Source organism: Phalacrocorax carbo, unplaced genomic scaffold, assembly GCF_963921805.1.
Source record: "Phalacrocorax carbo unplaced genomic scaffold, bPhaCar2.1 SCAFFOLD_32, whole genome shotgun sequence".
NCBI classification, from domain to species: domain Eukaryota; kingdom Metazoa; phylum Chordata; class Aves; order Suliformes; family Phalacrocoracidae; genus Phalacrocorax; species Phalacrocorax carbo.
In genome coordinates, this window is record NW_026990280.1 from 2,150,679 (window position 1) to 2,429,325 (window position 278,647).

A 278,647-nucleotide genomic window follows, 5' to 3' on the forward strand; every position below is an offset into this window, starting at 1 on the left:
GAGGCTTTGAGCCTTAAAAGAGGGCTTTGGGCATTAATAATGATGGTTTGGTTCCTGAAAGTGAAGGCCTGGATGCTAAAAGCAAGGGTTTCTGACCTAAAAATGAGGCACTGAGCATTAAAAGAGGGGTTTGGACCCTGAAAGTGAAGGTTTGGATGATAAAAATGAGGCTTTGAGACTTAAAATCGAGGGGCTGGACTCTAAAAGTCATGATTTGTACTAGAACGAGAGTTTGGCAATTAAAAGTCCGGGTTCAGTGCTAAGAGTGAGGGTTTGGGACCTAAAAATGAGGCACTGAGCGTTAAAAGAGAGGTTTGGACCCTGAAAGTGCGGCTTTGGGTGTTAAAACCGAGGCTTTGGGAGTAAAAGAGGGTTTTAGGTCCTAAAAGTGAGGGTTTGCTGTTAAAAATGAGGCTTTGAGCGTTAAAACCGGTTTGGCCCCTGAAAGTGAGATTTGCAGTCTTACTCTAAAAGGCTTTGAGGTTAAAAGAGGCTTTGGGTACTTTAAAGTGCGTCTTTGGGAAGTATAAATGAGGCATTGAGCATTAAAAGAGGGGTTTGGGCAAAGAAAGTGAGGTTTTGGCTGTTAAAAATGAAGCTTTGAGCATTGTGGTTTGCGGCCCTAACTATAAGGCTTTGAGCATTAAAAGAGGGGTTTGGGTGCTTTAAAGTGCGTCTTTGGGACGTGAAAATGAGGGTATGTCCCTAAAAAGGAGGGGTTTGGACCCTGAAAGTGAGGGTTTGGCATCTAAAATAGAGGCTTTGAGCCTTAAAAGAGGGATTTGGACGTTAAAAATGAGATTTTGCTCCATAAAAGTAAGGGGTTTGGATGCTAAAAATGAGGGTTTGGGAACTAAAAGTGAGGCTTTGAGCCTTGAAAGAGGGGTTTGGATGCTGAAAGTGAGGTTTGCGGTCCCAACTCTAAGTCTTTGATGTTAAAAGAGGGGTTTGGGTGTTTTAAAGTGAGTCTTTGGGGACCTGAAAATGAGGCACTGAGCGTTAAAAGAGGGGTTTGGACCCTGAAAGTGTAGGTTTGGATGATAAAAATGAGGCTTTGAGACTTAAAATCGAGGGGCTGGACTCTAAAAGTCATGATTTGTACTAGAACGAGAGTTTGACAATTAAAAGTCCGGGTTCAGTGCTAAGAGTGAGGGTTTGGGACCTAAAAATGAGGCACTGAGCATTAAAAGAGGGGTTTGGACCCTGAAAGTGAAGGTTTGGATGATAAAAATGAGTTTTTGAAGCTTAATAGAGGGGTTTGGACTCTAAAAATTACTATTTGGAACAAAACAATGATGGTTTGACCATAAAAAGTCCAAGTTCGATGCTAAAAATGAGGGTTTGGGACCTAAAAAAAAGGCAGTGAGCGTGAAAAGAGGGGTTTGGGTAATAGAAGTAAGGGTTTGGAATTTAAAAAAGAGGGTTTGTCCCTGAAAAGGAGGGGTTTGGACCCTAAAAGTGAGGTTTGCAGTCCTAACTCTAAGTCTTTGATGTTAAAAGAGGTGTTTGGGTGTTTTAAAGTGAGTTTTGGGGACCTGGAAATGAGGCACTGAGCATTAAAAGAGGCGTTTGGACCCTGAAAGTGCGGTTTTGGGTGTTAAAACCGAGGCTTTGAGTGTTAAAAGAGGGCTTTAGGTGCTAAAAGTGAGGGTTTGGCTGATAAAAATGAGGCACTGAGCTTTGAGAGTTTTGGACCCTAGCAGTGAGTTTTGTGGTCCTAACTATAAGGCTTTGAGCATTAAAAGAGGGGTTTGGGTGCTTTAAAGTGCGTCTTTGGGACGTGAAAATGAGGGTATGTCCCTAAAAAGGAGGGGTTTGGACCCTGAAAGTGAGGGTTTGGCATCTAAAATAGAGGCTTTGAGCCTTAAAAGAGGGATTTGGACGTTAAAAATGAGATTTTGCTCCATAAAAGTAAGGGGTTTGGATGCTAAAAATGAGGGTTTGGGAACTAAAAGTGAGGCTCTGAGCCTTGAAAGAGGGGTTTGGACGCTGAAAGTGAGGTTTGCGGTCCCAACTCTAAGTCTTTGATGTTAAAAGAGGGGTTTGGGTGTTTTAAAGTGAGTCTTTGGGTGCTGAAAATGAGGCTTTGAGCCTTAAAAGAGGGCTTTGGGCATTAATAATGATGGTTTGGTTCCTGAAAGTGAAGGCCTGGATGCTAAAAGCAAGGGTTTCTGACCTAAAAATGAGGCACTGAGCATTAAAAGAGGGGTTTGGACCCTGAAAGTGAAGGTTTGGATGATAAAAATGAGGCTTTGAGACTTAAAATCGAGGGGCTGGACTCTAAAAGTCATGATTTGTACTAGAACGAGAGTTTGGCAATTAAAAGTCCGGGTTCAGTGCTAAGAGTGAGGGTTTGGGACCTAAAAATGAGGCACTGAGCGTTAAAAGAGGGGTTTGGACCCTGAAAGTGAAGGTTTGGATGATAAAAATGAGTTTTTGAAGCTTAATAGAGGGGTTTGGACTCTAAAAATTACTATTTGGAACAAAACAATGATGGTTTGACCATAAAAAGTCCAAGTTCGATGCTAAAAGCAGAGGGTTTGGGACCTTAAAATGAGGCAGTGAGCGTTAAAAGAGGGGTTTGGGTAATAGAAGTAAGGGTTTGGAATTTAAAAAAGAGGGTTTGTCCCTGAAAAGGAGGGGTTTGGACCCTAAAAGTGAGGTTTGCAGTCCTAACTCTAAGTCTTTGATGTTAAAAGAGGTGTTTGGGTGTTTTAAAGTGAGTTTTGGGGACCTGGAAATGAGGCACTGAGCATTAAAAGAGGCGTTTGGACCCTGAAAGTGCGGCTTTGGGTGTTAAAACCGAGGCTTTGAGTGTTAAAAGAGGGCTTTAGGTCCTAAAAGTGAGGGTTTGGCTGTTAAAAATGAGGCACTGAGCTTTAAGAGAGAGTTTTGGACCCTAGCAGTGAGGTTTGTGGTCCTATCTATAAGGCTTTGAGCATTAAAAGAGGGGTTTGGGTGCTTTAAAGTGCATCTTTGGGACGTGAAAATGAGGGTATGTCCCTAAAAAGGAGGGGTTTGGACCCTGAAAGTGAGGGTTTGGGATCTAAAATAGAGGCTTTGAGCCTTAAAAGAGGGATTTGGACGTTAAAAATGAGATTTTGCTCCATAAAAGTAAGGGGTTTGGATGCTAAAAATGAGGGTTTGGGAACTAAAAGTGAGGCTTTGAGCCTTGAAAGAGGGGTTTGGACGCTGAAAGTGAGGTTTGCGGTCCCAACTCTAAGTCTTTGATGTTAAAAGAGGGGTTTGGGTGTTTTAAAGTGAGTCTTTGGGTGCTGAAAATGAGGCTTTGAGCCTTAAAAGAGGGCTTTGGGCATTAATAATGATGGTTTGGTTCCTGAAAGTGAAGGCCTGGATGCTAAAAGCAAGGGTTTCTGACCTAAAAATGAGGCACTGAGCATTAAAAGAGGGGTTTGGACCCTGAAAGTGAAGGTTTGGATGATAAAAATGAGGCTTTGAGGCTTAAAATCGAGGGGCTGGACTCTAAAAGTCATGATTTGTACTAGAACGAGAGTTTGACAATTAAAAGTCCGGGTTCAGTGCTAAGAGTGAGGGTTTGGGACCTAAAAATGAGGCACTGAGCGTTAAAAGAGAGGTTTGGACCCTGAAAGTGCGGCTTTGGGTGTTAAAACCGAGGCTTTGGGAGTTAAAAGAGGGCTTTAGGTCCTAAAAGTGAGGGTTTGCTGTTAAAAATGAGGCTTTGAGCGTTAAAACCGGTTTGGCCCCTGAAAGTGAGATTTGCAGTCTTACTCTAAAAGGCTTTGAGGTTAAAAGAGGCTTTGGGTGCTTTAAAGTGCGTCTTTGGGAGGTATAAATGAGGCATTGAGCATTAAAAGAGGGGTTTGGGCAAAGAAAGTGAGGTTTTGGCTGTTAAAAATGAAGCTTTGAGCATAAAAGAGGGCTTTGGACCCTAGCATTGAGGTTTGCGGCCCTAACTATAAGGCTTTGAGCCTTAAAAGAGGGGTTTGGGTGCTTTAAAGTGCGTCTTTGGGACGTGAAAATGAGGGTATGTCCCTAAAAAGGAGGGGTTTGGACCCTGAAAGTGAGGGTTTGGCATCTAAAATAGAGGCTTTGAGCCTTAAAAGAGGGATTTGGACGTTAAAAATGAGATTTTGCTCCATAAAAGTAAGGGGTTTGGATGCTAAAAATGAGGGTTTGGAAACTAAAAGTGAGGCTCTGAGCCTTGAAAGAGGGGTTTGGACGCTGAAAGTGAGGTTTGCGGTCCCAACTCTAAGTCTTTGATGTTAAAAGAGGGGTTTGGGTGTTTTAAAGTGAGTCTTTGGGTGCTGAAAATGAGGCTTTGAGCCTTAAAAGAGGGCTTTGGGCATTAATAATGATGGTTTGGTTCCTGAAAGTGAAGGCCTGGATGCTAAAAGCAAGGGTTTCTGACCTAAAAATGAGGCACTGAGCATTAAAAGAGGGGTTTGGACCCTGAAAGTGTAGGTTTGGATGATAAAAATGAGGCTTTGAGACTTAAAATCGAGGGGCTGGACTCTAAAAGTCATGATTTGTACTAGAACGAGAGTTTGACAATTAAAAGTCCGGGTTCAGTGCTAAGAGTGAGGGTTTGGGACCTAAAAATGAGGCACTGAGCATTAAAAGAGGGGTTTGGACCCTGAAAGTGAAGGTTTGGATGATAAAAATGAGTTTTTGAAGCTTAATAGAGGGGTTTGGACTCTAAAAATTACTATTTGGAACAAAACAATGATGGTTTGACCATAAAAAGTCCAAGTTCGATGCTAAAAATGAGGGTTTGGGACCTAAAAAAAAGGCAGTGAGCGTGAAAAGAGGGGTTTGGGTAATAGAAGTAAGGGTTTGGAATTTAAAAAAGAGGGTTTGTCCCTGAAAAGGAGGGGTTTGGACCCTAAAAGTGAGGTTTGCAGTCCTAACTCTAAGTCTTTGATGTTAAAAGAGGTGTTTGGGTGTTTTAAAGTGAGTTTTGGGGACCTGGAAATGAGGCACTGAGCATTAAAAGAGGCGTTTGGACCCTGAAAGTGCGGTTTTGGGTGTTAAAACCGAGGCTTTGAGTGTTAAAAGAGGGCTTTAGGTGCTAAAAGTGAGGGTTTGGCTGATAAAAATGAGGCACTGAGCTTTGAGAGTTTTGGACCCTAGCAGTGAGTTTTGTGGTCCTAACTATAAGGCTTTGAGCATTAAAAGAGGGGTTTGGGTGCTTTAAAGTGCGTCTTTGGGACGTGAAAATGAGGGTATGTCCCTAAAAAGGAGGGGTTTGGACCCTGAAAGTGAGGGTTTGGCATCTAAAATAGAGGCTTTGAGCCTTAAAAGAGGGATTTGGACGTTAAAAATGAGATTTTGCTCCATAAAAGTAAGGGGTTTGGATGCTAAAAATGAGGGTTTGGGAACTAAAAGTGAGGCTCTGAGCCTTGAAAGAGGGGTTTGGACGCTGAAAGTGAGGTTTGCGGTCCCAACTCTAAGTCTTTGATGTTAAAAGAGGGGTTTGGGTGTTTTAAAGTGAGTCTTTGGGTGCTGAAAATGAGGCTTTGAGCCTTAAAAGAGGGCTTTGGGCATTAATAATGATGGTTTGGTTCCTGAAAGTGAAGGCCTGGATGCTAAAAGCAAGGGTTTCTGACCTAAAAATGAGGCACTGAGCATTAAAAGAGGGGTTTGGACCCTGAAAGTGAAGGTTTGGATGATAAAAATGAGGCTTTGAGACTTAAAATCGAGGGGCTGGACTCTAAAAGTCATGATTTGTACTAGAACGAGAGTTTGGCAATTAAAAGTCCGGGTTCAGTGCTAAGAGTGAGGGTTTGGGACCTAAAAATGAGGCACTGAGCGTTAAAAGAGAGGTTTGGACCCTGAAAGTGCGGCTTTGGGTGTTAAAACCGAGGCTTTGGGAGTAAAAGAGGGTTTTAGGTCCTAAAAGTGAGGGTTTGCTGTTAAAAATGAGGCTTTGAGCGTTAAAACCGGTTTGGCCCCTGAAAGTGAGATTTGCAGTCTTACTCTAAAAGGCTTTGAGGTTAAAAGAGGCTTTGGGTACTTTAAAGTGCGTCTTTGGGAAGTATAAATGAGGCATTGAGCATTAAAAGAGGGGTTTGGGCAAAGAAAGTGAGGTTTTGGCTGTTAAAAATGAAGCTTTGAGCATTGTGGTTTGCGGCCCTAACTATAAGGCTTTGAGCATTAAAAGAGGTGTTTGGGTGCTTTAAAGTAAGTCCTTGGGACGTGAAAATGAGGGTATGTCCCTAAAAAGGAGGGGTTTGGACCCTGAAAGTGAGGGTTTGGCATCTAAAATAGAGGCTTTGAGCCTTAAAAGAGGGATTTGGACGTTAAAAATGAGATTTTGCTCCATAAAAGTAAGGGGTTTGGATGCTAAAAATGAGGGTTTGGGAACTAAAAGTGAGGCTTTGAGCCTTGAAAGAGGGGTTTGGATGCTGAAAGTGAGGTTTGCGGTCCCAACTCTAAGTCTTTGATGTTAAAAGAGGGGTTTGGGTGTTTTAAAGTGAGTCTTTGGGGACCTGAAAATGAGGCACTGAGCGTTAAAAGAGGGCTTTGGACCCTGAAAGTGTAGGTTTGGATGATAAAAATGAGGCTTTGAGACTTAAAATCGAGGGGCTGGACTCTAAAAGTCATGATTTGTACTAGAACGAGAGTTTGACAATTAAAAGTCCGGGTTCAGTGCTAAGAGTGAGGGTTTGGGACCTAAAAATGAGGCACTGAGCATTAAAAGAGGGGTTTGGACCCTGAAAGTGAAGGTTTGGATGATAAAAATGAGTTTTTGAAGCTTAATAGAGGGGTTTGGACTCTAAAAATTACTATTTGGATCAAAACAATGATGGTTTGACCATAAAAAGTCCAAGTTCGATGCTAAAAATGAGGGTTTGGGACCTAAAAAAAAGGCAGTGAGCGTGAAAAGAGGGGTTTGGGTAATAGAAGTAAGGGTTTGGAATTTAAAAAAGAGGGTTTGTCCCTGAAAAGGAGGGGTTTGGACCCTAAAAGTGAGGTTTGCAGTCCTAACTCTAAGTCTTTGATGTTAAAAGAGGTGTTTGGGTGTTTTAAAGTGAGTTTTGGGGACCTGGAAATGAGGCACTGAGCATTAAAAGAGGCGTTTGGACCCTGAAAGTGCGGTTTTGGGTGTTAAAACCGAGGCTTTGAGTGTTAAAAGAGGGCTTTAGGTGCTAAAAGTGAGGGTTTGGCTGATAAAAATGAGGCACTGAGCTTTGAGAGTTTTGGACCCTAGCAGTGAGGTTTGTGGTCCTAACTATAAGGCTTTGAGCATTAAAAGAGGGGTTTGGGTGCTTTAAAGTGCGTCTTTGGGATGTGAAAATGAGGGTATGTCCCTAAAAAGGAGGGGTTTGGACCCTGAAAGTGAGGGTTTGGCATCTAAAATAGAGGCTTTGAGCCTTAAAAGAGGGCTTTGGACGTTAAAAATGAGAATTTGCTCCATAAAAGTAAGGGGTTTGGATGCTAAAAATGAGGGTTTGGGAACTAAAAGTGAGGCTTTGAGCCTTGAAAGAGGGGTTTGTACGCTGAAAGTGAGGTTTGCGGTCCCAACTCTAAGGCTTTGGTGTTAAAAGAGGGGTTTGGGTGTTTTAAAGTAAGTCTTTGGGTGCTGAAAATGAGGCTTTGAGCCTTAAAAGAGGGCTTTGGGCATTAATAATGATGGTTTGGTTCCTGAAAGTGAAGGCCTGGATGCTAAAAGCAAGGGTTTCTGACCTAAAAATGAGGCACTGAGCATTAAAAGAGGGGTTTGGACCCTGAAAGTGAAGGTTTGGATGATAAAAATGAGGCTTTGAGGCTTAAAATCGAGGGGCTGGACTCTAAAAGTCATGATTTGTACTAGAACGAGAGTTTGACAATTAAAAGTCCGGGTTCAGTGCTAAGAGTGAGGGTTTGGGACCTAAAAATGAGGCACTGAGCGTTAAAAGAGAGGTTTGGACCCTGAAAGTGCGGCTTTGGGTGTTAAAACCGAGGCTTTGGGAGTTAAAAGAGGGCTTTAGGTCCTAAAAGTGAGGGTTTGCTGTTAAAAATGAGGCTTTGAGCGTTAAAACCGGTTTGGCCCCTGAAAGTGGGATTTGCAGTCTTACTCTAAAAGGCTTTGAGGTTAAAAGAGGCTTTGGGTGCTTTAAAGTGCGTCTTTGGGAGGTATAAATGAGGCATTGAGCATTAAAAGAGGGGTTTGGGCAAAGAAAGTGAGGTTTTGGCTGTTAAAAATGAAGCTTTGAGCATTGTGGTTTGCGGCCCTAACTATAAGGCTTTGAGCATTAAAAGAGGGGTTTGGGTGCTTTAAAGTGCGTCTTTGGGACGTGAAAATGAGGGTATGTCCCTAAAAAGGAGGGGTTTGGACCCTGAAAGTGAGGGTTTGGCATCTAAAATAGAGGCTTTGAGCCTTAAAAGAGGGCTTTGGACGTTAAAAATGAGAATTTGCTCCATAAAAGTAAGGGGTTTGGATGCTAAAAATGAGGGTTTGGGAACTAAAAGTGAGGCTTTGAGCCTTGAAAGAGGGGTTTGTACGCTGAAAGTGAGGTTTGCGGTCCCAACTCTAAGGCTTTGGTGTTAAAAGAGGGGTTTGGGTGTTTTAAAGTAAGACTTTGGGTGCTGAAAATGAGGCTTTGAGCCTTAAAAGAGGGCTTTGGGCATTAATAATGATGGTTTGGTTCCTGAAAGTGAAGGCCTGGATGCTAAAAGCAAGGGTTTCTGACCTAAAAATGAGGCACTGAGCATTAAAAGAGGGGTTTGGACCCTGAAAGTGAAGGTTTGGATGATAAAAATGAGGCTTTGAGGCTTAAAATCGAGGGGCTGGACTCTAAAAGTCATGATTTGTACTAGAACGAGAGTTTGACAATTAAAAGTCCGGGTTCAGTGCTAAGAGTGAGGGTTTGGGACCTAAAAATGAGGCACTGAGCGTTAAAAGAGAGGTTTGGACCCTGAAAGTGCGGCTTTGGGTGTTAAAACCGAGGCTTTGGGAGTTAAAAGAGGGCTTTAGGTCCTAAAAGTGAGGGTTTGCTGTTAAAAATGAGGCTTTGAGCGTTAAAACCGGTTTGGCCCCTGAAAGTGGGATTTGCAGTCTTACTCTAAAAGGCTTTGAGGTTAAAAGAGGCTTTGGGTGCTTTAAAGTGCGTCTTTGGGAGGTATAAATGAGGCATTGAGCATTAAAAGAGGGGTTTGGGCAAAGAAAGTGAGGTTTTGGCTGTTAAAAATGAAGCTTTGAGCATTGTGGTTTGCGGCCCTAACTATAAGGCTTTGAGCATTAAAAGAGGTGTTTGGGTGCTTTAAAGTAAGTCCTTGGGACGTGAAAATGAGGGTATGTCCCTAAAAAGGAGGGGTTTGGACCCTGAAAGTGAGGGTTTGGCATCTAAAATAGAGGCTTTGAGCCTTAAAAGAGGGATTTGGACGTTAAAAATGAGATTTTGCTCCATAAAAGTAAGGGGTTTGGATGCTAAAAATGAGGGTTTGGGAACTAAAAGTGAGGCTTTGAGCCTTGAAAGAGGGGTTTGGATGCTGAAAGTGAGGTTTGCGGTCCCAACTCTAAGTCTTTGATGTTAAAAGAGGGGTTTGGGTGTTTTAAAGTGAGTCTTTGGGGACCTGAAAATGAGGCACTGAGCGTTAAAAGAGGGCTTTGGACCCTGAAAGTGTAGGTTTGGATGATAAAAATGAGGCTTTGAGACTTAAAATCGAGGGGCTGGACTCTAAAAGTCATGATTTGTACTAGAACGAGAGTTTGACAATTAAAAGTCCGGGTTCAGTGCTAAGAGTGAGGGTTTGGGACCTAAAAATGAGGCACTGAGCATTAAAAGAGGGGTTTGGACCCTGAAAGTGAAGGTTTGGATGATAAAAATGAGTTTTTGAAGCTTAATAGAGGGGTTTGGACTCTAAAAATTACTATTTGGATCAAAACAATGATGGTTTGACCATAAAAAGTCCAAGTTCGATGCTAAAAATGAGGGTTTGGGACCTAAAAAAAAGGCAGTGAGCGTGAAAAGAGGGGTTTGGGTAATAGAAGTAAGGGTTTGGAATTTAAAAAAGAGGGTTTGTCCCTGAAAAGGAGGGGTTTGGACCCTAAAAGTGAGGTTTGCAGTCCTAACTCTAAGTCTTTGATGTTAAAAGAGGTGTTTGGGTGTTTTAAAGTGAGTTTTGGGGACCTGGAAATGAGGCACTGAGCATTAAAAGAGGCGTTTGGACCCTGAAAGTGCGGTTTTGGGTGTTAAAACCGAGGCTTTGAGTGTTAAAAGAGGGCTTTAGGTGCTAAAAGTGAGGGTTTGGCTGATAAAAATGAGGCACTGAGCTTTGAGAGTTTTGGACCCTAGCAGTGAGGTTTGTGGTCCTAACTATAAGGCTTTGAGCATTAAAAGAGGGGTTTGGGTGCTTTAAAGTGCGTCTTTGGGATGTGAAAATGAGGGTATGTCCCTAAAAAGGAGGGGTTTGGACCCTGAAAGTGAGGGTTTGGCATCTAAAATAGAGGCTTTGAGCCTTAAAAGAGGGCTTTGGACGTTAAAAATGAGAATTTGCTCCATAAAAGTAAGGGGTTTGGATGCTAAAAATGAGGGTTTGGGAACTAAAAGTGAGGCTTTGAGCCTTGAAAGAGGGGTTTGTACGCTGAAAGTGAGGTTTGCGGTCCCAACTCTAAGGCTTTGGTGTTAAAAGAGGGGTTTGGGTGTTTTAAAGTAAGTCTTTGGGTGCTGAAAATGAGGCTTTGAGCCTTAAAAGAGGGCTTTGGGCATTAATAATGATGGTTTGGTTCCTGAAAGTGAAGGCCTGGATGCTAAAAGCAAGGGTTTCTGACCTAAAAATGAGGCACTGAGCATTAAAAGAGGGGTTTGGACCCTGAAAGTGAAGGTTTGGATGATAAAAATGAGGCTTTGAGGCTTAAAATCGAGGGGCTGGACTCTAAAAGTCATGATTTGTACTAGAACGAGAGTTTGACAATTAAAAGTCCGGGTTCAGTGCTAAGAGTGAGGGTTTGGGACCTAAAAATGAGGCACTGAGCGTTAAAAGAGAGGTTTGGACCCTGAAAGTGCGGCTTTGGGTGTTAAAACCGAGGCTTTGGGAGTTAAAAGAGGGCTTTAGGTCCTAAAAGTGAGGGTTTGCTGTTAAAAATGAGGCTTTGAGCGTTAAAACCGGTTTGGCCCCTGAAAGTGGGATTTGCAGTCTTACTCTAAAAGGCTTTGAGGTTAAAAGAGGCTTTGGGTGCTTTAAAGTGCGTCTTTGGGAGGTATAAATGAGGCATTGAGCATTAAAAGAGGGGTTTGGGCAAAGAAAGTGAGGTTTTGGCTGTTAAAAATGAAGCTTTGAGCATTGTGGTTTGCGGCCCTAACTATAAGGCTTTGAGCATTAAAAGAGGGGTTTGGGTGCTTTAAAGTGCGTCTTTGGGACGTGAAAATGAGGGTATGTCCCTAAAAAGGAGGGGTTTGGACCCTGAAAGTGAGGGTTTGGCATCTAAAATAGAGGCTTTGAGCCTTAAAAGAGGGCTTTGGACGTTAAAAATGAGAATTTGCTCCATAAAAGTAAGGGGTTTGGATGCTAAAAATGAGGGTTTGGGAACTAAAAGTGAGGCTTTGAGCCTTGAAAGAGGGGTTTGTACGCTGAAAGTGAGGTTTGCGGTCCCAACTCTAAGGCTTTGGTGTTAAAAGAGGGGTTTGGGTGTTTTAAAGTAAGACTTTGGGTGCTGAAAATGAGGCTTTGAGCCTTAAAAGAGGGCTTTGGGCATTAATAATGATGGTTTGGTTCCTGAAAGTGAAGGCCTGGATGCTAAAAGCAAGGGTTTCTGACCTAAAAATGAGGCACTGAGCATTAAAAGAGGGGTTTGGACCCTGAAAGTGAAGGTTTGGATGATAAAAATGAGGCTTTGAGGCTTAAAATCGAGGGGCTGGACTCTAAAAGTCATGATTTGTACTAGAACGAGAGTTTGACAATTAAAAGTCCGGGTTCAGTGCTAAGAGTGAGGGTTTGGGACCTAAAAATGAGGCACTGAGCGTTAAAAGAGAGGTTTGGACCCTGAAAGTGCGGCTTTGGGTGTTAAAACCGAGGCTTTGGGAGTTAAAAGAGGGCTTTAGGTCCTAAAAGTGAGGGTTTGCTGTTAAAAATGAGGCTTTGAGCGTTAAAACCGGTTTGGCCCCTGAAAGTGGGATTTGCAGTCTTACTCTAAAAGGCTTTGAGGTTAAAAGAGGCTTTGGGTGCTTTAAAGTGCGTCTTTGGGAGGTATAAATGAGGCATTGAGCATTAAAAGAGGGGTTTGGGCAAAGAAAGTGAGGTTTTGGCTGTTAAAAATGAAGCTTTGAGCATTGTGGTTTGCGGCCCTAACTATAAGGCTTTGAGCATTAAAAGAGGGGTTTGGGTGCTTTAAAGTGCGTCTTTGGGACGTGAAAATGAGGGTATGTCCCTAAAAAGGAGGGGTTTGGACCCTGAAAGTGAGGGTTTGGCATCTAAAATAGAGGCTTTGAGCCTTAAAAGAGGGCTTTGGACGTTAAAAATGAGAATTTGCTCCATAAAAGTAAGGGGTTTGGATGCTAAAAATGAGGGTTTGGGAACTAAAAGTGAGGCTTTGAGCCTTGAAAGAGGGGTTTGTACGCTGAAAGTGAGGTTTGCGGTCCCAACTCTAAGGCTTTGGTGTTAAAAGAGGGGTTTGGGTGTTTTAAAGTAAGTCTTTGGGTGCTGAAAATGAGGCTTTGAGCCTTAAAAGAGGGCTTTGGGCATTAATAATGATGGTTTGGTTCCTGAAAGTGAAGGCCTGGATGCTAAAAGCAAGGGTTTCTGACCTAAAAATGAGGCACTGAGCATTAAAAGAGGGGTTTGGACCCTGAAAGTGAAGGTTTGGATGATAAAAATGAGGCTTTGAGGCTTAAAATCGAGGGGCTGGACTCTAAAAGTCATGATTTGTACTAGAACGAGAGTTTGACAATTAAAAGTCCGGGTTCAGTGCTAAGAGTGAGGGTTTGGGACCTAAAAATGAGGCACTGAGCGTTAAAAGAGAGGTTTGGACCCTGAAAGTGCGGCTTTGGGTGTTAAAACCGAGGCTTTGGGAGTTAAAAGAGGGCTTTAGGTCCTAAAAGTGAGGGTTTGCTGTTAAAAATGAGGCTTTGAGCGTTAAAACCGGTTTGGCCCCTGAAAGTGGGATTTGCAGTCTTACTCTAAAAGGCTTTGAGGTTAAAAGAGGCTTTGGGTGCTTTAAAGTGCGTCTTTGGGAGGTATAAATGAGGCATTGAGCATTAAAAGAGGGGTTTGGGCAAAGAAAGTGAGGTTTTGGCTGTTAAAAATGAAGCTTTGAGCATTGTGGTTTGCGGCCCTAACTATAAGGCTTTGAGCATTAAAAGAGGGGTTTGGGTGCTTTAAAGTGCGTCTTTGGGACGTGAAAATGAGGGTATGTCCCTAAAAAGGAGGGGTTTGGACCCTGAAAGTGAGGGTTTGGCATCTAAAATAGAGGCTTTGAGCCTTAAAAGAGGGCTTTGGACGTTAAAAATGAGAATTTGCTCCATAAAAGTAAGGGGTTTGGATGCTAAAAATGAGGGTTTGGGAACTAAAAGTGAGGCTTTGAGCCTTGAAAGAGGGGTTTGGACGCTGAAAGTGAGGTTTGCGGTCCCAACTCTAAGTCTTTGGTGTTAAAAGAGGGGTTTGGGTGTTTTAAAGTGAGTCTTTGTGTGCTGAAAATGAGGCTTTGAGCCTTAAAAGAGGGGTTTGGGCATTAATAATGATGTTTTGGTTCCTGAAAGTGAAGGCCTGGATGCTAAAAGCAAGGGTTTCTGACCTAAAAATGAGGCACTGAGCATTAAAAGAGGGGTTTGGACCCTGAAAGTGAAGGTTTGGATGATAAAAATGAGGCTTTGAGGCTTAAAATCGAGGGGCTGGACTCTAAAAGTCATGATTTGTACTAGAACGAGAGTTTGACAATTAAAAGTCCGGGTTCAGTGCTAAGAGTGAGGGTTTGGGACCTAAAAATGAGGCACTGAGCGTTAAAAGAGAGGTTTGGACCCTGAAAGTGCAGCTTTGGGTGTTAAAACCGAGGCTTTGGGAGTTAAAAGAGGGCTTTAGGTCCTAAAAGTGAGGGTTTGCTGTTAAAAATGAGGCTTTGAGCGTTAAAACCGGTTTGGCCCCTGAAAGTGAGATTTGCAGTCTTACTCTAAAAGGCTTTGAGGTTAAAAGAGGCTTTGGGTACTTTAAAGTGCGTCTTTGGGAGGTATAAATGAGGCATTGAGCATTAAAAGAGGGGTTTGGGCAAAGAAAGTGAGGTTTTGGCTGTTAAAAATGAAGCTTTGAGCATAAAAGAGGGCTTTGGACCCTAGCATTGTGGTTTGCGGCCCTAACTATAAGGCTTTGAGCCTTAAAAGAGGGGTTTGGGTGCTTTAAAGTGCGTCTTTGGGACGTGAAAATGAGGGTATGTCCCTAAAAAGGAGGGGTTTGGACCCTGAAAGTGAGGGTTTGGCATCTAAAATAGAGGCTTTGAGCCTTAAAAGAGGGATTTGGACGTTAAAAATGAGATTTTGCTCCATAAAAGTAAGGGGTTTGGATGCTAAAAATGAGGGTTTGGGAACTAAAAGTGAGGCTTTGAGCCTTGAAAGAGGGGTTTGGACGCTGAAAGTGAGGTTTGCGGTCCCAACTCTAAGTCTTTGATGTTAAAAGAGGGGTTTGGGTGTTTTAAAGTGAGTCTTTGGGTGCTGAAAATGAGGCTTTGAGCCTTAAAAGAGGGCTTTGGGCATTAATAATGATGGTTTGGTTCCTGAAAGTGAAGGCCTGGATGCTAAAAGCAAGGGTTTCTGACCTAAAAATGAGGCACTGAGCATTAAAAGAGGGGTTTGGACCCTGAAAGTGAAGGTTTGGATGATAAAAATGAGGCTTTGAGACTTAAAATCGAGGGGCTGGACTCTAAAAGTCATGATTTGTACTAGAACGAGAGTTTGGCAATTAAAAGTCCGGGTTCAGTGCTAAGAGTGAGGGTTTGGGACCTAAAAATGAGGCACTGAGCGTTAAAAGAGAGGTTTGGACCCTGAAAGTGCAGCTTTGGGTGTTAAAACCGAGGCTTTGGGAGTAAAAGAGGGTTTTAGGTCCTAAAAGTGAGGGTTTGCTGTTAAAAATGAGGCTTTGAGCGTTAAAACCGGTTTGGCCCCTGAAAGTGAGATTTGCAGTCTTACTCTAAAAGGCTTTGAGGTTAAAAGAGGCTTTGGGTACTTTAAAGTGCGTCTTTGGGAAGTATAAATGAGGCATTGAGCATTAAAAGAGGGGTTTGGGCAAAGAAAGTGAGGTTTTGGCTGTTAAAAATGAAGCTTTGAGCATTGTGGTTTGCGGCCCTAACTATAAGGCTTTGAGCATTAAAAGAGGTGTTTGGGTGCTTTAAAGTAAGTCCTTGGGACGTGAAAATGAGGGTATGTCCCTAAAAAGGAGGGGTTTGGACCCTGAAAGTGAGGGTTTGGCATCTAAAATAGAGGCTTTGAGCCTTAAAAGAGGGATTTGGACGTTAAAAATGAGATTTTGCTCCATAAAAGTAAGGGGTTTGGATGCTAAAAATGAGGGTTTGGGAACTAAAAGTGAGGCTTTGAGCCTTGAAAGAGGGGTTTGGATGCTGAAAGTGAGGTTTGCGGTCCCAACTCTAAGTCTTTGATGTTAAAAGAGGGGTTTGGGTGTTTTAAAGTGAGTCTTTGGGGACCTGAAAATGAGGCACTGAGCGTTAAAAGAGGGGTTTGGACCCTGAAAGTGTAGGTTTGGATGATAAAAATGAGGCTTTGAGACTTAAAATCGAGGGGCTGGACTCTAAAAGTCATGATTTGTACTAGAACGAGAGTTTGACAATTAAAAGTCCGGGTTCAGTGCTAAGAGTGAGGGTTTGGGACCTAAAAATGAGGCACTGAGCATTAAAAGAGGGGTTTGGACCCTGAAAGTGAAGGTTTGGATGATAAAAATGAGTTTTTGAAGCTTAATAGAGGGGTTTGGACTCTAAAAATTACTATTTGGATCAAAACAATGATGGTTTGACCATAAAAAGTCCAAGTTCGATGCTAAAAATGAGGGTTTGGGACCTAAAAAAAAGGCAGTGAGCGTGAAAAGAGGGGTTTGGGTAATAGAAGTAAGGGTTTGGAATTTAAAAAAGAGGGTTTGTCCCTGAAAAGGAGGGGTTTGGACCCTAAAAGTGAGGTTTGCAGTCCTAACTCTAAGTCTTTGATGTTAAAAGAGGTGTTTGGGTGTTTTAAAGTGAGTTTTGGGGACCTGGAAATGAGGCACTGAGCATTAAAAGAGGCGTTTGGACCCTGAAAGTGCGGTTTTGGGTGTTAAAACCGAGGCTTTGAGTGTTAAAAGAGGGCTTTAGGTGCTAAAAGTGAGGGTTTGGCTGATAAAAATGAGGCACTGAGCTTTGAGAGTTTTGGACCCTAGCAGTGAGGTTTGTGGTCCTAACTATAAGGCTTTGAGCATTAAAAGAGGGGTTTGGGTGCTTTAAAGTGCGTCTTTGGGATGTGAAAATGAGGGTATGTCCCTAAAAAGGAGGGGTTTGGACCCTGAAAGTGAGGGTTTGGCATCTAAAATAGAGGCTTTGAGCCTTAAAAGAGGGCTTTGGACGTTAAAAATGAGAATTTGCTCCATAAAAGTAAGGGGTTTGGATGCTAAAAATGAGGGTTTGGGAACTAAAAGTGAGGCTTTGAGCCTTGAAAGAGGGGTTTGTACGCTGAAAGTGAGGTTTGCGGTCCCAACTCTAAGGCTTTGGTGTTAAAAGAGGGGTTTGGGTGTTTTAAAGTAAGTCTTTGGGTGCTGAAAATGAGGCTTTGAGCCTTAAAAGAGGGCTTTGGGCATTAATAATGATGGTTTGGTTCCTGAAAGTGAAGGCCTGGATGCTAAAAGCAAGGGTTTCTGACCTAAAAATGAGGCACTGAGCATTAAAAGAGGGGTTTGGACCCTGAAAGTGAAGGTTTGGATGATAAAAATGAGGCTTTGAGGCTTAAAATCGAGGGGCTGGACTCTAAAAGTCATGATTTGTACTAGAACGAGAGTTTGACAATTAAAAGTCCGGGTTCAGTGCTAAGAGTGAGGGTTTGGGACCTAAAAATGAGGCACTGAGCGTTAAAAGAGAGGTTTGGACCCTGAAAGTGCGGCTTTGGGTGTTAAAACCGAGGCTTTGGGAGTTAAAAGAGGGCTTTAGGTCCTAAAAGTGAGGGTTTGCTGTTAAAAATGAGGCTTTGAGCGTTAAAACCGGTTTGGCCCCTGAAAGTGGGATTTGCAGTCTTACTCTAAAAGGCTTTGAGGTTAAAAGAGGCTTTGGGTGCTTTAAAGTGCGTCTTTGGGAGGTATAAATGAGGCATTGAGCATTAAAAGAGGGGTTTGGGCAAAGAAAGTGAGGTTTTGGCTGTTAAAAATGAAGCTTTGAGCATTGTGGTTTGCGGCCCTAACTATAAGGCTTTGAGCATTAAAAGAGGGGTTTGGGTGCTTTAAAGTGCGTCTTTGGGACGTGAAAATGAGGGTATGTCCCTAAAAAGGAGGGGTTTGGACCCTGAAAGTGAGGGTTTGGCATCTAAAATAGAGGCTTTGAGCCTTAAAAGAGGGCTTTGGACGTTAAAAATGAGAATTTGCTCCATAAAAGTAAGGGGTTTGGATGCTAAAAATGAGGGTTTGGGAACTAAAAGTGAGGCTTTGAGCCTTGAAAGAGGGGTTTGGACGCTGAAAGTGAGGTTTGCGGTCCCAACTCTAAGTCTTTGGTGTTAAAAGAGGGGTTTGGGTGTTTTAAAGTGAGTCTTTGTGTGCTGAAAATGAGGCTTTGAGCCTTAAAAGAGGGGTTTGGGCATTAATAATGATGTTTTGGTTCCTGAAAGTGAAGGCCTGGATGCTAAAAGCAAGGGTTTCTGACCTAAAAATGAGGCACTGAGCATTAAAAGAGGGGTTTGGACCCTGAAAGTGAAGGTTTGGATGATAAAAATGAGGCTTTGAGGCTTAAAATCGAGGGGCTGGACTCTAAAAGTCATGATTTGTACTAGAACGAGAGTTTGACAATTAAAAGTCCGGGTTCAGTGCTAAGAGTGAGGGTTTGGGACCTAAAAATGAGGCACTGAGCGTTAAAAGAGAGGTTTGGACCCTGAAAGTGCAGCTTTGGGTGTTAAAACCGAGGCTTTGGGAGTTAAAAGAGGGCTTTAGGTCCTAAAAGTGAGGGTTTGCTGTTAAAAATGAGGCTTTGAGCGTTAAAACCGGTTTGGCCCCTGAAAGTGAGATTTGCAGTCTTACTCTAAAAGGCTTTGAGGTTAAAAGAGGCTTTGGGTACTTTAAAGTGCGTCTTTGGGAGGTATAAATGAGGCATTGAGCATTAAAAGAGGGGTTTGGGCAAAGAAAGTGAGGTTTTGGCTGTTAAAAATGAAGCTTTGAGCATTGTGGTTTGCGGCCCTAACTATAAGGCTTTGAGCATTAAAAGAGGGGTTTGGGTGCTTTAAAGTGCGTCTTTGGGACGTGAAAATGAGGGTATGTCCCTAAAAAGGAGGGGTTTGGACCCTGAAAGTGAGGGTTTGGCATCTAAAATAGAGGCTTTGAGCCTTAAAAGAGGGATTTGGACGTTAAAAATGAGATTTTGCTCCATAAAAGTAAGGGGTTTGGATGCTAAAAATGAGGGTTTGGGAACTAAAAGTGAGGCTTTGAGCCTTGAAAGAGGGGTTTGGACGCTGAAAGTGAGGTTTGCGGTCCCAACTCTAAGTCTTTGATGTTAAAAGAGGGGTTTGGGTGTTTTAAAGTGAGTCTTTGGGTGCTGAAAATGAGGCACTGAGCATTAAAAGAGGGGTTTGGACCCTGAAAGTGTAGGTTTGGATGATAAAAATGAGGCTTTGAGACTTAAAACCGAGGGGCTGGACTCTAAAAGTCATGATTTGTACTAGAACGAGAGTTTGACAATTAAAAGTCCGGGTTCAGTGCTAAGAGTGAGGGTTTGGGACCTAAAAATGAGGCACTGAGCATTAAAAGAGGGGTTTGGACCCTGAAAGTGAAGGTTTGGATGATAAAAATGAGTTTTTGAAGCTTAATAGAGGGGTTTGGACTCTAAAAATTACTATTTGGAACAAAACAATGATGGTTTGACCATAAAAAGTCCAAGTTCGATGCTAAAAGCAGAGGGTTTGGGACCTTAAAATGAGGCAGTGAGCGTTAAAAGAGGGGTTTGGGTAATAGAAGTAAGGGTTTGGAATTTAAAAAAGAGGGTTTGTCCCTGAAAAGGAGGGGTTTGGACCCTAAAAGTGAGGTTTGCAGTCCTAACTCTAAGTCTTTGATGTTAAAAGAGGTGTTTGGGTGTTTTAAAGTGAGTTTTGGGGACCTGGAAATGAGGCACTGAGCATTAAAAGAGGCGTTTGGACCCTGAAAGTGCGGCTTTGGGTGTTAAAACCGAGGCTTTGAGTGTTAAAAGAGGGCTTTAGGTCCTAAAAGTGAGGGTTTGGCTGTTAAAAATGAGGCACTGAGCTTTAAGAGAGAGTTTTGGACCCTAGCAGTGAGGTTTGTGGTCCTATCTATAAGGCTTTGAGCATTAAAAGAGGGGTTTGGGTGCTTTAAAGTGCATCTTTGGGACGTGAAAATGAGGGTATGTCCCTAAAAAGGAGGGGTTTGGACCCTGAAAGTGAGGGTTTGGGATCTAAAATAGAGGCTTTGAGCCTTAAAAGAGGGATTTGGACGTTAAAAATGAGATTTTGCTCCATAAAAGTAAGGGGTTTGGATGCTAAAAATGAGGGTTTGGGAACTAAAAGTGAGGCTTTGAGCCTTGAAAGAGGGGTTTGGACGCTGAAAGTGAGGTTTGCGGTCCCAACTCTAAGTCTTTGGTGTTAAAAGAGGGGTTTGGGTGTTTTAAAGTGAGTCATTGGGTGCTGAAAATGAGGCTTTGAGCCTTAAAAGAGGGCTTTGGGCATTAATAATGATGGTTTGGTTCCTGAAAGTGAAGGCCTGGATGCTAAAAGCAAGGGTTTCTGACCTAAAAATGAGGCACTGAGCATTAAAAGAGGGGTTTGGACCCTGAAAGTGAAGGTTTGGATGATAAAAATGAGGCTTTGAGGCTTAAAATCGAGGGGCTGGACTCTAAAAGTCATGATTTGTACTAGAACGAGAGTTTGACAATTAAAAGTCCGGGTTCAGTGCTAAGAGTGAGGGTTTGGGACCTAAAAATGAGGCACTGAGCGTTAAAAGAGAGGTTTGGACCCTGAAAGTGCGGCTTTGGGTGTTAAAACCGAGGCTTTGGGAGTTAAAAGAGGGCTTTAGGTCGTAAAAGTGAGGGTTTGCTGTTAAAAATGAGGCTTTGAGCGTTAAAACCGGTTTGGCCCCTGAAAGTGAGATTTGCAGTCTTACTCTAAAAGGCTTTGAGGTTAAAAGAGGCTTTGGGTACTTTAAAGTGCGTCTTTGGGAGGTATAAATGAGGCATTGAGCATTAAAAGAGGGGTTTGGGCAAAGAAAGTGAGGTTTTGGCTGTTAAAAATGAAGCTTTGAGCATTGTGGTTTGCGGCCCTAACTATAAGGCTTTGAGCATTAAAAGAGGGGTTTGGGTGCTTTAAAGTGCGTCTTTGGGACGTGAAAATGAGGGTATGTCCCTAAAAAGGAGGGGTTTGGACCCTGAAAGTGAGGGTTTGGGATCTAAAATAGAGGCTTTGAGCCTTAAAAGAGGGATTTGGACGTTAAAAATGAGATTTTGCTCCATAAAAGTAAGGGGTTTGGATGCTAAAAATGAGGGTTTGGGAACTAAAAGTGAGGCTTTGAGCCTTGAAAGAGGGGTTTGGACGCTGAAAGTGAGGTTTGCGGTCCCAACTCTAAGTCTTTGATGTTAAAAGAGGGGTTTGGGTGTTTTAAAGTGAGTCTTTGGGTGCTGAAAATGAGGCTTTGAGCCTTAAAAGAGGGGTTTGGGCATTAATAATGATGGTTTGGTTCCTGAAAGTGAAGGCCTGGATGCTAAAAGCAAGGGTTTCTGACCTAAAAATGAGGCACTGAGCATTAAAAGAGGGGTTTGGACCCTGAAAGTGAAGGTTTGGATGATAAAAATGAGGCTTTGAGGCTTAAAATCGAGGGGCTGGACTCTAAAAGTCATGATTTGTACTAGAACGAGAGTTTGACAATTAAAAGTCCGGGTTCAGTGCTAAGAGTGAGGGTTTGGGACCTAAAAATGAGGCACTGAGCATTAAAAGAGGGGTTTGGACCCTGAAAGTGAAGGTTTGGATGATAAAAATGAGTTTTTGAAGCTTAATAGAGGGGTTTGGACTCTAAAAATTACTATTTGGAACAAAACAATGATGGTTTGACCATAAAAAGTCCAAGTTCGATGCTAAAAGCAGAGGGTTTGGGACCTTAAAATGAGGCAGTGAGCGTTAAAAGAGGGGTTTGGGTAATAGAAGTAAGGGTTTGGAATTTAAAAAAGAGGGTTTGTCCCTGAAAAGGAGGGGTTTGGACCCTAAAAGTGAGGTTTGCAGTCCTAACTCTAAGTCTTTGATGTTAAAAGAGGTGTTTGGGTGTTTTAAAGTGAGTTTTGGGGACCTGGAAATGAGGCACTGAGCATTAAAAGAGGCGTTTGGACCCTGAAAGTGCGGCTTTGGGTGTTAAAACCGAGGCTTTGAGTGTTAAAAGAGGGCTTTAGGTCCTAAAAGTGAGGGTTTGGCTGTTAAAAATGAGGCACTGAGCTTTAAGAGAGAGTTTTGGACCCTAGCAGTGAGGTTTGTGGTCCTATCTATAAGGCTTTGAGCATTAAAAGAGGGGTTTGGGTGCTTTAAAGTGCATCTTTGGGACGTGAAAATGAGGGTATGTCCCTAAAAAGGAGGGGTTTGGACCCTGAAAGTGAGGGTTTGGGATCTAAAATAGAGGCTTTGAGCCTTAAAAGAGGGATTTGGACGTTAAAAATGAGATTTTGCTCCATAAAAGTAAGGGGTTTGGATGCTAAAAATGAGGGTTTGGGAACTAAAAGTGAGGCTTTGAGCCTTGAAAGAGGGGTTTGGACGCTGAAAGTGAGGTTTGCGGTCCCAACTCTAAGTCTTTGATGTTAAAAGAGGGGTTTGGGTGTTTTAAAGTGAGTCTTTGGGTGCTGAAAATGAGGCTTTGAGCCTTAAAAGAGGGGTTTGGGCATTAATAATGATGTTTTGGTTCCTGAAAGTGAAGGCCTGGATGCTAAAAGCAAGGGTTTCTGACCTAAAAATGAGGCACTGAGCATTAAAAGAGGGGTTTGGACCCTGAAAGTGAAGGTTTGGATGATAAAAATGAGGCTTTGAGGCTTAAAATCGAGGGGCTGGACTCTAAAAGTCATGATTTGTACTAGAACGAGAGTTTGACAATTAAAAGTCCGGGTTCAGTGCTAAGAGTGAGGGTTTGGGACCTAAAAATGAGGCACTGAGCGTTAAAAGAGAGGTTTGGACCCTGAAAGTGCGGCTTTGGGTGTTAAAACCGAGGCTTTGGGAGTTAAAAGAGGGCTTTAGGTCCTAAAAGTGAGGGTTTGCTGTTATAAATGAGGCTTTGAGCGTTAAAACCGGTTTGGCCCCTGAAAGTGAGATTTGCAGTCTTACTCTAAAAGGCTTTGAGGTTAAAAGAGGCTTTGGGTACTTTAAAGTGCGTCTTTGGGAGGTATAAATGAGGCATTGAGCATTAAAAGAGGGGTTTGGGCAAAGAAAGTGAGGTTTTGGCTGTTAAAAATGAAGCTTTGAGCATTGTGGTTTGCGGCCCTAACTATAAGGCTTTGAGCATTAAAAGAGGGGTTTGGGTGCTTTAAAGTGCGTCTTTGGGACGTGAAAATGAGGGTATGTCCCTAAAAAGGAGGGGTTTGGACCCTGAAAGTGAGGGTTTGGCATCTAAAATAGAGGCTTTGAGCCTTAAAAGAGGGATTTGGACGTTAAAAATGAGATTTTGCTCCATAAAAGTAAGGGGTTTGGATGCTAAAAATGAGGGTTTGGGAACTAAAAGTGAGGCTTTGAGCCTTGAAAGAGGGGTTTGGACGCTGAAAGTGAGGTTTGCGGTCCCAACTCTAAGTCTTTGATGTTAAAAGAGGGGTTTGGGTGTTTTAAAGTGAGTCTTTGGGTGCTGAAAATGAGGCACTGAGCATTAAAAGAGGGGTTTGGACCCTGAAAGTGTAGGTTTGGATGATAAAAATGAGGCTTTGAGACTTAAAACCGAGGGGCTGGACTCTAAAAGTCATGATTTGTACTAGAACGAGAGTTTGACAATTAAAAGTCCGGGTTCAGTGCTAAGAGTGAGGGTTTGGGACCTAAAAATGAGGCACTGAGCATTAAAAGAGGGGTTTGGACCCTGAAAGTGAAGGTTTGGATGATAAAAATGAGTTTTTGAAGCTTAATAGAGGGGTTTGGACTCTAAAAATTACTATTTGGAACAAAACAATGATGGTTTGACCATAAAAAGTCCAAGTTCGATGCTAAAAGCAGAGGGTTTGGGACCTAAAAATGAGGCAGTGAGCGTTAAAAGAGGGGTTTGGGTAATAGAAGTAAGGGTTTGGAATTTAAAAAAGAGGGTTTGTCCCTGAAAAGGAGGGGTTTGGACCCTAAAAGTGAGGTTTGCAGTCCTAACTCTAAGTCTTTGATGTTAAAAGAGGTGTTTGGGTGTTTTAAAGTGAGTTTTGGGGACCTGGAAATGAGGCACTGAGCATTAAAAGAGGCGTTTGGACCCTGAAAGTGCGGCTTTGGGTGTTAAAACCGAGGCTTTGAGTGTTAAAAGAGGGCTTTAGGTCCTAAAAGTGAGGGTTTGGCTGTTAAAAATGAGGCACTGAGCTTTAAGAGAGAGTTTTGGACCCTAGCAGTGAGGTTTGTGGTCCTATCTATAAGGCTTTGAGCATTAAAAGAGGGGTTTGGGTGCTTTAAAGTGCATCTTTGGGACGTGAAAATGAGGGTATGTCCCTAAAAAGGAGGGGTTTGGACCCTGAAAGTGAGGGTTTGGGATCTAAAATAGAGGCTTTGAGCCTTAAAAGAGGGATTTGGACGTTAAAAATGAGATTTTGCTCCATAAAAGTAAGGGGTTTGGATGCTAAAAATGAGGGTTTGGGAACTAAAAGTGAGGCTTTGAGCCTTGAAAGAGGGGTTTGGACGCTGAAAGTGAGGTTTGCGGTCCCAACTCTAAGTCTTTGATGTTAAAAGAGGGGTTTGGGTGTTTTAAAGTGAGTCTTTGGGTGCTGAAAATGAGGCTTTGAGCCTTAAAAGAGGGGTTTGGGCATTAATAATGATGGTTTGGTTCCTGAAAGTGAAGGCCTGGATGCTAAAAGCAAGGGTTTCTGACCTAAAAATGAGGCACTGAGCATTAAAAGAGGGGTTTGGACCCTGAAAGTGAAGGTTTGGATGATAAAAATGAGGCTTTGAGGCTTAAAATCGAGGGGCTGGACTCTAAAAGTCATGATTTGTACTAGAACGAGAGTTTGACAATTAAAAGTCCGGGTTCAGTGCTAAGAGTGAGGGTTTGGGACCTAAAAATGAGGCACTGAGCATTAAAAGAGGGGTTTGGACCCTGAAAGTGAAGGTTTGGATGATAAAAATGAGTTTTTGAAGCTTAATAGAGGGGTTTGGACTCTAAAAATTACTATTTGGAACAAAACAATGATGGTTTGACCATAAAAAGTCCAAGTTCGATGCTAAAAGCAGAGGGTTTGGGACCTTAAAATGAGGCAGTGAGCGTTAAAAGAGGGGTTTGGGTAATAGAAGTAAGGGTTTGGAATTTAAAAAAGAGGGTTTGTCCCTGAAAAGGAGGGGTTTGGACCCTAAAAGTGAGGTTTGCAGTCCTAACTCTAAGTCTTTGATGTTAAAAGAGGTGTTTGGGTGTTTTAAAGTGAGTTTTGGGGACCTGGAAATGAGGCACTGAGCATTAAAAGAGGCGTTTGGACCCTGAAAGTGCGGCTTTGGGTGTTAAAACCGAGGCTTTGAGTGTTAAAAGAGGGCTTTAGGTCCTAAAAGTGAGGGTTTGGCTGTTAAAAATGAGGCACTGAGCTTTAAGAGAGAGTTTTGGACCCTAGCAGTGAGGTTTGTGGTCCTATCTATAAGGCTTTGAGCATTAAAAGAGGGGTTTGGGTGCTTTAAAGTGCATCTTTGGGACGTGAAAATGAGGGTATGTCCCTAAAAAGGAGGGGTTTGGACCCTGAAAGTGAGGGTTTGGGATCTAAAATAGAGGCTTTGAGCCTTAAAAGAGGGATTTGGACGTTAAAAATGAGATTTTGCTCCATAAAAGTAAGGGGTTTGGATGCTAAAAATGAGGGTTTGGGAACTAAAAGTGAGGCTTTGAGCCTTGAAAGAGGGGTTTGGACGCTGAAAGTGAGGTTTGCGGTCCCAACTCTAAGTCTTTGGTGTTAAAAGAGGGGTTTGGGTGTTTTAAAGTGAGTCATTGGGTGCTGAAAATGAGGCTTTGAGCCTTAAAAGAGGGCTTTGGGCATTAATAATGATGGTTTGGTTCCTGAAAGTGAAGGCCTGGATGCTAAAAGCAAGGGTTTCTGACCTAAAAATGAGGCACTGAGCATTAAAAGAGGGGTTTGGACCCTGAAAGTGAAGGTTTGGATGATAAAAATGAGGCTTTGAGGCTTAAAATCGAGGGGCTGGACTCTAAAAGTCATGATTTGTACTAGAACGAGAGTTTGGCAATTAAAAGTCCGGGTTCAGTGCTAAGAGTGAGGGTTTGGGACCTAAAAATGAGGCACTGAGCGTTAAAAGAGAGGTTTGGACCCTGAAAGTGCGGCTTTGGGTGTTAAAACCGAGGCTTTGGGAGTTAAAAGAGGGCTTTAGGTCCTAAAAGTGAGGGTTTGCTGTTATAAATGAGGCTTTGAGCGTTAAAACCGGTTTGGCCCCTGAAAGTGAGATTTGCAGTCTTACTCTAAAAGGCTTTGAGGTTAAAAGAGGCTTTGGGTACTTTAAAGTGCGTCTTTGGGAGGTATAAATGAGGCATTGAGCATTAAAAGAGGGGTTTGGGCAAAGAAAGTGAGGTTTTGGCTGTTAAAAATGAAGCTTTGAGCATTGTGGTTTGCGGCCCTAACTATAAGGCTTTGAGCATTAAAAGAGGGGTTTGGGTGCTTTAAAGTGCGTCTTTGGGACGTGAAAATGAGGGTATGTCCCTAAAAAGGAGGGGTTTGGACCCTGAAAGTGAGGGTTTGGCATCTAAAATAGAGGCTTTGAGCCTTAAAAGAGGGATTTGGACGTTAAAAATGAGATTTTGCTCCATAAAAGTAAGGGGTTTGGATGCTAAAAATGAGGGTTTGGGAACTAAAAGTGAGGCTTTGAGCCTTGAAAGAGGGGTTTGGACGCTGAAAGTGAGGTTTGCGGTCCCAACTCTAAGTCTTTGATGTTAAAAGAGGGGTTTGGGTGTTTTAAAGTGAGTCTTTGGGTGCTGAAAATGAGGCACTGAGCATTAAAAGAGGGGTTTGGACCCTGAAAGTGTAGGTTTGGATGATAAAAATGAGGCTTTGAGACTTAAAACCGAGGGGCTGGACTCTAAAAGTCATGATTTGTACTAGAACGAGAGTTTGACAATTAAAAGTCCGGGTTCAGTGCTAAGAGTGAGGGTTTGGGACCTAAAAATGAGGCACTGAGCATTAAAAGAGGGGTTTGGACCCTGAAAGTGAAGGTTTGGATGATAAAAATGAGTTTTTGAAGCTTAATAGAGGGGTTTGGACTCTAAAAATTACTATTTGGAACAAAACAATGATGGTTTGACCATAAAAAGTCCAAGTTCGATGCTAAAAGCAGAGGGTTTGGGACCTAAAAATGAGGCAGTGAGCGTTAAAAGAGGGGTTTGGGTAATAGAAGTAAGGGTTTGGAATTTAAAAAAGAGGGTTTGTCCCTGAAAAGGAGGGGTTTGGACCCTAAAAGTGAGGTTTGCAGTCCTAACTCTAAGTCTTTGATGTTAAAAGAGGTGTTTGGGTGTTTTAAAGTGAGTTTTGGGGACCTGGAAATGAGGCACTGAGCATTAAAAGAGGCGTTTGGACCCTGAAAGTGCGGCTTTGGGTGTTAAAACCGAGGCTTTGAGTGTTAAAAGAGGGCTTTAGGTCCTAAAAGTGAGGGTTTGGCTGTTAAAAATGAGGCACTGAGCTTTAAGAGAGAGTTTTGGACCCTAGCAGTGAGGTTTGTGGTCCTATCTATAAGGCTTTGAGCATTAAAAGAGGGGTTTGGGTGCTTTAAAGTGCATCTTTGGGACGTGAAAATGAGGGTATGTCCCTAAAAAGGAGGGGTTTGGACCCTGAAAGTGAGGGTTTGGGATCTAAAATAGAGGCTTTGAGCCTTAAAAGAGGGATTTGGACGTTAAAAATGAGAATTTGCTCCATAAAAGTAAGGGGTTTGGATGCTAAAAATGAGGGTTTGGGAACTAAAAGTGAGGCTTTGAGCCTTGAAAGAGGGGTTTGGACGCTGAAAGTGAGGTTTGCGGTCCCAACTCTAAGTCTTTGATGTTAAAAGAGGGGTTTGGGTGTTTTAAAGTGAGTCTTTGGGTGCTGAAAATGAGGCTTTGAGCCTTAAAAGAGGGCTTTGGGCATTAATAATGATGGTTTGGTTCCTGAAAGTGAAGGCCTGGATGCTAAAAGCAAGGGTTTCTGACCTAAAAATGAGGCACTGAGCATTAAAAGAGGGGTTTGGACCCTGAAAGTGAAGGTTTGGATGATAAAAATGAGGCTTTGAGGCTTAAAATCGAGGGGCTGGACTCTAAAAGTCATGATTTGTACTAGAACGAGAGTTTGACAATTAAAAGTCCGGGTTCAGTGCTAAGAGTGAGGGTTTGGGACCTAAAAATGAGGCACTGAGCGTTAAAAGAGAGGTTTGGACCCTGAAAGTGCGGCTTTGGGTGTTAAAACCGAGGCTTTGGGAGTTAAAAGAGGGCTTTAGGTCCTAAAAGTGAGGGTTTGCTGTTAAAAATGAGGCTTTGAGCGTTAAAACCGGTTTGGCCCCTGAAAGTGAGATTTGCAGTCTTACTCTAAAAGGCTTTGAGGTTAAAAGAGGCTTTGGGTACTTTAAAGTGCGTCTTTGGGAGGTATAAATGAGGCATTGAGCATTAAAAGAGGGGTTTGGGCAAAGAAAGTGAGGTTTTGGCTGTTAAAAATGAAGCTTTGAGCATTGTGGTTTGCGGCCCTAACTATAAGGCTTTGAGCATTAAAAGAGGGGTTTGGGTGCTTTAAAGTGCGTCTTTGGGACGTGAAAATGAGGGTATGTCCCTAAAAAGGAGGGGTTTGGACCCTGAAAGTGAGGGTTTGGCATCTAAAATAGAGGCTTTGAGCCTTAAAAGAGGGATTTGGACGTTAAAAATGAGATTTTGCTCCATAAAAGTAAGGGGTTTGGATGCTAAAAATGAGGGTTTGGGAACTAAAAGTGAGGCTTTGAGCCTTGAAAGAGGGGTTTGGACGCTGAAAGTGAGGTTTGCGGTCCCAACTCTAAGTCTTTGATGTTAAAAGAGGGGTTTGGGTGTTTTAAAGTGAGTCTTTGGGTGCTGAAAATGAGGCACTGAGCATTAAAAGAGGGGTTTGGACCCTGAAAGTGTAGGTTTGGATGATAAAAATGAGGCTTTGAGACTTAAAACCGAGGGGCTGGACTCTAAAAGTCATGATTTGTACTAGAACGAGAGTTTGACAATTAAAAGTCCGGGTTCAGTGCTAAGAGTGAGGGTTTGGGACCTAAAAATGAGGCACTGAGCATTAAAAGAGGGGTTTGGACCCTGAAAGTGAAGGTTTGGATGATAAAAATGAGTTTTTGAAGCTTAATAGAGGGGTTTGGACTCTAAAAATTACTATTTGGAACAAAACAATGATGGTTTGACCATAAAAAGTCCAAGTTCGATGCTAAAAGCAGAGGGTTTGGGACCTTAAAATGAGGCAGTGAGCGTTAAAAGAGGGGTTTGGGTAATAGAAGTAAGGGTTTGGAATTTAAAAAAGAGGGTTTGTCCCTGAAAAGGAGGGGTTTGGACCCTAAAAGTGAGGTTTGCAGTCCTAACTCTAAGTCTTTGATGTTAAAAGAGGTGTTTGGGTGTTTTAAAGTGAGTTTTGGGGACCTGGAAATGAGGCACTGAGCATTAAAAGAGGCGTTTGGACCCTGAAAGTGCGGCTTTGGGTGTTAAAACCGAGGCTTTGAGTGTTAAAAGAGGGCTTTAGGTCCTAAAAGTGAGGGTTTGGCTGTTAAAAATGAGGCACTGAGCTTTAAGAGAGAGTTTTGGACCCTAGCAGTGAGGTTTGTGGTCCTATCTATAAGGCTTTGAGCATTAAAAGAGGGGTTTGGGTGCTTTAAAGTGCATCTTTGGGACGTGAAAATGAGGGTATGTCCCTAAAAAGGAGGGGTTTGGACCCTGAAAGTGAGGGTTTGGGATCTAAAATAGAGGCTTTGAGCCTTAAAAGAGGGATTTGGACCTTAAAAATGAGATTTTGCTCCATAAAAGTAAGGGGTTTGGATGCTAAAAATGAGGGTTTGGGAACTAAAAGTGAGGCTTTGAGCCTTGAAAGAGGGGTTTGGACGCTGAAAGTGAGGTTTGCGGTCCCAACTCTAAGTCTTTGATGTTAAAAGAGGGGTTTGGGTGTTTTAAAGTGAGTCTTTGGGTGCTGAAAATGAGGCTTTGAGCCTTAAAAGAGGGGTTTGGGCATTAATAATGATGTTTTGGTTCCTGAAAGTGAAGGCCTGGATGCTAAAAGCAAGGGTTTCTGACCTAAAAATGAGGCACTGAGCATTAAAAGAGGGGTTTGGACCCTGAAAGTGAAGGTTTGGATGATAAAAATGAGGCTTTGAGGCTTAAAATCGAGGGGCTGGACTCTAAAAGTCATGATTTGTACTAGAACGAGAGTTTGGCAATTAAAAGTCCGGGTTCAGTGCTAAGAGTGAGGGTTTGGGACCTAAAAATGAGGCACTGAGCGTTAAAAGAGAGGTTTGGACCCTGAAAGTGCGGCTTTGGGTGTTAAAACCGAGGCTTTGGGAGTTAAAAGAGGGCTTTAGGTCCTAAAAGTGAGGGTTTGCTGTTAAAAATGAGGCTTTGAGCGTTAAAACCGGTTTGGCCCCTGAAAGTGAGATTTGCAGTCTTACTCTAAAAGGCTTTGAGGTTAAAAGAGGCTTTGGGTGCTTTAAAGTGCGTCTTTGGGAGGTATAAATGAGGCATTGAGCATTAAAAGAGGGGTTTGGGCAAAGAAAGTGAGGTTTTGGCTGTTAAAAATGAAGCTTTGAGCATAAAAGAGGGCTTTGGACCCTAGCATTGAGGTTTGCGGCCCTAACTATAAGGCTTTGAGCCTTAAAAGAGGGGTTTGGGTGCTTTAAAGTGCGTCTTTGGGACGTGAAAATGAGGGTATGTCCCTAAAAAGGAGGGGTTTGGACCCTGAAAGTGAGGGTTTGGCATCTAAAATAGAGGCTTTGAGCCTTAAAAGAGGGATTTGGACGTTAAAAATGAGATTTTGCTCCATAAAAGTAAGGGGTTTGGATGCTAAAAATGAGGGTTTGGAAACTAAAAGTGAGGCTCTGAGCCTTGAAAGAGGGGTTTGGACGCTGAAAGTGAGGTTTGTGGTCCCAACTCTAAGTCTTTGATGTTAAAAGAGGGGTTTGGGTGTTTTAAAGTGAGTCTTTGGGTGCTGAAAATGAGGCTTTGAGCCTTAAAAGAGGGCTTTGGGCATTAATAATGATGGTTTGGTTCCTGAAAGTGAAGGCCTGGATGCTAAAAGCAAGGGTTTCTGACCTAAAAATGAGGCACTGAGCATTAAAAGAGGGGTTTGGACCCTGAAAGTGAAGGTTTGGATGATAAAAATGAGGCTTTGAGACTTAAAATCGAGGGGCTGGACTCTAAAAGTCATGATTTGTACTAGAACGAGAGTTTGGCAATTAAAAGTCCGGGTTCAGTGCTAAGAGTGAGGGTTTGGGACCTAAAAATGAGGCACTGAGCGTTAAAAGAGAGGTTTGGACCCTGAAAGTGCGGCTTTGGGTGTTAAAACCGAGGCTTTGGGAGTAAAAGAGGGTTTTAGGTCCTAAAAGTGAGGGTTTGCTGTTAAAAATGAGGCTTTGAGCGTTAAAACCGGTTTGGCCCCTGAAAGTGAGATTTGCAGTCTTACTCTAAAAGGCTTTGAGGTTAAAAGAGGCTTTGGGTACTTTAAAGTGCGTCTTTGGGAAGTATAAATGAGGCATTGAGCATTAAAAGAGGGGTTTGGGCAAAGAAAGTGAGGTTTTGGCTGTTAAAAATGAAGCTTTGAGCATTGTGGTTTGCGGCCCTAACTATAAGGCTTTGAGCATTAAAAGAGGGGTTTGGGTGCTTTAAAGTAAGTCCTTGGGACGTGAAAATGAGGGTATGTCCCTAAAAAGGAGGGGTTTGGACCCTGAAAGTGAGGGTTTGGCATCTAAAATAGAGGCTTTGAGCCTTAAAAGAGGGATTTGGACGTTAAAAATGAGATTTTGCTCCATAAAAGTAAGGGGTTTGGATGCTAAAAATGAGGGTTTGGGAACTAAAAGTGAGGCTTTGAGCCTTGAAAGAGGGGTTTGGATGCTGAAAGTGAGGTTTGCGGTCCCAACTCTAAGTCTTTGATGTTAAAAGAGGGGTTTGGGTGTTTTAAAGTGAGTCTTTGGGGACCTGAAAATGAGGCACTGAGCGTTAAAAGAGGGGTTTGGACCCTGAAAGTGTAGGTTTGGATGATAAAAATGAGGCTTTGAGACTTAAAATCGAGGGGCTGGACTCTAAAAGTCATGATTTGTACTAGAACGAGAGTTTGACAATTAAAAGTCCGGGTTCAGTGCTAAGAGTGAGGGTTTGGGACCTAAAAATGAGGCACTGAGCATTAAAAGAGGGGTTTGGACCCTGAAAGTGAAGGTTTGGATGATAAAAATGAGTTTTTGAAGCTTAATAGAGGGGTTTGGACTCTAAAAATTACTATTTGGAACAAAACAATGATGGTTTGACCATAAAAAGTCCAAGTTCGATGCTAAAAATGAGGGTTTGGGACCTAAAAAAAAGGCAGTGAGCGTGAAAAGAGGGGTTTGGGTAATAGAAGTAAGGGTTTGGAATTTAAAAAAGAGGGTTTGTCCCTGAAAAGGAGGGGTTTGGACCCTAAAAGTGAGGTTTGCAGTCCTAACTCTAAGTCTTTGATGTTAAAAGAGGTGTTTGGGTGTTTTAAAGTGAGTTTTGGGGACCTGGAAATGAGGCACTGAGCATTAAAAGAGGCGTTTGGACCCTGAAAGTGCGGTTTTGGGTGTTAAAACCGAGGCTTTGAGTGTTAAAAGAGGGCTTTAGGTGCTAAAAGTGAGGGTTTGGCTGATAAAAATGAGGCACTGAGCTTTGAGAGTTTTGGACCCTAGCAGTGAGTTTTGTGGTCCTAACTATAAGGCTTTGAGCATTAAAAGAGGGGTTTGGGTGCTTTAAAGTGCGTCTTTGGGACGTGAAAATGAGGGTATGTCCCTAAAAAGGAGGGGTTTGGACCCTGAAAGTGAGGGTTTGGCATCTAAAATAGAGGCTTTGAGCCTTAAAAGAGGGATTTGGACGTTAAAAATGAGATTTTGCTCCATAAAAGTAAGGGGTTTGGATGCTAAAAATGAGGGTTTGGGAACTAAAAGTGAGGCTCTGAGCCTTGAAAGAGGGGTTTGGACGCTGAAAGTGAGGTTTGCGGTCCCAACTCTAAGTCTTTGATGTTAAAAGAGGGGTTTGGGTGTTTTAAAGTGAGTCTTTGGGTGCTGAAAATGAGGCTTTGAGCCTTAAAAGAGGGCTTTGGGCATTAATAATGATGGTTTGGTTCCTGAAAGTGAAGGCCTGGATGCTAAAAGCAAGGGTTTCTGACCTAAAAATGAGGCACTGAGCATTAAAAGAGGGGTTTGGACCCTGAAAGTGAAGGTTTGGATGATAAAAATGAGGCTTTGAGACTTAAAATCGAGGGGCTGGACTCTAAAAGTCATGATTTGTACTAGAACGAGAGTTTGGCAATTAAAAGTCCGGGTTCAGTGCTAAGAGTGAGGGTTTGGGACCTAAAAATGAGGCACTGAGCGTTAAAAGAGGGGTTTGGACCCTGAAAGTGAAGGTTTGGATGATAAAAATGAGTTTTTGAAGCTTAATAGAGGGGTTTGGACTCTAAAAATTACTATTTGGAACAAAACAATGATGGTTTGACCATAAAAAGTCCAAGTTCGATGCTAAAAGCAGAGGGTTTGGGACCTTAAAATGAGGCAGTGAGCGTTAAAAGAGGGGTTTGGGTAATAGAAGTAAGGGTTTGGAATTTAAAAAAGAGGGTTTGTCCCTGAAAAGGAGGGGTTTGGACCCTAAAAGTGAGGTTTGCAGTCCTAACTCTAAGTCTTTGATGTTAAAAGAGGTGTTTGGGTGTTTTAAAGTGAGTTTTGGGGACCTGGAAATGAGGCACTGAGCATTAAAAGAGGCGTTTGGACCCTGAAAGTGCGGCTTTGGGTGTTAAAACCGAGGCTTTGAGTGTTAAAAGAGGGCTTTAGGTCCTAAAAGTGAGGGTTTGGCTGTTAAAAATGAGGCACTGAGCTTTAAGAGAGAGTTTTGGACCCTAGCAGTGAGGTTTGTGGTCCTATCTATAAGGCTTTGAGCCTTAAAAGAGGGGTTTGGGTGCTTTAAAGTGCATCTTTGGGACGTGAAAATGAGGGTATGTCCCTAAAAAGGAGGGGTTTGGACCCTGAAAGTGAGGGTTTGGCATCTAAAATAGAGGCTTTGAGCCTTAAAAGAGGGATTTGGACGTTAAAAATGAGATTTTGCTCCATAAAAGTAAGGGGTTTGGATGCTAAAAATGAGGGTTTGGGAACTAAAAGTGAGGCTTTGAGCCTTGAAAGAGGGGTTTGGACGCTGAAAGTGAGGTTTGCGGTCCCAACTCTAAGTCTTTGATGTTAAAAGAGGGGTTTGGGTGTTTTAAAGTGAGTCTTTGGGTGCTGAAAATGAGGCTTTGAGCCTTAAAAGAGGGCTTTGGGCATTAATAATGATGGTTTGGTTCCTGAAAGTGAAGGCCTGGATGCTAAAAGCAAGGGTTTCTGACCTAAAAATGAGGCACTGAGCATTAAAAGAGGGGTTTGGACCCTGAAAGTGTAGGTTTGGATGATAAAAATGAGGCTTTGAGACTTAAAATCGAGGGGCTGGACTCTAAAAGTCATGATTTGTACTAGAACGAGAGTTTGACAATTAAAAGTCCGGGTTCAGTGCTAAGAGTGAGGGTTTGGGACCTAAAAATGAGGCACTGAGCATTAAAAGAGGGGTTTGGACCCTGAAAGTGAAGGTTTGGATGATAAAAATGAGTTTTTGAAGCTTAATAGAGGGGTTTGGACTCTAAAAATTACTATTTGGAACAAAACAATGATGGTTTGACCATAAAAAGTCCAAGTTCGATGCTAAAAATGAGGGTTTGGGACCTAAAAAAAAGGCAGTGAGCGTGAAAAGAGGGGTTTGGGTAATAGAAGTAAGGGTTTGGAATTTAAAAAAGAGGGTTTGTCCCTGAAAAGGAGGGGTTTGGACCCTAAAAGTGAGGTTTGCAGTCCTAACTCTAAGTCTTTGATGTTAAAAGAGGTGTTTGGGTGTTTTAAAGTGAGTTTTGGGGACCTGGAAATGAGGCACTGAGCATTAAAAGAGGCGTTTGGACCCTGAAAGTGCGGTTTTGGGTGTTAAAACCGAGGCTTTGAGTGTTAAAAGAGGGCTTTAGGTGCTAAAAGTGAGGGTTTGGCTGATAAAAATGAGGCACTGAGCTTTGAGAGTTTTGGACCCTAGCAGTGAGTTTTGTGGTCCTAACTATAAGGCTTTGAGCATTAAAAGAGGGGTTTGGGTGCTTTAAAGTGCGTCTTTGGGACGTGAAAATGAGGGTATGTCCCTAAAAAGGAGGGGTTTGGACCCTGAAAGTGAGGGTTTGGCATCTAAAATAGAGGCTTTGAGCCTTAAAAGAGGGATTTGGACGTTAAAAATGAGATTTTGCTCCATAAAAGTAAGGGGTTTGGATGCTAAAAATGAGGGTTTGGGAACTAAAAGTGAGGCTCTGAGCCTTGAAAGAGGGGTTTGGACGCTGAAAGTGAGGTTTGCGGTCCCAACTCTAAGTCTTTGATGTTAAAAGAGGGGTTTGGGTGTTTTAAAGTGAGTCTTTGGGTGCTGAAAATGAGGCTTTGAGCCTTAAAAGAGGGCTTTGGACATTAATAATGATGGTTTGGTTCCTGAAAGTGAAGGCCTGGATGCTAAAAGCAAGGGTTTCTGACCTAAAAATGAGGCACTGAGCATTAAAAGAGGGGTTTGGACCCTGAAAGTGAAGGTTTGGATGATAAAAATGAGGCTTTGAGACTTAAAATCGAGGGGCTGGACTCTAAAAGTCATGATTTGTACTAGAACGAGAGTTTGGCAATTAAAAGTCCGGGTTCAGTGCTAAGAGTGAGGGTTTGGGACCTAAAAATGAGGCACTGAGCGTTAAAAGAGAGGTTTGGACCCTGAAAGTGCGGCTTTGGGTGTTAAAACCGAGGCTTTGGGAGTAAAAGAGGGTTTTAGGTCCTAAAAGTGAGGGTTTGCTGTTAAAAATGAGGCTTTGAGCGTTAAAACCGGTTTGGCCCCTGAAAGTGAGATTTGCAGTCTTACTCTAAAAGGCTTTGAGGTTAAAAGAGGCTTTGGGTACTTTAAAGTGCGTCTTTGGGAAGTATAAATGAGGCATTGAGCATTAAAAGAGGGGTTTGGGCAAAGAAAGTGAGGTTTTGGCTGTTAAAAATGAAGCTTTGAGCATTGTGGTTTGCGGCCCTAACTATAAGGCTTTGAGCATTAAAAGAGGTGTTTGGGTGCTTTAAAGTAAGTCCTTGGGACGTGAAAATGAGGGTATGTCCCTAAAAAGGAGGGGTTTGGACCCTGAAAGTGAGGGTTTGGCATCTAAAATAGAGGCTTTGAGCCTTAAAAGAGGGATTTGGACGTTAAAAATGAGATTTTGCTCCATAAAAGTAAGGGGTTTGGATGCTAAAAATGAGGGTTTGGGAACTAAAAGTGAGGCTTTGAGCCTTGAAAGAGGGGTTTGGATGCTGAAAGTGAGGTTTGCGGTCCCAACTCTAAGTCTTTGATGTTAAAAGAGGGGTTTGGGTGTTTTAAAGTGAGTCTTTGGGGACCTGAAAATGAGGCACTGAGCGTTAAAAGAGGGCTTTGGACCCTGAAAGTGTAGGTTTGGATGATAAAAATGAGGCTTTGAGACTTAAAATCGAGGGGCTGGACTCTAAAAGTCATGATTTGTACTAGAACGAGAGTTTGACAATTAAAAGTCCGGGTTCAGTGCTAAGAGTGAGGGTTTGGGACCTAAAAATGAGGCACTGAGCATTAAAAGAGGGGTTTGGACCCTGAAAGTGAAGGTTTGGATGATAAAAATGAGTTTTTGAAGCTTAATAGAGGGGTTTGGACTCTAAAAATTACTATTTGGATCAAAACAATGATGGTTTGACCATAAAAAGTCCAAGTTCGATGCTAAAAATGAGGGTTTGGGACCTAAAAAAAAGGCAGTGAGCGTGAAAAGAGGGGTTTGGGTAATAGAAGTAAGGGTTTGGAATTTAAAAAAGAGGGTTTGTCCCTGAAAAGGAGGGGTTTGGACCCTAAAAGTGAGGTTTGCAGTCCTAACTCTAAGTCTTTGATGTTAAAAGAGGTGTTTGGGTGTTTTAAAGTGAGTTTTGGGGACCTGGAAATGAGGCACTGAGCATTAAAAGAGGCGTTTGGACCCTGAAAGTGCGGTTTTGGGTGTTAAAACCGAGGCTTTGAGTGTTAAAAGAGGGCTTTAGGTGCTAAAAGTGAGGGTTTGGCTGATAAAAATGAGGCACTGAGCTTTGAGAGTTTTGGACCCTAGCAGTGAGGTTTGTGGTCCTAACTATAAGGCTTTGAGCATTAAAAGAGGGGTTTGGGTGCTTTAAAGTGCGTCTTTGGGATGTGAAAATGAGGGTATGTCCCTAAAAAGGAGGGGTTTGGACCCTGAAAGTGAGGGTTTGGCATCTAAAATAGAGGCTTTGAGCCTTAAAAGAGGGCTTTGGACGTTAAAAATGAGAATTTGCTCCATAAAAGTAAGGGGTTTGGATGCTAAAAATGAGGGTTTGGGAACTAAAAGTGAGGCTTTGAGCCTTGAAAGAGGGGTTTGTACGCTGAAAGTGAGGTTTGCGGTCCCAACTCTAAGGCTTTGGTGTTAAAAGAGGGGTTTGGGTGTTTTAAAGTAAGTCTTTGGGTGCTGAAAATGAGGCTTTGAGCCTTAAAAGAGGGCTTTGGGCATTAATAATGATGGTTTGGTTCCTGAAAGTGAAGGCCTGGATGCTAAAAGCAAGGGTTTCTGACCTAAAAATGAGGCACTGAGCATTAAAAGAGGGGTTTGGACCCTGAAAGTGAAGGTTTGGATGATAAAAATGAGGCTTTGAGGCTTAAAATCGAGGGGCTGGACTCTAAAAGTCATGATTTGTACTAGAACGAGAGTTTGACAATTAAAAGTCCGGGTTCAGTGCTAAGAGTGAGGGTTTGGGACCTAAAAATGAGGCACTGAGCGTTAAAAGAGAGGTTTGGACCCTGAAAGTGCGGCTTTGGGTGTTAAAACCGAGGCTTTGGGAGTTAAAAGAGGGCTTTAGGTCCTAAAAGTGAGGGTTTGCTGTTAAAAATGAGGCTTTGAGCGTTAAAACCGGTTTGGCCCCTGAAAGTGGGATTTGCAGTCTTACTCTAAAAGGCTTTGAGGTTAAAAGAGGCTTTGGGTGCTTTAAAGTGCGTCTTTGGGAGGTATAAATGAGGCATTGAGCATTAAAAGAGGGGTTTGGGCAAAGAAAGTGAGGTTTTGGCTGTTAAAAATGAAGCTTTGAGCATTGTGGTTTGCGGCCCTAACTATAAGGCTTTGAGCATTAAAAGAGGGGTTTGGGTGCTTTAAAGTGCGTCTTTGGGACGTGAAAATGAGGGTATGTCCCTAAAAAGGAGGGGTTTGGACCCTGAAAGTGAGGGTTTGGCATCTAAAATAGAGGCTTTGAGCCTTAAAAGAGGGCTTTGGACGTTAAAAATGAGAATTTGCTCCATAAAAGTAAGGGGTTTGGATGCTAAAAATGAGGGTTTGGGAACTAAAAGTGAGGCTTTGAGCCTTGAAAGAGGGGTTTGTACGCTGAAAGTGAGGTTTGCGGTCCCAACTCTAAGGCTTTGGTGTTAAAAGAGGGGTTTGGGTGTTTTAAAGTAAGACTTTGGGTGCTGAAAATGAGGCTTTGAGCCTTAAAAGAGGGCTTTGGGCATTAATAATGATGGTTTGGTTCCTGAAAGTGAAGGCCTGGATGCTAAAAGCAAGGGTTTCTGACCTAAAAATGAGGCACTGAGCATTAAAAGAGGGGTTTGGACCCTGAAAGTGAAGGTTTGGATGATAAAAATGAGGCTTTGAGGCTTAAAATCGAGGGGCTGGACTCTAAAAGTCATGATTTGTACTAGAACGAGAGTTTGACAATTAAAAGTCCGGGTTCAGTGCTAAGAGTGAGGGTTTGGGACCTAAAAATGAGGCACTGAGCGTTAAAAGAGAGGTTTGGACCCTGAAAGTGCGGCTTTGGGTGTTAAAACCGAGGCTTTGGGAGTTAAAAGAGGGCTTTAGGTCCTAAAAGTGAGGGTTTGCTGTTAAAAATGAGGCTTTGAGCGTTAAAACCGGTTTGGCCCCTGAAAGTGGGATTTGCAGTCTTACTCTAAAAGGCTTTGAGGTTAAAAGAGGCTTTGGGTGCTTTAAAGTGCGTCTTTGGGAGGTATAAATGAGGCATTGAGCATTAAAAGAGGGGTTTGGGCAAAGAAAGTGAGGTTTTGGCTGTTAAAAATGAAGCTTTGAGCATTGTGGTTTGCGGCCCTAACTATAAGGCTTTGAGCATTAAAAGAGGTGTTTGGGTGCTTTAAAGTAAGTCCTTGGGACGTGAAAATGAGGGTATGTCCCTAAAAAGGAGGGGTTTGGACCCTGAAAGTGAGGGTTTGGCATCTAAAATAGAGGCTTTGAGCCTTAAAAGAGGGCTTTGGACGTTAAAAATGAGATTTTGCTCCATAAAAGTAAGGGGTTTGGATGCTAAAAATGAGGGTTTGGGAACTAAAAGTGAGGCTTTGAGCCTTGAAAGAGGGGTTTGGATGCTGAAAGTGAGGTTTGCGGTCCCAACTCTAAGTCTTTGATGTTAAAAGAGGGGTTTGGGTGTTTTAAAGTGAGTCTTTGGGGACCTGAAAATGAGGCACTGAGCGTTAAAAGAGGGCTTTGGACCCTGAAAGTGTAGGTTTGGATGATAAAAATGAGGCTTTGAGACTTAAAATCGAGGGGCTGGACTCTAAAAGTCATGATTTGTACTAGAACGAGAGTTTGACAATTAAAAGTCCGGGTTCAGTGCTAAGAGTGAGGGTTTGGGACCTAAAAATGAGGCACTGAGCATTAAAAGAGGGGTTTGGACCCTGAAAGTGAAGGTTTGGATGATAAAAATGAGTTTTTGAAGCTTAATAGAGGGGTTTGGACTCTAAAAATTACTATTTGGATCAAAACAATGATGGTTTGACCATAAAAAGTCCAAGTTCGATGCTAAAAATGAGGGTTTGGGACCTAAAAAAAAGGCAGTGAGCGTGAAAAGAGGGGTTTGGGTAATAGAAGTAAGGGTTTGGAATTTAAAAAAGAGGGTTTGTCCCTGAAAAGGAGGGGTTTGGACCCTAAAAGTGAGGTTTGCAGTCCTAACTCTAAGTCTTTGATGTTAAAAGAGGTGTTTGGGTGTTTTAAAGTGAGTTTTGGGGACCTGGAAATGAGGCACTGAGCATTAAAAGAGGCGTTTGGACCCTGAAAGTGCGGTTTTGGGTGTTAAAACCGAGGCTTTGAGTGTTAAAAGAGGGCTTTAGGTGCTAAAAGTGAGGGTTTGGCTGATAAAAATGAGGCACTGAGCTTTGAGAGTTTTGGACCCTAGCAGTGAGGTTTGTGGTCCTAACTATAAGGCTTTGAGCATTAAAAGAGGGGTTTGGGTGCTTTAAAGTGCGTCTTTGGGATGTGAAAATGAGGGTATGTCCCTAAAAAGGAGGGGTTTGGACCCTGAAAGTGAGGGTTTGGCATCTAAAATAGAGGCTTTGAGCCTTAAAAGAGGGCTTTGGACGTTAAAAATGAGAATTTGCTCCATAAAAGTAAGGGGTTTGGATGCTAAAAATGAGGGTTTGGGAACTAAAAGTGAGGCTTTGAGCCTTGAAAGAGGGGTTTGTACGCTGAAAGTGAGGTTTGCGGTCCCAACTCTAAGGCTTTGGTGTTAAAAGAGGGGTTTGGGTGTTTTAAAGTAAGTCTTTGGGTGCTGAAAATGAGGCTTTGAGCCTTAAAAGAGGGCTTTGGGCATTAATAATGATGGTTTGGTTCCTGAAAGTGAAGGCCTGGATGCTAAAAGCAAGGGTTTCTGACCTAAAAATGAGGCACTGAGCATTAAAAGAGGGGTTTGGACCCTGAAAGTGAAGGTTTGGATGATAAAAATGAGGCTTTGAGGCTTAAAATCGAGGGGCTGGACTCTAAAAGTCATGATTTGTACTAGAACGAGAGTTTGACAATTAAAAGTCCGGGTTCAGTGCTAAGAGTGAGGGTTTGGGACCTAAAAATGAGGCACTGAGCGTTAAAAGAGAGGTTTGGACCCTGAAAGTGCGGCTTTGGGTGTTAAAACCGAGGCTTTGGGAGTTAAAAGAGGGCTTTAGGTCCTAAAAGTGAGGGTTTGCTGTTAAAAATGAGGCTTTGAGCGTTAAAACCGGTTTGGCCCCTGAAAGTGGGATTTGCAGTCTTACTCTAAAAGGCTTTGAGGTTAAAAGAGGCTTTGGGTGCTTTAAAGTGCGTCTTTGGGAGGTATAAATGAGGCATTGAGCATTAAAAGAGGGGTTTGGGCAAAGAAAGTGAGGTTTTGGCTGTTAAAAATGAAGCTTTGAGCATTGTGGTTTGCGGCCCTAACTATAAGGCTTTGAGCATTAAAAGAGGGGTTTGGGTGCTTTAAAGTGCGTCTTTGGGACGTGAAAATGAGGGTATGTCCCTAAAAAGGAGGGGTTTGGACCCTGAAAGTGAGGGTTTGGCATCTAAAATAGAGGCTTTGAGCCTTAAAAGAGGGCTTTGGACGTTAAAAATGAGAATTTGCTCCATAAAAGTAAGGGGTTTGGATGCTAAAAATGAGGGTTTGGGAACTAAAAGTGAGGCTTTGAGCCTTGAAAGAGGGGTTTGTACGCTGAAAGTGAGGTTTGCGGTCCCAACTCTAAGGCTTTGGTGTTAAAAGAGGGGTTTGGGTGTTTTAAAGTAAGACTTTGGGTGCTGAAAATGAGGCTTTGAGCCTTAAAAGAGGGCTTTGGGCATTAATAATGATGGTTTGGTTCCTGAAAGTGAAGGCCTGGATGCTAAAAGCAAGGGTTTCTGACCTAAAAATGAGGCACTGAGCATTAAAAGAGGGGTTTGGACCCTGAAAGTGAAGGTTTGGATGATAAAAATGAGGCTTTGAGGCTTAAAATCGAGGGGCTGGACTCTAAAAGTCATGATTTGTACTAGAACGAGAGTTTGACAATTAAAAGTCCGGGTTCAGTGCTAAGAGTGAGGGTTTGGGACCTAAAAATGAGGCACTGAGCGTTAAAAGAGAGGTTTGGACCCTGAAAGTGCGGCTTTGGGTGTTAAAACCGAGGCTTTGGGAGTTAAAAGAGGGCTTTAGGTCCTAAAAGTGAGGGTTTGCTGTTAAAAATGAGGCTTTGAGCGTTAAAACCGGTTTGGCCCCTGAAAGTGGGATTTGCAGTCTTACTCTAAAAGGCTTTGAGGTTAAAAGAGGCTTTGGGTGCTTTAAAGTGCGTCTTTGGGAGGTATAAATGAGGCATTGAGCATTAAAAGAGGGGTTTGGGCAAAGAAAGTGAGGTTTTGGCTGTTAAAAATGAAGCTTTGAGCATTGTGGTTTGCGGCCCTAACTATAAGGCTTTGAGCATTAAAAGAGGGGTTTGGGTGCTTTAAAGTGCGTCTTTGGGACGTGAAAATGAGGGTATGTCCCTAAAAAGGAGGGGTTTGGACCCTGAAAGTGAGGGTTTGGCATCTAAAATAGAGGCTTTGAGCCTTAAAAGAGGGCTTTGGACGTTAAAAATGAGAATTTGCTCCATAAAAGTAAGGGGTTTGGATGCTAAAAATGAGGGTTTGGGAACTAAAAGTGAGGCTTTGAGCCTTGAAAGAGGGGTTTGTACGCTGAAAGTGAGGTTTGCGGTCCCAACTCTAAGGCTTTGGTGTTAAAAGAGGGGTTTGGGTGTTTTAAAGTAAGTCTTTGGGTGCTGAAAATGAGGCTTTGAGCCTTAAAAGAGGGCTTTGGGCATTAATAATGATGGTTTGGTTCCTGAAAGTGAAGGCCTGGATGCTAAAAGCAAGGGTTTCTGACCTAAAAATGAGGCACTGAGCATTAAAAGAGGGGTTTGGACCCTGAAAGTGAAGGTTTGGATGATAAAAATGAGGCTTTGAGGCTTAAAATCGAGGGGCTGGACTCTAAAAGTCATGATTTGTACTAGAACGAGAGTTTGACAATTAAAAGTCCGGGTTCAGTGCTAAGAGTGAGGGTTTGGGACCTAAAAATGAGGCACTGAGCGTTAAAAGAGAGGTTTGGACCCTGAAAGTGCGGCTTTGGGTGTTAAAACCGAGGCTTTGGGAGTTAAAAGAGGGCTTTAGGTCCTAAAAGTGAGGGTTTGCTGTTAAAAATGAGGCTTTGAGCGTTAAAACCGGTTTGGCCCCTGAAAGTGGGATTTGCAGTCTTACTCTAAAAGGCTTTGAGGTTAAAAGAGGCTTTGGGTGCTTTAAAGTGCGTCTTTGGGAGGTATAAATGAGGCATTGAGCATTAAAAGAGGGGTTTGGGCAAAGAAAGTGAGGTTTTGGCTGTTAAAAATGAAGCTTTGAGCATTGTGGTTTGCGGCCCTAACTATAAGGCTTTGAGCATTAAAAGAGGGGTTTGGGTGCTTTAAAGTGCGTCTTTGGGACGTGAAAATGAGGGTATGTCCCTAAAAAGGAGGGGTTTGGACCCTGAAAGTGAGGGTTTGGCATCTAAAATAGAGGCTTTGAGCCTTAAAAGAGGGCTTTGGACGTTAAAAATGAGAATTTGCTCCATAAAAGTAAGGGGTTTGGATGCTAAAAATGAGGGTTTGGGAACTAAAAGTGAGGCTTTGAGCCTTGAAAGAGGGGTTTGGACGCTGAAAGTGAGGTTTGCGGTCCCAACTCTAAGTCTTTGGTGTTAAAAGAGGGGTTTGGGTGTTTTAAAGTGAGTCTTTGTGTGCTGAAAATGAGGCTTTGAGCCTTAAAAGAGGGGTTTGGGCATTAATAATGATGTTTTGGTTCCTGAAAGTGAAGGCCTGGATGCTAAAAGCAAGGGTTTCTGACCTAAAAATGAGGCACTGAGCATTAAAAGAGGGGTTTGGACCCTGAAAGTGAAGGTTTGGATGATAAAAATGAGGCTTTGAGGCTTAAAATCGAGGGGCTGGACTCTAAAAGTCATGATTTGTACTAGAACGAGAGTTTGACAATTAAAAGTCCGGGTTCAGTGCTAAGAGTGAGGGTTTGGGACCTAAAAATGAGGCACTGAGCGTTAAAAGAGAGGTTTGGACCCTGAAAGTGCAGCTTTGGGTGTTAAAACCGAGGCTTTGGGAGTTAAAAGAGGGCTTTAGGTCCTAAAAGTGAGGGTTTGCTGTTAAAAATGAGGCTTTGAGCGTTAAAACCGGTTTGGCCCCTGAAAGTGAGATTTGCAGTCTTACTCTAAAAGGCTTTGAGGTTAAAAGAGGCTTTGGGTACTTTAAAGTGCGTCTTTGGGAGGTATAAATGAGGCATTGAGCATTAAAAGAGGGGTTTGGGCAAAGAAAGTGAGGTTTTGGCTGTTAAAAATGAAGCTTTGAGCATAAAAGAGGGCTTTGGACCCTAGCATTGTGGTTTGCGGCCCTAACTATAAGGCTTTGAGCCTTAAAAGAGGGGTTTGGGTGCTTTAAAGTGCGTCTTTGGGACGTGAAAATGAGGGTATGTCCCTAAAAAGGAGGGGTTTGGACCCTGAAAGTGAGGGTTTGGCATCTAAAATAGAGGCTTTGAGCCTTAAAAGAGGGATTTGGACGTTAAAAATGAGATTTTGCTCCATAAAAGTAAGGGGTTTGGATGCTAAAAATGAGGGTTTGGGAACTAAAAGTGAGGCTTTGAGCCTTGAAAGAGGGGTTTGGACGCTGAAAGTGAGGTTTGCGGTCCCAACTCTAAGTCTTTGATGTTAAAAGAGGGGTTTGGGTGTTTTAAAGTGAGTCTTTGGGTGCTGAAAATGAGGCTTTGAGCCTTAAAAGAGGGCTTTGGGCATTAATAATGATGGTTTGGTTCCTGAAAGTGAAGGCCTGGATGCTAAAAGCAAGGGTTTCTGACCTAAAAATGAGGCACTGAGCATTAAAAGAGGGGTTTGGACCCTGAAAGTGAAGGTTTGGATGATAAAAATGAGGCTTTGAGACTTAAAATCGAGGGGCTGGACTCTAAAAGTCATGATTTGTACTAGAACGAGAGTTTGGCAATTAAAAGTCCGGGTTCAGTGCTAAGAGTGAGGGTTTGGGACCTAAAAATGAGGCACTGAGCGTTAAAAGAGAGGTTTGGACCCTGAAAGTGCAGCTTTGGGTGTTAAAACCGAGGCTTTGGGAGTAAAAGAGGGTTTTAGGTCCTAAAAGTGAGGGTTTGCTGTTAAAAATGAGGCTTTGAGCGTTAAAACCGGTTTGGCCCCTGAAAGTGAGATTTGCAGTCTTACTCTAAAAGGCTTTGAGGTTAAAAGAGGCTTTGGGTACTTTAAAGTGCGTCTTTGGGAAGTATAAATGAGGCATTGAGCATTAAAAGAGGGGTTTGGGCAAAGAAAGTGAGGTTTTGGCTGTTAAAAATGAAGCTTTGAGCATTGTGGTTTGCGGCCCTAACTATAAGGCTTTGAGCATTAAAAGAGGTGTTTGGGTGCTTTAAAGTAAGTCCTTGGGACGTGAAAATGAGGGTATGTCCCTAAAAAGGAGGGGTTTGGACCCTGAAAGTGAGGGTTTGGCATCTAAAATAGAGGCTTTGAGCCTTAAAAGAGGGATTTGGACGTTAAAAATGAGATTTTGCTCCATAAAAGTAAGGGGTTTGGATGCTAAAAATGAGGGTTTGGGAACTAAAAGTGAGGCTTTGAGCCTTGAAAGAGGGGTTTGGATGCTGAAAGTGAGGTTTGCGGTCCCAACTCTAAGTCTTTGATGTTAAAAGAGGGGTTTGGGTGTTTTAAAGTGAGTCTTTGGGGACCTGAAAATGAGGCACTGAGCGTTAAAAGAGGGGTTTGGACCCTGAAAGTGTAGGTTTGGATGATAAAAATGAGGCTTTGAGACTTAAAATCGAGGGGCTGGACTCTAAAAGTCATGATTTGTACTAGAACGAGAGTTTGACAATTAAAAGTCCGGGTTCAGTGCTAAGAGTGAGGGTTTGGGACCTAAAAATGAGGCACTGAGCATTAAAAGAGGGGTTTGGACCCTGAAAGTGAAGGTTTGGATGATAAAAATGAGTTTTTGAAGCTTAATAGAGGGGTTTGGACTCTAAAAATTACTATTTGGATCAAAACAATGATGGTTTGACCATAAAAAGTCCAAGTTCGATGCTAAAAATGAGGGTTTGGGACCTAAAAAAAAGGCAGTGAGCGTGAAAAGAGGGGTTTGGGTAATAGAAGTAAGGGTTTGGAATTTAAAAAAGAGGGTTTGTCCCTGAAAAGGAGGGGTTTGGACCCTAAAAGTGAGGTTTGCAGTCCTAACTCTAAGTCTTTGATGTTAAAAGAGGTGTTTGGGTGTTTTAAAGTGAGTTTTGGGGACCTGGAAATGAGGCACTGAGCATTAAAAGAGGCGTTTGGACCCTGAAAGTGCGGTTTTGGGTGTTAAAACCGAGGCTTTGAGTGTTAAAAGAGGGCTTTAGGTGCTAAAAGTGAGGGTTTGGCTGATAAAAATGAGGCACTGAGCTTTGAGAGTTTTGGACCCTAGCAGTGAGGTTTGTGGTCCTAACTATAAGGCTTTGAGCATTAAAAGAGGGGTTTGGGTGCTTTAAAGTGCGTCTTTGGGATGTGAAAATGAGGGTATGTCCCTAAAAAGGAGGGGTTTGGACCCTGAAAGTGAGGGTTTGGCATCTAAAATAGAGGCTTTGAGCCTTAAAAGAGGGCTTTGGACGTTAAAAATGAGAATTTGCTCCATAAAAGTAAGGGGTTTGGATGCTAAAAATGAGGGTTTGGGAACTAAAAGTGAGGCTTTGAGCCTTGAAAGAGGGGTTTGTACGCTGAAAGTGAGGTTTGCGGTCCCAACTCTAAGGCTTTGGTGTTAAAAGAGGGGTTTGGGTGTTTTAAAGTAAGTCTTTGGGTGCTGAAAATGAGGCTTTGAGCCTTAAAAGAGGGCTTTGGGCATTAATAATGATGGTTTGGTTCCTGAAAGTGAAGGCCTGGATGCTAAAAGCAAGGGTTTCTGACCTAAAAATGAGGCACTGAGCATTAAAAGAGGGGTTTGGACCCTGAAAGTGAAGGTTTGGATGATAAAAATGAGGCTTTGAGGCTTAAAATCGAGGGGCTGGACTCTAAAAGTCATGATTTGTACTAGAACGAGAGTTTGACAATTAAAAGTCCGGGTTCAGTGCTAAGAGTGAGGGTTTGGGACCTAAAAATGAGGCACTGAGCGTTAAAAGAGAGGTTTGGACCCTGAAAGTGCGGCTTTGGGTGTTAAAACCGAGGCTTTGGGAGTTAAAAGAGGGCTTTAGGTCCTAAAAGTGAGGGTTTGCTGTTAAAAATGAGGCTTTGAGCGTTAAAACCGGTTTGGCCCCTGAAAGTGGGATTTGCAGTCTTACTCTAAAAGGCTTTGAGGTTAAAAGAGGCTTTGGGTGCTTTAAAGTGCGTCTTTGGGAGGTATAAATGAGGCATTGAGCATTAAAAGAGGGGTTTGGGCAAAGAAAGTGAGGTTTTGGCTGTTAAAAATGAAGCTTTGAGCATTGTGGTTTGCGGCCCTAACTATAAGGCTTTGAGCATTAAAAGAGGGGTTTGGGTGCTTTAAAGTGCGTCTTTGGGACGTGAAAATGAGGGTATGTCCCTAAAAAGGAGGGGTTTGGACCCTGAAAGTGAGGGTTTGGCATCTAAAATAGAGGCTTTGAGCCTTAAAAGAGGGCTTTGGACGTTAAAAATGAGAATTTGCTCCATAAAAGTAAGGGGTTTGGATGCTAAAAATGAGGGTTTGGGAACTAAAAGTGAGGCTTTGAGCCTTGAAAGAGGGGTTTGGACGCTGAAAGTGAGGTTTGCGGTCCCAACTCTAAGTCTTTGGTGTTAAAAGAGGGGTTTGGGTGTTTTAAAGTGAGTCTTTGTGTGCTGAAAATGAGGCTTTGAGCCTTAAAAGAGGGGTTTGGGCATTAATAATGATGTTTTGGTTCCTGAAAGTGAAGGCCTGGATGCTAAAAGCAAGGGTTTCTGACCTAAAAATGAGGCACTGAGCATTAAAAGAGGGGTTTGGACCCTGAAAGTGAAGGTTTGGATGATAAAAATGAGGCTTTGAGGCTTAAAATCGAGGGGCTGGACTCTAAAAGTCATGATTTGTACTAGAACGAGAGTTTGACAATTAAAAGTCCGGGTTCAGTGCTAAGAGTGAGGGTTTGGGACCTAAAAATGAGGCACTGAGCGTTAAAAGAGAGGTTTGGACCCTGAAAGTGCAGCTTTGGGTGTTAAAACCGAGGCTTTGGGAGTTAAAAGAGGGCTTTAGGTCCTAAAAGTGAGGGTTTGCTGTTAAAAATGAGGCTTTGAGCGTTAAAACCGGTTTGGCCCCTGAAAGTGAGATTTGCAGTCTTACTCTAAAAGGCTTTGAGGTTAAAAGAGGCTTTGGGTACTTTAAAGTGCGTCTTTGGGAGGTATAAATGAGGCATTGAGCATTAAAAGAGGGGTTTGGGCAAAGAAAGTGAGGTTTTGGCTGTTAAAAATGAAGCTTTGAGCATAAAAGAGGGCTTTGGACCCTAGCATTGTGGTTTGCGGCCCTAACTATAAGGCTTTGAGCCTTAAAAGAGGGGTTTGGGTGCTTTAAAGTGCGTCTTTGGGACGTGAAAATGAGGGTATGTCCCTAAAAAGGAGGGGTTTGGACCCTGAAAGTGAGGGTTTGGCATCTAAAATAGAGGCTTTGAGCCTTAAAAGAGGGATTTGGACGTTAAAAATGAGATTTTGCTCCATAAAAGTAAGGGGTTTGGATGCTAAAAATGAGGGTTTGGGAACTAAAAGTGAGGCTCTGAGCCTTGAAAGAGGGGTTTGGACGCTGAAAGTGAGGTTTGCGGTCCCAACTCTAAGTCTTTGATGTTAAAAGAGGGGTTTGGGTGTTTTAAAGTGAGTCTTTGGGTGCTGAAAATGAGGCTTTGAGCCTTAAAAGAGGGCTTTGGGCATTAATAATGATGGTTTGGTTCCTGAAAGTGAAGGCCTGGATGCTAAAAGCAAGGGTTTCTGACCTAAAAATGAGGCACTGAGCATTAAAAGAGGGGTTTGGACCCTGAAAGTGAAGGTTTGGATGATAAAAATGAGGCTTTGAGACTTAAAATCGAGGGGCTGGACTCTAAAAGTCATGATTTGTACTAGAACGAGAGTTTGGCAATTAAAAGTCCGGGTTCAGTGCTAAGAGTGAGGGTTTGGGACCTAAAAATGAGGCACTGAGCGTTAAAAGAGAGGTTTGGACCCTGAAAGTGCGGCTTTGGGTGTTAAAACCGAGGCTTTGGGAGTAAAAGAGGGTTTTAGGTCCTAAAAGTGAGGGTTTGCTGTTAAAAATGAGGCTTTGAGCGTTAAAACCGGTTTGGCCCCTGAAAGTGAGATTTGCAGTCTTACTCTAAAAGGCTTTGAGGTTAAAAGAGGCTTTGGGTACTTTAAAGTGCGTCTTTGGGAAGTATAAATGAGGCATTGAGCATTAAAAGAGGGGTTTGGGCAAAGAAAGTGAGGTTTTGGCTGTTAAAAATGAAGCTTTGAGCATTGTGGTTTGCGGCCCTAACTATAAGGCTTTGAGCATTAAAAGAGGTGTTTGGGTGCTTTAAAGTAAGTCCTTGGGACGTGAAAATGAGGGTATGTCCCTAAAAAGGAGGGGTTTGGACCCTGAAAGTGAGGGTTTGGCATCTAAAATAGAGGCTTTGAGCCTTAAAAGAGGGATTTGGACGTTAAAAATGAGATTTTGCTCCATAAAAGTAAGGGGTTTGGATGCTAAAAATGAGGGTTTGGGAACTAAAAGTGAGGCTTTGAGCCTTGAAAGAGGGGTTTGGATGCTGAAAGTGAGGTTTGCGGTCCCAACTCTAAGTCTTTGATGTTAAAAGAGGGGTTTGGGTGTTTTAAAGTGAGTCTTTGGGGACCTGAAAATGAGGCACTGAGCGTTAAAAGAGGGGTTTGGACCCTGAAAGTGTAGGTTTGGATGATAAAAATGAGGCTTTGAGACTTAAAATCGAGGGGCTGGACTCTAAAAGTCATGATTTGTACTAGAACGAGAGTTTGACAATTAAAAGTCCGGGTTCAGTGCTAAGAGTGAGGGTTTGGGACCTAAAAATGAGGCACTGAGCATTAAAAGAGGGGTTTGGACCCTGAAAGTGAAGGTTTGGATGATAAAAATGAGTTTTTGAAGCTTAATAGAGGGGTTTGGACTCTAAAAATTACTATTTGGATCAAAACAATGATGGTTTGACCATAAAAAGTCCAAGTTCGATGCTAAAAATGAGGGTTTGGGACCTAAAAAAAAGGCAGTGAGCGTGAAAAGAGGGGTTTGGGTAATAGAAGTAAGGGTTTGGAATTTAAAAAAGAGGGTTTGTCCCTGAAAAGGAGGGGTTTGGACCCTAAAAGTGAGGTTTGCAGTCCTAACTCTAAGTCTTTGATGTTAAAAGAGGTGTTTGGGTGTTTTAAAGTGAGTTTTGGGGACCTGGAAATGAGGCACTGAGCATTAAAAGAGGCGTTTGGACCCTGAAAGTGCGGTTTTGGGTGTTAAAACCGAGGCTTTGAGTGTTAAAAGAGGGCTTTAGGTGCTAAAAGTGAGGGTTTGGCTGATAAAAATGAGGCACTGAGCTTTGAGAGTTTTGGACCCTAGCAGTGAGGTTTGTGGTCCTAACTATAAGGCTTTGAGCATTAAAAGAGGGGTTTGGGTGCTTTAAAGTGCGTCTTTGGGATGTGAAAATGAGGGTATGTCCCTAAAAAGGAGGGGTTTGGACCCTGAAAGTGAGGGTTTGGCATCTAAAATAGAGGCTTTGAGCCTTAAAAGAGGGCTTTGGACGTTAAAAATGAGAATTTGCTCCATAAAAGTAAGGGGTTTGGATGCTAAAAATGAGGGTTTGGGAACTAAAAGTGAGGCTTTGAGCCTTGAAAGAGGGGTTTGTACGCTGAAAGTGAGGTTTGCGGTCCCAACTCTAAGGCTTTGGTGTTAAAAGAGGGGTTTGGGTGTTTTAAAGTAAGTCTTTGGGTGCTGAAAATGAGGCTTTGAGCCTTAAAAGAGGGCTTTGGGCATTAATAATGATGGTTTGGTTCCTGAAAGTGAAGGCCTGGATGCTAAAAGCAAGGGTTTCTGACCTAAAAATGAGGCACTGAGCATTAAAAGAGGGGTTTGGACCCTGAAAGTGAAGGTTTGGATGATAAAAATGAGGCTTTGAGGCTTAAAATCGAGGGGCTGGACTCTAAAAGTCATGATTTGTACTAGAACGAGAGTTTGACAATTAAAAGTCCGGGTTCAGTGCTAAGAGTGAGGGTTTGGGACCTAAAAATGAGGCACTGAGCGTTAAAAGAGAGGTTTGGACCCTGAAAGTGCGGCTTTGGGTGTTAAAACCGAGGCTTTGGGAGTTAAAAGAGGGCTTTAGGTCCTAAAAGTGAGGGTTTGCTGTTAAAAATGAGGCTTTGAGCGTTAAAACCGGTTTGGCCCCTGAAAGTGGGATTTGCAGTCTTACTCTAAAAGGCTTTGAGGTTAAAAGAGGCTTTGGGTGCTTTAAAGTGCGTCTTTGGGAGGTATAAATGAGGCATTGAGCATTAAAAGAGGGGTTTGGGCAAAGAAAGTGAGGTTTTGGCTGTTAAAAATGAAGCTTTGAGCATTGTGGTTTGCGGCCCTAACTATAAGGCTTTGAGCATTAAAAGAGGGGTTTGGGTGCTTTAAAGTGCGTCTTTGGGACGTGAAAATGAGGGTATGTCCCTAAAAAGGAGGGGTTTGGACCCTGAAAGTGAGGGTTTGGCATCTAAAATAGAGGCTTTGAGCCTTAAAAGAGGGATTTGGACGTTAAAAATGAGATTTTGCTCCATAAAAGTAAGGGGTTTGGATGCTAAAAATGAGGGTTTGGGAACTAAAAGTGAGGCTTTGAGCCTTGAAAGAGGGGTTTGGACGCTGAAAGTGAGGTTTGCGGTCCCAACTCTAAGTCTTTGATGTTAAAAGAGGGGTTTGGGTGTTTTAAAGTGAGTCTTTGGGTGCTGAAAATGAGGCTTTGAGCCTTAAAAGAGGGGTTTGGACCCTGAAAGTGTAGGTTTGGATGATAAAAATGAGGCTTTGAGACTTAAAATCGAGGGGCTGGACTCTAAAAGTCATGATTTGTACTAGAACGAGAGTTTGACAATTAAAAGTCCGGGTTCAGTGCTAAGAGTGAGGGTTTGGGACCTAAAAATGAGGCACTGAGCATTAAAAGAGGGGTTTGGACCCTGAAAGTGAAGGTTTGGATGATAAAAATGAGTTTTTGAAGCTTAATAGAGGGGTTTGGACTCTAAAAATTACTATTTGGATCAAAACAATGATGGTTTGACCATAAAAAGTCCAAGTTCGATGCTAAAAATGAGGGTTTGGGACCTAAAAAAAAGGCAGTGAGCGTGAAAAGAGGGGTTTGGGTAATAGAAGTAAGGGTTTGGAATTTAAAAAAGAGGGTTTGTCCCTGAAAAGGAGGGGTTTGGACCCTAAAAGTGAGGTTTGCAGTCCTAACTCTAAGTCTTTGATGTTAAAAGAGGGGTTTGGGTGTTTTAAAGTGAGTTTTGGGGACCTGGAAATGAGGCACTGAGCATTAAAAGAGGCGTTTGGACCCTGAAAGTGTGGGTTTGGGTGTTAAAACCGAGGCTTTGAGTGTTAAAAGAGGGCTTTAGGTCCTAAAAGTGAGGGTTTGGCTGATAAAAATGAGGCACTGAGCTTTGAGAGTTTTGGACCCTAGCAGTGAGGTTTGTGGTCCTAACTATAAGGCTTTGAGCATTAAAAGAGGGGTTTGGGTGCTTTAAAGTGCGTCTTTGGGATGTGAAAATGAGGGTATGTCCCTAAAAAGGAGGGGTTTGGACCCTGAAAGTGAGGGTTTGGCATCTAAAATAGAGGCTTTGAGCCTTAAAAGAGGGCTTTGGACGTTAAAAATGAGAATTTGCTCCATAAAAGTAAGGGGTTTGGATGCTAAAAATGAGGGTTTGGGAACTAAAAGTGAGGCTTTGAGCCTTGAAAGAGGGGTTTGGACGCTGAAAGTGAGGTTTGCGGTCCCAACTCTAAGTCTTTGGTGTTAAAAGAGGGGTTTGGGTGTTTTAAAGTGAGTCTTTGGGTGCTGAAAATGAGGCTTTGAGCCTTAAAAGAGGGCTTTGGGCATTAATAATGATGGTTTGGTTCCTGAAAGTGAAGGCCTGGATGCTAAAAGCAAGGGTTTCTGACCTAAAAATGAGGCACTGAGCATTAAAAGAGGGGTTTGGACCCTGAAAGTGAAGGTTTGGATGATAAAAATGAGGCTTTGAGGCTTAAAATCGAGGGGCTGGACTCTAAAAGTCATGATTTGTACTAGAACGAGAGTTTGACAATTAAAAGTCCGGGTTCAGTGCTAAGAGTGAGGGTTTGGGACCTAAAAATGAGGCACTGAGCGTTAAAAGAGAGGTTTGGACCCTGAAAGTGCAGCTTTGGGTGTTAAAACCGAGGCTTTGGGAGTTAAAAGAGGGCTTTAGGTCCTAAAAGTGAGGGTTTGCTGTTAAAAATGAGGCTTTGAGCGTTAAAACCGGTTTGGCCCCTGAAAGTGAGATTTGCAGTCTTACTCTAAAAGGCTTTGAGGTTAAAAGAGGCTTTGGGTACTTTAAAGTGCGTCTTTGGGAGGTATAAATGAGGCATTGAGCATTAAAAGAGGGGTTTGGGCAAAGAAAGTGAGGTTTTGGCTGTTAAAAATGAAGCTTTGAGCATAAAAGAGGGCTTTGGACCCTAGCATTGTGGTTTGCGGCCCTAACTATAAGGCTTTGAGCATTAAAAGAGGGGTTTGGGTGCTTTAAAGTAAGTCCTTGGGACGTGAAAATGAGGGTATGTCCCTAAAAAGGAGGGGTTTGGACCCTGAAAGTGAGGGTTTGGCATCTAAAATAGAGGCTTTGAGCCTTAAAAGAGGGCTTTGGACGTTAAAAATGAGATTTTGCTCCATAAAAGTAAGGGGTTTGGATGCTAAAAATGAGGGTTTGGGAACTAAAAGTGAGGCTTTGAGCCTTGAAAGAGGGGTTTGGACGCTGAAAGTGAGGTTTGCGGTCCCAACTCTAAGTCTTTGATGTTAAAAGAGGGGTTTGGGTGTTTTAAAGTGAGTCTTTGTGTGCTGAAAATGAGGCTTTGAGCCTTAAAAGAGGGCTTTGGGCATTAATAATGATGGTTTGGTTCCTGAAAGTGAAGGCCTGGATGCTAAAAGCAAGGGTTTCTGACCTAAAAATGAGGCACTGAGCATTAAAAGAGGGGTTTGGACCCTGAAAGTGAAGGTTTGGATGATAAAAATGAGGCTTTGAGACTTAAAATCGAGGGGCTGGACTCTAAAAGTCATGATTTGTACTAGAACGAGAGTTTGACAATTAAAAGTCCGGGTTCAGTGCTAAGAGTGAGGGTTTGGGACCTAAAAATGAGGCACTGAGCGTTAAAAGAGAGGTTTGGACCCTGAAAGTGCGGCTTTGGGTGTTAAAACCGAGGCTTTGGGAGTTAAAAGAGGGCTTTAGGTCCTAAAAGTGAGGGTTTGCTGTTAAAAATGAGGCTTTGAGCGTTAAAACCGGTTTGGCCCCTGAAAGTGAGATTTGCAGTCTTACTCTAAAAGGCTTTGAGGTTAAAAGAGGCTTTGGGTACTTTAAAGTGCGTCTTTGGGAGGTATAAATGAGGCATTGAGCATTAAAAGAGGGGTTTGGGCAAAGAAAGTGAGGTTTTGGCTGTTAAAAATGAAGCTTTGAGCATAAAAGAGGGCTTTGGACCCTAGCATTGTGGTTTGCGGCCCTAACTATAAGGCTTTGAGCATTAAAAGAGGGGTTTGGGTGCTTTAAAGTAAGTCCTTGGGACGTGAAAATGAGGGTATGTCCCTAAAAAGGAGGGGTTTGGACCCTAAAAGTGAGGTTTGCAGTCCTAACTCTAAGTCTTTGATGTTAAAAGAGGTGTTTGGGTGTTTTAAAGTGAGTTTTGGGGACCTGAAAATGAGGCACTGAGCATTAAAAGAGGCGTTTGGACCCTGAAAGTGCGGTTTTGGGTGTTAAAACCGAGGCTTTGAGTGTTAAAAGAGGGCTTTAGGTCCTAAAAGTGAGGGTTTGGACGCTGTAAGAAATGAGGCACTGAGCTTTGAGAGTTTTGGACCCTAGCAGTGAGGTTTGTGGTCCTAACTATAAGGCTTTGAGCATTAAAAGAGGGGTTTGGGTGCTTTAAAGTAAGTCCTTGGGACGTGAAAATGAGGGTATGTCCCTAAAAAGGAGGGGTTTGGACCCTGAAAGTGAGGGTTTGGGATCTAAAATAGAGGCTTTGAGCCTTAAAAGAGGGATTTGGACGTTAAAAATGAGATTTTGCTCCATAAAAGTAAGGGGTTTGGATGCTAAAAATGAGGGTTTGGGAACTAAAAGTGAGGCTTTGAGCCTTGAAAGAGGGGTTTGGACGCTGAAAGTGAGGTTTGCGGTCCCAACTCTAAGTCTTTGATGTTAAAAGAGGGGTTTGGGTGTTTTAAAGTGAGTCTTTGGGTGCTGAAAATGAGGCTTTGAGCCTGAAAAGAGGGCTTTGGGCATTAATAATGATGGTTTGGTTCCTGAAAGTGAAGGCCTGGATGCTAAAAGCAAGGGTTTCTGACCTAAAAATGAGGCACTGAGCATTAAAAGAGGGGTTTGGACCCTGAAAGTGAAGGTTTGGATGATAAAAATGAGGCTTTGAGACTTAAAATCGAGGGGCTGGACTCTAAAAGTCATGATTTGTACTAGAACAAGAGTTTGACAATTAAAAGTCCGGGTTCAGTGCTAAGAGTGAGGGTTTGGGACCTAAAAATGAGGCACTGAGCGTTAAAAGAGAGGTTTGGACCCTGAAAGTGCGGCTTTGGGTGTTAAAACCGAGGCTTTGGGAGTTAAAAGAGGGCTTTAGGTCCTAAAAGTGAGGGTTTGCTGTTAAAAATGAGGCTCTGAGCGTTAAAACCGGTTTGGCCCCTGAAAGTGAGATTTGCAGTCTTACTCTAAAAGGCTTTGAGGTTAAAAGAGGCTTTGGGTACTTTAAAGTGCGTCTTTGGGAGGTATAAATGAGGCATTGAGCATTAAAAGAGGGGTTTGGGCAAAGAAAGTGAGGTTTTGGCTGTTAAAAATGAAGCTTTGAGCATTGTGGTTTGCGGCCCTAACTATAAAGCTTTGAGCATTAAAAGAGGGGTTTGGGTGCTTTAAAGTAAGTCCTTGGGACGTGAAAATGAGGGTATGTCCCTAAAAAGGAGGGGTTTGGACCCTGAAAGTGAGGGTTTGGCATCTAAAATAGAGGCTTTGAGCCTTAAAAGAGGGATTTGGACGTTAAAAATGAGATTTTGCTCCATAAAAGTAAGGGGTTTGGATGCTAAAAATGAGGGTTTGGGAACTAAAAGTGAGGCACTGAGCATTAAAAGAGGGGTTTGGACCCTGAAAGTGAAAGTTTGGATGATAAAAATGAGTTTTTGAAGCTTAATAGAGGGGTTTGGACTCTAAAAATTACTATTTGGAACAAAACAATGATGGTTTGACCATAAAAAGTCCAAGTTCGATGCTAAAAATGAGGGTTTGGGACCTAAAAAAAAGGCAGTGAGCGTTAAAAGAGGGGTTTGGGTAATAGAAGTAAGGGTTTGGAATTTACAAAAGAGGGTTTGTCCCTGATAAGGAGGGGTTTGGACCCTAAAAGTGAGGTTTGCAGTCCTAACTCTAAGTCTTTGATGTTAAAAGAGGTGTTTGGGTGTTTTAAAGTGAGTTTTGGGGACCTGGAAATGAGGCACTGAGCATTAAAAGAGGCATTTGGACCCTGAAAGTGCGGTTTTGGGTGTTAAAACCGAGGCTTTGAGTGTTAAAAGAGGGCTTTAGGTCCTAAAAGTGAGGGTTTGGCTGTTAAAAATGAGGCACTGAGCTTTAAGAGAGAGGTTTGGACCCTAGCAGTGAGGTTTGTGGTCCTATCTATAAGGCTTTGAGCATTAAAAGAGGGGTTTGGGTGCTTTAAAGTGCGTCTTTGGGACATGAAAATGCGGGTATGTCCCTAAAAAGGAGGGGTTTGGACCCTGAAAGTGAGGGTTTGGCATCTAAAATAGAGGCTTTGAGCCTTAAAAGAGGGCTTTGGACGTTAAAAATGAGATTTTGCTCCATAAAAGTAAGGGGTTTGGATGCTAAAAATGAGGGTTTGGGAACTAAAAGTGAGGCTTTGAGCCTTGAAAGAGGGGTTTGGATGCTGAAAGTGAGGTTTGCGGTCCCAACTCTAAGTCTTTGATGTTAAAAGAGGGGTTTGGGTGTTTTAAAGTGAGTCTTTGGGTGCTGAAAATGAGGCTTTGAGCCTTAAAAGAGGGGTTTGGGCATTAATAATGATGGTTTGGTTCCTGAAAGTGAAGGCCTGGATGCTAAAAGCAAGGGTTTCTGACCTAAAAATGAGGCACTGAGCATTAAAAGAGGGGTTTGGACCCTGAAAGTGTAGGTTTGGATGATAAAAATGAGGCTTTGAGACTTAAAATCGAGGGGCTGGACTCTAAAAGTCATGATTTGTACTAGAACGAGAGTTTGACAATTAAAAGTCCGGGTTCAGTGCTAAGAGTGAGGGTTTGGGACCTAAAAATGAGGCACTGAGCGTTAAAAGAGAGGTTTGGACCCTGAAAGTGCGGCTTTGGGTGTTAAAACCGAGGCTTTGGGAGTTAAAAGAGGGCTTTAGGTCCTAAAAGTGAGGGTTTGCTGTTAAAAATGAGGCTTTGAGCGTTAAAACCGGTTTGGCCCCTAAAAGTGAGATATGCAGTCTTACTCTAAAAGGCTTTGAGGTTAAAAGAGGCTTTGGGTGCTTTAAAGTGCGTCTTTGGGAGGTATAAATGAGGCATTGAGCATTAAAAGAGGGGTTTGGGCAAAGAAAGTGAGGTTTTGGCTGTTAAAAATGAAGCTTTGAGCATAAAAGAGGGCTTTGGACCCTAGCATTGTGGTTTGCGGCCCTAACTATAAGGCTTTGAGCATTAAAAGAGGGGTTTGGGTGCTTTAAAGTAAGTCCTTGGGACGTGAAAATGAGGATATGTCCCTAAAAAGGAGGGGTTTGGACCCTAAAAGTGAGGTTTGCAGTCCTAACTCTAAGTCTTTGATGTTAAAAGAGGTGTTTGGGTGTTTTAAAGTGAGATTTGGGGACCTGGAAATGAGGCACTGAGCGTTAAAAGGGGCGTTTGGACCCTGAAAGTTTGGCTTTGAGTGTTAAAACCGAGGCTTTGAGTGTTAGAAGAGGGCTTTAGGTCCTAAAAGTGAGGGTTTGGCTGTTAGAAATGAGGCATTGAATTTTAAAACCAAGGTTTGGACCCTAGCAGTGAGGTTTGCAGTCCTAACTCTAAGGCTTTGAGCATTAAAAGAGGGGTTTGGGTGTTTTAAAGTGAGTCTTTGGGTGCTGAAAATGAGGCTTTGAGCCTTAAAAGAGGGCTTTGGGCATTAATAATGATGTTTTGGTACCTGAAAGTGAAGGCCTGGATGCTAAAAGCAGGGGGTTTCTGACCTAAAAATGAGGCACTGAGCATTAAAAGAGGGGTTTGGACCATGAAAGTGAAGGTTTGGATGATAAAAATGAGTTTTTGAAGCTTAATAGAGGGGTTTGGACTCTAAAAATTACTATTTGGAACAAAACAATAATGGTTTGACCATAAAAAGTCCAAGTTCGATGCTAAAAGCAGAGGGTTTGGGACCTAAAAATGAGGCAGTGAGCGTTAAAAGAGGGGTTTGGGTAATAGAAGTAAGGGTTTGGAATTTTAAAAAGAGGGTTTGTCCCTGAAAAGGAGGGGTTTGGACCCTAAAAGTGAGGTTTGCAGTCCTAACTCTAAGTCTTTGATGTTAAAAGAGGTGTTTGGGTGTTTTAAAGTGAGTTTTGGGGACCTGGAAATGAGGCACTGAGCATTAAAAGAGGCGTTTGGATCCTGAAAGTGCGGTTTTGGGTGTTAAAACTGAGGCTTTGAGTGTTAAAAGAGGGCTTTAGGTCCTAAAAGTGAGGGTTTGGCTGTAAGAAATGAGGCACTGAGCTTTAAGAGAGAGGTTTGGACCCTAGCAGTGAGGTTTGTGGTCCTATCTATAAGGCTTTGAGCATTAAAAGAGGGGTTTGGGTGCTTTAAAGTAAGTCCTTGGGACGTGAAAATGCGGGTATGTCCCTAAAAAGGAGGGGTTTGGAGCCTAAAAGTGAGGGTTTGGGATCTAAAATAGAGGCTTTGAGCCTTAAAAGAGGGATTTGGACGTTAAAAATGAGATTTTGCTCCATAAAAGTAAGGGGTTTGGATGCTAAAAATGAGGGTTTGGGAACTAAAAGTGAGGCTTTGAGCCTTGAAAGAGGGGTTTGGACGCTGAAAGTGAGGTTTGCGGTCCCAACTCTAAGTCTTTGATGTTAAAAGAGGGGTTTGGGTGTTTTAAAGTGAGTCTTTGGGTGCTGAAAATGAGGCTTTGAGCCTTAAAAGAGGGCTTTGGGCATTAATAATGATGGTTTGGTTCCTGAAAGTGAAGGCCTGGATGCTAAAAGCAAGGGTTTCTGACCTAAAAATGAGGCACTGAGCATTAAAAGAGGGGTTTGGACCCTGAAAGTGTAGGTTTGGATGATAAAAATGAGGCTTTGAGACTTAAAATCGAGGGGCTGGACTCTAAAAGTCATGATTTGTACTAGAACGAGAGTTTGACAATTAAAAGTCCGGGTTCAGTGCTAAGAGTGAGGGTTTGGGACCTAAAAATGAGGCACTGAGCGTTAAAAGAGAGGTTTGGACCCTGAAAGTGCGGCTTTGGGTGTTAAAACCGAGGCTTTGGGAGTTAAAAGAGGGCTTTAGGTCCTAAAAGTGAGGGTTTGCTGTTAAAAATGAGGCTTTGAGCGTTAAAACCGGTTTGGCCCCTAAAAGTGAGATTTGCAGTCTTACTCTAAAAGGCTTTGAGGTTAAAAGAGGCTTTGGGTGCTTTAAAGTGCGTCTTTGGGAGGTATAAATGAGGCATTGAGCATTAAAAGAGGGGTTTGGGCAAAGAAAGTGAGGTTTTGGCTGTTAAAAATGAAGCTTTGAGCATAAAAGAGGGCTTTGGACCCTAGCATTGTGGTTTGCGGCCCTAACTATAAGGCTTTGAGCATTAAAAGAGGGGTTTGGGTGCTTTAAAGTAAGTCCTTGGGACGTGAAAATGAGGATATGTCCCTAAAAAGGAGGGGTTTGGACCCTAAAAGTGAGGTTTGCAGTCCTAACTCTAAGTCTTTGATGTTAAAAGAGGTGTTTGGGTGTTTTAAAGTGAGATTTGGGGACCTGGAAATGAGGCACTGAGCGTTAAAAGAGGCGTTTGGACCCTGAAAGTTTGGCTTTGAGTGTTAAAACTGAGGCTTTGAGTGTTAGAAGAGGGCTTTAGGTCCTAAAAGTGAGGGTTTGGCTGTTAGAAATGAGGCATTGAATTTTAAAACCAAGGTTTGGACCCTAGCAGTGAGGTTTGCAGTCCTAACTCTAAGGCTTTGAGCATTAAAAGAGGGGTTTGGGTGTTTTAAAGTGAGTCTTTGGGTGCTGAAAATGAGGCTTTGAGCCTTAAAAGAGGGCTTTGGGCATTAATAATGATGTTTTGGTACCTGAAAGTGAAGGCCTGGATGCTAAAAGCAGGGGGTTTCTGACCTAAAAATGAGGCACTGAGCATTAAAAGAGGGGTTTGGACCCTGAAAGTGAAGGTTTGGATGATAAAAATGAGTTTTTGAAGCTTAATAGAGGGGTTTGGACTCTAAAAATTACTATTTGGAACAAAACAATAATGGTTTGACCATAAAAAGTCCAAGTTCGATGCTAAAAGCAGAGGGTTTGGGACCTAAAAATGAGGCAGTGAGCGTTAAAAGAGGGGTTTGGGTAATAGAAGTAAGGGTTTGGAATTTAAAAAAGAGGGTTTGTCCCTGAAAAGGAGGGGTTTGGACCCTAAAAGTGAGGTTTGCAGTCCTAACTCTAAGTCTTTGATGTTAAAAGAGGTGTTTGGGTGTTTTAAAGTGAGTTTTGGGGACCTGGAAATGAGGCACTGAGCATTAAAAGAGGCGTTTGGATCCTGAAAGTGCGGTTTTGGGTGTTAAAACTGAGGCTTTGAGTGTTAAAAGAGGGCTTTAGGTCCTAAAAGTGAGGGTTTGGCTGTAAGAAATGAGGCACTGAGCTTTAAGAGAGAGGTTTGGACCCTAGCAGTGAGGTTTGTGGTCCTATCTATAAGGCTTTGAGCATTAAAAGAGGGGTTTGGGTGCTTTAAAGTAAGTCCTTGGGACATGAAAATGAGGGTATGTCCCTAAAAAGGAGGGGTTTGGACCCTAAAAGTGAGGTTTGCAGTCCTAACTCTAAGTCTTTGATGTTAAAAGAGGTGTTTGGGTGTTTTAAAGTGAGTTTTGGGGACCTGAAAATGAGGCACTGAGCATTAAAAGAGGCGTTTGGACCCTGAAAGTGCGGTTTTGGGTGTTAAAACCGAGGCTTTGAGTGTTAAAAGAGGGCTTTAGGTCCTAAAAGTGAGGGTTTGGCTGTAAGAAATGAGGCACTGAGCTTTGAGAGTTTTGGACCCTAGCAGTGAGGTTTGTGGTCCTAACTATAAGGCTTTGAGCATTAAAAGAGGGGTTTGGGTGCTTTAAAGTGCGTCTTTGGGACGTGAAAATGAGGGTATGTCCCTAAAAAGGAGGGTTTTGGACCCTGAAAGTGAGGGTTTGGGATCTAAAATAGAGGCTTTGAGCCTTAAAAGAGGGATTTGGACGTTAAAAATGAGATTTTGCTCCATAAAAGTAAGGGGTTTGGATGCTAAAAATGAGGGTTTGGGAACTAAAAGTGAGGCTTTGAGCCTTGAAAGAGGGGTTTGGACGCTGAAAGTGAGGTTTGCGGTCCCAACTCTAAGTCTTTGATGTTAAAAGAGGGGTTTGGGTGTTTTAAAGTGAGTCTTTGGGTGCTGAAAATGAGGCTTTGAGCCTGAAAAGAGGGCTTTGGGCATTAATAATGATGGTTTGGTTCCTGAAAGTGAAGGCCTGGATGCTAAAAGCAAGGGTTTCTGACCTAAAAATGAGGCACTGAGCATTAAAAGAGGGGTTTGGACCCTGAAAGTGAAGGTTTGGATGATAAAAATGAGGCTTTGAGACTTAAAATCGAGGGGCTGGACTCTAAAAGTCATGATTTGTACTAGAACAAGAGTTTGACAATTAAAAGTCCGGGTTCAGTGCTAAGAGTGAGGGTTTGGGACCTAAAAATGAGGCACTGAGCGTTAAAAGAGAGGTTTGGACCCTGAAAGTGCGGCTTTGGGTGTTAAAACCGAGGCTTTGGGAGTTAAAAGAGGGCTTTAGGTCCTAAAAGTGAGGGTTTGCTGTTAAAAATGAGGCTCTGAGCGTTAAAACCGGTTTGGCCCCTGAAAGTGAGATTTGCAGTCTTACTCTAAAAGGCTTTGAGGTTAAAAGAGGCTTTGGGTACTTTAAAGTGCGTCTTTGGGAGGTATAAATGAGGCATTGAGCATTAAAAGAGGGGTTTGGGCAAAGAAAGTGAGGTTTTGGCTGTTAAAAATGAAGCTTTGAGCATTGTGGTTTGCGGCCCTAACTATAAAGCTTTGAGCATTAAAAGAGGGGTTTGGGTGCTTTAAAGTAAGTCCTTGGGACGTGAAAATGAGGGTATGTCCCTAAAAAGGAGGGGTTTGGACCCTGAAAGTGAGGGTTTGGCATCTAAAATAGAGGCTTTGAGCCTTAAAAGAGGGATTTGGACGTTAAAAATGAGATTTTGCTCCATAAAAGTAAGGGGTTTGGATGCTAAAAATGAGGGTTTGGGAACTAAAAGTGAGGCACTGAGCATTAAAAGAGGGGTTTGGACCCTGAAAGTGAAAGTTTGGATGATAAAAATGAGTTTTTGAAGCTTAATAGAGGGGTTTGGACTCTAAAAATTACTATTTGGAACAAAACAATGATGGTTTGACCATAAAAAGTCCAAGTTCGATGCTAAAAATGAGGGTTTGGGACCTAAAAAAAAGGCAGTGAGCGTTAAAAGAGGGGTTTGGGTAATAGAAGTAAGGGTTTGGAATTTACAAAAGAGGGTTTGTCCCTGATAAGGAGGGGTTTGGACCCTAAAAGTGAGGTTTGCAGTCCTAACTCTAAGTCTTTGATGTTAAAAGAGGTGTTTGGGTGTTTTAAAGTGAGTTTTGGGGACCTGGAAATGAGGCACTGAGCATTAAAAGAGGCATTTGGACCCTGAAAGTGCGGTTTTGGGTGTTAAAACCGAGGCTTTGAGTGTTAAAAGAGGGCTTTAGGTCCTAAAAGTGAGGGTTTGGCTGTTAAAAATGAGGCACTGAGCTTTAAGAGAGAGGTTTGGACCCTAGCAGTGAGGTTTGTGGTCCTATCTATAAGGCTTTGAGCATTAAAAGAGGGGTTTGGGTGCTTTAAAGTGCGTCTTTGGGACATGAAAATGAGGGTATGTCCCTAAAAAGGAGGGGTTTGGACCCTGAAAGTGAGGGTTTGGCATCTAAAATAGAGGCTTTGAGCCTTAAAAGAGGGCTTTGGACGTTAAAAATGAGATTTTGCTCCATAAAAGTAAGGGGTTTGGATGCTAAAAATGAGGGTTTGGGAACTAAAAGTGAGGCTTTGAGCCTTGAAAGAGGGGTTTGGATGCTGAAAGTGAGGTTTGCGGTCCCAACTCTAAGTCTTTGATGTTAAAAGAGGGGTTTGGGTGTTTTAAAGTGAGTCTTTGGGTGCTGAAAATGAGGCTTTGAGCCTTAAAAGAGGGGTTTGGGCATTAATAATGATGGTTTGGTTCCTGAAAGTGAAGGCCTGGATGCTAAAAGCAAGGGTTTCTGACCTAAAAATGAGGCACTGAGCATTAAAAGAGGGGTTTGGACCCTGAAAGTGTAGGTTTGGATGATAAAAATGAGGCTTTGAGACTTAAAATCGAGGGGCTGGACTCTAAAAGTCATGATTTGTACTAGAACGAGAGTTTGACAATTAAAAGTCCGGGTTCAGTGCTAAGAGTGAGGGTTTGGGACCTAAAAATGAGGCACTGAGCGTTAAAAGAGAGGTTTGGACCCTGAAAGTGCGGCTTTGGGTGTTAAAACCGAGGCTTTGGGAGTTAAAAGAGGGCTTTAGGTCCTAAAAGTGAGGGTTTGCTGTTAAAAATGAGGCTTTGAGCGTTAAAACCGGTTTGGCCCCTAAAAGTGAGATTTGCAGTCTTACTCTAAAAGGCTTTGAGGTTAAAAGAGGCTTTGGGTGCTTTAAAGTGCGTCTTTGGGAGGTATAAATGAGGCATTGAGCATTAAAAGAGGGGTTTGGGCAAAGAAAGTGAGGTTTTGGCTGTTAAAAATGAAGCTTTGAGCATAAAAGAGGGCTTTGGACCCTAGCATTGTGGTTTGCGGCCCTAACTATAAGGCTTTGAGCATTAAAAGAGGGGTTTGGGTGCTTTAAAGTAAGTCCTTGGGACGTGAAAATGAGGATATGTCCCTAAAAAGGAGGGGTTTGGACCCTAAAAGTGAGGTTTGCAGTCCTAACTCTAAGTCTTTGATGTTAAAAGAGGTGTTTGGGTGTTTTAAAGTGAGATTTGGGGACCTGGAAATGAGGCACTGAGCGTTAAAAGGGGCGTTTGGACCCTGAAAGTTTGGCTTTGAGTGTTAAAACTGAGGCTTTGAGTGTTAGAAGAGGGCTTTAGGTCCTAAAAGTGAGGGTTTGGCTGTTAGAAATGAGGCATTGAATTTTAAAACCAAGGTTTGGACCCTAGCAGTGAGGTTTGCAGTCCTAACTCTAAGGCTTTGAGCATTAAAAGAGGGGTTTGGGTGTTTTAAAGTGAGTCTTTGGGTGCTGAAAATGAGGCTTTGAGCCTTAAAAGAGGGCTTTGGGCATTAATAATGATGTTTTGGTACCTGAAAGTGAAGGCCTGGATGCTAAAAGCAGGGGGTTTCTGACCTAAAAATGAGGCACTGAGCATTAAAAGAGGGGTTTGGACCCTGAAAGTGAAGGTTTGGATGATAAAAATGAGTTTTTGAAGCTTAATAGAGGGGTTTGGATGCTAAAAATTACTATTTGGAACAAAACAATGATGGTTTGACCATAAAAAGTCCAAGTTCGATGCTAAAAGCAGAGGGTTTGGGACCTAAAAATGAGGCAGTGAGCGTTAAAAGAGGGGTTTGGGTAATAGAAGTAAGGGTTTGGAATTTTAAAAAGAGGGTTTGTCCCTGAAAAGGAGGGGTTTGGACCCTAAAAGTGAGGTTTGCAGTCCTAACTCTAAGTCTTTGATGTTAAAAGAGGTGTTTGGGTGTTTTAAAGTGAGTTTTGGGGACCTGGAAATGAGGCACTGAGCATTAAAAGAGGCGTTTGGATCCTGAAAGTGCGGTTTTGGGTGTTAAAACTGAGGCTTTGAGTGTTAAAAGAGGGCTTTAGGTCCTAAAAGTGAGGGTTTGGCTGTAAGAAATGAGGCACTGAGCTTTAAGAGAGAGGTTTGGACCCTAGCAGTGAGGTTTGTGGTCCTATCTATAAGGCTTTGAGCATTAAAAGAGGGGTTTGGGTGCTTTAAAGTAAGTCCTTGGGACGTGAAAATGCGGGTATGTCCCTAAAAAGGAGGGGTTTGGAGCCTAAAAGTGAGGGTTTGGCATCTAAAATAGAGGCTTTGAGCCTTAAAAGAGGGATTTGGACGTTAAAAATGAGATTTTGCTCCATAAAAGTAAGGGGTTTGGATGCTAAAAATGAGGGTTTGGGAACTAAAAGTGAGGCTTTGAGCCTTGAAAGAGGGGTTTGGACGCTGAAAGTGAGGTTTGCGGTCCCAACTCTAAGTCTTTGATGTTAAAAGAGGGGTTTGGGTGTTTTAAAGTGAGTCTTTGGGTGCTGAAAATGAGGCTTTGAGCCTTAAAAGAGGGCTTTGGGCATTAATAATGATGGTTTGGTTCCTGAAAGTGAAGGCCTGGATGCTAAAAGCAAGGGTTTCTGACCTAAAAATGAGGCACTGAGCATTAAAAGAGGGGTTTGGACCCTGAAAGTGTAGGTTTGGATGATAAAAATGAGGCTTTGAGACTTAAAATCGAGGGGCTGGACTCTAAAAGTCATGATTTGTACTAGAACGAGAGTTTGACAATTAAAAGTCCGGGTTCAGTGCTAAGAGTGAGGGTTTGGGACCTAAAAATGAGGCACTGAGCGTTAAAAGAGAGGTTTGGACCCTGAAAGTGCGGCTTTGGGTGTTAAAACCGAGGCTTTGGGAGTTAAAAGAGGGCTTTAGGTCCTAAAAGTGAGGGTTTGCTGTTAAAAATGAGGCTTTGAGCGTTAAAACCGGTTTGGCCCCTAAAAGTGAGATTTGCAGTCTTACTCTAAAAGGCTTTGAGGTTAAAAGAGGCTTTGGGTGCTTTAAAGTGCGTCTTTGGGAGGTATAAATGAGGCATTGAGCATTAAAAGAGGGGTTTGGGCAAAGAAAGTGAGGTTTTGGCTGTTAAAAATGAAGCTTTGAGCATAAAAGAGGGCTTTGGACCCTAGCATTGTGGTTTGCGGCCCTAACTATAAGGCTTTGAGCATTAAAAGAGGGGTTTGGGTGCTTTAAAGTAAGTCCTTGGGACGTGAAAATGAGGATATGTCCCTAAAAAGGAGGGGTTTGGACCCTAAAAGTGAGGTTTGCAGTCCTAACTCTAAGTCTTTGATGTTAAAAGAGGTGTTTGGGTGTTTTAAAGTGAGATTTGGGGACCTGGAAATGAGGCACTGAGCGTTAAAAGGGGCGTTTGGACCCTGAAAGTTTGGCTTTGAGTGTTAAAACTGAGGCTTTGAGTGTTAGAAGAGGGCTTTAGGTCCTAAAAGTGAGGGTTTGGCTGTTAGAAATGAGGCATTGAATTTTAAAACCAAGGTTTGGACCCTAGCAGTGAGGTTTGCAGTCCTAACTCTAAGGCTTTGAGCATTAAAAGAGGGGTTTGGGTGTTTTAAAGTGAGTCTTTGGGTGCTGAAAATGAGGCTTTGAGCCTTAAAAGAGGGCTTTGGGCATTAATAATGATGTTTTGGTACCTGAAAGTGAAGGCCTGGATGCTAAAAGCAGGGGGTTTCTGACCTAAAAATGAGGCACTGAGCATTAAAAGAGGGGTTTGGACCCTGAAAGTGAAGGTTTGGATGATAAAAATGAGTTTTTGAAGCTTAATAGAGGGGTTTGGACTCTAAAAATTACTATTTGGAACAAAACAATAATGGTTTGACCATAAAAAGTCCAAGTTCGATGCTAAAAGCAGAGGGTTTGGGACCTAAAAATGAGGCAGTGAGCGTTAAAAGAGGGGTTTGGGTAATAGAAGTAAGGGTTTGGAATTTTAAAAAGAGGGTTTGTCCCTGAAAAGGAGGGGTTTGGACCCTAAAAGTGAGGTTTGCAGTCCTAACTCTAAGTCTTTGATGTTAAAAGAGGTGTTTGGGTGTTTTAAAGTGAGTTTTGGGGACCTGGAAATGAGGCACTGAGCATTAAAAGAGGCGTTTGGATCCTGAAAGTGCGGTTTTGGGTGTTAAAACTGAGGCTTTGAGTGTTAAAAGAGGGCTTTAGGTCCTAAAAGTGAGGGTTTGGCTGTAAGAAATGAGGCACTGAGCTTTAAGAGAGAGGTTTGGACCCTAGCAGTGAGGTTTGTGGTCCTATCTATAAGGCTTTGAGCATTAAAAGAGGGGTTTGGGTGCTTTAAAGTAAGTCCTTGGGACGTGAAAATGCGGGTATGTCCCTAAAAAGGAGGGGTTTGGAGCCTAAAAGTGAGGGTTTGGCATCTAAAATAGAGGCTTTGAGCCTTAAAAGAGGGATTTGGACGTTAAAAATGAGATTTTGCTCCATAAAAGTAAGGGGTTTGGATGCTAAAAATGAGGGTTTGGGAACTAAAAGTGAGGCTTTGAGCCTTGAAAGAGGGGTTTGGATGCTGAAAGTGAGGTTTGCGGTCCCAACTCTAAGTCTTTGATGTTAAAAGAGGGGTTTGGGTGTTTTAAAGTGAGTCTTTGGGTGCTGAAAATGAGGCTTTGAGCCTTAAAAGAGGGCTTTGGGCATTAATAATGGTGGTTTGGTTCCTGAAAGTGAAGGCCTGGATGCTAAAAGCAAGGGTTTCTGACCTAAAAATGAGGCACTGAGCATTAAAAGAGGGGTTTGGACCCTGAAAGTGAAGGTTTGGATGATAAAAATGAGGCTTTGAGGCTTAAAATCGAGGGGCTGGACTCTAAAAGTCATGATTTGTACTAGAACGAGAGTTTGGCAATTAAAAGTCCGGGTTCAGTGCTAAGAGTGAGGGTTTGGGACCTAAAAATGAGGCACTGAGCGTTAAAAGAGAGGTTTGGACCCTGAAAGTGCGGCTTTGGGTGTTAAAACCGAGGCTTTGGGAGTTAAAAGAGGGCTTTAGGTCCTAAAAGTGAGGGTTTGCTGTTAAAAATGAGGCTTTGAGCGTTAAAACCGGTTTGGCCCCTGAAAGTGAGATTTGCAGTCTTACTCTAAAAGGCTTTGAGGTTAAAAGAGGCTTTGGGTGCTTTAAAGTGCGTCTTTGGGAGGTATAAATGAGGCATTGAGCATTAAAAGAGGGGTTTGGGCAAAGAAAGTGAGGTTTTGGCTGTTAAAAATGAAGCTTTGAGCATAAAAGAGGGCTTTGGACCCTAGCATTGTGGTTTGTGGTCCTAACTATAAGGCTTTGAGCCTTAAAAGAGGGGTTTGGGTGCTTTAAAGTAAGTCCTTGGGACGTGAAAATGAGGGTATGTCCCTAAAAAGGAGGGGTTTGGACCCTAAAAGTGAGGTTTGCAGTCCTAACTACAAGTCTTTGATGTTAAAAGAGGTGTTTGGGTGTTTCAAAGTGAGTTTTGGGGACCTGAAAATGAGGCACTGAGCGTTAAAAGAGGGGTTTGGACCCTGAAAGTTTGGCTTTGAGTGTTAAAACTGAGGCTTTGAGTGTTAAAAGAGGGCTTTAGGTCCTAAAAGTGAGGGTTTGGCTGTTAGAAATGAGGCATTGAATTTTAAAACCAAGGTTTGGACCCTAGCAGTGAGGTTTGCAGTCCTAACTATAAGGCTTTGAGCATTAAAAGAGGGGTTTGGGTGTTTTAAAGTGAGTCTTTGGGTGCTGAAAATGAGGCTTTGAGCCTTAAAAGAGGGCTTTGGGCATTAATAATGATGGTTTGGTACCTGAAAGTGAAGGCCTGGATGCTAAAAGCAGGGGGTTTCTGACCTAAAAATGAGGCACTGAGCATTAAAAGAGGGGTTTGGACCCTGAAAGTGAAGGTTTGGATGATAAAAATGAGTTTTTGAAGCTTAATAGAGGGGTTTGGACTCTAAAAATTACTATTTGGAACAAAACAATGATGGTTTGACCATAAAAAGTCCAAGTTCGATGCTAAAAGCAGAGGGTTTGGGACCTAAAAATGAGGCAGTGAGCGTTAAAAGAGGGGTTTGGGTAATAGAAGTAAGGGTTTGGAATTTTAAAAAGAGGGTTTGTCCCTGAAAAGGAGGGGTTTGGACCCTAAAAGTGAGGTTTGCAGTCCTAACTCTAAGGCTTTGATGTTAAAAGAGGGGTTTGGGTGTTTTAAAGTGAGTTTTGGGGACCTGGAAATGAGGCACTGAGCATTAAAAGAGGCGTTTGGATCCTGAAAGTGCGGTTTTGGGTGTTAAAACTGAGGCTTTGAGTGTTAAAAGAGGGCTTTAGGTCCTAAAAGTGAGGGTTTGGCTGTTAAAAATGAGGCACTGAGCTTTAAGAGAGAGGTTTGGACCCTAGCAGTGAGGTTTGTGGTCCTAACTATAAGGCTTTGAGCATTAAAAGAGGGGTTTGGGTGCTTTAAAGTAAGTCCTTGGGACGTGAAAATGAGGGTATGTCCCTAAAAAGGAGGGGTTTGGAGCCTAAAAGTGAGGGTTTGGGATCTAAAATAGAGGCTTTGAGCCTTAAAAGAGGGATTTGGACGTTAAAAATGAGATTTTGCTCCATAAAAGTAAGGGGTTTGGATGCTAAAAATGAGGGTTTGGGAACTAAAAGTGAGGCTTTGAGCCTTGAAAGAGGGGTTTGGATGCTGAAAGTGAGGTTTGCGGTCCCAACTCTAAGTCTTTGATGTTAAAAGAGGGGTTTGGGTGTTTTAAAGTGAGTCTTTGGGTGCTGAAAATGAGGCTTTGAGCATTAAAAGAGGGCTTTGGGCATTAATAATGATGGTTTGGTTCCTGAAAGTGAAGGCCTGGATGCTAAAAGCAAGGGTTTCTGAACTAAAAATGAGGCACTGAGCATTAAAAGAGGGGTTTGGACCCTGAAAGTGAAGGTTTGGATGATAAAAATGAGGCTTTGAGACTTAAAATCGAGGGGCTGGACTCTAAAAGTCATGATTTGTACTAGAACGAGAGTTTGACAATTAAAAGTCCGGGTTCAGTGCTAAGAGTGAGGGTTTGGGACCTAAAAATGAGGCACTGAGCGTTAAAAGAGAGGTTTGGACCCTGAAAGTGCGGCTTTGGGTGTTAAAACCGAGGCTTTGGGAGTTAAAAGAGGGCTTTAGGTCCTAAAAGTGAGGGTTTGCTGTTAAAAATGAGGCTTTGAGCGTTAAAACCGGTTTGGCCCCTAAAAGTGAGATTTGCAGTCTTACTCTAAAAGGCTTTGAGGTTAAAAGAGGCTTTGGGTGCTTTAAAGTGCGTCTTTGGGAGGTATAAATGAGGCATTGAGCATTAAAAGAGGGGTTTGGGCAAAGAAAGTGAGGTTTTGGCTGTTAAAAATGAAGCTTTGAGCATAAAAGAGGGCTTTGGACCCTAGCATTGTGGTTTGTGGTCCTAACTATAAGGCTTTGAGCATTAAAAGAGGGGTTTGGGTGCTTTAAAGTAAGTCCTTGGGACGTGAAAATGAGGGTATGTCCCTAAAAAGGAGGGGTTTGGACCCTAAAAGTGAGGTTTGCAGTCCTAACTACAAGTCTTTGATGTTAAAAGAGGTGTTTGGGTGTTTTAAAGTGAGTTTTGGGGACCTGAAAATGAGGCACTGAGCGTTAAAAGAGGGCTTTGGGCATTAATAATGATGGTTTGGTTCCTGAAAGTGAAGGCCTGGATGCTAAAAGCAAGGGTTTCTGAACTAAAAATGAGGCACTGAGCATTAAAAGAGGGGTTTGGACCCTGAAAGTGCGGCTTTGGGTGTTAAAACCGAGGCTTTGGGAGTTAAAAGAGGGCTTTAGGTCCTAAAAGTGAGGGTTTGCTGTTAAAAATGAGGCTTTGAGCGTTAAAACCGGTTTGGCCCCTAAAAGTGAGATTTGCAGTCTTACTCTAAAAGGCTTTGAGGTTAAAAGAGGCTTTGGGTGCTTTAAAGTGCGTCTTTGGGAGGTATAAATGAGGCATTGAGCATTAAAAGAGGGGTTTGGGCAAAGAAAGTGAGGTTTTGGCTGTTAAAAATGAAGCTTTGAGCATAAAAGAGGGCTTTGGACCCTAGCATTGTGGTTTGTGGTCCTAACTATAAGGCTTTGAGCATTAAAAGAGGGGTTTGGGTGCTTTAAAGTAAGTCCTTGGGACATGAAAATGAGGGTATGTCCCTAAAAAGGAGGGGTTTGGACCCTAAAAGTGAGGTTTGCAGTCCTAACTCTAAGTCTTTGATGTTAAAAGAGGTGTTTGGGTGTTTTAAAGTGAGTTTTGGGGACCTGAAAATGAGGCACTGAGCGTTAAAAGAGGGGTTTGGACCCTGAAAGTTTGGCTTTGAGTGTTAAAACTGAGGCTTTGAGTGTTAAAAGAGGGCTTTAGGTCCTAAAAGTGAGGGTTTGGCTGTTAGAAATGAGGCATTGAATTTTAAAACCAAGGTTTGGACCCTAGCAGTGAGGTTTGCAGTCCTAACTCTAAGGCTTTGAGCATTAAAAGAGGGGTTTGGGTGTTTTAAAGTGCGTCTTTGGGTGCTGAAAATGAGGCTTTGAGCCTTAAAAGAGGGCTTTGGGCATTAATAATGATATTTTGGTACCTGAAAGTGAAGGCCTGGATGCTAAAAGCAGGGGTTTTCTGACCTAAAAATGAGGCACTGAGCATTAAAAGAGGGGTTTGGACCCTGAAAGTGAAGGTTTGGATGATAAAAATGAGTTTTTGAAGCTTAATAGAGGGGTTTGGACTCTAAAAATTACTATTTGGAACAAAACAATAATGGTTTGCCCATAAAAAGTCCAAGTTCGATGCTAGAAGCAGAGGGTTTGGGACCTAAAAATGAGGCAGTGAGCGTTAAAAGAGGGGTTTGGGTAATAGAAGTAAGGGTTTGGAATTTTAAAAAGAGGGTTTGTCCCTGAAAAGGAGGGGTTTGGACCCTAAAAGTGAGGTTTGCAGTCCTAACTCTAAGTCTTTGATGTTAAAAGAGGTGTTTGGGTGTTTTAAAGTGAGTTTTGGGGACCTGGAAATGAGGCACTGAGCATTAAAAGAGGTGTTTGGATCCTGAAAGTGCGGTTTTGGGTGTTAAAACTGAGGCTTTGAGTGTTAAAAGAGGGCTTTAGGTCCTAAAAGTGAGGGTTTGGCTGTTAAAAATGAGGCACTGAGCTTTAAGAGAGAGGTTTGGACCCTAGCAGTGAGGTTTGTGGTCCTATCTATAAGGCTTTGAGCATTAAAAGAGGGGTTTGGGTGCTTTAAAGTAAGTCCTTGGGACGTGAAAATGAGGGTATGTCCCTAAAAAGGAGGGGTTTGGACCCTGAAAGTGAGGGTTTGGCATCTAAAATAGAGGCTTTGAGCCTTAAAAGAGGGATTTGGACGTTAAAAATGAGATTTTGCTCCATAAAAGTAAGGGGTTTGGATGCTAAAAATGAGGGTTTAGGAACTAAAAGTGAGGCTTTGAGCCTTGAAAGAGGGGTTTGGATGCTGAAAGTGAGGTTTGCGGTCCCAACTCTAAGTCTTTGATGTTAAAAGAGGGGTTTGGGTGTTTTAAAGTGAGTCTTTGGGTGCTGAAAATGAGGCTTTGAGCCTGAAAAGAGGGCTTTGGGCATTAATAATGATGGTTTGGTTCCTGAAAGTGAAGGCCTGGATGCTAAAAGCAAGGGTTTCTGAACTAAAAATGAGGCACTGAGCATTAAAAGAGGGGTTTGGACCCTGAAAGTGAAGGTTTGGATGATAAAAATGAGGCTTTGAGGCTTAAAATCGAGGGGCTGGACTCTAAAAGTCATGATTTGTACTAGAACGAGAGTTTGACAATTAAAAGTCCGGGTTCAGTGCTAAGAGTGAGGGTTTGGGACCTAAAAATGAGGCACTGAGCATTAAAAGAGGGGTTTGGACCCGTTAAAGTGTAGGTTTGGATGATAAAAGTGAGTTTTTGAAGCTTAATAGAGGGGTTTGGACTCTAAAAATTACTATTTGGAACAAAACAATGATGGTTTGACCATAAAAAGTCCAAGTTCGATGCTAGAAGCAGGGGGTTTGGGACCTAAAAATGAGGCAGTGAGCGTTAAAAGAGGGGTTTGGGTAATAGAAGTAAGGGTTTGGAATTTTAAAAAGAGGGTTTGTCCCTGAAAAGGAGGGGTTTGGACCCTAAAAGTGAGGTTTGCAGTCCTAACTCTAAGTCTTTGATGTTAAAAGAGGTGTTTGGGTGTTTTAAAGTGAGTTTTGGGGACCTGGAAATGAGGCACTAAGCATTAAAAGAGGCGTTTGGACCCTGAAAGTGCGGTTTTGGGTGTTAAAACTGAGGCTTTGAGTGTTAAAAGAGGGCTTTAGGTCCTAAAAGTGAGGGTTTGGCTGTTAAAAATGAGGCACTGAGCTTTAAGAGAGAGGTTTGGACCCTAGCAGTGAGGTTTGTGGTCCTATCTATAAGGCTTTGAGCATTAAAAGAGGGGTTTGGGTGCTTTAAAGTAAGTCCTTGGGACGTGAAAATGCGGGTATGTCCCTAAAAAGGAGGGGTTTGGACCCTAAAAGTGAGGGTTTGGGATCTAAAATAGAGGCTTTGAGCCTTAAAAGAGGGATTTGGACGTTAAAAATGAGATTTTGCTCCATAAAAGTAAGGGGTTTGGATGCTAAAAATGAGGGTTTGGGAACTAAAAGTGAGGCTTTGAGCCTTGAAAGAGGGGTTTGGATGCTGAAAGTGAGGTTTGCGGTCCCAACTCTAAGTCTTTGATGTTAAAAGAGGGGTTTGGGTGTTTTAAAGTGAGTCTTTGGGTGCTGAAAATGAGGCTTTGAGCCTTAAAAGAGGGGTCTGGACCCTGAAAGTGAAGGTTTGGATGATAAAAATGGCTCTTTGAGACTTAAAATCGAGGGGCTGGACTCTAAAAGTCATGATTTGTACTAGAACGAGAGTTTGACAATTAAAAGTCCGGGTTCAGTGCTAAGAGTGAGGGTTTGGGACCTAAAAATGAGGCACTGAGCGTTAAAAGAGAGGTTTGGACCCTGAAAGTGCGGCTTTGGGTGTTAAAACCGAGGCTTTGGGAGTTAAAAGAGGGCTTTAGGTCCTAAAAGTGAGGGTTTGCTGTTAAAAATGAGGCTTTGAGCGTTAAAACCGGTTTGGCCCCTAAAAGTGAGATTTGCAGTCTTACTTTTAAAAGCTTTGAGGTTAAAAGAGGCTTTGGGTGCTTTAAAGTGCGTCTTTGGGAGGTATAGATGAGGCATTGAGCATTAAAAGAGGGGTTTGGGCAAAGAAAGTGAGGTTTTGGCTGTTAAAAATGAAGCTTTGAGCATAAAAGAGGGCTTTGGACCCTAGCATTGTGGTTTGTGGTCCTAACTATAAGGCTTTGAGCATTAAAAGAGGGGTTTGGGTGCTTTAAAGTAAGTCCTTGGGACATGAAAATGAGGGTATGTCCCTAAAAAGGAGGGGTTTGGACCCTAAAAGTGAGGTTTGCAGTCCTAACTCTAAGTCTTTGATGTTAAAAGAGGTGTTTGGTTGTTTTAAAGTGAGATTTGGGGACCTGGAAATGAGGCACTGAGCATTAAAAGAGGGGTTTGGACCCTGAAAGTTTGGCTTTGAGTGTTAAAACTGAGGCTTTGAGTGTTAAAAGAGGGCTTTAGGTCCTAAAAGTGAGGGTTTGGCTGTTAGAAATGAGGCATTGAATTTTAAAACCAAGGTTTGGACCCTAGCAGTGAGGTTTGCAGTCCTAACTCTAAGGCTTTGAGCATTAAAGAGGGGTTTGGGTGCTTTAAAGTAAGTCTTTGGGACGTGAAAATGAGGGTATGTCCCTAAAAAGGAGGGGTTTGGACCCTGAAAGTGAGGGTTTGGCATCTAAAATAGAGGCTTTGAGCCTTAAAAGAGGGGTTTGGACGTTAAAAATGAGATTTTGCTCCATAAAAGTAAGGGGTTTGGATGCTAAAAATGAGGGTTTGGGAACTAAAAGTGAGGCTCTGAGCCTTGAAAGAGGGGTTTGGACGCTGAAAGTGAGGTTTGCGGTCCCAACTCTAAGTCTTTGATGTTAAAAGAGGGGTTTGGGTGTTTTAAAGTGAGTCTTTGGGTGCTGAAAATGAGGCTTTGAGCCTTAAAAGAGGGCTTTGGACCCTGAAAGTGTAGGTTTGGATGATAAAAATGAGGCTTTGAGACTTAAAATCGAGGGGCTGGACTCTAAAAGTCATGATTTGTACTAGAACGAGAGTTTGACAATTAAAAGTCCGGGTTCAGTGCTAAGAGTGAGGGTTTGGGACCTAAAAATGAGGCACTGAGCGTTAAAAGAGAGGTTTGGACCCTGAAAGTGCGGCTTTGGGTGTTAAAACCGAGGCTTTGGGAGTTAAAAGAGGGCTTTAGGTCCTAAAAGTGAGGGTTTGCTGTTAAAAATGAGGCTTTGAGCGTTAAAACCGGTTTGGCCCCTGAAAGTGAGATTTGCAGTCTTACTGTGAGAAACCATAAATTAGGATATTGCTTATTAAGACTTATGTCGAGATTGTGAGAAACTATAAATTAAGGTACTGCTTATTAAGACTTAGGTTGAGGTCAAGGTAGAGGTCATGTGAAGAATACCTCCCAAACCACCAGATGTCCAGACTAACCAACAGAGATAAGGAAGTGAAGCTTGCGAAGACAGAGATAAGAAACTGAAGCATGAGAAGAATACCTCCCACTATTCCTTTGAACATGGAAGTAAAGATGTATAAAGAGAGACTGTTTGAACTGCTCAGTACGGCAGTTGGCGGAGCGCAGACTCCCCTGCCGTCCAGCGCTGTATTTGCTCATATTCTACTTGCTATAATTAATAAAATTCTAATTGGATTCTGATCCATTGTGGTCTCAATTTATGACAATCTTGGTGCCGTGACTCGGATAAGGAACGGTGAGCTTCTGTCCTCCGGGGAGGCGCCCCGCGGCAATCCGCGGCCCCGCGACCGACAGCTTACCTCAACCTTACCGACGAACCTAAATTCTAGAATGATGAGCAAAGGGGAAACCGGTAAAATCCCATAAAAATTCTGTGCACGGGAGTCCGGACGAAGACGCAGGGTGCGTAAGTATATTGCGAATTTGGTCGCAGGTTTACCGTTCGGGCGGGATTGGGTTTCCTGGAATATAACAAGTGAGAGGTTCGCTATATTGAACCAAGCGAGTGCGGACCCTTAAGTACTGCGTTTCCCATCTCCCGCGAGGGACTGGGCCAGGAACAAGGGGAGCGAGTGAGTGTATGTTTGTGGATATTCCAGAAGATGGGGGCGAAGGGCAGCAAGCCTTCGACTCCCATGGGAAGGGTACCCACTGTACCTAAGAATACCCCTCTGGCATATATCCTAGACAATTGGAGATATTTCCCTGGAACCCTAGGGAGAGATAAACAGAAAATGATAGAATATTGTACTAGGATATGGGGAGGGAAGAAGATTTCTAAAGATGTCTTTTGGCCAGTCTATGGGTCAGAAAAAGACTGGGTCAGACAACAATTAAACCTCTGGGTTAATAATAAAAAACCCCTTAACCCGGAAGAGAGTCAGTATGCAAAAATGTGGCTAGAAAGACCGGGAGCTAGACTTTATCCACTGAATGAAGTGAAAACTAAACAAAAGAAAAAGAAGGAAGAGTTAGATGAAACCCTTCTAACCCCCCCTCCTTACATTCCTCCTCCTGCTCCCACAGCCCCTCCAGAGGTCCCCAGAGCACCCACCCCCCCACCAGAATCAGAACAAGGGTCTCCCCCTCCTCCTAGACGCGTGACTAGGAGTCAAAAAGGGGCAGCTCAGATGTATCCTCTAAGGGAAATACCCATGGGGGGACCCCAACCTGTGATTGGATATATTTCTGTACCCCTAAGCTCGGCTGACCTACGAGATTTTAAAAGAACCGAGATGGGAAACCTAATTGAGGACCCACTCGGAGTGGCAGAAAGATTAGATCAATTTTTGGGACCAAACCTTTATACTTGGGATGAGATGCAATCTATCCTTGGTCAATTATTTACTACCGAGGAAAGAGATATGATCAGACGAGCAGGAATGAAACTGTGGGATGCTCAGCATGCCCAGGGACCCCAAGCAGATATTAAATGGCCACTCCAAAAACCTAATTGGGATAATCAGGATCCGGTGCATAGAACTCATATGCAGGACCTGAGAACTCTAGTAATTCAAGGGATTAGAGAAGCAGTACCCCGTGGCCAGAATATCAATAAAGCATTTAATGAAATGCAAAAGAAAAATGAGAGCCCTACTGAGTGGCTGGAACGACTGAGGAAAGCCCTTCAGCTGTATTCTGGGGTAAATCCAGACGACCCTTTAGGGCAAGCGCTCCTCAAAACTCCGTTTGTGGCAAAATCATGGGAAGATATCAGAAAGAAGATTGAAAAGTTAGAAGACTGGCAGAATAGAGGGTTGGATGAATTATTGAGAGAAGCTCAGAAAGTCTACGTAAGGCGGGAAGAAGAGAGCAGCAAGCGACAAGTAAAAATGATGGTAGCAGCAGTCAGAGAGGATCGCAAAGGGCAGACTGGTGAACACAGATCTGCTGGAGCGAAACAAGGGAATGTAGTAGTAAAGAAGGAACAGAGATGTTGTTTTTACTGTGGAAAGAAGGGACATATAAAGAAGAATTGCAGAGAAAGGATCAGGGATGAGGAAATATTGAAAACGGAATAGGAGAGTCAGGGGCTCTATATCTTAGGGGACCGGAGTCATCATGAGCCCTTGATAAAATTAAAAATAGGTCCCCATAAACAAGAGTTCACCTTTTTAGTAGACACTGGGGCTGAGAAATCGACTATTAGGCAAATACCTGAGGGATGTAAAGTTTCCCCTGAAAAAGTACAAGTAATTGGGGCAAAAGGAGAACCCTTTAAAGTAAGCAAAATCAAAAATGTAGTGTTCGAAACTGAAAATAAATTTGGAATGGGTGAACTCTTGCTCGTCCCTGAAGCAGAATTTAATCTGTTAGGACGGGATTTAATTGTTGAATTGCAATTAGAAATTAAAGTAAAAAATCAAGAGCTAACGGTGTCTGCTTATCCTTTGACCGTGGATGATCAAAAACAAATTAACCCCGATGTCTGGTACTCTCCGGACACAATAAGTAAACTAAAAATCCCATGGATTAAAATTCAAATTTCCGAACCCCACATACCTGTGAGGGTAAGGCAATATCCCATATCCCTAGAAGGATGGAGAGGATTAAAGCCAGAAATTGATCGATTGTTAGCACAAGGAATCTTAGAGCCTTGTATGTCACCCTTTAACACTCCCATTTTGCCTGTGAGAAAGCCAAATGGGAAATATCGGCTTGTACATGATTTAAGGGAAATAAACAAAAGAACTATCACCCGGTTCCCTGTAGTAGCAAATCCATACACACTGCTAAGCAAGCTAGGACCCCATAACTCCTGGTATAGTGTGATTGATTTAAAGGATGCCTTTTGGGCCTGTCCACTGGCAGAAGAATGCCGTGATTATTTTGCCTTTGAATGGGAAGACATAGAGACAGGCCGTAGACAGCAATTAAGATGGACGGTGCTCCCCCAAGGGTTCACTGAGTCCCCTAATCTGTTTGGACAGGCCCTGGAAGAGCTCTTAAAAGAATACCGGGCACAAACGGGAAATGTGCTGTTACAGTATGTAGATGATCTGCTCATAGCAGGGAATAATAAGGAAGATGTAAGAAAAGAAAGCATTCGACTCCTAAACTTTCTTGCACAACAGGGACTACGGGTATCACAAGAAAAGTTACAATTTGTGGAAGAAAAAGTGAAATATTTGGGGCATTATTTGTTTAACGGCAAAAAGATATTGGATCCAGAGCGCATTAAGGGAATTTTAGAATTACCTATGCCTGTCACTAAAAGGCAAATTCGGCAAGCATTAGGGCTATTTGGGTATTGTAGGCAGTGGATAGAGAATTACAGCTTTAAAGTTAAAATTTTATATGAACAACTGTCTAAAGATAAAATACCCAAGTGGACCCCTCAGGATCAAGAGCAGTTTGCCAGCCTCAAAAGGGAGTTAAGTCAAGCACCGGTTTTAAGCCTCCCAGATCTAAAGCGGCCATTCCATTTATTCGTTAACATACATGAAGGAACAGCATTCGGAGTATTAACTCAGGAATGGGCTGGACAAAAGAAACCGGTGGCATACTTATCAAAGCTGTTAGATCCTGTGAGCAGGGGTTGGCCAAGTTGTTTACAAATCATTGTTGCTGCTGCCTTATTACTTGAAGAAACGAATCGTATTACCTTCAATGGAGAAGTTGTCCTATATGCGCCTCATAACATAAGGGGGGTGCTTCAACAAAAAGCAGAAAAATGGCTTACAGATAGCCGACTACTAAAGTATGAGGGAATACTTATAGAATCTCCAAAACTGTCCCTAAGGACTGTCGGAGCGGTTAACCCTGCAGAATTTCTATACCCAGGGGAAAGTACTGAGTTAATACACGATTGTCTCCAAACGATTGAACAACAAACACGAATTCGACCAGATCTAGAAGAAGAGGAATTACAACATGGAGAAATATTTTTTATAGATGGGTCATCTCGAATAGTGGAAGGTAAACGATTGTCAGGGTATGCCATCGTTAAGTTGGAGAAAGGAGAATTTAAGACAATAGAATCGGGCCCCCTGAGTGCCAGCTGGTCGGCTCAAGCCTGTGAGCTGTACGCATTGTGGAAAGCCTTAGTGTCACTGAAGGGAAAGGATGGAACTATATATACAGACTCACGCTATGCGTTCGGAGTAGTACATACCTTTGGGAAAATATGGGAGGAAAGAGGATTTGTTAACTCACAGGGAAAAGAACTGATACACCCAGAATTAATTCGGCGAGTTCTGGGGGCATTGAAAATGCCAAATAAAATAGCAGTCGTACATATAAAGGGACACCAGCGAGGTACGAGTTATCAAGTTAGGGGAAATAATGCAGCCGATACAGAAGCAAAACGAGTAGCAGGCAATTATAGTACGATTTTGACGATGCAACAGGTGCCTGTTAGTAAAAATTTGAGTTTTGAGTCTGCAGAAAAGGAAAAACTAAAACAAATGGGAGCTAAGGAACAAGATAGTAAATACATATTGCCAGATGGGAGAGAAGTCTTGCCGAAAGGCATAGCACTCGAAATATTTTCAAAAATACACAGTAAAACACACTGGGGAACCCAGGCGTTAGTTGATCATTTCAATCAACAGTTTGCCTGTATAAGCGTATATAACATAGCAAAGGCAGTCACGGCAGCCTGCGAGACCTGTCAAAAGGTTAATCGAAACAACATGAGACAAAAACCTCTTGGAGGACGTTCCCCAGCATATAGACCTTTCTCACACATACAAGTGGATTTTACTGAACTGCCCAGGGTAGGGTGTTACAAATATTTATTAGTAATGGTGGATCATTTAACACATTATGTTGAGGCTTTTCCTACCTCTAAGGCAACTGCTAACCAAGTTACTAAGGTATTACTTGAACATATTATACCTCGATATGTAATCGACTCGGACAGAGGAACACACTTTGTGTCAAAAATTGTTAGAGATCTAACAGGAAGTTTGGGTATTAAGTGGGAATACCATACACCATGGCATCCACAAAGCTCGGGAAAAGTTGAAAGGATGAATGGAGAAATCAAAACTATTTTGACTAAATTAATGATAGAAACCAAATTATCATGGGTTAAGTGCCTACCCATGGCACTATTAATTCTCAGAACCAGGCCCCGAGCAGATGTAAGAATATCAGCGTTTGAACTGGTGTATGGAATGCCCTATAGAATCGAAAGTCCACAAACAAATGTTTTAATTCGAGATCATGTGATTAATAAATATATTTCACAATTAGCAGAACATCGTAACAAGCTTTGGGAACATGGACTGATTGTGCAACGACCCCCGTTGGACTTAAAAATTCACAATTTTAAACCTGGGGACTGGATATTGGTTAAAACGTGGAAAGAAGAAACCCTAAAACCCAATTGGGAGGGACCTTATCTTGTTTTGCTTACAACAGAAACAGCTGTCCGGACTGCTGAGCGTGGATGGACTCATGCCAGTCGCATTAAAGGCCCAGTGACGAGACCTCACTGGAAAGTAATCAGTACTCCAGGTGACACCAAAATAACTCTGAGAAGATAATGTAATGATAGAAACTTTAGTTGATTATTTTGCCGCATTACCTTTTAGTATAAAGTGTATATTGCTGTTTATATTTGCTATAATTATCTCTCTTTTTATCTATTATATTTGGAAGCGTACGAAGTGTGTTGAAGGAAATTGCTAAACTTATGCAGTAACACAATATTGAATATAGAGGAAAAGCTATTAAGCACTCTAGATATACGAATCAGATGCAATAATTTGAACTGCAATTGTTATCCATTTGCTTGTTGCAAGCGTAAGGTATGCCAGGATAAATGGTGGACACACTGTGAATATGGATACCCTCCGATAAGAGTTTGCACACAGTGTTGGAAAATCCAAAGAACTCTCACTGAGTGGAAATTAAAAACAATTAGAGTCAGAACAAGAAATTATTCGAGGATCCCATGAATGGTGGGAAATTTTTGCCAAAAAGAATAAACCCTCAGTATTATTGTTACCATTCCAACGAACCAGTCCCCTTTGTAGTTGAAATTTTGGCTACAAAGTGCAGAAGGGAAGGACTAACTGTGTCTTGCTTTGTCCCATTAGTCAAAGCTGCAAAGTGGGAAGCCTATATAAACAGGCAGAAAACCCGAAACAGCTGTTCTCCTGAAGATTTCCCTTGCTGCCGAGAAGATGGTACACCCCGTGGCTCGAAGCAACCGAGTCGACGGGCGAGGCAGAGGAGAAACAAACTGTGGAGAAAAGAACCAGAACAATGGGACGCGAAAGCAGCTATGGTCGAACTTCCCCAAGACTGGTAAAAGTGTACCTAAGTTGGCAAAATTGACAGACACCCTTTTTCCTGGTATACCGTTAGTTTTATTATTGATAATAGCCCAAGCAAATGGAAAAAGAAACCCTCATGAACCCATAAACTGGATAATAACAAGCATACAATATCCGAATAAGCCAATCCAAGCACAAACAGATGAGAAAACAATTAGTTTTAAAGTGAGCATAGAAGACCTGATTATTGACCAAGGCCCAGCAGGTCCAGGTAAAGCAGTTTATATATGCCCAGCATTGAACCCTGGCAAATTATACTGTAATTCTCCAGGCCATTTTTTTTGTCCATACTGGGGATGCGTCACATGGGCCTCTGATTGGTCTGCATCCGGGGACCAAAATTTAGAAATAACAAAGTCACCGCTTAATTGTAAGACAACAACATTAAGGTGGAATTCGAATCCGAAAACTTATAATTGTATGGGCATCGATATAACCATAAAAGATCCTAGTCAGGACTTTTGGCTTGAAGGAAAATTTTGGGGAATTAGATATTACGAACAAGGTGCAGATAGAGGGGGAATTTTTCAAATTAAGAAGGAACCGATGCCCCACGATCTTTTGCCAATAGGACCAAATTTGGTCCTGAATCCGCCCACTTCCTCTAAAGAAAGGATGGCCCCCGTAATTGTCAGAATCCCTTCCTCAGGCTCTCCTTTGAAAACAACTAATAACGCTGTGACTAAATTCTCTTTATCCAGAGATTTAGAGTCGTCAGAATCCAAGAACCCCTTATGGGATCTAATGCAAGCCTCTTATCATGCCCTTAATGAAAGTAAACCAAATTTAACTGAAGAATGCTGGTTATGTTATAATATTAGACCACCATATTTAGAGGCAGTTGGAAAACCAGGTATGATTCAATGGTCTAATGGTTCAAACCCACGAGAATGTCCATGGGATGACCAGAGGAATCATACGCAAGGAATTACTATTCAATTAGTAACAGGTCAGGGGAGATGTATAGGCACAGTGCCCGAAAAGTATCAGCCTTTGTGCAGCCGAACAGTCACTAACACCAATATAAAGAAACACAAAGATAAAAAGGACAAATGGGCTATCCCGACACCAGGAGCTAAATGGGTTTGTTCAGACATCGGAATAACGCCTTGCCTATCCTTAAACGTGTTTAATGAATCTCAGTTTTGCATACAGGTGATTATTGTTCCTCGTCTAATCTATCACACCTCTGAGGAGGTGCTACGCCACTTTGAAGGAAACCTGAATAGACAAAAACGAGAGCCAATTACGGCGATAACCCTAGCTACACTGCTGATAGCAGGTGGAGTTGGAGCAGGTACAGGCATAGCCTCCCTGGTGAAAGGTCAGGAATTACAAAGTTTGCAGGTGGCTGTAGATGAGGATTTAATAAAAATAGAGCAATCTATTCAAAGTTTAGCCACTTCAGTAAAATCTTTATCAGAAGTGGTGCTGCAAAATAGGAGAGGATTAGACCTATTGTTCTTAAAAGAAGGAGGGTTATGCATAGCTCTCAATGAAGAATGTTGGTTTTTTGCTGACCATACGGGAGTAGTCCAAGACACCATGTCTGAACTCCGGAAAAGGTTAAATCAACGTAAAAAAGATCGTGAAGCAAGCAAGTCATGGTATGAAAACTGGTTTAATGCTTCACCTTGGCTAACCACTTTGTTGTCTGCTTTAGCAGGACCGCTTATTATATTGATTTTAGGACTTATATTTGGACCTTGCATATTACGCTGTATTTTACATTTTATTAAAGAACGATTCGACATAGCTAAATTGCTTATTTTGACTATGAAGTCTGAGGCAAAATATAAGAGTGTATCTATTAATGAAGATGACGATTGTTGTGAATGCGTTATGCCACATAAGAACTATGATTGTAATTGTGAGATATTACCTTGTGAGTGTTATGATAAATGTTGGGATTGTGGAAGAAGATTTGCCTGCAGTGTCGAAAATGAAAGTAGTATCTAATAAACAATAATAGGATAAAAAGAAAAAGGGGGGATTGTGAGAAACCATAAATTAGGATATTGCTTACTAAGACTTATGTCGAGATTGTGAGAAACTATAAATTAAGGTACTGCTTACTAAGACTTATGTCGAGATTGTGAGAAACTATAAATTAAGGTACTGCTTATTAAGACTTAGGTTGAGGTCAAGGTAGAGGTCATGTGAAGAATACCTCCCAAACCACCAGATGTCCAGACTAACCAACAGAGATAAGGAAGTGAAGCTTGCGAAGACAGAGATAAGAAACTGAAGCATGAGAAGAATACCTCCCACTATTCCTTTGAACATGGAAGAAAAAAATGTATAAAAAGAGACTGTTCGAACTGCTCAATACGGCAGTTGGCGGAGCGCAGACTCCCCTGCCGTCCAGCGCTGTATTTGCTCATATTCTACTTGCTATAATTAATAAAATTCTAATTGGATTCTGATCCATTGTGGTCTCAATTTATGACATTACTCTAAAAGGCTTTGAGGTTAAAAGAGGCTTTGGGTGCTTTAAAGTGCGTCTTTGGGAGGTATAAATGAGGCATTGAGCATTAAAAGAGGGGTTTGGGCAAAGAAAGTGAGGGTTTGGCTGTTAAAAATGAAGCTTTGAGCATAAAAGAGGGCTTTGGACCCTAGCATTGTGGTTTGCGGCCCTAACTATAAGGCTTTGAGCCTTAAAAGAGGGGTTTGGGTGCTTTAAAGTAAGTCCTTGGGACATGAAAATGAGGGTATGTCCCTAAAAAGGAGGGGTTTGGACCCTAAAAGTGAGGTTTGCAGTCCTAACTATAAGTCTTTGATGTTAAAAGAGGTGTTTGGGTGTTTTAAAGTGAGTTTTGGGGACCTGGAAATGAGGCACTGAGCATTAAAAGAGGCGTTTGGACCCTGAAAGTTTGGCTTTGGGTGTTAAAACTGAGGCTTTGAGTGTTAAAAGAGGGCTTTAGGTCCTAAAAGTGAGGGTTTGGCTGTTAGAAATGAGGCACTGAGCTTTAAGAGAGAGGTTTGGACCCTAGCAGTGAGGTTTGTGGTCCTATCTATAAGGCTTTGAGCATTAAAAGAGGGGTTTGGGTGTTTTAAAGTGAGTCTTTGGGTGCTGAAAATGAGGGTTTGAGCCTTAATAGAGGGCTTTGGGCATTAATAATGATGGTTTGGTACCTGAAAGTGAAGGCCTGGATGCTAAAAGCAGGGGGTTTCTGACCTAAAAATGAGGCACTGAGCATTAAAAGAGGGGTTTGGACCCTGAAAGTGAAGGTTTGGATGATAAAAATGACTTTTTGAAGCTTAATAGAGGGGTTTGGACTCTAAAAATTACTATTTGGAACAAAACAATGATGGTTTGACCATAAAAGGCCAAGTTCGATGCTAAAAGCAGAGGGTTTGGTACCTAAAAATGAGGCAGTGAGCGTGAAAAGAGGGGTTTGGGTAATAGAAGTAAGGGTTTGGAATTTAAAAAAGAGGGTTTGTCCCTAAAAAGGAGGGGTTTGGAACCTAAAAGTGAGGTTTGCAGTCCTAACTATAAGTCTTTGATGTTAAAAGAGGTGTTTGGGTGTTTTAAAGTGAGTTTTGGGGACCTGAAAATGAGGCACTGAGCGTTAAAAGAGAGGTTTGGACCCTGAAAGTGCAGCTTTGGGTGTTAAAACCGAGGCTTTGGGAGTTAAAAGAGGGCTTTAGGTCCTAAAAGTGAGGGTTTGCTGTTAAAAATGAGGCTTTGAGCGTTAAAACCGGTTTGGCCCCTAAAAGTGAGATTTGCAGTCTTACTCTAAAAGGCTTTGAGGTTAAAAGAGGCTTTGGGTGCTTTAAAGTGCGTCTTTGGGAGGTATAAATGAGGCATTGAGCATTAAAAGAGGGGTTTGGGCAAAGAAAGTGAGGGTTTGGCTGTTAAAAATGAAGCTTTGAGCATAAAAGAGGGCTTTGGAGCCTAGCATTGTGGTTTGCGGCCCTAACTATAAGGCTTTGAGCATTAAAAGAGGGGTTTGGGTGCTTTAAAGTAAGTCCTTGGGACGTGAAAATGAGGGTATGTCCCTAAAAAGGAGGGGTTTGGACCCTAAAAGTGAGGTTTGCAGTCCTAACTATAAGTCTTTGATGTTAAAAGAGGTGTTTGGGTGTTTTAAAGTGAGTTTTGGGGACCTGAAAATGAGGCACTGAGCATTAAAAGAGGGGTTTGGACCCTGGAAGTTTGGCTTTGAGTGTTAAAACTGAGGCTTTGAGTGTTAAAAGAGGGCTTTAGGTCCTAAAAGTGAGGGTTTGCTGTTAAAAATGAGGCTTTGAGCGTTAAAACCGGTTTGGCCCCTAGCAGTGAGATTTGCAGTCTTACTGTGAGAAACCATAAATTAGGATATTGCTTATTAAGACTTATGTCGAGATTGTGAGAAACTATAAATTAAGGTACTGCTTATTAAGACTTAGGTTGAGGTCAAGGTAGAGGTCATGTGAAGAATACCTCCCAAACCACCAGATGTCCAGACTAACCAACAGAGATAAGGAAGTGAAGCTTGCGAAGACAGAGATAAGAAACTGAAGCATGAGAAGAATACCTCCCACTATTCCTTTGAACATGGAAGAAAAAAATGTATAAAAAGAGACTGTTCGAACTGCTCAATACGGCAGTTGGCGGAGCGCAGACTCCCCTGCCGTCCAGCGCTGTATTTGCTCATATTCTACTTGCTATAATTAATAAAATTCTAATTGGATTCTGATCCATTGTGGTCTCAATTTATGACAATCTTGGTGCCGTGACTCGGATAAGGAACGGTGAGCTTCTGTCCTCCGGGGAGGCGCCCCGCGGCAATCCGCGGCCCCGCGACCGACAGCTTACCTCAACCTTACCGACGAACCTAAATTCTAGAATGATGAGCAAAGGGGAAACCGGTAAAATCCCATAAAAATTCTGTGCACGGGAGTCCGGACGAAGACGCAGGGTGCGTAAGTATATTGCGAATTTGGTCGCAGGTTTACCGTTCGGGCGGGATTGGGTTTCCTGGAATATAACAAGTGAGAGGTTCGCTATATTGAACCAAGCGAGTGCGGACCCTTAAGTACTGCGTTTCCCATCTCCCGCGAGGGACTGGGCCAGGAACAAGGGGAGCGAGTGAGTGTATGTTTGTGGATATTCCAGAAGATGGGGGCGAAGGGCAGCAAGCCTTCGACTCCCATGGGAAGGGTACCCACTGTACCTAAGAATACCCCTCTGGCATATATCCTAGACAATTGGAGATATTTCCCTGGAACCCTAGGGAGAGATAAACAGAAAATGATAGAATATTGTACTAGGATATGGGGAGGGAAGAAGATTTCTAAAGATGTCTTTTGGCCAGTCTATGGGTCAGAAAAAGACTGGGTCAGACAACAATTAAACCTCTGGGTTAATAATAAAAAACCCCTTAACCCGGAAGAGAGTCAGTATGCAAAAATGTGGCTAGAAAGACCGGGAGCTAGACTTTATCCACTGAATGAAGTGAAAACTAAACAAAAGAAAAAGAAGGAAGAGTTAGATGAAACCCTTCTAACCCCCCCTCCTTACATTCCTCCTCCTGCTCCCACAGCCCCTCCAGAGGTCCCCAGAGCACCCACCCCCCCACCAGAATCAGAACAAGGGTCTCCCCCTCCTCCTAGACGCGTGACTAGGAGTCAAAAAGGGGCAGCTCAGATGTATCCTCTAAGGGAAATACCCATGGGGGGACCCCAACCTGTGATTGGATATATTTCTGTACCCCTAAGCTCGGCTGACCTACGAGATTTTAAAAGAACCGAGATGGGAAACCTAATTGAGGACCCACTCGGAGTGGCAGAAAGATTAGATCAATTTTTGGGACCAAACCTTTATACTTGGGATGAGATGCAATCTATCCTTGGTCAATTATTTACTACCGAGGAAAGAGATATGATCAGACGAGCAGGAATGAAACTGTGGGATGCTCAGCATGCCCAGGGACCCCAAGCAGATATTAAATGGCCACTCCAAAAACCTAATTGGGATAATCAGGATCCGGTGCATAGAACTCATATGCAGGACCTGAGAACTCTAGTAATTCAAGGGATTAGAGAAGCAGTACCCCGTGGCCAGAATATCAATAAAGCATTTAATGAAATGCAAAAGAAAAATGAGAGCCCTACTGAGTGGCTGGAACGACTGAGGAAAGCCCTTCAGCTGTACTCTGGGGTAAATCCAGACGACCCTTTAGGGCAAGCGCTCCTCAAAACTCCGTTTGTGGCAAAATCATGGGAAGATATCAGAAAGAAGATTGAAAAGTTAGAAGACTGGCAGAATAGAGGGTTGGATGAATTATTGAGAGAAGCTCAGAAAGTCTACGTAAGGCGGGAAGAAGAGAGCAGCAAGCGACAAGTAAAAATGATGGTAGCAGCAGTCAGAGAGGATCGCAAAGGGCAGACTGGTGAACACAGATCTGCTGGAGCGAAACAAGGGAATGTAGTAGTAAAGAAGGAACAGAGATGTTGTTTTTACTGTGGAAAGAAGGGACATATAAAGACGAATTGCAGAGAAAGGATCAGGGATGAGGAAATATTGAAAACGGAATAGGAGAGTCAGGGGCTCTATATCTTAGGGGACCGGAGTCATCATGAGCCCTTGATAAAATTAAAAATAGGTCCCCATAAACAAGAGTTCACCTTTTTAGTAGACACTGGAGCTGAGAAATCGACTATTAGGCAAATACCTGAGGGATGTAAAGTTTCCCCTGAAAAAGTACAAGTAATTGGGGCAAAAGGAGAACCCTTTAAAGTAAGCAAAATCAAAAATGTAGTGTTCGAAACTGAAAATAAATTTGGAATGGGTGAACTCTTGCTCGTCCCTGAAGCAGAATTTAATCTGTTAGGACGGGATTTAATTGTTGAATTGCAATTAGAAATTAAAGTAAAAAATCAAGAGCTAACGGTGTCTGCTTATCCTTTGACCGTGGATGATCAAAAACAAATTAACCCCGATGTCTGGTACTCTCCGGACACAATAAGTAAACTAAAAATCCCATGGATTAAAATTCAAATTTCCGAACCCCACATACCTGTGAGGGTAAGGCAATATCCCATATCCCTAGAAGGATGGAGAGGATTAAAGCCAGAAATTGATCGATTGTTAGCACAAGGAATCTTAGAGCCTTGTATGTCACCCTTTAACACTCCCATTTTGCCTGTGAGAAAGCCAAATGGGAAATATCGGCTTGTACATGATTTAAGGGAAATAAACAAAAGAACTATCACCCGGTTCCCTGTAGTAGCAAATCCATACACACTGCTAAGCAAGCTAGGACCCCATAACTCCTGGTATAGTGTGATTGATTTAAAGGATGCCTTTTGGGCCTGTCCACTGGCAGAAGAATGCCGTGATTATTTTGCCTTTGAATGGGAAGACATAGAGACAGGCCGTAGACAGCAATTAAGATGGACGGTGCTCCCCCAAGGGTTCACTGAGTCCCCTAATCTGTTTGGACAGGCCCTGGAAGAGCTCTTAAAAGAATACCGGGCACAAACGGGAAATGTGCTGTTACAGTATGTAGATGATCTGCTCATAGCAGGGAATAATAAGGAAGATGTAAGAAAAGAAAGCATTCGACTCCTAAACTTTCTTGCACAACAGGGACTACGGGTATCACAAGAAAAGTTACAATTTGTGGAAGAAAAAGTGAAATATTTGGGGCATTATTTGTTTAACGGCAAAAAGATATTGGATCCAGAGCGCATTAAGGGAATTTTAGAATTACCTATGCCTGTCACTAAAAGGCAAATTCGGCAAGCATTAGGGCTATTTGGGTATTGTAGGCAGTGGATAGAGAATTACAGCTTTAAAGTTAAAATTTTATATGAACAACTGTCTAAAGATAAAATACCCAAGTGGACCCCTCAGGATCAAGAGCAGTTTGCCAGCCTCAAAAGGGAGTTAAGTCAAGCACCGGTTTTAAGCCTCCCAGATCTAAAGCGGCCATTCCATTTATTCGTTAACATACATGAAGGAACAGCATTCGGAGTATTAACTCAGGAATGGGCTGGACAAAAGAAACCGGTGGCATACTTATCAAAGCTGTTAGATCCTGTGAGCAGGGGTTGGCCAAGTTGTTTACAAATCATTGTTGCTGCTGCCTTATTACTTGAAGAAACGAATCGTATTACCTTCAATGGAGAAGTTGTCCTATATGCGCCTCATAACATAAGGGGGGTGCTTCAACAAAAAGCAGAAAAATGGCTTACAGATAGCCGACTACTAAAGTATGAGGGAATACTTATAGAATCTCCAAAACTGTCCCTAAGGACTGTCGGAGCGGTTAACCCTGCAGAATTTCTATACCCAGGGGAAAGTACTGAGTTAATACACGATTGTCTCCAAACGATTGAACAACAAACACGAATTCGACCAGATCTAGAAGAAGAGGAATTACAACATGGAGAAATATTTTTTATAGATGGGTCATCTCGAATAGTGGAAGGTAAACGATTGTCAGGGTATGCCATCGTTAAGTTGGAGAAAGGAGAATTTAAGACAATAGAATCGGGCCCCCTGAGTGCCAGCTGGTCGGCTCAAGCCTGTGAGCTGTACGCATTGTGGAAAGCCTTAGTGTCACTGAAGGGAAAGGATGGAACTATATATACAGACTCACGCTATGCGTTCGGAGTAGTACATACCTTTGGGAAAATATGGGAGGAAAGAGGATTTGTTAACTCACAGGGAAAAGAACTGATACACCCAGAATTAATTCGGCGAGTTCTGGGGGCATTGAAAATGCCAAATAAAATAGCAGTCGTACATATAAAGGGACACCAGCGAGGTACGAGTTATCAAGTTAGGGGAAATAATGCAGCCGATACAGAAGCAAAACGAGTAGCAGGCAATTATAGTACGATTTTGACGATGCAACAGGTGCCTGTTAGTAAAAATTTGAGTTTTGAGTCTGCAGAAAAGGAAAAACTAAAACAAATGGGAGCTAAGGAACAAGATAGTAAATACATATTGCCAGATGGGAGAGAAGTCTTGCCGAAAGGCATAGCACTCGAAATATTTTCAAAAATACACAGTAAAACACACTGGGGAACCCAGGCGTTAGTTGATCATTTCAATCAACAGTTTGCCTGTATAAGCGTATATAACATAGCAAAGGCAGTCACGGCAGCCTGCGAGACCTGTCAAAAGGTTAATCGAAACAACATGAGACAAAAACCTCTTGGAGGACGTTCCCCAGCATATAGACCTTTCTCACACATACAAGTGGATTTTACTGAACTGCCCAGGGTAGGGTGTTACAAATATTTATTAGTAATGGTGGATCATTTAACACATTATGTTGAGGCTTTTCCTACCTCTAAGGCAACTGCTAACCAAGTTACTAAGGTATTACTTGAACATATTATACCTCGATATGTAATCGACTCGGACAGAGGAACACACTTTGTGTCAAAAATTGTTAGAGATCTAACAGGAAGTTTGGGTATTAAGTGGGAATACCATACACCATGGCATCCACAAAGCTCGGGAAAAGTTGAAAGGATGAATGGAGAAATCAAAACTATTTTGACTAAATTAATGATAGAAACCAAATTATCATGGGTTAAGTGCCTACCCATGGCACTATTAATTCTCAGAACCAGGCCCCGAGCAGATGTAAGAATATCAGCGTTTGAACTGGTGTATGGAATGCCCTATAGAATCGAAAGTCCACAAACAAATGTTTTAATTCGAGATCATGTGATTAATAAATATATTTCACAATTAGCAGAACATCGTAACAAGCTTTGGGAACATGGACTGATTGTGCAACGACCCCCGTTGGACTTAAAAATTCACAATTTTAAACCTGGGGACTGGATATTGGTTAAAACGTGGAAAGAAGAAACCCTAAAACCCAATTGGGAGGGACCTTATCTTGTTTTGCTTACAACAGAAACAGCTGTCCGGACTGCTGAGCGTGGATGGACTCATGCCAGTCGCATTAAAGGCCCAGTGACGAGACCTCACTGGAAAGTAATCAGTACTCCAGGTGACACCAAAATAACTCTGAGAAGATAATGTAATGATAGAAACTTTAGTTGATTATTTTGCCGCATTACCTTTTAGTATAAAGTGTATATTGCTGTTTATATTTGCTATAATTATCTCTCTTTTTATCTATTATATTTGGAAGCGTACGAAGTGTGTTGAAGGAAATTGCTAAACTTATGCAGTAACACAATATTGAATATAGAGGAAAAGCTATTAAGCACTCTAGATATAGGAATCAGATGCAATAATTTGAACTGCAATTGTTATCCATTTGCTTGTTGCAAGCGTAAGGTATGCCAGGATAAATGGTGGACACACTGTGAATATGGATACCCTCCGATAAGAGTTTGCACACAGTGTTGGAAAATCCAAAGAACTCTCACTGAGTGGAAATTAAAAACAATTAGAGTCAGAACAAGAAATTATTCGAGGATCCCATGAATGGTGGGAAATTTTTGCCAAAAAGAATAAACCCTCAGTATTATTGTTACCATTCCAACGAACCAGTCCCCTTTGTAGTTGAAATTTTGGCTACAAAGTGCAGAAGGGAAGGACTAACTGTGTCTTGCTTTGTCCCATTAGTCAAAGCTGCAAAGTGGGAAGCCTATATAAACAGGCAGAAAACCCGAAACAGCTGTTCTCCTGAAGATTTCCCTTGCTGCCGAGAAGATGGTACACCCCGTGGCTCGAAGCAACCGAGTCGACGGGCGAGGCAGAGGAGAAACAAACTGTGGAGGAAAGAACCAGAACAATGGGACGCGAAAGCAGCTATGGTCGAACTTCCCCAAGACTGGTAAAAGTGTACCTAAGTTGGCAAAATTGACAGACACCCTTTTTCCTGGTATACCGTTAGTTTTATTATTGATAATAGCCCAAGCAAATGGAAAAAGAAACCCTCATGAACCCATAAACTGGATAATAACAAGCATACAATATCCGAATAAGCCAATCCAAGCACAAACAGATGAGAAAACAATTAGTTTTAAAGTGAGCATAGAAGACCTGATTATTGACCAAGGCCCAGCAGGTCCAGGTAAAGCAGTTTATATATGCCCAGCATTGAACCCTGGCAAATTATACTGTAATTCTCCAGGCCATTTTTTTTGTCCATACTGGGGATGCGTCACATGGGCCTCTGATTGGTCTGCATCCGGGGACCAAAATTTAGAAATAACAAAGTCACCGCTTAATTGTAAGACAACAACATTAAGGTGGAATTCGAATCCGAAAACTTATAATTGTATGGGCATCGATATAACCATAAAAGATCCTAGTCAGGACTTTTGGCTTGAAGGAAAATTTTGGGGAATTAGATATTACGAACAAGGTGCAGATAGAGGGGGAATTTTTCAAATTAAGAAGGAACCGATGCCCCACGATCTTTTGCCAATAGGACCAAATTTGGTCCTGAATCCGCCCACTTCCTCTAAAGAAAGGATGGCCCCCGTAATTGTCAGAATCCCTTCCTCAGGCTCTCCTTTGAAAACAACTAATAACGCTGTGACTAAATTCTCTTTATCCAGAGATTTAGAGTCGTCAGAATCCAAGAACCCCTTATGGGATCTAATGCAAGCCTCTTATCATGCCCTTAATGAAAGTAAACCAAATTTAACTGAAGAATGCTGGTTATGTTATAATATTAGACCACCATATTTAGAGGCAGTTGGAAAACCAGGTATGATTCAATGGTCTAATGGTTCAAACCCACGAGAATGTCCATGGGATGACCAGAGGAATCATACGCAAGGAATTACTATTCAATTAGTAACAGGTCAGGGGAGATGTATAGGCACAGTGCCCGAAAAGTATCAGCCTTTGTGCAGCCGAACAGTCACTAACACCAATATAAAGAAACACAAAGATAAAAAGGACAAATGGGCTATCCCGACACCAGGAGCTAAATGGGTTTGTTCAGACATCGGAATAACGCCTTGCCTATCCTTAAACGTGTTTAATGAATCTCAGTTTTGCATACAGGTGATTATTGTTCCTCGTCTAATCTATCACACCTCTGAGGAGGTGCTACGCCACTTTGAAGGAAACCTGAATAGACAAAAACGAGAGCCAATTACGGCGATAACCCTAGCTACACTGCTGATAGCAGGTGGAGTTGGAGCAGGTACAGGCATAGCCTCCCTGGTGAAAGGTCAGGAATTACAAAGTTTGCAGGTGGCTGTAGATGAGGATTTAATAAAAATAGAGCAATCTATTCAAAGTTTAGCCACTTCAGTAAAATCTTTATCAGAAGTGGTGCTGCAAAATAGGAGAGGATTAGACCTATTGTTCTTAAAAGAAGGAGGGTTATGCATAGCTCTCAATGAAGAATGTTGTTTTTTTGCTGACCATACGGGAGTAGTCCAAGACACCATGTCTGAACTCCGGAAAAGGTTAAATCAACGTAAAAAAGATCGTGAAGCAAGCAAGTCATGGTATGAAAACTGGTTTAATGCTTCACCTTGGCTAACCACTTTGTTGTCTGCTTTAGCAGGACCGCTTATTATATTGATTTTAGGACTTATATTTGGACCTTGCATATTACGCTGTATTTTACATTTTATTAAAGAACGATTCGACATAGCTAAATTGCTTATTTTGACTATGAAGTCTGAGGCAAAATATAAGAGTGTATCTATTAATGAAGATGACGATTGTTGTGAATGCGTTATGCCACATAAGAACTATGATTGTAATTGTGAGATATTACCTTGTGAGTGTTATGATAAATGTTGGGATTGTGGAAGAAGATTTGCCTGCAGTGTCGAAAATGAAAGTAGTATCTAATAAACAATAATAGGATAAAAAGAAAAAGGGGGGATTGTGAGAAACCATAAATTAGGATATTGCTTACTAAGACTTATGTCGAGATTGTGAGAAACTATAAATTAAGGTACTGCTTACTAAGACTTATGTCGAGATTGTGAGAAACTATAAATTAAGGTACTGCTTATTAAGACTTAGGTTGAGGTCAAGGTAGAGGTCATGTGAAGAATACCTCCCAAACCACCAGATGTCCAGACTAACCAACAGAGATAAGGAAGTGAAGCTTGCGAAGACAGAGATAAGAAACTGAAGCATGAGAAGAATACCTCCCACTATTCCTTTGAACATGGAAGAAAAAAATGTATAAAAAGAGACTGTTCGAACTGCTCAATACGGCAGTTGGCGGAGCGCAGACTCCCCTGCCGTCCAGCGCTGTATTTGCTCATATTCTACTTGCTATAATTAATAAAATTCTAATTGGATTCTGATCCATTGTGGTCTCAATTTATGACATTACTCTAAAAGGCTTTGAGGTTAAAAGAGGCTTTGGGTGCTTTAAAGTGCGTCTTTGGGAGGTATAAATGAGGCATTGAGCATTAAAAGAGGGGTTTGGGCAAAGAAAGTGAGGTTTTGGCTGTTAAAAATGAAGCTTTGAGCATAAAAGAGGGCTTTGGACCCTAGCATTGTGGTTTGCGGCCCTAACTATAAGGCTTTGAGCCTTAAAAGAGGGGTTTGGGTGCTTTAAAGTAAGTCCTTGGGACATGAAAATGAGGGTATGTCCCTAAAAAGGAGGGGTTTGGACCCTAAAAGTGAGGTTTGCAGTCCTAACTATAAGTCTTTGATGTTAAAAGAGGTGTTTGGGTGTTTTAAAGTGAGTTTTGGGGACCTGGAAATGAGGCACTGAGCATTAAAAGAGGCGTTTGGACCCTGAAAGTTTGGCTTTGGGTGTTAAAACTGAGGCTTTGAGTGTTAAAAGAGGGCTTTAGGTCCTAAAAGTGAGGGTTTGGCTGTTAGAAATGAGGCACTGAGCTTTAAGAGAGAGGTTTGGACCCTAGCAGTGAGGTTTGTGGTCCTATCTATAAGGCTTTGAGCATTAAAAGAGGGGTTTGGGTGTTTTAAAGTGAGTCTTTGGGTGCTGAAAATGAGGGTTTGAGCCTTAATAGAGGGCTTTGGGCATTAATAATGATGGTTTGGTACCTGAAAGTGAAGGCCTGGATGCTAAAAGCAGGGGGTTTCTGACCTAAAAATGAGGCACTGAGCATTAAAAGAGGGGTTTGGACCCTGAAAGTGAAGGTTTGGATGATAAAAATGAGTTTTTGAAGCTTAATAGAGGGGTTTGGACGCTAAAAATTACTATTTGGAACAAAACAATGATGGTTTGCCCATAAAAGGCCAAGTTCGATGCTAAAAGCAGAGGGTTTGGGACCTAAAAATGAGGCAGTGAGCGTGAAAAGAGGGGTTTGGGTAATAGAAGTAAGGGTTTGGAATTTAAAAAAGAGGGTTTGTCCCTAAAAAGGAGGGGTTTGGAACCTAAAAGTGAGGTTTGCAGTCCTAACTCTAAGTCTTTGATGTTAAAAGAGGTGTTTGGGTGTTTTAAAGTGAGTTTTGGGGACCTGAAAATGAGGCACTGAGCGTTAAAAGAGAGGTTTGGACCCTGAAAGTGCAGCTTTGGGTGTTAAAACCGAGGCTTTGGGAGTTAAAAGAGGGCTTTAGGTCCTAAAAGTGAGGGTTTGCTGTTAAAAATGAGGCTTTGAGCGTTAAAACCGGTTTGGCCCCTGAAAGTGAGATTTGCAGTCTTACTCTAAAAGGCTTTGAGGTTAAAAGAGGCTTTGGGTGCTTTAAAGTGCGTCTTTGGGAGGTATAAATGAGGCATTGAGCATTAAAAGAGGGGTTTGGGCAAAGAAAGTGAGGTTTTGGCTGTTAAAAATGAAGCTTTGAGCATAAAAGAGGGCTTTGGACCCTAGCATTGTGGTTTGCGGCCCTAACTATAAGGCTTTGAGCCTTAAAAGAGGGGTTTGGGTGCTTTAAAGTAAGTCCTTGGGACATGAAAATGAGGGTATGTCCCTAAAAAGGAGGGGTTTGGACCCTAAAAGTGAGGTTTGCAGTCCTAACTATAAGTCTTTGATGTTAAAAGAGGTGTTTGGGTGTTTTAAAGTGAGTTTTGGGGACCTGGAAATGAGGCACTGAGCATTAAAAGAGGCGTTTGGACCCTGAAAGTTTGGCTTTGGGTGTTAAAACTGAGGCTTTGAGTGTTAAAAGAGGGCTTTAGGTCCTAAAAGTGAGGGTTTGGCTGTTAGAAATGAGGCACTGAGCTTTAAGAGAGAGGTTTGGACCCTAGCAGTGAGGTTTGTGGTCCTATCTATAAGGCTTTGAGCATTAAAAGAGGGGTTTGGGTGTTTTAAAGTGAGTCTTTGGGTGCTGAAAATGAGGGTTTGAGCCTTAATAGAGGGCTTTGGGCATTAATAATGATGGTTTGGTACCTGAAAGTGAAGGCCTGGATGCTAAAAGCAGGGGGTTTCTGACCTAAAAATGAGGCACTGAGCATTAAAAGAGGGGTTTGGACCCTGAAAGTGAAGGTTTGGATGATAAAAATGACTTTTTGAAGCTTAATAGAGGGGTTTGGACTCTAAAAATTACTATTTGGAACAAAACAATGATGGTTTGACCATAAAAGCCCATTTTCGATGCTAAAAGCAGAGGGTTTGGGACCTAAAAATGAGGCAGTGAGCGTGAAAAGAGGGGTTTGGGTAATAGAAGTAAGGGTTTGGAATTTAAAAAAGAGGGTTTGTCCCTAAAAAGGAGGGGTTTGGAACCTAAAAGTGAGGTTTGCAGTCCTAACTATAAGTCTTTGATGTTAAAAGAGGTGTTTGGGTGTTTTAAAGTGAGTTTTGGGGACCTGGAAATGAGGCACTGAGCGTTAAAAGAGAGGTTTGGACCCTGAAAGTGCAGCTTTGGGTGTTAAAACCGAGGCTTTGGGAGTTAAAAGAGGGCTTTAGGTCCTAAAAGTGAGGGTTTGCTGTTAAAAATGAGGCTTTGAGCGTTAAAACCGGTTTGGCCCCTAAAAGTGAGATTTGCAGTCTTACTCTAAAAGGCTTTGAGGTTAAAAGAGGCTTTGGGTGCTTTAAAGTGCGTCTTTGGGAGGTATAAATGAGGCATTGAGCATTAAAAGAGGGGTTTGGGCAAAGAAAGTGAGGGTTTGGCTGTTAAAAATGAAGCTTTGAGCATAAAAGAGGGCTTTGGAGCCTAGCATTGTGGTTTGCGGCCCTAACTATAAGGCTTTGAGCATTAAAAGAGGGGTTTGGGTGCTTTAAAGTAAGTCCTTGGGACGTGAAAATGAGGGTATGTCCCTAAAAAGGAGGGGTTTGGACCCTAAAAGTGAGGTTTGCAGTCCTAACTATAAGTCTTTGATGTTAAAAGAGGTGTTTGGGTGTTTTAAAGTGAGTTTTGGGGACCTGAAAATGAGGCACTGAGCATTAAAAGAGGGGTTTGGACCCTGGAAGTTTGGCTTTGAGTGTTAAAACTGAGGCTTTGAGTGTTAAAAGAGGGCTTTAGGTCCTAAAAGTGAGGGTTTGCTGTTAAAAATGAGGCTTTGAGCGTTAAAACCGGTTTGGCCCCTAAAAGTGAGATTTGCAGTCTTACTGTGAGAAACCATAAATTAGGATATTGCTTATTAAGACTTATGTCGAGATTGTGAGAAACTATAAATTAAGGTACTGCTTATTAAGACTTAGGTTGAGGTCAAGGTAGAGGTCATGTGAAGAATACCTCCCAAACCACCAGATGTCCAGACTAACCAACAGAGATAAGGAAGTGAAGCTTGCGAAGACAGAGATAAGAAACTGAAGCATGAGAAGAATACCTCCCACTATTCCTTTGAACATGGAAGTAAAGATGTATAAAGAGAGACTGTTTGAACTGCTCAGTACGGCAGTTGGCGGAGCGCAGACTCCCCTGCCGTCCAGCGCTGTATTTGCTCATATTCTACTTGCTATAATTAATAAAATTCTAATTGGATTCTGATCCATTGTGGTCTCAATTTATGACAATCTTGGTGCCGTGACTCGGATAAGGAACGGTGAGCTTCTGTCCTCCGGGGAGGCGCCCCGCGGCAATCCGCGGCCCCGCGACCGACAGCTTACCTCAACCTTACCGACGAACCTAAATTCTAGAATGATGAGCAAAGGGGAAACCGGTAAAATCCCATAAAAATTCTGTGCACGGGAGTCCGGACGAAGACGCAGGGTGCGTAAGTATATTGCGAATTTGGTCGCAGGTTTACCGTTCGGGCGGGATTGGGTTTCCTGGAATATAACAAGTGAGAGGTTCGCTATATTGAACCAAGCGAGTGCGGACCCTTAAGTACTGCGTTTCCCATCTCCCGCGAGGGACTGGGCCAGGAACAAGGGGAGCGAGTGAGTGTATGTTTGTGGATATTCCAGAAGATGGGGGCGAAGGGCAGCAAGCCTTCGACTCCCATGGGAAGGGTACCCACTGTACCTAAGAATACCCCTCTGGCATATATCCTAGACAATTGGAGATATTTCCCTGGAACCCTAGGGAGAGATAAACAGAAAATGATAGAATATTGTACTAGGATATGGGGAGGGAAGAAGATTTCTAAAGATGTCTTTTGGCCAGTCTATGGGTCAGAAAAAGACTGGGTCAGACAACAATTAAACCTCTGGGTTAATAATAAAAAACCCCTTAACCCGGAAGAGAGTCAGTATGCAAAAATGTGGCTAGAAAGACCGGGAGCTAGACTTTATCCACTGAATGAAGTGAAAACTAAACAAAAGAAAAAGAAGGAAGAGTTAGATGAAACCCTTCTAACCCCCCCTCCTTACATTCCTCCTCCTGCTCCCACAGCCCCTCCAGAGGTCCCCAGAGCACCCACCCCCCCACCAGAATCAGAACAAGGGTCTCCCCCTCCTCCTAGACGCGTGACTAGGAGTCAAAAAGGGGCAGCTCAGATGTATCCTCTAAGGGAAATACCCATGGGGGGACCCCAACCTGTGATTGGATATATTTCTGTACCCCTAAGCTCGGCTGACCTACGAGATTTTAAAAGAACCGAGATGGGAAACCTAATTGAGGACCCACTCGGAGTGGCAGAAAGATTAGATCAATTTTTGGGACCAAACCTTTATACTTGGGATGAGATGCAATCTATCCTTGGTCAATTATTTACTACCGAGGAAAGAGATATGATCAGACGAGCAGGAATGAAACTGTGGGATGCTCAGCATGCCCAGGGACCCCAAGCAGATATTAAATGGCCACTCCAAAAACCTAATTGGGATAATCAGGATCCGGTGCATAGAACTCATATGCAGGACCTGAGAACTCTAGTAATTCAAGGGATTAGAGAAGCAGTACCCCGTGGCCAGAATATCAATAAAGCATTTAATGAAATGCAAAAGAAAAATGAGAGCCCTACTGAGTGGCTGGAACGACTGAGGAAAGCCCTTCAGCTGTACTCTGGGGTAAATCCAGACGACCCTTTAGGGCAAGCGCTCCTCAAAACTCCGTTTGTGGCAAAATCATGGGAAGATATCAGAAAGAAGATTGAAAAGTTAGAAGACTGGCAGAATAGAGGGTTGGATGAATTATTGAGAGAAGCTCAGAAAGTCTACGTAAGGCGGGAAGAAGAGAGCAGCAAGCGACAAGTAAAAATGATGGTAGCAGCAGTCAGAGAGGATCGCAAAGGGCAGACTGGTGAACACAGATCTGCTGGAGCGAAACAAGGGAATGTAGTAGTAAAGAAGGAACAGAGATGTTGTTTTTACTGTGGAAAGAAGGGACATATAAAGACGAATTGCAGAGAAAGGATCAGGGATGAGGAAATATTGAAAACGGAATAGGAGAGTCAGGGGCTCTATATCTTAGGGGACCGGAGTCATCATGAGCCCTTGATAAAATTAAAAATAGGTCCCCATAAACAAGAGTTCACCTTTTTAGTAGACACTGGAGCTGAGAAATCGACTATTAGGCAAATACCTGAGGGATGTAAAGTTTCCCCTGAAAAAGTACAAGTAATTGGGGCAAAAGGAGAACCCTTTAAAGTAAGCAAAATCAAAAATGTAGTGTTCGAAACTGAAAATAAATTTGGAATGGGTGAACTCTTGCTCGTCCCTGAAGCAGAATTTAATCTGTTAGGACGGGATTTAATTGTTGAATTGCAATTAGAAATTAAAGTAAAAAATCAAGAGCTAACGGTGTCTGCTTATCCTTTGACCGTGGATGATCAAAAACAAATTAACCCCGATGTCTGGTACTCTCCGGACACAATAAGTAAACTAAAAATCCCACCGATTAAAATTCAAATTTCCGAACCCCACATACCTGTGAGGGTAAGGCAATATCCCATATCCCTAGAAGGATGGAGAGGATTAAAGCCAGAAATTGATCGATTGTTAGCACAAGGAATCTTAGAGCCTTGTATGTCACCCTTTAACACTCCCATTTTGCCTGTGAGAAAGCCAAATGGGAAATATCGGCTTGTACATGATTTAAGGGAAATAAACAAAAGAACTATCACCCGGTTCCCTGTAGTAGCAAATCCATACACACTGCTAAGCAAGCTAGGACCCCATAACTCCTGGTATAGTGTGATTGATTTAAAGGATGCCTTTTGGGCCTGTCCACTGGCAGAAGAATGCCGTGATTATTTTGCCTTTGAATGGGAAGACATAGAGACAGGCCATAGACAGCAATTAAGATGGACGGTGCTCCCCCAAGGGTTCACTGAGTCCCCTAATCTGTTTGGACAGGCCCTGGAAGAGCTCTTAAAAGAATACCGGGCACAAACGGGAAATGTGCTGTTACAGTATGTAGATGATCTGCTCATAGCAGGGAATAATAAGGAAGATGTAAGAAAAGAAAGCATTCGACTCCTAAACTTTCTTGCACAACAGGGACTACGGGTATCACAAGAAAAGTTACAATTTGTGGAAGAAAAAGTGAAATATTTGGGGCATTATTTGTTTAACGGCAAAAAGATATTGGATCCAGAGCGCATTAAGGGAATTTTAGAATTACCTATGCCTGTCACTAAAAGGCAAATTCGGCAAGCATTAGGGCTATTTGGGTATTGTAGGCAGTGGATAGAGAATTACAGCTTTAAAGTTAAAATTTTATATGAACAACTGTCTAAAGATAAAATACCCAAGTGGACCCCTCAGGATCAAGAGCAGTTTGCCAGCCTCAAAAGGGAGTTAAGTCAAGCACCGGTTTTAAGCCTCCCAGATCTAAAGCGGCCATTCCATTTATTCGTTAACATACATGAAGGAACAGCATTCGGAGTATTAACTCAGGAATGGGCTGGACAAAAGAAACCGGTGGCATACTTATCAAAGCTGTTAGATCCTGTGAGCAGGGGTTGGCCAAGTTGTTTACAAATCATTGTTGCTGCTGCCTTATTACTTGAAGAAACGAATCGTATTACCTTCAATGGAGAAGTTGTCCTATATGCGCCTCATAACATAAGGGGGGTGCTTCAACAAAAAGCAGAAAAATGGCTTACAGATAGCCGACTACTAAAGTATGAGGGAATACTTATAGAATCTCCAAAACTGTCCCTAAGGACTGTCGGAGCGGTTAACCCTGCAGAATTTCTATACCCAGGGGAAAGTACTGAGTTAATACACGATTGTCTCCAAACGATTGAACAACAAACACGAATTCGACCAGATCTAGAAGAAGAGGAATTACAACATGGAGAAATATTTTTTATAGATGGGTCATCTCGAATAGTGGAAGGTAAACGATTGTCAGGGTATGCCATCGTTAAGTTGGAGAAAGGAGAATTTAAGACAATAGAATCGGGCCCCCTGAGTGCCAGCTGGTCGGCTCAAGCCTGTGAGCTGTACGCATTGTGGAAAGCCTTAGTGTCACTGAAGGGAAAGGATGGAACTATATATACAGACTCACGCTATGCGTTCGGAGTAGTACATACCTTTGGGAAAATATGGGAGGAAAGAGGATTTGTTAACTCACAGGGAAAAGAACTGATACACCCAGAATTAATTCGGCGAGTTCTGGGGGCATTGAAAATGCCAAATAAAATAGCAGTCGTACATATAAAGGGACACCAGCGAGGTACGAGTTATCAAGTTAGGGGAAATAATGCAGCCGATACAGAAGCAAAACGAGTAGCAGGCAATTATAGTACGATTTTGACGATGCAACAGGTGCCTGTTAGTAAAAATTTGAGTTTTGAGTCTGCAGAAAAGGAAAAACTAAAACAAATGGGAGCTAAGGAACAAGATAGTAAATACATATTGCCAGATGGGAGAGAAGTCTTGCCGAAAGGCATAGCACTCGAAATATTTTCAAAAATACACAGTAAAACACACTGGGGAACCCAGGCGTTAGTTGATCATTTCAATCAACAGTTTGCCTGTATAAGCGTATATAACATAGCAAAGGCAGTCACGGCAGCCTGCGAGACCTGTCAAAAGGTTAATCGAAACAACATGAGACAAAAACCTCTTGGAGGACGTTCCCCAGCATATAGACCTTTCTCACACATACAAGTGGATTTTACTGAACTGCCCAGGGTAGGGTGTTACAAATATTTATTAGTAATGGTGGATCATTTAACACATTATGTTGAGGCTTTTCCTACCTCTAAGGCAACTGCTAACCAAGTTACTAAGGTATTACTTGAACATATTATACCTCGATATGTAATCGACTCGGACAGAGGAACACACTTTGTGTCAAAAATTGTTAGAGATCTAACAGGAAGTTTGGGTATTAAGTGGGAATACCATACACCATGGCATCCACAAAGCTCGGGAAAAGTTGAAAGGATGAATGGAGAAATCAAAACTATTTTGACTAAATTAATGATAGAAACCAAATTATCATGGGTTAAGTGCCTACCCATGGCACTATTAATTCTCAGAACCAGGCCCCGAGCAGATGTAAGAATATCAGCGTTTGAACTGGTGTATGGAATGCCCTATAGAATCGAAAGTCCACAAACAAATGTTTTAATTCGAGATCATGTGATTAATAAATATATTTCACAATTAGCAGAACATCGTAACAAGCTTTGGGAACATGGACTGATTGTGCAACGACCCCCGTTGGACTTAAAAATTCACAATTTTAAACCTGGGGACTGGATATTGGTTAAAACGTGGAAAGAAGAAACCCTAAAACCCAATTGGGAGGGACCTTATCTTGTTTTGCTTACAACAGAAACAGCTGTCCGGACTGCTGAGCGTGGATGGACTCATGCCAGTCGCATTAAAGGCCCAGTGACGAGACCTCACTGGAAAGTAATCAGTACTCCAGGTGACACCAAAATAACTCTGAGAAGATAATGTAATGATAGAAACTTTAGTTGATTATTTTGCCGCATTACCTTTTAGTATAAAGTGTATATTGCTGTTTATATTTGCTATAATTATCTCTCTTTTTATCTATTATATTTGGAAGCGTACGAAGTGTGTTGAAGGAAATTGCTAAACTTATGCAGTAACACAATATTGAATATAGAGGAAAAGCTATTAAGCACTCTAGATATACGAATCAGATGCAATAATTTGAACTGCAATTGTTATCCATTTGCTTGTTGCAAGCGTAAGGTATGCCAGGATAAATGGTGGACACACTGTGAATATGGATACCCTCCGATAAGAGTTTGCACACAGTGTTGGAAAATCCAAAGAACTCTCACTGAGTGGAAATTAAAAACAATTAGAGTCAGAACAAGAAATTATTCGAGGATCCCATGAATGGTGGGAAATTTTTGCCAAAAAGAATAAACCCTCAGTATTATTGTTACCATTCCAACGAACCAGTCCCCTTTGTAGTTGAAATTTTGGCTACAAAGTGCAGAAGGGAAGGACTAACTGTGTCTTGCTTTGTCCCATTAGTCAAAGCTGCAAAGTGGGAAGCCTATATAAACAGGCAGAAAACCCGAAACAGCTGTTCTCCTGAAGATTTCCCTTGCTGCCGAGAAGATGGTACACCCCGTGGCTCGAAGCAACCGAGTCGACGGGCGAGGCAGAGGAGAAACAAACTGTGGAGGAAAGAACCAGAACAATGGGACGCGAAAGCAGCTATGGTCGAACTTCCCCAAGACTGGTAAAAGTGTACCTAAGTTGGCAAAATTGACAGACACCCTTTTTCCTGGTATACCGTTAGTTTTATTATTGATAATAGCCCAAGCAAATGGAAAAAGAAACCCTCATGAACCCATAAACTGGATAATAACAAGCATACAATATCCGAATAAGCCAATCCAAGCACAAACAGATGAGAAAACAATTAGTTTTAAAGTGAGCATAGAAGACCTGATTATTGACCAAGGCCCAGCAGGTCCAGGTAAAGCAGTTTATATATGCCCAGCATTGAACCCTGGCAAATTATACTGTAATTCTCCAGGCCATTTTTTTTGTCCATACTGGGGATGCGTCACATGGGCCTCTGATTGGTCTGCATCCGGGGACCAAAATTTAGAAATAACAAAGTCACCGCTTAATTGTAAGACAACAACATTAAGGTGGAATTCGAATCCGAAAACTTATAATTGTATGGGCATCGATATAACCATAAAAGATCCTAGTCAGGACTTTTGGCTTGAAGGAAAATTTTGGGGAATTAGATATTACGAACAAGGTGCAGATAGAGGGGGAATTTTTCAAATTAAGAAGGAACCGATGCCCCACGATCTTTTGCCAATAGGACCAAATTTGGTCCTGAATCCGCCCACTTCCTCTAAAGAAAGGATGGCCCCCGTAATTGTCAGAATCCCTTCCTCAGGCTCTCCTTTGAAAACAACTAATAACGCTGTGACTAAATTCTCTTTATCCAGAGATTTAGAGTCGTCAGAATCCAAGAACCCCTTATGGGATCTAATGCAAGCCTCTTATCATGCCCTTAATGAAAGTAAACCAAATTTAACTGAAGAATGCTGGTTATGTTATAATATTAGACCACCATATTTAGAGGCAGTTGGAAAACCAGGTATGATTCAATGGTCTAATGGTTCAAACCCACGAGAATGTCCATGGGATGACCAGAGGAATCATACGCAAGGAATTACTATTCAATTAGTAACAGGTCAGGGGAGATGTATAGGCACAGTGCCCGAAAAGTATCAGCCTTTGTGCAGCCGAACAGTCACTAACACCAATATAAAGAAACACAAAGATAAAAAGGACAAATGGGCTATCCCGACACCAGGAGCTAAATGGGTTTGTTCAGACATCGGAATAACGCCTTGCCTATCCTTAAACGTGTTTAATGAATCTCAGTTTTGCATACAGGTGATTATTGTTCCTCGTCTAATCTATCACACCTCTGAGGAGGTGCTACGCCACTTTGAAGGAAACCTGAATAGACAAAAACGAGAGCCAATTACGGCGATAACCCTAGCTACACTGCTGATAGCAGGTGGAGTTGGAGCAGGTACAGGCATAGCCTCCCTGGTGAAAGGTCAGGAATTACAAAGTTTGCAGGTGGCTGTAGATGAGGATTTAATAAAAATAGAGCAATCTATTCAAAGTTTAGCCACTTCAGTAAAATCTTTATCAGAAGTGGTGCTGCAAAATAGGAGAGGATTAGACCTATTGTTCTTAAAAGAAGGAGGGTTATGCATAGCTCTCAATGAAGAATGTTGTTTTTTTGCTGACCATACGGGAGTAGTCCAAGACACCATGTCTGAACTCCGGAAAAGGTTAAATCAACGTAAAAAAGATCGTGAAGCAAGCAAGTCATGGTATGAAAACTGGTTTAATGCTTCACCTTGGCTAACCACTTTGTTGTCTGCTTTAGCAGGACCGCTTATTATATTGATTTTAGGACTTATATTTGGACCTTGCATATTACGCTGTATTTTACATTTTATTAAAGAACGATTCGACATAGCTAAATTGCTTATTTTGACTATGAAGTCTGAGGCAAAATATAAGAGTGTATCTATTAATGAAGATGACGATTGTTGTGAATGCGTTATGCCACATAAGAACTATGATTGTAATTGTGAGATATTACCTTGTGAGTGTTATGATAAATGTTGGGATTGTGGAAGAAGATTTGCCTGCAGTGTCGAAAATGAAAGTAGTATCTAATAAACAATAATAGGATAAAAAGAAAAAGGGGGGATTGTGAGAAACCATAAATTAGGATATTGCTTACTAAGACTTATGTCGAGATTGTGAGAAACTATAAATTAAGGTACTGCTTACTAAGACTTATGTCGAGATTGTGAGAAACTATAAATTAAGGTACTGCTTATTAAGACTTAGGTTGAGGTCAAGGTAGAGGTCATGTGAAGAATACCTCCCAAACCACCAGATGTCCAGACTAACCAACAGAGATAAGGAAGTGAAGCTTGCGAAGACAGAGATAAGAAACTGAAGCATGAGAAGAATACCTCCCACTATTCCTTTGAACATGGAAGAAAAAAATGTATAAAAAGAGACTGTTCGAACTGCTCAATACGGCAGTTGGCGGAGCGCAGACTCCCCTGCCGTCCAGCGCTGTATTTGCTCATATTCTACTTGCTATAATTAATAAAATTCTAATTGGATTCTGATCCATTGTGGTCTCAATTTATGACATTACTCTAAAAGGCTTTGAGGTTAAAAGAGGCTTTGGGTGCTTTAAAGTGCGTCTTTGGGAGGTATAAATGAGGCATTGAGCATTAAAAGAGGGGTTTGGGCAAAGAAAGTGAGGTTTTGGCTGTTAAAAATGAAGCTTTGAGCATAAAAGAGGGCTTTGGACCCTAGCATTGTGGTTTGTGGTCCTAACTATAAGGCTTTGAGCATTAAAAGAGGGGTTTGGGTGCTTTAAAGTAAGTCCTTGGGACATGAAAATGAGGGTATGTCCCTAAAAAGGAGGGGTTTGGACCCTAAAAGTGAGGTTTGCAGTCCTAACTATAAGTCTTTGATGTTAAAAGAGGTGTTTGGGTGTTTTAAAGTGAGTTTTGGGGACCTGGAAATGAGGCACTGAGCATTAAAAGAGGCGTTTGGACCCTGAAAGTTTGGCTTTGGGTGTTAAAACTGAGGCTTTGAGTGTTAAAAGAGGGCTTTAGGTCCTAAAAGTGAGGGTTTGGCTGTTAGAAATGAGGCACTGAGCTTTAAGAGAGAGGTTTGGACCCTAGCAGTGAGGTTTGTGGTCCTAACTATGAGGCTTTGATGTTAAAAGAGGGGTTTGGGTGTTTTAAAGTGAGTCTTTGGGTGCTGAAAATGAGGCTTTGAGCCTTAAAAGAGGGCTTTGGGCATTAATAATGATGGTTTGGTACCTGAAAGTGAAGGCCTGGATGCTAAAAGCAGGGGGTTTGTGACCTAAAAATGAGGCACTGAGCATTAAAAGAGGGGTTTGGACCCTGAAAGTGTAGGTTTGGATGATAAAAATGACTTTTTGAAGCTTAATAGAGGGGTTTGGACTCTAAAAATTACTATTTGGAACAAAACAATGATGGTTTGACCATAAAAGGCCAAGTTCGATGCTAAAAGCAGAGGGTTTGGGACCTAAAAATGAGGCAGTGAGCGTGAAAAGAGGGGTTTGGGTAATAGAAGTAAGGGTTTGGAATTTAAAAAAGAGGGTTTGTCCCTAAAAAGGAGGGGTTTGGAACCTAAAAGTGAGGTTTGCAGTCCTAACTCTAAGTCTTTGATGTTAAAAGAGGTGTTTGGGTGTTTTAAAGTGAGTTTTGGGGACCTGAAAATGAGGCACTGAGCGTTAAAAGAGAGGTTTGGACCCTGAAAGTGCAGCTTTGGGTGTTAAAACCGAGGCTTTGGGAGTTAAAAGAGGGCTTTAGGTCCTAAAAGTGAGGGTTTGCTGTTAAAAATGAGGCTTTGAGCGTTAAAACCGGTTTGGCCCCTAAAAGTGAGATTTGCAGTCTTACTCTAAAAGGCTTTGAGATTAAAAGAGGCTTTGGGTGCTTTAAAGTGCGTCTTTGGGAGGTATAAATGAGGCATTGAGCATTAAAAGAGGGGTTTGGGCAAAGAAAGTGAGGGTTTGGCTGTTAAAAATGAAGCTTTGAGCATAAAAGAGGGCTTTGGAGCCTAGCATTGTGGTTTGCGGCCCTAACTATAAGGCTTTGAGCATTAAAAGAGGGGTTTGGGTGCTTTAAAGTAAGTCCTTGGGACGTGAAAATGAGGGTATGTCCCTAAAAAGGAGGGGTTTGGACCCTAAAAGTGAGGTTTGCAGTCCTAACTATAAGTCTTTGATGTTAAAAGAGGTGTTTGGGTGTTTTAAAGTGAGTTTTGGGGACCTGAAAATGAGGCACTGAGCATTAAAAGAGGGGTTTGGACCCTGGAAGTTTGGCTTTGAGTGTTAAAACTGAGGCTTTGAGTGTTAAAAGAGGGCTTTAGGTCCTAAAAGTGAGGGTTTGCTGTTAAAAATGAGGCTTTGAGCGTTAAAACCGGTTTGGCCCCTAAAAGTGAGATTTGCAGTCTTACTGTGAGAAACCATAAATTAGGATATTGCTTATTAAGACTTATGTCGAGATTGTGAGAAACTATAAATTAAGGTACTGCTTATTAAGACTTAGGTTGAGGTCAAGGTAGAGGTCATGTGAAGAATACCTCCCAAACCACCAGATGTCCAGACTAACCAACAGAGATAAGGAAGTGAAGCTTGCGAAGACAGAGATAAGAAACTGAAGCATGAGAAGAATACCTCCCACTATTCCTTTGAACATGGAAGTAAAGATGTATAAAGAGAGACTGTTTGAACTGCTCAGTACGGCAGTTGGCGGAGCGCAGACTCCCCTGCCGTCCAGCGCTGTATTTGCTCATATTCTACTTGCTATAATTAATAAAATTCTAATTGGATTCTGATCCATTGTGGTCTCAATTTATGACAATCTTGGTGCCGTGACTCGGATAAGGAACGGTGAGCTTCTGTCCTCCGGGGAGGCGCCCCGCGGCAATCCGCGGCCCCGCGACCGACAGCTTACCTCAACCTTACCGACGAACCTAAATTCTAGAATGATGAGCAAAGGGGAAACCGGTAAAATCCCATAAAAATTCTGTGCACGGGAGTCCGGACGAAGACGCAGGGTGCGTAAGTATATTGCGAATTTGGTCGCAGGTTTACCGTTCGGGCGGGATTGGGTTTCCTGGAATATAACAAGTGAGAGGTTCGCTATATTGAACCAAGCGAGTGCGGACCCTTAAGTACTGCGTTTCCCATCTCCCGCGAGGGACTGGGCCAGGAACAAGGGGAGCGAGTGAGTGTATGTTTGTGGATATTCCAGAAGATGGGGGCGAAGGGCAGCAAGCCTTCGACTCCCATGGGAAGGGTACCCACTGTACCTAAGAATACCCCTCTGGCATATATCCTAGACAATTGGAGATATTTCCCTGGAACCCTAGGGAGAGATAAACAGAAAATGATAGAATATTGTACTAGGATATGGGGAGGGAAGAAGATTTCTAAAGATGTCTTTTGGCCAGTCTATGGGTCAGAAAAAGACTGGGTCAGACAACAATTAAACCTCTGGGTTAATAATAAAAAACCCCTTAACCCGGAAGAGAGTCAGTATGCAAAAATGTGGCTAGAAAGACCGGGAGCTAGACTTTATCCACTGAATGAAGTGAAAACTAAACAAAAGAAAAAGAAGGAAGAGTTAGATGAAACCCTTCTAACCCCCCCTCCTTACATTCCTCCTCCTGCTCCCACAGCCCCTCCAGAGGTCCCCAGAGCACCCACCCCCCCACCAGAATCAGAACAAGGGTCTCCCCCTCCTCCTAGACGCGTGACTAGGAGTCAAAAAGGGGCAGCTCAGATGTATCCTCTAAGGGAAATACCCATGGGGGGACCCCAACCTGTGATTGGATATATTTCTGTACCCCTAAGCTCGGCTGACCTACGAGATTTTAAAAGAACCGAGATGGGAAACCTAATTGAGGACCCACTCGGAGTGGCAGAAAGATTAGATCAATTTTTGGGACCAAACCTTTATACTTGGGATGAGATGCAATCTATCCTTGGTCAATTATTTACTACCGAGGAAAGAGATATGATCAGACGAGCAGGAATGAAACTGTGGGATGCTCAGCATGCCCAGGGACCCCAAGCAGATATTAAATGGCCACTCCAAAAACCTAATTGGGATAATCAGGATCCGGTGCATAGAACTCATATGCAGGACCTGAGAACTCTAGTAATTCAAGGGATTAGAGAAGCAGTACCCCGTGGCCAGAATATCAATAAAGCATTTAATGAAATGCAAAAGAAAAATGAGAGCCCTACTGAGTGGCTGGAACGACTGAGGAAAGCCCTTCAGCTGTACTCTGGGGTAAATCCAGACGACCCTTTAGGGCAAGCGCTCCTCAAAACTCCGTTTGTGGCAAAATCATGGGAAGATATCAGAAAGAAGATTGAAAAGTTAGAAGACTGGCAGAATAGAGGGTTGGATGAATTATTGAGAGAAGCTCAGAAAGTCTACGTAAGGCGGGAAGAAGAGAGCAGCAAGCGACAAGTAAAAATGATGGTAGCAGCAGTCAGAGAGGATCGCAAAGGGCAGACTGGTGAACACAGATCTGCTGGAGCGAAACAAGGGAATGTAGTAGTAAAGAAGGAACAGAGATGTTGTTTTTACTGTGGAAAGAAGGGACATATAAAGACGAATTGCAGAGAAAGGATCAGGGATGAGGAAATATTGAAAACGGAATAGGAGAGTCAGGGGCTCTATATCTTAGGGGACCGGAGTCATCATGAGCCCTTGATAAAATTAAAAATAGGTCCCCATAAACAAGAGTTCACCTTTTTAGTAGACACTGGAGCTGAGAAATCGACTATTAGGCAAATACCTGAGGGATGTAAAGTTTCCCCTGAAAAAGTACAAGTAATTGGGGCAAAAGGAGAACCCTTTAAAGTAAGCAAAATCAAAAATGTAGTGTTCGAAACTGAAAATAAATTTGGAATGGGTGAACTCTTGCTCGTCCCTGAAGCAGAATTTAATCTGTTAGGACGGGATTTAATTGTTGAATTGCAATTAGAAATTAAAGTAAAAAATCAAGAGCTAACGGTGTCTGCTTATCCTTTGACCGTGGATGATCAAAAACAAATTAACCCCGATGTCTGGTACTCTCCGGACACAATAAGTAAACTAAAAATCCCACCGATTAAAATTCAAATTTCCGAACCCCACATACCTGTGAGGGTAAGGCAATATCCCATATCCCTAGAAGGATGGAGAGGATTAAAGCCAGAAATTGATCGATTGTTAGCACAAGGAATCTTAGAGCCTTGTATGTCACCCTTTAACACTCCCATTTTGCCTGTGAGAAAGCCAAATGGGAAATATCGGCTTGTACATGATTTAAGGGAAATAAACAAAAGAACTATCACCCGGTTCCCTGTAGTAGCAAATCCATACACACTGCTAAGCAAGCTAGGACCCCATAACTCCTGGTATAGTGTGATTGATTTAAAGGATGCCTTTTGGGCCTGTCCACTGGCAGAAGAATGCCGTGATTATTTTGCCTTTGAATGGGAAGACATAGAGACAGGCCGTAGACAGCAATTAAGATGGACGGTGCTCCCCCAAGGGTTCACTGAGTCCCCTAATCTGTTTGGACAGGCCCTGGAAGAGCTCTTAAAAGAATACCGGGCACAAACGGGAAATGTGCTGTTACAGTATGTAGATGATCTGCTCATAGCAGGGAATAATAAGGAAGATGTAAGAAAAGAAAGCATTCGACTCCTAAACTTTCTTGCACAACAGGGACTACGGGTATCACAAGAAAAGTTACAATTTGTGGAAGAAAAAGTGAAATATTTGGGGCATTATTTGTTTAACGGCAAAAAGATATTGGATCCAGAGCGCATTAAGGGAATTTTAGAATTACCTATGCCTGTCACTAAAAGGCAAATTCGGCAAGCATTAGGGCTATTTGGGTATTGTAGGCAGTGGATAGAGAATTACAGCTTTAAAGTTAAAATTTTATATGAACAACTGTCTAAAGATAAAATACCCAAGTGGACCCCTCAGGATCAAGAGCAGTTTGCCAGCCTCAAAAGGGAGTTAAGTCAAGCACCGGTTTTAAGCCTCCCAGATCTAAAGCGGCCATTCCATTTATTCGTTAACATACATGAAGGAACAGCATTCGGAGTATTAACTCAGGAATGGGCTGGACAAAAGAAACCGGTGGCATACTTATCAAAGCTGTTAGATCCTGTGAGCAGGGGTTGGCCAAGTTGTTTACAAATCATTGTTGCTGCTGCCTTATTACTTGAAGAAACGAATCGTATTACCTTCAATGGAGAAGTTGTCCTATATGCGCCTCATAACATAAGGGGGGTGCTTCAACAAAAAGCAGAAAAATGGCTTACAGATAGCCGACTACTAAAGTATGAGGGAATACTTATAGAATCTCCAAAACTGTCCCTAAGGACTGTCGGAGCGGTTAACCCTGCAGAATTTCTATACCCAGGGGAAAGTACTGAGTTAATACACGATTGTCTCCAAACGATTGAACAACAAACACGAATTCGACCAGATCTAGAAGAAGAGGAATTACAACATGGAGAAATATTTTTTATAGATGGGTCATCTCGAATAGTGGAAGGTAAACGATTGTCAGGGTATGCCATCGTTAAGTTGGAGAAAGGAGAATTTAAGACAATAGAATCGGGCCCCCTGAGTGCCAGCTGGTCGGCTCAAGCCTGTGAGCTGTACGCATTGTGGAAAGCCTTAGTGTCACTGAAGGGAAAGGATGGAACTATATATACAGACTCACGCTATGCGTTCGGAGTAGTACATACCTTTGGGAAAATATGGGAGGAAAGAGGATTTGTTAACTCACAGGGAAAAGAACTGATACACCCAGAATTAATTCGGCGAGTTCTGGGGGCATTGAAAATGCCAAATAAAATAGCAGTCGTACATATAAAGGGACACCAGCGAGGTACGAGTTATCAAGTTAGGGGAAATAATGCAGCCGATACAGAAGCAAAACGAGTAGCAGGCAATTATAGTACGATTTTGACGATGCAACAGGTGCCTGTTAGTAAAAATTTGAGTTTTGAGTCTGCAGAAAAGGAAAAACTAAAACAAATGGGAGCTAAGGAACAAGATAGTAAATACATATTGCCAGATGGGAGAGAAGTCTTGCCGAAAGGCATAGCACTCGAAATATTTTCAAAAATACACAGTAAAACACACTGGGGAACCCAGGCGTTAGTTGATCATTTCAATCAACAGTTTGCCTGTATAAGCGTATATAACATAGCAAAGGCAGTCACGGCAGCCTGCGAGACCTGTCAAAAGGTTAATCGAAACAACATGAGACAAAAACCTCTTGGAGGACGTTCCCCAGCATATAGACCTTTCTCACACATACAAGTGGATTTTACTGAACTGCCCAGGGTAGGGTGTTACAAATATTTATTAGTAATGGTGGATCATTTAACACATTATGTTGAGGCTTTTCCTACCTCTAAGGCAACTGCTAACCAAGTTACTAAGGTATTACTTGAACATATTATACCTCGATATGTAATCGACTCGGACAGAGGAACACACTTTGTGTCAAAAATTGTTAGAGATCTAACAGGAAGTTTGGGTATTAAGTGGGAATACCATACACCATGGCATCCACAAAGCTCGGGAAAAGTTGAAAGGATGAATGGAGAAATCAAAACTATTTTGACTAAATTAATGATAGAAACCAAATTATCATGGGTTAAGTGCCTACCCATGGCACTATTAATTCTCAGAACCAGGCCCCGAGCAGATGTAAGAATATCAGCGTTTGAACTGGTGTATGGAATGCCCTATAGAATCGAAAGTCCACAAACAAATGTTTTAATTCGAGATCATGTGATTAATAAATATATTTCACAATTAGCAGAACATCGTAACAAGCTTTGGGAACATGGACTGATTGTGCAACGACCCCCGTTGGACTTAAAAATTCACAATTTTAAACCTGGGGACTGGATATTGGTTAAAACGTGGAAAGAAGAAACCCTAAAACCCAATTGGGAGGGACCTTATCTTGTTTTGCTTACAACAGAAACAGCTGTCCGGACTGCTGAGCGTGGATGGACTCATGCCAGTCGCATTAAAGGCCCAGTGACGAGACCTCACTGGAAAGTAATCAGTACTCCAGGTGACACCAAAATAACTCTGAGAAGATAATGTAATGATAGAAACTTTAGTTGATTATTTTGCCGCATTACCTTTTAGTATAAAGTGTATATTGCTGTTTATATTTGCTATAATTATCTCTCTTTTTATCTATTATATTTGGAAGCGTACGAAGTGTGTTGAAGGAAATTGCTAAACTTATGCAGTAACACAATATTGAATATAGAGGAAAAGCTATTAAGCACTCTAGATATACGAATCAGATGCAATAATTTGAACTGCAATTGTTATCCATTTGCTTGTTGCAAGCGTAAGGTATGCCAGGATAAATGGTGGACACACTGTGAATATGGATACCCTCCGATAAGAGTTTGCACACAGTGTTGGAAAATCCAAAGAACTCTCACTGAGTGGAAATTAAAAACAATTAGAGTCAGAACAAGAAATTATTCGAGGATCCCATGAATGGTGGGAAATTTTTGCCAAAAAGAATAAACCCTCAGTATTATTGTTACCATTCCAACGAACCAGTCCCCTTTGTAGTTGAAATTTTGGCTACAAAGTGCAGAAGGGAAGGACTAACTGTGTCTTGCTTTGTCCCATTAGTCAAAGCTGCAAAGTGGGAAGCCTATATAAACAGGCAGAAAACCCGAAACAGCTGTTCTCCTGAAGATTTCCCTTGCTGCCGAGAAGATGGTACACCCCGTGGCTCGAAGCAACCGAGTCGACGGGCGAGGCAGAGGAGAAACAAACTGTGGAGAAAAGAACCAGAACAATGGGACGCGAAAGCAGCTATGGTCGAACTTCCCCAAGACTGGTAAAAGTGTACCTAAGTTGGCAAAATTGACAGACACCCTTTTTCCTGGTATACCGTTAGTTTTATTATTGATAATAGCCCAAGCAAATGGAAAAAGAAACCCTCATGAACCCATAAACTGGATAATAACAAGCATACAATATCCGAATAAGCCAATCCAAGCACAAACAGATGAGAAAACAATTAGTTTTAAAGTGAGCATAGAAGACCTGATTATTGACCAAGGCCCAGCAGGTCCAGGTAAAGCAGTTTATATATGCCCAGCATTGAACCCTGGCAAATTATACTGTAATTCTCCAGGCCATTTTTTTTGTCCATACTGGGGATGCGTCACATGGGCCTCTGATTGGTCTGCATCCGGGGACCAAAATTTAGAAATAACAAAGTCACCGCTTAATTGTAAGACAACAACATTAAGGTGGAATTCGAATCCGAAAACTTATAATTGTATGGGCATCGATATAACCATAAAAGATCCTAGTCAGGACTTTTGGCTTGAAGGAAAATTTTGGGGAATTAGATATTACGAACAAGGTGCAGATAGAGGGGGAATTTTTCAAATTAAGAAGGAACCGATGCCCCACGATCTTTTGCCAATAGGACCAAATTTGGTCCTGAATCCGCCCACTTCCTCTAAAGAAAGGATGGCCCCCGTAATTGTCAGAATCCCTTCCTCAGGCTCTCCTTTGAAAACAACTAATAACGCTGTGACTAAATTCTCTTTATCCAGAGATTTAGAGTCGTCAGAATCCAAGAACCCCTTATGGGATCTAATGCAAGCCTCTTATCATGCCCTTAATGAAAGTAAACCAAATTTAACTGAAGAATGCTGGTTATGTTATAATATTAGACCACCATATTTAGAGGCAGTTGGAAAACCAGGTATGATTCAATGGTCTAATGGTTCAAACCCACGAGAATGTCCATGGGATGACCAGAGGAATCATACGCAAGGAATTACTATTCAATTAGTAACAGGTCAGGGGAGATGTATAGGCACAGTGCCCGAAAAGTATCAGCCTTTGTGCAGCCGAACAGTCACTAACACCAATATAAAGAAACACAAAGATAAAAAGGACAAATGGGCTATCCCGACACCAGGAGCTAAATGGGTTTGTTCAGACATCGGAATAACGCCTTGCCTATCCTTAAACGTGTTTAATGAATCTCAGTTTTGCATACAGGTGATTATTGTTCCTCGTCTAATCTATCACACCTCTGAGGAGGTGCTACGCCACTTTGAAGGAAACCTGAATAGACAAAAACGAGAGCCAATTACGGCGATAACCCTAGCTACACTGCTGATAGCAGGTGGAGTTGGAGCAGGTACAGGCATAGCCTCCCTGGTGAAAGGTCAGGAATTACAAAGTTTGCAGGTGGCTGTAGATGAGGATTTAATAAAAATAGAGCAATCTATTCAAAGTTTAGCCACTTCAGTAAAATCTTTATCAGAAGTGGTGCTGCAAAATAGGAGAGGATTAGACCTATTGTTCTTAAAAGAAGGAGGGTTATGCATAGCTCTCAATGAAGAATGTTGTTTTTTTGCTGACCATACGGGAGTAGTCCAAGACACCATGTCTGAACTCCGGAAAAGGTTAAATCAACGTAAAAAAGATCGTGAAGCAAGCAAGTCATGGTATGAAAACTGGTTTAATGCTTCACCTTGGCTAACCACTTTGTTGTCTGCTTTAGCAGGACCGCTTATTATATTGATTTTAGGACTTATATTTGGACCTTGCATATTACGCTGTATTTTACATTTTATTAAAGAACGATTCGACATAGCTAAATTGCTTATTTTGACTATGAAGTCTGAGGCAAAATATAAGAGTGTATCTATTAATGAAGATGACGATTGTTGTGAATGCGTTATGCCACATAAGAACTATGATTGTAATTGTGAGATATTACCTTGTGAGTGTTATGATAAATGTTGGGATTGTGGAAGAAGATTTGCCTGCAGTGTCGAAAATGAAAGTAGTATCTAATAAACAATAATAGGATAAAAAGAAAAAGGGGGGATTGTGAGAAACCATAAATTAGGATATTGCTTACTAAGACTTATGTCGAGATTGTGAGAAACTATAAATTAAGGTACTGCTTACTAAGACTTATGTCGAGATTGTGAGAAACTATAAATTAAGGTACTGCTTATTAAGACTTAGGTTGAGGTCAAGGTAGAGGTCATGTGAAGAATACCTCCCAAACCACCAGATGTCCAGACTAACCAACAGAGATAAGGAAGTGAAGCTTGCGAAGACAGAGATAAGAAACTGAAGCATGAGAAGAATACCTCCCACTATTCCTTTGAACATGGAAGTAAAGATGTATAAAGAGAGACTGTTTGAACTGCTCAGTACGGCAGTTGGCGGAGCGCAGACTCCCCTGCCGTCCAGCGCTGTATTTGCTCATATTCTACTTGCTATAATTAATAAAATTCTAATTGGATTCTGATCCATTGTGGTCTCAATTTATGACATTACTCTAAAAGGCTTTGAGGTTAAAAGAGGCTTTGGGTGCTTTAAAGTGCGTCTTTGGGAGGTATAAATGAGGCATTGAGCATTAAAAGAGGGGTTTGGGCAAAGAAAGTGAGGTTTTGGCTGTTAAAAATGAAGCTTTGAGCATAAAAGAGGGCTTTGGACCCTAGCATTGTGGTTTGCGGCCCTAACTATAAGGCTTTGAGCCTTAAAAGAGGGGTTTGGGTGCTTTAAAGTAAGTCCTTGGGACATGAAAATGAGGGTATGTCCCTAAAAAGGAGGGGTTTGGACCCTAAAAGTGAGGTTTGCAGTCCTAACTCTAAGTCTTTGATGTTAAAAGAGGGGTTTGGGTGTTTTAAAGTGAGTTTTGGGGACCTGGAAATGAGGCACTGAGCATTAAAAGAGGCGTTTGGACCCTGAAAGTTTGGCTTTGGGTGTTAAAACTGAGGCTTTGAGTGTTAAAAGAGGGCTTTAGGTCCTAAAAGTGAGGGTTTGGCTGTTAGAAATGAGGCACTGAGCTTTAAGAGAGAGGTTTGGACCCTAGCAGTGAGGTTTGTGGTCCTATCTATAAGGCTTTGAGCATTAAAAGAGGGGTTTGGGTGTTTTAAAGTGAGTCTTTGGGTGCTGAAAATGAGGCTTTGAGCCTTAATAGAGGGCTTTGGGCATTAATAATGATGGTTTGGTACCTGAAAGTGAAGGCCTGGATGCTAAAAGCAGGGGGTTTCTGACCTAAAAATGAGGCACTGAGCATTAAAAGAGGGGTTTGGACCCTGAAAGTGAAGGTTTGGATGATAAAAATGACTTTTTGAAGCTTAATAGAGGGGTTTGGACTCTAAAAATTACTATTTGGAACAAAACAATGATGGTTTGACCATAAAAGGCCATGTTCGATGCTAAAAGCAGAGGGTTTGGGACCTAAAAATGAGGCAGTGAGCGTGAAAAGAGGGGTTTGGGTAATAGAAGTAAGGGTTTGGAATTTAAAAAAGAGGGTTTGTCCCTAAAAAGGAGGGGTTTGGACCCTAAAAGTGAGGTTTGCAGTCCTAACTCTAAGTCTTTGATGTTAAAAGAGGTGTTTGGGTGTTTTAAAGTGAGTTTTGGGGACCTGGAAATGAGGCACTGAGCGTTAAAAGAGGGGTTTGGACCCTGAAAGTTTGGCTTTGAGTGTTAAAACTGAGGCTTTGAGTGTTAAAAGAGGGCTTTAGGTCCTAAAAGTGAGGTTTTGGCTGTTAAAAATGAGGCACTGAGCTTTAAGAGAGAGGTTTGGACCCTAGCAGTGAGGTTTGTGGTCCTAACTATAAGGCTTTGAGAATTAAAAGAGGGATTTGGACGTTAAAAATGAGATTTTGCTCCATAAAAGTATGGGGTTTGGATGCTAAAAATGAGGGTTTGGGAACTAAAAGTGAGGCTTTGAGCCTTGAAAGAGGGGTTTGGATGCTGAAAGTGAGGTTTGCGGTCCCAACTCTAAGTCTTTGATGTTAAAAGAGGGGTTTGGGTGTTTTAAAGTGAGTCTTTGGGTGCTGAAAATGAGGCACTGAGCATTAAAAGAGGGGTTTGGACCCTGAAAGTGAAGGTTTGGATGATAAAAATGAGGCTTTGAGGCTTAAAACAAGGGGCTGGACTCTAAAAGTCATGATTTGTACTAGAACGAGAGTTTGACAATTAAAAGTCCGGGTTCAGTGCTAAGAGTGAGGGTTTGGGACCTAAAAATGAGGCACTGAGCGTTAAAAGAGAGGTTTGGACCCTGAAAGGGCGGCTTTGGGTGTTAAAACCGAGGCTTTGGGAGTTAAAAGAGGGCTTTAGGTCCTAAAAGTGAGGGTTTGCTGTTAAAAATGAGGCTTTGAGCGTTAAAACCGGTTTGGACCCTAAAAGTGAGATTTGCAGTCTTACTCTAAAAGGCTTTGAGGTTAAAAGAGGCTTTGGGTGCTTTAAAGTGCGTCTTTGGGAGGTATAGATGAGGCATTGAGCATTAAAAGAGGGGTTTGGGCAAAGAAAGTGAGGTTTTGGCTGTTAAAAATGAAGCTTTGAGCATAAAAGAGGGCTTTGGACCCTAGCATTGTGGTTTGTGGTCCTAACTATAAGGCTTTGAGCATTAAAAGAGGGGTTTGGGTGCTTTAAAGTAAGTCCTTGGGACATGAAAATGAGGGTATGTCCCTAAAAAGGAGGGGTTTGGACCCTAAAAGTGAGGTTTGCAGTCCTAACTATAAGTCTTAGATGTTAAAAGAGGTGTTTGGGTGTTTTAAAGTGAGTTTTGGGGACCTGAAAATGAGGCACTGAGCATTAAAAGAGGCGTTTGGACCCTGGAAGTTTGGCTTTGAGTGTTAAAACTGAGGCTTTGAGTGTTAAAAGAGGGCTTTAGGTCCTAAAAGTGAGGGTTTGGCTGTTAGAAATGAGGCATTGAATTTTAAAACCAAGGTTTGGACCCTAGCAGTGAGGTTTGCAGTCCTAACTATAAGGCTTTGATGTTAAAAGAGGGGTTTGGGTGTTTTAAAGTGAGTCTTTGGGTGCTGAAAATGAGGCTTTGAGCCTTAAAAGAGGGCTTTGGGCATTAATAATGATGGTTTGGTACCTGAAAGTGAAGGCCTGGATGCTAAAAGCAGGGGGTTTCTGACCTAAAAATGAGGCACTGAGCATTAAAAGAGGGGTTTGGACCCTGAAAGTGAAGGTTTGGATGATAAAAATGAGTTTTTGAAGCTTAATAGAGGGGTTTGGACTCTAAAAATTACTATTTGGAACAAAACGATGATGGTTTGACCATAAAAAGTCCAAGTTCGATGCTAAAAATGAGGGTTTGGGACCTAAAAATGAGGCAGTGAGCGTTAAAAGAGGGGTTTGGGTAATAGAAGTAAGGGTTTGGAATTTTAAAAAGAGGGTTTGTCCCTGAAAAGGAGGGGTTTGGACCCTAAAAGTGAGGTTTGCAGTCCTAACTCTAAGTCTTTGATGTTAAAAGAGGTGTTTGGGTGTTTTAAAGTGAGTTTTGGGGACCTGGAAATGAGGCACTGAGCGTTAAAAGAGAGGCTTGGACCCTGAAAGTGCGGTTTTGGGTATTAAAACTGAGGCTTTGAGTGATAAAAGAGGGCTTTAGGTCCTAAAAGTGAGGGTTTGGCTGTTAAAAATGAGGCACTGAGCTTTAAGAGAGAGGTTTGGACCCTAGCACTGAGGTTTGTGGTCCTATCTATAAGGCTTTGAGCATTAAAAGAGGGGTTTGGGTGCTTTAAAGTAAGTCCTTGGTACGTGAAAATGCGGGTATGTCCCTAAAAAGGAGGGGTTTGGAGCCTAAAAGTGAGGGTTTGGGATCTAAAATAGAGGCTTTGAGCCTTAAAAGAGGGATTTGGACGTTAAAAATGAGATTTTGCTCCATAAAAGTAAGGGGTTTGGATGCTAAAAATGAGGGTTTGGGAACTAAAAGTGAGGCTTTGAGCCTTGAAAGAGGGGTTTGGATGCTGAAAGTGAGGTTTGCGGTCCCAACTCTAAGTCTTTGATGTTAAAAGAGGGGTTTGGGTGTTTTAAAGTGAGTCTTTGGGTGCTGAAAATGAGGCTTTGAGCCTTAAAAGAGGGCTTTGGGCATTAATAATGATGGTTTGGTTCCTGAAAGTGAAGGCCTGGATGCTAAAAGCAAGGGTTTCTGAACTAAAAATGAGGCACTGAGCATTAAAAGAGGGGTTTGGACCCTGAAAGTGAAGGTTTGGATGATAAAAATGAGGCTTTGAGGCTTAAAAACGAGGGGCTGGACTCTAAAAGTCATGATTTGTACTAGAACGAGAGTTTGACAATTACAAGTCCGGGTTCAGTGCTAAGAGTGAGGGTTTGGGAGCTAAAAATGAGGCACTGAGCGTTAAAAGAGAGGTTTGGACCCTGAAAGTGCGGCTTTGGGTGTTAAAACCGAGGCTTTGGGAGTTAAAAGAGGGCTTTAGGTCCTAAAAGTGAGGGTTTGCTGTTAAAAATGAGGCTTTGAGCGTTAAAACCGGTTTGGCCCCTGAAAGTGAGATTTGCAGTCTTACTCTAAAAGGCTTTGAGGTTAAAAGAGGCTTTGGGTGCTTTAAAGTGCGTCTTTGGGAGGTATAAATGAGGCATTGAGCATGAAAAGAGGGGTTTGGGCAAAGAAAGTGAGGGTTTGGCTGTTAAAAATGAAGCTTTGAGCATAAAAGAGGGCTTTGGACCCTAGCATTGTGGTTTGTGGTCCTAACTATAAGGCTTTGAGCATTAAAAGAGGGGTTTGGGTGCTTAAAAGTAAGTCCTTGGGACATGAAAATGAGGGTATGTCCCTAAAAAGGAGGGGTTTGGACCCTAAAAGTGAGGTTTGCAGTCCTAACTCTAAGTCTTTGATGTTAAAAGAGGTGTTTGGGTGTTTTAAAGTGAGTTTTGGGGACCTGAAAATGAGGCACTGAGCGTTAAAAGAGGGGTTTGGACCCTAGAAGTTTGGCTTTGAGTGTTAAAACTGAGGCTTTGAGTGTTAAAAGAGGGCTTTAGGTCCTAAAAGTGAGGGTTTGGCTGTTAGAAATGAGGCACTGAATTTTAAAACCAAGGTTTGGACCCTAGCAGTGAGGTTTGCAGTCCTAACTATAAGGCTTTGATGTTAAAAGAGGGGTTTGGGTGTTTTAAAGTGAGTCTTTGGGTGCTGAAAATGAGGCTTTGAGCCTTAAAAGAGGGCTTTGGGCATTAATAATGATGGTTTGGTACCTGAAAGTGAAGGCCTGGATGCTAAAAGCAGGGGGTTTCTGACCTAAAAATGAGGCACTGAGCATTAAAAGAGGGGTTTGGACCCTGAAAGTGAAGGTTTGGATGATAAAAATGAGTTTTTGAAGCTTAATAGAGGGGTTTGGACTCTAAAAATTACTATTTGGAACAAAACGATGATGGTTTGACCATAAAAAGTCCAAGTTCGATGCTAAAAATGAGGGTTTGGGACCTAAAAATGAGGCAGTGAGCGTTAAAAGAGGGGTTTGGGTAATAGAAGTAAGGGTTTGGAATTTTAAAAAGAGGGTTTGTCCCTGAAAAGGAGGGGTTTGGACCCTAAAAGTGAGGTTTGCAGTCGTAACTATAAGTCTTTTATGTTAAAAGAGGTGTTTGGGTGTTTTAAAGTGAGTTTTGGGGACCTGGAAATGAGGCACTGAGCGTTAAAAGAGAGGTTTGGACCCTGAAAGTGCGGTTTTGGGTATTAAAACTGAGGCTTTGAGTGATAAAAGAGGGCTTTAGGTCCTAAAAGTGAGGGTTTGGCTGTTAAAAATGAGGCACTGAGCTTTAAGAGAGAGGTTTGGACCCTAGCACTGAGGTTTGTGGTCCTATCTATAAGGCTTTGAGCATTAAAAGAGGGGTTTGGACCCTGAAAGTGCGGTTTTGGGTGTTAAAACTGAGGCTTTGAGTGTTAAAAGAGGGCTTTAGGTCCTAAAAGTTAGGGTTTGGCTGTAAGAAATGAGGCACTGAGCTTTAAGAGAGGTTTGGACCCTAGCAGTGAGGTTTGTGGTCCTATCTATAAGGCTTTGAGCATTAAAAGAGGGGTTTGGGTGCTTTAAAGTAAGTCCTTGGGACGTGAAAATGCGGGTATGTCCCTAAAAAGGAGGGGTTTGGAGCCTAAAAGTGAGGGTTTGGGATCTAAAACAGAGGCTTTGAGCCTTAAAAGAGGGATTTGGACGTTAAAAATGATATTTTGCTCCATAAAAGTAAGGGGTTTGGATGCTAAAAATGAGGGTTTGGGAACTAAAAGTGAGGCTTTGAGCCTTGAAAGAGGGGTTTGGATGCTGAAAGTGAGGTTTGCGGTCCCAACTCTAAGTCTTTGATGTTAAAAGAGGGGTTTGGGTGTTTTAAAGTGAGTCTTTGGGTGCTGAAAATGAGGCTTTGAGCCTTAAAAGAGGGCTTTGGGCATTAATAATGATGGTTTAGTTCCTGAAAGTGAAGGCCTGGATGCTAAAAGCAAGGGTTTCTGACCTAAAAATGAGGCACTGAGCATTAAAAGAGGGGTTTGGACCCTGAAAGTGAAGGTTTGGATGATAAAAATGAGGCTTTGAGGCTTAAAATCGAGGGGCTGGACTCTAAAAGTCATGATTTGTACTAGAACGAGAGTTTGACAATTACAAGTCCGGGTTCAGTGCTAAGAGTGAGGGTTTGGGACCTAAAAATGAGGCACTGAGCGTTAAAAGAGAGGTTTGGACCCTGAAAGTGCGGCTTTGGGTGTTAAAACCGAGGCTTTGGGAGTTAAAAGAGGGCTTTAGGTCCTAAAAGTGAGGGTTTGCTGTTAAAAATGAGGCTTTGAGCGTTAAAACCGGTTTGGCCCCTGAAAGTGAGATTTGCAGTCTTACTCTAAAAGGCTTTGAGGTTAAAAGAGGCTTTGGGTGCTTTAAAGTGCGTCTTTGGGAGGTATAAATGAGGCATTGAGCATTAAAAGAGGGGTTTGGGCAAAGAAAGTGAGGTTTTGGCTGTTAAAAATGAAGCTTTGAGCATAAAAGAGGGCTTTGGACCCTAGCATTGTGGTTTGCGGCCCTAACGATAAGGCTTTGAGCATTAAAAGAGGGGTTTGGGTGCTTTAAAGTAAGTCCTTGGGACGTGAAAATGAGGGTATGTCCCTAAAAAGGAGGGGTTTGGACCCTAAAAGTGAGGTTTGCAGTCCTAACTCTAAGTCTTTGATGTTAAAAGAGGGGTTTGGGTGTTTTAAAGTGAGTTTTGGGGACCTGAAAATGAGGCACTGAGCGTTAAAAGAGGGGTTTGGACCCTGAAGGTTTGGCTTTGAGTGTTAAAACTGAGGCTTTGAGTGTTAAAAGAGGGCTTTAGGTCCTAAAAGTGAGGGTTTGGCTGTTAGAAATGAGGCATTGAATTTTAAAACCAAGGTTTGGACCCTAGCAGTGAGGTTTGCAGTCCTAACTCTAAGGCTTTGATGTTAAAAGAGGGGTTTGGGTGTTTTAAAGTGAGTCTTTGGGTGCTGAAAATGAGGCTTTGAGCCTTAAAAGAGGGCTTTGGGCATTAATAATGATGGTTTGGTTCCTGAAAGTGAAGGCCTGGATGCTAAAAGCAGGGGGTTTCTGACCTAAAAATGAGGCACTGAGCATTAAAAGAGGGGTTTGGACCCTGAAAGTGAAGGTTTGGATGATAAAAATGAGTTTTTGAAGCTTAATAGAGGGGTTTGGACTCTAAAAATTACTATTTGGAACAAAACAATGATGTTTTGACCATAAAAAGTCCAAGTTCGATGCTAAAAGCAGGGGGTTTCTGACCTAAAAATGAGGCACTGAGCATTAAAAGAGGGGTTTGGACCCTGAAAGTGAAGGTTTGGATGATAAAAATGAGTTTTTGAAGCTTAATAGAGGGGTTTGGACTCTAAAAATTACTATTTGGAACAAAACAATGATGTTTTGACCATAAAAAGTCCAAGTTCGATGCTAAAAGCAGGGGGTTTCTGACCTAAAAATGAGGCAGTGAGCGTGAAAAGAGGGGTTTGGGTAATAGAAGTAAGGGTTTGGAATTTTAAAAAGAGGGTTTGTCCCTGAAAAGGAGGGGTTTGGACCCTAAAAGTGAGGTTTGCAGTCCTAACTCTGAGGCTTTGATGTTAAAAGAGGGGTTTGGGTGTTTTAAAGTGAGTCTTTGGGTGCTGAAAATGAGGCTTTGAGCCTTAAAAGAGGGCTTTGGGCATTAATAATGATGGTTTGGTACCTGAAAGTGAAGGCCTGGATGCTAAAAGCAGGGGGTTTCTGACCTAAAAATGAGGCACTGAGCATTAAAAGAGGGGTTTGGACCCTGAAAGTGAAGGTTTGGATGATAAAAATGACTTTTTGAAGCTTAATAGAGGGGTTTGGACTCTAAAAATTACTATTTGGAACAAAACAATGATGTTTTGACCATAAAAAGTCCAAGTTCGATGCTAAAAGCAGGGGGTTTCTGACCTAAAAATGAGGCACTGAGCATTAAAAGAGGGGTTTGGACCCTGAAAGTGAAGGTTTGGATGATAAAAATGAGTTTTTGAAGCTTAATAGAGGGGTTTGGACGCTAAAAATTACTATTTGGAACAAAACAATGATGGTTTGCCCATAAAAAGTCCAAGTTCGATGCTAAAAGCAGAGGGTTTGGGACCTAAAAATGAGGCAGTGAGCGTTAAAAGAGGGGTTTGGGTAATAGAAGTAAGGGTTTGGAATTTTAAAAAGAGGGTTTGTCCCTGAAAAGGAGGGGTTTGGACGCTGAAAGTGAGGTTTGCGGTCCCAACTCTACGTCTTTGATGTTAAAAGAGGGGTTTGGGTGTTTTAAAGTGAGTCTTTGGGTGCTGAAAATGAGGCTTTGAGCCTTAAAAGAGGGCTTTGGGCATTAATAATGATGGTTTGGTACCTGAAAGTGAAGGCCTGGATGCTAAAAGCAGGGGGTTTCTGACCTAAAAATGAGGCACTGAGCATTAAAAGAGGGGTTTGGACCCTGAAAGTGAAGGTTTGGATGATAAAAATGAGTTTTTGAAGCTTAATAGAGGGGTTTGGACTGTAAAAATTACTATTTGGAACAAAACAATGATGTTTTGACCATAAAAAGTCCAAGTTCGATGCTAAAAGCAGGGGGTTTCTGACCTAAAAATGAGGCACTGAGCATTAAAAGAGGGGTTTGGACCCTGAAAGTGAAGGTTTGGATGATAAAAATGAGTTTTTGAAGCTTAATAGAGGGGTTTGGACGCTAAAAATTACTATTTGGAACAAAACAATGATTGTTTGCCCATAAAAAGTCCAAGTTCGATGCTAAAAGCAGGGGGTTTGGGACCTAAAAATGAGGCAGTGAGCGTTAAAAGAGGGGTTTGGGTAATAGAAGTAAGGGTTTGGAATTTAAAAAAGAGGGTTTGTCCCTGAAAAGGAGGGGTTTGGACGCTGAAAGTGAGGTTTGCAGTCCTAACTCTAAGTCTTTGATGTTAAAAGAGGGGTTTGGGTGTTTTAAAGTGAGTTTTGGGGACCTGGAAATGAGGCACTGAGCATTAAAAGAGGCGTTTGGACCCTGAAAGTGCGGTTTTGGGTGTTAAAACTGAGGCTTTGAGTGTTAAAAGAGGGCTTTAGGTCCTAAAAGTTAGGGTTTGGCTGTAAGAAATGAGGCACTGAGCTTTAAGAGAGGTTTGGACCCTAGCAGTGAGGTTTGTGGTCCTATCTATAAGGCTTTGAGCATTAAAAGAGGGGTTTGGGTGCTTTAAAGTAAGTCCTTGGGACGTGAAAATGCGGGTATGTCCCTAAAAAGGAGGGGTTTGGAGCCTAAAAGTGAGGGTTTGGGATCTAAAACAGAGGCTTTGAGCCTTAAAAGAGGGATTTGGACGTTAAAAATGAGATTTTGCTCCATAAAAGTAAGGGGTTTGGATGCTAAAAATGAGGGTTTGGGAACTAAAAGTGAGGCTTTGAGCCTTGAAAGAGGGGTTTGGATGCTGAAAGTGAGGTTTGCGGTCCCAACTCTAAGTCTTTGATGTTAAAAGAGGGGTTTGGGTGTTTTAAAGTGAGTCTTTGGGTGCTGAAAATGAGGCTTTGAGCCTTAAAAGAGGGCTTTGGGCATTAATAATGATGGTTTGGTTCCTGAAAGTGAAGGCCTGGATGCTAAAAGCAAGGGTTTCTGAACTAAAAATGAGGCACTGAGCATTAAAAGAGGGGTTTGGACCCTGAAAGTGAAGGTTTGGATGATAAAAATGAGGCTTTGAGGCTTAAAAACAAGGGGCTGGACTCTAAAAGTCATGATTTGTACTACAACGAGAGTTTGGCAATTAAAAGTCCGGGTTCAGTGCTAAGAGTGAGGGTTTGGGACCTAAAAATGAGGCACTGAGCGTTAAAAGAGAGGTTTGGACCCTGAAAGTGCGGCTTTGGGTGTTAAAACCGAGGCTTTGGGAGTTAAAAGAGGGCTTTAGGTCCTAAAAGTGAGGGTTTGCTGTTAAAAATGAGGCTTTGAGCGTTAAAACCGGTTTGGCCCCTGAAAGTGAGATTTGCAGTCTTACTCTAAAAGGCTTTGAGGTTAAAAGAGGCTTTGGGTGCTTTAAAGTGCGTCTTTGGGAGGTATAAATGAGGCATTGAGCATTAAAAGAGGGGTTTGGGCAAAGAAAGTGAGGTTTTGGCTGTTAAAAATGAAGCTTTGAGCATAAAAGAGGGCTTTGGACCCTAGCATTGTGGTTTGCGGCCCTAACGATAAGGCTTTGAGCATTAAAAGAGGGGTTAGGGTGCTTTAAAGTAAGTCCTTGGGACGTGAAAATGAGGGTATGTCCCTAAAAAGGAGGGGTTTGGACCCTAAAAGTGAGGTTTGCAGTCCTAACTCTAAGTCTTTGATGTTAAAAGAGGGGTTTGGGTGTTTTAAAGTGAGTTTTGGGGACCTGAAAATGAGGCACTGAGCGTTAAAAGAGGGGTTTGGACCCTGAAGGTTTGGCTTTGAGTGTTAAAACTGAGGCTTTGGGAGTTAAAAGAGGGCTTTAGGTCCTAAAAGTGAGGGTTTGCTGTTAAAAATGAGGCTTTGAGCGTTAAAACCGGTTTGGCCCCTGAAAGTGAGATTTGCAGTCTTACTCTAAAAGGCTTTGAGGTTAAAAGAGGCTTTGGGTGCTTTAAAGTGCGTCTTTGGGAGGTATAAATGAGGCATTGAGCATTAAAAGAGGGGTTTGGGCAAAGAAAGTGAGGTTTTGGCTGTTAAAAATGAAGCTTTGAGCATAAAAGAGGGCTTTGGACCCTAGCATTGTGGTTTGCGGCCCTAACGATAAGGCTTTGAGCATTAAAAGAGGGGTTAGGGTGCTTTAAAGTAAGTCCTTGGGACGTGAAAATGAGGGTATGTCCCTGAAAAGGAGGGGTTTGGACCCTAAAAGTGAGGTTTGCAGTCCTAACTCTAAGTCTTTGATGTTAAAAGAGGGGTTTGGGTGTTTTAAAGTGAGTTTTGGGGACCTGAAAATGAGGCACTGAGCGTTAAAAGAGGGGTTTGGACCCTGAAGGTTTGGCTTTGAGTGTTAAAACTGAGGCTTTGAGTGTTAAAAGAGGGCTTTAGGTCCTAAAAGTGAGGGTTTGGCTGTTAGAAATGAGGCATTGAATTTTAAAACCAAGGTTTGGACCCTAGCAGTGAGGTTTGCAGTCCTAACTCTAAGGCTTTGATGTTAAAAGAGGGGTTTGGGTGTTTTAAAGTGAGTCTTTGGGTGCTGAAAATGAGGCTTTGAGCCTTAAAAGAGGGCTTTGGGCATTAATAATGATGGTTTGGTTCCTGAAAGTGAAGGCCTGGATGCTAAAAGCAGGGGGTTTCTGACCTAAAAATGAGGCACTGAGCATTAAAAGAGGGGTTTGGACCCTGAAAGTGAAGGTTTGGATGATAAAAATGACTTTTTGAAGCTTAATAGAGGGGTTTGGACTCTAAAAATTACTATTTGGAACAAAACAATGATTGTTTGCCCATAAAAAGTCCAAGTTCGATGCTAAAAGCAGGGGGTTTCTGACCTAAAAATGAGGCACTGAGCATTAAAAGAGGGGTTTGGACCCTGAAAGTGAAGGTTTGGATGATAAAAATGAGTTTTTGAAGCTTAATAGAGGGGTTTGGACGCTAAAAATTACTATTTGGAACAAAACAATGATGGTTTGCCCATAAAAAGTCCAAGTTCGATGCTAAAAGCAGGGGGTTTCTGACCTAAAAATGAGGCAGTGAGCGTTAAAAGAGGGGTTTGGGTAATAGAAGTAAGGGTTTGGAATTTTAAAAAGAGGGTTTGTCCCTGAAAAGGAGGGGTTTGGACCCTAAAAGTGAGGTTTGCAGTCCTAACTCTGAGGCTTTGATGTTAAAAGAGGGGTTTGGGTGTTTTAAAGTGAGTCTTTGGGTGCTGAAAATGAGGCTTTGAGCCTTAAAAGAGGGCTTTGGGCATTAATAATGATGTTTTGGTACCTGAAAGTGAAGGCCTGGATGCTAAAAGCAGGGGGTTTCTGACGTAAAAATGAGGCACTGAGCATTAAAAGAGGGGTTTGGACCCTGAAAGTGAAGGTTTGGATGATAAAAATGAGTTTTTGAAGCTTAATAGAGGGGTTTGGACTCTAAAAATTACTATTTGGAACAAAACAATGATGTTTTGACCATAAAAAGTCCAAGTTCGATGCTAAAAGCAGGGGGTTTCTGACCTAAAAATGAGGCACTGAGCATTAAAAGAGGGGTTTGGACCCTGAAAGTGAAGGTTTGGATGATAAAAATGAGTTTTTGAAGCTTAATAGAGGGGTTTGGACGCTAAAAATTACTATTTGGAACAAAACAATGATGGTTTGCCCATAAAAAGTCCAAGTTCGATGCTAAAAGCAGGGGGTTTCTGACCTAAAAATGAGGCAGTGAGCGTTAAAAGAGGGGTTTGGGTAATAGAAGTAAGGGTTTGGAATTTTAAAAAGAGGGTTTGTCCCTGAAAAGGAGGGGTTTGGACGCTGAAAGTGAGGTTTGCGGTCCCAACTCTAAGTCTTTGATGTTAAAAGAGGGGTTTGGGTGTTTTAAAGTGAGTCTTTGGGTGCTGAAAATGAGGGTTTGAGCCTTAATAGAGGGCTTTGGGCATTAATAATGATGGTTTGGTACCTGAAAGTGAAGGCCTGGATGCTAAAAGCAGGGGGTTTCTGACCTAAAAATGAGGCACTGAGCATTAAAAGAGGGGTTTGGACCCTGAAAGTGAAGGTTTGGATGATAAAAATGAGTTTTTGAAGCTTAATAGAGGGGTTTGGACTCTAAAAATTACTATTTGGAACAAAACAATGATGTTTTGACCATAAAAAGTCCAAGTTCGATGCTAAAAGCAGGGGGTTTGGGACCTAAAAATGAGGCAGTGAGCGTTAAAAGAGGGGTTTGGGTAATAGAAGTAAGGGTTTGGAATTTAAAAAAGAGGGTTTGTCCCTGAAAAGGAGGGGTTTGGACGCTGAAAGTGAGGTTTGCAGTCCTAACTCTAAGTCTTTGATGTTAAAAGAGGGGTTTGGGTGTTTTAAAGTGAGTTTTGGGGACCTGGAAATGAGGCACTGAGCATTAAAAGAGGCGTTTGGACCCTGAAAGTGCGGTTTTGGGTGTTAAAACTGAGGCTTTGAGTGTTAAAAGAGGGCTTTAGGTCCTAAAAGTTAGGGTTTGGCTGTAAGAAATGAGGTACTGAGCTTTAAGAGAGGTTTGGACCCTAGCAGTGAGGTTTGTGGTCCTATCTATAAGGCTTTGAGCATTAAAAGAGGGGTTTGGGTGCTTTAAAGTAAGTCCTTGGGACGTGAAAATGCGGGTATGTCCCTAAAAAGGAGGGGTTTGGAGCCTAAAAGTGAGGGTTTGGGATCTAAAACAGAGGCTTTGAGCCTTAAAAGAGGGATTTGGACGTTAAAAATGATATTTTGCTCCATAAAAGTAAGGGGTTTGGATGCTAAAAATGAGGGTTTGGGAACTAAAAGTGAGGCTTTGAGCCTTGAAAGAGGGGTTTGGATGCTGAAAGTGAGGTTTGCGGTCCCAACTCTAAGTCTTTGATGTTAAAAGAGGGGTTTGGGTGTTTTAAAGTGAGTCTTTGGGTGCTGAAAATGAGGCTTTGAGCCTTAAAAGAGGGCTTTGGGCATTAATAATGATGGTTTGGTTCCTGAAAGTGAAGGCCTGGATGCTAAAAGCAAGGGTTTCTGACGTAAAAATGAGGCACTGAGCATTAAAAGAGGGGTTTGGACCCTGAAAGTGAAGGTTTGGATGATAAAAATGAGTTTTTGAAGCTTAATAGAGGGGTTTGGACTCTAAAAATTACTATTTGGAACAAAACAATGATGTTTTGACCATAAAAAGTCCAAGTTCGATGCTAAAAGCAGGGGGTTTCTGACCTAAAAATGAGGCACTGAGCATTAAAAGAGGGGTTTGGACCCTGAAAGTGAAGGTTTGGATGATAAAAATGAGTTTTTGAAGCTTAATAGAGGGGTTTGGACGCTAAAAATTACTATTTGGAACAAAACAATGATGGTTTGCCCATAAAAAGTCCAAGTTCGATGCTAAAAGCAGGGGGTTTCTGACCTAAAAATGAGGCACTGAGCGTTAAAAGAGGGGTTTGGGTAATAGAAGTAAGGGTTTGGAATTTTAAAAAGAGGGTTTGTCCCTGAAAAGGAGGGGTTTGGACCCTAAAAGTGAGGTTTGCAGTCCTAACTCTGAGGCTTTGATGTTAAAAGAGGGGTTTGGGTGTTTTAAAGTGAGTCTTTGGGTGCTGAAAATGAGGCTTTGAGCCTTAAAAGAGGGCTTTGGGCATTAATAATGATGTTTTGGTACCTGAAAGTGAAGGCCTGGATGCTAAAAGCAGGGAGTTTCTGACGTAAAAATGAGGCACTGAGCATTAAAAGAGGGGTTTGGACCCTGAAAGTGAAGGTTTGGATGATAAAAATGAGTTTTTGAAGCTTAATAGAGGGGTTTGGACTCTAAAAATTACTATTTGGAACAAAACAATGATGTTTTGACCATAAAAAGTCCAAGTTCGATGCTAAAAGCAGGGGGTTTCTGACCTAAAAATGAGGCACTGAGCATTAAAAGAGGGGTTTGGACCCTGAAAGTGAAGGTTTGGATGATAAAAATGAGTTTTTGAAGCTTAATAGAGGGGTTTGGACGCTAAAAATTACTATTTGGAACAAAACAATGATGGTTTGCCCATAAAAAGTCCAAGTTCGATGCTAAAAGCAGGGGGTTTCTGACCTAAAAATGAGGCAGTGAGCGTTAAAAGAGGGGTTTGGGTAATAGAAGTAAGGGTTTGGAATTTTAAAAAGAGGGTTTGTCCCTGAAAAGGAGGGGTTTGGACCCTAGCAGTGAGGTTTGCAGTCCTAACTCTGAGGCTTTGATGTTAAAAGAGGGGTTTGGGTGTTTTAAAGTGAGTCTTTGGGTGCTGAAAATGAGGCTTTGAGCCTTAAAAGAGGGCTTTGGGCATTAATAATGATGTTTTGGTTCCTGAAAGTGAAGGCCTGGATGCTAAAAGCAGGGGGTTTCTGACCTAAAAATGAGGCACTGAGCATTAAAAGAGGGGTTTGGACCCTGAAAGTGAAGGTTTGGATGATACAAATGTGTTTTTGAAGCTTAATAGAGGGGTTTGGACTCTAAAAATTACTATTTGGAACAAAACAATGATGGTTTGCCCATAAAAAGTCCAAGTTCGATGCTAAAAGCAGGGGGTTTCTGACCTAAAAATGAGGCAGTGAGCGTTAAAAGAGGGGTTTGGGTAATAGAAGTAAGGGTTTGGAATTTTAAAAAGAGGGTTTGTCCCTGAAAAGGAGGGGTTTGGACCCTAAAAGTGAGGTTTGCAGTCCTAACTCTAAGTCTTTGATGTTAAAAGAGGGGTTTGGGTGTTTTAAAGTGAGTCTTTGGGTGCTGAAAATGAGGCTTTGAGCCTTAAAAGAGGGCTTTGGGCATTAATAATGATGTTTTGGTACCTGAAAGTGAAGGCCTGGATGCTAAAAGCAGGGGGTTTCTGACGTAAAAATGAGGCACTGAGCATTAAAAGAGGGGTTTGGACCCTGAAAGTGAAGGTTTGGATGATAAAAATGAGTTTTTGAAGCTTAATAGAGGGGTTTGGACTCTAAAAATTACTATTTGGAACAAAACAATGATGTTTTGACCATAAAAAGTCCAAGTTCGATGCTAAAAGCAGGGGGTTTCTGACCTAAAAGTGAGGCACTGAGCATTAAAAGAGGGGTTTGGACCCTGAAAGTGAAGGTTTGGATGATAAAAATGAGTTTTTGAAGCTTAATAGAGGGGTTTGGACTCTAAAAATTACTATTTGGAACAAAACAATGATGTTTTGACCATAAAAAGTCCAAGTTCGATGCTAAAAGCAGGGGGTTTCTGACCTAAAAATGAGGCACTGAGCATTAAAAGAGGGGTTTGGACCCTGAAAGTGAAGGTTTGGATGATAAAAGTGAGTTTTTGAAGCTTAATAGAGGGGTTTGGACGCTAAAAATTACTATTTGGAACAAAACAATGATGGTTTGACCATAAAAAGTCCAAGTTCGATGCTAAAAATGAGGGTTTGGGACCTAAAAAAAAGGCAGTGAGCGTTAAAAGAGGGGTTTGGGTAATAGAAGTAAGGGTTTGGAATTTAAAAAAGAGGGTTTGTCCCTGAAAAGGAGGGGTTTGGACCCTAAAAGTGAGGTTTGCAGTCCTAACTCTAAGTCTTTGATGTTAAAAGAGGTGTTTGGGTGTTTTAAAGTGAGTTTTGGGGACCTGGAAATGAGGCACTGAGCATTAAAAGAGGCGTTTGGACCCTGAAAGTGCGGTTTTGGGTGTTAAAACTGAGGCTTTGAGTGTTAAAAGAGGGCTTTAGGTCCTAAAAGTGAGGGTTTGGCTGTTAAAAATGAGGCACTGAGCTTTAAGAGAGAGGTTTGGACCCTAGCAGTGAGGTTTGTGGTCCTATCTATAAGGCTTTGAGCATTAAAAGAGGGGTTTGGGTGCTTTAAAGTAAGTCCTTGGGACGTGAAAATGCGGGTATGTCCCTAAAAAGGAGGGGTTTGGAGCCTAAAAGTGAGGGTTTGGGATCTAAAATAGAGGCTTTGAGCCTTAAAAGAGGGATTTGGACATTAAAAATGAGATTTTGCTCCATAAAAGTAAGGGGTTTGGATGCTAAAAATGAGGGTTTGGGAACTAAAAGTGAGGCTTTGAGCCTTGAAAGAGGGGTTTGGACGCTGAAAGTGAGGTTTGCGGTCCCAACTCTAAGTCTTTGATGTTAAAAGAGGGGTTTGGGTGTTTTAAAGTGAGTCTTTGGGTGCTGAAAATGAGGCTTTGAGCCTTAAAAGAGGGGTCTGGACCCTGAAAGTGAAGGTTTGGATGATAAAAATGAGGCTTTGAGACTTAAAATCGAGGGGCTGGACTCTAAAAGTCATGATTTGTACTAGAACGAGAGTTTGACAATTAAAAGTCCGGGTTCAGTGCTAAGAGTGAGGGTTTGGGACCTAAAAATGAGGCACTGAGCGTTAAAAGAGAGGTTTGGACCCTGAAAGTGCGGCTTTGGGTGTTAAAACCGAGGCTTTGGGAGTTAAAAGAGGGCTTTAGGTCCTAAAAGTGAGGGTTTGCTGTTAAAAATGAGGCTTTGAGCGTTAAAACCGGTTTGGCCCCTAAAAGTGAGATTTGCAGTCTTACTGTGAGAAACCATAAATTAGGATATTGCTTATTAAGACTTATGTCGAGATTGTGAGAAACTATAAATTAAGGTACTGCTTATTAAGACTTAGGTTGAGGTCAAGGTAGAGGTCATGTGAAGAATACCTCCCAAACCACCAGATGTCCAGACTAACCAACAGAGATAAGGAAGTGAAGCTTGCGAAGACAGAGATAAGAAACTGAAGCATGAGAAGAATACCTCCCACTATTCCTTTGAACATGGAAGAAAAAAATGTATAAAAAGAGACTGTTCGAACTGCTCAGTACGGCAGTTGGCGGAGCGCAGACTCCCCTGACGTCCAGCGCTGTATTTGCTCATATTCTACTTGCTATAATTAATAAAATTCTAATTGGATTCTGATCCATTGTGGTCTCAATTTATGACAATCTTGGTGCCGTGACTCGGATAAGGAACGGTGAGCTTCTGTCCTCCGGGGAGGCGCCCCGCGGCAATCCGCGGCCCCGCGACCGACAGCTTACCTCAACCTTACCGACGAACCTAAATTCTAGAATGATGAGCAAAGGGGAAACCGGTAAAATCCCATAAAAATTCTGTGCACGGGAGTCCGGACGAAGACGCAGGGTGCGTAAGTATATTGCGAATTTGGTCGCAGGTTTACCGTTCGGGCGGGATTGGGTTTCCTGGAATATAACAAGTGAGAGGTTCGCTATATTGAACCAAGCGAGTGTGGACCCTTAAGTACTGCGTTTCCCATCTCCCGCGAGGGACTGGGCCAGGAACAAGGGGAGTGAGTGAGTGTATGTTTGTGGATATTCCAGAAGATGGGGGCGAAGGGCAGCAAGCCTTCGACTCCCATGGGAAGGGTACCCACTGTACCTAAGAATACCCCTCTGGCATATATCCTAGACAATTGGAGATATTTCCCTGGAACCCTAGGGAGAGATAAACAGAAAATGATAGAATATTGTACTAGGATATGGGGAGGGAAGAAGATTTCTAAAGATGTCTTTTGGCCAGTCTATGGGTCAGAAAAAGACTGGGTCAGACAACAATTAAACCTCTGGGTTAATAATAAAAAACCCCTTAACCCGGAAGAGAGTCAGTATGCAAAAATGTGGCTAGAAAGACCGGGAGCTAGACTTTATCCACTGAATGAAGTGAAAACTAAACAAAAGAAAAAGAAGGAAGAGTTAGATGAAACCCTTCTAACCCCCCCTCCTTACATTCCTCCTCCTGCTCCCACAGCCCCTCCAGAGGTCCCCAGAGCACCCACCCCCCCACCAGAATCAGAACAAGGGTCTCCCCCTCCTCCTAGACGCGTGACTAGGAGTCAAAAAGGGGCAGCTCAGATGTATCCTCTAAGGGAAATACCCATGGGGGGACCCCAACCTGTGATTGGATATATTTCTGTACCCCTAAGCTCGGCTGACCTACGAGATTTTAAAAGAACCGAGATGGGAAACCTAATTGAGGACCCACTCGGAGTGGCAGAAAGATTAGATCAATTTTTGGGACCAAACCTTTATACTTGGGATGAGATGCAATCTATCCTTGGTCAATTATTTACTACCGAGGAAAGAGATATGATCAGACGAGCAGGAATGAAACTGTGGGATGCTCAGCATGCCCAGGGACCCCAAGCAGATATTAAATGGCCACTCCAAAAACCTAATTGGGATAATCAGGATCCGGTGCATAGAACTCATATGCAGGACCTGAGAACTCTAGTAATTCAAGGGATTAGAGAAGCAGTACCCCGTGGCCAGAATATCAATAAAGCATTTAATGAAATGCAAAAGAAAAATGAGAGCCCTACTGAGTGGCTGGAACGACTGAGGAAAGCCCTTCAGCTGTACTCTGGGGTAAATCCAGACGACCCTTTAGGGCAAGCGCTCCTCAAAACTCCGTTTGTGGCAAAATCATGGGAAGATATCAGAAAGAAGATTGAAAAGTTAGAAGACTGGCAGAATAGAGGGTTGGATGAATTATTGAGAGAAGCTCAGAAAGTCTACGTAAGGCGGGAAGAAGAGAGCAGCAAGCGACAAGTAAAAATGATGGTAGCAGCAGTCAGAGAGGATCGCAAAGGGCAGACTGGTGAACACAGATCTGCTGGAGCGAAACAAGGGAATGTAGTAGTAAAGAAGGAACAGAGATGTTGTTTTTACTGTGGAAAGAAGGGACATATAAAGACGAATTGCAGAGAAAGGATCAGGGATGAGGAAATATTGAAAACGGAATAGGAGAGTCAGGGGCTCTATATCTTAGGGGACCGGAGTCATCATGAGCCCTTGATAAAATTAAAAATAGGTCCCCATAAACAAGAGTTCACCTTTTTAGTAGACACTGGAGCTGAGAAATCGACTATTAGGCAAATACCTGAGGGATGTAAAGTTTCCCCTGAAAAAGTACAAGTAATTGGGGCAAAAGGAGAACCCTTTAAAGTAAGCAAAATCAAAAATGTAGTGTTCGAAACTGAAAATAAATTTGGAATGGGTGAACTCTTGCTCGTCCCTGAAGCAGAATTTAATCTGTTAGGACGGGATTTAATTGTTGAATTGCAATTAGAAATTAAAGTAAAAAATCAAGAGCTAACGGTGTCTGCTTATCCTTTGACCGTGGATGATCAAAAACAAATTAACCCCGATGTCTGGTACTCTCCGGACACAATAAGTAAACTAAAAATCCCACCGATTAAAATTCAAATTTCCGAACCCCACATACCTGTGAGGGTAAGGCAATATCCCATATCCCTAGAAGGATGGAGAGGATTAAAGCCAGAAATTGATCGATTGTTAGCACAAGGAATCTTAGAGCCTTGTATGTCACCCTTTAACACTCCCATTTTGCCTGTGAGAAAGCCAAATGGGAAATATCGGCTTGTACATGATTTAAGGGAAATAAACAAAAGAACTATCACCCGGTTCCCTGTAGTAGCAAATCCATACACACTGCTAAGCAAGCTAGGACCCCATAACTCCTGGTATAGTGTGATTGATTTAAAGGATGCCTTTTGGGCCTGTCCACTGGCAGAAGAATGCCGTGATTATTTTGCCTTTGAATGGGAAGACATAGAGACAGGCCGTAGACAGCAATTAAGATGGACGGTGCTCCCCCAAGGGTTCACTGAGTCCCCTAATCTGTTTGGACAGGCCCTGGAAGAGCTCTTAAAAGAATACCGGGCACAAACGGGAAATGTGCTGTTACAGTATGTAGATGATCTGCTCATAGCAGGGAATAATAAGGAAGATGTAAGAAAAGAAAGCATTCGACTCCTAAACTTTCTTGCACAACAGGGACTACGGGTATCACAAGAAAAGTTACAATTTGTGGAAGAAAAAGTGAAATATTTGGGGCATTATTTGTTTAACGGCAAAAAGATATTGGATCCAGAGCGCATTAAGGGAATTTTAGAATTACCTATGCCTGTCACTAAAAGGCAAATTCGGCAAGCATTAGGGCTATTTGGGTATTGTAGGCAGTGGATAGAGAATTACAGCTTTAAAGTTAAAATTTTATATGAACAACTGTCTAAAGATAAAATACCCAAGTGGACCCCTCAGGATCAAGAGCAGTTTGCCAGCCTCAAAAGGGAGTTAAGTCAAGCACCGGTTTTAAGCCTCCCAGATCTAAAGCGGCCATTCCATTTATTCGTTAACATACATGAAGGAACAGCATTCGGAGTATTAACTCAGGAATGGGCTGGACAAAAGAAACCGGTGGCATACTTATCAAAGCTGTTAGATCCTGTGAGCAGGGGTTGGCCAAGTTGTTTACAAATCATTGTTGCTGCTGCCTTATTACTTGAAGAAACGAATCGTATTACCTTCAATGGAGAAGTTGTCCTATATGCGCCTCATAACATAAGGGGGGTGCTTCAACAAAAAGCAGAAAAATGGCTTACAGATAGCCGACTACTAAAGTATGAGGGAATACTTATAGAATCTCCAAAACTGTCCCTAAGGACTGTCGGAGCGGTTAACCCTGCAGAATTTCTATACCCAGGGGAAAGTACTGAGTTAATACACGATTGTCTCCAAACGATTGAACAACAAACACGAATTCGACCAGATCTAGAAGAAGAGGAATTACAACATGGAGAAATATTTTTTATAGATGGGTCATCTCGAATAGTGGAAGGTAAACGATTGTCAGGGTATGCCATCGTTAAGTTGGAGAAAGGAGAATTTAAGACAATAGAATCGGGCCCCCTGAGTGCCAGCTGGTCGGCTCAAGCCTGTGAGCTGTACGCATTGTGGAAAGCCTTAGTGTCACTGAAGGGAAAGGATGGAACTATATATACAGACTCACGCTATGCGTTCGGAGTAGTACATACCTTTGGGAAAATATGGGAGGAAAGAGGATTTGTTAACTCACAGGGAAAAGAACTGATACACCCAGAATTAATTCGGCGAGTTCTGGGGGCATTGAAAATGCCAAATAAAATAGCAGTCGTACATATAAAGGGACACCAGCGAGGTACGAGTTATCAAGTTAGGGGAAATAATGCAGCCGATACAGAAGCAAAACGAGTAGCAGGCAATTATAGTACGATTTTGACGATGCAACAGGTGCCTGTTAGTAAAAATTTGAGTTTTGAGTCTGCAGAAAAGGAAAAACTAAAACAAATGGGAGCTAAGGAACAAGATAGTAAATACATATTGCCAGATGGGAGAGAAGTCTTGCCGAAAGGCATAGCACTCGAAATATTTTCAAAAATACACAGTAAAACACACTGGGGAACCCAGGCGTTAGTTGATCATTTCAATCAACAGTTTGCCTGTATAAGCGTATATAACATAGCAAAGGCAGTCACGGCAGCCTGCGAGACCTGTCAAAAGGTTAATCGAAACAACATGAGACAAAAACCTCTTGGAGGACGTTCCCCAGCATATAGACCTTTCTCACACATACAAGTGGATTTTACTGAACTGCCCAGGGTAGGGTGTTACAAATATTTATTAGTAATGGTGGATCATTTAACACATTATGTTGAGGCTTTTCCTACCTCTAAGGCAACTGCTAACCAAGTTACTAAGGTATTACTTGAACATATTATACCTCGATATGTAATCGACTCGGACAGAGGAACACACTTTGTGTCAAAAATTGTTAGAGATCTAACAGGAAGTTTGGGTATTAAGTGGGAATACCATACACCATGGCATCCACAAAGCTCGGGAAAAGTTGAAAGGATGAATGGAGAAATCAAAACTATTTTGACTAAATTAATGATAGAAACCAAATTATCATGGGTTAAGTGCCTACCCATGGCACTATTAATTCTCAGAACCAGGCCCCGAGCAGATGTAAGAATATCAGCGTTTGAACTGGTGTATGGAATGCCCTATAGAATCGAAAGTCCACAAACAAATGTTTTAATTCGAGATCATGTGATTAATAAATATATTTCACAATTAGCAGAACATCGTAACAAGCTTTGGGAACATGGACTGATTGTGCAACGACCCCCGTTGGACTTAAAAATTCACAATTTTAAACCTGGGGACTGGATATTGGTTAAAACGTGGAAAGAAGAAACCCTAAAACCCAATTGGGAGGGACCTTATCTTGTTTTGCTTACAACAGAAACAGCTGTCCGGACTGCTGAGCGTGGATGGACTCATGCCAGTCGCATTAAAGGCCCAGTGACGAGACCTCACTGGAAAGTAATCAGTACTCCAGGTGACACCAAAATAACTCTGAGAAGATAATGTAATGATAGAAACTTTAGTTGATTATTTTGCCGCATTACCTTTTAGTATAAAGTGTATATTGCTGTTTATATTTGCTATAATTATCTCTCTTTTTATCTATTATATTTGGAAGCGTACGAAGTGTGTTGAAGGAAATTGCTAAACTTATGCAGTAACACAATATTGAATATAGAGGAAAAGCTATTAAGCACTCTAGATATACGAATCAGATGCAATAATTTGAACTGCAATTGTTATCCATTTGCTTGTTGCAAGCGTAAGGTATGCCAGGATAAATGGTGGACACACTGTGAATATGGATACCCTCCGATAAGAGTTTGCACACAGTGTTGGAAAATCCAAAGAACTCTCACTGAGTGGAAATTAAAAACAATTAGAGTCAGAACAAGAAATTATTCGAGGATCCCATGAATGGTGGGAAATTTTTGCCAAAAAGAATAAACCCTCAGTATTATTGTTACCATTCCAACGAACCAGTCCCCTTTGTAGTTGAAATTTTGGCTACAAAGTGCAGAAGGGAAGGACTAACTGTGTCTTGCTTTGTCCCATTAGTCAAAGCTGCAAAGTGGGAAGCCTATATAAACAGGCAGAAAACCCGAAACAGCTGTTCTCCTGAAGATTTCCCTTGCTGCCGAGAAGATGGTACACCCCGTGGCTCGAAGCAACCGAGTCGACGGGCGAGGCAGAGGAGAAACAAACTGTGGAGAAAAGAACCAGAACAATGGGACGCGAAAGCAGCTATGGTCGAACTTCCCCAAGACTGGTAAAAGTGTACCTAAGTTGGCAAAATTGACAGACACCCTTTTTCCTGGTATACCGTTAGTTTTATTATTGATAATAGCCCAAGCAAATGGAAAAAGAAACCCTCATGAACCCATAAACTGGATAATAACAAGCATACAATATCCGAATAAGCCAATCCAAGCACAAACAGATGAGAAAACAATTAGTTTTAAAGTGAGCATAGAAGACCTGATTATTGACCAAGGCCCAGCAGGTCCAGGTAAAGCAGTTTATATATGCCCAGCATTGAACCCTGGCAAATTATACTGTAATTCTCCAGGCCATTTTTTTTGTCCATACTGGGGATGCGTCACATGGGCCTCTGATTGGTCTGCATCCGGGGACCAAAATTTAGAAATAACAAAGTCACCGCTTAATTGTAAGACAACAACATTAAGGTGGAATTCGAATCCGAAAACTTATAATTGTATGGGCATCGATATAACCATAAAAGATCCTAGTCAGGACTTTTGGCTTGAAGGAAAATTTTGGGGAATTAGATATTACGAACAAGGTGCAGATAGAGGGGGAATTTTTCAAATTAAGAAGGAACCGATGCCCCACGATCTTTTGCCAATAGGACCAAATTTGGTCCTGAATCCGCCCACTTCCTCTAAAGAAAGGATGGCCCCCGTAATTGTCAGAATCCCTTCCTCAGGCTCTCCTTTGAAAACAACTAATAACGCTGTGACTAAATTCTCTTTATCCAGAGATTTAGAGTCGTCAGAATCCAAGAACCCCTTATGGGATCTAATGCAAGCCTCTTATCATGCCCTTAATGAAAGTAAACCAAATTTAACTGAAGAATGCTGGTTATGTTATAATATTAGACCACCATATTTAGAGGCAGTTGGAAAACCAGGTATGATTCAATGGTCTAATGGTTCAAACCCACGAGAATGTCCATGGGATGACCAGAGGAATCATACGCAAGGAATTACTATTCAATTAGTAACAGGTCAGGGGAGATGTATAGGCACAGTGCCCGAAAAGTATCAGCCTTTGTGCAGCCGAACAGTCACTAACACCAATATAAAGAAACACAAAGATAAAAAGGACAAATGGGCTATCCCGACACCAGGAGCTAAATGGGTTTGTTCAGACATCGGAATAACGCCTTGCCTATCCTTAAACGTGTTTAATGAATCTCAGTTTTGCATACAGGTGATTATTGTTCCTCGTCTAATCTATCACACCTCTGAGGAGGTGCTACGCCACTTTGAAGGAAACCTGAATAGACAAAAACGAGAGCCAATTACGGCGATAACCCTAGCTACACTGCTGATAGCAGGTGGAGTTGGAGCAGGTACAGGCATAGCCTCCCTGGTGAAAGGTCAGGAATTACAAAGTTTGCAGGTGGCTGTAGATGAGGATTTAATAAAAATAGAGCAATCTATTCAAAGTTTAGCCACTTCAGTAAAATCTTTATCAGAAGTGGTGCTGCAAAATAGGAGAGGATTAGACCTATTGTTCTTAAAAGAAGGAGGGTTATGCATAGCTCTCAATGAAGAATGTTGTTTTTTTGCTGACCATACGGGAGTAGTCCAAGACACCATGTCTGAACTCCGGAAAAGGTTAAATCAACGTAAAAAAGATCGTGAAGCAAGCAAGTCATGGTATGAAAACTGGTTTAATGCTTCACCTTGGCTAACCACTTTGTTGTCTGCTTTAGCAGGACCGCTTATTATATTGATTTTAGGACTTATATTTGGACCTTGCATATTACGCTGTATTTTACATTTTATTAAAGAACGATTCGACATAGCTAAATTGCTTATTTTGACTATGAAGTCTGAGGCAAAATATAAGAGTGTATCTATTAATGAAGATGACGATTGTTGTGAATGCGTTATGCCACATAAGAACTATGATTGTAATTGTGAGATATTACCTTGTGAGTGTTATGATAAATGTTGGGATTGTGGAAGAAGATTTGCCTGCAGTGTCGAAAATGAAAGTAGTATCTAATAAACAATAATAGGATAAAAAGAAAAAGGGGGGATTGTGAGAAACCATAAATTAGGATATTGCTTACTAAGACTTATGTCGAGATTGTGAGAAACTATAAATTAAGGTACTGCTTACTAAGACTTATGTCGAGATTGTGAGAAACTATAAATTAAGGTACTGCTTATTAAGACTTAGGTTGAGGTCAAGGTAGAGGTCATGTGAAGAATACCTCCCAAACCACCAGATGTCCAGACTAACCAACAGAGATAAGGAAGTGAAGCTTGCGAAGACAGAGATAAGAAACTGAAGCATGAGAAGAATACCTCCCACTATTCCTTTGAACATGGAAGTAAAGATGTATAAAGAGAGACTGTTTGAACTGCTCAGTACGGCAGTTGGCGGAGCGCAGACTCCCCTGCCGTCCAGCGCTGTATTTGCTCATATTCTACTTGCTATAATTAATAAAATTCTAATTGGATTCTGATCCATTGTGGTCTCAATTTATGACATTACTCTAAAAGGCTTTGAGGTTAAAAGAGGCTTTGGGTGCTTTAAAGTGCGTCTTTGGGAGGTATAAATGAGGCATTGAGCATTAAAAGAGGGGTTTGGGCAAAGAAAGTGAGGTTTTGGCTGTTAAAAATGAAGCTTTGAGCATAAAAGAGGGCTTTGGACCCTAGCATTGTGGTTTGCGGCCCTAACTATAAGGCTTTGAGCCTTAAAAGAGGGGTTTGGGTGCTTTAAAGTAAGTCCTTGGGACATGAAAATGAGGGTATGTCCCTAAAAAGGAGGGGTTTGGACCCTAAAAGTGAGGTTTGCAGTCCTAACTCTAAGTCTTTGATGTTAAAAGAGGGGTTTGGGTGTTTTAAAGTGAGTTTTGGGGACCTGGAAATGAGGCACTGAGCATTAAAAGAGGCGTTTGGACCCTGAAAGTTTGGCTTTGGGTGTTAAAACTGAGGCTTTGAGTGTTAAAAGAGGGCTTTAGGTCCTAAAAGTGAGGGTTTGGCTGTTAGAAATGAGGCACTGAGCTTTAAGAGAGAGGTTTGGACCCTAGCAGTGAGGTTTGTGGTCCTATCTATAAGGCTTTGAGCATTAAAAGAGGGGTTTGGGTGTTTTAAAGTGAGTCTTTGGGTGCTGAAAATGAGGCTTTGAGCCTTAATAGAGGGCTTTGGGCATTAATAATGATGGTTTGGTACCTGAAAGTGAAGGCCTGGATGCTAAAAGCAGGGGGTTTCTGACCTAAAAATGAGGCACTGAGCATTAAAAGAGGGGTTTGGACCCTGAAAGTGAAGGTTTGGATGATAAAAATGACTTTTTGAAGCTTAATAGAGGGGTTTGGACTCTAAAAATTACTATTTGGAACAAAACAATGATGGTTTGACCATAAAAGGCCATGTTCGATGCTAAAAGCAGAGGGTTTGGGACCTAAAAATGAGGCAGTGAGCGTGAAAAGAGGGGTTTGGGTAATAGAAGTAAGGGTTTGGAATTTAAAAAAGAGGGTTTGTCCCTAAAAAGGAGGGGTTTGGACCCTAAAAGTGAGGTTTGCAGTCCTAACTCTAAGTCTTTGATGTTAAAAGAGGTGTTTGGGTGTTTTAAAGTGAGTTTTGGGGACCTGGAAATGAGGCACTGAGCGTTAAAAGAGGGGTTTGGACCCTGAAAGTTTGGCTTTGAGTGTTAAAACTGAGGCTTTGAGTGTTAAAAGAGGGCTTTAGGTCCTAAAAGTGAGGTTTTGGCTGTTAAAAATGAGGCACTGAGCTTTAAGAGAGAGGTTTGGACCCTAGCAGTGAGGTTTGTGGTCCTAACTATAAGGCTTTGAGAATTAAAAGAGGGATTTGGACGTTAAAAATGAGATTTTGCTCCATAAAAGTATGGGGTTTGGATGCTAAAAATGAGGGTTTGGGAACTAAAAGTGAGGCTTTGAGCCTTGAAAGAGGGGTTTGGATGCTGAAAGTGAGGTTTGCGGTCCCAACTCTAAGTCTTTGATGTTAAAAGAGGGGTTTGGGTGTTTTAAAGTGAGTCTTTGGGTGCTGAAAATGAGGCACTGAGCATTAAAAGAGGGGTTTGGACCCTGAAAGTGAAGGTTTGGATGATAAAAATGAGGCTTTGAGGCTTAAAACAAGGGGCTGGACTCTAAAAGTCATGATTTGTACTAGAACGAGAGTTTGACAATTAAAAGTCCGGGTTCAGTGCTAAGAGTGAGGGTTTGGGACCTAAAAATGAGGCACTGAGCGTTAAAAGAGAGGTTTGGACCCTGAAAGGGCGGCTTTGGGTGTTAAAACCGAGGCTTTGGGAGTTAAAAGAGGGCTTTAGGTCCTAAAAGTGAGGGTTTGCTGTTAAAAATGAGGCTTTGAGCGTTAAAACCGGTTTGGACCCTAAAAGTGAGATTTGCAGTCTTACTCTAAAAGGCTTTGAGGTTAAAAGAGGCTTTGGGTGCTTTAAAGTGCGTCTTTGGGAGGTATAGATGAGGCATTGAGCATTAAAAGAGGGGTTTGGGCAAAGAAAGTGAGGTTTTGGCTGTTAAAAATGAAGCTTTGAGCATAAAAGAGGGCTTTGGACCCTAGCATTGTGGTTTGTGGTCCTAACTATAAGGCTTTGAGCATTAAAAGAGGGGTTTGGGTGCTTTAAAGTAAGTCCTTGGGACATGAAAATGAGGGTATGTCCCTAAAAAGGAGGGGTTTGGACCCTAAAAGTGAGGTTTGCAGTCCTAACTATAAGTCTTAGATGTTAAAAGAGGTGTTTGGGTGTTTTAAAGTGAGTTTTGGGGACCTGAAAATGAGGCACTGAGCATTAAAAGAGGCGTTTGGACCCTGGAAGTTTGGCTTTGAGTGTTAAAACTGAGGCTTTGAGTGTTAAAAGAGGGCTTTAGGTCCTAAAAGTGAGGGTTTGGCTGTTATAAATGAGGCATTGAATTTTAAAACCAAGGTTTGGACCCTAGCAGTGAGGTTTGCAGTCCTAACTATAAGGCTTTGATGTTAAAAGAGGGGTTTGGGTGTTTTAAAGTGAGTCTTTGGGTGCTGAAAATGAGGCTTTGAGCCTTAAAAGAGGGCTTTGGGCATTAATAATGATGGTTTGGTACCTGAAAGTGAAGGCCTGGATGCTAAAAGCAGGGGGTTTCTGACCTAAAAATGAGGCACTGAGCATTAAAAGAGGGGTTTGGACCCTGAAAGTGAAGGTTTGGATGATAAAAATGAGTTTTTGAAGCTTAATAGAGGGGTTTGGACTCTAAAAATTACTATTTGGAACAAAACGATGATGGTTTGACCATAAAAAGTCCAAGTTCGATGCTAAAAATGAGGGTTTGGGACCTAAAAATGAGGCAGTGAGCGTTAAAAGAGGGGTTTGGGTAATAGAAGTAAGGGTTTGGAATTTTAAAAAGAGGGTTTGTCCCTGAAAAGGAGGGGTTTGGACCCTAAAAGTGAGGTTTGCAGTCCTAACTCTAAGTCTTTGATGTTAAAAGAGGTGTTTGGGTGTTTTAAAGTGAGTTTTGGGGACCTGGAAATGAGGCACTGAGCGTTAAAAGAGAGGCTTGGACCCTGAAAGTGCGGTTTTGGGTATTAAAACTGAGGCTTTGAGTGATAAAAGAGGGCTTTAGGTCCTAAAAGTGAGGGTTTGGCTGTTAAAAATGAGGCACTGAGCTTTAAGAGAGAGGTTTGGACCCTAGCACTGAGGTTTGTGGTCCTATCTATAAGGCTTTGAGCATTAAAAGAGGGGTTTGGGTGCTTTAAAGTAAGTCCTTGGTACGTGAAAATGCGGGTATGTCCCTAAAAAGGAGGGGTTTGGAGCCTAAAAGTGAGGGTTTGGGATCTAAAATAGAGGCTTTGAGCCTTAAAAGAGGGATTTGGACGTTAAAAATGAGATTTTGCTCCATAAAAGTAAGGGGTTTGGATGCTAAAAATGAGGGTTTGGGAACTAAAAGTGAGGCTTTGAGCCTTGAAAGAGGGGTTTGGATGCTGAAAGTGAGGTTTGCGGTCCCAACTCTAAGTCTTTGATGTTAAAAGAGGGGTTTGGGTGTTTTAAAGTGAGTCTTTGGGTGCTGAAAATGAGGCTTTGAGCCTTAAAAGAGGGCTTTGGGCATTAATAATGATGGTTTGGTTCCTGAAAGTGAAGGCCTGGATGCTAAAAGCAAGGGTTTCTGAACTAAAAATGAGGCACTGAGCATTAAAAGAGGGGTTTGGACCCTGAAAGTGAAGGTTTGGATGATAAAAATGAGGCTTTGAGGCTTAAAAACGAGGGGCTGGACTCTAAAAGTCATGATTTGTACTAGAACGAGAGTTTGACAATTACAAGTCCGGGTTCAGTGCTAAGAGTGAGGGTTTGGGAGCTAAAAATGAGGCACTGAGCGTTAAAAGAGAGGTTTGGACCCTGAAAGTGCGGCTTTGGGTGTTAAAACCGAGGCTTTGGGAGTTAAAAGAGGGCTTTAGGTCCTAAAAGTGAGGGTTTGCTGTTAAAAATGAGGCTTTGAGCGTTAAAACCGGTTTGGCCCCTGAAAGTGAGATTTGCAGTCTTACTCTAAAAGGCTTTGAGGTTAAAAGAGGCTTTGGGTGCTTTAAAGTGCGTCTTTGGGAGGTATAAATGAGGCATTGAGCATGAAAAGAGGGGTTTGGGCAAAGAAAGTGAGGGTTTGGCTGTTAAAAATGAAGCTTTGAGCATAAAAGAGGGCTTTGGACCCTAGCATTGTGGTTTGTGGTCCTAACTATAAGGCTTTGAGCATTAAAAGAGGGGTTTGGGTGCTTAAAAGTAAGTCCTTGGGACATGAAAATGAGGGTATGTCCCTAAAAAGGAGGGGTTTGGACCCTAAAAGTGAGGTTTGCAGTCCTAACTCTAAGTCTTTGATGTTAAAAGAGGTGTTTGGGTGTTTTAAAGTGAGTTTTGGGGACCTGAAAATGAGGCACTGAGCGTTAAAAGAGGGGTTTGGACCCTAGAAGTTTGGCTTTGAGTGTTAAAACTGAGGCTTTGAGTGTTAAAAGAGGGCTTTAGGTCCTAAAAGTGAGGGTTTGGCTGTTAGAAATGAGGCACTGAATTTTAAAACCAAGGTTTGGACCCTAGCAGTGAGGTTTGCAGTCCTAACTATAAGGCTTTGATGTTAAAAGAGGGGTTTGGGTGTTTTAAAGTGAGTCTTTGGGTGCTGAAAATGAGGCTTTGAGCCTTAAAAGAGGGCTTTGGGCATTAATAATGATGGTTTGGTACCTGAAAGTGAAGGCCTGGATGCTAAAAGCAGGGGGTTTCTGACCTAAAAATGAGGCACTGAGCATTAAAAGAGGGGTTTGGACCCTGAAAGTGAAGGTTTGGATGATAAAAATGAGTTTTTGAAGCTTAATAGAGGGGTTTGGACTCTAAAAATTACTATTTGGAACAAAACGATGATGGTTTGACCATAAAAAGTCCAAGTTCGATGCTAAAAATGAGGGTTTGGGACCTAAAAATGAGGCAGTGAGCGTTAAAAGAGGGGTTTGGGTAATAGAAGTAAGGGTTTGGAATTTTAAAAAGAGGGTTTGTCCCTGAAAAGGAGGGGTTTGGACCCTAAAAGTGAGGTTTGCAGTCGTAACTATAAGTCTTTTATGTTAAAAGAGGTGTTTGGGTGTTTTAAAGTGAGTTTTGGGGACCTGGAAATGAGGCACTGAGCGTTAAAAGAGAGGTTTGGACCCTGAAAGTGCGGTTTTGGGTATTAAAACTGAGGCTTTGAGTGATAAAAGAGGGCTTTAGGTCCTAAAAGTGAGGGTTTGGCTGTTAAAAATGAGGCACTGAGCTTTAAGAGAGAGGTTTGGACCCTAGCACTGAGGTTTGTGGTCCTATCTATAAGGCTTTGAGCATTAAAAGAGGGGTTTGGACCCTGAAAGTGCGGTTTTGGGTGTTAAAACTGAGGCTTTGAGTGTTAAAAGAGGGCTTTAGGTCCTAAAAGTTAGGGTTTGGCTGTAAGAAATGAGGCACTGAGCTTTAAGAGAGGTTTGGACCCTAGCAGTGAGGTTTGTGGTCCTATCTATAAGGCTTTGAGCATTAAAAGAGGGGTTTGGGTGCTTTAAAGTAAGTCCTTGGGACGTGAAAATGCGGGTATGTCCCTAAAAAGGAGGGGTTTGGAGCCTAAAAGTGAGGGTTTGGGATCTAAAACAGAGGCTTTGAGCCTTAAAAGAGGGATTTGGACGTTAAAAATGATATTTTGCTCCATAAAAGTAAGGGGTTTGGATGCTAAAAATGAGGGTTTGGGAACTAAAAGTGAGGCTTTGAGCCTTGAAAGAGGGGTTTGGATGCTGAAAGTGAGGTTTGCGGTCCCAACTCTAAGTCTTTGATGTTAAAAGAGGGGTTTGGGTGTTTTAAAGTGGGTCTTTGGGTGCTGAAAATGAGGCTTTGAGCCTTAAAAGAGGGCTTTGGGCATTAATAATGATGGTTTAGTTTCTGAAAGTGAAGGCCTGGATGCTAAAAGCAAGGGTTTCTGACCTAATAATGAGGCACTGAGCATTAAAAGAGGGGTTTGGACCCTGAAAGTGAAGGTTTGGATGATAAAAATGAGGCTTTGAGGCTTAAAATCGAGGGGCTGGACTCTAAAAGTCATGATTTGTACTAGAACGAGAGTTTGACAATTACAAGTCCGGGTTCAGTGCTAAGAGTGAGGGTTTGGGACCTAAAAATGAGGCACTGAGCGTTAAAAGAGAGGTTTGGACCCTGAAAGTGCGGCTTTGGGTGTTAAAACCGAGGCTTTGGGAGTTAAAAGAGGGCTTTAGGTCCTAAAAGTGAGGGTTTGCTGTTAAAAATGAGGCTTTGAGCGTTAAAACCGGTTTGGCCCCTGAAAGTGAGATTTGCAGTCTTACTCTAAAAGGCTTTGAGGTTAAAAGAGGCTTTGGGTGCTTTAAAGTGCGTCTTTGGGAGGTATAAATGAGGCATTGAGCATTAAAAGAGGGGTTTGGGCAAAGAAAGTGAGGTTTTGGCTGTTAAAAATGAAGCTTTGAGCATAAAAGAGGGCTTTGGACCCTAGCATTGTGGTTTGCGGCCCTAACGATAAGGCTTTGAGCATTAAAAGAGGGGTTTGGGTGCTTTAAAGTAAGTCCTTGGGACGTGAAAATGAGGGTATGTCCCTAAAAAGGAGGGGTTTGGACCCTAAAAGTGAGGTTTGCAGTCCTAACTCTAAGTCTTTGATGTTAAAAGAGGGGTTTGGGTGTTTTAAAGTGAGTTTTGGGGACCTGAAAATGAGGCACTGAGCGTTAAAAGAGGGGTTTGGACCCTGAAGGTTTGGCTTTGAGTGTTAAAACTGAGGCTTTGAGTGTTAAAAGAGGGCTTTAGGTCCTAAAAGTGAGGGTTTGGCTGTTAGAAATGAGGCATTGAATTTTAAAACCAAGGTTTGGACCCTAGCAGTGAGGTTTGCAGTCCTAACTCTAAGGCTTTGATGTTAAAAGAGGGGTTTGGGTGTTTTAAAGTGAGTCTTTGGGTGCTGAAAATGAGGCTTTGAGCCTTAAAAGAGGGCTTTGGGCATTAATAATGATGGTTTGGTTCCTGAAAGTGAAGGCCTGGATGCTAAAAGCAGGGGGTTTCTGACCTAAAAATGAGGCACTGAGCATTAAAAGAGGGGTTTGGACCCTGAAAGTGAAGGTTTGGATGATAAAAATGAGTTTTTGAAGCTTAATAGAGGGGTTTGGACTCTAAAAATTACTATTTGGAACAAAACAATGATGTTTTGACCATAAAAAGTCCAAGTTCGATGCTAAAAGCAGGGGGTTTCTGACCTAAAAATGAGGCACTGAGCATTAAAAGAGGGGTTTGGACCCTGAAAGTGAAGGTTTGGATGATAAAAATGAGTTTTTGAAGCTTAATAGAGGGGTTTGGACTCTAAAAATTACTATTTGGAACAAAACAATGATGTTTTGACCATAAAAAGTCCAAGTTCGATGCTAAAAGCAGGGGGTTTCTGACCTAAAAATGAGGCAGTGAGCGTGAAAAGAGGGGTTTGGGTAATAGAAGTAAGGGTTTGGAATTTTAAAAAGAGGGTTTGTCCCTGAAAAGGAGGGGTTTGGACCCTAAAAGTGAGGTTTGCAGTCCTAACTCTGAGGCTTTGATGTTAAAAGAGGGGTTTGGGTGTTTTAAAGTGAGTCTTTGGGTGCTGAAAATGAGGCTTTGAGCCTTAAAAGAGGGCTTTGGGCATTAATAATGATGGTTTGGTACCTGAAAGTGAAGGCCTGGATGCTAAAAGCAGGGGGTTTCTGACCTAAAAATGAGGCACTGAGCATTAAAAGAGGGGTTTGGACCCTGAAAGTGAAGGTTTGGATGATAAAAATGACTTTTTGAAGCTTAATAGAGGGGTTTGGACTCTAAAAATTACTATTTGGAACAAAACAATGATGTTTTGACCATAAAAAGTCCAAGTTCGATGCTAAAAGCAGGGGGTTTCTGACCTAAAAATGAGGCACTGAGCATTAAAAGAGGGGTTTGGACCCTGAAAGTGAAGGTTTGGATGATAAAAATGAGTTTTTGAAGCTTAATAGAGGGGTTTGGACGCTAAAAATTACTATTTGGAACAAAACAATGATGGTTTGCCCATAAAAAGTCCAAGTTCGATGCTAAAAGCAGGGGGTTTCTGACCTAAAAATGAGGCAGTGAGCGTTAAAAGAGGGGTTTGGGTAATAGAAGTAAGGGTTTGGAATTTTAAAAAGAGGGTTTGTCCCTGAAAAGGAGGGGTTTGGACGCTGAAAGTGAGGTTTGCGGTCCCAACTCTACGTCTTTGATGTTAAAAGAGGGGTTTGGGTGTTTTAAAGTGAGTCTTTGGGTGCTGAAAATGAGGCTTTGAGCCTTAAAAGAGGGCTTTGGGCATTAATAATGATGGTTTGGTACCTGAAAGTGAAGGCCTGGATGCTAAAAGCAGGGGGTTTCTGACCTAAAAATGAGGCACTGAGCATTAAAAGAGGGGTTTGGACCCTGAAAGTGAAGGTTTGGATGATAAAAATGAGTTTTTGAAGCTTAATAGAGGGGTTTGGACTGTAAAAATTACTATTTGGAACAAAACAATGATGTTTTGACCATAAAAATTCCAAGTTCGATGCTAAAAGCAGGGGGTTTCTGACCTAAAAATGAGGCACTGAGCATTAAAAGAGGGGTTTGGACCCTGAAAGTGAAGGTTTGGATGATAAAAATGAGTTTTTGAAGCTTAATAGAGGGGTTTGGACGCTAAAAATTACTATTTGGAACAAAACAATGATTGTTTGCCCATAAAAAGTCCAAGTTCGATGCTAAAAGCAGGGGGTTTGGGACCTAAAAATGAGGCAGTGAGCGTTAAAAGAGGGGTTTGGGTAATAGAAGTAAGGGTTTGGAATTTAAAAAAGAGGGTTTGTCCCTGAAAAGGAGGGGTTTGGACGCTGAAAGTGAGGTTTGCAGTCCTAACTCTAAGTCTTTGATGTTAAAAGAGGGGTTTGGGTGTTTTAAAGTGAGTTTTGGGGACCTGGAAATGAGGCACTGAGCATTAAAAGAGGCGTTTGGACCCTGAAAGTGCGGTTTTGGGTGTTAAAACTGAGGCTTTGAGTGTTAAAAGAGGGCTTTAGGTCCTAAAAGTTAGGGTTTGGCTGTAAGAAATGAGGCACTGAGCTTTAAGAGAGGTTTGGACCCTAGCAGTGAGGTTTGTGGTCCTATCTATAAGGCTTTGAGCATTAAAAGAGGGGTTTGGGTGCTTTAAAGTAAGTCCTTGGGACGTGAAAATGCGGGTATGTCCCTAAAAAGGAGGGGTTTGGAGCCTAAAAGTGAGGGTTTGGGATCTAAAACAGAGGCTTTGAGCCTTAAAAGAGGGATTTGGACGTTAAAAATGAGATTTTGCTCCATAAAAGTAAGGGGTTTGGATGCTAAAAATGAGGGTTTGGGAACTAAAAGTGAGGCTTTGAGCCTTGAAAGAGGGGTTTGGATGCTGAAAGTGAGGTTTGCGGTCCCAACTCTAAGTCTTTGATGTTAAAAGAGGGGTTTGGGTGTTTTAAAGTGAGTCTTTGGGTGCTGAAAATGAGGCTTTGAGCCTTAAAAGAGGGCTTTGGGCATTAATAATGATGGTTTGGTTCCTGAAAGTGAAGGCCTGGATGCTAAAAGCAAGGGTTTCTGAACTAAAAATGAGGCACTGAGCATTAAAAGAGGGGTTTGGACCCTGAAAGTGAAGGTTTGGATGATAAAAATGAGGCTTTGAGGCTTAAAAACAAGGGGCTGGACTCTAAAAGTCATGATTTGTACTACAACGAGAGTTTGGCAATTAAAAGTCCGGGTTCAGTGCTAAGAGTGAGGGTTTGGGACCTAAAAATGAGGCACTGAGCGTTAAAAGAGAGGTTTGGACCCTGAAAGTGCGGCTTTGGGTGTTAAAACCGAGGCTTTGGGAGTTAAAAGAGGGCTTTAGGTCCTAAAAGTGAGGGTTTGCTGTTAAAAATGAGGCTTTGAGCGTTAAAACCGGTTTGGCCCCTGAAAGTGAGATTTGCAGTCTTACTCTAAAAGGCTTTGAGGTTAAAAGAGGCTTTGGGTGCTTTAAAGTGCGTCTTTGGGAGGTATAAATGAGGCATTGAGCATTAAAAGAGGGGTTTGGGCAAAGAAAGTGAGGTTTTGGCTGTTAAAAATGAAGCTTTGAGCATAAAAGAGGGCTTTGGACCCTAGCATTGTGGTTTGCGGCCCTAACGATAAGGCTTTGAGCATTAAAAGAGGGGTTAGGGTGCTTTAAAGTAAGTCCTTGGGACGTGAAAATGAGGGTATGTCCCTAAAAAGGAGGGGTTTGGACCCTAAAAGTGAGGTTTGCAGTCCTAACTCTAAGTCTTTGATGTTAAAAGAGGGGTTTGGGTGTTTTAAAGTGAGTTTTGGGGACCTGAAAATGAGGCACTGAGCGTTAAAAGAGGGGTTTGGACCCTGAAGGTTTGGCTTTGAGTGTTAAAACTGAGGCTTTGGGAGTTAAAAGAGGGCTTTAGGTCCTAAAAGTGAGGGTTTGCTGTTAAAAATGAGGCTTTGAGCGTTAAAACCGGTTTGGCCCCTGAAAGTGAGATTTGCAGTCTTACTCTAAAAGGCTTTGAGGTTAAAAGAGGCTTTGGGTGCTTTAAAGTGCGTCTTTGGGAGGTATAAATGAGGCATTGAGCATTAAAAGAGGGGTTTGGGCAAAGAAAGTGAGGTTTTGGCTGTTAAAAATGAAGCTTTGAGCATAAAAGAGGGCTTTGGACCCTAGCATTGTGGTTTGCGGCCCTAACGATAAGGCTTTGAGCATTAAAAGAGGGGTTAGGGTGCTTTAAAGTAAGTCCTTGGGACGTGAAAATGAGGGTATGTCCCTGAAAAGGAGGGGTTTGGACCCTAAAAGTGAGGTTTGCAGTCCTAACTCTAAGTCTTTGATGTTAAAAGAGGGGTTTGGGTGTTTTAAAGTGAGTTTTGGGGACCTGAAAATGAGGCACTGAGCGTTAAAAGAGGGGTTTGGACCCTGAAGGTTTGGCTTTGAGTGTTAAAACTGAGGCTTTGAGTGTTAAAAGAGGGCTTTAGGTCCTAAAAGTGAGGGTTTGGCTGTTAGAAATGAGGCATTGAATTTTAAAACCAAGGTTTGGACCCTAGCAGTGAGGTTTGCAGTCCTAACTCTAAGGCTTTGATGTTAAAAGAGGGGTTTGGGTGTTTTAAAGTGAGTCTTTGGGTGCTGAAAATGAGGCTTTGAGCCTTAAAAGAGGGCTTTGGGCATTAATAATGATGTTTTGGTACCTGAAAGTGAAGGCCTGGATGCTAAAAGCAGGGGGTTTCTGACCTAAAAATGAGGCACTGAGCATTAAAAGAGGGGTTTGGACCCTGAAAGTGAAGGTTTGGATGATAAAAATGACTTTTTGAAGCTTAATAGAGGGGTTTGGACTCTAAAAATTACTATTTGGAACAAAACAATGATTGTTTGCCCATAAAAAGTCCAAGTTCGATGCTAAAAGCAGGGGGTTTCTGACCTAAAAATGAGGCACTGAGCATTAAAAGAGGGGTTTGGACCCTGAAAGTGAAGGTTTGGATGATAAAAATGAGTTTTTGAAGCTTAATAGAGGGGTTTGGACGCTAAAAATTACTATTTGGAACAAAACAATGATGGTTTGCCCATAAAAAGTCCAAGTTCGATGCTAAAAGCAGGGGGTTTCTGACCTAAAAATGAGGCAGTGAGCGTTAAAAGAGGGGTTTGGGTAATAGAAGTAAGGGTTTGGAATTTTAAAAAGAGGGTTTGTCCCTGAAAAGGAGGGGTTTGGACCCTAAAAGTGAGGTTTGCAGTCCTAACTCTGAGGCTTTGATGTTAAAAGAGGGGTTTGGGTGTTTTAAAGTGAGTCTTTGGGTGCTGAAAATGAGGCTTTGAGCCTTAAAAGAGGGCTTTGGGCATTAATAATGATGTTTTGGTACCTGAAAGTGAAGGCCTGGATGCTAAAAGCAGGGGGTTTCTGACGTAAAAATGAGGCACTGAGCATTAAAAGAGGGGTTTGGACCCTGAAAGTGAAGGTTTGGATGATAAAAATGAGTTTTTGAAGCTTAATAGAGGGGTTTGGACTCTAAAAATTACTATTTGGAACAAAACAATGATGTTTTGACCATAAAAAGTCCAAGTTCGATGCTAAAAGCAGGGGGTTTCTGACCTAAAAATGAGGCACTGAGCATTAAAAGAGGGGTTTGGACCCTGAAAGTGAAGGTTTGGATGATAAAAATGAGTTTTTGAAGCTTAATAGAGGGGTTTGGACGCTAAAAATTACTATTTGGAACAAAACAATGATGGTTGGCCCATAAAAAGTCCAAGTTCGATGCTAAAAGCAGGGGGTTTCTGACCTAAAAATGAGGCAGTGAGCGTTAAAAGAGGGGTTTGGGTAATAGAAGTAAGGGTTTGGAATTTTAAAAAGAGGGTTTGTCCCTGAAAAGGAGGGGTTTGGACGCTGAAAGTGAGGTTTGCGGTCCCAACTCTAAGTCTTTGATGTTAAAAGAGGGGTTTGGGTGTTTTAAAGTGAGTCTTTGGGTGCTGAAAATGAGGGTTTGAGCCTTAATAGAGGGCTTTGGGCATTAATAATGATGGTTTGGTACCTGAAAGTGAAGGCCTGGATGCTAAAAGCAGGGGGTTTCTGACCTAAAAATGAGGCACTGAGCATTAAAAGAGGGGTTTGGACCCTGAAAGTGAAGGTTTGGATGATAAAAATGAGTTTTTGAAGCTTAATAGAGGGGTTTGGACTCTAAAAATTACTATTTGGAACAAAACAATGATGTTTTGACCATAAAAAGTCCAAGTTCGATGCTAAAAGCAGGGGGTTTGGGACCTAAAAATGAGGCAGTGAGCGTTAAAAGAGGGGTTTGGGTAATAGAAGTAAGGGTTTGGAATTTAAAAAAGAGGGTTTGTCCCTGAAAAGGAGGGGTTTGGACGCTGAAAGTGAGGTTTGCAGTCCTAACTCTAAGTCTTTGATGTTAAAAGAGGGGTTTGGGTGTTTTAAAGTGAGTTTTGGGGACCTGGAAATGAGGCACTGAGCATTAAAAGAGGCGTTTGGACCCTGAAAGTGCGGTTTTGGGTGTTAAAACTGAGGCTTTGAGTGTTAAAAGAGGGCTTTAGGTCCTAAAAGTTAGGGTTTGGCTGTAAGAAATGAGGCACTGAGCTTTAAGAGAGGTTTGGACCCTAGCAGTGAGGTTTGTGGTCCTATCTATAAGGCTTTGAGCATTAAAAGAGGGGTTTGGGTGCTTTAAAGTAAGTCCTTGGGACGTGAAAATGCGGGTATGTCCCTAAAAAGGAGGGGTTTGGAGCCTAAAAGTGAGGGTTTGGGATCTAAAACAGAGGCTTTGAGCCTTAAAAGAGGGATTTGGACGTTAAAAATGAGATTTTGCTCCATAAAAGTAAGGGGTTTGGATGCTAAAAATGAGGGTTTGGGAACTAAAAGTGAGGCTTTGAGCCTTGAAAGAGGGGTTTGGATGCTGAAAGTGAGGTTTGCGGTCCCAACTCTAAGTCTTTGATGTTAAAAGAGGGGTTTGGGTGTTTTAAAGTGAGTCTTTGGGTGCTGAAAATGAGGCTTTGAGCCTTAAAAGAGGGCTTTGGGCATTAATAATGATGGTTTGGTTCCTGAAAGTGAAGGCCTGGATGCTAAAAGCAAGGGTTTCTGACGTAAAAATGAGGCACTGAGCATTAAAAGAGGGGTTTGGACCCTGAAAGTGAAGGTTTGGATGATAAAAATGAGTTTTTGAAGCTTAATAGAGGGGTTTGGACTCTAAAAATTACTATTTGGAACAAAACAATGATGTTTTGACCATAAAAAGTCCAAGTTCGATGCTAAAAGCAGGGGGTTTCTGACCTAAAAATGAGGCACTGAGCATTAAAAGAGGGGTTTGGACCCTGAAAGTGAAGGTTTGGATGATAAAAATGAGTTTTTGAAGCTTAATAGAGGGGTTTGGACGCTAAAAATTACTATTTGGAACAAAACAATGATGGTTTGCCCATAAAAAGTCCAAGTTCGATGCTAAAAGCAGGGGGTTTCTGACCTAAAAATGAGGCACTGAGCGTTAAAAGAGGGGTTTGGGTAATAGAAGTAAGGGTTTGGAATTTTAAAAAGAGGGTTTGTCCCTGAAAAGGAGGGGTTTGGACCCTAAAAGTGAGGTTTGCAGTCCTAACTCTGAGGCTTTGATGTTAAAAGAGGGGTTTGGGTGTTTTAAAGTGAGTCTTTGGGTGCTGAAAATGAGGCTTTGAGCCTTAAAAGAGGGCTTTGGGCATTAATAATGATGTTTTGGTACCTGAAAGTGAAGGCCTGGATGCTAAAAGCAGGGAGTTTCTGACGTAAAAATGAGGCACTGAGCATTAAAAGAGGGGTTTGGACCCTGAAAGTGAAGGTTTGGATGATAAAAATGAGTTTTTGAAGCTTAATAGAGGGGTTTGGACTCTAAAAATTACTATTTGGAACAAAACAATGATGTTTTGACCATAAAAAGTCCAAGTTCGATGCTAAAAGCAGGGGGTTTCTGACCTAAAAATGAGGCACTGAGCATTAAAAGAGGGGTTTGGACCCTGAAAGTGAAGGTTTGGATGATAAAAATGAGTTTTTGAAGCTTAATAGAGGGGTTTGGACGCTAAAAATTACTATTTGGAACAAAACAATGATGGTTTGCCCATAAAAAGTCCAAGTTCGATGCTAAAAGCAGGGGGTTTCTGACCTAAAAATGAGGCAGTGAGCGTTAAAAGAGGGGTTTGGGTAATAGAAGTAAGGGTTTGGAATTTTAAAAAGAGGGTTTGTCCCTGAAAAGGAGGGGTTTGGACCCTAGCAGTGAGGTTTGCAGTCCTAACTCTGAGGCTTTGATGTTAAAAGAGGGGTTTGGGTGTTTTAAAGTGAGTCTTTGGGTGCTGAAAATGAGGCTTTGAGCCTTAAAAGAGGGCTTTGGGCATTAATAATGATGTTTTGGTTCCTGAAAGTGAAGGCCTGGATGCTAAAAGCAGGGGGTTTCTGACCTAAAAATGAGGCACTGAGCATTAAAAGAGGGGTTTGGACCCTGAAAGTGAAGGTTTGGATGATACAAATGTGTTTTTGAAGCTTAATAGAGGGGTTTGGACTCTAAAAATTACTATTTGGAACAAAACAATGATGGTTTGCCCATAAAAAGTCCAAGTTCGATGCTAAAAGCAGGGGGTTTCTGACCTAAAAATGAGGCAGTGAGCGTTAAAAGAGGGGTTTGGGTAATAGAAGTAAGGGTTTGGAATTTTAAAAAGAGGGTTTGTCCCTGAAAAGGAGGGGTTTGGACCCTAAAAGTGAGGTTTGCAGTCCTAACTCTAAGTCTTTGATGTTAAAAGAGGGGTTTGGGTGTTTTAAAGTGAGTCTTTGGGTGCTGAAAATGAGGCTTTGAGCCTTAAAAGAGGGCTTTGGGCATTAATAATGATGTTTTGGTACCTGAAAGTGAAGGCCTGGATGCTAAAAGCAGGGGGTTTCTGACGTAAAAATGAGGCACTGAGCATTAAAAGAGGGGTTTGGACCCTGAAAGTGAAGGTTTGGATGATAAAAATGAGTTTTTGAAGCTTAATAGAGGGGTTTGGACTCTAAAAATTACTATTTGGAACAAAACAATGATGTTTTGACCATAAAAAGTCCAAGTTCGATGCTAAAAGCAGGGGGTTTCTGACCTAAAAATGAGGCACTGAGCATTAAAAGAGGGGTTTGGACCCTGAAAGTGAAGGTTTGGATGATAAAAATGAGTTTTTGAAGCTTAATAGAGGGGTTTGGACTCTAAAAATTACTATTTGGAACAAAACAATGATGTTTTGACCATAAAAAGTCCAAGTTCGATGCTAAAAGCAGGGGGTTTCTGACCTAAAAATGAGGCACTGAGCATTAAAAGAGGGGTTTGGACCCTGAAAGTGAAGGTTTGGATGATAAAAATGAGTTTTTGAAGCTTAATAGAGGGGTTTGGACGCTAAAAATTACTATTTGGAACAAAACAATGATGGTTTGCCCATAAAAAGTCCAAGTTCGATGCTTAAAGCAGAGGGTTTGGGACCTAAAAATGAGGCAGTGAGCGTTAAAAGAGGGGTTTGGGTAATAGAAGTAAGGGTTTGGAATTTTAAAAAGAGGGTTTGTCCCTGAAAAGGAGGGGTTTGGACGCTGAAAGTGAGGTTTGCGGTCCCAACTCTAAGTCTTTGATGTTAAAAGAGGGGTTTGGGTGTTTTAAAGTGAGTCTTTGGGTGCTGAAAATGAGGCTTTGAGCCTTAAAAGAGGGCTTTGGGCATTAATAATGATGGTTTGGTACCTGAAAGTGAAGGCCTGGATGCTAAAAGCAGGGGGTTTCTGACCTAAAAATGAGGCACTGAGCATTAAAAGAGGGGTTTGGACCCTGAAAGTGAAGGTTTGGATGATAAAAATGAGTTTTTGAAGCTTAATAGAGGGGTTTGGACTGTAAAAATTACTATTTGGAACAAAACAATGATGGTTTGCCCATAAAAAGTCCAAGTTCGATGCTAAAAGCAGAGGGTTTGGGACCTAAAAATGAGGCAGTGAGCGTTAAAAGAGGGGTTTGGGTAATAGAAGTAAGGGTTTGGAATTTTAAAAAGAGGGTTTGTCCCTGAAAAGGAGGGGTTTGGACCCTAAAAGTGAGGTTTGCAGTCCTAACTCTGAGGCTTTGATGTTAAAAGAGGGGTTTGGGTGTTTTTAAGTGAGTTTTGGGGACCTGGAAATGAGGCACTGAGCATTAAAAGAGGCGTTTGGACCCTGAAAGTTTGGCTTTGAGTGTTAAAACTGAGGCTTTGAATGTTAAAAGAGGGCTTTAGGTCCTAAAAGTGAGGGTTTGGCTGTTAAAAATGAGGCACTGAGCTTTAAGAGAGAGGTTTGGACCCTAGCAGTGAGGTTTGTGGTCCTATCTATAAGGCTTTGAGCATTAAAAGAGGGGTTTGGGTGCTTTAAAGTGCGTCTTTGGGACGTGAAAATGAGGGTATGTCCCTAAAAAGGAGGGGTTTGGAGCCTAAAAGTGAGGGTTTGGGATCTAAAATAGAGGCTTTGAGCCTTAAAAGAGGGATTTGGACGTTAAAAATGAGATTTTGCTCCATAAAAGTAAGGGGTTTGGATGCTAAAAATGAGGGTTTGGGAACTAAAAGTGAGGCTTTGAGCCTTGAAAGAGGGGTTTGGATGCTGAAAGTGAGGTTTGCGGTCCCAACTCTAAGTCTTTGATGTTAAAAGAGGGGTTTGGGTGTTTTAAAGTGAGTCTTTGGTTGCTGAAAATGAGGCACTGAGCATTAAAAGAGGGGTTTGGACCCTAAAAGTGAGGTTTGCAGTCCTAACTATAAGTCTTTGATGTTAAAAGAGGTGTTTGGGTGTTTTAAAGTGAGTCTTTGGGTGCTGAAAATGAGGCACTGAGCGTTAAAAGAGGGGTTTGGACCCTGAAAGTTTGGCTTTGAGTGTTAAAACTGAGACTTTGAGTGTTAAAAGAGGGCTTTAGGTCCTAAAAGTGAGGGTTTGGCTGTTAGAAATGAGGCATTGAATTTTAAAACCAAGGTTTGGACCCTAGCAGTGAGGTTTGCAGTCCTAACTCTAAGGCTTTGATGTTAAAAGAGGGGTTTGGGTGTTTTAAAGTGAGTCTTTGGGTGCTGAAAATGAGGCTTTGAGCCTTAAAAGAGGGCTTTGGGCATTAATAATGATGGTTTGGTTCCTGAAAGTGAAGGCCTGGATGCTAAAAGCAGGGGGTTTCTGACCTAAAAATGAGGCACTGAGCATTAAAAGAGGGGTTTGGACCCTGAAAGTGAAGGTTTGGATGATAAAAATGACTTTTTGAAGCTTAATAGAGGGGTTTGGACTCTAAAAATTACTATTTGGAACAAAACAATGATGTTTTGACCATAAAAAGTCCAAGTTCGATGCTAAAAGCAGGGGGTTTCTGACCTAAAAATGAGGCACTGAGCATTAAAAGAGGGGTTTGGACCCTGAAAGTGAAGGTTTGGATGATAAAAATGAGTTTTTGAAGCTTAATAGAGGGGTTTTGACGCTAAAAATTACTATTTGGAACAAAACAATGATGTTTTGACCATAAAAAGTCCAAGTTCGATGCTAAAAGCAGGGGGTTTCTGACCTAAAAATGAGGCACTGAGCATTAAAAGAGGGGTTTGGACCCTGAAAGTGAAGGTTTGGATGATAAAAATGAGTTTTTGAAGCTTAATAGAGGGGTTTGGACGCTAAAAATTACTATTTGGAACAAAACAATGATGGTTTGCCCATAAAAAGTCCAAGTTCGATGCTAAAAGCAGAGGGTTTGGGACCTAAAAATGAGGCAGTGAGCGTTAAAAGAGGGGTTTGGGTAATAGAAGTAAGGGTTTGGAATTTTAAAAAGAGGGTTTGTCCCTGAAAAGGAGGGGTTTGGACGCTGAAAGTGAGGTTTGCGGTCCTAACTCTAAGGCTTTGATGTTAAAAGAGGGGTTTGGGTGTTTTAAAGTGAGTCTTTGGGTGCTGAAAATGAGGGTTTGAGCCTTAATAGAGGGCTTTGGGCATTAATAATGATGGTTTGGTACCTGAAAGTGAAGGCCTGGATGCTAAAAGCAGGGGGTTTCTGACCTAAAAATGAGGCACTGAGCATTAAAAGAGGGGTTTGGACCCTGAAAGTGAAGGTTTGGATGATAAAAATGAGTTTTTGAAGCTTAATAGAGGGGTTTGGACTCTAAAAATTACTATTTGGAACAAAACAATGATGGTTTGCCCATAAAAAGTCCAAGTTCGATGCTAAAAGCAGAGGGTTTGGGACCTAAAAATGAGGCAGTGAGCGTTAAAAGAGGGGTTTGGGTAATAGAAGTAAGGGTTTGGAATTTAAAAAAGAGGGTTTGTCCCTGAAAAGGAGGGGTTTGGACGCTGAAAGTGAGGTTTGCAGTCCTAACTCTGAGGCTTTGATGTTAAAAGAGGGGTTTGGGTGTTTTAAAGTGAGTCTTTGGGTGCTGAAAATGAGGCTTTGAGCCTTAAAAGAGGGCTTTGGGCATTAATAATGATGTTTTGGTTCCTGAAAGTGAAGGCCTGGATGCTAAAAGCAGGGGGTTTCTGACCTAAAAATGAGGCACTGAGCATTAAAAGAGGGGTTTGGACCCTGAAAGTGAAGGTTTGGATGATACAAATGTGTTTTTGAAGCTTAATAGAGGGGTTTGGACTCTAAAAATTACTATTTGGAACAAAACAATGATGGTTTGCCCATAAAAAGTCCAAGTTCGATGCTAAAAGCAGGGGGTTTCTGACCTAAAAATGAGGCAGTGAGCGTTAAAAGAGGGGTTTGGGTAATAGAAGTAAGGGTTTGGAATTTTAAAAAGAGGGTTTGTCCCTGAAAAGGAGGGGTTTGGACCCTAAAAGTGAGGTTTGCAGTCCTAACTCTAAGTCTTTGATGTTAAAAGAGGGGTTTGGGTGTTTTAAAGTGAGTCTTTGGGTGCTGAAAATGAGGCTTTGAGCCTTAAAAGAGGGCTTTGGGCATTAATAATGATGTTTTGGTACCTGAAAGTGAAGGCCTGGATGCTAAAAGCAGGGGGTTTCTGACGTAAAAATGAGGCACTGAGCATTAAAAGAGGGGTTTGGACCCTGAAAGTGAAGGTTTGGATGATAAAAATGAGTTTTTGAAGCTTAATAGAGGGGTTTGGACTCTAAAAATTACTATTTGGAACAAAACAATGATGTTTTGACCATAAAAAGTCCAAGTTCGATGCTAAAAGCAGGGGGTTTCTGACCTAAAAATGAGGCACTGAGCATTAAAAGAGGGGTTTGGACCCTGAAAGTGAAGGTTTGGATGATAAAAATGAGTTTTTGAAGCTTAATAGAGGGGTTTGGACTCTAAAAATTACTATTTGGAACAAAACAATGATGTTTTGACCATAAAAAGTCCAAGTTCGATGCTAAAAGCAGGGGGTTTCTGACCTAAAAATGAGGCACTGAGCATTAAAAGAGGGGTTTGGACCCTGAAAGTGAAGGTTTGGATGATAAAAATGAGTTTTTGAAGCTTAATAGAGGGGTTTGGACGCTAAAAATTACTATTTGGAACAAAACAATGATGGTTTGCCCATAAAAAGTCCAAGTTCGATGCTTAAAGCAGAGGGTTTGGGACCTAAAAATGAGGCAGTGAGCGTTAAAAGAGGGGTTTGGGTAATAGAAGTAAGGGTTTGGAATTTTAAAAAGAGGGTTTGTCCCTGAAAAGGAGGGGTTTGGACGCTGAAAGTGAGGTTTGCGGTCCCAACTCTAAGTCTTTGATGTTAAAAGAGGGGTTTGGGTGTTTTAAAGTGAGTCTTTGGGTGCTGAAAATGAGGCTTTGAGCCTTAAAAGAGGGCTTTGGGCATTAATAATGATGGTTTGGTACCTGAAAGTGAAGGCCTGGATGCTAAAAGCAGGGGGTTTCTGACCTAAAAATGAGGCACTGAGCATTAAAAGAGGGGTTTGGACCCTGAAAGTGAAGGTTTGGATGATAAAAATGAGTTTTTGAAGCTTAATAGAGGGGTTTGGACTGTAAAAATTACTATTTGGAACAAAACAATGATGGTTTGCCCATAAAAAGTCCAAGTTCGATGCTAAAAGCAGAGGGTTTGGGACCTAAAAATGAGGCAGTGAGCGTTAAAAGAGGGGTTTGGGTAATAGAAGTAAGGGTTTGGAATTTTAAAAAGAGGGTTTGTCCCTGAAAAGGAGGGGTTTGGACCCTAAAAGTGAGGTTTGCAGTCCTAACTCTGAGGCTTTGATGTTAAAAGAGGGGTTTGGGTGTTTTTAAGTGAGTTTTGGGGACCTGGAAATGAGGCACTGAGCATTAAAAGAGGCGTTTGGACCCTGAAAGTTTGGCTTTGAGTGTTAAAACTGAGGCTTTGAATGTTAAAAGAGGGCTTTAGGTCCTAAAAGTGAGGGTTTGGCTGTTAAAAATGAGGCTTTGAGCTTTAAGAGAGAGGTTTGGACCCTAGCAGTGAGGTTTGTGGTCCTATCTATAAGGCTTTGAGCATTAAAAGAGGGGTTTGGGTGCTTTAAAGTGCGTCTTTGGGACGTGAAAATGAGGGTATGTCCCTAAAAAGGAGGGGTTTGGAGCCTGAAAGTGAGGGTTTGGGATCTAAAATAGAGGCTTTGAGCCTTAAAAGAGGGATTTGGACGTTAAAAATGAGATTTTGCTCCATAAAAGTAAGGGGTTTGGATGCTAAAAATGAGGGTTTGGGAACTAAAAGTGAGGCTTTGAGCCTTGAAAGACGGGTTTGGATGCTGAAAGTGAGGTTTGCGGTCCCAACTCTAAGTCTTTGATGTTAAAAGAGGGGTTTGGGTGTTTTAAAGTGAGTCTTTGGTTGCTGAAAATGAGGCACTGAGCATTAAAAGAGGGGTTTGGACCCTAAAAGTGAGGTTTGCAGTCCTAACTATAAGTCTTTGATGTTAAAAGAGGTGTTTGGGTGTTTTAAAGTGAGTCTTTGGGTGCTGAAAATGAGGCACTGAGCGTTAAAAGAGGGGTTTGGACCCTGAAAGTTTGGCTTTGAGTGTTAAAACTGAGACTTTGAGTGTTAAAAGAGGGCTTTAGGTCCTAAAAGTGAGGGTTTGGCTGTTAGAAATGAGGCATTGAATTTTAAAACCAAGGTTTGGACCCTAGCAGTGAGGTTTGCAGTCCTAACTCTAAGGCTTTGATGTTAAAAGAGGGGTTTGGGTGTTTTAAAGTGAGTCTTTGGGTGCTGAAAATGAGGCTTTGAGCCTTAAAAGAGGGCTTTGGGCATTAATAATGATGGTTTGGTTCCTGAAAGTGAAGGCCTGGATGCTAAAAGCAGGGGGTTTCTGACCTAAAAATGAGGCACTGAGCATTAAAAGAGGGGTTTGGACCCTGAAAGTGAAGGTTTGGATGATAAAAATGACTTTTTGAAGCTTAATAGAGGGGTTTGGACTCTAAAAATTACTATTTGGAACAAAACAATGATGTTTTGACCATAAAAAGTCCAAGTTCGATGCTAAAAGCAGAGGGTTTCTGACCTAAAAATGAGGCACTGAGCATTAAAAGAGGGGTTTGGACCCTGAAAGTGAAGGTTTGGATGATAAAAATGAGTTTTTGAAGCTTAATAGAGGGGTTTGGACGCTAAAAATTACTATTTGGAACAAAACAATGATGTTTTGACCATAAAAAGTCCAAGTTCGATGCTAAAAGCAGGGGGTTTCTGACCTAAAAATGAGGCACTGAGCATTAAAAGAGGGGTTTGGACCCTGAAAGTGAAGGTTTGGATGATAAAAATGAGTTTTTGAAGCTTAATAGAGGGGTTTGGACGCTAAAAATTACTATTTGGAACAAAACAATGATGGTTTGCCCATAAAAAGTCCAAGTTCGATGCTAAAAGCAGAGGGTTTGGGACCTAAAAATGAGGCAGTGAGCGTTAAAAGAGGGGTTTGGGTAATAGAAGTAAGGGTTTGGAATTTTAAAAAGAGGGTTTGTCCCTGAAAAGGAGGGGTTTGGACGCTGAAAGTGAGGTTTGCGGTCCTAACTCTAAGGCTTTGATGTTAAAAGAGGGGTTTGGGTGTTTTAAAGTGAGTCTTTGGGTGCTGAAAATGAGGGTTTGAGCCTTAATAGAGGGCTTTGGGCATTAATAATGATGGTTTGGTACCTGAAAGTGAAGGCCTGGATGCTAAAAGCAGGGGGTTTCTGACCTAAAAATGAGGCACTGAGCATTAAAAGAGGGGTTTGGACCCTGAAAGTGAAGGTTTGGATGATAAAAATGAGTTTTTGAAGCTTAATAGAGGGGTTTGGACTCTAAAAATTACTATTTGGAACAAAACAATGATGGTTTGCCCATAAAAAGTCCAAGTTCGATGCTAAAAGCAGAGGGTTTGGGACCTAAAAATGAGGCAGTGAGCGTTAAAAGAGGGGTTTGGGTAATAGAAGTAAGGGTTTGGAATTTAAAAAAGAGGGTTTGTCCCTGAAAAGGAGGGGTTTGGACGCTGAAAGTGAGGTTTGCAGTCCTAACTCTGAGGCTTTGATGTTAAAAGAGGGGTTTGGGTGTTTTAAAGTGAGTCTTTGGGTGCTGAAAATGAGGCTTTGAGCCTTAAAAGAGGGCTTTGGGCATTAATAATGATGTTTTGGTACCTGAAAGTGAAGGCCTGGATGCTAAAAGCAGGGGGTTTCTGACCTAAAAATGAGGCACTGAGCATTAAAAGAGGGGTTTGGACCCTGAAAGTGAAGGTTTGGATGATAAAAATGAGTTTTTGAAGCTTAATAGAGGGGTTTGGACTCTAAAAATTACTATTTGGAACAAAACAATGATGGTTTAACCATAAAAAGTCCAAGTTCGATGCTAAAAGCAGGGGGTTTCTGACCTAAAAATGAGGCACTGAGCATTAAAAGAGGGGTTTGGACCCTGAAAGTGAAGGTTTGGATGATAAAAATGAGTTTTTGAAGCTTAATAGAGGGGTTTGGACTCTAAAAATTACTCTTTGGAACAAAACAATGATGGTTTGACCATAAAAAGTCCAAGTTCGATGCTAAAAGCAGAGGGTTTGGGACCTAAAAATGAGGCAGTGAGCGTTAAAAGAGGGGTTTGGGTAATAGAAGTAAGGGTTTGGAATTTTAAAAAGAGGGTTTGTCCCTGAAAAGGAGGGGTTTGGACCCTAAAAGTGAGGTTTGCAGTCCTAACTCTAAGTCTTTGATGTTAAAAGAGGGGTTTGGGTGTTTTTAAGTGAGTTTTGGGGACCTGGAAATGAGGCACTGAGCATTAAAAGAGGCGTTTGGACCCTGAAAGTTTGGCTTTGAGTGTTAAAACTGAGGCTTTGAGTGTTAAAAGAGGGCTTTAGGTCCTAAAAGTGAGGGTTTGGCTGTTAAAAATGAGGCTTTGAGCTTTAAGAGAGAGGTTTGGACCCTAGCAGTGAGGTTTGTGGTCCTATCTATAAGGCTTTGAGCATTAAAAGAGGGGTTTGGGTGCTTTAAAGTGCGTCTTTGGGACGTGAAAATGAGGGTATGTCCCTAAAAAGGAGGGGTTTGGAGCCTAAAAGTGAGGGTTTGGGATCTAAAATAGAGGCTTTGAGCCTTAAAAGAGGGATTTGGACGTTAAAAATGAGATTTTGCTCCATAAAAGTAAGGGGTTTGGATGCTAAAAATGAGGGTGTGGGAACTAAAAGTGAGGCTTTGAGCCTTGAAAGAGGGGTTTGGATGCTGAAAGTGAGGTTTGCGGTCCCAACTCTAAGTCTTTGATGTTAAAAGAGGGGTTTGGGTGTTTTAAAGTGAGTCTTTGGGTGCTGAAAATGAGGCACTGAGCATTAAAAGAGGGGTTTGGACCCTAAAAGTGAGGTTTGCAGTCCTAACTATAAGTCTTTGATGTTAAAAGAGGTGTTTGGGTGTTTTAAAGTGAGTCTTTGGGTGCTGAAAATGAGGCACTGAGCGTTAAAAGAGGGGTTTGGACCCTGAAAGTTTGGCTTTGAGTGTTAAAACTGAGACTTTGAGTGTTAAAAGAGGGCTTTAGGTCCTAAAAGTGAGGGTTTGGCTGTTAGAAATGAGGCATTGAATTTTAAAACCAAGGTTTGGACCCTAGCAGTGAGGTTTGCAGTCCTAACTCTAAGGCTTTGATGTTAAAAGAGGGGTTTGGGTGTTTTAAAGTGAGTCTTTGGGTGCTGAAAATGAGGCTTTGAGCCTTAAAAGAGGGCTTTGGGCATTAATAATGATGGTTTGGTTCCTGAAAGTGAAGGCCTGGATGCCAAAAGCAGGGGGTTTCTGACCTAAAAATGAGGCACTGAGCATTAAAAGAGGGGTTTGGACCCTGAAAGTGAAGGTTCGGATGATAAAAATGACTTTTTGAAGCTTAATAGAGGGGTTTGGACTGTAAAAATTACTATTTGGAACAAAACAATGATGGTTTGCCCATAAAAAGTCCAAGTTCGATGCTAAAAGCAGAGGGTTTGGGACCTAAAAATGAGGCAGTGAGCGTTAAAAGAGGGGTTTGGGTAATAGAAGTAAGGGTTTGGAATTTTAAAAAGAGGGTTTGTCCCTGAAAAGGAGGGGTTTGGACCCTAAAAGTGAGGTTTGCAGTCCTAACTCTAAGTCTTTGATGTTAAAAGAGGGGTTTGGGTGTTTTAAAGTGAGTCTTTGGGTGCTGAAAATGAGGCTTTGAGCCTTAAAAGAGGGCTTTGGGCATTAATAATGATGTTTTGGTACCTGAAAGTGAAGGCCTGGATGCTAAAAGCAGGGGGTTTCTGACCTAAAAATGAGGCACTGAGCATTAAAAGAGGGGTTTGGACCCTGAAAGTGAAGGTTTGGATGATAAAAATGAGTTTTTGAAGCTTAATAGAGGGGTTTGGACGCTAAAAATTACTATTTGGAACAAAACAATGATGGTTTGCCCATAAAAAGTCCAAGTTCGATGCTAAAAGCAGAGGGTTTGGGACCTAAAAATGAGGCAGTGAGCGTTAAAAGAGGGGTTTGGGTAATAGAAGTAAGGGTTTGGAATTTTAAAAATGAGGGTTTGTCCCTGAAAAGGAGGGGTTTGGACGCTGAAAGTGAGGTTTGCGGTCCCAACTCTAAGTCTTTGATGTTAAAAGAGGGGTTTGGGTGTTTTAAAGTGAGTCTTTGGGTGCTGAAAATGAGGCTTTGAGCCTTAAAAGAGGGCTTTGGGCATTAATAATGATGGTTTGGTACCTGAAAGTGAAGGCCTGGATGCTAAAAGCAGGGGGTTTCTGACGTAAAAATGAGGCACTGAGCATTAAAAGAGGGGTTTGGACCCTGAAAGTGAAGGTTTGGATGATAAAAATGAGTTTTTAAAGCTTAATAGAGGGGTTTGGACTCTAAAAATTACTCTTTGGAGCAAAACAATGATGTTTTGACCATAAAAAGTCCAAGTTCGATGCTAAAAGCAGGGGGTTTCTGACCTAAAAATGAGGCACTGAGCATTAAAAGAGGGGTTTGGACCCTGAAAGTGAAGGTTTGGATGATAAAAATGAGTTTTTGAAGCTTAATAGAGGGGTTTGGACTGTAAAAATTACTATTTGGAACAAAACAATGATGGTTTGACCATAAAAAGTCCAAGTTCGATGCTAAAAGCGGAGGGTTTGGGACCTAAAAATGAGGCAGTGAGCGTTAAAAGAGGGGTTTGGGTAATAGAAGTAAGGGTTTGGAATTTTAAAAAGAGGGTTTGTCCCTGAAAAGGAGGGGTTTGGACCCTAAAAGTGAGGTTTGCATTCCTAACTCTGAGGCTTTGATGTTAAAAGAGGGGTTTGGGTGTTTTTAAGTGAGTCTTTGGGTGCTGAAAATGAGGCTTTGAGCCTTAAAAGAGGGCTTTGGGCATTAATAATGATGGTTTGGTTCCTGAAAGTGAAGGCCTGGATGCTAGAAGCAGAGGGTTTGGGACCTAAAAATGAGGCACTGAGCATTAAAAGAGGGGTTTGGACCCTGAAAGTGAAGGTTTGGATGATAAAAATGAGTTTTTGAAGCTTAATAGAGGGGTTTGGACGCTAAAAATTACTATTTGGAACAAAACAATGATGGTTTGCCCATAAAAAGTCCAAGTTCGATGCTTAAAGCAGAGGGTTTGGGACCTAAAAATGAGGCAGTGAGCGTTAAAAGAGGGGTTTGGGTAATAGAAGTAAGGGTTTGGAATTTTAAAAAGAGGGTTTGTCCCTGAAAAGGAGGGGTTTGGACCCTAAAAGTGAGGTTTGCAGTCCTAACTCTAAGTCTTTGATGTTAAAAGAGGGGTTTGGGTGTTTTTAAGTGAGTTTTGGGACCTGGAAATGAGGCACTGAGCATTAAAAGAGGCGTTTGGACCCTGAAAGTTTGGCTTTGAGTGTTAAAACTGAGGCTTTGAGTGTTAAAAGAGGGCTTTAGGTCCTAAAAGTGAGGGTTTGGCTGTTAAAAATGAGGCTTTGAGCTTTAAGAGAGAGGTTTGGACCCTAGCAGTGAGGTTTGTGGTCCTATCTATAAGGCTTTGAGCATTAAAAGAGGGGTTTGGGTGCTTTAAAGTGCGTCTTTGGGATGTGAAAATGCGGGTATGTCCCTAAAAAGGAGGGGTTTGGAGCCTGAAAGTGAGGGTTTGGCATCTAAAATAGAGGCTTTGAGCCTTAAAAGAGGGATTTGGACGTTAAAAATGAGATTTTGCTCCATAAAAGTAAGGGGTTTGGATGCTAAAAATGAGGGTTTGGGAACTAAAAGTGAGGCTTTGAGCCTTGAAAGAGGGGTTTGGATGCTGAAAGTGAGGTTTGCGGTCCCAACTCTAAGTCTTTGATGTTAAAAGAGGGGTTTGGGTGTTTTAAAGTGAGTCTTTGGGTGCTGAAAATGAGGCACTGAGCATTAAAAGAGGGGTTTGGATGCTGAAAGTGAGGTTTGCAGTCCTAACTATAAGTCTTTGATGTTAAAAGAGGTGTTTGGGTGTTTTAAAGTGAGTCTTTGGGTGCTGAAAATGAGGCACTGAGCGTTAAAAGAGGGGTTTGGACCCTGAAAGTTTGGCTTTGAGTGTTAAAACTGAGACTTTGAGTGTTAAAAGAGGGCTTTAGGTCCTAAAAGTGAGGGTTTGGCTGTTAGAAATGAGGCATTGAATTTTAAAACCAAGGTTTGGACCCTAGCAGTGAGGTTTGCAGTCCTAACTCTAAGGCTTTGATGTTAAAAGAGGGGTTTGGGTGTTTTAAAGTGAGTCTTTGGGTGCTGAAAATGAGGCTTTGAGCCTTAAAAGAGGGCTTTGGGCATTAATAATGATGGTTTGGTTCCTGAAAGTGAAGGCCTGGATGCCAAAAGCAGGGGGTTTCTGACCTAAAAATGAGGCACTGAGCATTAAAAGAGGGGTTTGGACCCTGAAAGTGAAGGTTCGGATGATAAAAATGACTTTTTGAAGCTTAATAGAGGGGTTTGGACGCTAAAAATTACTATTTGGAACAAAACAATGATGGTTTGACCATAAAAAGTCCAAGTTCGATGCTAAAAGCAGAGGGTTTGGGACCTAAAAATGAGGCAGTGAGCGTTAAAAGAGGGGTTTGGGTAATAGAAGTAAGGGTTTGGAATTTAAAAAAGAGGGTTTGTCCCTGAAAAGGAGGGGTTTGAACCCTAAAAGTGAGGTTTGCAGCCCTAACTCTAAGTCTTTGATGTTAAAAGAGGGGTTTGGGTGTTTTTAAGTGAGTTTTGGGGACCTAAAAATGAGGCACTGAGCATTAAAAGAGAGGTTTGGACCCTGAAAGTGCGGCTTTGGGTGTTAAAACCGAGGCGTTGAGTATTAAAAGAGGGCTTTAGGTCCTAAAAGTGAGGGTTTGCTGTTAAAAATGAGGCTTTGAGCGTTAAAACCGGTTTGGCCCCTGAAAGTGAGATTTGCAGTCTTACTCTAAAAGGCTTTGAGCATTAAAAGAGGGGTTTGGGTGCTTTAAAGTGCGTCGTTGGGAGGTATAAATGAGGCATTGAGCATTAAAAGTGGGGTTTGGTGAAAGAAAGTGAGGGTTTGGCTGTTAAAAATGAAGATTTGAGCATAAAAGAGGGCTTTGGACCCTAGCATTGTGGTTTGCGGCCCTAACTATAAGGCTTTGAGCATTAAGAGAGGGGTTTGGGTGCTTTAAAGTAAGTCTTTGGGACGTGAAAATGAGGGTATGTCCCTAAAAAGGAGGGGTTTGGAGCCTAAAAGTGAGGGTTTGGGATCTAAAATAGAGGCTTTGAGCATTAAAAGAGGGTATTGGGTGTTTTAAAGTGAGTCTTTGGGTGCTGAAAATGAGGCTTTGAGCCTTAAAAGAGGTCTTTGGGCATTAATAATGATGGTTTGGTTCCTGAAAGTGAAGGCCTGGATGCTAAAAGGAAGGGTTTCTGAACTAAAAATGAGGCACTGAGCATTAAAAGAGGGGTTTGGACCCTGAAAGTGTAGGTTTGGATGATAAAAATGAGGCTTTGAGGCTTAAAAACAAGGGGCTGGACTCTAAAAGTCATGATTTGTACTAGAACGAGAGTTTGACAATTAAAAGTCCGGGTTCAGTGCTAAGAGTGAGGGTTTGGGACCTAAAAATGAGGCACTGAGCGTTAAAAGAGGTTTGGACCCTGAAAGTGCGGCTTTGGGTGTTAAAACCGAGGCTTTGGGAGTTAAAAGAGGGCTTTAGGTCCTAAAAGTGAGGGTTTGCTGTTAAAAATGAGGCTTTGAGCGTTAAAACCGGTTTGGCCCCTGAAAGTGAGATTTGCAGTCTTACTCTAAAAGGCTTTGAGGTTAAAAGAGGCTTTGGGTGCTTTAAAGTGCGTCTTTGGGAGGTATAAATGAGGCATTGAGCATTAAAAGAGGGGTTTGGGCAAAGAAAGTGAGGTTTTGGCTGTTAAAAATGAAGCTTTGAGCATAAAGGAGGGCTTTGGACCCTAGCATTGTGGTTTGCGGCCCTAACGATAAGGCTTTGAGCATTAAAAGAGGGGTTTGGGTGCTTTAAAGTAAGTCCTTGGGACATGAAAATGAGGGTATGTCCCTAAAAAGGAGGGGTTTGGACCCTAAAAGTGAGGTTTGCAGTCCTAACTCTAAGTCTTTGATGTTAAAAGAGGTGTTTGGTTGTTTTAAAGTGAGATTTGGGGACCTGAAAATGAGGCACTGAGCGTTAAAAGAGGGGTTTGGACCCTGAAAGTTTGGCTTTGAGTGTTAAAACTGAGGCTTTGAGTGTTAAAAGAGGGCTTTAGGTCCTAAAAGTGAGGGTTTGGCTGTTAGAAATGAGGCATTGAATTTTAAAACCAAGGTTTGGACCCTAGCAGTGAGGTTTGTGGTCCTAACTCTAAGGCTTTGAGCATTAAAAGTGGGGTTTGGGTGCTTTAAAGTGCGTCTTTGGGACGTGAAAATGAGGGTATGTCCCTAAAAAGGAGGGGTTTGGACCCTGAAAGTGAGGGTTTGGCATCTAAAATAGAGGCTTTGAGCCTTAAAAGAGGGATTTGGACGTTAAAAATGAGATTTTGCTCCATAAAAGTAAGGGGTTTGGATGCTAAAAATGAGGGTTTGGGAACTAAAAGTGAGGCTTTGAGCCTTGAAAGAGGGGTTTGGATGCTGAAAGTGAGGTTTGCGGTCCCAACTCTAAGTCTTTGATGTTAAAAGAGGTGTTTGGGTGTTTTAAAGTGAGTCTTTGGGTGCTGAAAATGAGGCACTGAGCGTTAAAAGAGGGGTTTGGACCCTGAAAGTTTGGCTTTGAGTGTTAAAACTGAGGCTTTGAGTGTTAAAAGAGGGCTTTAGGTCCTAAAAGTGAGGGTTTGGCTGTTATAAATGAGGCATTGAATTTTAAAACCAAGGTTTGGACCCTAGCAGTGAGGTTTGCAGTCCTAACTATAAGGCTTTGATGTTAAAAGAGGGGTTTGGGTGTTTTAAAGTGAGTCTTTGGGTGCTGAAAATGAGGCTTTGAGCCTTAAAAGAGGGCTTTGGGCATTAATAATGATGGTTTGGTACCTGAAAGTGAAGGCCTGGATGCTAAAAGCAGGGGGTTTCTGACCTAAAAATGAGGCACTGAGCATTAAAAGAGGGGTTTGGACCCTGAAAGTGAAGGTTTGGATGATAAAAATGAGTTTTTGAAGCTTAATAGAGGGGTTTGGACTCTAAAAATTACTATTTGGAACAAAACGATGATGGTTTGACCATAAAAAGTCCAAGTTCGATGCTAAAAATGAGGGTTTGGGACCTAAAAATGAGGCAGTGAGCGTTAAAAGAGGGGTTTGGGTAATAGAAGTAAGGGTTTGGAATTTTAAAAAGAGGGTTTGTCCCTGAAAAGGAGGGGTTTGGACCCTAAAAGTGAGGTTTGCAGTCCTAACTCTAAGTCTTTGATGTTAAAAGAGGTGTTTGGGTGTTTTAAAGTGAGTTTTGGGGACCTGGAAATGAGGCACTGAGCGTTAAAAGAGAGGCTTGGACCCTGAAAGTGCGGTTTTGGGTATTAAAACTGAGGCTTTGAGTGATAAAAGAGGGCTTTAGGTCCTAAAAGTGAGGGTTTGGCTGTTAAAAATGAGGCACTGAGCTTTAAGAGAGAGGTTTGGACCCTAGCACTGAGGTTTGTGGTCCTATCTATAAGGCTTTGAGCATTAAAAGAGGGGTTTGGGTGCTTTAAAGTAAGTCCTTGGTACGTGAAAATGCGGGTATGTCCCTAAAAAGGAGGGGTTTGGAGCCTAAAAGTGAGGGTTTGGGATCTAAAATAGAGGCTTTGAGCCTTAAAAGAGGGATTTGGACGTTAAAAATGAGATTTTGCTCCATAAAAGTAAGGGGTTTGGATGCTAAAAATGAGGGTTTGGGAACTAAAAGTGAGGCTTTGAGCCTTGAAAGAGGGGTTTGGATGCTGAAAGTGAGGTTTGCGGTCCCAACTCTAAGTCTTTGATGTTAAAAGAGGGGTTTGGGTGTTTTAAAGTGAGTCTTTGGGTGCTGAAAATGAGGCTTTGAGCCTTAAAAGAGGGCTTTGGGCATTAATAATGATGGTTTGGTTCCTGAAAGTGAAGGCCTGGATGCTAAAAGCAAGGGTTTCTGAACTAAAAATGAGGCACTGAGCATTAAAAGAGGGGTTTGGACCCTGAAAGTGAAGGTTTGGATGATAAAAATGAGGCTTTGAGGCTTAAAAACGAGGGGCTGGACTCTAAAAGTCATGATTTGTACTAGAACGAGAGTTTGACAATTACAAGTCCGGGTTCAGTGCTAAGAGTGAGGGTTTGGGAGCTAAAAATGAGGCACTGAGCGTTAAAAGAGAGGTTTGGACCCTGAAAGTGCGGCTTTGGGTGTTAAAACCGAGGCTTTGGGAGTTAAAAGAGGGCTTTAGGTCCTAAAAGTGAGGGTTTGCTGTTAAAAATGAGGCTTTGAGCGTTAAAACCGGTTTGGCCCCTGAAAGTGAGATTTGCAGTCTTACTCTAAAAGGCTTTGAGGTTAAAAGAGGCTTTGGGTGCTTTAAAGTGCGTCTTTGGGAGGTATAAATGAGGCATTGAGCATGAAAAGAGGGGTTTGGGCAAAGAAAGTGAGGGTTTGGCTGTTAAAAATGAAGCTTTGAGCATAAAAGAGGGCTTTGGACCCTAGCATTGTGGTTTGTGGTCCTAACTATAAGGCTTTGAGCATTAAAAGAGGGGTTTGGGTGCTTAAAAGTAAGTCCTTGGGACATGAAAATGAGGGTATGTCCCTAAAAAGGAGGGGTTTGGACCCTAAAAGTGAGGTTTGCAGTCCTAACTCTAAGTCTTTGATGTTAAAAGAGGTGTTTGGGTGTTTTAAAGTGAGTTTTGGGGACCTGAAAATGAGGCACTGAGCGTTAAAAGAGGGGTTTGGACCCTAGAAGTTTGGCTTTGAGTGTTAAAACTGAGGCTTTGAGTGTTAAAAGAGGGCTTTAGGTCCTAAAAGTGAGGGTTTGGCTGTTAGAAATGAGGCACTGAATTTTAAAACCAAGGTTTGGACCCTAGCAGTGAGGTTTGCAGTCCTAACTATAAGGCTTTGATGTTAAAAGAGGGGTTTGGGTGTTTTAAAGTGAGTCTTTGGGTGCTGAAAATGAGGCTTTGAGCCTTAAAAGAGGGCTTTGGGCATTAATAATGATGGTTTGGTACCTGAAAGTGAAGGCCTGGATGCTAAAAGCAGGGGGTTTCTGACCTAAAAATGAGGCACTGAGCATTAAAAGAGGGGTTTGGACCCTGAAAGTGAAGGTTTGGATGATAAAAATGAGTTTTTGAAGCTTAATAGAGGGGTTTGGACTCTAAAAATTACTATTTGGAACAAAACGATGATGGTTTGACCATAAAAAGTCCAAGTTCGATGCTAAAAATGAGGGTTTGGGACCTAAAAATGAGGCAGTGAGCGTTAAAAGAGGGGTTTGGGTAATAGAAGTAAGGGTTTGGAATTTTAAAAAGAGGGTTTGTCCCTGAAAAGGAGGGGTTTGGACCCTAAAAGTGAGGTTTGCAGTCGTAACTATAAGTCTTTTATGTTAAAAGAGGTGTTTGGGTGTTTTAAAGTGAGTTTTGGGGACCTGGAAATGAGGCACTGAGCGTTAAAAGAGAGGTTTGGACCCTGAAAGTGCGGTTTTGGGTATTAAAACTGAGGCTTTGAGTGATAAAAGAGGGCTTTAGGTCCTAAAAGTGAGGGTTTGGCTGTTAAAAATGAGGCACTGAGCTTTAAGAGAGAGGTTTGGACCCTAGCACTGAGGTTTGTGGTCCTATCTATAAGGCTTTGAGCATTAAAAGAGGGGTTTGGACCCTGAAAGTGCGGTTTTGGGTGTTAAAACTGAGGCTTTGAGTGTTAAAAGAGGGCTTTAGGTCCTAAAAGTTAGGGTTTGGCTGTAAGAAATGAGGCACTGAGCTTTAAGAGAGGTTTGGACCCTAGCAGTGAGGTTTGTGGTCCTATCTATAAGGCTTTGAGCATTAAAAGAGGGGTTTGGGTGCTTTAAAGTAAGTCCTTGGGACGTGAAAATGCGGGTATGTCCCTAAAAAGGAGGGGTTTGGAGCCTAAAAGTGAGGGTTTGGGATCTAAAACAGAGGCTTTGAGCCTTAAAAGAGGGATTTGGACGTTAAAAATGATATTTTGCTCCATAAAAGTAAGGGGTTTGGATGCTAAAAATGAGGGTTTGGGAACTAAAAGTGAGGCTTTGAGCCTTGAAAGAGGGGTTTGGATGCTGAAAGTGAGGTTTGCGGTCCCAACTCTAAGTCTTTGATGTTAAAAGAGGGGTTTGGGTGTTTTAAAGTGGGTCTTTGGGTGCTGAAAATGAGGCTTTGAGCCTTAAAAGAGGGCTTTGGGCATTAATAATGATGGTTTAGTTTCTGAAAGTGAAGGCCTGGATGCTAAAAGCAAGGGTTTCTGACCTAATAATGAGGCACTGAGCATTAAAAGAGGGGTTTGGACCCTGAAAGTGAAGGTTTGGATGATAAAAATGAGGCTTTGAGGCTTAAAATCGAGGGGCTGGACTCTAAAAGTCATGATTTGTACTAGAACGAGAGTTTGACAATTACAAGTCCGGGTTCAGTGCTAAGAGTGAGGGTTTGGGACCTAAAAATGAGGCACTGAGCGTTAAAAGAGAGGTTTGGACCCTGAAAGTGCGGCTTTGGGTGTTAAAACCGAGGCTTTGGGAGTTAAAAGAGGGCTTTAGGTCCTAAAAGTGAGGGTTTGCTGTTAAAAATGAGGCTTTGAGCGTTAAAACCGGTTTGGCCCCTGAAAGTGAGATTTGCAGTCTTACTCTAAAAGGCTTTGAGGTTAAAAGAGGCTTTGGGTGCTTTAAAGTGCGTCTTTGGGAGGTATAAATGAGGCATTGAGCATTAAAAGAGGGGTTTGGGCAAAGAAAGTGAGGTTTTGGCTGTTAAAAATGAAGCTTTGAGCATAAAAGAGGGCTTTGGACCCTAGCATTGTGGTTTGCGGCCCTAACGATAAGGCTTTGAGCATTAAAAGAGGGGTTTGGGTGCTTTAAAGTAAGTCCTTGGGACGTGAAAATGAGGGTATGTCCCTAAAAAGGAGGGGTTTGGACCCTAAAAGTGAGGTTTGCAGTCCTAACTCTAAGTCTTTGATGTTAAAAGAGGTGTTTGGGTGTTTTAAAGTGAGTTTTGGGGACCTGGAAATGAGGCACTGAGCGTTAAAAGAGGCGTTTGGACCCTGGAAGTTTGGCTTTGAGTGTTAAAACTGAGGCTTTGAGTGTTAAAAGAGGGCTTTAGGTCCTAAAAGTGAGGGTTTGGCTGTTAGAAATGAGGCACTGAGCTTTAAGAGAGAGGTTTGGACCCTAGCAGTGAGGTTTGTGGTCCTATCTATAAGGCTTTGAGCATTAAAAGAGGGGTTTGGGTGCTTTAAAGTAAGTCCTTGGGACGTGAAAATGCGGGTATGTCCCTAAAAAGGAGGGGTTTGGAGCCTAAAAGTGAGGGTTTGGGATCTAAAACAGAGGCTTTGAGCCTTAAAAGAGGGATTTGGACGTTAAAAATGATATTTTGCTCCATAAAAGTAAGGGGTTTGGATGCTAAAAATGAGGGTTTGGGAACTAAAAGTGAGGCTTTGAGCCTTGAAAGAGGGGTTTGGATGCTGAAAGTGAGGTTTGCGGTCCCAACTCTAAGTCTTTGATGTTAAAAGAGGGGTTTGGGTGTTTTAAAGTGGGTCTTTGGGTGCTGAAAATGAGGCTTTGAGCCTTAAAAGAGGGCTTTGGGCATTAATAATGATGGTTTAGTTTCTGAAAGTGAAGGCCTGGATGCTAAAAGCAAGGGTTTCTGACCTAATAATGAGGCACTGAGCATTAAAAGAGGGGTTTGGACCCTGAAAGTGAAGGTTTGGATGATAAAAATGAGGCTTTGAGGCTTAAAATCGAGGGGCTGGACTCTAAAAGTCATGATTTGTACTAGAACGAGAGTTTGACAATTACAAGTCCGGGTTCAGTGCTAAGAGTGAGGGTTTGGGACCTAAAAATGAGGCACTGAGCGTTAAAAGAGAGGTTTGGACCCTGAAAGTGCGGCTTTGGGTGTTAAAACCGAGGCTTTGGGAGTTAAAAGAGGGCTTTAGGTCCTAAAAGTGAGGGTTTGCTGTTAAAAATGAGGCTTTGAGCGTTAAAACCGGTTTGGCCCCTGAAAGTGAGATTTGCAGTCTTACTCTAAAAGGCTTTGAGGTTAAAAGAGGCTTTGGGTGCTTTAAAGTGCGTCTTTGGGAGGTATAAATGAGGCATTGAGCATTAAAAGAGGGGTTTGGGCAAAGAAAGTGAGGTTTTGGCTGTTAAAAATGAAGCTTTGAGCATAAAAGAGGGCTTTGGACCCTAGCATTGTGGTTTGCGGCCCTAACGATAAGGCTTTGAGCATTAAAAGAGGGGTTTGGGTGCTTTAAAGTAAGTCCTTGGGACGTGAAAATGAGGGTATGTCCCTAAAAAGGAGGGGTTTGGACCCTAAAAGTGAGGTTTGCAGTCCTAACTCTAAGTCTTTGATGTTAAAAGAGGGGTTTGGGTGTTTTAAAGTGAGTTTTGGGGACCTGAAAATGAGGCACTGAGCGTTAAAAGAGGGGTTTGGACCCTGAAGGTTTGGCTTTGAGTGTTAAAACTGAGGCTTTGAGTGTTAAAAGAGGGCTTTAGGTCCTAAAAGTGAGGGTTTGGCTGTTAGAAATGAGGCATTGAATTTTAAAACCAAGGTTTGGACCCTAGCAGTGAGGTTTGCAGTCCTAACTCTAAGGCTTTGATGTTAAAAGAGGGGTTTGGGTGTTTTAAAGTGAGTCTTTGGGTGCTGAAAATGAGGCTTTGAGCCTTAAAAGAGGGCTTTGGGCATTAATAATGATGGTTTGGTTCCTGAAAGTGAAGGCCTGGATGCTAAAAGCAGGGGGTTTCTGACCTAAAAATGAGGCACTGAGCATTAAAAGAGGGGTTTGGACCCTGAAAGTGAAGGTTTGGATGATAAAAATGAGTTTTTGAAGCTTAATAGAGGGGTTTGGACTCTAAAAATTACTATTTGGAACAAAACAATGATGTTTTGACCATAAAAAGTCCAAGTTCGATGCTAAAAGCAGGGGGTTTCTGACCTAAAAATGAGGCACTGAGCATTAAAAGAGGGGTTTGGACCCTGAAAGTGAAGGTTTGGATGATAAAAATGAGTTTTTGAAGCTTAATAGAGGGGTTTGGACTCTAAAAATTACTATTTGGAACAAAACAATGATGTTTTGACCATAAAAAGTCCAAGTTCGATGCTAAAAGCAGGGGGTTTCTGACCTAAAAATGAGGCAGTGAGCGTGAAAAGAGGGGTTTGGGTAATAGAAGTAAGGGTTTGGAATTTTAAAAAGAGGGTTTGTCCCTGAAAAGGAGGGGTTTGGACCCTAAAAGTGAGGTTTGCAGTCCTAACTCTGAGGCTTTGATGTTAAAAGAGGGGTTTGGGTGTTTTAAAGTGAGTCTTTGGGTGCTGAAAATGAGGCTTTGAGCCTTAAAAGAGGGCTTTGGGCATTAATAATGATGGTTTGGTACCTGAAAGTGAAGGCCTGGATGCTAAAAGCAGGGGGTTTCTGACCTAAAAATGAGGCACTGAGCATTAAAAGAGGGGTTTGGACCCTGAAAGTGAAGGTTTGGATGATAAAAATGACTTTTTGAAGCTTAATAGAGGGGTTTGGACTCTAAAAATTACTATTTGGAACAAAACAATGATGTTTTGACCATAAAAAGTCCAAGTTCGATGCTAAAAGCAGGGGGTTTCTGACCTAAAAATGAGGCACTGAGCATTAAAAGAGGGGTTTGGACCCTGAAAGTGAAGGTTTGGATGATAAAAATGAGTTTTTGAAGCTTAATAGAGGGGTTTGGACGCTAAAAATTACTATTTGGAACAAAACAATGATGGTTTGCCCATAAAAAGTCCAAGTTCGATGCTAAAAGCAGGGGGTTTCTGACCTAAAAATGAGGCAGTGAGCGTTAAAAGAGGGGTTTGGGTAATAGAAGTAAGGGTTTGGAATTTTAAAAAGAGGGTTTGTCCCTGAAAAGGAGGGGTTTGGACGCTGAAAGTGAGGTTTGCGGTCCCAACTCTACGTCTTTGATGTTAAAAGAGGGGTTTGGGTGTTTTAAAGTGAGTCTTTGGGTGCTGAAAATGAGGCTTTGAGCCTTAAAAGAGGGCTTTGGGCATTAATAATGATGGTTTGGTACCTGAAAGTGAAGGCCTGGATGCTAAAAGCAGGGGGTTTCTGACCTAAAAATGAGGCACTGAGCATTAAAAGAGGGGTTTGGACCCTGAAAGTGAAGGTTTGGATGATAAAAATGAGTTTTTGAAGCTTAATAGAGGGGTTTGGACTGTAAAAATTACTATTTGGAACAAAACAATGATGTTTTGACCATAAAAATTCCAAGTTCGATGCTAAAAGCAGGGGGTTTCTGACCTAAAAATGAGGCACTGAGCATTAAAAGAGGGGTTTGGACCCTGAAAGTGAAGGTTTGGATGATAAAAATGAGTTTTTGAAGCTTAATAGAGGGGTTTGGACGCTAAAAATTACTATTTGGAACAAAACAATGATTGTTTGCCCATAAAAAGTCCAAGTTCGATGCTAAAAGCAGGGGGTTTGGGACCTAAAAATGAGGCAGTGAGCGTTAAAAGAGGGGTTTGGGTAATAGAAGTAAGGGTTTGGAATTTAAAAAAGAGGGTTTGTCCCTGAAAAGGAGGGGTTTGGACGCTGAAAGTGAGGTTTGCAGTCCTAACTCTAAGTCTTTGATGTTAAAAGAGGGGTTTGGGTGTTTTAAAGTGAGTTTTGGGGACCTGGAAATGAGGCACTGAGCATTAAAAGAGGCGTTTGGACCCTGAAAGTGCGGTTTTGGGTGTTAAAACTGAGGCTTTGAGTGTTAAAAGAGGGCTTTAGGTCCTAAAAGTTAGGGTTTGGCTGTAAGAAATGAGGCACTGAGCTTTAAGAGAGGTTTGGACCCTAGCAGTGAGGTTTGTGGTCCTATCTATAAGGCTTTGAGCATTAAAAGAGGGGTTTGGGTGCTTTAAAGTAAGTCCTTGGGACGTGAAAATGCGGGTATGTCCCTAAAAAGGAGGGGTTTGGAGCCTAAAAGTGAGGGTTTGGGATCTAAAACAGAGGCTTTGAGCCTTAAAAGAGGGATTTGGACGTTAAAAATGAGATTTTGCTCCATAAAAGTAAGGGGTTTGGATGCTAAAAATGAGGGTTTGGGAACTAAAAGTGAGGCTTTGAGCCTTGAAAGAGGGGTTTGGATGCTGAAAGTGAGGTTTGCGGTCCCAACTCTAAGTCTTTGATGTTAAAAGAGGGGTTTGGGTGTTTTAAAGTGAGTCTTTGGGTGCTGAAAATGAGGCTTTGAGCCTTAAAAGAGGGCTTTGGGCATTAATAATGATGGTTTGGTTCCTGAAAGTGAAGGCCTGGATGCTAAAAGCAAGGGTTTCTGAACTAAAAATGAGGCACTGAGCATTAAAAGAGGGGTTTGGACCCTGAAAGTGAAGGTTTGGATGATAAAAATGAGGCTTTGAGGCTTAAAAACAAGGGGCTGGACTCTAAAAGTCATGATTTGTACTACAACGAGAGTTTGGCAATTAAAAGTCCGGGTTCAGTGCTAAGAGTGAGGGTTTGGGACCTAAAAATGAGGCACTGAGCGTTAAAAGAGAGGTTTGGACCCTGAAAGTGCGGCTTTGGGTGTTAAAACCGAGGCTTTGGGAGTTAAAAGAGGGCTTTAGGTCCTAAAAGTGAGGGTTTGCTGTTAAAAATGAGGCTTTGAGCGTTAAAACCGGTTTGGCCCCTGAAAGTGAGATTTGCAGTCTTACTCTAAAAGGCTTTGAGGTTAAAAGAGGCTTTGGGTGCTTTAAAGTGCGTCTTTGGGAGGTATAAATGAGGCATTGAGCATTAAAAGAGGGGTTTGGGCAAAGAAAGTGAGGTTTTGGCTGTTAAAAATGAAGCTTTGAGCATAAAAGAGGGCTTTGGACCCTAGCATTGTGGTTTGCGGCCCTAACGATAAGGCTTTGAGCATTAAAAGAGGGGTTAGGGTGCTTTAAAGTAAGTCCTTGGGACGTGAAAATGAGGGTATGTCCCTAAAAAGGAGGGGTTTGGACCCTAAAAGTGAGGTTTGCAGTCCTAACTCTAAGTCTTTGATGTTAAAAGAGGGGTTTGGGTGTTTTAAAGTGAGTTTTGGGGACCTGAAAATGAGGCACTGAGCGTTAAAAGAGGGGTTTGGACCCTGAAGGTTTGGCTTTGAGTGTTAAAACTGAGGCTTTGGGAGTTAAAAGAGGGCTTTAGGTCCTAAAAGTGAGGGTTTGCTGTTAAAAATGAGGCTTTGAGCGTTAAAACCGGTTTGGCCCCTGAAAGTGAGATTTGCAGTCTTACTCTAAAAGGCTTTGAGGTTAAAAGAGGCTTTGGGTGCTTTAAAGTGCGTCTTTGGGAGGTATAAATGAGGCATTGAGCATTAAAAGAGGGGTTTGGGCAAAGAAAGTGAGGTTTTGGCTGTTAAAAATGAAGCTTTGAGCATAAAAGAGGGCTTTGGACCCTAGCATTGTGGTTTGCGGCCCTAACGATAAGGCTTTGAGCATTAAAAGAGGGGTTAGGGTGCTTTAAAGTAAGTCCTTGGGACGTGAAAATGAGGGTATGTCCCTGAAAAGGAGGGGTTTGGACCCTAAAAGTGAGGTTTGCAGTCCTAACTCTAAGTCTTTGATGTTAAAAGAGGGGTTTGGGTGTTTTAAAGTGAGTTTTGGGGACCTGAAAATGAGGCACTGAGCGTTAAAAGAGGGGTTTGGACCCTGAAGGTTTGGCTTTGAGTGTTAAAACTGAGGCTTTGAGTGTTAAAAGAGGGCTTTAGGTCCTAAAAGTGAGGGTTTGGCTGTTAGAAATGAGGCATTGAATTTTAAAACCAAGGTTTGGACCCTAGCAGTGAGGTTTGCAGTCCTAACTCTAAGGCTTTGATGTTAAAAGAGGGGTTTGGGTGTTTTAAAGTGAGTCTTTGGGTGCTGAAAATGAGGCTTTGAGCCTTAAAAGAGGGCTTTGGGCATTAATAATGATGTTTTGGTACCTGAAAGTGAAGGCCTGGATGCTAAAAGCAGGGGGTTTCTGACCTAAAAATGAGGCACTGAGCATTAAAAGAGGGGTTTGGACCCTGAAAGTGAAGGTTTGGATGATAAAAATGACTTTTTGAAGCTTAATAGAGGGGTTTGGACTCTAAAAATTACTATTTGGAACAAAACAATGATTGTTTGCCCATAAAAAGTCCAAGTTCGATGCTAAAAGCAGGGGGTTTCTGACCTAAAAATGAGGCACTGAGCATTAAAAGAGGGGTTTGGACCCTGAAAGTGAAGGTTTGGATGATAAAAATGAGTTTTTGAAGCTTAATAGAGGGGTTTGGACGCTAAAAATTACTATTTGGAACAAAACAATGATGGTTTGCCCATAAAAAGTCCAAGTTCGATGCTAAAAGCAGGGGGTTTCTGACCTAAAAATGAGGCAGTGAGCGTTAAAAGAGGGGTTTGGGTAATAGAAGTAAGGGTTTGGAATTTTAAAAAGAGGGTTTGTCCCTGAAAAGGAGGGGTTTGGACCCTAAAAGTGAGGTTTGCAGTCCTAACTCTGAGGCTTTGATGTTAAAAGAGGGGTTTGGGTGTTTTAAAGTGAGTCTTTGGGTGCTGAAAATGAGGCTTTGAGCCTTAAAAGAGGGCTTTGGGCATTAATAATGATGTTTTGGTACCTGAAAGTGAAGGCCTGGATGCTAAAAGCAGGGGGTTTCTGACGTAAAAATGAGGCACTGAGCATTAAAAGAGGGGTTTGGACCCTGAAAGTGAAGGTTTGGATGATAAAAATGAGTTTTTGAAGCTTAATAGAGGGGTTTGGACTCTAAAAATTACTATTTGGAACAAAACAATGATGTTTTGACCATAAAAAGTCCAAGTTCGATGCTAAAAGCAGGGGGTTTCTGACCTAAAAATGAGGCACTGAGCATTAAAAGAGGGGTTTGGACCCTGAAAGTGAAGGTTTGGATGATAAAAATGAGTTTTTGAAGCTTAATAGAGGGGTTTGGACGCTAAAAATTACTATTTGGAACAAAACAATGATGGTTGGCCCATAAAAAGTCCAAGTTCGATGCTAAAAGCAGGGGGTTTCTGACCTAAAAATGAGGCAGTGAGCGTTAAAAGAGGGGTTTGGGTAATAGAAGTAAGGGTTTGGAATTTTAAAAAGAGGGTTTGTCCCTGAAAAGGAGGGGTTTGGACGCTGAAAGTGAGGTTTGCGGTCCCAACTCTAAGTCTTTGATGTTAAAAGAGGGGTTTGGGTGTTTTAAAGTGAGTCTTTGGGTGCTGAAAATGAGGGTTTGAGCCTTAATAGAGGGCTTTGGGCATTAATAATGATGGTTTGGTACCTGAAAGTGAAGGCCTGGATGCTAAAAGCAGGGGGTTTCTGACCTAAAAATGAGGCACTGAGCATTAAAAGAGGGGTTTGGACCCTGAAAGTGAAGGTTTGGATGATAAAAATGAGTTTTTGAAGCTTAATAGAGGGGTTTGGACTCTAAAAATTACTATTTGGAACAAAACAATGATGTTTTGACCATAAAAAGTCCAAGTTCGATGCTAAAAGCAGGGGGTTTGGGACCTAAAAATGAGGCAGTGAGCGTTAAAAGAGGGGTTTGGGTAATAGAAGTAAGGGTTTGGAATTTAAAAAAGAGGGTTTGTCCCTGAAAAGGAGGGGTTTGGACGCTGAAAGTGAGGTTTGCAGTCCTAACTCTAAGTCTTTGATGTTAAAAGAGGGGTTTGGGTGTTTTAAAGTGAGTTTTGGGGACCTGGAAATGAGGCACTGAGCATTAAAAGAGGCGTTTGGACCCTGAAAGTGCGGTTTTGGGTGTTAAAACTGAGGCTTTGAGTGTTAAAAGAGGGCTTTAGGTCCTAAAAGTTAGGGTTTGGCTGTAAGAAATGAGGCACTGAGCTTTAAGAGAGGTTTGGACCCTAGCAGTGAGGTTTGTGGTCCTATCTATAAGGCTTTGAGCATTAAAAGAGGGGTTTGGGTGCTTTAAAGTAAGTCCTTGGGACGTGAAAATGCGGGTATGTCCCTAAAAAGGAGGGGTTTGGAGCCTAAAAGTGAGGGTTTGGGATCTAAAACAGAGGCTTTGAGCCTTAAAAGAGGGATTTGGACGTTAAAAATGAGATTTTGCTCCATAAAAGTAAGGGGTTTGGATGCTAAAAATGAGGGTTTGGGAACTAAAAGTGAGGCTTTGAGCCTTGAAAGAGGGGTTTGGATGCTGAAAGTGAGGTTTGCGGTCCCAACTCTAAGTCTTTGATGTTAAAAGAGGGGTTTGGGTGTTTTAAAGTGAGTCTTTGGGTGCTGAAAATGAGGCTTTGAGCCTTAAAAGAGGGCTTTGGGCATTAATAATGATGGTTTGGTTCCTGAAAGTGAAGGCCTGGATGCTAAAAGCAAGGGTTTCTGACGTAAAAATGAGGCACTGAGCATTAAAAGAGGGGTTTGGACCCTGAAAGTGAAGGTTTGGATGATAAAAATGAGTTTTTGAAGCTTAATAGAGGGGTTTGGACTCTAAAAATTACTATTTGGAACAAAACAATGATGTTTTGACCATAAAAAGTCCAAGTTCGATGCTAAAAGCAGGGGGTTTCTGACCTAAAAATGAGGCACTGAGCATTAAAAGAGGGGTTTGGACCCTGAAAGTGAAGGTTTGGATGATAAAAATGAGTTTTTGAAGCTTAATAGAGGGGTTTGGACGCTAAAAATTACTATTTGGAACAAAACAATGATGGTTTGCCCATAAAAAGTCCAAGTTCGATGCTAAAAGCAGGGGGTTTCTGACCTAAAAATGAGGCAGTGAGCGTTAAAAGAGGGGTTTGGGTAATAGAAGTAAGGGTTTGGAATTTTAAAAAGAGGGTTTGTCCCTGAAAAGGAGGGGTTTGGACCCTAAAAGTGAGGTTTGCAGTCCTAACTCTGAGGCTTTGATGTTAAAAGAGGGGTTTGGGTGTTTTAAAGTGAGTCTTTGGGTGCTGAAAATGAGGCTTTGAGCCTTAAAAGAGGGCTTTGGGCATTAATAATGATGTTTTGGTACCTGAAAGTGAAGGCCTGGATGCTAAAAGCAGGGAGTTTCTGACGTAAAAATGAGGCACTGAGCATTAAAAGAGGGGTTTGGACCCTGAAAGTGAAGGTTTGGATGATAAAAATGAGTTTTTGAAGCTTAATAGAGGGGTTTGGACTCTAAAAATTACTATTTGGAACAAAACAATGATGTTTTGACCATAAAAAGTCCAAGTTCGATGCTAAAAGCAGGGGGTTTCTGACCTAAAAATGAGGCACTGAGCATTAAAAGAGGGGTTTGGACCCTGAAAGTGAAGGTTTGGATGATAAAAATGAGTTTTTGAAGCTTAATAGAGGGGTTTGGACGCTAAAAATTACTATTTGGAACAAAACAATGATGGTTTGCCCATAAAAAGTCCAAGTTCGATGCTAAAAGCAGGGGGTTTCTGACCTAAAAATGAGGCAGTGAGCGTTAAAAGAGGGGTTTGGGTAATAGAAGTAAGGGTTTGGAATTTTAAAAAGAGGGTTTGTCCCTGAAAAGGAGGGGTTTGGACCCTAGCAGTGAGGTTTGCAGTCCTAACTCTGAGGCTTTGATGTTAAAAGAGGGGTTTGGGTGTTTTAAAGTGAGTCTTTGGGTGCTGAAAATGAGGCTTTGAGCCTTAAAAGAGGGCTTTGGGCATTAATAATGATGTTTTGGTTCCTGAAAGTGAAGGCCTGGATGCTAAAAGCAGGGGGTTTCTGACCTAAAAATGAGGCACTGAGCATTAAAAGAGGGGTTTGGACCCTGAAAGTGAAGGTTTGGATGATACAAATGTGTTTTTGAAGCTTAATAGAGGGGTTTGGACTCTAAAAATTACTATTTGGAACAAAACAATGATGGTTTGCCCATAAAAAGTCCAAGTTCGATGCTAAAAGCAGGGGGTTTCTGACCTAAAAATGAGGCAGTGAGCGTTAAAAGAGGGGTTTGGGTAATAGAAGTAAGGGTTTGGAATTTTAAAAAGAGGGTTTGTCCCTGAAAAGGAGGGGTTTGGACCCTAAAAGTGAGGTTTGCAGTCCTAACTCTAAGTCTTTGATGTTAAAAGAGGGGTTTGGGTGTTTTAAAGTGAGTCTTTGGGTGCTGAAAATGAGGCTTTGAGCCTTAAAAGAGGGCTTTGGGCATTAATAATGATGTTTTGGTACCTGAAAGTGAAGGCCTGGATGCTAAAAGCAGGGGGTTTCTGACGTAAAAATGAGGCACTGAGCATTAAAAGAGGGGTTTGGACCCTGAAAGTGAAGGTTTGGATGATAAAAATGAGTTTTTGAAGCTTAATAGAGGGGTTTGGACTCTAAAAATTACTATTTGGAACAAAACAATGATGTTTTGACCATAAAAAGTCCAAGTTCGATGCTAAAAGCAGGGGGTTTCTGACCTAAAAATGAGGCACTGAGCATTAAAAGAGGGGTTTGGACCCTGAAAGTGAAGGTTTGGATGATAAAAATGAGTTTTTGAAGCTTAATAGAGGGGTTTGGACTCTAAAAATTACTATTTGGAACAAAACAATGATGTTTTGACCATAAAAAGTCCAAGTTCGATGCTAAAAGCAGGGGGTTTCTGACCTAAAAATGAGGCACTGAGCATTAAAAGAGGGGTTTGGACCCTGAAAGTGAAGGTTTGGATGATAAAAATGAGTTTTTGAAGCTTAATAGAGGGGTTTGGACGCTAAAAATTACTATTTGGAACAAAACAATGATGGTTTGCCCATAAAAAGTCCAAGTTCGATGCTTAAAGCAGAGGGTTTGGGACCTAAAAATGAGGCAGTGAGCGTTAAAAGAGGGGTTTGGGTAATAGAAGTAAGGGTTTGGAATTTTAAAAAGAGGGTTTGTCCCTGAAAAGGAGGGGTTTGGACGCTGAAAGTGAGGTTTGCGGTCCCAACTCTAAGTCTTTGATGTTAAAAGAGGGGTTTGGGTGTTTTAAAGTGAGTCTTTGGGTGCTGAAAATGAGGCTTTGAGCCTTAAAAGAGGGCTTTGGGCATTAATAATGATGGTTTGGTACCTGAAAGTGAAGGCCTGGATGCTAAAAGCAGGGGGTTTCTGACCTAAAAATGAGGCACTGAGCATTAAAAGAGGGGTTTGGACCCTGAAAGTGAAGGTTTGGATGATAAAAATGAGTTTTTGAAGCTTAATAGAGGGGTTTGGACTGTAAAAATTACTATTTGGAACAAAACAATGATGGTTTGCCCATAAAAAGTCCAAGTTCGATGCTAAAAGCAGAGGGTTTGGGACCTAAAAATGAGGCAGTGAGCGTTAAAAGAGGGGTTTGGGTAATAGAAGTAAGGGTTTGGAATTTTAAAAAGAGGGTTTGTCCCTGAAAAGGAGGGGTTTGGACCCTAAAAGTGAGGTTTGCAGTCCTAACTCTGAGGCTTTGATGTTAAAAGAGGGGTTTGGGTGTTTTTAAGTGAGTTTTGGGGACCTGGAAATGAGGCACTGAGCATTAAAAGAGGCGTTTGGACCCTGAAAGTTTGGCTTTGAGTGTTAAAACTGAGGCTTTGAATGTTAAAAGAGGGCTTTAGGTCCTAAAAGTGAGGGTTTGGCTGTTAAAAATGAGGCACTGAGCTTTAAGAGAGAGGTTTGGACCCTAGCAGTGAGGTTTGTGGTCCTATCTATAAGGCTTTGAGCATTAAAAGAGGGGTTTGGGTGCTTTAAAGTGCGTCTTTGGGACGTGAAAATGAGGGTATGTCCCTAAAAAGGAGGGGTTTGGAGCCTAAAAGTGAGGGTTTGGGATCTAAAATAGAGGCTTTGAGCCTTAAAAGAGGGATTTGGACGTTAAAAATGAGATTTTGCTCCATAAAAGTAAGGGGTTTGGATGCTAAAAATGAGGGTTTGGGAACTAAAAGTGAGGCTTTGAGCCTTGAAAGAGGGGTTTGGATGCTGAAAGTGAGGTTTGCGGTCCCAACTCTAAGTCTTTGATGTTAAAAGAGGGGTTTGGGTGTTTTAAAGTGAGTCTTTGGTTGCTGAAAATGAGGCACTGAGCATTAAAAGAGGGGTTTGGACCCTAAAAGTGAGGTTTGCAGTCCTAACTATAAGTCTTTGATGTTAAAAGAGGTGTTTGGGTGTTTTAAAGTGAGTCTTTGGGTGCTGAAAATGAGGCACTGAGCGTTAAAAGAGGGGTTTGGACCCTGAAAGTTTGGCTTTGAGTGTTAAAACTGAGACTTTGAGTGTTAAAAGAGGGCTTTAGGTCCTAAAAGTGAGGGTTTGGCTGTTAGAAATGAGGCATTGAATTTTAAAACCAAGGTTTGGACCCTAGCAGTGAGGTTTGCAGTCCTAACTCTAAGGCTTTGATGTTAAAAGAGGGGTTTGGGTGTTTTAAAGTGAGTCTTTGGGTGCTGAAAATGAGGCTTTGAGCCTTAAAAGAGGGCTTTGGGCATTAATAATGATGGTTTGGTTCCTGAAAGTGAAGGCCTGGATGCTAAAAGCAGGGGGTTTCTGACCTAAAAATGAGGCACTGAGCATTAAAAGAGGGGTTTGGACCCTGAAAGTGAAGGTTTGGATGATAAAAATGACTTTTTGAAGCTTAATAGAGGGGTTTGGACTCTAAAAATTACTATTTGGAACAAAACAATGATGTTTTGACCATAAAAAGTCCAAGTTCGATGCTAAAAGCAGGGGGTTTCTGACCTAAAAATGAGGCACTGAGCATTAAAAGAGGGGTTTGGACCCTGAAAGTGAAGGTTTGGATGATAAAAATGAGTTTTTGAAGCTTAATAGAGGGGTTTTGACGCTAAAAATTACTATTTGGAACAAAACAATGATGTTTTGACCATAAAAAGTCCAAGTTCGATGCTAAAAGCAGGGGGTTTCTGACCTAAAAATGAGGCACTGAGCATTAAAAGAGGGGTTTGGACCCTGAAAGTGAAGGTTTGGATGATAAAAATGAGTTTTTGAAGCTTAATAGAGGGGTTTGGACGCTAAAAATTACTATTTGGAACAAAACAATGATGGTTTGCCCATAAAAAGTCCAAGTTCGATGCTAAAAGCAGAGGGTTTGGGACCTAAAAATGAGGCAGTGAGCGTTAAAAGAGGGGTTTGGGTAATAGAAGTAAGGGTTTGGAATTTTAAAAAGAGGGTTTGTCCCTGAAAAGGAGGGGTTTGGACGCTGAAAGTGAGGTTTGCGGTCCTAACTCTAAGGCTTTGATGTTAAAAGAGGGGTTTGGGTGTTTTAAAGTGAGTCTTTGGGTGCTGAAAATGAGGGTTTGAGCCTTAATAGAGGGCTTTGGGCATTAATAATGATGGTTTGGTACCTGAAAGTGAAGGCCTGGATGCTAAAAGCAGGGGGTTTCTGACCTAAAAATGAGGCACTGAGCATTAAAAGAGGGGTTTGGACCCTGAAAGTGAAGGTTTGGATGATAAAAATGAGTTTTTGAAGCTTAATAGAGGGGTTTGGACTCTAAAAATTACTATTTGGAACAAAACAATGATGGTTTGCCCATAAAAAGTCCAAGTTCGATGCTAAAAGCAGAGGGTTTGGGACCTAAAAATGAGGCAGTGAGCGTTAAAAGAGGGGTTTGGGTAATAGAAGTAAGGGTTTGGAATTTAAAAAAGAGGGTTTGTCCCTGAAAAGGAGGGGTTTGGACGCTGAAAGTGAGGTTTGCAGTCCTAACTCTGAGGCTTTGATGTTAAAAGAGGGGTTTGGGTGTTTTAAAGTGAGTCTTTGGGTGCTGAAAATGAGGCTTTGAGCCTTAAAAGAGGGCTTTGGGCATTAATAATGATGTTTTGGTTCCTGAAAGTGAAGGCCTGGATGCTAAAAGCAGGGGGTTTCTGACCTAAAAATGAGGCACTGAGCATTAAAAGAGGGGTTTGGACCCTGAAAGTGAAGGTTTGGATGATACAAATGTGTTTTTGAAGCTTAATAGAGGGGTTTGGACTCTAAAAATTACTATTTGGAACAAAACAATGATGGTTTGCCCATAAAAAGTCCAAGTTCGATGCTAAAAGCAGGGGGTTTCTGACCTAAAAATGAGGCAGTGAGCGTTAAAAGAGGGGTTTGGGTAATAGAAGTAAGGGTTTGGAATTTTAAAAAGAGGGTTTGTCCCTGAAAAGGAGGGGTTTGGACCCTAAAAGTGAGGTTTGCAGTCCTAACTCTAAGTCTTTGATGTTAAAAGAGGGGTTTGGGTGTTTTAAAGTGAGTCTTTGGGTGCTGAAAATGAGGCTTTGAGCCTTAAAAGAGGGCTTTGGGCATTAATAATGATGTTTTGGTACCTGAAAGTGAAGGCCTGGATGCTAAAAGCAGGGGGTTTCTGACGTAAAAATGAGGCACTGAGCATTAAAAGAGGGGTTTGGACCCTGAAAGTGAAGGTTTGGATGATAAAAATGAGTTTTTGAAGCTTAATAGAGGGGTTTGGACTCTAAAAATTACTATTTGGAACAAAACAATGATGTTTTGACCATAAAAAGTCCAAGTTCGATGCTAAAAGCAGGGGGTTTCTGACCTAAAAATGAGGCACTGAGCATTAAAAGAGGGGTTTGGACCCTGAAAGTGAAGGTTTGGATGATAAAAATGAGTTTTTGAAGCTTAATAGAGGGGTTTGGACTCTAAAAATTACTATTTGGAACAAAACAATGATGTTTTGACCATAAAAAGTCCAAGTTCGATGCTAAAAGCAGGGGGTTTCTGACCTAAAAATGAGGCACTGAGCATTAAAAGAGGGGTTTGGACCCTGAAAGTGAAGGTTTGGATGATAAAAATGAGTTTTTGAAGCTTAATAGAGGGGTTTGGACGCTAAAAATTACTATTTGGAACAAAACAATGATGGTTTGCCCATAAAAAGTCCAAGTTCGATGCTTAAAGCAGAGGGTTTGGGACCTAAAAATGAGGCAGTGAGCGTTAAAAGAGGGGTTTGGGTAATAGAAGTAAGGGTTTGGAATTTTAAAAAGAGGGTTTGTCCCTGAAAAGGAGGGGTTTGGACGCTGAAAGTGAGGTTTGCGGTCCCAACTCTAAGTCTTTGATGTTAAAAGAGGGGTTTGGGTGTTTTAAAGTGAGTCTTTGGGTGCTGAAAATGAGGCTTTGAGCCTTAAAAGAGGGCTTTGGGCATTAATAATGATGGTTTGGTACCTGAAAGTGAAGGCCTGGATGCTAAAAGCAGGGGGTTTCTGACCTAAAAATGAGGCACTGAGCATTAAAAGAGGGGTTTGGACCCTGAAAGTGAAGGTTTGGATGATAAAAATGAGTTTTTGAAGCTTAATAGAGGGGTTTGGACTGTAAAAATTACTATTTGGAACAAAACAATGATGGTTTGCCCATAAAAAGTCCAAGTTCGATGCTAAAAGCAGAGGGTTTGGGACCTAAAAATGAGGCAGTGAGCGTTAAAAGAGGGGTTTGGGTAATAGAAGTAAGGGTTTGGAATTTTAAAAAGAGGGTTTGTCCCTGAAAAGGAGGGGTTTGGACCCTAAAAGTGAGGTTTGCAGTCCTAACTCTGAGGCTTTGATGTTAAAAGAGGGGTTTGGGTGTTTTTAAGTGAGTTTTGGGGACCTGGAAATGAGGCACTGAGCATTAAAAGAGGCGTTTGGACCCTGAAAGTTTGGCTTTGAGTGTTAAAACTGAGGCTTTGAATGTTAAAAGAGGGCTTTAGGTCCTAAAAGTGAGGGTTTGGCTGTTAAAAATGAGGCTTTGAGCTTTAAGAGAGAGGTTTGGACCCTAGCAGTGAGGTTTGTGGTCCTATCTATAAGGCTTTGAGCATTAAAAGAGGGGTTTGGGTGCTTTAAAGTGCGTCTTTGGGACGTGAAAATGAGGGTATGTCCCTAAAAAGGAGGGGTTTGGAGCCTGAAAGTGAGGGTTTGGGATCTAAAATAGAGGCTTTGAGCCTTAAAAGAGGGATTTGGACGTTAAAAATGAGATTTTGCTCCATAAAAGTAAGGGGTTTGGATGCTAAAAATGAGGGTTTGGGAACTAAAAGTGAGGCTTTGAGCCTTGAAAGACGGGTTTGGATGCTGAAAGTGAGGTTTGCGGTCCCAACTCTAAGTCTTTGATGTTAAAAGAGGGGTTTGGGTGTTTTAAAGTGAGTCTTTGGTTGCTGAAAATGAGGCACTGAGCATTAAAAGAGGGGTTTGGACCCTAAAAGTGAGGTTTGCAGTCCTAACTATAAGTCTTTGATGTTAAAAGAGGTGTTTGGGTGTTTTAAAGTGAGTCTTTGGGTGCTGAAAATGAGGCACTGAGCGTTAAAAGAGGGGTTTGGACCCTGAAAGTTTGGCTTTGAGTGTTAAAACTGAGACTTTGAGTGTTAAAAGAGGGCTTTAGGTCCTAAAAGTGAGGGTTTGGCTGTTAGAAATGAGGCATTGAATTTTAAAACCAAGGTTTGGACCCTAGCAGTGAGGTTTGCAGTCCTAACTCTAAGGCTTTGATGTTAAAAGAGGGGTTTGGGTGTTTTAAAGTGAGTCTTTGGGTGCTGAAAATGAGGCTTTGAGCCTTAAAAGAGGGCTTTGGGCATTAATAATGATGGTTTGGTTCCTGAAAGTGAAGGCCTGGATGCTAAAAGCAGGGGGTTTCTGACCTAAAAATGAGGCACTGAGCATTAAAAGAGGGGTTTGGACCCTGAAAGTGAAGGTTTGGATGATAAAAATGACTTTTTGAAGCTTAATAGAGGGGTTTGGACTCTAAAAATTACTATTTGGAACAAAACAATGATGTTTTGACCATAAAAAGTCCAAGTTCGATGCTAAAAGCAGAGGGTTTCTGACCTAAAAATGAGGCACTGAGCATTAAAAGAGGGGTTTGGACCCTGAAAGTGAAGGTTTGGATGATAAAAATGAGTTTTTGAAGCTTAATAGAGGGGTTTGGACGCTAAAAATTACTATTTGGAACAAAACAATGATGTTTTGACCATAAAAAGTCCAAGTTCGATGCTAAAAGCAGGGGGTTTCTGACCTAAAAATGAGGCACTGAGCATTAAAAGAGGGGTTTGGACCCTGAAAGTGAAGGTTTGGATGATAAAAATGAGTTTTTGAAGCTTAATAGAGGGGTTTGGACGCTAAAAATTACTATTTGGAACAAAACAATGATGGTTTGCCCATAAAAAGTCCAAGTTCGATGCTAAAAGCAGAGGGTTTGGGACCTAAAAATGAGGCAGTGAGCGTTAAAAGAGGGGTTTGGGTAATAGAAGTAAGGGTTTGGAATTTTAAAAAGAGGGTTTGTCCCTGAAAAGGAGGGGTTTGGACGCTGAAAGTGAGGTTTGCGGTCCTAACTCTAAGGCTTTGATGTTAAAAGAGGGGTTTGGGTGTTTTAAAGTGAGTCTTTGGGTGCTGAAAATGAGGGTTTGAGCCTTAATAGAGGGCTTTGGGCATTAATAATGATGGTTTGGTACCTGAAAGTGAAGGCCTGGATGCTAAAAGCAGGGGGTTTCTGACCTAAAAATGAGGCACTGAGCATTAAAAGAGGGGTTTGGACCCTGAAAGTGAAGGTTTGGATGATAAAAATGAGTTTTTGAAGCTTAATAGAGGGGTTTGGACTCTAAAAATTACTATTTGGAACAAAACAATGATGGTTTGCCCATAAAAAGTCCAAGTTCGATGCTAAAAGCAGAGGGTTTGGGACCTAAAAATGAGGCAGTGAGCGTTAAAAGAGGGGTTTGGGTAATAGAAGTAAGGGTTTGGAATTTAAAAAAGAGGGTTTGTCCCTGAAAAGGAGGGGTTTGGACGCTGAAAGTGAGGTTTGCAGTCCTAACTCTGAGGCTTTGATGTTAAAAGAGGGGTTTGGGTGTTTTAAAGTGAGTCTTTGGGTGCTGAAAATGAGGCTTTGAGCCTTAAAAGAGGGCTTTGGGCATTAATAATGATGTTTTGGTACCTGAAAGTGAAGGCCTGGATGCTAAAAGCAGGGGGTTTCTGACCTAAAAATGAGGCACTGAGCATTAAAAGAGGGGTTTGGACCCTGAAAGTGAAGGTTTGGATGATAAAAATGAGTTTTTGAAGCTTAATAGAGGGGTTTGGACTCTAAAAATTACTATTTGGAACAAAACAATGATGGTTTAACCATAAAAAGTCCAAGTTCGATGCTAAAAGCAGGGGGTTTCTGACCTAAAAATGAGGCACTGAGCATTAAAAGAGGGGTTTGGACCCTGAAAGTGAAGGTTTGGATGATAAAAATGAGTTTTTGAAGCTTAATAGAGGGGTTTGGACTCTAAAAATTACTCTTTGGAACAAAACAATGATGGTTTGACCATAAAAAGTCCAAGTTCGATGCTAAAAGCAGAGGGTTTGGGACCTAAAAATGAGGCAGTGAGCGTTAAAAGAGGGGTTTGGGTAATAGAAGTAAGGGTTTGGAATTTTAAAAAGAGGGTTTGTCCCTGAAAAGGAGGGGTTTGGACCCTAAAAGTGAGGTTTGCAGTCCTAACTCTAAGTCTTTGATGTTAAAAGAGGGGTTTGGGTGTTTTTAAGTGAGTTTTGGGGACCTGGAAATGAGGCACTGAGCATTAAAAGAGGCGTTTGGACCCTGAAAGTTTGGCTTTGAGTGTTAAAACTGAGGCTTTGAGTGTTAAAAGAGGGCTTTAGGTCCTAAAAGTGAGGGTTTGGCTGTTAAAAATGAGGCTTTGAGCTTTAAGAGAGAGGTTTGGACCCTAGCAGTGAGGTTTGTGGTCCTATCTATAAGGCTTTGAGCATTAAAAGAGGGGTTTGGGTGCTTTAAAGTGCGTCTTTGGGACGTGAAAATGAGGGTATGTCCCTAAAAAGGAGGGGTTTGGAGCCTAAAAGTGAGGGTTTGGGATCTAAAATAGAGGCTTTGAGCCTTAAAAGAGGGATTTGGACGTTAAAAATGAGATTTTGCTCCATAAAAGTAAGGGGTTTGGATGCTAAAAATGAGGGTGTGGGAACTAAAAGTGAGGCTTTGAGCCTTGAAAGAGGGGTTTGGATGCTGAAAGTGAGGTTTGCGGTCCCAACTCTAAGTCTTTGATGTTAAAAGAGGGGTTTGGGTGTTTTAAAGTGAGTCTTTGGGTGCTGAAAATGAGGCACTGAGCATTAAAAGAGGGGTTTGGACCCTAAAAGTGAGGTTTGCAGTCCTAACTATAAGTCTTTGATGTTAAAAGAGGTGTTTGGGTGTTTTAAAGTGAGTCTTTGGGTGCTGAAAATGAGGCACTGAGCGTTAAAAGAGGGGTTTGGACCCTGAAAGTTTGGCTTTGAGTGTTAAAACTGAGACTTTGAGTGTTAAAAGAGGGCTTTAGGTCCTAAAAGTGAGGGTTTGGCTGTTAGAAATGAGGCATTGAATTTTAAAACCAAGGTTTGGACCCTAGCAGTGAGGTTTGCAGTCCTAACTCTAAGGCTTTGATGTTAAAAGAGGGGTTTGGGTGTTTTAAAGTGAGTCTTTGGGTGCTGAAAATGAGGCTTTGAGCCTTAAAAGAGGGCTTTGGGCATTAATAATGATGGTTTGGTTCCTGAAAGTGAAGGCCTGGATGCCAAAAGCAGGGGGTTTCTGACCTAAAAATGAGGCACTGAGCATTAAAAGAGGGGTTTGGACCCTGAAAGTGAAGGTTCGGATGATAAAAATGACTTTTTGAAGCTTAATAGAGGGGTTTGGACTGTAAAAATTACTATTTGGAACAAAACAATGATGGTTTGCCCATAAAAAGTCCAAGTTCGATGCTAAAAGCAGAGGGTTTGGGACCTAAAAATGAGGCAGTGAGCGTTAAAAGAGGGGTTTGGGTAATAGAAGTAAGGGTTTGGAATTTTAAAAAGAGGGTTTGTCCCTGAAAAGGAGGGGTTTGGACCCTAAAAGTGAGGTTTGCAGTCCTAACTCTAAGTCTTTGATGTTAAAAGAGGGGTTTGGGTGTTTTAAAGTGAGTCTTTGGGTGCTGAAAATGAGGCTTTGAGCCTTAAAAGAGGGCTTTGGGCATTAATAATGATGTTTTGGTACCTGAAAGTGAAGGCCTGGATGCTAAAAGCAGGGGGTTTCTGACCTAAAAATGAGGCACTGAGCATTAAAAGAGGGGTTTGGACCCTGAAAGTGAAGGTTTGGATGATAAAAATGAGTTTTTGAAGCTTAATAGAGGGGTTTGGACGCTAAAAATTACTATTTGGAACAAAACAATGATGGTTTGCCCATAAAAAGTCCAAGTTCGATGCTAAAAGCAGAGGGTTTGGGACCTAAAAATGAGGCAGTGAGCGTTAAAAGAGGGGTTTGGGTAATAGAAGTAAGGGTTTGGAATTTTAAAAATGAGGGTTTGTCCCTGAAAAGGAGGGGTTTGGACGCTGAAAGTGAGGTTTGCGGTCCCAACTCTAAGTCTTTGATGTTAAAAGAGGGGTTTGGGTGTTTTAAAGTGAGTCTTTGGGTGCTGAAAATGAGGCTTTGAGCCTTAAAAGAGGGCTTTGGGCATTAATAATGATGGTTTGGTACCTGAAAGTGAAGGCCTGGATGCTAAAAGCAGGGGGTTTCTGACGTAAAAATGAGGCACTGAGCATTAAAAGAGGGGTTTGGACCCTGAAAGTGAAGGTTTGGATGATAAAAATGAGTTTTTAAAGCTTAATAGAGGGGTTTGGACTCTAAAAATTACTCTTTGGAGCAAAACAATGATGTTTTGACCATAAAAAGTCCAAGTTCGATGCTAAAAGCAGGGGGTTTCTGACCTAAAAATGAGGCACTGAGCATTAAAAGAGGGGTTTGGACCCTGAAAGTGAAGGTTTGGATGATAAAAATGAGTTTTTGAAGCTTAATAGAGGGGTTTGGACTGTAAAAATTACTATTTGGAACAAAACAATGATGGTTTGACCATAAAAAGTCCAAGTTCGATGCTAAAAGCGGAGGGTTTGGGACCTAAAAATGAGGCAGTGAGCGTTAAAAGAGGGGTTTGGGTAATAGAAGTAAGGGTTTGGAATTTTAAAAAGAGGGTTTGTCCCTGAAAAGGAGGGGTTTGGACCCTAAAAGTGAGGTTTGCATTCCTAACTCTGAGGCTTTGATGTTAAAAGAGGGGTTTGGGTGTTTTTAAGTGAGTCTTTGGGTGCTGAAAATGAGGCTTTGAGCCTTAAAAGAGGGCTTTGGGCATTAATAATGATGGTTTGGTTCCTGAAAGTGAAGGCCTGGATGCTAGAAGCAGAGGGTTTGGGACCTAAAAATGAGGCACTGAGCATTAAAAGAGGGGTTTGGACCCTGAAAGTGAAGGTTTGGATGATAAAAATGAGTTTTTGAAGCTTAATAGAGGGGTTTGGACGCTAAAAATTACTATTTGGAACAAAACAATGATGGTTTGCCCATAAAAAGTCCAAGTTCGATGCTTAAAGCAGAGGGTTTGGGACCTAAAAATGAGGCAGTGAGCGTTAAAAGAGGGGTTTGGGTAATAGAAGTAAGGGTTTGGAATTTTAAAAAGAGGGTTTGTCCCTGAAAAGGAGGGGTTTGGACCCTAAAAGTGAGGTTTGCAGTCCTAACTCTAAGTCTTTGATGTTAAAAGAGGGGTTTGGGTGTTTTTAAGTGAGTTTTGGGACCTGGAAATGAGGCACTGAGCATTAAAAGAGGCGTTTGGACCCTGAAAGTTTGGCTTTGAGTGTTAAAACTGAGGCTTTGAGTGTTAAAAGAGGGCTTTAGGTCCTAAAAGTGAGGGTTTGGCTGTTAAAAATGAGGCTTTGAGCTTTAAGAGAGAGGTTTGGACCCTAGCAGTGAGGTTTGTGGTCCTATCTATAAGGCTTTGAGCATTAAAAGAGGGGTTTGGGTGCTTTAAAGTGCGTCTTTGGGATGTGAAAATGCGGGTATGTCCCTAAAAAGGAGGGGTTTGGAGCCTGAAAGTGAGGGTTTGGCATCTAAAATAGAGGCTTTGAGCCTTAAAAGAGGGATTTGGACGTTAAAAATGAGATTTTGCTCCATAAAAGTAAGGGGTTTGGATGCTAAAAATGAGGGTTTGGGAACTAAAAGTGAGGCTTTGAGCCTTGAAAGAGGGGTTTGGATGCTGAAAGTGAGGTTTGCGGTCCCAACTCTAAGTCTTTGATGTTAAAAGAGGGGTTTGGGTGTTTTAAAGTGAGTCTTTGGGTGCTGAAAATGAGGCACTGAGCATTAAAAGAGGGGTTTGGATGCTGAAAGTGAGGTTTGCAGTCCTAACTATAAGTCTTTGATGTTAAAAGAGGTGTTTGGGTGTTTTAAAGTGAGTCTTTGGGTGCTGAAAATGAGGCACTGAGCGTTAAAAGAGGGGTTTGGACCCTGAAAGTTTGGCTTTGAGTGTTAAAACTGAGACTTTGAGTGTTAAAAGAGGGCTTTAGGTCCTAAAAGTGAGGGTTTGGCTGTTAGAAATGAGGCATTGAATTTTAAAACCAAGGTTTGGACCCTAGCAGTGAGGTTTGCAGTCCTAACTCTAAGGCTTTGATGTTAAAAGAGGGGTTTGGGTGTTTTAAAGTGAGTCTTTGGGTGCTGAAAATGAGGCTTTGAGCCTTAAAAGAGGGCTTTGGGCATTAATAATGATGGTTTGGTTCCTGAAAGTGAAGGCCTGGATGCCAAAAGCAGGGGGTTTCTGACCTAAAAATGAGGCACTGAGCATTAAAAGAGGGGTTTGGACCCTGAAAGTGAAGGTTCGGATGATAAAAATGACTTTTTGAAGCTTAATAGAGGGGTTTGGACGCTAAAAATTACTATTTGGAACAAAACAATGATGGTTTGACCATAAAAAGTCCAAGTTCGATGCTAAAAGCAGAGGGTTTGGGACCTAAAAATGAGGCAGTGAGCGTTAAAAGAGGGGTTTGGGTAATAGAAGTAAGGGTTTGGAATTTAAAAAAGAGGGTTTGTCCCTGAAAAGGAGGGGTTTGAACCCTAAAAGTGAGGTTTGCAGCCCTAACTCTAAGTCTTTGATGTTAAAAGAGGGGTTTGGGTGTTTTTAAGTGAGTTTTGGGGACCTAAAAATGAGGCACTGAGCATTAAAAGAGAGGTTTGGACCCTGAAAGTGCGGCTTTGGGTGTTAAAACCGAGGCGTTGAGTATTAAAAGAGGGCTTTAGGTCCTAAAAGTGAGGGTTTGCTGTTAAAAATGAGGCTTTGAGCGTTAAAACCGGTTTGGCCCCTGAAAGTGAGATTTGCAGTCTTACTCTAAAAGGCTTTGAGCATTAAAAGAGGGGTTTGGGTGCTTTAAAGTGCGTCGTTGGGAGGTATAAATGAGGCATTGAGCATTAAAAGTGGGGTTTGGTGAAAGAAAGTGAGGGTTTGGCTGTTAAAAATGAAGATTTGAGCATAAAAGAGGGCTTTGGACCCTAGCATTGTGGTTTGCGGCCCTAACTATAAGGCTTTGAGCATTAAGAGAGGGGTTTGGGTGCTTTAAAGTAAGTCTTTGGGACGTGAAAATGAGGGTATGTCCCTAAAAAGGAGGGGTTTGGAGCCTAAAAGTGAGGGTTTGGGATCTAAAATAGAGGCTTTGAGCATTAAAAGAGGGTATTGGGTGTTTTAAAGTGAGTCTTTGGGTGCTGAAAATGAGGCTTTGAGCCTTAAAAGAGGTCTTTGGGCATTAATAATGATGGTTTGGTTCCTGAAAGTGAAGGCCTGGATGCTAAAAGGAAGGGTTTCTGAACTAAAAATGAGGCACTGAGCATTAAAAGAGGGGTTTGGACCCTGAAAGTGTAGGTTTGGATGATAAAAATGAGGCTTTGAGGCTTAAAAACAAGGGGCTGGACTCTAAAAGTCATGATTTGTACTAGAACGAGAGTTTGACAATTAAAAGTCCGGGTTCAGTGCTAAGAGTGAGGGTTTGGGACCTAAAAATGAGGCACTGAGCGTTAAAAGAGGTTTGGACCCTGAAAGTGCGGCTTTGGGTGTTAAAACCGAGGCTTTGGGAGTTAAAAGAGGGCTTTAGGTCCTAAAAGTGAGGGTTTGCTGTTAAAAATGAGGCTTTGAGCGTTAAAACCGGTTTGGCCCCTGAAAGTGAGATTTGCAGTCTTACTCTAAAAGGCTTTGAGGTTAAAAGAGGCTTTGGGTGCTTTAAAGTGCGTCTTTGGGAGGTATAAATGAGGCATTGAGCATTAAAAGAGGGGTTTGGGCAAAGAAAGTGAGGTTTTGGCTGTTAAAAATGAAGCTTTGAGCATAAAGGAGGGCTTTGGACCCTAGCATTGTGGTTTGCGGCCCTAACGATAAGGCTTTGAGCATTAAAAGAGGGGTTTGGGTGCTTTAAAGTAAGTCCTTGGGACATGAAAATGAGGGTATGTCCCTAAAAAGGAGGGGTTTGGACCCTAAAAGTGAGGTTTGCAGTCCTAACTCTAAGTCTTTGATGTTAAAAGAGGTGTTTGGTTGTTTTAAAGTGAGATTTGGGGACCTGAAAATGAGGCACTGAGCGTTAAAAGAGGGGTTTGGACCCTGAAAGTTTGGCTTTGAGTGTTAAAACTGAGGCTTTGAGTGTTAAAAGAGGGCTTTAGGTCCTAAAAGTGAGGGTTTGGCTGTTAGAAATGAGGCATTGAATTTTAAAACCAAGGTTTGGACCCTAGCAGTGAGGTTTGTGGTCCTAACTCTAAGGCTTTGAGCATTAAAAGTGGGGTTTGGGTGCTTTAAAGTGCGTCTTTGGGACGTGAAAATGAGGGTATGTCCCTAAAAAGGAGGGGTTTGGACCCTGAAAGTGAGGGTTTGGCATCTAAAATAGAGGCTTTGAGCCTTAAAAGAGGGATTTGGACGTTAAAAATGAGATTTTGCTCCATAAAAGTAAGGGGTTTGGATGCTAAAAATGAGGGTTTGGGAACTAAAAGTGAGGCTTTGAGCCTTGAAAGAGGGGTTTGGATGCTGAAAGTGAGGTTTGCGGTCCCAACTCTAAGTCTTTGATGTTAAAAGAGGTGTTTGGGTGTTTTAAAGTGAGTCTTTGGGTGCTGAAAATGAGGCACTGAGCGTTAAAAGAGGGGTTTGGACCCTGAAAGTTTGGCTTTGAGTGTTAAAACTGAGGCTTTGAGTGTTAAAAGAGGGCTTTAGGTCCTAAAAGTGAGGGTTTGGCTGTTAGAAATGAGGCATTGAATTTTAAAACCAAGGTTTGGACCCTAGCAGTGAGGTTTGCAGTCCTAACTCTAAGGCTTTGAGCATTAAAAGAGGGGTTTGGGTGTTTTAAAGTGAGTCTTTGGGTGCTGAAAATGAGGCTTTGAGCCTTAAAAGAGGGCTTTGGGCATTAATAATGATGGTTTGGTACCTGAAAGTGAAGGCCTGGATGCTAAAAGCAGGGGGTTTCTGACCTAAAAATGAGGCACTGAGCATTAAAAGAGGGGTTTGGACCCTGAAAGTGAAGGTTTGGATGATAAAAATGAGTTTTTGAAGCTTAATAGAGGGGTTTGGACGCTAAAAATTACTATTTGGAACAAAACAATGATGGTTTGACCATAAAAAGTCCAAGTTCGATGCTAAAAGCAGAGGGTTTGGGACCTAAAAATGAGGCAGTGAGCGTTAAAAGAGGGGTTTGGGTAATAGAAGTAAGGGTTTGGAATTTAAAAAAGAGGGTTTGTCCCTGAAAAGGAGGGGTTTGGACCCTAAAAGTGAGGTTTGCAGTCCTAACTCTAAGTCTTTGATGTTAAAAGAGGTGTTTGGGTGTTTTAAAGTGAGTTTTGGGGACCTGGAAATGAGGCACTGAGCATTAAAAGAGGCGTTTGGACCCTGAAAGTGCGGTTTTGGGTGTTAAAACCGAGGCTTTGAGTGTTAAAAGAGGGCTTTAGGTCCTAAAAGTGAGGGTTTGGCTGTTAAAAATGAGGCACTGAGCTTTAAGAGAGAGGTTTGGACCCTAGCAGTGAGGTTTGTGGTCCTAACTATAAGGCTTTGAGCATTAAAAGAGGGGTTTGGGTGCTTTAAAGTGCGTCTTTGGGTGCTGAAAATGCGGGTATGTCCCTAAAAAGGAGGGGTTTGGACCCTGAAAGTGAGGGTTTGGCATCTAAAATAGAGGCTTTGAGCCTTAAAAGAGGGATTTGGACGTTAAAAATGAGATTTTGCTCCATAAAAGTAAGGGGTTTGGATGCTAAAAATGAGGGTTTGGGAACTAAAAGTGAGGCTTTGAGCCTTGAAAGAGGGGTTTGGACGCTGAAAGTGAGGTTTGCGGTCCCAACTCTAAGTCTTTGATGTTAAAAGAGGGGTTTGGGTGTTTTAAAGTGAGTCTTTGGGTGCTGAAAATGAGGCTTTGAGCCTTAAAAGAGGGCTTTGGGCATTAATAATGATGGTTTGGTTCCTGAAAGTGAAGGCCTGGATGCTAAAAGCAAGGGTTTCTGACCTAAAAATGAGGCACTGAGCATTAAAAGAGGGGTTTGGACCCTGAAAGTGTAGGTTTGGATGATAAAAATGAGGCTTTGAGGCTTAAAATCGAGGGGCTGGACTCTAAAAGTCATGATTTGTACTAGAACGAGAGTTTGACAATTAAAAGTCCGGGTTCAGTGCTAAGAGTGAGGGTTTGGGACCTAAAAATGAGGCACTGAGCGTTAAAAGAGAGGTTTGGACCCTGAAAGGGCGGCTTTGGGTTTTAAAACCGAGGCTTTGGGAGTTAAAAGAGGGCTTTAGGTCCTAAAAGTGAGGGTTTGCTGTTAAAAATGAGGCTTTGAGCGTTAAAACCGGTTTGGCCCCTAAAAGTGAGATTTGCAGTCTTACTCTAAAAGGCTTTGAGGTTAAAAGAGGCTTTGGGTGCTTTAAAGTGCGTCTTTGGGAGGTATAAATGAGGCATTGAGCATTAAAAGAGGGGTTTGGGCAAAGAAAGTGAGGTTTTGGCTGTTAAAAATGAAGCTTTGAGCATAAAGGAGGGCTTTGGACCCTAGCATTGTGGTTTGCGGCCCTAACTATAAGGCTTTGAGCATTAAAAGAGGGGTTTGGGTGCTTTAAAGTAAGTCCTTGGGACATGAAAATGAGGGTGTGTCCCTAAAAAGGAGGGGTTTGGACCCTAAAAGTGAGGTTTGCAGTCCTAACTCTAAGTCTTTGATGTTAAAAGAGGTGTTTGGGTGTTTTAAAGTGAGTTTTGGGGACCTGAAAATGAGGCACTGAGCGTTAAAAGAGGGGTTTGGACCCTGAAAGTTTGGCTTTGAGTGTTAAAACTGAGGCTTTGAGTGTTAAAAGAGGGCTTTAGGTCCTAAAAGTGAGGGTTTGGCTGTTAGAAATGAGGCATTGAATTTTAAAACCAAGGTTTGGACCCTAGCAGTGAGGTTTGCAGTCCTAACTCTAAGGCTTTGAGCATTAAAAGAGGGGTTTGGGTGTTTTAAAGTGAGTCTTTGGGTGCTGAAAATGAGGCTTTGAGCCTTAAAATAGGGCTTTGGGCATTAATAATGATGGTTTGGTACCTGAAAGTGAAGGCCTGGATGCTAAAAGCAGGGGGGTTCTGACCTAAAAATGAGGCACTGAGCATTAAAAGAGGGGTTTGGACCCTGAAAGTGAAGGTTTGGATGATAAAAATGAGTTTTTGAAGCTTAATAGAGGGGTTTGGACTCTAAAAATTACTATTTGGAACAAAACAATGATGGTTTGACCATAAAAAGTCCAAGTTCGATGCTAAAAGCGGAGGGTTTGGGACCTAAAAATGAGGCAGTGAGCGTTAAAAGAGGGGTTTGGGTAATAGAAGTAAGGGTTTGGAATTTAAAAAAGAGGGTTTGTCTCTGAAAAGGAGTGGTTTGGACCCTAAAAGTGAGGTTTGCAGTCCTAACTCTAAGTCTTTGATGTTAAAAGAGGTGTTTGGGTGTTTTAAAGTGAGTTTTGGGGACCTGGAAATGAGGCACTGAGCATTAAAAGAGGCGTTTGGACCCTGAAAGTGCGGTTTTGGGTGTTAAAACCGAGGCTTTGAGTGTTAAAAGAGGGCTTTAGGTCCTAAAAGTGAGGGTTTGGCTGTTAAAAATGAGGCACTGAGCTTTAAGAGAGAGGTTTGGACCCTAGCAGTGAGGTTTGTGGTCCTAACTATAAGGCTTTGAGCATTAAAAGAGGGGTTTGGGTGTTTTAAAGTGCGTCTTTGGGTGCTGAAAATGAGGGTATGTCCCTAAAAAGGAGGGGTTTGGACCCTGAAAGTGAGGGTTTGGCATCTAAAATAGAGGCTTTGAGCCTTAAAAGAGGGATTTGGACGTTAAAAATGAGATTTTGCTCCATAAAAGTAAGGGGTTTGGATGCTAAAAATGAGGGTTTGGGAACTAAAAGTGAGTCTTTGAGCCTTGAAAGAGGGGTTTGGACGCTGAAAGTGAGGTTTGCGGTCCCAACTCTAAGTCTTTGATGTTAAAAGAGGGGTTTGGGTGTTTTAAAGTGAGTCTTTGGGTGCTGAAAATGAGGCTTTGAGCCTTAAAAGAGGGCTTTGGGCATTAATAATGATGGTTTGGTTCCTGAAAGTGAAGGCCTGGATGCTAAAAGCAAGGGTTTCTGACCTAAAAATGAGGCACTGAGCATTAAAAGAGGGGTTTGGACCCTGAAAGTGTAGGTTTGGATGATAAAAATGAGGCTTTGAGGCTTAAAATCGAGGGGCTGGACTCTAAAAGTCATGATTTGTACTAGAACGAGAGTTTGACAATTAAAAGTCCGGGTTCAGTGCTAAGAGTGAGGGTTTGGGACCTAAAAATGAGGCACTGAGCGTTAAAAGAGAGGTTTGGACCCTGAAAGTGCGGCTTTGGGTGTTAAAACCGAGGCTTTGGGAGTTAAAAGAGGGCTTTAGGTCCTAAAAGTGAGGGTTTGCTGTTAAAAATGAGGCTTTGAGCGTTAAAACCGGTTTGGCCCCTAAAAGTGAGATTTGCAGTCTTACTCTAAAAGGCTTTGAGGTTAAAAGAGGCTTTGGGTGCTTTAAAGTGCGTCTTTGGGAGGTATAAATGAGGCATTGAGCATTAAAAGAGGGGTTTGGGCAAAGAAAGTGAGGTTTTGGCTGTTAAAAATGAAGCTTTGAGCATAAAGGAGGGCTTTGGACCCTAGCATTGTGGTTTGCGGCCCTAACTATAAGGCTTTGAGCATTAAAAGAGGGGTTTGGGTGCTTTAAAGTAAGTCCTTGGGACATGAAAATGAGGGTATGTCCCTAAAAAGGAGGGGTTTGGACCCTAAAAGTGAGGTTTGCAGTCCTAACTCTAAGTCTTTGATGTTAAAAGAGGTGTTTGGTTGTTTTAAAGTGAGATTTGGGCACCTGAAAATGAGGCACTGAGCGTTAAAAGAGGGGTTTGGACCCTGAAAGTTTGGCTTTGAGTGTTAAAACTGAGGCTTTGAGTGTTAAAAGAGGGCTTTAGGTCCTAAAAGTGAGGGTTTGGCTGTTAGAAATGAGGCATTGAATTTTAAAACCAAGGTTTGGACCCTAGCAGTGAGGTTTGCAGTCCTAACTCTAAGGCTTTGAGCATTAAAAGAGGGGTTTGGACCCTGAAAGTGAAGGTTTGGATGATAAAAATGAGTTTTTGAAGCTTAATAGAGGGGTTTGGACTCTAAAAATTACTATTTGGAACAAAACAATGATGGTTTGCCCATAAAAAGTCCAAGTTCGATGCTAAAAATGAGGGTTTTCTGACCTAAAAAAAAGGCAGTGAGAGTTAAAAGAGGGGTTTGGGTAATAGAAGTAAGGGTTTGGAATTTAAAAAAGAGGGTTTGTCCCTGAAAAGGAGGGGTTTGGACCCTAAAAGTGAGGTTTGCAGTCCTAACTCTAAGTCTTTGATGTTAAAAGAGGTGTTTGGGTGTTTTAAAGTGAGTTTTGGGGACCTGGAAATGAGGCACTGAGCATTAAAAGAGGCGTTTGGACCCTGAAAGTGCGGTTTTGGGTGTTAAAACCGACGCTTTGAGTGTTAAAAGAGGGCTTTAGGTCCTAAAAGTGAGGGTTTGGCTGATAAAAATGAGGCACTGAGCTTTAAGAGAGAGGTTTGGACCCTAGCAGTGAGGTTTGTGGTCCTAACTATAAGGCTTTGAGCATTAAAAGAGGGGTTTGGGTGCTTTAAAGTACGTCCTTGGGACATGAAAATGCGGGTATGTCCCTAAAAAGGAGGGGTTTGGAGCCTAAAAGTGAGGGTTTGGCATCTAAAATAGAGGCTTTGAGCCTTAAAAGAGGGATTTGGACGTTAAAAATGAGATTTTGCTCCATAAAAGTAAGGGGTTTGGATGCTAAAAATGAGGGTTTGGGAACTAAAAGTGAGGCTTTGAGCCTTGAAAGAGGGGTTTGGACGCTGAAAGTGAGGTTTGCGGTCCCAACTCTAAGTCTTTGATGTTAAAAGAGGGGTTTGGGTGTTTTAAAGTGAGTCTTTGGGTGCTGAAAATGAGGCTTTGAGCCTTAAAAGAGGGCTTTGGGCATTAATAATGATGGTTTGGTTCCTGAAAGTGAAGGCCTGGATGCTAAAAGCAAGGGTTTCTGAACTAAAAATGAGGCACTGAGCATTAAAAGAGGGGTTTGGACCCTGAAAGTGAAGGTTTGGATGATAAAAATGAGGCTTTGAGGCTTAAAATCGAGGGGCTGGACTCTAAAAGTCATGATTTGTACTAGAACGAGAGTTTGACAATTAAAAGTCCGGGTTCAGTGCTAAGAGTGAGGGTTTGGGACCTAAAAATGAGGCACTGAGCGTTAAAAGAGAGGTTTGGACCCTGAAAGTGCGGCTTTGGGTGTTAAAACCGAGGCTTTGGGAGTTAAAAGAGGGCTTTAGGTCCTAAAAGTGAGGGTTTGCTGTTAAAAATGAGGCTTTGAGCGTTAAAACCGGTTTGGCCCCTAAAAGTGAGATTTGCAGTCTTACTCTAAAAGGCTTTGAGGTTAAAAGAGGCTTTGGGTGCTTTAAAGTGCGTCTTTGGGAGGTATAAATGAGGCATTGAGCATTAAAAGAGGGGTTTGGGCAAAGAAAGTGAGGTTTTGGCTGTTAAAAATGAAGCTTTGAGCATAAAGGAGGGCTTTGGACCCTAGCATTGTGGTTTGCGGCCCTAACTATAAGGCTTTGAGCATTAAAAGAGGGGTTTGGGTGCTTTAAAGTAAGTCCTTGGGACATGAAAATGAGGGTATGTCCCTAAAAAGGAGGGGTTTGGACCCTAAAAGTGAGGTTTGCAGTCCTAACTCTAAGTCTTTGATGTTAAAAGAGGTGTTTGGGTGTTTTAAAGTGAGATTTGGGGACCTGAAAATGAGGCACTGAGCGTTAAAAGAGGGGTTTGGACCCTGAAAGTTTGGCTTTGAGTGTTAAAACTGAGGCTTTGAGTGTTAAAAGAGGGCTTTAGGTCCTAAAAGTGAGGGTTTGGCTGTTAAAAATGAGGCACTGAGCTTTAAGAGAGAGTTTTGGACCCTAGCAGTGAGGTTTGTGGTCCTAACTATAAGGCTTTGAGCATTAAAAGAGGGGTTTGGGTGCTTTAAAGTGTGTCTTTGGGACGTGAAAATGAGGGTATGTCCCTAAAAAGGAGGGGTTTGGACCCTGAAAGTGAGGGTTTGGCATCTAAAATAGAGGTTTTGAGCCTTAAAAGAGGGATTTGGACGTTAAAAATGAGATTTTGCTCCATAAAAGTAAGGGGTTTGGATGCTAAAAATGAGGGTTTGGGAACTAAAAGTGAGGCTTTGAGCCTTGAAAGAGGGGTTTGGACGCTGAAAGTGAGGTTTGCAGTCCCAACTCTAAGTCTTTGATGTTAAAAGAGGGGTTTGGGTGTTTTAAAATGAGTCTTTGGGTGCTGAAAATGAGGCACTGAGCGTTAAAAGAGGGGTTTGGACCCTGAAAGTTTGGCTTTGAGTGTTAAAACTGAGGCTTTGAGTGTTAAAAGAGGGCTTTAGGTCCTAAAAGTGAGGGTTTGGCTGTTAGAAATGAGGCATTGAATTTTAAAACCAAGGTTTGGACCCTAGCAGTGAGGTTTGCAGTCCTAACTCTAAGGCTTTGAGCATTAAAAGAGGGGTTTGGGTGTTTTAAAGTGAGTCTTTGGGTGCTGAAAATGAGGCTTTGAGCCTTAAAAGAGGGCTTTGGGCATTAATAATGATGGTTTGGTTCCTGAAAGTGAAGGCCTGGATGCTAAAAGCAGGGGGTTTCTGACCTGAAAATGAGGCACTGAGCATTAAAAGAGGGGTTTGGACCCTGAAAGTGTAGGTTTGGATGATAAAAATGACTTTTTGAAGCTTAATAGAGGGGTTTGGACTCTAAAAATTACTATTTGGAACAAAACAATGATGGTTTGACCATAAAAAGTCCAAGTTCGATGCTAAAAATGAGGGTTTTCTGACCTAAAAAAAAGGCAGTGAGAGTTAAAAGAGGGGTTTGGGTAATAGAAGTAAGGGTTTGGAATTTAAAAAAGAGGGTTTGTCCCTGAAAAGGAGGGGTTTGGACCCTAAAAGTGAGGTTTGCAGTCCTAACTCTAAGTCTTTGATGTTAAAAGAGGTGTTTGGTTGTTTTAAAGTGAGTTTTGGGGACCTGGAAATGAGGCACTGAGCATTAAAAGAGGCGTTTGGACCCTGAAAGTGCGGTTTTGGGTGTTAAAACCGAGGCTTTGAGTGTTAAAAGAGGGCTTTAGGTCCTAAAAGTGAGGGTTTGGCTGTTAAAAATGAGGCACTGAGCTTTAAGAGAGAGGTTTGGACCCTAGCAGTGAGGTTTGCGGCCCTAACTATAAGGCTTTGAGCATTAAAAGAGGGGTTTGGGTGCTTTAAAGTGCGTCTTTGGGTGCTGAAAATGAGGGTATGTCCCTAAAAAGGAGGGGTTTGGACCCTAAAAGTGAGGGTTTGGCATCTAAAATAGAGGCTTTGAGCCTTAAAAGAGGGCTTTGGACGTTAAAAATGAGATTTTGCTCCATAAAAGTAAGGGGTTTGGATGCTAAAAATGAGGGTTTGGGAACTAAAAGTGAGGCTTTGAGCCTTGAAAGAGGTGTTTGGACCCTGAAAGTGCGGTTTTGGGTGTTAAAACCGAGGCTTTGAGTGTTAAAAGAGGGCTTTAGGTCCTAAAAGTGAGGGTTTGGCTGTTAAAAATGAGGCACTGAGCTTTGAGAGTTTTGGACCCTAGCAGTGAGGTTTGTGGTCCTATCTATAAGGCTTTGAGCATTAAAAGAGGGGTTTGGGTGCTTTAAAGTAAGTCCTTGGGACGTGAAAATGCGGGTATGTCCCTAAAAAGGAGGGGTTTGGAGCCTAAAAGTGAGGGTTTGGCATCTAAAATAGAGGCTTTGAGCCTTAAAAGAGGGATTTGGACGTTAAAAATGAGATTTTGCTCCATAAAAGTAAGGGGTTTGGATGCTAAAAATGAGGGTTTGGGAACTAAAAGTGAGGCTTTGAGCCTTGAAAGAGGGGTTTGGACGCTGAAAGTGAGGTTTGCGGTCCCAACTCTAAGTCTTTGATGTTAAAAGAGGGGTTTGGGTGTTTTAAAGTGAGTCTTTGGGTGCTGAAAATGAGGCTTTGAGCCTTAAAAGAGGGCTTTGGGCATTAATAATGATGGTTTGGTTCCTGAAAGTGAAGGCCTGGATGCTAAAAGCAAGGGTTTCTGACCTAAAAATGAGGCACTGAGCATTAAAAGAGGGGTTTGGACCCTGAAAGTGAAGGTTTGGATGATAAAAATGAGGCTTTGAGGCTTAAAATCGAGGGGCTGGACTCTAAAAGTCATGATTTGTACTAGAACGAGAGTTTGACAATTAAAAGTCCGGGTTCAGTGCTAAGAGTGAGGGTTTGGGACCTAAAAATGAGGCACTGAGCGTTAAAAGAGAGGTTTGGACCCTGAAAGTGCGGCTTTGGGTGTTAAAACCGAGGCTTTGGGAGTTAAAAGAGGGCTTTAGGTCCTAAAAGTGAGGGTTTGCTGTTAAAAATGAGGCTCTGAGCGTTAAAACCGGTTTGGCCCCTGAAAGTGAGATTTGCAGTCTTACTCTAAAAGGCTTTGAGGTTAAAAGAGGCTTTGGGTGCTTTAAAGTGCGTCTTTGGGAGGTATAAATGAGGCATTGAGCATTAAAAGAGGGGTTTGGGCAAAGAAAGTGAGGTTTTGGCTGTTAAAAATGAAGCTTTGAGCATTGTGGTTTGCGGCCCTAACGATAAGGCTTTGAGCATTAAAAGAGGGGTTTGGGTGCTTTAAAGTAAGTCCTTGGGACGTGAAAATGAGGGTATGTCCCTAAAAAGGAGGGGTTTGGACCCTAAAAGTGAGGTTTGCAGTCCTAACTCTAAGTCTTTGATGTTAAAAGAGGGGTTTGGGTGTTTTAAAGTGAGTTTTGGGGACCTGAAAATGAGGCACTGAGCGTTAAAAGAGGGGTTTGGACCCTGAAAGTTTGGCTTTGAGTGTTAAAACTGAGGCTTTGAGTGTTAAAAGAGGGCTTTAGGTCCTAAAAGTGAGGGTTTGGCTGTTAGAAATGAGGCATTGAATTTTAAAACCAAGGTTTGGACCCTAGCAGTGAGGTTTGCAGTCCTAACTATAAGGCTTTGAGCCTTAAAAGAGGGCTTTGGGCATTAATAATGATGGTTTGGTACCTGAAAGTGAAGGCCTGGATGCTAAAAGCAGGGGGTTTCTGACCTAAAAATGAGGCACTGAGCATTAAAAGAGGGGTTTGGACCCTGAAAGTGAAGGTTTGGATGATAAAAATGACTTTTTGAAGCTTAATAGAGGGGTTTGGACTCTAAAAATTACTATTTGGAACAAAACAATGATGGTTTGACCATAAAAAGTCCAAGTTCGATGCTAAAAGCGGAGGGTTTGGGACCTAAAAATGAGGCAGTGAGCGTTAAAAGAGGGGTTTGGGTAATAGAAGTAAGGGTTTGGAATTTAAAAAAGAGGGTTTGTCTCTGAAAAGGAGTGGTTTGGACCCTAAAAGTGAGGTTTGCAGTCCTAACTCTAAGTCTTTGATGTTAAAAGAGGTGTTTGGGTGTTTTAAAGTGAGTTTTGGGGACCTGGAAATGAGGCACTGAGCATTAAAAGAGGCGTTTGGACCCTGAAAGTGCGGTTTTGGGTGTTAAAACCGAGGCTTTGAGTGTTAAAAGAGGGCTTTAGGTCCTAAAAGTGAGGGTTTGGCTGATAAAAATGAGGCACTGAGCTTTAAGAGAGAGTTTTGGACCCTAGCAGTGAGGTTTGTGGTCCTATCTATAAGGCTTTGAGCATTAAAAGAGGGGTTTGGGTGCTTTAAAGTGCGTCTTTGGGTGCTGAAAATGAGGGTATGTCCCTAAAAAGGAGGGGTTTGGACCCTGAAAGTGAGGGTTTGGCATCTAAAATAGAGGCTTTGAGCCTTAAAAGAGGGATTTGGACGTTAAAAATGAGATTTTGCTCCATAAAAGTAAGGGGTTTGGATGCTAAAAATGAGGGTTTGGGAACTAAAAGTGAGGCTTTGAGCCTTGAAAGAGGGGTTTGGACGCTGAAAGTGAGGTTTGCGGTCCCAACTCTAAGTCTTTGATGTTAAAAGAGGGGTTTGGGTGTTTTAAAGTGAGTCTTTGGGTGCTGAAAATGAGGCTTTGAGCCTTAAAAGAGGGCTTTGGGCATTAATAATGATGGTTTGGTTCCTGAAAGTGAAGGCCTGGATGCTAAAAGCAAGGGTTTCTGACCTAAAAATGAGGCACTGAGCATTAAAAGAGGGGTTTGGACCCTGAAAGTGAAGGTTTGGATGATAAAAATGAGGCTTTGAGGCTTAAAATCGAGGGGCTGGACTCTAAAAGTCATGATTTGTACTAGAACGAGAGTTTGACAATTAAAAGTCCGGGTTCAGTGCTAAGAGTGAGGGTTTGGGACCTAAAAATGAGGCACTGAGCGTTAAAAGAGAGGTTTGGACCCTGAAAGTGCGGCTTTGGGTGTTAAAACCGAGGCTTTGGGAGTTAAAAGAGGGCTTTAGGTCCTAAAAGTGAGGGTTTGCTGTTAAAAATGAGGCTCTGAGCGTTAAAACCGGTTTGGCCCCTGAAAGTGAGATTTGCAGTCTTACTCTAAAAGGCTTTGAGGTTAAAAGAGGCTTTGGGTGCTTTAAAGTGCGTCTTTGGGAGGTATAAATGAGGCATTGAGCATTAAAAGAGGGGTTTGGGCAAAGAAAGTGAGGTTTTGGCTGTTAAAAATGAAGCTTTGAGCATTGTGGTTTGCGGCCCTAACGATAAGGCTTTGAGCATTAAAAGAGGGGTTTGGGTGCTTTAAAGTAAGTCCTTGGGACGTGAAAATGAGGGTATGTCCCTAAAAAGGAGGGGTTTGGACCCTAAAAGTGAGGTTTGCAGTCCTAACTCTAAGTCTTTGATGTTAAAAGAGGGGTTTGGGTGTTTTAAAGTGAGTTTTGGGGACCTGAAAATGAGGCACTGAGCGTTAAAAGAGGGGTTTGGACCCTGAAAGTTTGGCTTTGAGTGTTAAAACTGAGGCTTTGAGTGTTAAAAGAGGGCTTTAGGTCCTAAAAGTGAGGGTTTGGCTGTTAGAAATGAGGCATTGAATTTTAAAACCAAGGTTTGGACCCTAGCAGTGAGGTTTGCAGTCCTAACTATAAGGCTTTGAGCCTTAAAAGAGGGCTTTGGGCATTAATAATGATGGTTTGGTACCTGAAAGTGAAGGCCTGGATGCTAAAAGCAGGGGGTTTCTGACCTAAAAATGAGGCACTGAGCATTAAAAGAGGGGTTTGGACCCTGAAAGTGAAGGTTTGGATGATAAAAATGAGTTTTTGAAGCTTAATAGAGGGGTTTGGACTCTAAAAATTACTATTTGGAACAAAACAATGATGGTTTGACCATAAAAAGTCCAAGTTCGATGCTAAAAGCGGAGGGTTTGGGACCTAAAAATGAGGCAGTGAGCGTTAAAAGAGGGGTTTGGGTAATAGAAGTAAGGGTTTGGAATTTAAAAAAGAGGGTTTGTCTCTGAAAAGGAGTGGTTTGGACCCTAAAGGTGAGGTTTGCAGTCCTAACTCTAAGTCTTTGATGTTAAAAGAGGTGTTTGGGTGTTTTAAAGTGAGTTTTGGGGACCTGGAAATGAGGCACTGAGCATTAAAAGAGGCGTTTGGACCCTGAAAGTGCGGTTTTGGGTGTTAAAACCGAGGCTTTGAGTGTTAAAAGAGGGCTTTAGGTCCTAAAAGTGAGGGTTTGGCTGTTAAAAATGAGGCACTGAGCTTTAAGAGAGAGTTTTGGACCCTAGCAGTGAGGTTTGTGGTCCTAACTATAAGGCTTTGAGCATTAAAAGAGGGGTTTGGGTGTTTTAAAGTGCGTCTTTGGGTGCTGAAAATGAGGGTATGTCCCTAAAAAGGAGGGGTTTGGACCCTGAAAGTGAGGGTTTGGCATCTAAAATAGAGGCTTTGAGCCTTAAAAGAGGGATTTGGACGTTAAAAATGAGATTTTGCTCCATAAAAGTAAGGGGTTTGGATGCTAAAAATGAGGGTTTGGGAACTAAAAGTGAGGCTTTGAGCCTTGAAAGAGGGGTTTGGACGCTGAAAGTGAGGTTTGCGGTCCCAACTCTAAGTCTTTGATGTTAAAAGAGGGGTTTGGGTGTTTTAAAGTGAGTCTTTGGGTGCTGAAAATGAGGCTTTGAGCCTTAAAAGAGGGCTTTGGGCATTAATAATGATGGTTTGGTTCCTGAAAGTGAAGGCCTGGATGCTAAAAGCAAGGGTTTCTGAACTAAAAATGAGGCACTGAGCATTAAAAGAGGGGTTTGGACCCTGAAAGTGTAGGTTTGGATGATAAAAATGAGGCTTTGAGGCTTAAAATCGAGGGGCTGGACTCTAAAAGTCATGATTTGTACTAGAACGAGAGTTTGACAATTAAAAGTCCGGGTTCAGTGCTAAGAGTGAGGGTTTGGGACCTAAAAATGAGGCACTGAGCGTTAAAAGAGAGGTTTGGACCCTGAAAGTGCGGCTTTGGGTGTTAAAACCGAGGCTTTGGGAGTTAAAAGAGGGCTTTAGGTCCTAAAAGTGAGGGTTTGCTGTTAAAAATGAGGCTTTGAGCGTTAAAACCGGTTTGGCCCCTGAAAGTGAGATTTGCAGTCTTACTCTAAAAGGCTTTGAGGTTAAAAGAGGCTTTGGGTGCTTTAAAGTGCGTCTTTGGGAGGTATAAATGAGGCATTGAGCATTAAAAGAGGGGTTTGGGCAAAGAAAGTGAGGTTTTGGCTGTTAAAAATGAAGCTTTGAGCATAAAGGAGGGCTTTGGACCCTAGCATTGTGGTTTGCGGCCCTAACTATAAGGCTTTGAGCATTAAAAGAGGGGTTTGGGTGCTTTAAAGTAAGTCCTTGGGACATGAAAATGAGGGTATGTCCCTAAAAAGGAGGGGTTTGGACCCTAAAAGTGAGGTTTGCAGTCCTAACTCTAAGTCTTTGATGTTAAAAGAGGTGTTTGGTTGTTTTAAAGTGAGATTTGGGCACCTGAAAATGAGGCACTGAGCGTTAAAAGAGGGGTTTGGACCCTGAAAGTTTGGCTTTGAGTGTTAAAACTGAGGCTTTGAGTGTTAAAAGAGGGCTTTAGGTCCTAAAAGTGAGGGTTTGGCTGTTAGAAATGAGGCATTGAATTTTAAAACCAAGGTTTGGACCCTAGCAGTGAGGTTTGCAGTCCTAACTCTAAGGCTTTGAGCATTAAAAGAGGGGTTTGGGTGTTTTAAAGTGAGTCTTTGGGTGCTGAAAATGAGGCTTTGAGCCTTAAAAGAGGGCTTTGGGCATTAATAATGATGGTTTGGTTCCTGAAAGTGAAGGCCTGGATGCTAAAAGCAGGGGGGTTCTGACCTAAAAATGAGGCACTGAGCATTAAAAGAGGGGTTTGGACCCTGAAAGTGAAGGTTTGGATGATAAAAATGACTTTTTGAAGCTTAATAGAGGGGTTTGGACTCTAAAAATTACTATTTGGAACAAAACAATGATGGTTTGCCCATAAAAAGTCCAAGTTCGATGCTAAAATTGAGGGTTTTCTGACCTAAAAAAAAGGCAGTGAGAGTTAAAAGAGGGGTTTGGGTAATAGAAGTAAGGGTTTGGAATTTAAAAAAGAGGGTTTGTCCCTGAAAAGGAGGGGTTTGGACCCTAAAAGTGAGGTTTGCAGTCCTAACTCTAAGTCTTTGATGTTAAAAGAGGTGTTTGGGTGTTTTAAAGTGAGTTTTGGGGACCTGGAAATGAGGCACTGAGCATTAAAAGAGGCGTTTGGACCCTGAAAGTGCGGTTTTGGGTGTTAAAACCGACGCTTTGAGTGTTAAAAGAGGGCTTTAGGTCCTAAAAGTGAGGGTTTGGCTGATAAAAATGAGGCACTGAGCTTTAAGAGAGAGGTTTGGACCCTAGCAGTGAGGTTTGTGGTCCTAACTATAAGGCTTTGAGCATTAAAAGAGGGGTTTGGGTGCTTTAAAGTACGTCCTTGGGACATGAAAATGCGGGTATGTCCCTAAAAAGGAGGGGTTTGGAGCCTAAAAGTGAGGGTTTGGCATCTAAAATAGAGGCTTTGAGCCTTAAAAGAGGGATTTGGACGTTAAAAATGAGATTTTGCTCCATAAAAGTAAGGGGTTTGGATGCTAAAAATGAGGGTTTGGGAACTAAAAGTGAGGCTTTGAGCCTTGAAAGAGGGGTTTGGACGCTGAAAGTGAGGTTTGCGGTCCCAACTCTAAGTCTTTGATGTTAAAAGAGGGGTTTGGGTGTTTTAAAGTGAGTCTTTGGGTGCTGAAAATGAGGCTTTGAGCCTTAAAAGAGGGCTTTGGGCATTAATAATGATGGTTTGGTTCCTGAAAGTGAAGGCCTGGATGCTAAAAGCAAGGGTTTCTGAACTAAAAATGAGGCACTGAGCATTAAAAGAGGGGTTTGGACCCTGAAAGTGAAGGTTTGGATGATAAAAATGAGGCTTTGAGGCTTAAAATCGAGGGGCTGGACTCTAAAAGTCATGATTTGTACTAGAACGAGAGTTTGACAATTAAAAGTCCGGGTTCAGTGCTAAGAGTGAGGGTTTGGGACCTAAAAATGAGGCACTGAGCGTTAAAAGAGAGGTTTGGACCCTGAAAGTGCGGCTTTGGGTGTTAAAACCGAGGCTTTGGGAGTTAAAAGAGGGCTTTAGGTCCTAAAAGTGAGGGTTTGCTGTTAAAAATGAGGCTTTGAGCGTTAAAACCGGTTTGGCCCCTAAAAGTGAGATTTGCAGTCTTACTCTAAAAGGCTTTGAGGTTAAAAGAGGCTTTGGGTGCTTTAAAGTGCGTCTTTGGGAGGTATAAATGAGGCATTGAGCATTAAAAGAGGGGTTTGGGCAAAGAAAGTGAGGTTTTGGCTGTTAAAAATGAAGCTTTGAGCATAAAGGAGGGCTTTGGACCCTAGCATTGTGGTTTGCGGCCCTAACTATAAGGCTTTGAGCCTTAAAAGAGGGGTTTGGGTGCTTTAAAGTAAGTCCTTGGGACATGAAAATGAGGGTATGTCCCTAAAAAGGAGGGGTTTGGACCCTAAAAGTGAGGTTTGCAGTCCTAACTCTAAGTCTTTGATGTTAAAAGAGGGGTTTGGGTGTCTTAAAGTGAGATTTGGGGACCTGAAAATGAGGCACTGAGCGTTAAAAGAGGGGTTTGGACCCTGAAAGTTTGGCTTTGAGTGTTAAAACTGAGGCTTTGAGTGTTAAAAGAGGGCTTTAGGTCCTAAAAGTGAGGGTTTGGCTGTTAGAAATGAGGCATTGAATTTTAAAACCAAGGTTTGGACCCTAGCAGTGAGGTTTGCAGTCCTAACTCTAAGGCTTTGAGCATTAAAAGAGGGGTTTGGGTGTTTTAAAGTGAGTCTTTGGGTGCTGAAAATGAGGCTTTGAGCCTTAAAAGAGGGCTTTGGGCATTAATAATGATGGTTTGGTTCCTGAAAGTGAAGGCCTGGATGCTAAAAGCAGGGGGTTTCTGACCTGAAAATGAGGCACTGAGCATTAAAAGAGGGGTTTGGACCCTGAAAGTGTAGGTTTGGATGATAAAAATGACTTTTTGAAGCTTAATAGAGGGGTTTGGACTGTAAAAATTACTATTTGGAACAAAACAATGATGGTTTGACCATAAAAAGTCCAAGTTCGATGCTAAAAGCGGAGGGTTTGGGACCTAAAAAAAAGGCAGTGAGAGTTAAAAGAGGGGTTTGGGTAATAGAAGTAAGGGTTTGGAATTTAAAAAAGAGGGTTTGTCCCTGAAAAGGAGGGGTTTGGACCCTAAAAGTGAGGTTTGCAGTCCTAACTCTAAGTCTTTGATGTTAAAAGAGGTGTTTGGTTGTTTTAAAGTGAGTTTTGGGGACCTGGAAATGAGGCACTGAGCATTAAAAGAGGCGTTTGGACCCTGAAAGTGCGGCTTTGGGTGTTAAAACCGAGGCGTTGAGTGTTAAAAGAGGGCTTTAGGTCCTAAAAGTGAGGGTTTGGCTGTTAAAAATGAGGCACTGAGCTTTAAGAGAGAGGTTTGGACCCTAGCAGTGAGGTTTGCGGCCCTAACTATAAGGCTTTGAGCATTAAAAGAGGGGTTTGGGTGTTTTAAAGTGCGTCTTTGGGTGCTGAAAATGAGGGTATGTCCCTAAAAAGGAGGGGTTTGGACCCTAAAAGTGAGGGTTTGGCATCTAAAATAGAGGCTTTGAGCCTTAAAAGAGGGCTTTGGACGTTAAAAATGAGATTTTGCTCCATAAAAGTAAGGGGTTTGGATGCTAAAAATGAGGGTTTGGGAACTAAAAGTGAGGCTTTGAGCCTTGAAAGAGGGGTTTGGACCCTGAAAGTGTAGGTTTGGATGATAAAAATGAGGCTTTGAGGCTTAAAAACAAGGGGCTGGACTCTAAAAGTCATGATTTGTACTAGAACGAGAGTTTGACAATTAAAAGTCCGGGTTCAGTGCTAAGAGTGAGGGTTTGGGACCTAAAAATGAGGCACTGAGCGTTAAAAGAGGTTTGGACCCTGAAAGTGCGGCTTTGGGTGTTAAAACCGAGGCTTTGGGAGTTAAAAGAGGGCTTTAGGTCCTAAAAGTGAGGGTTTGCTGTTAAAAATGAGGCTTTGAGCGTTAAAACCGGTTTGGCCCCTGAAAGTGAGATTTGCAGTCTTACTCTAAAAGGCTTTGAGGTTAAAAGAGGCTTTGTGTGCTTTAAAGTGCGTCTTTGGGAGGTATAAATGAGGCATTGAGCATTAAAAGAGGGGTTTGGGCAAAGAAAGTGAGGTTTTGGCTGTTAAAAATGAAGCTTTGAGCATAAAAGAGGGCTTTGGACCCTAGCATTGTGGTTTGCGGCCCTAACTATAAGGCTTTGAGCATTAAAAGAGGGGTTTGGGTGCTTTAAAGTAAGTCCTTGGGACGTGAAAATGAGGGTATGTCCCTAAAAAGGAGGGGTTTGGACCCTAAAAGTGAGGTTTGCAGTCCTAACTCTAAGTCTTTGATGTTAAAAGAGGTGTTTGGGTGTTTTAAAGTGAGTTTTGGGGACCTGGAAATGAGGCACTGAGCGTTAAAAGAGGGGTTTGGACCCTGAAAGTTTGGCTTTGAGTGTTAAAACTGAGGCTTTGAGTGTTAAAAGAGGGCTTTAGGTCCTAAAAGTGAGGTTTTGGCTGTTAGAAATGAGGCATTGAATTTTAAAACCAAGGTTTGGACCCTAGCAGTGAGGTTTGCAGTCCTAACTCTAAGGCTTTGAGCATTAAAAGAGGGGTTTGGGTGTTTTAAAGTGAGTCTTTGGGTGCTGAAAATGAGGCTTTGAGCCTTAAAAGAGGGCTTTGGGCATTAATAATGATGGTTTGGTTCCTGAAAGTGAAGGCCTGGATGCTAAAAGCAGGGGGTTTCTGACCTAAAAATGAGGCACTGAGCATTAAAAGAGGGGTTTGGACCCTGGAAGTGAAGGTTTGGATGATAAAAATGAGTTTCTGAAGCATAATAGAGGGGTTTGGACTCTAAAAATTACTATTTGGAACAAAACAATGATGGTTTGCCCATAAAAAGTCCAAGTTCGATGCTAAAAGCGGAGGGTTTGGGACCTAAAAAAAAGGCAGTGAGAGTTAAAAGAGGGGTTTGGGTAATAGAAGTAAGGGTTTGGAATTTAAAAAAGAGGGTTTGTCCCTGAAAAGGAGGGGTTTGGACGCTGAAAGTGAGGTTTGCGGTCCCAACTCTAAGTCTTTGATGTTAAAAGAGGTGTTTGGGTGTTTTAAAGTGAGTTTTGGGGACCTGGAAATGAGGCACTGAGCATTAAAAGAGGCGTTTGGACCCTGAAAGTGTGGTTTTGGGTGTTAAAACCGAGGCTTTGAGTGTTAAAAGAGGGCTTTAGGTCCTAAAAGTGAGGGTTTGGCTGTTAAAAATGAGGCACTGAGTTTTGAGAGTTTTGGACCCTAGCAGTGAGGTTTGTGGTCCTATCTATAAGGCTTTGAGCATTAAAAGAGGGGTTTGGGTGCTTTAAAGTAAGTCCTTGGGACGTGAAAATGCGGGTATGTCCCTAAAAAGGAGGGGTTTGGAGCCTAAAAGTGAGGGTTTGGGATCTTAAATAGAGGCTTTGAGCCTTAAAAGAGGGATTTGGACGTTAAAAATGAGATTTTGCTCCATAAAAGTAAGGGGTTTGGATGCTAAAAATGAGGGTTTGGGAACTAAAAGTGAGGCTTTGAGCCTTGAAAGAGGGCTTTGGGCATTAATAATGATGGTTTGGTTCCTGAAAGTGAAGGCCTGGATGCTAAAAGCAAGGGTTTCTGAACTAAAAATGAGGCACTGAGCATTAAAAGAGGGGTTTGGACCCTGAAAGTGTAGGTTTGGATGATAAAAATGAGGCTTTGAGGCTTAAAATCGAGGGGCTGGACTCTAAAAGTCATGATTTGTACTAGAACGAGAGTTTGACAATTAAAAGTCCGGGTTCAGTGCTAAGAGTGAGGGTTTGGGACCTAAAAATGAGGCACTGAGCGTTAAAAGAGAGGTTTGGACCCTGAAAGTGCGGCTTTGGGTGTTAAAACCGAGGCTTTGGGAGTTAAAAGAGGGCTTTAGGTCCTAAAAGTGAGGGTTTGCTGTTAAAAATGAGGCTTTGAGCGTTAAAACCGGTTTGGCCCCTGAAAGTGAGATTTGCAGTCTTACTCTAAAAGGCTTTGAGGTTAAAAGAGGCTTTGGGTGCTTTAAAGTGCGTCTTTGGGAGGTATAAATGAGGCATTGAGCATTAAAAGAGGGGTTTGGGGAAAGAAAGTGAGGTTTTGGCTGTTAAAAATGAAGCTTTGAGCATAAAAGAGGGCTTTGGACCCTAGCATTGTGGTTTGCGGCCCTAACGATAAGGCTTTGAGCATTAAAAGAGGGGTTTGGGTGCTTTAAAGTAAGTCCTTGGGACGTGAAAATGAGGGTATGTCCCTAAAAAGGAGGGGTTTGGACCCTAAAAGTGAGGTTTGCAGTCCTAACTCTAAGTCTTTGATGTTAAAAGAGGTGTTTGGGTGTTTTAAAGTGAGTTTTGGGGACCTGAAAATGAGGCACTGAGCGTTAAAAGAGGGGTTTGGACCCTGAAAGTTTGGCTTTGAGTGTTAAAACTGAGGCTTTGAGTGTTAAATGAGGGCTTTAGGTCCTAAAAGTGAGGGTTTGGCTGTTAGAAATGAGGCATTGAATTTTAAAACCAAGGTTTGGACCCTAGCAGTGAGGTTTGCAGTCCTAACTCTAAGGCTTTGAGCATTAAAAGAGGGGTTTGGGCATTAATAATGATGGTTTGGTTCCTGAAAGTGAAGGCCTGGATGCTAAAAGCATGGGTTTCTGACCTAAAAATGAGGCACTGTGCATTAAAAGAGGGGTTTGGACCCTGAAAGTGTAGGTTTGGATGATAAAAATGAGGCTTTGAGGCTTAAAATCGTGGGGCTGGACTCTAAAAGTCATGATTTGTACTAGAACGAGAGTTTGACAATTAAAAGTCCGGGTTCAGTGCTAAGAGTGAGGGTTTGGGACCTAAAAATGAGGCACTGAGCGTTAAAAGAGAGGTTTGGACCCTGAAAGTGCGGCTTTGGGTGTTAAAACCGAGGCTTTGGGAGTTAAAAGAGGGCTTTAGGTCCTAAAAGTGAGGGTTTGCTGTTAAAAATGAGGCTTTGAGCGTTAAAACCGGTTTGGCCCCTGAAAGTGAGATTTGCAGTCTTACTCTAAAAGGCTTTGAGGTTAAAAGAGGCTTTGGGTGCTTTAAAGTGCGTCTTTGGGAGGTATAAATGAGGCATTGAGCATTAAAAGAGGGGTTTGGGCAAAGAAAGTGAGGTTTTGGCTGTTAAAAATGAAGCTTTGAGCATAAAGGAGGGCTTTGGACCCTAGCATTGTGGTTTGCGGCCCTAACTATAAGGCTTTGAGCATTAAAAGAGGGGTTTGGGTGCTTTAAAGTAAGTCCTTGGGACGTGAAAATGAGGGTATGTCCCTAAAAAGGAGGGGTTTGGACCCTAAAAGTGAGGTTTGCAGTCCTAACTCTAAGTCTTTGATGTTAAAAGAGGTGTTTGGGTGTTTTAAAGTGAGATTTGGGGACCTGAAAATGAGGCACTGAGCGTTAAAAGAGGGGTTTGGACCCTGAAAGTTTGGCTTTGAGTGTTAAAACTGAGGCTTTGAGTGTTAAAAGAGGGCTTTAGGTCCTAAAAGTGAGGGTTTGGCTGTTAGAAATGAGGCATTGAATTTTAAAACCAAGGTTTGGACCCTAGCAGTGAGGTTTGCAGTCCTAACTCTAAGGCTTTGAGCATTAAAAGAGGGGTTTGGGTGTTTTAAAGTGAGTCTTTGGGTGCTGAAAATGAGGCTTTGAGCCTTAAAAGAGGGCTTTGGGCATTAATAATGATGGTTTGGTTCCTGAAAGTGAAGGCCTGGATGCTAAAAGCAGGGGGTTTCTGACCTAAAAATGAGGCACTGAGCATTAAAAGAGGGGTTTGGACCCTGGAAGTGAAGGTTTGGATGATAAAAATGAGTTTCTGAAGCTTAATAGAGGGGTTTGGACTCTAAAAATTACTATTTGGAACAAAACAATGATGGTTTGCCCATAAAAAGTCCAAGTTCGATGCTAAAAGCGGAGGGTTTGGGACCTAAAAAAAAGGCAGTGAGAGTTAAAAGAGGGGTTTGGGTAATAGAAGTAAGGGTTTGGAATTTAAAAAAGAGGGTTTGTCCCTGAAAAGGAGGGGTTTGGACGCTGAAAGTGAGGTTTGCGGTCCCAACTCTAAATCTTTGATGTTAAAAGAGGTGTTTGGGTGTTTTAAAGTGAGTTTTGGGGACCTGGAAATGAGGCACTGAGCATTAAAAGAGGCGTTTGGACCCTGAAAGTGCGGGTTTGGGTGTTAAAACTGAGGCTTTGAGTGTTAAAAGAGGGCTTTAGGTCCTAAAAGTGAGGGTTTGGCTGTTAAAAATGAGGCACTGAGTTTTGAGAGTTTTGGACCCTAGCAGTGAGGTTTGTGGTCCTATCTATAAGGCTTTGAGCATTAAAAGAGGGGTTTGGGTGCTTTAAAGTGCGTCTTTGGGACGTGAAAATGCGGGTATGTCCCTAAAAAGGAGGGGTTTGGAGCCTAAAAGTGAGGGTTTGGGATCTAAAATAGAGGCTTTGAGCCTTAAAAGAGGGATTTGGACGTTAAAAATGAGATTTTGCTCCATAAAAGTAAGGGGTTTGGATGCTAAAAATGAGGGTTTGGGAACTAAAATTGAGGCTTTGAGCCTTGAAAGAGGGGTTTGGACGCTGAAAGTGAGGTTTGCGGTCCCAACTCTAAGTCTTTGGTGTTAAAAGAGGGGTTTGGGTGTTTTAAAGTGAGTCTTTGTGTGCTGAAAATGAGGCTTTGAGCCTTAAAAGAGGGCTTTGGGCATTAATAATGATGGTTTGGTTCCTGAAAGTGAAGGCCTGGATGCTAAAAGCAAGGGTTTCTGAACTAAAAATGAGGCACTGAGCATTAAAAGAGGGGTTTGGACCCTGAAAGTGTAGGTTTGGATGATAAAAATGAGGCTTTGAGGCTTAAAATCGAGGGGCTGGACTCTAAAAGTCATGATTTGTACTAGAACGAGAGTTTGACAATTAAAAGTCCGGGTTCAGTGCTAAGAGTGAGGGTTTGGGACCTAAAAATGAGGCACTGAGCGTTAAAAGAGAGGTTTGGACCCTGAAAGTGCGGCTTTGGGTGTTAAAACCGAGGCTTTGGGAGTTAAAAGAGGGCTTTAGGTCCTAAAAGTGAGGGTTTGCTGTTAAAAATGAGGCTTTGAGCGTTAAAACCGGTTTGGCCCCTGAAAGTGAGATTTGCAGTCTTACTCTAAAAGGCTTTGAGGTTAAAAGAGGCTTTGGGTGCTTTAAAGTGCGTCTTTGGGAGGTATAAATGAGGCATTGAGCATTAAAAGAGGGGTTTGGGGAAAGAAAGTGAGGTTTTGGCTGTTAAAAATGAAGCTTTGAGCATAAAAGAGGGCTTTGGACCCTAGCATTGTGGTTTGCGGCCCTAACGATAAGGCTTTGAGCATTAAAAGAGGGGTTTGGGTGCTTTAAAGTAAGTCCTTGGGACGTGAAAATGAGGGTATGTCCCTAAAAAGGAGGGGTTTGGACCCTAAAAGTGAGGTTTGCAGTCCTAACTCTAAGTCTTTGATGTTAAAAGAGGTGTTTGGGTGTTTTAAAGTGAGTTTTGGGGACCTGAAAATGAGGCACTGAGCGTTAAAAGAGGGGTTTGGACCCTGAAAGTTTGGCTTTGAGTGTTAAAACTGAGGCTTTGAGTGTTAAAAGAGGGCTTTAGGTCCTAAAAGTGAGGGTTTGGCTGTTAGAAATGAGGCATTGAATTTTAAAACCAAGGTTTGGACCCTAGCAGTGAGGTTTGCAGTCCTAACTCTAAGGCTTTGAGCATTAAAAGAGGGGTTTGGGCATTAATAATGATGGTTTGGTTCCTGAAAGTGAAGGCCTGGATGCTAAAAGCATGGGTTTCTGACCTAAAAATGAGGCACTGTGCATTAAAAGAGGGGTTTGGACCCTGAAAGTGTAGGTTTGGATGATAAAAATGAGGCTTTGAGGCTTAAAATCGAGGGGCTGGACTCTAAAAGTCATGATTTGTACTAGAACGAGAGTTTGACAATTAAAAGTCCGGGTTCAGTGCTAAGAGTGAGGGTTTGGGACCTAAAAATGAGGCACTGAGCGTTAAAAGAGAGGTTTGGACCCTGAAAGTGCGGCTTTGGGTGTTAAAACCGAGGCTTTGGGAGTTAAAAGAGGGCTTTAGGTCCTAAAAGTGAGGGTTTGCTGTTAAAAATGAGGCTTTGAGCGTTAAAACCGGTTTGGCCCCTGAAAGTGAGATTTGCAGTCTTACTCTAAAAGGCTTTGAGGTTAAAAGAGGCTTTGGGTGCTTTAAAGTGCGTCTTTGGGAGGTATAAATGAGGCATTGAGCATTAAAAGAGGGGTTTGGGCAAAGAAAGTGAGGTTTTGGCTGTTAAAAATGAAGCTTTGAGCATAAAAGAGGGCTTTGGACCCTAGCATTGTGGTTTGCGGCCCTAACTATAAGGCTTTGAGCATTAAAAGAGGGGTTTGGGTGCTTTAAAGTAAGTCCTTGGGACGTGAAAATGAGGGTATGTCCCTAAAAAGGAGGGGTTTGGACCCTAAAAGTGAGGTTTGCAGTCCTAACTCTAAGTCTTTGATGTTAAAAGAGGTGTTTGGGTGTTTTAAAGTGAGATTTGGGGACCTGAAAATGAGGCACTGAGCGTTAAAAGAGGGGTTTGGACCCTGAAAGTTTGGCTTTGAGTGTTAAAACTGAGGCTTTGAGTGTTAAAAGAGGGCTTTAGGTCCTAAAAGTGAGGGTTTGGCTGTTAGAAATGAGGCATTGAATTTTAAAACCAAGGTTTGGACCCTAGCAGTGAGGTTTGCAGTCCTAACTCTAAGGCTTTGAGCATTAAAAGAGGGGTTTGGGTGTTTTAAAGTGAGTCTTTGGGTGCTGAAAATGAGGCTTTGAGCCTTAAAAGAGGGCTTTGGCCATTAATAATGATGGTTTGGTTCCTGAAAGTGAAGGCCTGGATGCTAAAAGCAGGGGGTTTCTGACCTAAAAATGAGGCACTGAGCATTAAAAGAGGGGTTTGGACCCTGGAAGTGAAGGTTTGGATGATAAAAATGAGTTTCTGAAGCTTAATAGAGGGGTTTGGACTCTAAAAATTACTATTTGGAACAAAACAATGATGGTTTGCCCATAAAAAGTCCAAGTTCGATGCTAAAAGCGGAGGGTTTGGGACCTAAAAAAAAGGCAGTGAGAGTTAAAAGAGGGGTTTGGGTAATAGAAGTAAGGGTTTGGAATTTAAAAAAGAGGGTTTGTCCCTGAAAAGGAGGGGTTTGGACGCTGAAAGTGAGGTTTGCGGTCCCAACTCTAAGTCTTTGATGTTAAAAGAGGTGTTTGGGTGTTTTAAAGTGAGTTTTGGGGACCTGGAAATGAGGCACTGAGCATTAAAAGAGGCGTTTGGACCCTGAAAGTGCGGGTTTGGGTGTTAAAACTGAGGCTTTGAGTGTTAAAAGAGGGCTTTAGGTCCTAAAAGTGAGGGTTTGGCTGTTAAAAATGAGGCACTGAGTTTTGAGAGTTTTGGACCCTAGCAGTGAGGTTTGTGGTCCTATCTATAAGGCTTTGAGCATTAAAAGAGGGGTTTGGGTGCTTTAAAGTAAGTCCTTGGGACGTGAAAATGCGGGTATGTCCCTAAAAAGGAGGGGTTTGGAGCCTAAAAGTGAGGGTTTGGGATCTAAAATAGAGGCTTTGAGCCTTAAAAGAGGGATTTGGACGTTAAAAATGAGATTTTGCTCCATAAAAGTAAGGGGTTTGGATGCTAAAAATGAGGGTTTGGGAACTAAAATTGAGGCTTTGAGCCTTGAAAGAGGGGTTTGGACGCTGAAAGTGAGGTTTGCGGTCCCAACTCTAAGTCTTTGGTGTTAAAAGAGGGGTTTGGGTGTTTTAAAGTGAGTCTTTGTGTGCTGAAAATGAGGCTTTGAGCCTTAAAAGAGGGCTTTGGGCATTAATAATGATGGTTTGGTTCCTGAAAGTGAAGGCCTGGATGCTAAAAGCAAGGGTTTCTGACCTAAAAATGAGGCACTGAGCATTAAAAGAGGGGTTTGGACCCTGAAAGTGTAGGTTTGGATGATAAAAATGAGGCTTTGAGGCTTAAAATCGAGGGGCTGGACTCTAAAAGTCATGATTTGTACTAGAACGAGAGTTTGACAATTAAAAGTCCGGGTTCAGTGCTAAGAGTGAGGGTTTGGGACCTAAAAATGAGGCACTGAGCGTTAAAAGAGAGGTTTGGACCCTGAAAGTGCGGCTTTGGGTGTTAAAACCGAGGCTTTGGGAGTTAAAAGAGGGCTTTAGGTCCTAAAAGTGAGGGTTTGCTGTTAAAAATGAGGCTTTGAGCGTTAAAACCGGTTTGGCCCCTGAAAGTGAGATTTGCAGTCTTACTCTAAAAGGCTTTGAGGTTAAAAGAGGCTTTGGGTGCTTTAAAGTGCGTCTTTGGGAGGTATAAATGAGGCATTGAGCATTAAAAGAGGGGTTTGGGCAAAGAAAGTGAGGTTTTGGCTGTTAAAAATGAAGCTTTGAGCATAAAAGAGGGCTTTGGACCCTAGCATTGTGGTTTGCGGCCCTAACGATAAGGCTTTGAGCATTAAAAGAGGGGTTTGGGTGCTTTAAAGTAAGTCCTTGGGACATGAAAATGAGGGTATGTCCCTAAAAAGGAGGGGTTTGGACCCTAAAAGTGAGGTTTGCAGTCCTAACTCTAAGTCTTTGATGTTAAAAGAGGGGTTTGGGTGTTTTAAAGTGAGATTTGGGCACCTGGAAATGAGGCACTGAGCGTTAAAAGAGGGGTTTGGACCCTGAAAGTTTGGCTTTGAGTGTTAAAACTGAGGCTTTGAGTGTTAAAAGAGGGCTTTAGGTCCTAAAAGTGAGGGTTTGGCTGTTAGAAATGAGGCATTGAATTTTAAAACCAAGGTTTGGACCCTAGCAGTGAGGTTTGCAGTCCTAACTCTAAGGCTTTGAGCATTAAAAGAGGGGTTTGGGTGTTTTAAAGTGCGTCTTTGGGACGTGAAAATGAGGGTATGTCCCTAAAAAGGAGGGGTTTGGACCCTGAAAGTGAGGGTTTGGCATCTAAAATAGAGGCTTTGAGCCTTAAAAGAGGGATTTGAATGTTAAAAATGAGATTTTGCTCCATAAAAGTAAGGGGTTTGGATGCTAAAAATGAGGGTTTGGGAACTAAAAGTGAGGCTTTGAGCCTTGAAAGAGGGGTTTGGATGCTGAAAGTGAGGTTTGCGGTCCCAACTCTAAGTCTTTGATGTTAAAAGAGGGGTTTGGGTGTTTTAAAGTGAGTCTTTGGGTGCTGAAAATGAGGCTTTGAGCCTTAAAAGAGGGCTTTGGGCATTAATAATGATGGTTTGGTTCCTGAAAGTGAAGGCCTGGATGCTAAAAGCAAGGGTTTCTGAACTAAAAATGAGGCACTGAGCATTAAAAGAGGGGTTTGGACCCTGAAAGTGAAGGTTTGGATGATAAAAATGAGGCTTTGAGGCTTAAAACCGAGGGGCTGGACTCTAAAAGTCATGATTTTTACTAGAACGAGAGTTTGACAATTACAAGTCCGGGTTCAGTGCTAAGAGTGAGGGTTTGGGACTTAAAAATGAGGCACTGAGTGTTAAAAGAGAGGTTTGGACCCTGAAAGTGCGGCTTTGGGTGTTAAAACCGAGGCTTTGGGAGTTAAAAGAGGGCTTTAGGTCCTAAAAGTGAGGGTTTGCTGTTAAAAATGAGGCTTTGAGCGTTAAAACCGGTTTGGCCCCTGAAAGTGAGATTTGCAGTCTTACTCTAAAAGGCTTTGAGGTTAAAAGAGGCTTTGGGTGCTTTAAAGTGCGTCTTTGGGAGGTATAAATGAGGCATTGAGCATTAAAAGAGGGGTTTGGGGAAAGAAAGTGAGGTTTTGGCTGTTAAAAATGAAGCTTTGAGCATAAAAGAGGGCTTTGGACCCTAGCATTGTGGTTTGCGGCCCTAACGATAAGGCTTTGAGCATTAAAAGAGGGGTTTGGGTGCTTTAAAGTAAGTCCTTGGGACGTGAAAATGAGGGTATGTCCCTAAAAAGGAGGGGCTTGGACCCTAAAAGTGAGGTTTGCAGTCCTAACTCTAAGTCTTTGATGTTAAAAGAGGTGTTTGGGTGTTTTAAAGTGAGTTTTGGGGACCTGAAAATGAGGCACTGAGCGTTAAAAGAGGGGTTTGGACCCTGAAAGTTTGGCTTTGAGTGTTAAAACTGAGGCTTTGAGTGTTAAAAGAGGGCTTTAGGTCCTAAAAGTGAGGGTTTGGCTGTTAGAAATGAGGCATTGAATTTTAAAACCAAGGTTTGGACCCTAGCAGTGAGGTTTGCAGTCCTAACTCTAAGGCTTTGAGCATTAAAAGAGGGGTTTGGGTGTTTTAAAGTGAGTCTTTGGGTGCTGAAAATGAGGCTTTGAGCCTTAAAAGAGGGCTTTGGGCATTAATAATGATGGTTTGGTTCCTGAAAGTGAAGGCCTGGATGCTAAAAGCAGGGGGTTTCTGACCTAAAAATGAGGCACTGAGCATTAAAAGAGGGGTTTGGACCCTGAAAGTGAAGGTTTGGATGATAAAAATGAGTTTTTGAAGCTTAATAGAGGGGTTTGGACTCTAAAAATTACTATTTGGAACAAAACAATGATGGTTTGACCATAAGAAGTCCAAGTTCGATGCTAAAAATGAGGGTTTTCTGACCTAAAAAAAAGGCAGTGAGAGTTAAAAGAGGGGTTTGGGTAATAGAAGTAAGGGTTTGGAATTTAAAAAAGAGGGTTTGTCCCTGAAAAGGAGGGGTTTGGACCCTGAAAGTGAGGGTTTGGGATCTAAAATAGAGGCTTTGAGCCTTAAAAGAGAGCGTTGGACGTTAAAAATGAGATTTTGCTCCATAAAAGTAAGGGGTTTGGATGCTAAAAATGAGGGTTTGGCATCTAAAATAGAGGCTTTGAGCCTTAAAAGAGGGATTTTGGACGTTAAAAATGAGATTTTGCTCCATAAAAGTAAGGGGTTTGGATGCTAAAAATGAGGGTTTGGGAACTAAAAGTGAGGCTTTGAGCCTTGAAAGAGGGGTTTGGACGCTGAAAGTGAGGTTTGCGGTCCCAACTCTAAGTCTTTGATGTTAAAAGAGGGGTTTGGGTGTTTTAAAGTGAGTCTTTGTGTGCTGAAAATGAGGCTTTGAGCCTTAAAAGAGGGCTTTGGGCATTAATAATGATGGTTTGGTTCCTGAAATTGAAGGCCTGGATGCTAAAAGCAAGGGTTTCTGAACTAAAAATGAGGCACTGAGCATTAAAAGAGGGGTTTGGACCCTGAAAGTGTAGGTTTGGATGATAAAAATGAGGCTTTGAGGCTTAAAATCGAGGGGCTGGACTCTAAAAGTCATGATTTGTACTAGAACGAGAGTTTGACAATTACAAGTCCGGGTTCAGTGCTAAGAGTGAGGGTTTGGGACCTAAAAATGAGGCACTGAGCGTTAAAAGAGAGGTTTGGACCCTGAAAGTGCGGCTTTGGGTGTTAAAACCGAGGCTTTGGGAGTTAAAAGAGGGCTTTAGGTCCTAAAAGTGAGGGTTTGCTGTTAAAAAGGAGGCTTTGAGCGTTAAAACCGGTTTGGCCCCTGAAAGTGAGATTTGCAGTCTTACTCTAAAAGGCTTTGAGGTTAAAAGAGGCTTTGGGTGCTTTAAAGTGCGTCTTTGGGAGGTATAAATGAGGCATTGAGCATTAAAAGAGGGGTTTGGGCAAAGAAAGTGAGGTTTTGGCTGTTAAAAATGAAGCTTTGAGCATAAAAGAGGGCTTTGGACCCTAGCATTGTGGTTTGCGGCCCTAACTATAAGGCTTTGAGCATTAAAAGAGGGGTTTGGGTGCTTAAAAGTAAGTCCTTGGGACATGAAAATGAGGGTATGTCCCTAAAAAGGAGGGGTTTGGACCCTAAAAGTGAGGTTTGCAGTCCTAACTCTAAGTCTTTGATGTTAAAAGAGGTGTTTGGGTGTTTTAAAGTGAGTTTTGGGGACCTGAAAATGAGGCACTGAGCGTTAAAAGAGGCGTTTGGACCCTGAAAGTTTGGCTTTGAGTGTTAAAACTGAGGCTTTGAGTGTTAAAAGAGGGCTTTAGGTCCTAAAAGTGAAGGTTTGGCTGTTAAAAATGAGGCACGGAGCTTTAAGAGAGAGGTTTGGACCCTAGCAGTGAGGTTTGTGGTCCTAACTATAAGGCATTGAGCATTAAAAGAGGGGTTTGGGTGCTTTAAAGTGCGTCTTTGGGTGCTGAAAATGAGGGTATGTCCCTAAAAAGGAGGGGTTTGGACCCTGAAAGTGAGGGTTTGGGATCTAAAATAGAGGCTTTGAGCCTTAAAAGAGGGATTTGGACGTTAAAAATGAGATTTTGCTCCATAAAAGTAAGGGGTTTGGATGCTAAAAATGAGGGTTTGGGAACTAAAAGTGAGGCTTTGAGCCTTGAAAGAGGGGTTTGGATGCTGAAAGTGAGGTTTGCAGTCCTAACTCTAAGTCTTTGATGTTAAAAGAGGTGTTTGGGTGTTTTAAAGTGAGTTTTGGGGACCTGAAAATGAGGCACTGAGCGTTAAAAGAGGCGTTTGGACGCTGGAAGTTTGGCTTTGAGTGTTAAAACTGAGGCTTTGAGTGTTAAAAGAGGGCTTTAGGTCCTAAAAGTGAAGGTTTGGCTGTTAAAAATGAGGCACGGAGCTTTAAGAGAGAGGTTTGGACCCTAGCAGTGAGGTTTGTGGTCCTAACTATAAGGCTTTGAGCATTAAAAGAGGGGTTTGGGTGCTTTAAAGTGCGTCTTTGGGTGCTGAAAATGAGGGTATGTCCCTAAAAAGGAGGGGTTTGGACCCTGAAAGTGAGGGTTTGGGATCTAAAATAGAGGCTTTGAGCCTTAAAAGAGGGATTTGGACGTTAAAAATGAGATTTTGCTCCATAAAAGTAAGGGGTTTGGATGCTAAAAATGAGGGTTTGGGAACTAAAAGTGAGGCTTTGAGCCTTGAAAGAGGGGTTTGGACGCTGAAAGTGAGGTTTGCGGTCCCAACTCTAAGTCTTTGATGTTAAAAGAGGGGTTTGGGTGTTTTAAAGTGAGTCTTTGGGTGCTGAAAATGAGGCACTGAGCATTAAAAGAGGGGTTTGGACCCTGAAAGTGAAGGTTTGGATGATAAAAATGAGGCTTTGAGGCTTAAAATCGAGGGGCTGGACTCTAAAAGTCATGATTTGTACTAGAACGAGAGTTTGACAATTACAAGTCCGGGTTCAGTGCTAAGAGTGAGGGTTTGGGACCTAAAAATGAGGCACTGAGCGTTAAAAGAGAGGTTTGGACCCTGAAAGTGCGGCTTTGGGTGTTAAAACCGAGGCTTTGGGAGTTAAAAGAGGGCTTTAGGTCCTAAAAGTGAGGGTTTGCTGTTAAAAATGAGGCTTTGAGCGTTAAAACCGGTTTGGCCCCTGAAAGTGAGATTTGCAGTCTTACTCTAAAAGGCTTTGAGGTTAAAAGAGGCTTTGGGTGCTTTAAAGTGCGTCTTTGGGAGGTATAAATGAGGCATTGAGCATTAAAAGAGGGGTTTGGGCAAAGAAAGTGAGGTTTTGGCTGTTAAAAATGAAGCTTTGAGCATTGTGGTTTGCGGCCCTAACTATAAGGCTTTGAGCATTAAAAGAGGGGTTTGGGTGCTTTAAAGTAAGTCCTTGGGACATGAAAATGAGGGTATGTCCCTAAAAAGGAGGGGTTTGGACCCTAAAAGTGAGGTTTGCAGTCCTAACTCTAAGTCTTTGATGTTAAAAGAGGTGTTTGGGTGTTTTAAAGTGAGTTTTGGGGACCTGGAAATGAGGCACTGAGCGTTAAAAGAGGCGTTTGGACGCTGGAAGTTTGGCTTTGAGTGTTAAAACTGAGGCTTTGAGTGTTAAAAGAGGGCTTTAGGTCCTAAAAGTGAAGGTTTGGCTGTTAAAAATGAGGCACGGAGCTTTAAGAGAGAGGTTTGGACCCTAGCAGTGAGGTTTGTGGTCCTAACTATAAGGCATTGAGCATTAAAAGAGGGGTTTGGGTGCTTTAAAGTAAGTCCTTGGGACGTGAAAATGAGGGTATGTCCCTAAAAAGGAGGGGTTTGGACCCTGAAAGTGAGGGTTTGGCATCTAAAATAGAGGCTTTGAGCCTTAAAAGAGGGATTTGGACGTTAAAAATGAGATTTTGCTCCATAAAAGTAAGGGGTTTGGATGCTAAAAATGAGGTTTTGGGAACTAAAAGTGAGGCTTTGAGCCTTGAAAGAGGGGTTTGGATGCTGAAAGTGAGGTTTGCGGTCCCAACTCTAAGTCTTTGATGTTAAAAGAGGGGTTTGGGTGTTTTAAAGTGAGTCTTTGGGTGCTGAAAATGAGGCTTTGAGCCTTAAAAGAGGGGTTTGGGCATTAATAATGATGGTTTGGTTCCTGAAAGTGAAGGCCTGGATGCTAAAAGCAAGGGTTTCTGACCTAAAAATGAGGCACTGAGCATTAAAAGAGGGGTTTGGACCCTGAAAGTGTAGGTTTGGATGATAAAAATGAGGCTTTGAGGCTTAAAATCGAGGGGCTGGACTCTAAAAGTCATGATTTGTACTAGAACGAGAGTTTGGCAATTAAAAGTCCGGGTTCAGTGCTAAGAGTGAGGGTTTGGGACCTAAAAATGAGGCACTGAGCGTTAAAAGAGAGGTTTGGACCCTGAAAGTGCGGCTTTGGGTGTTAAAACCGAGGCTTTGGGAGTTAAAAGAGGGCTTTAGGTCCTAAAAGTGAGGGTTTGCTGTTAAAAATGAGGCTTTGAGCGTTAAAACCGGTTTGGCCCCTAAAAGTGAGATTTGCAGTCTTACTCTAAAAGGCTTTGAGGTTAAAAGAGGCTTTGGGTGCTTTAAAGTGCGTCTTTGGGAGGTATAAATGAGGCATTGAGCATTAAAAGAGGGGTTTGGGGAAAGAAAGTGAGGTTTTGGCTGTTAAAAATGAAGCTTTGAGCATAAAAGAGGGCTTTGGACCCTAGCATTGTGGTTTGCGGCCCTAACTATAAGGCTTTGAGCATTAAAAGAGGGGTTTGGGTGCTTTAAAGTAAGTCCTTGGGACATGAAAATGAGGGTATGTCCCTAAAAAGGAGGGGTTTGGACCCTAAAAGTGAGGTTTGCAGTCCTAACTCTAAGTCTTTGATGTTAAAAGAGGTGTTTGGGTGTTTTAAAGTGAGTTTTGGGGACCTGGAAATGAGGCACTGAGCATTAAAAGAGGCGTTTGGACCCTGAAAGTGCGGTTTTGGGTGTTAAAACCGAGGCTTTGAGTGTTAAAAGAGGGCTTTAGGTCCTAAAAGTGAGGGTTTGGCTGTTAAAAATGAGGCTTTGAGCTTTAAGAGAGAGGTTTGGACCCTAGCAGTGAGGTTTGTGGTCCTAACTATAAGGCTTTGAGCATTAAAAGAGGGGTTTGGGTGCTTTAAAGTAAGACTTTGGGTGCTGAAAATGAGGGTATGTCCCTAAAAAGGAGGGGTTTGGACCCTGAAAGTGAGGGTTTGGGTGTTAAAACCGAGGCTTTGGGAGTTAAAAGAGGGCTTTAGGTCCTAAAAGTGAGGGTTTGCTGTTAAAAATGAGGCTTTGAGTGTTAAAACCGGTTTGGCCCCTGAAAGTGAGATTTGCAGTCTTACTCTAAAAGGCTTTGAGGTTAAAAGAGGCTTTGGGTGCTTTAAAGTGCGTCTTTGGGAGGTATAAATGAGGCATTGAGCATTAAAAGAGGGGTTTGGGGAAAGAAAGTGAGGTTTTGGCTGTTAAAAATGAAGCTTTGAGCATTGTGGTTTGCGGCCCTAACTATAAGGCTTTGAGCATTAAAAGAGGGGTTTGGGTGCTTAAAAGTAAGTCCTTGGGACATGAAAATGAGGGTATGTCCCTAAAAAGGAGGGGTTTGGACCCTAAAAGTGAGGTTTGCAGTCCTAACTCTAAGTCTTTGATGTTAAAAGAGGTGTTTGGGTGTTTTAAAGTGAGTTTTGGGGACCTGGAAATGAGGCACTGAGCGTTAAAAGAGGCGTTTGGACCCTGGAAGTTTGGCTTTGAGTGTTAAAACTGAGGCTTTGAGTGTTAAAAGAGGGCTTTAGGTCCTAAAAGTGAGGGTTTGGCTGTTAGAAATGAGGCACTGAGCTTTAAGAGAGAGGTTTGGACCCTAGCAGTGAGGTTTGTGGTCCTAACTATAAGGCTTTGAGCATTAAAAGAGGGGTTTGGGTGCTTTAAAGTGCATCTTTGGGACGTGAAAATGAGGGTATGTCCCTAAAAAGGAGGGGTTTGGACCCTGAAAGTGAGGGTTTGGCATCTAAAATAGAGGCTTTGAGCCTTAAAAGAGGGATTTGGATGTTAAAAATGAGATTTTGCTCCATAAAAGTAAGGGGTTTGGATGCTAAAAATGAGGGTTTGGGAACTAAAAGTGAGGCTTTGAGCCTTGAAAGAGGGGTTTGGATGCTGAAAGTGAGGTTTGCGGTCCCAACTCTAAGTCTTTGATGTTAAAAGAGGGGTTTGGGTGTTTTAAAGTGAGTCTTTGTGTGCTGAAAATGAGGCTTTGAGCCTTAAAAGAGGGCTTTGGGCATTAATAATGATGGTTTGGTTCCTGAAAGTGAAGGCCTGGATGCTAAAAGCAAGGGTTTCTGAACTAAAAATGAGGCACTGAGCATTAAAAGAGGGGTTTGGACCCTGAAAGTGAAGGTTTGGATGATAAAAATGAGGCTTTGAGGCTTAAAAACGAGGGGCTGGACTCTAAAAGTCATGATTTGTACTAGAACGAGAGTTTGACAATTACAAGTCCGGGTTCAGTGCTAAGAGTGAGGGTTTGGGACCTAAAAATGAGGCACTGAGCGTTAAAAGAGAGGTTTGGACCCTGAAAGTGCGGCTTTGGGTGTTAAAACCCAGGCTTTGGGAGTTAAAAGAGGGCTTTAGGTCCTAAAAGTGAGGGTTTGCTGTTAAAAATGAGGCTTTGAGCGTTAAAACCGGTTTGGCCCCTGAAAGTGAGATTTGCAGTCATACTCTAAAAGGCTTTGAGGTTAAAAGAGGCTTTGGGTGCTTTAAAGTGCGTCTTTGGGAGGTATAAATGAGGCATTGAGCATTAAAAGAGGGGTTTGGGCAAAGAAAGTGAGGTTTTGGCTGTTAAAAATGAAGCTTTGAGCATTGTGGTTTGCGGCCCTAACTATAAGGCTTTGAGCATTAAAAGAGGGGTTTGGGTGCTTAAAAGTAAGTCCTTGGGACATGAAAATGAGGGTATGTCCCTAAAAAGGAGGGGTTTGGACCCTAAAAGTGAGGTTTGCAGTCCTAACTCTAAGTCTTTGATGTTAAAAGAGGTGTTTGGGTGTTTTAAAGTGAGTTTTGGGGACCTGGAAATGAGGCACTGAGCGTTAAAAGAGGGGTTTGGACCCTGAAAGTTTGGCTTTGAGTGTTAAAACTGAGGCTTTGAGTGTTAAAAGAGGGCTTTAGGTCCTAAAAGTGAGGGTTTGGCTGTTAAAAATGAGGCACTGAGCTTTAAGAGAGAGGTTTGGACCCTAGCAGTGAGGTTTGTGGTCCTAACTCTAAGGCTTTGAGCATTAAAAGAGGGGTTTGGGTGCTTTAAAGTGCGTCTTTGGGACGTGAAAATGAGGGTATGTCCCTAAAAAGGAGGGGTTTGGACCCTGAAAGTGAGGGTTTGGGATCTAAAATAGAGGCTTTGAGCCTTAAAAGAGGGATTTGGACGTTAAAAATGAGATTTTGCTCCATACAAGTAAGGGGTTTGGATGCTAAAAATGAGGGTTTGGGAACTAAAAGTGAGGCTTTGAGCCTTGAAAGAGGGGTTTGGACGCTGAAAGTGAGGTTTGCGGTCCCAACTCTAAGTCTTTGATGTTAAAAGAGGGGTTTGGGTGTTTTAAAGTGAGTCTTTGGGTGCTGAAAATGAGGCTTTGAGCCTTAAAAGAGGGCTTTGGGCATTAATAATGATGGTTTGGTTCCTGAAAGTGAAGGCCTGGATGCTAAAAGCAAGGGTTTCTGAACTAAAAATGAGGCACTGAGCATTAAAAGAGGGGTTTGGACCCTGAAAGTGAAGGTTTGGATGATAAAAATGAGGCTTTGAGGCTTAAAATCGAGGGGCTGGACTCTAAAAGTCATGATTTGTACTAGAACAAGAGTTTGACAATTAAAAGTCCGGGTTCAGTGCTAAGAGTGAGGGTTTGGGACCTAAAAATGAGGCACTGAGCGTTAAAAGAGAGGTTTGGACCCTGAAAGTGCGGCTTTGGGTGTTAAAACCGAGGCTTTGGGAGTTAAAAGAGGGCTTTAGGTCCTAAAAGTGAGGGTTTGCTGTTAAAAATGAGGCTTTGAGCGTTAAAACCGGTTTGGCCCCTGAAAGTGAGATTTGCAGTCTTACTCTAAAAGGCTTTGAGGTTAAAAGAGGCTTTGGGTGCTTTAAAGTGCGTCTTTGGGAGGTATAAATGAGGCATTGAGCATTAAAAGAGGGGTTTGGGCAAAGAAAGTGAGGTTTTGGCTGTTAAAAATGAAGCTTTGAGCATAAAAGAGGGCTTTGGACCCTAGCATTGTGGTTTGCGGCCCTAACTATAAGGCTTTGAGCATTAAAAGAGGGGTTTGGGTGCTTTAAAGTAAGTCCTTGGGACGTGAAAATGAGGGTATGTCCCTAAAAAGGAGGGGTTTGGACCCTAAAAGTGAGGTTTGCAGTCCTAACTCTAAGTCTTTGATGTTAAAAGAGGTGTTTGGGTGTTTTAAAGTGAGTTTTGGGGACCTGGAAATGAGGCACTGAGCGTTAAAAGAGGCGTTTGGACCCTGGAAGTTTGGCTTTGAGTGTTAAAACTGAGGCTTTGAGTGTTAAAAGAGGGCTTTAGGTCCTAAAAGTGAGGGTTTGGCTGTTAGAAATGAGGCACTGAGCTTTAAGAGAGAGGTTTGGACCCTAGCAGTGAGGTTTGTGGTCCTAACTATAAGGCTTTGAGCATTAAAAGAGGGGTTTGGGTGCTTTAAAGTGCATCTTTGGGACGTGAAAATGAGGGTATGTCCCTAAAAAGGAGGGGTTTGGACCCTGAAAGTGAGGGTTTGGCATCTAAAATAGAGGCTTTGAGCCTTAAAAGAGGGATTTGGATGTTAAAAATGAGATTTTGCTCCATAAAAGTAAGGGGTTTGGATGCTAAAAATGAGGGTTTGGGAACTAAAAGTGAGGCTTTGAGCCTTGAAAGAGGGGTTTGGATGCTGAAAGTGAGGTTTGCGGTCCCAACTCTAAGTCTTTGATGTTAAAAGAGGGGTTTGGGTGTTTTAAAGTGAGTGTTTGGGTGCTGAAAATGAGGCTTTGAGCCTTAAAAGAGGGCTTTGGGCATTAATAATGATGGTTTGGTTCCTGAAAGTGAAGGCCTGGATGCTAAAAGCAGGGGTTTCTGACCTAAAAATGAGGCACTGAGCATTAAAAGAGGGGTTTGGACCCTGAAAGTGAAGGTTTGGATGATAAAAATGAGGCTTTGAGGCTTAAAAACGAGGGGCTGGACTCTAAAAGTCATGATTTGTACTAGAACGAGAGTTTGACAATTACAAGTCCGGGTTCAGTGCTAAGAGTGAGGGTTTGGGACCTAAAAATGAGGCACTGAGCGTTAAAAGAGAGGTTTGGACCCTGAAAGTGCGGCTTTGGGTGTTAAAACCCAGGCTTTGGGAGTTAAAAGAGGGCTTTAGGTCCTAAAAGTGAGGGTTTGCTGTTAAAAATGAGGCTTTGAGCGTTAAAACCGGTTTGGCCCCTGAAAGTGAGATTTGCAGTCATACTCTAAAAGGCTTTGAGGTTAAAAGAGGCTTTGGGTGCTTTAAAGTGCGTCTTTGGGAGGTATAAATGAGGCATTGAGCATTAAAAGAGGGGTTTGGGCAAAGAAAGTGAGGTTTTGGCTGTTAAAAATGAAGCTTTGAGCATTGTGGTTTGCGGCCCTAACTATAAGGCTTTGAGCATTAAAAGAGGGGTTTGGGTGCTTAAAAGTAAGTCCTTGGGACATGAAAATGAGGGTATGTCCCTAAAAAGGAGGGGTTTGGACCCTAAAAGTGAGGTTTGCAGTCCTAACTCTAAGTCTTTGATGTTAAAAGAGGTGTTTGGGTGTTTTAAAGTGAGTTTTGGGGACCTGGAAATGAGGCACTGAGCGTTAAAAGAGGGGTTTGGACCCTGAAAGTTTGGCTTTGAGTGTTAAAACTGAGGCTTTGAGTGTTAAAAGAGGGCTTTAGGTCCTAAAAGTGAGGGTTTGGCTGTTAAAAATGAGGCACTGAGCTTTAAGAGAGAGGTTTGGACCCTAGCAGTGAGGTTTGTGGTCCTAACTCTAAGGCTTTGAGCATTAAAAGAGGGGTTTGGGTGCTTTAAAGTGCGTCTTTGGGACGTGAAAATGAGGGTATGTCCCTAAAAAGGAGGGGTTTGGACCCTGAAAGTGAGGGTTTGGGATCTAAAATAGAGGCTTTGAGCCTTAAAAGAGGGATTTGGACGTTAAAAATGAGATTTTGCTCCATACAAGTAAGGGGTTTGGATGCTAAAAATGAGGGTTTGGGAACTAAAAGTGAGGCTTTGAGCCTTGAAAGAGGGGTTTGGACGCTGAAAGTGAGGTTTGCGGTCCCAACTCTAAGTCTTTGATGTTAAAAGAGGGGTTTGGGTGTTTTAAAGTGAGTCTTTGGGTGCTGAAAATGAGGCTTTGAGCCTTAAAAGAGGGCTTTGGGCATTAATAATGATGGTTTGGTTCCTGAAAGTGAAGGCCTGGATGCTAAAAGCAAGGGTTTCTGAACTAAAAATGAGGCACTGAGCATTAAAAGAGGGGTTTGGACCCTGAAAGTGAAGGTTTGGATGATAAAAATGAGGCTTTGAGGCTTAAAATCGAGGGGCTGGACTCTAAAAGTCATGATTTGTACTAGAACAAGAGTTTGACAATTAAAAGTCCGGGTTCAGTGCTAAGAGTGAGGGTTTGGGACCTAAAAATGAGGCACTGAGCGTTAAAAGAGAGGTTTGGACCCTGAAAGTGCGGCTTTGGGTGTTAAAACCGAGGCTTTGGGAGTTAAAAGAGGGCTTTAGGTCCTAAAAGTGAGGGTTTGCTGTTAAAAATGAGGCTTTGAGCGTTAAAACCGGTTTGGCCCCTGAAAGTGAGATTTGCAGTCTTACTCTAAAAGGCTTTGAGGTTAAAAGAGGCTTTGGGTGCTTTAAAGTGCGTCTTTGGGAGGTATAAATGAGGCATTGAGCATTAAAAGAGGGGTTTGGGCAAAGAAAGTGAGGTTTTGGCTGTTAAAAATGAAGCTTTGAGCATAAAAGAGGGCTTTGGACCCTAGCATTGTGGTTTGCGGCCCTAACTATAAGGCTTTGAGCATTAAAAGAGGGGTTTGGGTGCTTTAAAGTAAGTCCTTGGGACGTGAAAATGAGGGTATGTCCCTAAAAAGGAGGGGTTTGGACCCTAAAAGTGAGGTTTGCAGTCCTAACTCTAAGTCTTTGATGTTAAAAGAGGTGTTTGGGTGTTTTAAAGTGAGTTTTGGGGACCTGGAAATGAGGCACTGAGCGTTAAAAGAGGGGTTTGGACCCTGAAAGTTTGGCTTTGAGTGTTAAAACTGAGGCTTTGAGTGTTAAAAGAGGGCTTTAGGTCCTAAAAGTGAGGGTTTGGCTGTTAGAAATGAGGCATTGAATTTTAAAACCAAGGTTTGGACCCTAGCAGTGAGGTTTGCAGTCCTAACTCTAAGGCTGTGAGCATTAAAAGAGGGGTTTGGGTGTTTTAAAGTGAGTCTTTGGGTGCTGAAAATGAGGCTTTGAGCCTTAAAAGAGGGCTTTGGGCATTAATAATGATGGTTTGGTTCCTGAAAGTGAAGGCCTGGATGCTAAAAGCAGGGGGTTTCTGACCTAAAAATGAGGCACTGAGCATTAAAAGAGGGGTTTGGACCCTGAAAGTGAAGGTTTGGATGATAAAAATGAGTTTCTGAAGCTTAATAGAGGGGTTTGGACTCTAAAAATTACTATTTGGAACAAAACAATGATGGTTTGCCCATAAAAAGTCCAAGTTCGATGCTAAAAGCGGAGGGTTTGGGACCTAAAAAAAAGGCAGTGAGAGTTAAAAGAGGGGTTTGGGTAATAGAAGTAAGGGTTTGGAATTTAAAAAAGAGGGTTTGTCCCTGAAAAGGAGGGGTTTGGACGCTGAAAGTGAGGTTTGCGGTCCCAACTCTAAGTCTTTGATGTTAAAAGAGGTGTTTGGGTGTTTTAAAGTGAGTTTTGGGGACCTGGAAATGAGGCACTGAGCATTAAAAGAGGCGTTTGGACCCTGAAAGTGCGGTTTTGGGTGTTAAAACCGAGGCTTTGAGTGTTAAAAGAGGGCTTTAGGTCCTAAAAGTGAGGGTTTGGCTGTTAAAAATGAGGCACTGAGTTTTGAGAGTTTTGGACCCTAGCAGTGAGGTTTGTGGTCCTATCTATAAGGCTTTGAGCATTAAAAGAGGGGTTTGGGTGCTTTAAAGTAAGTCCTTGGGACGTGAAAATGCGGGTATGTCCCTAAAAAGGAGGGGTTTGGAGCCTAAAAGTGAGGGTTTGGGATCTTAAATAGAGGCTTTGAGCCTTAAAAGAGGGATTTGGACGTTAAAAATGAGATTTTGCTCCATAAAAGTAAGGGGTTTGGATGCTAAAAATGAGGGTTTGGGAACTAAAAGTGAGGCTTTGAGCCTTGAAAGAGGGGTTTGGACGCTGAAAGTGAGGTTTGCGGTCCCAACTCTAAGTCTTTGGTGTTAAAAGAGGGGTTTGGGTGTTTTAAAGTGAGTGTTTGGGTGCTGAAAATGAGGCTTTGAGCCTTAAAAGAGGGGTTTGGGCATTAATAATGATGGTTTGGTTCCTGAAAGTGAAGGCCTGGATGCTAAAAGCATGGGTTTCTGAACTAAAAATGAGGCACTGAGCATTAAAAGAGGGGTTTGGACCCTGAAAGTGAAGGTTTGGATGATAAAAATGAGGCTTTGAGGCTTAAAAACAAGGGGCTGGACTCTAAAAGTCATGATTTGTACTAGAACGAGAGTTTGACAATTACAAGTCCGGGTTCAGTGCTAAGAGTGAGGGTTTGGGACCTAAAAATGAGGCACTGAGCGTTAAAAGAGAGGTTTGGACCCTGAAAGTGCGGCTTTGGGTGTTAAAACCGAGGCTTTGGGAGTTAAAAGAGGGCTTTAGGTCCTAAAAGTGAGGGTTTGCTGTTAAAAATGAGGCTTTGAGCGTTAAAACCGGTTTGGCCCCTGAAAGTGAGATTTGCAGTCTTACTCTAAAAGGCTTTGAGGTTAAAAGAGGCTTTGGGTGCTTTAAAGTGCGTCTTTGGGAGGTATAAATGAGGCATTGAGCATTAAAAGAGGGGTTTGGGGAAAGAAAGTGAGGTTTTGGCTGTTAAAAATGAAGCTTTGAGCATAAAAGAGGGCTTTGGACCCTAGCATTGTGGTTTGCGGCCCTAACGATAAGGCTTTGAGCATTAAAAGAGGGGTTTGGGTGCTTTAAAGTAAGTCCTTGGGACGTGAAAATGAGGGTATGTCCCTAAAAAGGAGGGGCTTGGACCCTAAAAGTGAGGTTTGCAGTCCTAACTCTAAGTCTTTGATGTTAAAAGAGGTGTTTGGGTGTTTTAAAGTGAGTTTTGGGGACCTGAAAATGAGGCACTGAGCGTTAAAAGAGGGGTTTGGACCCTGAAAGTTTGGCTTTGAGTGTTAAAACTGAGGCTTTGAGTGTTAAAAGAGGGCTTTAGGTCCTAAAAGTGAGGGTTTGGCTGTTAGAAATGAGGCATTGAATTTTAAAACCAAGGTTTGGACCCTAGCAGTGAGGTTTGCAGTCCTAACTCTAAGGCTTTGAGCATTAAAAGAGGGGTTTGGGTGTTTTAAAGTGAGTCTTTGGGTGCTGAAAATGAGGCTTTGAGCCTTAAAAGAGGGCTTTGGGCATTAATAATGATGGTTTGGTTCCTGAAAGTGAAGGCCTGGATGCTAAAAGCAGGGGGTTTCTGACCTAAAAATGAGGCACTGAGCATTAAAAGAGGGGTTTGGACCCTGAAAGTGAAGGTTTGGATGATAAAAATGAGTTTTTGAAGCTTAATAGAGGGGTTTGGACTCTAAAAATTACTATTTGGAACAAAACAATGATGGTTTGACCATAAGAAGTCCAAGTTCAATGCTAAAAATGAGGGTTTTCTGACCTAAAAAAAAGGCAGTGAGCGTGAAAAGAGGGGTTTGGGTAATAGAAGTAAGGGTTTGGAATCTTAAAAAGAGGGTTTGTCCCTGAAAAGGAGGGGTTTGGACCCTAAAAGTGAGGTTTGCAGTCCTAACTCTAAGTCTTTGATGTTAAAAGAGGTGTTTGGGTGTTTTAAAGTGAGTTTTGGGGACCTGGAAATGAGGCACTGAGCATTAAAAGAGGCGTTTGGACCCTGAAAGTGCGGTTTTGGGTGTTAAAACCGAGGCTTTGAGTGTTAAAAGAGGGCTTTAGGTCCTAAAAGTGAGGGTTTGGCTGTTAAAAATGAGGCACGGAGTTTTAAGAGAGAGGTTTGGACCCTAGCAGTGAGGTTTGTGGTCCTAACTATAAGGCTTTGAGCATTAAAAGAGGGGTTTGGGTGCTTTAAAGTGCGTCTTTGGGTGCTGAAAATGAGGGTATGTCCCTAAAAAGGAGGGGTTTGGACCCTGAAAGTGAGGGTTTGGGATCTAAAATAGAGGCTTTGAGCCTTAAAAGAGAGCGTTGGACGTTAAAAATGAGATTTTGCTCCATAAAAGTAAGGGGTTTGGATGCTAAAAATGAGGGTTTGGGAACTAAAAGTGAGGCTTTGAGCCTTGAAAGAGGGGTTTGGACGCTGAAAGTGAGGTTTGCGGTCCCAACTCTAAGTCTTTGGTGTTAAAAGAGGGGTTTGGGTGTTTTAAAGTGAGTCTTTGTGTGCTGAAAATGAGGCTTTGAGCCTTAAAAGAGGGCTTTGGGCATTAATAATGATGGTTTGGTTCCTGAAATTGAAGGCCTGGATGCTAAAAGCAAGGGTTTCTGAACTAAAAATGAGGCACTGAGCATTAAAAGAGGGGTTTGGACCCTGAAAGTGTAGGTTTGGATGATAAAAATGAGGCTTTGAGGCTTAAAATCGAGGGGCTGGACTCTAAAAGTCATGATTTGTACTAGAACGAGAGTTTGACAATTAAAAGTCCGGGTTCAGTGCTAAGAGTGAGGGTTTGGGACCTAAAAATGAGGCACTGAGCGTTAAAAGAGAGGTTTGGACCCTGAAAGTGCGGCTTTGGGTGTTAAAACCGAGGCTTTGGGAGTTAAAAGAGGGCTTTAGGTCCTAAAAGTGAGGGTTTGCTGTTAAAAAGGAGGCTTTGAGCGTTAAAACCGGTTTGGCCCCTGAAAGTGAGATTTGCAGTCTTACTCTAAAAGGCTTTGAGGTTAAAAGAGGCTTTGGGTGCTTTAAAGTGCGTCTTTGGGAGGTATAAATGAGGCATTGAGCATTAAAAGAGGGGTTTGGGCAAAGAAAGTGAGGTTTTGGCTGTTAAAAATGAGTTTCTGAAGCTTAATAGAGGGGTTTGGACTCTAAAAATTACTATTTGGAACAAAACAATGATGGTTTGCCCATAAAAAGTCCAAGTTCGATGCTAAAAGCGGAGGGTTTGGGACCTAAAAAAAAGGCAGTGAGAGTTAAAAGAGGGGTTTGGGTAATAGAAGTAAGGGTTTGGAATTTAAAAAAGAGGGTTTGTCCCTGAAAAGGAGGGGTTTGGACGCTGAAAGTGAGGTTTGCGGTCCCAACTCTAAGTCTTTGATGTTAAAAGAGGTGTTTGGGTGTTTTAAAGTGAGTTTTGGGGACCTGGAAATGAGGCACTGAGCATTAAAAGAGGCGTTTGGACCCTGAAAGTGCGGTTTTGGGTGTTAAAACCGAGGCTTTGAGTGTTAAAAGAGGGCTTTAGGTCCTAAAAGTGAGGGTTTGGCTGTTAAAAATGAGGCACTGAGTTTTGAGAGTTTTGGACCCTAGCAGTGAGGTTTGTGGTCCTATCTATAAGGCTTTGAGCATTAAAAGAGGGGTTTGGGTGCTTTAAAGTGCGTCTTTGGGTGCTGAAAATGAGGGTATGTCCCTAAAAAGGAGGGGTTTGGAGCCTAAAAGTGAGGGTTTGGGATCTTAAATAGAGGCTTTGAGCCTTAAAAGAGGGATTTGGACGTTAAAAATGAGATTTTGCTCCATAAAAGTAAGGGGTTTGGATGCTAAAAATGAGGGTTTGGGAACTAAAAGTGAGGCTTTGAGCCTTGAAAGAGGGGTTTGGACGCTGAAAGTGAGGTTTGCGGTCCCAACTCTAAGTCTTTGATGTTAAAAGAGGGGTTTGGGTGTTTTAAAGTGAGTCTTTGGGTGCTGAAAATGAGGCTTTGAGCCTTAAAAGAGGGCTTTGGGCATTAATAATGATGGTTTGGTTCCTGAAAGTGAAGGCCTGGATGCTAAAAGCATGGGTTTCTGAACTAAAAATGAGGCACTGAGCATTAAAAGAGGGGTTTGGACCCTGAAAGTGAAGGTTTGGATGATAAAAATGAGGCTTTGAGGCTTAAAAACAAGGGGCTGGACTCTAAAAGTCATGATTTGTACTAGAACGAGAGTTTGACAATTAAAAGTCCGGGTTCAGTGCTAAGAGTGAGGGTTTGGGACCTAAAAATGAGGCACTGAGCGTTAAAAGAGAGGTTTGGACCCTGAAAGTGCGGCTTTGGGTGTTAAAACCGAGGCTTTGGGAGTTAAAAGAGGGCTTTAGGTCCTAAAAGTGAGGGTTTGCTGTTAAAAATGAGGCTTTGAGCGTTAAAACCGGTTTGGCCCCTGAAAGTGAGATTTGCAGTCTTACTCTAAAAGGCTTTGAGGTTAAAAGAGGCTTTGGGTGCTTTAAAGTGCGTCTTTGGGAGGTATAAATGAGGCATTGAGCATTAAAAGAGGGGTTTGGGGAAAGAAAGTGAGGTTTTGGCTGTTAAAAATGAAGCTTTGAGCATAAAAGAGGGCTTTGGACCCTAGCATTGTGGTTTGCGGCCCTAACGATAAGGCTTTGAGCATTAAAAGAGGGGTTTGGGTGCTTTAAAGTAAGTCCTTGGGACGTGAAAATGAGGGTATGTCCCTAAAAAGGAGGGGCTTGGACCCTAAAAGTGAGGTTTGCAGTCCTAACTCTAAGTCTTTGATGTTAAAAGAGGTGTTTGGGTGTTTTAAAGTGAGTTTTGGGGACCTGAAAATGAGGCACTGAGCGTTAAAAGAGGGGTTTGGACCCTGAAAGTTTGGCTTTGAGTGTTAAAACTGAGGCTTTGAGTGTTAAAAGAGGGCTTTAGGTCCTAAAAGTGAGGGTTTGGCTGTTAGAAATGAGGCATTGAATTTTAAAACCAAGGTTTGGACCCTAGCAGTGAGGTTTGCAGTCCTAACTCTAAGGCTTTGAGCATTAAAAGAGGGGTTTGGGTGTTTTAAAGTGAGTCTTTGGGTGCTGAAAATGAGGCTTTGAGCCTTAAAAGAGGGCTTTGGGCATTAATAATGATGGTTTGGTTCCTGAAAGTGAAGGCCTGGATGCTAAAAGCAGGGGGTTTCTGACCTAAAAATGAGGCACTGAGCATTAAAAGAGGGGTTTGGACCCTGAAAGTGAAGGTTTGGATGATAAAAATGAGTTTTTGAAGCTTAATAGAGGGGTTTGGACTCTAAAAATTACTATTTGGAACAAAACAATGATGGTTTGACCATAAGAAGTCCAAGTTCGATGCTAAAAATGAGGGTTTTCTGACCTAAAAAAAAGGCAGTGAGCGTGAAAAGAGGGGTTTGGGTAATAGAAGTAAGGGTTTGGAATCTTAAAAAGAGGGTTTGTCCCTGAAAAGGAGGGGTTTGGACCCTAAAAGTGAGGTTTGCAGTCCTAACTCTAAGTCTTTGATGTTAAAAGAGGTGTTTGGGTGTTTTAAAGTGAGTTTTGGGGACCTGGAAATGAGGCACTGAGCATTAAAAGAGGCGTTTGGACCCTGAAAGTGCGGTTTTGGGTGTTAAAACCGAGGCTTTGAGTGTTAAAAGAGGGCTTTAGGTCCTAAAAGTGAGGGTTTGGCTGTTAAAAATGAGGCACGGAGCTTTAAGAGAGAGGTTTGGACCCTAGCAGTGAGGTTTGTGGTCCTAACTATAAGGCTTTGAGCATTAAAAGAGGGGTTTGGGTGCTTTAAAGTGCGTCTTTGGGACGTGAAAATGAGGGTATGTCCCTAAAAAGGAGGGGTTTGGACCCTGAAAGTGAGGGTTTGGCATCTAAAATAGAGGCTTTGAGCCTTAAAAGAGAGCGTTGGACGTTAAAAATGAGATTTTGCTCCATAAAAGTAAGGGGTTTGGATGCTAAAAATGAGGGTTTGGGAACTAAAAGTGAGGCTTTGAGCCTTGAAAGAGGGGTTTGGACGCTGAAAGTGAGGTTTGCGGTCCCAACTCTAAGTCTTTGGTGTTAAAAGAGGGGTTTGGGTGTTTTAAAGTGAGTCTTTGTGTGCTGAAAATGAGGCTTTGAGCCTTAAAAGAGGGCTTTGGGCATTAATAATGATGGTTTGGTTCCTGAAATTGAAGGCCTGGATGCTAAAAGCAAGGGTTTCTGAACTAAAAATGAGGCACTGAGCATTAAAAGAGGGGTTTGGACCCTGAAAGTGTAGGTTTGGATGATAAAAATGAGGCTTTGAGGCTTAAAATCGAGGGGCTGGACTCTAAAAGTCATGATTTGTACTAGAACGAGAGTTTGACAATTAAAAGTCCGGGTTCAGTGCTAAGAGTGAGGGTTTGGGACCTAAAAATGAGGCACTGAGCGTTAAAAGAGAGGTTTGGACCCTGAAAGTGCGGCTTTGGGTGTTAAAACCCAGGCTTTGGGAGTTAAAAGAGGGCTTTAGGTCCTAAAAGTGAGGGTTTGCTGTTAAAAAGGAGGCTTTGAGCGTTAAAACCGGTTTGGCCCCTGAAAGTGAGATTTGCAGTCTTACTCTAAAAGGCTTTGAGGTTAAAAGAGGCTTTGGGTGCTTTAAAGTGCGTCTTTGGGAGGTATAAATGAGGCATTGAGCATTAAAAGAGGGGTTTGGGCAAAGAAAGTGAGGTTTTGGCTGTTAAAAATGAGTTTCTGAAGCTTAATAGAGGGGTTTGGACTCTAAAAATTACTATTTGGAACAAAACAATGATGGTTTGCCCATAAAAAGTCCAAGTTCGATGCTAAAAGCGGAGGGTTTGGGACCTAAAAAAAAGGCAGTGAGAGTTAAAAGAGGGGTTTGGGTAATAGAAGTAAGGGTTTGGAATTTAAAAAAGAGGGTTTGTCCCTGAAAAGGAGGGGTTTGGACGCTGAAAGTGAGGTTTGCGGTCCCAACTCTAAGTCTTTGATGTTAAAAGAGGTGTTTGGGTGTTTTAAAGTGAGTTTTGGGGACCTGAAAATGAGGCACTGAGCATTAAAAGAGGCGTTTGGACCCTGAAAGTGCGGTTTTGGGTGTTAAAACCGAGGCTTTGAGTGTTAAAAGAGGGCTTTAGGTCCTAAAAGTGAGGGTTTGGCTGTTAAAAATGAGGCACTGAGTTTTGAGAGTTTTGGACCCTAGCAGTGAGGTTTGTGGTCCTATCTATAAGGCTTTGAGCATTAAAAGAGGGGTTTGGGTGCTTTAAAGTAATTCCTTGGGACATGAAAATGAGGGTATGTCCCTAAAAAGGAGGGGTTTGGACCCTGAAAGTGAGGGTTTGGCATCTAAAATAGAGGCTTTGAGCCTTAAAAGAGGGATTTGGACGTTAAAAATGAGATTTTGCTCCATAAAAGTAAGGGGTTTGGATGCTAAAAATGAGGGTTTGGGAACTAAAAGTGAGGCTTTGAGCCTTGAAAGAGGGGTTTGGACGCTGAAAGTGAGGTTTGCGGTCCCAACTCTAAGTCTTTGATGTTAAAAGAGGGGTTTGGGTGTTTTAAAGTGAGTGTTTGGGTGCTGAAAATGAGGCTTTGAGCCTTAAAAGAGGGCTTTGGGCATTAATAATGATGGTTTGGTTCCTGAAAGTGAAGGCCTGGATGCTAAAAGCAAGGGTTTCTGAACTAAAAATGAGGCACTGAGCATTAAAAGAGGGGTTTGGACCCTGAAAGTGAAGGTTTGGATGATAAAAATGAGGCGTTGAGGCTTAAAATCGAGGGGCTGGACTCTAAAAGTCATGATTTGTACTAGAACGAGAGTTTGACAATTAAAAGTCCGGGTTCAGTGCTAAGAGTGAGGGTTTGGGACCTAAAAATGAGGCACTGAGCGTTAAAAGAGAGGTTTGGACCCTGAAAGTGCGGCTTTGGGTGTTAAAACCGAGGCTTTGGGAGTTAAAAGAGGGCTTTAGGTCCTAAAAGTGAGGGTTTGCTGTTAAAAATGAGGCTTTGAGCGTTAAAACCGGTTTGGCCCCTGAAAGTGAGATTTGCAGTCTTACTCTAAAAGGCTTTGAGGTTAAAAGAGGCTTTGGGTGCTTTAAAGTGCGTCTTTGGGAGGTATAAATGAGGCATTGAGCATTAAAAGAGGGGTTTGGGCAAAGAAAGTGAGGTTTTGGCTGTTAAAAATGAAGCTTTGAGCATTGTGGTTTGCGGCCCTAACTATAAGGCTTTGAGCATTAAAAGAGGGGTTTGGGTGCTTTAAAGTAATTCCTTGGGACATGAAAATGAGGGTATGTCCCTAAAAAGGAGGGGTTTGGACCCTGAAAGTGAGGGTTTGGCATCTAAAATAGAGGCTTTGAGCCTTAAAAGAGGGATTTGGACGTTAAAAATGAGATTTTGCTCCATAAAAGTAAGGGGTTTGGATGCTAAAAATGAGGGTTTGGGAACTAAAAGTGAGGCTTTGAGCCTTGAAAGAGGGGTTTGGACGCTGAAAGTGAGGTTTGCGGTCCCAACTCTAAGTCTTTGAGCCTTAAAAGAGGGGTTTGGGTGTTTTAAAGTGAGTCTTTGGGTGCTGAAAATGAGGCACTGAGCATTAAAAGAGGGGTTTGGACCCTGAAAGTGAAGGTTTGGATGATAAAAATGAGGCGTTGAGGCTTAAAATCGAGGGGCTGGACTCTAAAAGTCATGATTTGTACTAGAACGAGAGTTTGACAATTAAAAGTCCGGGTTCAGTGCTAAGAGTGAGGGTTTGGGACCTAAAAATGAGGCACTGAGCGTTAAAAGAGAGGTTTGGACCCTGAAAGTGCGGCTTTGGGTGTTAAAACCGAGGCTTTGGGAGTTAAAAGAGGGCTTTAGGTCCTAAAAGTGAGGGTTTGCTGTTAAAAAGGAGGCTTTGAGCGTTAAAACCGGTTTGGCCCCTGAAAGTGAGATTTGCAGTCTTACTCTAAAAGGCTTTGAGGTTAAAAGAGGCTTTGGGTGCTTTAAAGTGCGTCTTTGGGAGGTATAAATGAGGCATTGAGCATTAAAAGAGGGGTTTGGGCAAAGAAAGTGAGGTTTTGGCTGTTAAAAATGAAGCTTTGAGCATAAAAGAGGGCTTTGGACCCTAGCATTGTGGTTTGCGGCCCTAACGATAAGGCTTTGAGCATTAAAAGAGGGGTTTGGGTGCTTTAAAGGAAGTCCTTGGGACATGAAAATGAGGGTATGTCCCTAAAAAGGAGGGGTTTGGACCCTAAAAGTGAGGTTTGCAGTCCTAACTCTAAGTCTTTGATGTTAAAAGAGGGGTTTGGGTGTTTTAAAGTGAGTTTTGGGGACCTGGAAATGAGGCACTGAGCGTTAAAAGAGGCGTTTGGACCCTGAAAGTTTGGCTTTGAGTGTTAAAACTGAGGCTTTGAGTGTTAAAAGAGGGCTTTAGGTCCTAAAAGTGAAGGTTTGGCTGTTAAAAATGAGGCACGGAGCTTTAAGAGAGAGGTTTGGACCCTAGCAGTGAGGTTTGTGGCCCTAACTATAAGGCTTTGAGCATTAAAAGAGGGGTTTGGGTGTTTTAAAGTGCGTCTTTGGGTGCTGAAAATGAGGGTATGTCCCTAAAAAGGAGGGGTTTGGACCCTGAAAGTGAGGGTTTGGCATCTAAAATAGAGGCTTTGAGCCTTAAAAGAGGGATTTGGATGTTAAAAATGAGATTTTGCTCCATAAAAGTAAGGGGTTTGGATGCTAAAAATGAGGGTTTGGGAACTAAAAGTGAGGCTTTGAGCCTTGAAAGAGGGGTTTGGATGCTGAAAGTGAGGTTTGCGGTCCCAACTCTAAGTCTTTGATGTTAAAAGAGGGGTTTGGGTGTTTTAAAGTGAGTGTTTGGGTGCTGAAAATGAGGCTTTGAGCCTTAAAAGAGGGCTTTGGGCATTAATAATGATGGTTTGGTTCCTGAAAGTGAAGGCCTGGATGCTAAAAGCAAGGGTTTCTGAACTAAAAATGAGGCACTGAGCATTAAAAGAGGGGTTTGGACCCTGAAAGTGAAGGTTTGGATGATAAAAATGAGGCTTTGAGGCTTAAAACCGAGGGGCTGGACTCTAAAAGTCATGATTTGTACTAGAACGAGAGTTTGACAATTACAAGTCCGGGTTCAGTGCTAAGAGTGAGGGTTTGGGACCTAAAAATGAGGCACTGAGCGTTAAAAGAGAGGTTTGGACCCTGAAAGTGCGGCTTTGGGTGTTAAAACCGAGGCTTTGGGAGTTAAAAGAGGGCTTTAGGTCCTAAAAGTGAGGGTTTGCTGTTAAAAATGAGGCTTTGAGCGTTAAAACCGGTTTGGCCCCTGAAAGTGAGATTTGCAGTCTTACTCTAAAAGGCTTTGAGGTTAAAAGAGGCTTTGGGTGCTTTAAAGTGCGTCTTTGGGAGGTATAAATGAGGCATTGAGCATTAAAAGAGGGGTTTGGGCAAAGAAAGTGAGGTTTTGGCTGTTAAAAATGAAGCTTTGAGCATTGTGGTTTGCGGCCCTAACTATAAGGCTTTGAGCATTAAAAGAGGGGTTTGGGTGCTTTAAAGTAAGTCCTTGGGACATGAAAATGAGGGTATGTCCCTAAAAAGGAGGGGTTTGGACCCTAAAAGTGAGGTTTGCAGTCCTAACTCTAAGTCTTTGATGTTAAAAGAGGTGTTTGGGTGTTTTAAAGTGAGTTTTGGGGACCTGGAAATGAGGCACTGAGCGTTAAAAGAGGCGTTTGGACCCTGGAAGTTTGGCTTTGAGTGTTAAAACTGAGGCTTTGAGTGTTAAAAGAGGGCTTTAGGTCCTAAAAGTGAAGGTTTGGCTGTTAAAAATGAGGCACGGAGCTTTAAGAGAGAGGTTTGGACCCTAGCAGTGAGGTTTGTGGCCCTAACTATAAGGCTTTGAGCATTAAAAGAGGGGTTTGGGTGTTTTAAAGTGCGTCTTTGGGTGCTGAAAATGAGGGTATGTCCCTAAAAAGGAGGGGTTTGGACCCTGAAAGTGAGGGTTTGGCATCTAAAATAGAGGCTTTGAGCCTTAAAAGAGGGATTTGGATGTTAAAAATGAGATTTTGCTCCATAAAAGTAAGGGGTTTGGATGCTAAAAATGAGGGTTTGGGAACTAAAAGTGAGGCTTTGAGCCTTGAAAGAGGGGTTTGGATGCTGAAAGTGAGGTTTGCGGTCCCAACTCTAAGTCTTTGATGTTAAAAGAGGGGTTTGGGTGTTTTAAAGTGAGTCTTTGGGTGCTGAAAATGAGGCTTTGAGCCTTAAAAGAGGGCTTTGGGCATTAATAATGATGGTTTGGTTCCTGAAAGTGAAGGCCTGGATGCTAAAAGCAAGGGTTTCTGAACTAAAAATGAGGCACTGAGCATTAAAAGAGGGGTTTGGACCCTGAAAGTGAAGGTTTGGATGATAAAAATGAGGCTTTGAGGCTTAAAACCGAGGGGCTGGACTCTAAAAGTCATGATTTGTACTAGAACGAGAGTTTGACAATTACAAGTCCGGGTTCAGTGCTAAGAGTGAGGGTTTGGGACCTAAAAATGAGGCACTGAGCGTTAAAAGAGAGGTTTGGACCCTGAAAGTGCGGCTTTGGGTGTTAAAACCGAGGCTTTGGGAGTTAAAAGAGGGCTTTAGGTCCTAAAAGTGAGGGTTTGCTGTTAAAAAGGAGGCTTTGAGCGTTAAAACCGGTTTGGCCCCTGAAAGTGAGATTTGCAGTCTTACTCTAAAAGGCTTTGAGGTTAAAAGAGGCTTTGGGTGCTTTAAAGTGCGTCTTTGGGAGGTATAAATGAGGCATTGAGCATTAAAAGAGGGGTTTGGGCAAAGAAAGTGAGGTTTTGGCTGTTAAAAATGAAGCTTTGAGCATTGTGGTTTGCGGCCCTAACTATAAGGCTTTGAGCATTAAAAGAGGGGTTTGGGTGCTTTAAAGTAAGTCCTTGGGACGTGAAAATGAGGGTATGTCCCTAAAAAGGAGGGGTTTGGACCCTAAAAGTGAGGTTTGCAGTCCTAACTCTAAGTCTTTGATGTTAAAAGAGGTGTTTGGGTGTTTTAAAGTGAGTTTTGGGGACCTGGAAATGAGGCACTGAGCGTTAAAAGAGGCGTTTGGACCCTGGAAGTTTGGCTTTGAGTGTTAAAACTGAGGCTTTGAGTGTTAAAAGAGGGCTTTAGGTCCTAAAAGTGAAGGTTTGGCTGTTAAAAATGAGGCACGGAGCTTTAAGAGAGAGGTTTGGACCCTAGCAGTGAGGTTTGTGGCCCTAACTATAAGGCTTTGAGCATTAAAAGAGGGGTTTGGGTGTTTTAAAGTGCGTCTTTGGGACGTGAAAATGAGGGTATGTCCCTAAAAAGGAGGGGTTTGGACCCTGAAAGTGAGGGTTTGGCATCTAAAATAGAGGCTTTGAGCCTTAAAAGAGGGATTTGGATGTTAAAAATGAGATTTTGCTCCATAAAAGTAAGGGGTTTGGATGCTAAAAATGAGGGTTTGGGAACTAAAAGTGAGGCTTTGAGCCTTGAAAGAGGGGTTTGGATGCTGAAAGTGAGGTTTGCGGTCCCAACTCTAAGTCTTTGATGTTAAAAGAGGGGTTTGGGTGTTTTAAAGTGAGTCTTTGGGTGCTGAAAATGAGGCTTTGAGCCTTAAAAGAGGGCTTTGGGCATTAATAATGATGGTTTGGTTCCTGAAAGTGAAGGCCTGGATGCTAAAAGCAAGGGTTTCTGAACTAAAAATGAGGCACTGAGCATTAAAAGAGGGGTTTGGACCCTGAAAGTGAAGGTTTGGATGATAAAAATGAGGCTTTGAGGCTTAAAACCGAGGGGCTGGACTCTAAAAGTCATGATTTGTACTAGAACGAGAGTTTGACAATTACAAGTCCGGGTTCAGTGCTAAGAGTGAGGGTTTGGGACCTAAAAATGAGGCACTGAGCGTTAAAAGAGAGGTTTGGACCCTGAAAGTGCGGCTTTGGGTGTTAAAACCGAGGCTTTGGGAGTTAAAAGAGGGCTTTAGGTCCTAAAAGTGAGGGTTTGCTGTTAAAAATGAGGCTTTGAGCGTTAAAACCGGTTTGGCCCCTGAAAGTGAGATTTGCAGTCTTACTCTAAAAGGCTTTGAGGTTAAAAGAGGCTTTGGGTGCTTTAAAGTGCGTCTTTGGGAGGTATAAATGAGGCATTGAGCATTAAAAGAGGGGTTTGGGCAAAGAAAGTGAGGTTTTGGCTGTTAAAAATGAAGCTTTGAGCATTGTGGTTTGCGGCCCTAACTATAAGGCTTTGAGCATTAAAAGAGGGGTTTGGGTGCTTTAAAGTAAGTCCTTGGGACATGAAAATGAGGGTATGTCCCTAAAAAGGAGGGGTTTGGACCCTAAAAGTGAGGTTTGCAGTCCTAACTCTAAGTCTTTGATGTTAAAAGAGGTGTTTGGGTGTTTTAAAGTGAGTTTTGGGGACCTGGAAATGAGGCACTGAGCGTTAAAAGAGGCGTTTGGACCCTGGAAGTTTGGCTTTGAGTGTTAAAACTGAGGCTTTGAGTGTTAAAAGAGGGCTTTAGGTCCTAAAAGTGAAGGTTTGGCTGTTAAAAATGAGGCACGGAGCTTTAAGAGAGAGGTTTGGACCCTAGCAGTGAGGTTTGTGGCCCTAACTATAAGGCTTTGAGCATTAAAAGAGGGGTTTGGGTGTTTTAAAGTGCGTCTTTGGGACGTGAAAATGAGGGTATGTCCCTAAAAAGGAGGGGTTTGGACCCTGAAAGTGAGGGTTTGGCATCTAAAATAGAGGCTTTGAGCCTTAAAAGAGGGATTTGGATGTTAAAAATGAGATTTTGCTCCATAAAAGTAAGGGGTTTGGATGCTAAAAATGAGGGTTTGGGAACTAAAAGTGAGGCTTTGAGCCTTGAAAGAGGGGTTTGGATGCTGAAAGTGAGGTTTGCGGTCCCAACTCTAAGTCTTTGATGTTAAAAGAGGGGTTTGGGTGTTTTAAAGTGAGTCTTTGGGTGCTGAAAATGAGGCTTTGAGCCTTAAAAGAGGGCTTTGGGCATTAATAATGATGGTTTGGTTCCTGAAAGTGAAGGCCTGGATGCTAAAAGCAAGGGTTTCTGAACTAAAAATGAGGCACTGAGCATTAAAAGAGGGGTTTGGACCCTGAAAGTGAAGGTTTGGATGATAAAAATGAGGCTTTGAGGCTTAAAACCGAGGGGCTGGACTCTAAAAGTCATGATTTGTACTAGAACGAGAGTTTGACAATTACAAGTCCGGGTTCAGTGCTAAGAGTGAGGGTTTGGGACCTAAAAATGAGGCACTGAGCGTTAAAAGAGAGGTTTGGACCCTGAAAGTGCGGCTTTGGGTGTTAAAACCCAGGCTTTGGGAGTTAAAAGAGGGCTTTAGGTCCTAAAAGTGAGGGTTTGCTGTTAAAAATGAGGCTTTGAGCGTTAAAACCGGTTTGGCCCCTGAAAGTGAGATTTGCAGTCTTACTCTAAAAGGCTTTGAGGTTAAAAGAGGCTTTGGGTGCTTTAAAGTGCGTCTTTGGGAGGTATAAATGAGGCATTGAGCATTAAAAGAGGGGTTTGGGCAAAGAAAGTGAGGTTTTGGCTGTTAAAAATGAAGCTTTGAGCATTGTGGTTTGCGGCCCTAACTATAAGGCTTTGAGCATTAAAAGAGGGGTTTGGGTGCTTTAAAGTAAGTCCTTGGGACATGAAAATGAGGGTATGTCCCTAAAAAGGAGGGGTTTGGACCCTAAAAGTGAGGTTTGCAGTCCTAACTCTAAGTCTTTGATGTTAAAAGAGGTGTTTGGGTGTTTTAAAGTGAGTTTTGGGGACCTGAAAATGAGGCACTGAGCGTTAAAAGAGGCGTTTGGACCCTGAAAGTTTGGCTTTGAGTGTTAAAACTGAGGCTTTGAGTGTTAAAAGAGGGCTTTAGGTCCTAAAAGTGAAGGTTTGGCTGTTAAAAATGAGGCACGGAGCTTTAAGAGAGAGGTTTGGACCCTAGCAGTGAGGTTTGTGGTCCTAACTATAAGGCATTGAGCATTAAAAGAGGGGTTTGGGTGCTTTAAAGTGCATCTTTGGGTGCTGAAAATGAGGGTATGTCCCTAAAAAGGAGGGGTTTGGACCCTGAAAGTGAGGGTTTGGGATCTAAAATAGAGGCTTTGAGCCTTAAAAGAGGGATTTGGACGTTAAAAATGAGATTTTGCTCCATAAAAGTAAGGGGTTTGGATGCTAAAAATGAGGGTTTGGGAACTAAAAGTGAGGCTTTGAGCCTTGAAAGAGGGGTTTGGATGCTGAAAGTGAGGTTTGCAGTCCTAACTCTAAGTCTTTGATGTTAAAAGAGGTGTTTGGGTGTTTTAAAGTGAGTTTTGGGGACCTGAAAATGAGGCACTGAGCGTTAAAAGAGGCGTTTGGACGCTGGAAGTTTGGCTTTGAGTGTTAAAACTGAGGCTTTGAGTGTTAAAAGAGGGCTTTAGGTCCTAAAAGTGAAGGTTTGGCTGTTAAAAATGAGGCACGGAGCTTTAAGAGAGAGGTTTGGACCCTAGCAGTGAGGTTTGTGGTCCTAACTATAAGGCATTGAGCATTAAAAGAGGGGTTTGGGTGCTTTAAAGTGCGTCTTTGGGTGCTGAAAATGAGGGTATGTCCCTAAAAAGGAGGGGTTTGGACCCTGAAAGTGAGGGTTTGGGATCTAAAATAGCGGCTTTGAGCCTTAAAAGAGGGATTTGGACGTTAAAAATGAGATTTTGCTCCATAAAAGTAAGGGGTTTGGATGCTAAAAATGAGGGTTTGGGAACTAAAAGTGAGGCTTTGAGCCTTGAAAGAGGGGTTTGGATGCTGAAAGTGAGGTTTGCGGTCCCAACTCTAAGTCTTTGATGTTAAAAGAGGGGTTTGGGTGTTTTAAAGTGAGTCTTTGGGTGCTGAAAATGAGGCTTTGAGCCTTAAAAGAGGGCTTTGGGCATTAATAATGATGGTTTGGTTCCTGAAAGTGAAGGCCTGGATGCTAAAAGCAAGGGTTTCTGAACTAAAAATGAGGCACTGAGCATTAAAAGAGGGGTTTGGACCCTGAAAGTGAAGGTTTGGATGATAAAAATGAGGCTTTGAGGCTTAAAACCGAGGGGCTGGACTCTAAAAGTCATGATTTGTACTAGAACGAGAGTTTGACAATTACAAGTCCGGGTTCAGTGCTAAGAGTGAGGGTTTGGGACCTAAAAATGAGGCACTGAGCGTTAAAAGAGAGGTTTGGACCCTGAAAGTGCGGCTTTGGGTGTTAAAACCGAGGCTTTGGGAGTTAAAAGAGGGCTTTAGGTCCTAAAAGTGAGGGTTTGCTGTTAAAAATGAGGCTTTGAGCGTTAAAACCGGTTTGGCCCCTGAAAGTGAGATTTGCAGTCTTACTCTAAAAGGCTTTGAGGTTAAAAGAGGCTTTGGGTGCTTTAAAGTGCGTCTTTGGGAGGTATAAATGAGGCATTGAGCATTAAAAGAGGGGTTTGGGCAAAGAAAGTGAGGTTTTGGCTGTTAAAAATGAAGCTTTGAGCATTGTGGTTTGCGGCCCTAACTATAAGGCTTTGAGCATTAAAAGAGGGGTTTGGGTGCTTTAAAGTAAGTCCTTGGGACATGAAAATGAGGGTATGTCCCTAAAAAGGAGGGGTTTGGACCCTAAAAGTGAGGTTTGCAGTCCTAACTCTAAGTCTTTGATGTTAAAAGAGGTGTTTGGGTGTTTTAAAGTGAGTTTTGGGGACCTGGAAATGAGGCACTGAGCGTTAAAAGAGGCGTTTGGACCCTGGAAGTTTGGCTTTGAGTGTTAAAACTGAGGCTTTGAGTGTTAAAAGAGGGCTTTAGGTCCTAAAAGTGAGGGTTTGGCTGTTAAAAATGAGGCACGGAGCTTTAAGAGAGAGGTTTGGACCCTAGCAGTGAGGTTTGTGGTCCTAACTATAAGGCTTTGAGCATTAAAAGAGGGGTTTGGGTGCTTTAAAGTGCGTCTTTGGGTGCTGAAAATGCGGGTATGTCCCTAAAAAGGAGGGGTTTGGACCCTGAAAGTGAGGGTTTGGCATCTAAAATAGAGGCTTTGAGCCTTAAAAGAGGGATTTGGACGTTAAAAATGAGATTTTGCTCCATAAAAGTAAGGGGTTTGGATGCTAAAAATGAGGGTTTGGGAACTAAAAGTGAGGCTTTGAGCCTTGAAAGAGGGGTTTGGACGCTGAAAGTGAGGTTTGCGGTCCCAACTCTAAGTCTTTGATGTTAAAAGAGGGGTTTGGGTGTTTTAAAGTGAGTCTTTGGGTGCTGAAAATGAGGCTTTGAGCCTTAAAAGAGGGCTTTGGGCATTAATAATGATGGTTTGGTTCCTGAAAGTGAAGGCCTGGATGCTAAAAGCAAGGGTTTCTGAACTAAAAATGAGGCACTGAGCATTAAAAGAGGGGTTTGGACCCTGAAAGTGAAGGTTTGGATGATAAAAATGAGGCTTTGAGGCTTAAAACCGAGGGGCTGGACTCTAAAAGTCATGATTTGTACTAGAACGAGAGTTTGGCAATTAAAAGTCCGGGTTCAGTGCTAAGAGTGAGGGTTTGGGAGCTAAAAATGAGGCACTGAGCGTTAAAAGAGAGGTTTGGACCCTGAAAGTGCGGCTTTGGGTGTTAAAACCGAGGCTTTGGGAGTTAAAAGAGGGCTTTAGGTCCTAAAAGTGAGGGTTTGCTGTTAAAAATGAGGCTTTGAGCGTTAAAACCGGTTTGGCCCCTGAAAGTGAGATTTGCAGTCTTACTCTAAAAGGCTTTGAGGTTAAAAGAGGCTTTGGGTGCTTTAAAGTGCGTCTTTGGGAGGTATAAATGAGGCATTGAGCATTAAAAGAGGGGTTTGGGGAAAGAAAGTGAGGTTTTGGCTGTTAAAAATGAAGCTTTGAGCATAAAAGAGGGCTTTGGACCCTAGCATTGTGGTTTGCGGCCCTAACGATAAGGCTTTGAGCATTAAAAGAGGGGTTTGGGTGCTTTAAAGTAAGTCCTTGGGACGTGAAAATGAGGGTATGTCCCTAAAAAGGAGGGGCTTGGACCCTAAAAGTGAGGTTTGCAGTCCTAACTCTAAGTCTTTGATGTTAAAAGAGGTGTTTGGGTGTTTTAAAGTGAGTTTTGGGGACCTGAAAATGAGGCACTGAGCGTTAAAAGAGGGGTTTGGACCCTGAAAGTTTGGCTTTGAGTGTTAAAACTGAGGCTTTGAGTGTTAAAAGAGGGCTTTAGGTCCTAAAAGTGAGGGTTTGGCTGTTAGAAATGAGGCATTGAATTTTAAAACCAAGGTTTGGACCCTAGCAGTGAGGTTTGCAGTCCTAACTATAAGGCTTTGAGCCTTAAAAGAGGGGTTTGGGCATTAATAATGATGGTTTGGTTCCTGAAAGTGAAGGCCTGGATGCTAAAAGCAAGGGTTTCTGAACTAAAAATGAGGCACTGAGCATTAAAAGAGGGGTTTGGACCCTGAAAGTGAAGGTTTGGATGATAAAAATGAGGCTTTGAGGCTTAAAACCGAGGGGCTGGACTCTAAAAGTCATGATTTGTACTAGAACGAGAGTTTGACAATTACAAGTCCGGGTTCAGTGCTAAGAGTGAGGGTTTGGGACCTAAAAATGAGGCACTGAGCGTTAAAAGAGAGGTTTGGACCCTGAAAGTGCGGCTTTGGGTGTTAAAACCCAGGCTTTGGGAGTTAAAAGAGGGCTTTAGGTCCTAAAAGTGAGGGTTTGCTGTTAAAAATGAGGCTTTGAGCGTTAAAACCGGTTTGGCCCCTGAAAGTGAGATTTGCAGTCATACTCTAAAAGGCTTTGAGGTTAAAAGAGGCTTTGGGTGCTTTAAAGTGCGTCTTTGGGAGGTATAAATGAGGCATTGAGCATTAAAAGAGGGGTTTGGGCAAAGAAAGTGAGGTTTTGGCTGTTAAAAATGAAGCTTTGAGCATTGTGGTTTGCGGCCCTAACTATAAGGCTTTGAGCATTAAAAGAGGGGTTTGGGTGCTTTAAAGTAAGTCCTTGGGACATGAAAATGAGGGTATGTCCCTAAAAAGGAGGGGTTTGGACCCTAAAAGTGAGGTTTGCAGTCCTAACTCTAAGTCTTTGATGTTAAAAGAGGTGTTTGGGTGTTTTAAAGTGAGTTTTGGGGACCTGAAAATGAGGCACTGAGCGTTAAAAGAGGCGTTTGGACCCTGAAAGTTTGGCTTTGAGTGTTAAAACTGAGGCTTTGAGTGTTAAAAGAGGGCTTTAGGTCCTAAAAGTGAGGGTTTGGCTGTTAAAAATGAGGCACGGAGCTTTAAGAGAGAGGTTTGGACCCTAGCAGTGAGGTTTGTGGTCCTAACTATAAGGCATTGAGCATTAAAAGAGGGGTTTGGGTGTTTTAAAGTGAGTCTTTGGGTGCTGAAAATGAGGGTATGTCCCTAAAAAGGAGGGGTTTGGACCCTGAAAGTGAGGGTTTGGGATCTAAAATAGCGGCTTTGAGCCTTAAAAGAGGGATTTGGACGTTAAAAATGAGATTTTGCTCCATAAAAGTAAGGGGTTTGGATGCTAAAAATGAGGGTTTGGGAACTAAAAGTGAGGCTTTGAGCCTTGAAAGAGGGGTTTGGATGCTGAAAGTGAGGTTTGCAGTCCTAACTCTAAGTCTTTGATGTTAAAAGAGGTGTTTGGGTGTTTTAAAGTGAGTTTTGGGGACCTGAAAATGAGGCACTGAGCGTTAAAAGAGGCGTTTGGACGCTGAAAGTTTGGCTTTGAGTGTTAAAACTGAGGCTTTGAGTGTTAAAAGAGGGCTTTAGGTCCTAAAAGTGAAGGTTTGGCTGTTAAAAATGAGGCACGGAGCTTTAAGAGAGAGGTTTGGACCCTAGCAGTGAGGTTTGTGGTCCTAACTATAAGGCATTGAGCATTAAAAGAGGGGTTTGGGTGCTTTAAAGTGCGTCTTTGGGTGCTGAAAATGAGGGTATGTCCCTAAAAAGGAGGGGTTTGGACCCTGAAAGTGAGGGTTTGGGATCTAAAATAGCGGCTTTGAGCCTTAAAAGAGGGATTTGGATGTTAAAAATGAGATTTTGCTCCATAAAAGTAAGGGGTTTGGATGCTAAAAATGAGGGTTTGGGAACTAAAAGTGAGGCTTTGAGCCTTGAAAGAGGGGTTTGGATGCTGAAAGTGAGGTTTGCGGTCCCAACTCTAAGTCTTTGATGTTAAAAGAGGGGTTTGGGTGTTTTAAAGTGAGTCTTTGGGTGCTGAAAATGAGGCTTTGAGCCTTAAAAGAGGGCTTTGGGCATTAATAATGATGGTTTGGTTCCTGAAAGTGAAGGCCTGGATGCTAAAAGCAAGGGTTTCTGAACTAAAAATGAGGCACTGAGCATTAAAAGAGGGGTTTGGACCCTGAAAGTGAAGGTTTGGATGATAAAAATGAGGCTTTGAGGCTTAAAACCGAGGGGCTGGACTCTAAAAGTCATGATTTGTACTAGAACGAGAGTTTGACAATTACAAGTCCGGGTTCAGTGCTAAGAGTGAGGGTTTGGGACCTAAAAATGAGGCACTGAGCGTTAAAAGAGAGGTTTGGACCCTGAAAGTGCGGCTTTGGGTGTTAAAACCGAGGCTTTGGGAGTTAAAAGAGGGCTTTAGGTCCTAAAAGTGAGGGTTTGCTGTTAAAAAGGAGGCTTTGAGCGTTAAAACCGGTTTGGCCCCTGAAAGTGAGATTTGCAGTCTTACTCTAAAAGGCTTTGAGGTTAAAAGAGGCTTTGGGTGCTTTAAAGTGCGTCTTTGGGAGGTATAAATGAGGCATTGAGCATTAAAAGAGGGGTTTGGGCAAAGAAAGTGAGGTTTTGGCTGTTAAAAATGAGTTTCTGAAGCTTAATAGAGGGGTTTGGACTCTAAAAATTACTATTTGGAACAAAACAATGATGGTTTGCCCATAAAAAGTCCAAGTTCGATGCTAAAAGCGGAGGGTTTGGGACCTAAAAAAAAGGCAGTGAGAGTTAAAAGAGGGGTTTGGGTAATAGAAGTAAGGGTTTGGAATTTAAAAAAGAGGGTTTGTCCCTGAAAAGGAGGGGTTTGGACGCTGAAAGTGAGGTTTGCGGTCCCAACTCTAAGTCTTTGATGTTAAAAGAGGTGTTTGGGTGTTTTAAAGTGAGTTTTGGGGACCTGGAAATGAGGCACTGAGCATTAAAAGAGGCGTTTGGACCCTGAAAGTGCGGTTTTGGGTGTTAAAACCGAGGCTTTGAGTGTTAAAAGAGGGCTTTAGGTCCTAAAAGTGAGGGTTTGGCTGTTAAAAATGAGGCACTGAGTTTTGAGAGTTTTGGACCCTAGCAGTGAGGTTTGTGGTCCTATCTATAAGGCTTTGAGCATTAAAAGAGGGGTTTGGGTGCTTTAAAGTAAGTCCTTGGGACGTGAAAATGCGGGTATGTCCCTAAAAAGGAGGGGTTTGGAGCCTAAAAGTGAGGGTTTGGGATCTTAAATAGAGGCTTTGAGCCTTAAAAGAGGGATTTGGACGTTAAAAATGAGATTTTGCTCCATAAAAGTAAGGGGTTTGGATGCTAAAAATGAGGGTTTGGGAACTAAAAGTGAGGCTTTGAGCCTTGAAAGAGGGGTTTGGACGCTGAAAGTGAGGTTTGCGGTCCCAACTCTAAGTCTTTGATGTTAAAAGAGGGGTTTGGGTGTTTTAAAGTGAGTGTTTGGGTGCTGAAAATGAGGCTTTGAGCCTTAAAAGAGGGGTTTGGGCATTAATAATGATGGTTTGGTTCCTGAAAGTGAAGGCCTGGATGCTAAAAGCATGGGTTTCTGAACTAAAAATGAGGCACTGAGCATTAAAAGAGGGGTTTGGACCCTGAAAGTGAAGGTTTGGATGATAAAAATGAGGCGTTGAGGCTTAAAATCGAGGGGCTGGACTCTAAAAGTCATGATTTGTACTAGAACGAGAGTTTGACAATTACAAGTCCGGGTTCAGTGCTAAGAGTGAGGGTTTGGGACCTAAAAATGAGGCACTGAGCGTTAAAAGAGAGGTTTGGACCCTGAAAGTGCGGCTTTGGGTGTTAAAACCGAGGCTTTGGGAGTTAAAAGAGGGCTTTAGGTCCTAAAAGTGAGGGTTTGCTGTTAAAAAGGAGGCTTTGAGCGTTAAAACCGGTTTGGCCCCTGAAAGTGAGATTTGCAGTCTTACTCTAAAAGGCTTTGAGGTTAAAAGAGGCTTTGGGTGCTTTAAAGTGCGTCTTTGGGAGGTATAAATGAGGCATTGAGCATTAAAAGAGGGGTTTGGGCAAAGAAAGTGAGGTTTTGGCTGTTAAAAATGAAGCTTTGAGCATTGTGGTTTGCGGCCCTAACTATAAGGCTTTGAGCATTAAAAGAGGGGTTTGGGTGCTTTAAAGTAATTCCTTGGGACATGAAAATGAGGGTATGTCCCTAAAAAGGAGGGGTTTGGACCCTGAAAGTGAGGGTTTGGCATCTAAAATAGAGGCTTTGAGCCTTAAAAGAGGGATTTGGACGTTAAAAATGAGATTTTGCTCCATAAAAGTAAGGGGTTTGGATGCTAAAAATGAGGGTTTGGGAACTAAAAGTGAGGCTTTGAGCCTTGAAAGAGGGGTTTGGACGCTGAAAGTGAGGTTTGCGGTCCCAACTCTAAGTCTTTGAGCCTTAAAAGAGGGGTTTGGGTGTTTTAAAGTGAGTCTTTGGGTGCTGAAAATGAGGCACTGAGCATTAAAAGAGGGGTTTGGACCCTGAAAGTGAAGGTTTGGATGATAAAAATGAGGCGTTGAGGCTTAAAACCGAGGGGCTGGACTCTAAAAGTCATGATTTGTACTAGAACGAGAGTTTGACAATTACAAGTCCGGGTTCAGTGCTAAGAGTGAGGGTTTGGGAGCTAAAAATGAGGCACTGAGCGTTAAAAGAGAGGTTTGGACCCTGAAAGTGCGGCTTTGGGTGTTAAAACCGAGGCTTTGGGAGTTAAAAGAGGGCTTTAGGTCCTAAAAGTGAGGGTTTGCTGTTAAAAAGGAGGCTTTGAGCGTTAAAACCGGTTTGGCCCCTGAAAGTGAGATTTGCAGTCTTACTCTAAAAGGCTTTGAGGTTAAAAGAGGCTTTGGGTGCTTTAAAGTGCGTCTTTGGGAGGTATAAATGAGGCATTGAGCATTAAAAGAGGGGTTTGGGCAAAGAAAGTGAGGTTTTGGCTGTTAAAAATGAAGCTTTGAGCATAAAAGAGGGCTTTGGACCCTAGCATTGTGGTTTGCGGCCCTAACGATAAGGCTTTGAGCATTAAAAGAGGGGTTTGGGTGCTTTAAAGGAAGTCCTTGGGACATGAAAATGAGGGTATGTCCCTAAAAAGGAGGGGTTTGGACCCTAAAAGTGAGGTTTGCAGTCCTAACTCTAAGTCTTTGATGTTAAAAGAGGGGTTTGGGTGTTTTAAAGTGAGTTTTGGGGACCTGGAAATGAGGCACTGAGCGTTAAAAGAGGCGTTTGGACCCTGAAAGTTTGGCTTTGAGTGTTAAAACTGAGGCTTTGAGTGTTAAAAGAGGGCTTTAGGTCCTAAAAGTGAAGGTTTGGCTGTTAAAAATGAGGCACGGAGCTTTAAGAGAGAGGTTTGGACCCTAGCAGTGAGGTTTGTGGCCCTAACTATAAGGCTTTGAGCATTAAAAGAGGGGTTTGGGTGTTTTAAAGTGCGTCTTTGGGACGTGAAAATGAGGGTATGTCCCTAAAAAGGAGGGGTTTGGACCCTGAAAGTGAGGGTTTGGCATCTAAAATAGAGGCTTTGAGCCTTAAAAGAGGGATTTGGATGTTAAAAATGAGATTTTGCTCCATAAAAGTAAGGGGTTTGGATGCTAAAAATGAGGGTTTGGGAACTAAAAGTGAGGCTTTGAGCCTTGAAAGAGGGGTTTGGATGCTGAAAGTGAGGTTTGCGGTCCCAACTCTAAGTCTTTGATGTTAAAAGAGGGGTTTGGGTGTTTTAAAGTGAGTCTTTGGGTGCTGAAAATGAGGCTTTGAGCCTTAAAAGAGGGCTTTGGGCATTAATAATGATGGTTTGGTTCCTGAAAGTGAAGGCCTGGATGCTAAAAGCAAGGGTTTCTGAACTAAAAATGAGGCACTGAGCATTAAAAGAGGGGTTTGGACCCTGAAAGTGAAGGTTTGGATGATAAAAATGAGGCTTTGAGGCTTAAAACTGAGGGGCTGGACTCTAAAAGTCATGATTTGTACTAGAACGAGAGTTTGACAATTACAAGTCCGGGTTCAGTGCTAAGAGTGAGGGTTTGGGACCTAAAAATGAGGCACTGAGCGTTAAAAGAGAGGTTTGGACCCTGAAAGTGCGGCTTTGGGTGTTAAAACCGAGGCTTTGGGAGTTAAAAGAGGGCTTTAGGTCCTAAAAGTGAGGGTTTGCTGTTAAAAATGAGGCTTTGAGCGTTAAAACCGGTTTGGCCCCTGAAAGTGAGATTTGCAGTCTTACTCTAAAAGGCTTTGAGGTTAAAAGAGGCTTTGGGTGCTTTAAAGTGCGTCTTTGGGAGGTATAAATGAGGCATTGAGCATTAAAAGAGGGGTTTGGGCAAAGAAAGTGAGGTTTTGGCTGTTAAAAATGAAGCTTTGAGCATTGTGGTTTGCGGCCCTAACTATAAGGCTTTGAGCATTAAAAGAGGGGTTTGGGTGCTTTAAAGTAAGTCCTTGGGACATGAAAATGAGGGTATGTCCCTAAAAAGGAGGGGTTTGGACCCTAAAAGTGAGGTTTGCAGTCCTAACTCTAAGTCTTTGATGTTAAAAGAGGTGTTTGGGTGTTTTAAAGTGAGTTTTGGGGACCTGGAAATGAGGCACTGAGCGTTAAAAGAGGCGTTTGGACCCTGGAAGTTTGGCTTTGAGTGTTAAAACTGAGGCTTTGAGTGTTAAAAGAGGGCTTTAGGTCCTAAAAGTGAAGGTTTGGCTGTTAAAAATGAGGCACGGAGCTTTAAGAGAGAGGTTTGGACCCTAGCAGTGAGGTTTGTGGCCCTAACTATAAGGCTTTGAGCATTAAAAGAGGGGTTTGGGTGTTTTAAAGTGCGTCTTTGGGACGTGAAAATGAGGGTATGTCCCTAAAAAGGAGGGGTTTGGACCCTGAAAGTGAGGGTTTGGCATCTAAAATAGAGGCTTTGAGCCTTAAAAGAGGGATTTGGATGTTAAAAATGAGATTTTGCTCCATAAAAGTAAGGGGTTTGGATGCTAAAAATGAGGGTTTGGGAACTAAAAGTGAGGCTTTGAGCCTTGAAAGAGGGGTTTGGATGCTGAAAGTGAGGTTTGCAGTCCCAACTCTAAGTCTTTGATGTTAAAAGAGGGGTTTGGGTGTTTTAAAGTGAGTCTTTGGGTGCTGAAAATGAGGCTTTGAGCCTTAAAAGAGGGCTTTGGGCATTAATAATGATGGTTTGGTTCCTGAAAGTGAAGGCCTGGATGCTAAAAGCAAGGGTTTCTGACCTAAAAATGAGGCACTGAGCATTAAAAGAGGGGTTTGGACCCTGAAAGTGAAGGTTTGGATGATAAAAATGAGGCTTTGAGGCTTAAAACCGAGGGGCTGGACTCTAAAAGTCATGATTTGTACTAGAACGAGAGTTTGACAATTACAAGTCCGGGTTCAGTGCTAAGAGTGAGGGTTTGGGACCTAAAAATGAGGCACTGAGCGTTAAAAGAGAGGTTTGGACCCTGAAAGTGCGGCTTTGGGTGTTAAAACCGAGGCTTTGGGAGTTAAAAGAGGGCTTTAGGTCCTAAAAGTGAGGGTTTGCTGTTAAAAATGAGGCTTTGAGCGTTAAAACCGGTTTGGCCCCTGAAAGTGAGATTTGCAGTCTTACTCTAAAAGGCTTTGAGGTTAAAAGAGGCTTTGGGTGCTTTAAAGTGCGTCTTTGGGAGGTATAAATGAGGCATTGAGCATTAAAAGAGGGGTTTGGGCAAAGAAAGTGAGGTTTTGGCTGTTAAAAATGAAGCTTTGAGCATTGTGGTTTGCGGCCCTAACTATAAGGCTTTGAGCATTAAAAGAGGGGTTTGGGTGCTTTAAAGTAAGTCCTTGGGACATGAAAATGAGGGTATGTCCCTAAAAAGGAGGGGTTTGGACCCTAAAAGTGAGGTTTGCAGTCCTAACTCTAAGTCTTTGATGTTAAAAGAGGTGTTTGGGTGTTTTAAAGTGAGTTTTGGGGACCTGGAAATGAGGCACTGAGCGTTAAAAGAGGCGTTTGGACCCTGGAAGTTTGGCTTTGAGTGTTAAAACTGAGGCTTTGAGTGTTAAAAGAGGGCTTTAGGTCCTAAAAGTGAGGGTTTGGCTGTTAAAAATGAGGCACGGAGCTTTAAGAGAGAGGTTTGGACCCTAGCAGTGAGGTTTGTGGTCCTAACTATAAGGCTTTGAGCATTAAAAGAGGGGTTTGGGTGCTTTAAAGTGCGTCTTTGGGACGTGAAAATGAGGGTATGTCCCTAAAAAGGAGGGGTTTGGAGCCTAAAAGTGAGGGTTTGGCATCTAAAATAGAGGCTTTGAGCCTTAAAAGAGGGATTTGGACGTTAAAAATGAGATTTTGCTCCATAAAAGTAAGGGGTTTGGATGCTAAAAATGAGGGTTTGGGAACTAAAAGTGAGGCTTTGAGCCTTGAAAGAGGGGTTTGGACGCTGAAAGTGAGGTTTGCGGTCCCAACTCTAAGTCTTTGATGTTAAAAGAGGGGTTTGGGTGTTTTAAAGTGAGTCTTTGGGTGCTGAAAATGAGGCTTTGAGCCTTAAAAGAGGGCTTTGGGCATTAATAATGATGGTTTGGTTCCTGAAAGTGAAGGCCTGGATGCTAAAAGCAAGGGTTTCTGAACTAAAAATGAGGCACTGAGCATTAAAAGAGGGGTTTGGACCCTGAAAGTGAAGGTTTGGATGATAAAAATGAGGCTTTGAGGCTTAAAACCGAGGGGCTGGACTCTAAAAGTCATGATTTGTACTAGAACGAGAGTTTGGCAATTACAAGTCCGGGTTCAGTGCTAAGAGTGAGGGTTTGGGACCTAAAAATGAGGCACTGAGCGTTAAAAGAGAGGTTTGGACCCTGAAAGTGCGGCTTTGGGTGTTAAAACCGAGGCTTTGGGAGTTAAAAGAGGGCTTTAGGTCCTAAAAGTGAGGGTTTGCTGTTAAAAATGAGGCTTTGAGCGTTAAAACCGGTTTGGCCCCTGAAAGTGAGATTTGCAGTCTTACTCTAAAAGGCTTTGAGGTTAAAAGAGGCTTTGGGTGCTTTAAAGTGCGTCTTTGGGAGGTATAAATGAGGCATTGAGCATTAAAAGAGGGGTTTGGGCAAAGAAAGTGAGGTTTTGGCTGTTAAAAATGAAGCTTTGAGCATTGTGGTTTGCGGCCCTAACTATAAGGCTTTGAGCATTAAAAGAGGGGTTTGGGTGCTTTAAAGTAAGTCCTTGGGACATGAAAATGAGGGTATGTCCCTAAAAAGGAGGGGTTTGGACCCTAAAAGTGAGGTTTGCAGTCCTAACTCTAAGTCTTTGATGTTAAAAGAGGTGTTTGGGTGTTTTAAAGTGAGTTTTGGGGACCTGAAAATGAGGCACTGAGCGTTAAAAGAGGCGTTTGGACCCTGAAAGTTTGGCTTTGAGTGTTAAAACTGAGGCTTTGAGTGTTAAAAGAGGGCTTTAGGTCCTAAAAGTGAAGGTTTGGCTGTTGAAAATGAGGCACGGAGCTTTAAGAGAGAGGTTTGGACCCTAGCAGTGAGGTTTGTGGTCCTAACTATAAGGCATTGAGCATTAAAAGAGGGGTTTGGGTGCTTTAAAGTGCATCTTTGGGTGCTGAAAATGAGGGTATGTCCCTAAAAAGGAGGGGTTTGGACCCTGAAAGTGAGGGTTTGGGATCTAAAATAGAGGCTTTGAGCCTTAAAAGAGGGATTTGGACGTTAAAAATGAGATTTTGCTCCATAAAAGTAAGGGGTTTGGATGCTAAAAATGAGGGTTTGGAAACTAAAAGTGAGGCTTTGAGCCTTGAAAGAGGGGTTTGGATGCTGAAAGTGAGGTTTGCAGTCCTAACTCTAAGTCTTTGATGTTAAAAGAGGTGTTTGGGTGTTTTAAAGTGAGTTTTGGGGACCTGAAAATGAGGCACTGAGCGTTAAAAGAGGCGTTTGGACGCTGGAAGTTTGGCTTTGAGTGTTAAAACTGAGGCTTTGAGTGTTAAAAGAGGGCTTTAGGTCCTAAAAGTGAAGGTTTGGCTGTTAAAAATGAGGCACGGAGCTTTAAGAGAGAGGTTTGGACCCTAGCAGTGAGGTTTGTGGTCCTAACTATAAGGCATTGAGCATTAAAAGAGGGGTTTGGGTGCTTTAAAGTGCGTCTTTGGGTGCTGAAAATGAGGGTATGTCCCTAAAAAGGAGGGGTTTGGACCCTGAAAGTGAGGGTTTGGGATCTAAAATAGCGGCTTTGAGCCTTAAAAGAGGGATTTGGACGTTAAAAATGAGATTTTGCTCCATAAAAGTAAGGGGTTTGGATGCTAAAAATGAGGGTTTGGGAACTAAAAGTGAGGCTTTGAGCCTTGAAAGAGGGGTTTGGATGCTGAAAGTGAGGTTTGCGGTCCCAACTCTAAGTCTTTGATGTTAAAAGAGGGGTTTGGGTGTTTTAAAGTGAGTCTTTGGGTGCTGAAAATGAGGCTTTGAGCCTTAAAAGAGGGCTTTGGGCATTAATAATGATGGTTTGGTTCCTGAAAGTGAAGGCCTGGATGCTAAAAGCAAGGGTTTCTGACCTAAAAATGAGGCACTGAGCATTAAAAGAGGGGTTTGGACCCTGAAAGTGAAGGTTTGGATGATAAAAATGAGGCTTTGAGGCTTAAAACCGAGGGGCTGGACTCTAAAAGTCATGATTTGTACTAGAACGAGAGTTTGACAATTACAAGTCCGGGTTCAGTGCTAAGAGTGAGGGTTTGGGACCTAAAAATGAGGCACTGAGCGTTAAAAGAGAGGTTTGGACCCTGAAAGTGCGGCTTTGGGTGTTAAAACCGAGGCTTTGGGAGTTAAAAGAGGGCTTTAGGTCCTAAAAGTGAGGGTTTGCTGTTAAAAAGGAGGCTTTGAGCGTTAAAAACCGGTTTGGCCCCTGAAAGTGAGATTTGCAGTCTTACTCTAAAAGGCTTTGAGGTTAAAAGAGGCTTTGGGTGCTTTAAAGTGCGTCTTTGGGAGGTATAAATGAGGCATTGAGCATTAAAAGAGGGGTTTGGGCAAAGAAAGTGAGGTTTTGGCTGTTAAAAATGAAGCTTTGAGCATTGTGGTTTGCGGCCCTAACTATAAGGCTTTGAGCATTAAAAGAGGGGTTTGGGTGCTTTAAAGTAAGTCCTTGGGACATGAAAATGAGGGTATGTCCCTGAAAAGGAGGGGTTTGGACCCTAAAAGTGAGGTTTGCAGTCCTAACTCTAAGTCTTTGATGTTAAAAGAGGTGTTTGGGTGTTTTAAAGTGAGTTTTGGGGACCTGGAAATGAGGCACTGAGCGTTAAAAGAGGCGTTTGGACCCTGGAAGTTTGGCTTTGAGTGTTAAAACTGAGGCTTTGAGTGTTAAAAGAGGGCTTTAGGTCCTAAAAGTGAGGGTTTGGCTGTTAGAAATGAGGCACGGAGCTTTAAGAGAGAGGTTTGGACCCTAGCAGTGAGGTTTGTGGTCCTAACTATAAGGCTTTGAGCATTAAAAGAGGGGTTTGGGTGCTTTAAAGTGCGTCTTTGGGTGCTGAAAATGCGGGTATGTCCCTAAAAAGGAGGGGTTTGGACCCTGAAAGTGAGGGTTTGGCATCTAAAATAGAGGCTTTGAGCCTTAAAAGAGGGATTTGGACGTTAAAAATGAGATTTTGCTCCATAAAAGTAAGGGGTTTGGATGCTAAAAATGAGGGTTTGGGAACTAAAAGTGAGGCTTTGAGCCTTGAAAGAGGGGTTTGGACGCTGAAAGTGAGGTTTGCGGTCCCAACTCTAAGTCTTTGATGTTAAAAGAGGGGTTTGGGTGTTTTAAAGTGAGTCTTTGGGTGCTGAAAATGAGGCTTTGAGCCTTAAAAGAGGGCTTTGGGCATTAATAATGATGGTTTGGTTCCTGAAAGTGAAGGCCTGGATGCTAAAAGCAAGGGTTTCTGAACTAAAAATGAGGCACTGAGCATTAAAAGAGGGGTTTGGACCCTGAAAGTGAAGGTTTGGATGATAAAAATGAGGCTTTGAGGCTTAAAACCGAGGGGCTGGACTCTAAAAGTCATGATTTGTACTAGAACGAGAGTTTGGCAATTAAAAGTCCGGGTTCAGTGCTAAGAGTGAGGGTTTGGGACCTAAAAATGAGGCACTGAGCGTTAAAAGAGAGGTTTGGACCCTGAAAGTGCGGCTTTGGGTGTTAAAACCGAGGCTTTGGGAGTTAAAAGAGGGCTTTAGGTCCTAAAAGTGAGGGTTTGCTGTTAAAAATGAGGCTTTGAGCGTTAAAACCGGTTTGGCCCCTGAAAGTGAGATTTGCAGTCTTACTCTAAAAGGCTTTGAGGTTAAAAGAGGCTTTGGGTGCTTTAAAGTGCGTCTTTGGGAGGTATAAATGAGGCATTGAGCATTAAAAGAGGGGTTTGGGCAAAGAAAGTGAGGTTTTGGCTGTTAAAAATGAAGCTTTGAGCATTGTGGTTTGCGGCCCTAACTATAAGGCTTTGAGCATTAAAAGAGGGGTTTGGGTGCTTTAAAGTAAGTCCTTGGGACATGAAAATGAGGGTATGTCCCTAAAAAGGAGGGGTTTGGACCCTAAAAGTGAGGTTTGCAGTCCTAACTCTAAGTCTTTGATGTTAAAAGAGGTGTTTGGGTGTTTTAAAGTGAGTTTTGGGGACCTGAAAATGAGGCACTGAGCGTTAAAAGAGGCGTTTGGACCCTGAAAGTTTGGCTTTGAGTGTTAAAACTGAGGCTTTGAGTGTTAAAAGAGGGCTTTAGGTCCTAAAAGTGAAGGTTTGGCTGTTAAAAATGAGGCACGGAGCTTTAAGAGAGAGGTTTGGACCCTAGCAGTGAGGTTTGTGGTCCTAAATATAAGGCATTGAGCATTAAAAGAGGGGTTTGGGTGCTTTAAAGTGCATCTTTGGGTGCTGAAAATGAGGGTATGTCCCTAAAAAGGAGGGGTTTGGACCCTGAAAGTGAGGGTTTGGGATCTAAAATAGAGGCTTTGAGCCTTAAAAGAGGGATTTGGACGTTAAAAATGAGATTTTGCTCCATAAAAGTAAGGGGTTTGGATGCTAAAAATGAGGGTTTGGGAACTAAAAGTGAGGCTTTGAGCCTTGAAAGAGGGGTTTGGATGCTGAAAGTGAGGTTTGCAGTCCTAACTCTAAGTCTTTGATGTTAAAAGAGGTGTTTGGGTGTTTTAAAGTGAGTTTTGGGGACCTGAAAATGAGGCACTGAGCGTTAAAAGAGGCGTTTGGACGCTGGAAGTTTGGCTTTGAGTGTTAAAACTGAGGCTTTGAGTGTTAAAAGAGGGCTTTAGGTCCTAAAAGTGAAGGTTTGGCTGTTAAAAATGAGGCACGGAGCTTTAAGAGAGAGGTTTGGACCCTAGCAGTGAGGTTTGTGGTCCTAACTATAAGGCATTGAGCATTAAAAGAGGGGTTTGGGTGCTTTAAAGTGCATCTTTGGGTGCTGAAAATGAGGGTATGTCCCTAAAAAGGAGGGGTTTGGACCCTGAAAGTGAGGGTTTGGGATCTAAAATAGCGGCTTTGAGCCTTAAAAGAGGGATTTGGACATTAAAAATGAGATTTTGCTCCATAAAAGTAAGGGGTTTGGATGCTAAAAATGAGGGTTTGGGAACTAAAAGTGAGGCTTTGAGCCTTGAAAGAGGGGTTTGGATGCTGAAAGTGAGGTTTGCGGTCCCAACTCTAAGTCTTTGATGTTAAAAGAGGGGTTTGGGTGTTTTAAAGTGAGTCTTTGGGTGCTGAAAATGAGGCTTTGAGCATTAAAAGAGGGGTTTGGACCCTGAAAGTGAAGGTTTGGATGATAAAAATGAGGCGTTGAGGCTTAAAACCGAGGGGCTGGACTCTAAAAGTCATGATTTGTACTAGAACGAGAGTTTGACAATTACAAGTCCGGGTTCAGTGCTAAGAGTGAGGGTTTGGGACCTAAAAATGAGGCACTGAGCGTTAAAAGAGAGGTTTGGACCCTGAAAGTGCGGCTTTGGGTGTTAAAACCGAGGCTTTGGGAGTTAAAAGAGGGCTTTAGGTCCTAAAAGTGAGGGTTTGCTGTTAAAAATGAGGCTTTGAGCGTTAAAACCGGTTTGGCCCCTGAAAGTGAGATTTGCAGTCTTACTCTAAAAGGCTTTGAGGTTAAAAGAGGCTTTGGGTGCTTTAAAGTGCGTCTTTGGGAGGTATAAATGAGGCATTGAGCATTAAAAGAGGGGTTTGGGCAAAGAAAGTGAGGTTTTGGCTGTTAAAAATGAAGCTTTGAGCATTGTGGTTTGCGGCCCTAACTATAAGGCTTTGAGCATTAAAAGAGGGGTTTGGGTGCTTTAAAGTAAGTCCTTGGGACATGAAAATGAGGGTATGTCCCTAAAAAGGAGGGGTTTGGACCCTAAAAGTGAGGTTTGCAGTCCTAACTCTAAGTCTTTGATGTTAAAAGAGGTGTTTGGGTGTTTTAAAGTGAGTTTTGGGGACCTGGAAATGAGGCACTGAGCGTTAAAAGAGGCGTTTGGACCCTGGAAGTTTGGCTTTGAGTGTTAAAACTGAGGCTTTGAGTGTTAAAAGAGGGCTTTAGGTCCTAAAAGTGAGGGTTTGGCTGTTAAAAATGAGGCACGGAGCTTTAAGAGAGAGGTTTGGACCCTAGCAGTGAGGTTTGTGGTCCTAACTATAAGGCTTTGAGCATTAAAAGAGGGGTTTGGGTGCTTTAAAGTGCGTCTTTGGGACGTGAAAATGAGGGTATGTCCCTAAAAAGGAGGGGTTTGGACCCTGAAAGTGAGGGTTTGGCATCTAAAATAGAGGCTTTGAGCCTTAAAAGAGGGATTTGGACGTTAAAAATGAGATTTTGCTCCATAAAAGTAAGGGGTTTGGATGCTAAAAATGAGGGTTTGGGAACTAAAAGTGAGGCTTTGAGCCTTGAAAGAGGGGTTTGGACGCTGAAAGTGAGGTTTGCGGTCCCAACTCTAAGTCTTTGATGTTAAAAGAGGGGTTTGGGTGTTTTAAAGTGAGTCTTTGGGTGCTGAAAATGAGGCTTTGAGCCTTAAAAGAGGGCTTTGGGCATTAATAATGATGGTTTGGTTCCTGAAAGTGAAGGCCTGGATGCTAAAAGCAAGGGTTTCTGAACTAAAAATGAGGCACTGAGCATTAAAAGAGGGGTTTGGACCCTGAAAGTGAAGGTTTGGATGATAAAAATGAGGCTTTGAGGCTTAAAACCGAGGGGCTGGACTCTAAAAGTCATGATTTGTACTAGAACGAGAGTTTGGCAATTAAAAGTCCGGGTTCAGTGCTAAGAGTGAGGGTTTGGGACCTAAAAATGAGGCACTGAGCGTTAAAAGAGAGGTTTGGACCCTGAAAGTGCGGCTTTGGGTGTTAAAACCGAGGCTTTGGGAGTTAAAAGAGGGCTTTAGGTCCTAAAAGTGAGGGTTTGCTGTTAAAAATGAGGCTTTGAGCGTTAAAACCGGTTTGGCCCCTGAAAGTGAGATTTGCAGTCTTACTCTAAAAGGCTTTGAGGTTAAAAGAGGCTTTGGGTGCTTTAAAGTGCGTCTTTGGGAGGTATAAATGAGGCATTGAGCATTAAAAGAGGGGTTTGGGCAAAGAAAGTGAGGTTTTGGCTGTTAAAAATGAAGCTTTGAGCATTGTGGTTTGCGGCCCTAACTATAAGGCTTTGAGCATTAAAAGAGGGGTTTGGGTGCTTTAAAGTAAGTCCTTGGGACATGAAAATGAGGGTATGTCCCTAAAAAGGAGGGGTTTGGACCCTAAAAGTGAGGTTTGCAGTCCTAACTCTAAGTCTTTGATGTTAAAAGAGGTGTTTGGGTGTTTTAAAGTGAGTTTTGGGGACCTGGAAATGAGGCACTGAGCGTTAAAAGAGGCGTTTGGACCCTGGAAGTTTGGCTTTGAGTGTTAAAACTGAGGCTTTGAGTGTTAAAAGAGGGCTTTAGGTCCTAAAAGTGAGGGTTTGGCTGTTAAAAATGAGGCACGGAGCTTTAAGAGAGAGGTTTGGACCCTAGCAGTGAGGTTTGTGGTCCTAACTATAAGGCTTTGAGCATTAAAAGAGGGGTTTGGGTGCTTTAAAGTGCGTCTTTGGGACGTGAAAATGAGGGTATGTCCCTAAAAAGGAGGGGTTTGGACCCTGAAAGTGAGGGTTTGGCATCTAAAATAGAGGCTTTGAGCCTTAAAAGAGGGATTTGGACGTTAAAAATGAGATTTTGCTCCATAAAAGTAAGGGGTTTGGATGCTAAAAATGAGGGTTTGGGAACTAAAAGTGAGGCTTTGAGCCTTGAAAGAGGGGTTTGGACGCTGAAAGTGAGGTTTGCGGTCCCAACTCTAAGTCTTTGATGTTAAAAGAGGGGTTTGGGTGTTTTAAAGTGAGTCTTTGGGTGCTGAAAATGAGGCTTTGAGCCTTAAAAGAGGGCTTTGGGCATTAATAATGATGGTTTGGTTCCTGAAAGTGAAGGCCTGGATGCTAAAAGCAAGGGTTTCTGAACTAAAAATGAGGCACTGAGCATTAAAAGAGGGGTTTGGACCCTGAAAGTGAAGGTTTGGATGATAAAAATGAGGCTTTGAGGCTTAAAACCGAGGGGCTGGACTCTAAAAGTCATGATTTGTACTAGAACGAGAGTTTGGCAATTAAAAGTCCGGGTTCAGTGCTAAGAGTGAGGGTTTGGGAGCTAAAAATGAGGCACTGAGCGTTAAAAGAGAGGTTTGGACCCTGAAAGTGCGGCTTTGGGTGTTAAAACCCAGGCTTTGGGAGTTAAAAGAGGGCTTTAGGTCCTAAAAGTGAGGGTTTGCTGTTAAAAATGAGGCTTTGAGCGTTAAAACCGGTTTGGCCCCTGAAAGTGAGATTTGCAGTCTTACTCTAAAAGGCTTTGAGGTTAAAAGAGGCTTTGGGTGCTTTAAAGTGCGTCTTTGGGAGGTATAAATGAGGCATTGAGCATTAAAAGAGGGGTTTGGGCAAAGAAAGTGAGGTTTTGGCTGTTAAAAATGAAGCTTTGAGCATTGTGGTTTGCGGCCCTAACTATAAGGCTTTGAGCATTAAAAGAGGGGTTTGGGTGCTTTAAAGTAAGTCCTTGGGACATGAAAATGAGGGTATGTCCCTAAAAAGGAGGGGTTTGGACCCTAAAAGTGAGGTTTGCAGTCCTAACTCTAAGTCTTTGATGTTAAAAGAGGTGTTTGGGTGTTTTAAAGTGAGTTTTGGGGACCTGAAAATGAGGCACTGAGCGTTAAAAGAGGCGTTTGGACGCTGGAAGTTTGGCTTTGAGTGTTAAAACTGAGGCTTTGAGTGTTAAAAGAGGGCTTTAGGTCCTAAAAGTGAAGGTTTGGCTGTTAAAAATGAGGCACGGAGCTTTAAGAGAGAGGTTTGGACCCTAGCAGTGAGGTTTGTGGTCCTAACTATAAGGCATTGAGCATTAAAAGAGGGGTTTGGGTGCTTTAAAGTGCATCTTTGGGTGCTGAAAATGAGGGTATGTCCCTAAAAAGGAGGGGTTTGGACCCTGAAAGTGAGGGTTTGGGATCTAAAATAGCGGCTTTGAGCCTTAAAAGAGGGATTTGGACGTTAAAAATGAGATTTTGCTCCATAAAAGTAAGGGGTTTGGATGCTAAAAATGAGGGTTTGGGAACTAAAAGTGAGGCTTTGAGCCTTGAAAGAGGGGTTTGGATGCTGAAAGTGAGGTTTGCGGTCCCAACTCTAAGTCTTTGATGTTAAAAGAGGGGTTTGGGTGTTTTAAAGTGAGTCTTTGGGTGCTGAAAATGAGGCTTTGAGCATTAAAAGAGGGGTTTGGACCCTGAAAGTGAAGGTTTGGATGATAAAAATGAGGCGTTGAGGCTTAAAACCGAGGGGCTGGACTCTAAAAGTCATGATTTGTACTAGAACGAGAGTTTGACAATTACAAGTCCGGGTTCAGTGCTAAGAGTGAGGGTTTGGGACCTAAAAATGAGGCACTGAGCGTTAAAAGAGAGGTTTGGACCCTGAAAGTGCGGCTTTGGGTGTTAAAACCGAGGCTTTGGGAGTTAAAAGAGGGCTTTAGGTCCTAAAAGTGAGGGTTTGCTGTTAAAAATGAGGCTTTGAGCGTTAAAACCGGTTTGGCCCCTGAAAGTGAGATTTGCAGTCTTACTCTAAAAGGCTTTGAGGTTAAAAGAGGCTTTGGGTGCTTTAAAGTGCGTCTTTGGGAGGTATAAATGAGGCATTGAGCATTAAAAGAGGGGTTTGGGCAAAGAAAGTGAGGTTTTGGCTGTTAAAAATGAAGCTTTGAGCATTGTGGTTTGCGGCCCTAACTATAAGGCTTTGAGCATTAAAAGAGGGGTTTGGGTGCTTTAAAGTAAGTCCTTGGGACATGAAAATGAGGGTATGTCCCTAAAAAGGAGGGGTTTGGACCCTGAAAGTGAGGTTTGCAGTCCTAACTCTAAGTCTTTGATGTTAAAAGAGGTGTTTGGGTGTTTTAAAGTGAGTTTTGGGGACCTGGAAATGAGGCACTGAGCGTTAAAAGAGGCGTTTGGACCCTGGAAGTTTGGCTTTGAGTGTTAAAACTGAGGCTTTGAGTGTTAAAAGAGGGCTTTAGGTCCTAAAAGTGAGGGTTTGGCTGTTAAAAATGAGGCACGGAGCTTTAAGAGAGAGGTTTGGACCCTAGCAGTGAGGTTTGTGGTCCTAACTATAAGGCTTTGAGCATTAAAAGAGGGGTTTGGGTGCTTTAAAGTGCGTCTTTGGGTGCTGAAAATGCGGGTATGTCCCTAAAAAGGAGGGGTTTGGACCCTGAAAGTGAGGGTTTGGCATCTAAAATAGAGGCTTTGAGCCTTAAAAGAGGGATTTGGACGTTAAAAATGAGATTTTGCTCCATAAAAGTAAGGGGTTTGGATGCTAAAAATGAGGGTTTGGGAACTAAAAGTGAGGCTTTGAGCCTTGAAAGAGGGGTTTGGACGCTGAAAGTGAGGTTTGCGGTCCCAACTCTAAGTCTTTGATGTTAAAAGAGGGGTTTGGGTGTTTTAAAGTGAGTTTTGGGGACCTGAAAATGAGGCACTGAGCGTTAAAAGAGGCGTTTGGACGCTGGAAGTTTGGCTTTGAGTGTTAAAACTGAGGCTTTGAGTGTTAAAAGAGGGCTTTAGGTCCTAAAAGTGAAGGTTTGGCTGTTAAAAATGAGGCACGGAGCTTTAACAGAGAGGTTTGGACCCTAGCAGTGAGGTTTGTGGTCCTAACTATAAGGCATTGAGCATTAAAAGAGGGGTTTGGGTGCTTTAAAGTGCGTCTTTGGGTGCTGAAAATGAGGGTATGTCCCTAAAAAGGAGGGGTTTGGACCCTGAAAGTGAGGGTTTGGGATCTAAAATAGCGGCTTTGAGCCTTAAAAGAGGGATTTGGACGTTAAAAATGAGATTTTGCTCCATAAAAGTAAGGGGTTTGGATGCTAAAAATGAGGGTTTGGGAACTAAAAGTGAGGCTTTGAGCCTTGAAAGAGGGGTTTGGATGCT